The 288,358-nt window shown below is 38.8% G+C and overlaps 1 protein-coding gene and 2 pseudogenes across 2 annotated transcripts; 1 reads left to right on the top strand and 2 right to left on the bottom strand.

Moving 5' to 3' along the window:
- Nucleotides 1-78,922: 78,922 nt before the first annotated feature.
- ADGB (androglobin) lies at nucleotides 78,923-269,100 on the bottom strand. Of its 2 annotated transcripts, XM_086316625.1 has the most exons (36): nucleotides 268,772-269,034; nucleotides 242,948-243,104; nucleotides 236,877-236,969; nucleotides 233,985-234,056; nucleotides 231,679-231,888; nucleotides 220,324-220,463; nucleotides 216,640-216,726; nucleotides 199,726-199,955; nucleotides 194,967-195,107; nucleotides 191,789-191,883; nucleotides 184,465-184,639; nucleotides 181,300-181,390; nucleotides 174,725-174,854; nucleotides 170,223-170,256; nucleotides 168,449-168,632; nucleotides 167,366-167,429; nucleotides 162,932-163,034; nucleotides 160,618-160,759; nucleotides 158,652-158,766; nucleotides 154,008-154,175; nucleotides 147,614-147,749; nucleotides 146,849-146,986; nucleotides 144,902-144,995; nucleotides 141,393-141,527; nucleotides 140,497-140,650; nucleotides 138,138-138,325; nucleotides 133,069-133,253; nucleotides 124,641-124,834; nucleotides 122,532-122,643; nucleotides 102,942-103,114; nucleotides 96,798-96,974; nucleotides 95,955-96,057; nucleotides 92,930-93,064; nucleotides 82,134-82,224; nucleotides 81,266-81,449; nucleotides 78,923-79,630 (listed from the first exon to the last, which is right to left on the bottom strand). In XM_086316625.1, exons 1-36 carry the CDS (start codon nucleotides 268,843-268,845, stop codon nucleotides 79,445-79,447), a joined length of 4,890 nt encoding a protein of 1,629 aa, XP_086172751.1. In that variant the 5' UTR covers nucleotides 268,846-269,034; the 3' UTR covers nucleotides 78,923-79,444. The 2 variants fall into 2 exon arrangements, with proteins under 2 accessions (XP_086172751.1, XP_086172752.1); XM_086316626.1 differs by lacking the exon at nucleotides 236,877-236,969 and having other exon boundaries at nucleotides 268,772-269,100.
- LOC147366273 (calcium-independent phospholipase A2-gamma pseudogene) lies at nucleotides 99,049-101,254 on the bottom strand (annotated as a pseudogene).
- A 10,814-nt stretch (nucleotides 269,101-279,914) lies between the features above and the next one.
- Nucleotides 279,915-283,165, top strand: LOC147366271 (F-box only protein 25 pseudogene; annotated as a pseudogene).
- Nucleotides 283,166-288,358: the final 5,193 nt, after the last annotated feature.

Here is a 288,358-nt window from a genome sequence, read left to right as displayed (position 1 = left end):
ATTAGACCTTATAAATAAAATCAAATATTCTAACAGCATATGGATCAGTAACTTCAATTACCAATCGAGTGATCCTCTACCTGGGTTCGTGTAGAGTCATTTGAACGGTAGGAATGAGGATATTAAAGTGAGTGTGTGCCTACCAGACTAAAGGAATTGACCCTTGTCCCTCCATATCACAGAGTTTGAGTTTTAGCTTGATGTTCAATGTGTAGAAGAAATAGATCACAGCTCAAGAGCGCATGCTCAGAGTAGAGACTCTCCAGATTAGCACATGGGCTCTGCACTCTGTTCAGGGTAGGAGATACAGCTCCACACACATCTCAGACACCAGATAGTTGGCATGGGGGACAGAGAGCACGACCACCGGCCAGCACTGCCTGCAGCCTGTCCTGTCTCCTAGGATGAATTTCTTTTGCCCGGGGCTGGAACAGTCAGAGCAAAGTAGTGGCTGCAGTAACTGCTCACCCGGTGTTGATGCTGCCCGGTATGGACGGCCCCCATTACACAGCTCTTCTTCTCCCCTAGATCAGCCTGCCCACTGTGAGTGGGAGGATACAAATTGGAACTGCTTAAATGTAGGTGGGGTTTCCTAGGTGGCGCAGTGGTAAAGCCAATACAGGAGAGGCAGGTTAGATTCCTGGGTGAGGAAGCTCCCTTGAAGTCAGAAATGGCAACCAACTGTAGTATTCTTGCCTGGAAAATCCCCTGGACAGAGGAGCTTGGTGAGCTACAGAGGTGTAGAACAAATATATTTAAACCATCAGTTTGAAAGGGCAGAAAATTATTAAGTCAATCTTGGGTCTCAGAATTTAATCTGCAAAAAATTAAAATGATAACCAGATTATTACAAAGAAAAAGAACACGTTACCGACGCTTTTCTAAAGATCTCACTATCAGAATGATTTCACCTAATTTTGCTTTAGGAATTGTAAATGTTACAAGTTCAGAGACTTAGGAGAGGGAAATGCACAACTAAAAGGAAGTAAAATGCCCAAAAAAATAGACTGAGTCATACATAGCTCAGAAACCCAGACACCCCCAGGGCAAAGAGAGAGTTGTCCAGGAGAACTTTATCCACCCACTGTGGCCAAAGGACTGAAGTATTAGTAGCTACGAGGTGTTTCCACTCATTTTTGTGGGCACTGTGAACAGAGTGGCTGTAGATACAGAGGACATGAAATTCATCTAACTAGCTCTGGGTTAAGAAAAGGGCAGGTATACTCATGAGAATGGTTCGGTTCAGTTCAGTTCACTCACTCAGTCGTGTCTGACTCTGCGACCCCATGAATCGTAGCACGCCAGGCCTCCCTGTCCATCACCAACTCCCGGAGTTCACTGAGACTCACGTCCATCGAGTCAGTGATGCCATCCAGCCATCTCATCCTCTGTCGTCCCCTTCTCCTCCTGCCCCCAGTCCCTCCCAGCACCAGAGTCTTTTCCAATGAGTCAACTCCTCACATGAGGTGGCCAAAGTACTGGAGTTTCAGCTTTAGCATCATTCCTTCCAAAGAAATCCCAGGGCTGATCTCCTTTAAGATGGACTGGTTAGATCTCCTTGCAGTCCAAGGGACTCTCAAGAGTCTTCTCCAACACCACAGTTCAAAAGCATCAATTCTTCCGCGCTCAGCCTTCTTCACAGTCCAACTCTCACATCCATACATGACCACAGGAAAAACCATAGCCTTGACTAGACGGACCTTTGTTGGCCAAGTAATGTCTCTGCTTTTGAATATGCTATCTAGGTTGGTCATAACTTTCCTTCCAAGGAGTAAGCATCTTTTAATTTCATGGCTGCAGTCACCATCTGCAGTGATTTTGGAGCTCCCAAAAATAAAGTCTGACACTGTTTCCATTGTTTCCCCATCTATTTCCCATGAAGTGATGGGACCAGATGCCATGATCTTTGTTTTCTGAATGTTGAGCTTTAAGCCAACTTTTTCACTCTCCACTTTCACTTTCATCAAGAGGCTTTTGAGTTCCTCTTCACTTTCTGCCATAAGGGTGGTGTCATCTGCATATCTGAGGTTATTGATATTTCTCCCCACAATCTTAATTCCAGCTTGTGCTTCTTCTAGTCCAGTGTTTCTCATGATGTACTCTGCATATAAGTTAAATAAGCAGGGTGACCATATACAGCCTTGACGTACTCCTTTTCCTATTTGGAACCAGTCTGTTGTTCCATGTCCAGTTCTAACTATTGCTTCCTGACCTGCATACAGATTTCTCAAGAGGCAGGTCCTGTGGTCTGGTATTCCCATCTCTTTCAGAATTTTCCACAGTTTATGGTGATCGACACAGTCAAAGGCTTTGGCATAGTCAATAAAGCAGAAATATATGTTTTTCTGGAACTCTCTTGCTTTTTCCATGATCCAGCAGATGTTGGCAATCTGATCTCTGGTTCCTCTGCCTTTTCTAAAACCAGCTTGAACATCTGGAAGTTCACGGTTCACGTATTGCTCAAGCCTGGCTTGGAGAATTTTAAGCATTACTTTACCAGCATGTGAGATGAGTGCAATTGTGCAGTAGTTAGAAATGCCTAAAGAACTTCTTTAAGGATATATCATCCAGAACACAAAAATGTGAGACATGACCTTGATAGACCGCCATATCTCTCTCATCAGGCCTTGAAAATTAGTCTCCTCTTGTTAAATAGGAAAGGTTACTGTTTAATAGTTAATGAAGGCCAGGGAATCTGAACAGATAAGAGCCAGATCTGTGCAGACTGCATTTGGGACAAACCCAAATCCTCTTATCTCTTCTCAGAAAGTCAGCTGTTCAGAAGATATTGCTTTAAGGAGAGGGAGGACAGGAACAGAAGCACAGATGAGGAGACCCACTATCTTTCTGAAGGAACACAGACCCTATGAAGAGGTGATGCTCTGCTGCTTTATGGGGGGATACAATGGCATGCTGTATTTTTCCCCTCAATTCAATACACTGATGCCCTGTGTAACTTTAAAACATGTACACTATTGTGGATGTACTATAAGATTCCTACTTTCTTTTTACTGCTTGCACTGCTCTGTGATCTACATTGTTTTATACCCAAGTGACTCATAGTCCTCATATGAGGAAATGTTCTGAGCTGAGAGAAACCCAGGAGGAAATGGAGAGGAGGTGAAGCTTTCTTTCTTGAAGGCATTCAGCTATCATGTCTTTGGGCTCAGGGTTATTGAAAGGCAGACAGTAATAAAGGTATCTTGCTCCATTTTGACTCCATCACCCTATCCCACCCCACCTTTTATGTCTCTCTCTTGAAGCAAAGCTATCCAAACCTCTCTAATTCCCTGAAAGCTCTATCAGCACAGGTCCTGATTTCCTGTTGACTAAAAAGATGCACAATGTGAGAGTTGCAAGTTTTATTTGGGGCAAAATGAGGACTGCAGCCCAGGAAACAACCTCAGAGAGCTCTGAGAGACTGCTCCAAAGAGGCCATGAGAGAAGGTCAATATATAAGATTTTGGTGAAATGGGACTTCAGTGCAGTCAGACACTTACTTTACAAGGTTTTCTGCAAGGAGTTGATGTCACCATGAAGGGATTCAGTGCTTTTCTAGATATGAAGAGATGCAAGGATTTGGGATCATGAAATCCATTCCTAAAAATATCTAACTAGCTAAAGACCTGTTCCACTTGTCTCCCTGGAGCACAGAGTGCCTCATTCTCCACCCTGAATTCCCCTTAGAGGTGTTGAAGCTCAGAAGCTGCAGTCACACAGGGTTCCGTCTCCACAGAGGCAGATGTCAGATGCCCTTGTTGTTCAGTCGCTGACAAAGGTTCTCAGCAAGTGCCATTTTGTAGTTGACACTCCTTCCATGGACACTTCCCCATCCTTCCTTGACAATATTTCCCTCCCATTCGCTGGGGGTCAGATGGAAAAAAATGCCTCCTGCCACTGCTACTCCGTTGACTGTTCAAAATGTAAGCTCCTCTTCCTCTCTCCCATCTTTTCATCCCCAAAGGATCCCATGCTGTTCTTTCTATTACCTCGCTTTTCTCTTCTGCCCTCCCTCTCCAGCTTTTTTTCTGTGTCCTCTCTTATGCTATATCCACAACTCCCCTTTCCCTGAGCTCTTTCACTGAACATCCCTCCTACACCCTTCCTTAGCTAGTGTTTGACCGTGAGGATATTTTTCCCCACCAAGTGGAGGTAGCCCAGTTCCCCAGACCCAGTGACTTGAGTAGTGAACTTCTCATTCTTAAGACTGCTTTCAGGCAGGAGTCCTTCTCTGTTATTTAAAGCCTTGCTCTTTGGAGACTTGGGACATCCAACTAAATCCCCATCCTGCTTTACCTCACCCCTTTACAAAATTCCTCGGTCTCCTCCTCATTCTTGGGAAGCACCTGGTTTATAGCTTTGTTTCTCTCGTGGGTTACTTTTTCTGTTCACATGGATTACTCATGCAACCCCCTGGTCTCTTGAATTTTTGATCTTCTCGGATTCAATCACCTTCCATTTTCTACTCCAGCTCCTCATTCTTAGGATCCACACTTACCAAGACCCTTCTCTGATCACAGTGACCTCTGCTTTCAGCCTTCTCAACCTGTGTGGTGGTTGTTGTTCAGTCGCTGTGTCTTGTCCAACTCTTTGCGACCCCATGGATTATAGCCTGGCAGGCTCTTTATGTCCATGCATAGCATCTTCCATTATCAACAACATTCACCAGAATAGTACACTTTCTAACAAGGATGAAACCACATCGACACATCATTGCCCAAAGTTCATTGCTTGCCTTAGGGTTCACTGTTGGTGTCGTACCTTCCATGAGTTAGGACTAATGTAGAGTGGCTTGTATCCTTCATTATAATATAATATAGAGTATTTTCACTGCCCTCAAACCCTCTGTGTTCTGCCTGTCCATCTCTCCCTCCTCTAACTCAAGAATCAGTTTTAGTTCTTATATGAGATTTCACTCATGTGATAAACATGAATTTAAGCTACTTCCTTCTCTTTTGATGCTTTGAATCCTTCAGTGTGAAATGGAGTAGTTGTCATTACAACCCAAAGTGTTGGTTATAGTACGCTGATTCTAGGGCAAAATTTAACTTGAAAGCAATTTAAAATTTTTATTTTTAGAGCTAGATTGTCCTTCTCATTCATTTTATAAGAATAAATCCTAAAATCTATTTTCTGCATACTTTGATATATTTTATTCCCTATATTTGGAACATAAACATAGTCTGTATTGCTGTTTGAGAATAATCCTTTGCTTCAATTCCTTGACTAGAGACTTAAAATCTTTCTCCTTTGTATTACCTGAACAAAATACACCCCATTCTCTTGTTAAATAACTAGAATAGAATATACATCACTGAGTTAAAACAGTTGATGTGGATCTTCTCCATTATTAATTAATTTAGTGATCAAGATTGATACTTTTTCTCAAACTTCAATTTGCTTGCAACAATTCAAAAATGATAATGATTGTTCCTGTGCTAACTGTTGTATATCACTACAACTCCAGGATTTTCTCCCTATTGAATATGAATAAATGGAGAGAAAATGACAAATGCAAAAGATCACAAAATAGTAGTTTGGCTGAGATTTAAAAACAGGGTCATCAGTAACTCAACACTAAACATTACCATGTACAAGAAGTCAGGTTACAAACAAAACCAAACCCAAATGTGGTTTCTAGCATGTTTCAAACCCCTTTATTTCCTGCCTATGCCTACCAAGTCCTACCTATCTATCAAGTTCCACTGAGTTCACATAGATAATTCCTAGCTAAAGAATGACTTTTGCGGGTTGGGACAGGTCAGTTTTACCAAAGGAGAGATGAGGTCATGGTTGAAGAGCCAGTTATGTGTGGGCTGAATTTCCTGAGAGGCATGTAGGCACTACACGGTAGGGAAGTTCTAAACCGGGCCCAGCTCGTGAAAGGTGGAAGGAACTGAAAAATATGCCGGATGGACTGATAAACACCAAAGGCTGCGTCATCTTCCCAGGAAAGAGGAAGTTAAGATAATGCACGAACACAAGATCCCTGACTGTAAAACACATTTTTGCTTAACAAGAAAGTTTGGGAAAAGGAATACCATGCTATTGAATTTCATTTGTTTTGTGGCAGAGAAAAAGCATTCAAGTAAGCATTTATTAAGTTAATCACCTGAGTTAGAGCTATGAAACATGATTTGTATCAGAATGCAATCAGATGGCAGACTGTCTCATTAAAACAAAACAGTCTTTATTTTGATGCCATGATTTTTAAGCAATATCAGGGATCTTGAATTTGAATTCAGAGGCTCTTGCAGAAGGGATATAACACATCATTATCTGCCTCTAAACTCTTGTAGGCCAAATCCCTCATCTTGCTCCCAGAGCTGTTTTTCTGAAACACAGGTTAGCCTGAGTAACTTTCCTCCTCAAAAACCTACATGGTTTCCCACTGCTTTGGGAGTAAATTTCTAGCACAGTGTTCCAAATTCTCTATAATATAGCAACTTTTTGCCTCCCTTGGTTCATCACCCAGAGGCTCTCTGAATTAATCATTTACCTCCCTCCAGAGCCTTGCTCAGGCTGTTCCTGTAGCTTGTTTTGCCTTCCTCCTTGTTCTGCATCTTAAGATTTGTTAGTCTTCACTCTCCTATACCTTCCCCTTGAAGCCTCTATTAACGCTCCAGTGTGAAGGGTCTGGTCCCTCTCTGGAATGTCCAAGCTTTGTCGCACTCACACAGCTGCTACACTGCTCTGCGTGGTTGCTATTTGAACTCTTGTCTAAGCTTCCCTGCATTACAGTCAGCTTGTTTAATATATATATATTAATTGTTTAAACTTTTGGCTGTACTGAGTCTTCATTCCTTTCTCAAGCTGCAGTGAGCAGGGGTTACTCTTTAGCTGAGGTGTGTGGGCTTCTCACTGTGGTGGCTTCTCTTGTGGCAGAGCACAGACTGTAGACGTGTGGGCTTCAGCAGTTGTGACTCACAGCCTTAGTTGCCCCATGGCATGTGGAGTCCTCCTGGACCAGGGATGGAAACCGTGTCTCCTGCATTGGCAGGCTGATCCGTAACCAGTGGACCACCAGGGAAGTCCTTTAATACTTCCTTTCACTATGGCAGTGATTCTCAAATGTTAGCAAACATCAGAATTACTTGGTGGGCTTTTTGAAATACAGATTGCTAGGACTCCAGCATTTTTGATTCAGTAGTTCTAGCATGGGATCCAGGAATCCACATGTTAAATAAGTTCCCTGGTGATACTATTGATAAAAATTCAGTAGGTGTTTTATTAAGATGTTTAGCAATGGCAACCCACTCCAGTGTTCTTGCCTGGAGAACCCCAGGGACGGAGGAGCCTGGTGGGCTGCCGTCTATGGGGTCGCACAGAGTCAGACACGACTGAAGCGACTTAGCAGCAGCAGCATTGTGTCTAATATAAATGATCATGGTTTTCACTTACACATGTGTAAAAGAATGGACTTTATACAGTCTCTAAAAGTTAACAGATTTATGTGTTAGTGTCATCCAAATAGTTCTGATGTGTACTAGGACCTTTGAAACAGGCTGATAAAGCACATGGTGAATGAAGGTCAATTACCTGTAGGGAATTGAAAGGAAAGTGCAAATTTTCCTCCAAGACTCATGACAATTAAAGTAGTTTCTGTTTTACCCACCAGGAAATGGGAGCTCAGAAAGGTCCCAGAGCAGAGGTGTAGCAGGACCTGGGCTCTGTCTTGTCTTAACCTCCCGTGCTCATCTGCTGTGAGTTTCCCCCATGGCTCAGTGAGTAAAGAATCCACCTGCAATGCAGGAGACACAGGAGATGTGGATTTGATCCCTGGGTTGGGAAGATCCCCTGGAGGAGGAAATGGCAACCCACTCCAGTATTCTTGCCTGGAAAATCCCATGGACAGAGGAACCTAGCAAGCTATGGTCTATGGGGTCAAACACGACTGAGTGAATGAGTACATATTGCATGCTCATCTGCTGCGCTTCCAGCTCCTCACCAGAAACAGCACCACCTTTGAAAGAAAATATTAAGTTCAAGCTCAGGACATGGGATGAGTGCTCAGTCATTTCAATCATGTCCGACTCTTTGCGACCCTATGGATTCAGGATCTCGAGGAAAAAAGTCCCTGTCTTTTATTTTAAGTGAGTTGTAATGAGTGGGTGGCATGTATATGGCAGCAAGTGCGTGTTCTCTACCCGCCTCAGTATTCCCTGGAGGCATGGACTCTACTCTTTCATGTCTGCTAAGTCAGGACATCCAATTGCCTGGTCATGACCTAAGTCTCGGTGGTATTAACCTTTACTTTCTATTTTTGGGGTAAATTTACACATGGCTCTTTTTCTCTCTTTGGGGAAATCTGAGAGGTTAAAGCTACTGCCACCCAGAGGTTGGAATAAGTCAGTGAAATTGATGATTTACCAAAGAATGAGTGTATATGTGGATGTAGGGAGCAAAGTTTCATGAGAGAGTTATGAGTTTCTAAACATTATCTGGCTGCTCTCAGAGATATAAAAAAAAAAAAAAAAAAAAACCCTAGACAGATGTGTTTCCTCTATGACAATCAAATGGGGGTATTCCTGAGCTCAGACAATCTTCTATTGTAGAGGTGGTACATGTTGGAAGTGGTTCAGGTTGGAGGCAGTACAGGTTGGAGGAGGTACGGGGTAGACTTGTCTCTGGAGCAGGAGCTGCAGCATCATCTAGGAACATATTCCAAATGTACGTTCTCAGGGTTCACACCAACATGCTGAACCAGAAATTCTGGGGGGAGTGCCCAGAAATCTGTATTTTAGCAAGCCTGTCAGGTGATTCTGATTCAGGCTAAAGTTTAAGAATAACTGCTAGTATTTAGCTATCAGTAAATTAGGCTGCCCCCCAAACTATAATTTTTTTTTCTCAATGACTGTCACCGAGTCATAAGCAAGCTGCACCTTGGGATAAATTCTCTAGATACTCCAAAGTGGGTTTTGATAAGGAAGATCATTTTTGGAGAGATTTTAGGAAAATGTAAAAGCTTATGTATTTTCCCTTGTGTGTTTGTTATTTTAAAATTCTGTTTTGCATTGACTGTGCCTTTGAGAACAGACATTTAAATTATAGTATGGAAAAAGGCTTTGCTATGGAAGTTTATAGCTGAAAGTTCACTTGAAGTGCTGTCAGATCAAGTCCTTAGAGTTGAGCTTAGAGGCTTAGAGGGTTTCCATGCCTCCCTAAATCTCACAGCACTGTTAATCCTGTTGCCTTCTCTCTGTCCTCCATGAGGCACTCTACTTTCACTGGGTTTGTGCATAAGTAAAGGTGATATAAAAATAGTAGTAGTAGTAATAATAAGTAAATAGTACCTTTCATTTACTTTGACCATCATATACCATACCTCTATAAATCAATGTCTAGATACAATATTTCCGTACAATAGTTCAGAATGTCTCTTTCTTTCGGTCTTTATAATGTTTAATTCAATTTTATAATTGTTTTGCAATTATGAACTGTTCTTTGAGACTGAGAACATTTAAGAGTTCTAGTCTTGAAGTAGTCACACACAGAATACATACCTTGTCATTCCGCATCTAATTGTAGAATACCCCCAGAAACTTTTAGAGTTTCCATCGAGCCTGAATTAAGCATTTCTGCTTAAAGAAGCTCAATTTAAAACCATGGATGAAGAAATATCCTTCCCAATTATTATTTTTAGCTAAAGATTTTCTTTAGAAGACTTCTTTACTTTACCAGGAATCCCATATAATTGGCACCTGGTTTTCCCCACCTTCACCTTCGTTGTCCCAAACTCAGCCCTGCAATTGTAAACATGCAGAGTGTAAGGGCTGAATCCTCCAGTTTGCCTTCCACAGACATTCTCTCTCCTTCTCCACAAGGACCCCCACCCTGTCACCCTCCACTGGCACTGTCAATACTATTGGAGGGTGGGGGCAAGTTCTGGAGGCAATTTTTACGTGCTTCACTGTACCAGGGATGGGCTTCCCAGATGGCTCAGAGGGTAAAGAATCTGCCTGCAATACAGGAGACACAGGAGACGGGAGTTCAATCCCTGGGTCAGGAAGATCCCCTGGAGAAGGGAATGGCAACCCATTCCAATATTGCTGGCTGAAAAATCCCATGGACAGATGAGCCTGGCAGGCTACAGTCAAGGGTCAAAAAGGTTCAGACACAACGGAATGACTAAGCACATCATAGACAGACAACGTACAACTCACCGCTGTGCGCTAGACATGCAGATGCCACCAAAATTTTATGCACATTTGGAAAGCTTGCTTATTTTAGGATTTTGTTCAGAAATGAGTGCCTGGAGCTTCTGTTTCTGACTCTCCTCTGTGGCTCCAAATGATGAAATTCCCAACCAGCAGCCACAGAGAGCAGATTAGTTCAAAATTTGCTCTAGTAAAGAAGCTGGTCCAATCAAAGTGCCAAAGGACATGCCACAACAGATTTACAGTTTGCACAATAAATAAAGAGCCAAAGAGCCCAAAGGGAAGCGAGAGCTGAGGATGCCCTGGAGGGCCCAGGACTGAGGCAGCCACAGAGTCAGTCGATAGAGGCAGTTACAGGGCCAACAACCTCTGGTAGGTACACAGCCATTTGGAAACAAAACAGTGGCTTCCCTGGTGGCTCAGAAGGTAAGGAATCTGCCTCCAATGAGAGAGACCCGGGTTCCATCCTTGGGTTGGGAAGACCCCCTGGAGAAGAGAATGGCTACTGACTCCAGTGCTCTTGCCTAGAGAATCCCATGGACAGAGGAGCCTGGCAGGCTATCGTCCATGGGGTCACAAAGAGTAAGACATGACTGAGTGGCTAACACTTGATTCACATGATAAGGTGGCTCTGGGTAAGCATGGGACACTGTTCCTTAGGTGTTAGTTATTCTAAAATTCACTGCCATAGATGACTGATTGACCACATAAGCCACAAAGAAAAATTTGAGATTCATCATGGTTCCAGGCACTTAAATTGGGATTGATCAGTTAAATGGAGGGGCAAACAGACAGTGGGGCTTAGCTGAGAGAAGTACATCGAGTAGGTTGTGCCATTGGGTGGGGTAAATGGCAGGGACAGGAGGACTTAGAAGATCCAAAGAGTGGGTAGAATTTCATAAACTGGGTTTATTTATTTTTTTCTTAATATGCTCTGCAATTTTCTTAACCAATTAAGAAGAAAGGTTCATTACTCTCTAGGCTGAAAAAAAATCTGGCCCTATTTTAAATCCTTTTGTGAAAAGCCCAGCATGACCTACGGATGACAAGTGACCATGTAAAATGGGATCCTAAATAAACAGTTAATCTTTTGAAATATGCAAATTATTTAAAAATCTTATTGAATCTAATACATCATTTTTCAAAAGGGCCTTCTTTTAAGTTGAACCAGCATCTCGTAAAATGTCATGGGTTTTGCAGTCGATAAGCTTCAAAACATATGTTTGGGATAACGATGTATAGCGAATGTGTTCATTATTCATGACAACAGTACACACACCATTTTAATCTTCATTATCCTCTGTAGACAATAGCTAATTTATCTGCAGCAGGACTCTGAGCAGTGCAGTGTTATTTCTGTTATTCAGTAGGCAGAGGGATTAATGCAAGGTGAAAGACCTTGATTCTCCAAGGTCCCATTTCTCAGCACTGATCCAGCAGAAATATCGAAGATAAACTGTTGACTGTCAGCAAACAGAAAGGTAGAATGTTTGCCAGTTTGATTGGAAAGCTGTGCTGGTGTTTACTTACCCTAGAAGGCTTAAATGAAGCAAGAATTTGAAACACTTAAAAGCCCATATGCATTTCTACCTAAATGCTCCTGTTACAATGGCAGACTCTTTGCTACCTGCGGGTTCCCCATGTCCTTCCCTCTAGGGAGACAGAGGCAGTTTTGCTTGGCTGTCCTTAGAGCATCCTCTTCTCTTTCTGACTCATTCGAATGGGACCTCCTCAGAGTGAGCAATTTCACCATCAGGCACGTCTGCAATGCTTTCTGTCTCAGAAGCAAACAACCTTTAGCTATTCTTCCTACCCCTGCCCCCTGTTCCTCCACCTCACATGTGAATCTCTTTTGTCAAGTACATTCACAGCTATGGGAGAACAGCTGGCTAGCTTTCTGGCTTCCTAGGACCAATAAAACTTTACTGCCCTTTCTTGATTTTTTTTTTTTTGACACTTTTATTCAATTTACCTAAAAGTAGTTCTGATGAAATTACAAGAAGTTGATTTTAGAGGATCTGGTAGCGCCAAAGGTTATTTTAAGATGGTGTAACTCTTGATCCTCCGTGGTCCTGGATCTTTCTTTTGATGTTTTCCTATATTGGTGAATCCAGCTTCAAAATAAGGGGTCTCGAGTAGTTGTGGTAGTTCACACCGTTTCACTACTTACTCATTATGCAAATTTGGAAATTTGAGCAAATTTTTTTGTTTAAATTTTAGTTTCCTCATCTATAAAATGGAAGCCATCCATACAAGGCACTTATATAATACCTATCTCATACCAAGCATTAAAAAATTGTGAACTACTGTTTATTATTTGAGAGCAATTGTAACTTGAGAATTAAATGTACAAAAGAAGTTGGACCTTTTTATCAGGCTAATGGAGTCCTTTGAAGCTTTTTGAAAAACGTTTATAATTTGTTTTGTTTCCTACTCCTAGAAAGAAAAATAGACCCTTCCTTAAGAACAAAGAAATGGCTTACCTGTGGCTCCCTGGAACCATTTAAATTTTGTTAACAGCAGCAAACCAGCATCTCGCCAGCTTTATGCCAGCTTTGCCTGTTCTTACTCCCTTTTCCAAATTTCCTCTTCAGAAGAACAACTGACACTTTCCTACATCTTCTTCTCCTCCATATTTCAAAGTCATCCCTCCGGATGATCCCGACCTTTGTCACCATGCTCTTTCTGCCATTTCTTTTGAGTCCACATAGTTTCAGGAAGCTAGACAGAGATAAAAACGAAGCAGATCTGCCCACAGGAGTTTATAACAATGATTAGGAGAGGTGCGCACTGCAGGGGGGAATAGTTCATCTTGATCCTAACAAAGGAGAGAAGATCTTCAAAAGAGAGAGTGACTTACATTTAGTTTAATTCTTCTTGGCTTTTCTTCTTTTCCTCTTCAGAACAGTTCTTGTCTGAGTTATTTCTCTTGAGATGGTGTGAGCAGAGGTGCACAATGATAGTGAAACTTTTATTAATTCTGGCTCAGTCCCAACCACAGAGCAAAAGACTCCTTCAAATCTAGGAAGCAGTCAGTGGTTGGAAAAAGTAGAGATATAAGCACAAGGAGGGGAGGGGAGATGGACAGTTGGTATGGATAGGCTGCAGAGAACAAAGCAAAGTCATCTCAGAGTGGTACCTCTCAGAGCTGTCCAGCCAGAGCCAGGAACCGTGTCCCTTTCCACAAGTGGTGTTCGCTCCCCTGTGACAAGCTGATGGAGTAGCCCATCAGAGAATCTCAAGTCCAAATCAATAAAAAGGTTGTATGTGATGTGGACTGAATGCTTCACCGACTGATGACCCAAAGTTGGACAATATATAAGAAAAGTCTGGAGTAAGTGGTTGCTTTGGGAAAGGTGGTTTTCTTGGGAACAGTTCCTATTTGGGGAAATATGTTGGCAATATCATTTGAATAAAACATTAATATTTAACACCCACAAAAGTCTCCATAGATGTGTATACAAAGTTTAAAGTAGGCATAGAATTTTCCTGAAGTTCTGATGTTTCTCCCTGTATTTTACTCTTTGTGGTCAAAGAAATAAACAAACGAACAAAATAACCTGCTTGAAAAATGGCTAATCTCATAAAGCATTCTAAAAATATTTACAAAGTTAAGACAACAATTGCAGATTCTGTCATCTTATAGGTCTTTCTTTTCTCATATGTTAACAAAGACACAATGGAGATATTGGCTTGGGGACATTCGGTGTTTCTCTCTGCTTACAAGATCCTGTCTTGATTCTTTCAAAGGCAGAAAATAAATCTTTTAGCTTGATTCTGAACCCAGGTACCTATATTTACTCTTTTATATGCTCTATAAAAAATGTTTCCCTTTCTCTTATTCTTTTTGTACATACGTGTAAGGGCCACTTTCTTCTGTGGGAAAGAATAACTCCATATACAATCCTGAGTCAGTTATTGTAAGTCTGAAACCCAACACTGTATCATTTTTACTGATACTGTCAACCGCTTACCATCTTCATGGTGGCCAATTCCAATTAATGTTTTATCTCCATGAAAACTCAAAGGCATATAAGCCTAGACACTGGCTTTAACTTAAGGCCTTATTTGGTTGATTTTCCTAAGATATCATTTAACAAGATTTCCACTCCTCCTGCCTCCTCCAGTCCCTCTCAGAACAACTGAGAAAGACCTGAAAGCTGAAAAAATGATCACATTTTAATCAGGTGTAATTTAAATCTTTGTCTGAGTCTGAATGAACATTGGGAAGCAGGAATAGCAGAGTTTACTGTAAAGCTTGGGGAGTGCTGAATTGTTCTCCATAAAAGTGAGAGGAAGTTAATCTTTGTGTTCACATAAGGACGAATACAGAGAAGCTGGGGTGGGTGAGGCTAAGGACACGGGAGCAAGACAAGTGACTTTTAGGCTAGAAATCGCTTTTATTTGATTCTAGATTTTTGGTGGAGAGGAAAAATCAATCTTTTCCTTTCTTTTAACATCTCTTCAGTCCTTCAGTAAAGTCTGTTGCCCAGTCAGAAGATTTTTTTTTTTTTTTGTATAGAAATCAAGGGAAGAAAAGAGACTGAAACTGGACTCAGCCTTTGGGTTAGTGTGGCACGGGAAACACTGATTCATCTGGGCCAGAAGGCTGGAACCAGGAGTATCCCTGAGAGTGTGAGGCCCAGAAGGAGTTACAGGAATCTTTAAAAAGACAATACATTTTCTCTGGGTTATGATATAGGAATTGGGGCCAATTTTACCAACATCTTATTGAGGCAGCGTGACCCCAGAGGGAAACTGATTATGAATCTGTGGCCCTGGGTACGTTTGAAGCCTGACTACTATTAGCTAGCTAATCTAAAGTTAATATAAAGAGGATAGAGCTTGGTTTTTTCGTTGGTAAAATTGGAATAATATTTTTTATAATTCAGTGTCATCAATTGATGCTTAAGATGGTTAAATGGAACATTGTTGAAGAAAGGGATAGTCTCAAAGTAGCACACCCCCCATATTACATTTGAATGTAAGGGAAAATGTATCTTTACAGTTGAGAAATTACAAACAATCTTATAATTGAGATGTATCCAAGAGATCAAACTTAAAATGACCAGTGAGAGTGAATGCGATACAGAGATTTGTGGAAGAACACCCTTGATTTTGAGAGATGTGTGCTGAAGTAGAGGCAAAGTGTCATGTATAACTTACTTTAAAATGTACCCTATTATGCACATATCTGCCATATGTATACATATTTATACATATGGGCTTCCTTTGTGGTTAAGTGGTAAAGAATCCGTCTGCCAATGCAGGAGATGTGGGTTAAGTCTCTGGGTTGAGAAGATCCCCTGTAGAAGGAAATGGCAACCCTCTCTAGTTTTCTTGCCTGGGAAATCCCATGGACAGAGGATCCTGGTGGACTGTAGTTCATGGGGTCATAAAATGTTAGACATGACTTAGAGACTAAACAACAACATATAATGTTAGTCGTGCAGCCATGTCCAACTCTGTGACCCCATGTACTGTATACCTGCCAGGCTCCACTGTCCATGGGATATTCCAGGCAAGAATACTAGAGTGGGAAGCCATTTCTTTCTCCAGGGCATCTTCCTGACCCAGGGATCAAACCCAGGTCTCCCGCATTGCAGCTGGATTCTTTACCACGTGAGCCACCAGGGAAGCCCCTAAACAACATATATGCACATAGATAATATGTGTATGTTTGTGTGTGTTTCTCTCTTTCATAAATATATTAGTCTCTCTCCCTCTCTCTACATATATATCATATAATACATATATGCTGTGCTGGGCTTAGTCATGTCCAACTCTTTGCAACCCCAGGGACTGCAGCCTGCCAGGCTCCTCTGTCCATGGGGATTCTCTAGGCAAGAATACTGGAGTAGGTTGCCATGCCCTCCTCCAGGGGATCTTCCCAACCCAGGGATCGAATCAAGGTCTCCCACATTGCAGGCAGATTCTTTACTAACTGAGTCACCAGGAAAGCCAAAGAATACTGAAGTGGGTAGCCTATCCCTTCTCTATGGATCTTCCTGACCCAGGAATCAAACGGGGGTCTCCTGCATTGCAGGTGGATTCTTTACTAGCTGATCTGCCAGGGAAGCCCATAATACATATATACATCTCTCTGCTAAGCTGCTAAGTTGCTACAGTCGTGTCCGACTCTGTGCAACCCCATAGATGGCAGCCTACCAGGCTCCCCCGTCCCTGGGATTCTCCAGGCAAGAACACTGGGGTGGGTTGCCATTTCCTTCTCCAATGCATGAAAATGAAAAGTGAAAGGGAAGTCGTTCAGTCGTGTCCGACCCTTAGCGACCCCATGGGCTGCAGCCTACCAGGCTCCTCTGTCCATGGGATTTTCCAGGCAAGAGTACTGGAGTGGGGTGCCATTGCCTTCTCCAATACATCTCTCTATATACATATATATCATTCTCTCTCTATATATTGCATATTATGTAGATTTAGCATGCAAATTGGGCAAAATGTTAGCAATCAGAGAATATAAGTGAAGAGTATATGTACTTATTTTACTGTTCTCTCAAAAAGTTACACTGTTGGTGGGAATGCAAACTAGTACAGCCACTATGGAGAACAGTGTGGAGATTCCTTAAAAAACTGGAAATAGAACTGCCTTATGATCCAGCAATCCCACTGCTGGGCATACACACTGAGGAAACCAGAATTGAAAGCGACACGTGTACCCCAATGTTCATCGCAGCACTGTTTATAATAGCCAGGACATGGAAGCAACCTAGATGTCCATCAGCAGATGAATGGATAAGAAAGCTGTGGTACACATACACAATGGAGTATTACTCAGCCATTAAAAAGAATACATTTGAATCAGTTCTAATGAGATGGATGAAACTGGAGCCTATTATACAGAAATAAGAAGTAAGCTTACAGAAGTAAGCCAGAAAGAAAAACACCAATACAGTATACTAACGCATATATATGGAATTTAGAAAGATGATAATAATAACCCTGTATACGAGAAAGCAAAAGAGACACTGATGTATATAACAGTCTTTTGGACTCTGTGGGAGAGGGAGAGGATGGGATGATTTGGGAGAATGGCATTGAAATACGTATAGTATCATATATGGAACGAAAAAAAAAGTTTTTCAAAATAAAATGTTAACTGTGTAAATAACTGAAGTAAAATACCTAGCATCACATCAGGCATGTGCTTGTTTTGTATTGATTCAGTTCAGTTCAGTTCAGTCACTCAGTCGCGTCCAACTGTTTTCGACCCCATGAATCGCAGCACGCCAGGCCTCCCTGTCCATCACCAACTCCCGGAATTCACCCAGACTCACGTCCATTGAGTCGGTGATGCCCCAGCCATCTCATCCTCTGTCGTCCCCTTCTCCTCCTGCCCTCAATCCCTCCCAGCATCAGAGTCTTTTCCAATGAGTCAACTCTTGGCATGAGGTGGCCAAAGTCCTGGAGTTTCAGCTTTAGCATCATTCCTTCCAAAGAATGCCCAGGGCTGATCTCCTTTAGAATGGACTGGTTGGATCTCCTTGATTACCTTTTCCCTTTTCTTCCTTTCCCCTCTACTACATGTGTCCACCTTCTTCCAATTGTGATTAGCCCTCATTATGCTTGTTTAAATAGGTCTAGTTGCATTACCCTAACATGAAAAGTAGTTTCAGAAAAAGCGAAGGCACAAAAAAGGTAGAGTGCTGTAAAAATGCCCGGAGTAGTGCTAATTGGCAGCTCCGCAAGGTTGTTCTGTTCTCTGAAAGAAGTGTCCCATGGTGTAGCCTGTTAAACACTGGCATAATTAAGAAATCAGTAGTGTAGAAAAAAGAAAAGATCTCAGAATATAAACATTTCTCAATATTGAAATAGACCAAACATTTTATTTCAGAGTGCTGATTCAGTAATGCAAAACCAAGGTTATCTTTTCTTAGAGCTTTTCTCCCCAAAGTATTACTGATAGGTGGTAATGCCAGTGGAAATGATGAGCATTTATCTGGAAGTTGCCTCAGGGCCCTGAATTATGTGCACATTTAATGATATACCGTGAAAGATATGTCTGCCAAACCTCCTGGCCAGCTTCACTAGTGGGTAGTGTCCTGGGGTAGCTTTTCTTCTCTGTGACAGCTTCGTGCCCCTAAAGTTGGAATGGATGTAGGGAGGAAATGGAGTCTGAGTGACCCTTTGGGCCAAGATTCTCTTGAATTTTACTTCTCTTGGCCCCTTTGTAAAATGAGCCCCCTGCCTTTAAAAAAAATAATTCCACCATTAATCCTTAAGCTTCCCTGGTCAAGAGAAGAGAGTGGCAAATTATCTACTGCAACTTGTAGAGCAAGGAAACAGCAGGAATCATGGGGAAATTATTTTCTAAAACCGTGCAGTAAAAACTCAGTTTCTCCTTCTACTTTTATTTTACCCCATGTATATGAAGCAGTATGTGAAATACAGAAAGATGTGAGGAAGAAAGGCATTTAGGGCATAGTTTCTGCTAACTAAATAATCATGACAGTAACAACAAAAATATATGATTGTGTGACATTGCTGTGCTAGCTGAAAAATTCTACCCATGCATAGGCTGCTGTGATTTTATTCCTCAAAGTCATCATCATCTTCCTCTTCATCCTCCTCTGTGTCTATATGATAGGATTCTTGGAAATTGAGGAAGAAAGAAGAAACATCATTTACTGTTTGGGAAAACTAATTATAAGTAAATTTTGAGTGAAATCCATCATACTGAAGATTTTTAAAGACATACTTGTGAAAAGGGTGGGACAATTGTCTTCAAAGGGAAGATGTTGCTGGTGTGATGAGGAATGAGTTCAGTTCAGTCACTCAGTCGTGTCTGACTCTTTGTGACCCCACGGACTGTAGCACTTCAGGCCTCCCTGTCCATCACCAGCTCCTGGAGCTTGCTCAAACTCATGTCCATTGTGTCGGTGATGCCATCCAACCATCTCATCCTCTGTTGTTCTCTTCTGCTCCTGCCTTCAGTCTTTCCCAGCATCAGGGTCTTTTGCAATGAGGTAGTTCTTCGCATCAGGTGGCCAAAGTATTGGAATTTCACCTTCAGCATCAGTCCTTCCAATGAATATTCAGGACTGATATCCTTTAGGATGGACTGATTGGATCTCCTTGAAGTCCAGGGGCCTCTCAAGAATCTTCTCCAACACGACAGTTCAAAAGCATCAGTTCTTCAGCACTAAGCTTTGTTTATAGTCCAGCTCTCACATCCATACATGACTACTGGAAAAACCATAGCTTTGACTACACAGACTTTGTTGGCAAAGTGATATCTCTGCTTTTCAATATGCTATCTAGGTTGGTCATAACTTTTCTTCCAAGGAGCAATTGTCTTTTAATTTCATGGCTACAGTCACCATCTGCAGTGATTTTGGAGCCCAGAAAAATAATCTGTCACTGTTTCCATTGTTTCCCCATCTATTTGTCATGAAGTGATGGGACTGGATGCCATGATCTTAGTTTTCTGAATGTTGAACTTTAAGCCTGCTTTTTTTTTTTTCACTCTCCTCTTTCACTTTCATCAAGAGGCTCTTTAGTTCTTCTTCACTTTCTGCCATAAGGGTGATGTCATCTGCGTATCTGAGGTTATTGATATTTCTCCCAGCAATCTTGATCCCAGCTTATGCTTCATCCAGCCCAGCATTTCTCATGATATACTCTGCATATAAGTTAAGTAAGCAGGGTGACAATATACAGCCTTGACGTACTCCTTTCCTATTTGGGACCAGTCTGTTGTCCCATGAGAGGGAGGATGAAAAACTAACTCTTGGCAGCAGAATGGTAAAGTAGCAAGAAATATGGCAATCAGGGTTGAAATAAAAAGTGAGAGGATGGGAGGCCCAGCAGTTGGAAGGCAATGAAGCCTGTAGTATTAGATTTTAATGGGATTCAGTTCAGTTCAGTTAGGTCGCTCAGTCATGTCTAACTCTTTGAGACCCCATGAACCACAGCACGCCAGGCCTCTGTGTCCATCACCAACTTCTGGAGTTCACTCAAACCCATTGTCCATCGAGTTGATGATGCCATCCAACCATCTCATCCTCTGTTGTCCCCTTCTCCTCCTGCCCTCAATCTTTCCCAGGATTAGGGTCTTTTCCAATAAGTCAGCTCTTCGCATCAGGTGGCCAAAGTATTGGAGTTTCAGCTTCAAGAGGCAGGTAAAGAACAACTCTAGGATTCTAAGAAAGCAAATATTGTGATAAAATGATGCTTGGGAAGATGAATTATTTTCACCTGTTTTGCCAGCATTGCTGACAAAGGTCCATCTAGTCAAAGCTATGGTTTTTCCAGTAGTCATGTATGGATGTGAGTGTTGTACCATAAAGAAAGAAGAGCACTGAAGAATTGATGCTTTTGAACTGTGGTGTTGAAGACCCTTTAGAGTCCCTTGGACTGCAAGGAGATCCAACCTGTCCATCCTAAAGGAAATCAGTCCTAAATATTCATTGGGAGTTTTTATTGGGAAGGACTGATGCTGAAGTTGAAGCTCCAATACTTTGGCCACCTGATGTGAAGAACTGACTCATTGGAAAAGACCCTGATGCTGGGAAAGATTGAAGGCAGGAGGAGAAGGAGACGACAGAGGTTGAGATGGTTGGATGGCATCACCGACACAATGGTCATGAGTTTGAGCAAGCTCCAGGAGTTGGTGATGGACAGGGAGGACTGAAGTGCTATAGTCCATGGTGTTAAAAGAGTCAGACATGACTGAGCAACTGAACTGAACTGTACTGTGGACCACTGAAACCAGAAGAGGAAGGAGGTTTTTAAAATAGAACTAGTTCAAGGAAATAAAGATCTTGCTTTGATCAGCTATGCTAAGATCAAAACAGTGGACGTTTTGAGAATACACCTGGCACAAATTGCTCAAGAAGTAAGGTTTTGGCTAGACCTTAGGTGTGTGGGAACAAAAGCAGACTATAAGGTATCTAAAGTCAGAAAAGATTCCCCTGGGAGTCTGGAAAGAAAGAGGGACCTAAATGAAACTCAAGCCTGTTAGATGAGACTGGAAACCAAATTAGCATTAAAATTCGGTGCAGGGAAGATCTTGTCTCTCCCAGCCATCATCTGAAATCGGCTGATCACTGGTTCCCACTCTCTAGTTCTCTGTGTCTCCAGAGTTACTGTGAAAGAATCTTCTCTCCATTTCAGAGCTGCAGGGCTCCAGACGTCCTGTTGTGGTCTCCCATTACCAGGACAGAGTCAGTGCCAGGGCAGTGATCAGCAGCTTGCCAATGCATGTGTGTGAGGTCTTGCTGTTGCTGTTTCTTCTTATTTTGTCTCAGAGAATTTCAAATAGCATGTGATTTTAAAAATTGATGTCATCTCCTTATTGCTGACTTGTACACTCTCCTTGCAAAGAAAGAATTGAGTTGCCCTGCAGTGTTCTTCCTCAACGCAAACGTGCTTCATGGCACAGCCTGTGGGTGTACACACAGACAAGATGCAGAGTATGCTATGATGATCTGGAACCATGTCCCTGTCTGCGGCTCCCATTCTCCCACAGGGTCCCATAGTTTCCTCTCCCTGCTGTCCAGTGTTGTGGGAAGAAAGAAATTCTAGAACCACATTTTTTAATTTATCTTTTTACTATATATTTTTCTATCAGGACGCCCAAGAACTCCTCATACCATCATATGTGTGTGTGTTAGTTGTTCAGTCGTGTCTGACTCTTCACGATCCCATGGACTATAGCCCACCAGGATCCTCTGTCCGTGGGATTCTCTGGGCAGCAATACTGGAGTGTGTTGCTATTTCCTTCTCCACATACCATCATATTATATATTTATCATGAAGATGACTAAGTCCACAGGGGCCCAGAGGCTTCCCAGGTGGCTCTGTGGTAAAGAATCTGCCTGCCAGTGCAGGCAACATGGGTTTGGAAAGATTCTGTGGAGGAGGAAATGGCAATTCACTTCAGGATTCTTGCCTGGAGAATTCCATGGACAGAGAAGCCTGTCAGACTGCAGTCCATGGGGTCACAAAGAGGCGGACACAACTGAAGAGACTGAGCAAGCACACATGCATAAGGCAGATATAATTCTCTTCCTCACTGTCTTTGTTTTTTATGTTTTTAATGTTTGTTTGATGGGGACCATTTTTAAAATCTTCATTGAATTTGTTAAAGTATTGCTTCTGTTTTATGTTTTGATATTTTGGCTGTATCATCTGTCATATCATCTTTGTTTCCCTTGGGTATCATATGACCAATCTTCAAATTTCAAAGGCAGCTGATATAAATAACTCAGAACTCTCATTTTTATCATTCCAGGATACCACTGTGGTAACTGATGTGGTTGTTTTTGAGTCACTAGCCCAAATCCAGCTTTACCAGTGACTGTTCATCCATGCAATTAAAACATAAAGGGAGGGTGCTGGTGGTGGTGGTGCTGGGGCTTCTTCCCTGAGCAGAAGATTATGGCCTGAGCAGTTTCTAGTGGTAAAGACTCTGTGTTTCCACTACAGTGGGCATGGGTTCAATCCCTGGTTGGGGAACTAAGATCCTACATGCTTGTGGCAGGGCCAAAAAAAAAGAAAAGAAGGGGTCTCTGGGTATGACAAGCTTTATGACCTCTGTATGCAAACACCTCCATTCTAGCCAATGTGTGTGCTCACTATAGCCCAAACCTATTTTATGCTTTATGCTTTGGTTTTGGTTTATGCCTTTTCCTCTTTCAGTAGTATCTCTTCACTTTATTGGCCTAAATCCTTCCTATCATTGAAAACTCAATTGAAATTGTCCAAGAAGTCTTCCAAGCTTATCCCACCTGGAGACTGTTGCTATCATATTTTAATTTATGTTCCACTTATTTTGCACACATCATTTACCACTTTCTATAGCTTGCTCATGAGTCAATGACTCATCTCCCCAATGACAGTATATGCTATTTGAGTCTACATAGTAGATATTTAATAAAAGCCTGTTAATTGAGAGTCACTTCAACTAAAATCTCTGGGAACTCATTGGGGTCTTAATTTTCTCTTGTCAATCAATATCCTGAAGGGCTGCCCCATTCCCCTGAAGTACTAATGTTACAGAAGTGTGTCAAGGACAAAACCAAGAGTAGAACGCTGTCTGTTAACCAAAGGGAGGGAAGAAGTATCAGAGGAGGCTCTGACAAGGAGATTCAATGACCTTGACTACTTAATTTTAAGGCAGCAAGGATTTTAGGCTCCCAGAATCTATCCCATCTCAAGTAAAGCCACCAAAAACAATGGCACTAGATGGGTGGATTATCAGACTCATTTCCACTAAGATCAGGCCATCCTGCAAACAAATATAAAAGAGGAGATTCATGAACTAGAAAATCAATTTAGAATCTATGGGGAAGCCAAAGGCTATCTTAGTTTGACCTTTAGCACACAGTTTATTTCAGACTAAATTTTGTTATGGAGGCACATTCCACAATAGGCTTATAGTGAGGAATAGAATCTAATCAGAGCTGACAGCAGCTCCCAGCCTTAGCAGTACTAACAGTCTGAATGAGAACTTGGCCAGGTGGGAATCTGAAAGGAAAATAGGGTAAGATTATAAGATGAGTATCTCCACGAAACCCGAGGAGGGGCTAACAGGGACACTAGTTACATGGATTAGACTGGCAATGGTTAAAAAGTTAAGTAACTTACTGCACTGAGGAAAGGAGCTAAATAAATGCTGTTTTTGAAGTCTGTCTGTCAGCAAAAATTCAAGTGAGAACAGAAGTAGCTAAAATATATGAACGCAAATCAGAGGAAAAAACCCCACACAAGACAAAGAAATGGTTTACAAAAATAATTCTTTGAATTTAAAGGATTAACATGAAAATATTCTACTCTTTCTTTATGGATCCTAAGGAAACAATTTTTAGAACCATTGTGCATGTTTGCTAAAAAAAATTCAATTCTGTGGTTTATTTTTTAGCATTACACTTGATTTGCAAAGAAGATGAAAGTCTTACAATCATTTCACAAAGAGTTAGATATAAAAATATAAAAATGATTTCCTTACAGTTAGGCAATGAGTCAGCATGGGTCCAAGTTTTGGCTAGATCTTTTGGCACTAAATCTGGAAAAATGCTTTCAAATTCTAAAATCCTATACAAATGGATATAATAATTACCAACAGCTTCCCAGGTGCCTAAGTGGTAGAGTCTGCCTGCCATTGCAGGGGACGTAAGAGACATGAGTTTGATCCTTGGGTTGGGAAGATTCTCCGGAGAAGGAGGAAATAATACCCCCACTCCAGTATTCTTGCCTGGAAAATTCCATGAACAGAAGAGCCTGGTGGGCCACAGTCCGTGAGGTCACATAGTCAGACACGGCTTAGTGACTTAGCCCTGTGCAGCATGATTACCAATAAAGACCTATTGATTTTCACATAGAAAGCCCCTTACAAATCATGTTAAATTGATTGTACACAGAGAATTGGTTTTATGTTATTTCTTTCTCTCTTGAATTGTTTTATTATCATTTTTCCTTTCCTTTTCTTTTTTAATCTCCCCTCTTGGTAACACTTGTGCATGATATAAGTAAAAAGTTTCCCCACTTTTATTACTATAGGCAGTCAATAGTCAGTTTTGTTCGCTTCTTATGTATACTTCTAGAGTTAATCTATGCACTGATAAGCATATACAGACAAATAGAATTATATATTGCATGTTATTCTGCATTTTAGTTTTGTAATTCCATTTGTACCATATGAACTTTTACATAACTGTCTGCCTTATCTGTCTTGGATGCCATATAACATTTCATTGTACATATTTATAAGTTAAAATATATATTTAATTACTCTCTACTGGTGCACATTTAAGTTGCTTCCAATTTTTATTGTTTTTATTTCCAGTGGGGCTTTAATTAATATATTTGTTCAAAGATACTTTACATGAGTGGGAGTATATTAGTAGAATCCATTTCTAAAATTAAAACTTTCTGGGGAAAACGGTAGGGTGCATCTGTAATTTTGATGGATATGGCTGAATTGTTCCTTATAGGATTTATACTAACTTTTATTCATAACAACAAAGAGTGAGAATTGCCAGTTTTCCCACATTTTGGTCATGAGCACGTTCAGTTCAGTCACTCAGTCGTGTCTGACTCTTTGTGACCCCATGGACTGCAGCACGCCAGGCTTCCCTGTCCATCACCAACTCCTGGAGCTTACTCACACTCATGTCCATCAAGTTGGTGATGCCATCCAATCATCTCATCTGTCATTCCCTTCTCCTCCTGCCTTCAATCTTTCCCAGCAATAGGATCTTTTCCGATGAGTCAGTTTTTCGTATCAGGTGGCCAAAATATTGGAGTTTCACCTTCAGCATCAGTCCTTCTAATGAGTATTCAGGACAGATTTCCTTTAGGATTGACTGGTTGGATCTCCGTGCAGTCCAAGGGACTCTCAAGAATCTTCTCCAACACCACAGTTCAAAAGCATCAATCCTTTGGTGCTCAGCTTTCTTTATAGTCCAACTCACATCCATGCATGACTACTGGAGCATGTTATTTAAGTTAAAAAAAATCATTGGCAATTTAACCCAGGCAAAATGTTATCGCCATATTTCATATTTCATTTTTCATTTTTCTTTTTTCATTTCTTTTCTTGAAGAGCTGCATCATTTTAAAAAATATTTTTAATATCTATATTTTAATTTAATTGTTAAATACATTTATTAAAATTAAAAAAATTAACTCTTAAAATGTATTTGTAATTTACATCTTATTGATATAAACTGTCACATTTGCACCTCACCTGACATAGTTTTCTCTGAGCCTCTTCATTTTCTCTTCTTAAAGTGGAGAAGTGTATTATCACCAAGTGGCTTTTATTTAGCACATCACTATATCCTTTGGCAAGCTTATACATCTGTTCCTTTGTTATCTGTCTTTAAATGTCAAAATACTCATGAGTACAATCTATCTGGTTATATTATCCAATAAATGATTTGATTGGCATCAATGAGGGAAAGTGTCAGAATAAAACTGAGGGTTTTCCATGTTTCTCTTTTGAAGATGACTATGAAGTATCATTAGACTTTTTTTCTTGCAATGAACACATTTTGAAAATTCTTTATGTGATTTCAACTCATAGTTAAACCTAACTCCCCTGTTTCATCTTTGAAATTCTTCTTGAGTCTCAGAAATGGAAAGGAGATAAGATATTTGAATCTTTTAGGAGGTTCTGAGGTCAGAAAGAAGCCCCGTGCTAGAGGAGATGACTTTTACTAGGAATGGAATGGACTGCATTTTTAGATACACAAATAAGGTCTGTACTATCAATGAAAACCTCCCATGTGAGACCTTCTGGTGAATGATTGATGCCATCCGTCATGTCTGCTGAAAACCTCCCTGGGAGTGTGCAGGCTCCATTTCTCTAATCTTATTTCCATGAAAACACCAGCAGAGAGTGACAGCCTACATCTGGCAACACTCGACTGTGTCACATGACTCAACAGAGCAACTCGGAGGTGGGCAAAGGAAATGCACTAGTCTCTGTTGTCAATTTTATTGACAGAAAAATGAGTCATTAAAAAAGGGCATCTGAAATTATAGACCTAGTTTAGTTCCTGTGTCTTAACCAGCAATTCAATAAAGCTCGAGAGCAGTTTCCATGTACCTAAGTGGCTGAGTGTACCTGGTTTAAAACCTATTGAGTCAAGTGCCCAGAAAAGTCATAGATCTCCTGATTTCTGTTCCCTTCTCTAAAACATATTGCCTGCAAACCTGGAAAATATTCAGCGCTCTGCAAGATGGCATCACCTGACTAAGAAGTACAATGTACACAGCCAATAAATATTTGATGATGTATTTTTGAAAATCATTACTCTTACTCACTTGCATTGCAGAAATCTTGCATTATTGATTCTGACAAAAATAATAATTGGAATTTTAAAACTATCATTTATATGTAAGCCACCTGAAAGTTAGGGTTTATTCAATGTTCTATTTTGATTTCATAAATTATATAAGAAAGGCTTAACCTTTGGGACCATATATAAAAAGACAGTCCTTGTTCTAGCTTGCTTCGATAGCACTCTTTGAAGTACAGTGTGACTTTATATGTTCATAGGTTTGGGGAACTTACAAAATTTAATGATCCACTGGGATTTATTTATTGTTTTCAGATTAGAATATTGAAGTCTAATATTTTCAAGGGGAACAATGACATTGACAAGGTATATTCTTATTTAAAGCTTGAAAAGGTAGAGGCAACTAACTGAGTTTAAAAGAAAGAGAAAGAGAGCACTGTAAATGTCTTAAATATTTAGGAATATCTAAATATTTCTTATGACTCAAGGTATTCAATTGAATAAAATTGATGAAGGATACTGTGCAGTTTGTAGTATCTTTTCCTTAGTACTGGATACAGCCTAGTGACTTGCTGTAGCCTTTACAACAGAGAGCACATCCGTGAGTTTGTGGCTGAACTTGAACCTAGAATGAGCTTGTAAAAGACCCTGCTGACAAAAGTCGGAGAGACACCTTAATGGATAATGTGTAGTGTTCCATAGAGTGAGTCACTAGGGTTTCAAGGCAACATCAATTTGGCCATAATATGTTTCCATGGTTTCCACACTTATCACTCTCTAACTTTGTAATGAGCCCCAATAAAATATGACCTGACTGGATTATAGCAATAGGAGAATGTGAAGAACACTCTTTTTATAGTTTCCTCTCTTATAAAACACTTGACTGACTCCTTTTGCTAAGGCTATCCTAACTTTTACTGTACGATGTGGTATGAGGTCATCAGCTCTCAGTATTTCAGGAAGATTCTATGTTGCAATCAGATCAATATTGTGTGTCTTGCTTGTGGTCTTAGAAGAAAAGTATATCTGCCTAGGAACAAGAGTAAAAAAAAAGTGCTGGATAGAGGTGTAAACAAACACAAATACCCAGTGATGCCAGTGACTATAAAATATATGAAATGCACAAAAATCTGCATCCCTTATGGCTAAGTAACAGAGCTGGCAGGTAAAAGTTAAAAAAAAAAAAAAACAATCTGCTGTAATATAAGTGTTCATGCAGAGTTGTCTGGAGAATAGACACAGTGCATTCAACTTTCCCCTCATTAGGTGATGATCAATGCTTAGGTGATGGAACCACATGGGAGCAATTTGTCATGTTGTGATGGTTCAAAGGTCATGGCATCACCAACTCAATAGACATAAGTCTGAGCAAACTCTGGGAGACAGTGAAGTTCAGGGAAGACTAGCATGAAAGTTGCTCAGTCGTGTCTGACTCTTTGTGACCCCATGGAATATACAGTCCATGGAATTCTCCAGACCAGAATACTGGAGTGGGTAGCTGTTCCCTTCTTCAGTGGAAACAGCTTCCCAACCCAGTACAAAGTGCACTACAATTGGGAGGAAGGAGCTTGCTCCCTGTAGTATTGAACTCCATAGGCTCCCTCTCCCACCTCAGTCCTTTCTGCCTCTCTCTTCTCTGGCACTTGGCTTGACTCACTGAAAGTGACAGTGAAAGTCGCTCAGTCTTGTTGGACTCTTTGTGAACCCATGAACTATACAGTTCATGGAATTCTGCAGGCCAGAATACTGGAGTGGGTAACCTTTCCCTTCTCCAGGGGATCTTCCCAACCCAGGGATCGAACCTAGGTCTCCCGCATTGCAGGTGGTCTCTTTACCAGCTGAGCCACAGGTAAGCCCAAGAATACTAGAGTGGGTAGCCTATCCCTTCTCTAGCGGATATTCTCAACCCAGGAATCGTACTGGGGTCTTCTACATTGCAGGTGGATTCTTTACCAACTGAGTTACTAGGGAAGCCCCACTTGTCTTGGCTTGACTTGCACTTACACTTGACTTGTACTTGGCTTGATTCACTACTGCCTCTCAAGTTCCTTTTTTGGATGAGAGGCTTTACTGATGGGCTTTGGGGTGCTTAAAGCCCATCAGGTGGGGAAAATGGCCCTGCTGGCAAAAGTCAGAGAGGCACCTTGATGGGGAAAGGGGCATGAAGGACCTTTATCTCAAGCATTTGGCAGCCCAGGTGTACCTGTAGAACCCTGAGACAGTGTTGCCTGACAACAGGTATCCTTGTGCTTGGGCATTGATTGCTGCTGACACCCGAGCCATGCATGAAGAGTCCCTGGCCAAAGGTCATAGAGATCTGTTTCTCCCAAGCTTTGAGAAAGCCCTTCTAGTGAACACTGATGAAAACCACTGGAGACCAAGTTTATTTTCAGTTTTGTTTTTGTTTTTCTCAAAGAAAACCAGAGTGAGAGAAAGAGAGAGATGTTTCTACATTCAAGGCTAATTAAACAGGGGTTGCACAGTGACCATGAAAACTCCTATCCATTTTCATGTTCCGATACCTTGGAGACCAAAGGTTAAGAGTCTCAGAATAGAGAGGTCATCTTGTTTGGAAATTCCTCAAATGTTTATATCCAAGTAGAAAGCTCTGGTCATGACCAAGTTATCTATTTCATCCCATCGCTAGTTGTGTAACGTTGAGTAACTGATTTGCCAACTCTCTGTCATGAGTTCCTTATTTGTAAAATGGAAATAGGAATGATTTCTACAATATTGTCATCATGAAGCTTAAATGAGACAATGCCTCTGATGATGGAGTGTATGATAAAAACCCAATAAATATCACTCAGCAGTATTATGATTTCAGAGGAACAGAAAATATGTATTTTTTCTAATTACTACATATTTTCTAGCTGTTCTTTGCACAGACTACTTTTATTCAGAAAAAAATAACCTTCCAGAAGTGCTTTTATATCCCCAAGGGCTATTAAAATGTCTAGTTATATTATAAAGACTTCTGCTTTCAGCCCAATAGACATGCTCAGAAATGGAATGGACTCCAGGGCAGACAGGGTTTCAGGTTTAACGACATCAGGTACAAAGCAACTCCCACCTTAGGTAAGTTTGAAAATACCCTCTCTGCCCTTCCTAAACTAAATAGCAAGCCAAAATCAAGCAAGCTACAGAGTCAATAAATAATTTCTGGGCTCATGGGTCTGTTTTCACTAATTCTTTATTAATTATGTATTATTTATTGAGTTCTATATGTGAAAGTGTAAGATAGCTGGCTTTGGGACTGTATGTAAAAAATATATCACACACAATCTATTGACCTTCAGCAGCATATGTATAGTAAAAAAAAGTCATATTTTAAAATTATCATAATAGAAGTAGGTGTGGAAAGTCCTATGGGAGTTATATAAACACAGAAGCTCAGAACATTCCCTTTTTTCCTACTGAAAATTTTGGATTTTGCTGTATAATTATGCTTTGAAGAAAAAGGTACTTAGGGAGGAGAAATGACATAAACAAAGGTGTGGAAATGCTAAACATTATTACTTTAATAATGAAAACTACAAATTTGCATTTTCTACTGTGTGCTAGGCTAGCAGGTGTGTGTGTGTGTGTGTGTGTGTGTGTGTGTGTGTATAATCAAATTCAGATTCTAGAGAGTATGTCTTAGAGTAAGCAAGAGATTAAGCTGCAAAAATAAGCTAGGATAACAGGGTTTCTAATCCTTCAGTGATGTCAGCTCTCCCTAACAGGAATAAAGCAGTTTTCTGATCTGGGGTGAACTTCCGGCTGTGGTGCCCAATGGAAGGTGATCAAGTGAGTGTAGGTCTGGTCTGGTGGGTCAGCTCCTGGGATTCACCACTTTACAGCCATCCTATGAGGCAGGTCCTTGTCCACTTTCAGGTGGTAAGAATGAGGCTCACAAGACCTGGGTAACTATGTCAAGGGCATTTAGACAATTTCAGAGCGGGAACTAGTATCCCATACTTGCTTGGCTGACTTCCAATACAAATTCTCAAATACAGGTTGTCCATTCTTAAATACAGGTTGTTACCCCATGGCCCTGAAATACCTCATGTTGTTGATTTTAGAGAGAAAAGCAGAGCCTTTATGCACAGAGATAACTGTAACAGGTTACAATAAGTGGCAGTGAGCCCAGTATGTTTGGATTACTTGAACTGCATGTAAATTGTAGAAATGCTAATGGTTATAAATGTGCTAATATTTATTTGTGAGGAGTTAAAGGGGTAGCTTGAGAAAACTTGGGAGAGTCCCAGGACCTGAGGATTCAGGATTCATAGGATTGAAAAGTGAGAAAAGCTTTGAGATCATTTAATTTGATTTTATCAGTAAGGAAACTAAGGCTCAGAGAGATCAGGTGAATTATCAAGATCATATGGACAGTGAGTGAGGGAGGGCTAAGTCTCTCTATTATATATTAATTAATTGTTTTCTTATGAAGAATTGGCTTACATGATTATGGGGGTTAAGAAGTCTCATGATCTTTCATCTGCAAGCTGAATATCTAGCTTTACATCAGTGGTATAAATTTGTCTGAATATGAAGGTCTGAGAACCATGGGAGCTAATGGTACAAACCACAGTCTGAGGACTAGAGAAGATGAGATGAGATGTCTCAGCTCAAGAGGGAGGCAGAGAAAAATGATCCTTTATTCTGGGGGTGTTGCAGGCAATTTTGTGTTTCTGATATCCAGATCAGAATACTCATGATACTCAATGTACAGTTCTATGCTCTCCATGCCTGGAGCTGTGTCATTCTGTTTAACACATAAATTCATTTTCTGAAGATTTAGGGACGTATGCTATAACACTTTGGGCTTTCTAGATGTTCAGTTCAGTCACTCAGTCATGTCTGACTCTTTGCGACCACAGGACTGCAGCACACCAGGCCTCCCTGTCCATCACCAACTGCTGGAGTTACTCAAACTCATGTTCATTGAGTCAGTGATGCCATCCAACCATCTCATCCCCTGTTGTCCCCTTCTCCTCTTGCCTTCAATCTTTCCCAGCATCAGGATCTTTTCCAATGAGTCAGTTCTTTGCATCAGGTGGCCAAAGGATTGGAATTTCAGCTTCAGCATCAGTCCTTCCAATGAATATTCAGGACTGATTTCCTTTAGGATGAACTGGTTGGGTCTCCTTGCAGTCCAAGGGACTCTCAAGAGTCTTCTCTAACACCGCAGTTCAAAAGCATCAACTCTTTGGTGCTCGGCTTTCTTTGTAGTCCAGCTCTCACATCCATACATGACTACTGGAAAAACCATAGCCTTGACTAGACAGGACTTTGTTGGCAAAGTAATGTCTCTGCTTTTCAGTATGCTGTCTAGGTTTGTCATAACTTTTCTTCCAAGGAGCAAGTGTCTTTTAATTTCATGGCTGAAGTCACCATCTGCAGTGATTTTGAAACCCCAAAAAGTAAAGTCTGTCACAGTTTCCATTGTTTCCCCATCTATTTGCCATGAAGTGATGGGACCAGATGCCATGATCTTAGTTTTCTGAATGTTGAGTTTTAAGACAACTTTTTCACTCTCTTCTTTCACTTTCATCAAGAGGCTCTTTAGTTATTTTTCACTTTCTACCATAAGGGTGGTGTCATCTGCATATCTGAGGTTATTAATATTGCTCCCAACAATTTTGATTCCAGCTGTGCTTCGTCCATCCCAGCATTTCTCATGATGTACTCTGCATATAAGTTAAATAAGCAGGCTGACAATATACAGCCTTGGCATACTCCTTTCCCAATTTGGAACCAGTCTGTTGTTCCATATCCAGTTCTAACTTACTTTCTGACCTGCATACAGATTTCTCAAGAAGCAGGTCAGGTGGTCTAGTATTCCCTTCTCTTGAAGAATTTTCCAGAGTTTGTTGTGATACACACAGTCAAAAGCTTTGGCATAGTCAATAAAGCAGAAATAGCTGTTTTTCTGGAATTCTCTTGTTTTTCGATGATCCAATGGATGTTGGCAATTTGATCCCTGGTGGGTCAGACGGTACAGCGTCTGCCTACAATGTGGGATACCCAGGTTCGATCCCTGGGTTGGGAAGATCCCCTGGAGAAGGAAATGGCAACCCACTCCAGTACTCTTGCCTGGAGAAATCCATGGATGGAAGATCCTGGTGGGCTACAGTCCATGGGGCCACAAAGAGTCGGACACGACTGAGCGACTTCACTTTCCTCTGCCTTTTCTAAATCCAGACTGCACATCTGGAAGTTCACTGTTCACGTACTGTTGAAGCCTGGCTTGGAGAATTTTAAGCATTACTTTGCTAGCATGTGAGATGAGTGCAACTGTGTGGTAGTTTGAGCATATTTTGGCATTGCCTTTCTTTGGGATTGGAATAAAAACTGACCTTTCCCAGTCCTGTGGCCACTGCTGAGTTTTTAAAATTTGCTGGCATATTGAGTTCAGCACTTTCACAACATCATCTTTTAAGATTTGAAACAGCTCAACTGGAGTTCCATCACCTCCAATAGCTTTGTTTGTAGTGATGCTTCCTAAGGCCCACTTGACTTTGCATTCCAGGATGTTGGGCTCTAGTTGAGTGATCACACCATCCTAATTATCTGGGTCATGAAGATCTTTTTTGTACAGTTCTTCTGTGTATTCTTGCCACCACTTCTTAATATCTTCTACTTCTGTTAGGTCCATACCATTTCTGTCCTTAGAAAGCGAAGTCACTCAGTCGTGTATGACTCTTTACAACCCTGTGGGGTGTAGCCCTCCAGGCTCCTCCATCCATGGGATTCTCCAGGCAAGAATACTGGAGTGGGTTGTCATTTCCTTCTCCAGAAGATCTTCCCGACCCAGGGATGGAACCCAGGTCTCCCGCATTGCAGGCAGACGCTTTAACCTCTGAGCCACCAGGGAAGCCCTCCTAGATGGTCCAGTGGTACGTAATGTGCCTACCAATGCAGGAAACCTGGGTTCAATCCCTGGGTCCAGAAGATACCTGGAGGAGGAAATGGCTACCCACTCCAGTATTCTTGCCTGGAAAATTCCATGGACAGAGGAGCCTGGTGGCTACAGACCATGGGGTCACACATGATTGAGCACACACGCATATGGGCTGTAACTCTTTAGAGTCTCTGTTGACTGGTACAACTTGAGTAGGTGCCAAGCCCGACTCTGCGGCAGAAGGCAGGGTGTGGAGTGAGGAGCAAGTCCCAGGAGTCCCTCTTGTAACTGTGTGATTTCTTTCTCATATAATGACTGTGTCCCTGACAAACTTGGACCTCTGATGGTCAGACCTCAGGACAGCAGAGGATAATATAGCCAGGAGATACAGCAGCAGTTCTCATGCAATTTGTCTGTCTCCTCACTCCACACCAACTGAATGGAAACCAGGAGCTCATCTACTCTTCCCAGGATCTGACCTTGTGCAGCTGTCAGAGAGGTTCCTATGCATGTTTGCTAGGAGGCTCAGGAACACAGAGGTCCAGTCTGCAGAACATAATCAGGCCCTCAGGCTCCTTCCCACAGACGCATACGTTCTAGAGGCCAAGGGTGTCTAGATAGGTGTCTAGCAAAGCCAGAGTCACTGTTTCTAGGCTTTGGATCCCTGCCAGGATCTCTAAACCCAAGTGAATGTGGGATAGTGTGTTCATTCTACCTTTCACAGGCAAAGCAGGTCGTAGAAATGAGTTGATGAAAAGTACCTGGGAGTTTTGCCAAGCTCATTTTTAGTTCATTATGCCATCTATTATTAATACATTATTGCATAATGATCACTTGGTCTGATTTCTTTGCCTTATGTACAAGGTGGTGGTTTTCCCCATTTGTGCATGTAGACACTGTAACAGAACCATGTCCAAGGCTGAATTTTTAAATCTGATTATTTTAATACTGGGAAATTCTTTCTGATAAATACAGGTCTTTGGGGAAGTTTTTAACTGATTTTATCATGAGGCTCACATTTCAGAATGTAGAAAAGAGAAAAAGAATATTACCATTGTGAGTTGAGCAACTGGGAAGAAAAGCAAGATGGAGTGAAATGGTGAAGAATGTGGGAAAAAGCAACCCTGCTATCTTAGTGTTCAAAATAAACTAAGATAATTTGAAGAATAATAGGGCTTCCCAGGTGGCGATCATTATAAAGAACCCACCTGCCAATGCAGGGGACATAAAAGACAGGGGTTTAATCCCTGGATCGGGAAGATCCCCTGGAGGAGGGAATGGCAACCCACTCCAGTATTCTTGCCTGGAGAACCCCATGGACAGAGGAGCCTGCTGGGCTATACTCCATAGGGTCCGAAAGCGTTGGGCACAACTGAAGAAGCGACTTAGCATGTGCACATGCGTGGAGGATAATACAGTAGGCAGGTTTTTTGTTTTTTTAATTACCACAGAAAAATGGACACAATTTCAAAAGAAATGAGATTCTCAAAACATTCTGATGATACAATTTTGGAAGACCTTGATAGCAAGGCTGTTGAAGAAACTAGTGCAGCAGGAGAAGGCTCATTGTCTACCTTTAGGATTTTGACTAGAAAAAGGAAGGACCAGGGCCTAACAAAGACAAATTTTTATAGACTCGTAAGGGGAAGTGTCTTCTTTTCCAAGAAGACTAAGGTGTGTCTCTGCTTTATTCATCTTCAACTTCAGAACTTACTGTAATACTACAGTCACTACATTTCTTTCATTGATTCTGCATTTTGAAGAAATTTTATCTCAGGTTCTTAGATTAAGATGCTGATATGATCTCAGCATCGCTGTAGATAATCATAATGAGCTACAGAGAATAAGACAGATGTCAAAAGATACAAAAATATTGTGGCAGAGACACCTAGTTGACCACCCCAATAGCTAGTCTCCTTTTTATTTTTTTGGTAATGGAACTCATTTCATCCAGGGGTAATGCATCCCATAAAGGGAATACAAGTCTCAGCCTGTCTTACAGCTTGCTATGGCCATGTGACTATATTCTGGCCACAGAAGTATAACAGCCAGTGTTAATGTGCTAATGTGAAATATAAGAGCCAGTATAAATGTGATTTCTGAGTTGACAGATCACTTAGCTGGGGTTTGTGCTCAGTCATTCAGTCATGTCCAACATTTTGAGACCCCCCATGGACTACAGCCCACCAGGTTCCTCCGTCCATGGAATTTTTCAGACAAGAAATACTAGAGTGGGTTGCCATTTCCCATTCCAGGAGATCTTCCTGACCCAAGGATCAAACCCTTGTCTCTTGAGTCTCCAGGATTGGCAGGTGGCTTCCTTACCACTGCACCACCTGGAAAGTCCCTTAGCTGGGGGGAGTGGGCCTTTGTCTCTTTGCTGTTCTAACTACTGCCATCCTGTAGTGATGCCACTTTAGACCTGGAGGGAAGTTATGTGCTGACAATAGTGAAGGATAAAAATTGGAACCTGGATTCTTGATGGCTCCGTGGAGCCTTCATACCTAACTCTGTTTACTTCTGGACTTCTTTTATTTAAGAGGGGGGAAAAAACACTTTTATTTGATTATGATTATGTTATTTCGGAGTATCTCTTACACAGCTGACCCTAACTAATAAAATTTCCAGAGACTATAAATGGTTTTCAGAGACTAGAGATAAGTACATGTAGATTCCAGGAAAAACCCTCCTGACACATTCAATAACAATAATTCTTGTCAAATTACCTTAAGTTTTTTTGGCCTTGTTATCAGAGTAGTAGATTTCACTTAATAACCAACATTTTGGGAAGACTTACTGCTTGCTGTTTTAAATCCCTTACGTATATTATCTTTTATAATCATCACAACAGGTACTTTGAAAAATCCCATAAAGCAAATGATGAAACAGAAACAGAGAGCTTTAAAAAACTGACCCAGTGGAACACAGTTGATGAAGACAAGATACACACTCAAGGAGTCTGAGAATAGAAGCCACTATCTTAGCTCGCTTACTGCACTGTCTTTCAGGGGCAAGACACAGATAACAAGTGAATTTTAATTTTAGTGCATTGGATACAATCTCATAAAAGCAGGGTGGAGAAATGATAGATTGCCATTTAGATAAATTCAAGATGCCCAGTCAATGTCATCCTGGAAGGAAGTGTCCCGGTCCTTGTCAAGGTGTCTTAATGCACTTCTGTTTAAGAATTTTATTAATGCCTAAGGCCATATCAGGTCTATTTATCAAGTGTGTGAGAACTAGCCTGGAAAGGAGAAGATTCATGAAAACATGGGAGGTCTCATCAAATATTTATTCTATAATTGTAGAGTTTCAGCAGCCTCAGAATCACCAGTTTAATGCCTTTCAGGAATGGTAGGGATGCAAAGTGGGTACAGGATCTATGGGGACACTCTTTTGAAATTCTGCAATATTTAACAATATTCTGATGTTATATATTTACCCTTTGACCCAGAAACTCCACTTCTATATTACTAACAAGATACACTGTGAAAATAAAAAACAACCAACCAACCAAACAAACAAAAAACCCAAACAAGTATAAGGGAACAAATTCACAAAGCTATACTTTGTACACTAGTTACATACAACCTCGGAGAAGGCAATGGCATCCTACTCAAGTATTCTTGCTTGGAAAATCCCATGGATGGAGGAGCCTGTTAGGCTGCAGCCCATGGGGTCGCTGGGAGTCGGACACGACTGAGCGACTTCACTTTCACTTTTCACTTTTCACTTTCATGCATTGGAGAAGGAAATGGCAACCCACTCCAGTGTTCTTGCCTGGAGAATCCCAGGGACGGGGGAGCCTGGTGGGCTGCTGTCTATGGGGTCGCACAGAATCGGACACGACTGAAGTGACTTAGCATAGCATAGCATACATACAACCTAATTTATATGATGGCTCAGATGGTAAAGAATCAGCCTGCAATGCAGGAAACCTGGGTTTGATTCCTGGATGGGGAAGATCCTCTGGGGAAATGCATGGCATCACACTCCAGTATTCTTGCCTGGAGAATTCCATGGACAGAGGAGCCTGGCAGGCTATAGTCCATGGAGTTGCAAAGTCAGACACAACTGAGAGACTAATACTTCAGTTAATTTAAGAAATAAAATTGTAAGGAAAAAATAAAAATTAGATGGACAGTGGAATCTGTAGATTAAAAGAGACTTACCCGATTGTAAGCATAGGTTCTCATTTGCTTTCTCATTCAAACAAGTAGAAAGAAAGAGGGGAGAGAGATTGAGGGGTGGGGAGAATGCACAGGCTGGTGAAATGTGAGCACTGCATGTATAGTTTAAGATATCTAGGAATTATTTGTTGTTACAAAGTCACAGTCTGTATATTTTAGGGAAACTGATTCATTATGGATAGTTTTATATGACGTTTGGGATTTGCTTCAAACAAATCCAGGGAAGAGGGAAACTGGGTGAACACAAAGATGAAATAAGACTGATCACAAGTTGGGGCTGTATTTACAGCCTGGTGTTAGTTATGAAGGCAGTCACTGTTCTGTTACATCAGCTCTTATACAGGTTTGAAATTTTTCATAACACAAAAGTAAAAGTTAAACTATGTTTCTCAATTTTAAATAAAATATTTTAACATGCTAAAACTTTTCCCTCTTGAAATGTACAGATGCAGCTCTTTAAGAAAAGAAACTTGCCAAAAAAGAAAAAAAGAAATCAATAGCAAAAACACATTTGATTTGAAGCAGAGCTAAGGAGAAAATTTGGGGCTCCAGAAAATTATTTTAGTGCTCTTTTTATTTTATGGTTGACTTTCAGTCAATGGGAAGTGATGTCAAAGGGAGCATACTGTTTTCTGATTGATTACTTATTGAAGTAATCAATAAGTGATTACTTATTGAAGTAATCAATCAAGGTTATACAAAGGTATATTTTGACTCTAAAATAACAAAAAATTTTCCTCCAATTGAGGCTATTGAGAGAAAAATTTTCTCTAGGTTTTGGCTAGCCAGGTCTGGTTGAATACACAGGTTGAGATTTGATGTCCACCTGTTAGGGATGCTATAAAGAGAATTCCTGTATCAGCTTGGAGGCTACATTAGATGAATTTGAAGATCCCTTCCTACTTGGTGATGCAATAATTCTATAATGAGATGATCCTTCTTGATTCAACACATAACTCATAACTCCTGCTGGAGGGCTGGCATGTGCTGTGGGGAGCACTGGTTCCTGATAGGAAGGAAAAACACTTGATTTTCAGGTACAGACTGATGCAGTCCTTCACAAACCAAAAACTTAAAGACTCAAATTATTAATGTGAATAATTGCAGTTTTAGTCATTTGGGTTTTAATACATATATTTAATTCCTAGAAAGTGTAAGGTGTTTGGCCATAGATGAGAAAGGCCCTGGTTCAAGTGCTGAGTTCCCAAATGGGTTTGATACCTATGGCTTCTCCTCCCCCTTCCCATAACTTGTTTTACCTGCATGGAAATCTGCTCAGAGACAAAGTTCTATGACTCACCTTGAGTGCCAAGTTTGAGTTGAAAGCAACATGTCACCATTCCCAACCATTTTTTAAGCTTTATTTCTAACTGGAATAAATATACTTATTTAAAAAATAATTCCTGATAAATCAGAAATGAAAGAGGAGATATTACAACTAATGCCATAGACATATAAAGGATCACAAGAAACTGCTACGAACAATTATGTGCCCACAAACTAGACAATCTAGAAGAAATGGAAATTTCTAAGAAATGTCAGGCAAATTTCCTATAAATCTACAAACTTCCAAGACTGAACAATAATGAAATAGAAAATCTAAACAGAATGATGATTAGTAAACAGATTGAATCAGCAATTAAAAACCTCCCAACAAACAAAAGTCCATGAATTCACTGGTAGAATTCACTGGTGAATTCTACCAAGCAGTTGAAGAAGAATTAGTGATAATTCTTCTCAAACTCTTCCAAAAAATAGAAAAGGAAGAAACATTTCCAAACTCATTTTAAGAAGCCAACATTACCCTGATACCAACCATACAAAGATATCACAAAAAAAGGGAAAATTACAGTTTAGTATTCCTGATGTCCACACTTAGCTAAGGTAATCTACAGATTCAATGCAATTTCTATCAATATTCCAATGGTGTTTTTCATAGAATTAGAACAAACAATACTAAGATTTTTATGGAACCACAAAAGACCCCCAAAAGTTAAGGCAATCTTGAAAAAGATGAGCAAAACTAGAGGTATCACACTCTTTGATTTCAAACTATATTTCAAAGATATAGTAATTATAAACAATATGGTATTAGCATAAAAATAGACACATAAATCAGTAGAACAGAACAGAGACCAGAAATAAATCCATGCATATCATACATGGTCAATTAATTTATGACAAAAGAGTCAAGAATATACAATGGGGATATGACAGTCTCTACAATGAATGGTGTTGGGAAGCATGGACAGCCACATAGAACAGAATAAAACTGAACCAGTATTTTATACCATACAGAAAAATTAACTCAAGATGGATTAAAGACTTGAACATAAGACCAAAACCATAAAACTCCTAGAATAAAACAGGTGATAAGCTCCTAGACACAGGTCTTGGTGATGACTTTTCAAATCTGACACTAAAAGCAAAAGTAAACTAGTGGAACTACATTGAACTAAAGAGCTTCTGCACAGTAAATGAGATCAGCAACAAATAGAAAAGGCAACTAACCAACGGGAGGAAATTGTTGCAAATAATATATCTGATGAGGACTAATATCCTAACTATATATATATATATATATTTAAAAATACCTCACACAGTTCAATAGCAAAAATCCCTATACAATCTGATTTTTAAAATGGGCAGGAGTTCTGAATAGACATTTTTCCAAGGGAGACATACAGATAGCCAATGGGTACATAAAAAGATGCTTATCATCACTAATCATCAGAGAAGTGCAACTCAAAACCTCAATGGACTATATCGTCTCACACCTGTTAAAATGGCTATTATCAAAAAGACAAGAAATGACGAGTGTTGGAGAGGGTGTAGAGAAGAGGAAACCTTTGTGCTTTGTTGGTGGGAATACATGTTGGTACAGCTGATGACAAAAGCTCAGCTCCTCTGTATACCAGTGCCAAATTGAATCTCAGAGACAGAGTTTTGGGTAAAGTAGAAGAGAACAGATTTATTACTTTGCCAGGCAAAAGGGAACACAGTAGGCTCCTGTTTTGAAAAAGTATGTGTCCCAACTTGGGAAGGATAGTGAGCAGTTTTCTAGTAATCATTCAAAGAGGGTGTGAAAAGCTCGTAAACATTCTTCTGATGGGTTGGTGGTGAGGTAAGTAGGAGTCAGCATCATCAACTTCAGGTTCCAACTGGTCTGGGGTCTATAAGCTTGTGGGCAGCATACCATCCTTAATCATTAACTTCTCTTTCTTGTGGCTCAGCTGGTAAAGAATCTGCCTGCAATGCAGGAGACCTGGGTTCGATCCCTGGCTTGGGAAGATCCCCCTGGAGAAGAGAAAGGTTACCCACTCCAGTATTCTGGCCTGGAGAACTCCATGGACTGTAGAGTCCATGGGGTCGCAAAGAGTGGACACAACTGAGTGACTATCGCTTTCTCCGACCTGTAGGAGGTTTCAGTATCTGAAACGTCAAAGATATTGTTGTATATATCTGTTGATGGGGAACCACAGCCTTGTCTCAAGGCTGCACTGCTGTTTCTCTTGACCGTTTGTTTCCCTCCCTTCCCTAATTAACAACTGCTTGAATCTGCCCATTGAAACTCAGGGGAAGTCATGGAGGCTGAAAGAAGGCTATTTCCTATAATCAAAGAAATAGGGGATGCAAAGGCTTTGTCCCCACAGGGTCCTGCTCAGTATCACAGCCACTGTGGAAAATATTAGGGAGGATACTCAAAAAATTAAAGAGAGAATTACAGTAAGATCCAGGAATTCCACTTTGGGGTATTTATCTGAAGAAAATGAAAACACTAACTCAAAAGATGTATGTACCTGCCTGTTCATACAGCATTATTTACAATAGCCAAAATATGGGAAGCCACCTGAGTGTTCATTAATAAATAGAGTGGGTAAAGAAGACATGTGTGTGTGTGTATATATATATATATACACACACATATACATATATACACACAAAATGGACTGTAATTCAGCCATTGAAGTCCTCATTAAAAAATAAATTTTGCCATTTGTAGCAACATAGATGGATCCACAGTGTTTATTAGGCTAAGTGAAATGTCAGACAAAGACAACTGTATGATCTCTCCTATATGTAGAATCTGAAGGAATAGACAAAAAAAAAAAAAAAAGATCATTGATACAAAGAACAGATTGCGTGCTGCATGCTACGTGCTAAGTTGCTGTAGTCACGTCCAACTCTTTGCAATGCTATGGACTAGAGCCTGCCGGCCTCCTCTGTCCGTGGGGATTCTCCAGGCAAGAATACTGGAGTGGGTTGACATTTCGCCCCCCAGGTGATCTTCCTGACCCAGGGATCAAAAACCGCTTCTCTTATGTCTCCTGAATTGGCAGGCGCGTTCTTTACCACTAGCTCCGCCAGGGAAGCCCAAATTGGTGGTTGCCAAAAGTGGGGGGGTGCGAAGTGAGATAAATGGGTGAATTTTTTTCAGTTTAAATAAATTGAATAAAATTGTAAATAATAATAAAGAATTCCTAGTGTCAACAAATTAACAGGGTGAGGGTTGAGGTGGGTGTTCTGAAATGACACAGTATAACTAATCCAGCTGTTTTGGTGATTCCAGAGAGAAACTAACCACATGGTCTATGTCAGAGATGATCAGGAGTCCTGCTGCTCAGGCTGAAGGTGACTGCCATCCAGGAACTCAGAGTTAGCCTTGGTTCAGGGAAACCTGAATGAATGGTTCAGGGAAAAATAAGTGCTGGACTTCCAAAGATCTGTGAGTCCCTCCTGTCCCTAACATTGCTTTTAGCTTTTCTTTCTGTAGTTGTCAGTGACACTTCTGCTTTATTGATTATGCCAAAGCCTTTGACTGTGTAGATCACAACAAACTCTGGAAAATTCTTCAAGAGGTGGGAATACCAGACGACCACCTTACCTGCCTCCTGAGAAAGCTGTATGCAGGTCAGGAAGCAACAGTTAGGACCGGACATGGAACAAAAGACTGGTTCCAAATTGGGAAAGGAGTACGTTAAGGCTGTGTATTGTCAGCCTGCTTATTTAACTTATATGCAGAGTACATCACACAAAATGCTGGGCTGGGTGAAGCACAAGCTGGAATCAAGATTGTCGGAAGAAATATCAATCACCTCAGATATGCAGATGACACCACCCTTACGGTAGAAAGTGAAGAGGAACTAAAGAGCCTCTTGATGAAAGTGAAAGAAGAGAGTGAAAAAGCTGGCTTAAAACTCAACATTCAGAAAACAAAGATCATGGCATCTGGTCCCATCATTTCATGGCAAATAGATGGGGAAACAATGGAAACAGTGACAGACTTTATTTTCTTGGGCTCCAAAATCACTGCAGATGGTGACTGCAGCCATGAAATTAAAAGATGCTTGCTCCTTGAAAGAAAAGCTATGACCAACATAGACAGCATGTTAAAAAGCAGAGACATTACTTTGCTGACAGAGGTCCATCTAGTCAATGCTATGGTTTTTCCAGTAGTCATGTGTGGATGTGAGAGTTGGACTATAAAGAAGGCTGAGCACCAAAAAATTGATGCTTTTGAACTGTGGTGTTGGAGAAGACTCTTGAGTGTCCCTTGGACTGCAAGGAGATCAAACCATGCAATCCTAAAGGAAATCAGTCCTAAATACTCATTGGAAGGACTGATGCTGAAGCTGAAACTTCAGTATTTTGGCCACCTGATGCAAAGAACTGACTCACTGGAAAATACCTTGATGCTGGGAAAGATTGAAGGCAGGAGGAAAAGGAGATGACAGAGGATGAGATGGTTGGATGGCATCATTAACTTGATGGACATGAGTTTGAGTTAGCTCTGGGAGTTGGTGATGAACAGGGAGGCCTGGAGTGCTGCAGTCCATGGAGTTGCAAAGTATTGGACACGACTGAGCGACTGAACTGAATGGAACTGAACTAAGTGACATGAATCTCAGCTCCATTCTACATGGATTATTTCTGATCTAATTCTCATAGGCCCTACATTTCAAGAGGTAGATTTAAAGATCAGATGGATATTACAGGAAAATTGGATTGTTCTGCAGCGAGTGAGATATGAAAAAGCCTTTTCACAACCAAGCAGTAGACAGAATTGTCATAGTAACTTGTGTTTCAAATAAAATGGTTCATAGATCAGAGGTGACACTGCCTTTTGTCAAGTGTGAAATTGGTCGTTCTGTCGGGCAGAATGAGGATCAAAAAAGGAAAAAGGAAGAATACCCATAGTTTACTGTCTATTTATTATGTTATGATCTGTCTCAATTCACAAATATCTACCAATACCAATATCTATAAATACAGTGATAAGTCTTTGAAAGGCTACACATTTACTACATTTTCATGCTTGGTCTAGAGCAAATCTGGTTTGAACCTGCAGACAAATCATCTCCAGCTCTAGAATGCTAAAGGGTTGACTTTAAATAGGCACCTTTAGATTTCTAATGTGACAGATGAAAATGCCTTGCACTTATTACTCAATTATATCTCGTTTACACTCCAGGCTACATACTGTTGCACCCTTGACATTGTTTTTCAGTTCGCTCTTCCACCTTCCTTAATCATTTTGGCACCCAACTCACAATTTTGCTCCTTATGTTCTGCCAAGATCCTTGGTGTCCCAGTCAATTCTGTGACCATTCTACACTTTAGCACATAACACTTTGTATTGAAGTTTTACAATATATAAAATATTACATAAAATTTTATACAGATATATAAAAATAATTTTTATCCCTCGGAACACTGTAACTACAACAAACTTTACGTTTCCCATACACAGACCATAATGTTGCACTGCAAAAATATAAGCATGACCAGTATTTGCTGTGACCCAGTGTGTGGTGGGGACAGCTTTTATCTCGCTTTCAACCTTCTCACCATCGCTCTCACCTTTAATCCTCCCTAGAGTTTAGTATCTATCAAGGCTATGATGGTAGATCAGATCAGATCAGATCAGTCACTCAGTCGTGTCCGACTCTTTGCAACCCCATGAATCGCAGCACGCCAGACCTCCCTGTCCATCACCAACTCCTGGAGTTCACTGAGACTCACGTCCATCGAGTCAGTGATGCCATCCAGCCATCTCATCCTCTGTCGTCCCCTTCTCCTCTTGGTAGAAGAGAGCTTTAAAAATGTAATCAGGCTGAAAAGAAGATGCACTTTTAGGAAAATTCATGAGAAAACTGTCAGGGAGCTCTTCTCAGTGCAAAATATCTGCCTATCCCTTTGTCTCTACTCTACAGACCAGATCACTTCAAGGGATCCACCCTCTTTGCCAGTCTCTCAACTTTCAAAGCCTCTCTCCAACAGTAGACCAAATACCCAGTAACTCACCCAGGGGCAGAGGTAAGTAGAGGAAGCCGTGGTTGTTATTTACTTATTTATTTCTGAAAGGCTATAAAAGGCTTCTAGAAAAGAGTATTCTGTGTGAAGATTGAGGGTGTTCTCTGTGAAAAAAAATGGGGCTCAGTAAGGCCCTTTGACTGTGGATGGAGCTAGAGGGCAGGTTGGAATAAGTAAGAGAAGCTATTTCCAAATTGCTATCATTTTGTGGACTTTGAATGTATTATTAAATATTATTAAAGATCCACTATGATTCCACATAAATGCTTAGCCAGCTAACAGGTGAATCTTTAAATCCCACAGCAAGTGGTGAGTGCTGACATTATACTTAGGAATGGTACAATCTCAGGGTCTAGGTGAACTACAACTCTGGATGAGAAAGGACTGGAAAAGGGAAAGGGAAAGGAGTCATTTCCAGAAGAAGGTGCTAAAGCATGGCTCTGGGCCATTTTGTTGAGAACCAATTTACTAAAATTAACTTCCTGAATGATCTCCTGATTCATGAGGGTTTTGTTTAAGTTTTGGTATAGTTCCTGCCACTACCTCTGCCTCTCCTTGACCCTGCCTCTGAACTTGACCCTGCCTCTCTAAGAAAGCAGCCTGGGTAAAACTCTGAGACAGGGCCAGGGAAAGCACAGCTGATGATAACAACAAAAACTTTTTAAGTATTCTCCCAAATTTGGCCAACTAGGCATCTGACAAGCTGTTTTGAATAAATTGCGTTTCAGTGCAAGTTGGTTCAGTCAATGAACTTGCTTCCTTAAAGTAGGATTATTTCCTAATTGTCCCTTTCTTTCCTAGCACGGGTTTCTGTCTCTCTCACATTCAGTTAAAATAAACAGATGAGATCTGCGAAGACATGCACACCCAGCTGCGCACACGTGCACACCCTGAGATGGCACGTGCACACCTGGATGTGCAAACAGTTATAAAATCTGAGTCCTGAGGTCAAGAAAGCCTTCTCAAAGGTCATCGTTTCCCCACTGCTACCATCTTACCTGATTGTGATGCAAAAATTACAGGATTCTCGTGTTTAGTCTTTCTGACCACAGTGGGATTTTAGTTATTAAAATTAAGTAATCAAATTTAAGAATTATCCCAACCTGGATCCCCAGGCACAGTCCCTGTCTAATTTTCCTGGCTGTGAATCTTCTCCACTAAGGATCCTTAGTCTCTATCAAAGCATCTGTCTATGCAATGTCATCGAGTCTCACGTGTCTTAAATGCCAATGTCTCCCACTGCATGTTCCTTGATTCTTCAGCCTCTATACACTCCTTTGTTGGAAAGGTCCTTAAAGGAAATCTGAGAAATTCAGAAGAAAGTGGCAGAGGAATGCCAATTAGAAAAAGTAACAAAATACTACTAGTAACCTGTATAACTGGCAGAGCATGAAAAGGAACTATATCTGTGTTGGCTCATGATTGTTGGTGAATGTACAAATTGGCATCATGTTTCTGGAGGGCATTTGCAAATACACGAACTGAGTGTCTTAAAATATCCACTGATCTTCAATTTCTCTTCCAGGATTTTTCCTAAGGAAATACAAATGTACATAAAGATTATTATCCCAGTGAAATGTACCATTGTAAAGAACGGAAATATCTTTAATTTCCATCCCTATGGGATTAACTGAATATATTACACTACATTTATGTAATATATGATAAAGAATACTATGCAGGTATCAAAAATGATCACAACAAATTAAATGAGGAAAATAATAGATTTTTAACCACCATGTAAAATATCATAATGCTTTGTATAATAGCATACACAACATTAGAGGGGAAAAGACCATTAATTCATATACTGAATTAAATGACAGTATTTATCTCTAGGTTAAGGGAATATGGGTGAATTTTATCCTCTTTATTTCTAGACCTATATTTCCCAAACTTTTTACAATTAAGATGTTTTCAATGAAGTAAGCTTGGTTTTGATCTCTTTCTTATTTTTCTTTAAAAAATAATTTCATGGTTTTCCTATATGGAAATAATTAAGAAAAGAAAGAGATTAAAAAGGTAGCTCTAGTTCCCTACTAGAAACAACTACATAATACCTTTTCTCTCCCTTTTAAGCGGTATTTTTTTTTTGTAGAATATGGTATCAAAAAAGATCATGACACATTTGAGGGGAATTAAAAACAAAATACATATGCAGTGTGGATGTTCACCTTAAATGGTAAAATAGCAACAAGATGCAACCGATTTCAGAGGAAAATCAACCGATATTCAATTTCCTATTCTTTCTCTAAATTGCCTGATAAGCCCAGTAAATTTGAGAAGGGATGGCTTTCCTCTCTCCTTCCCATTAAAAAACAAGCTGTAACGGTATGTTTTATATTATGTGACTTTTACCGCAATAAAAAACATTAAAACAAACAAACTAAAAGAAAAAAAAAATCAAGCTGTATTTAACGTAGCAGCAAGGTCTGAAGTAAGGCGCTGGTAGGACCCCTGGCTGCTGGATGAGTGGATAGAAAACGCTGAGCAAAAAACTGCCGCACAGCGCACATCAGGCGCCCTGCTCGCTTGAGATCAGGGCACAGAGAAGCTGCTCACGGAAGGGTCCTATTATAACTATTATCATTTGGCCTTTAAAAAAAAAAAAAATTCAGGACAGCCCTTTTTGGAAAACAAACAGGAACACTGAGCTCGTGTCACCGGTTCACAGGCAGCTGACAGCTGTACGCAGCAGCAAGTCAACCAGAAGAGCTACTAAGCCGTTTCCAGGGTTTCATGGGAAGGAGGATGAGTCCCGAGAGCCCGTCCTTCCCTCTGGGGAAATGGGCGGCTGGGTCCCCAGATGCGCCTCTCTCCCGGAGTCAGACCCGCGTCAGCATCTCCAGGCCGTGAGGTCAACCGGCTCTACCGTGCGCTCTCCCGGTTGCATAACCGTCCCGCGGCGGTCTCCCGCCCGCGCGCTTGTCGGAGGCGCCCCCTGCTGAACAGACAGGAAAATGACACTCTCGTTGACATCCCGTCTTCAGTTCTGTCGCTCAGTCGTGTCGGACTCTTTGCGACCCCACGAACTGCAGCACGCCAGGCCTCCCTGTGGACATCTCCTGGCCCCAGGCTTTCTCCACCTTCAGTAGACCGCGTTTTCTCACTGTGCTCCACCAGAAGTGCGTCGACCGCGGAGAAAGAGAGGCGATGAACCTTCATCCCGCAGCACAAACATCCACTGGAGCACTCGTCCGTTGACAGTTTCCGTGGGAGGAAGGGGTCATTCTCAGCAGTTTCCTCACATGGCTTCAGCTCTTGCCTTCAGCTGGAACACTGGAGGACAGAGAGGCCGGGCCTCCCTCTGATAGAGCCTAGAAGGGGCCAGGCAAGATTTCTTACTGTCCAGGCGAACTTGAAGGGGCAGAGTTGCAGCTTTCTCTGCCTCATCGTATCATAGAAACAGAAAGACCCTCAGATCACAGGGATGTCCTAAAGCGGCTTTCTTTTCCCTTTACTCCAATCTGGGCGAACTGTTTGTCCCTTCTGTCAATCACAAAAGTCTCTCTAGAATTTTAAGCTGTTGCCCTCACCCAGGTGTAAGAATATCAGGGGAATTCAGTTTTGCCTCTTAATCATCTCTTTTAAAAGTTTTATGGCCACTAACTTGAGTGGGCCGTTGTTCGGTCGCTAAGTCCTGTTGGACTCTTTGCAGCCCCATAGACTGTAGCCTTCTAGGCTTCTCTGTCCATGGGATTCTCCAAGCAAGAATACTGGAGTGGGTTGTCATTTCCTTCCTTCAGGGGATCTTCCTGACCTAGGGATCGAGCCCACGTCTCCTGAGTCTCCTGCATCGAAGGCAGATTCTTCACGGTTGAGCCGCTGTAACAGCACACAATTCCCCATACCCTGTATGCTTTCCCTAGAGGAAGGTGGCATCGTTATTGTTCAGCTGAGCAAAGGTTAATGATATTGTCATCTTCCCTTTGCTCAGCTTGTGATCGATGTGACACATCTCTCACCGGAGCTGTGGTTAAAGTGTGGCTGGGCTGATCAGAGATGGTGGGAACAGCAGGGTTGTGCCAGAGCAGGACTTGGGCCCCAGAGTACTCTCTGAATCTTTTAGGCAATTCTTGCCATTTAATTTTGGTCCAAGTTATTTATGCTCCTGTCTTCTCATGGATCTCAATCATGACTGCACTTTAGAATCACCTAGGGAGTTTTTCGGAGAAGGCAATGGCACCCCACTCCAGTACTCTTGCCTGGAAAATCCCATGGATGGAGGAGCCTGGTAGGCTGCAGTCCATGGGGTCGCTGAGAGTCGGACATGACTGAGCGACTTCACTTTCACTTTTCACTTTCATGCATTGGAGAAGGAAATGGCAACCCACTCCAGTGTTCTTGCCTGGAGAATCCCAGGGACGGGGGAGCCTGGTGGGCTGCCAGACGTCTATGGGGTCGCACAGAGTCAGACACGACTGAAGCGACTTAGCAGCAGCAGCAGCAGGGAGTTTTTAAAAATCACTGACCCTCACCCCTGAAATGATTTAATTAGAATCTCTGGGAAGTAGAACCAGAGTATCTGTATCTTTTTTTTTTTAAGATTCTCAGATGACTACAAGGATCACTAAGCCTGAAAACCACTGCCTTAGTCTATATCTTCCCAGCTTGTAGGACATGATGTTATACAAAATGGGAACTCAGCAATGTTTGATGAATGAGTGAGTGAGTGAATGAATGAAGACTAAGAAGGGCAAATACAGGTGTATACTCCTTTATGACAAATATGCTAAAATGTTGTGGTTAATGAATTATACTGATAGTAGATCAAACAATAAAGGCAGACCCAAAACTAGGTGTGAAAAGCTCCAAAGACAGGCTTAAGGGGATGGGTCTGGTGGTTAACACTGAAGAGGAAAGCCCTGAAAGTGTATATTGTCTGTATTTGTCTAGTAAAATCCTCCTTTTCTCCTTGGAGGGTAAGGACGACAGTACAGGAAGCAGTGGGAGAGAGGAGAAGAATTTAAAATCTCACAGCTGATTAGAAAAAGACGAGGGTGGTGCTGACCGTGTTTGAGGGAGTCAGCCTGGCAGAAGCCTTTGCTGAGCACAGAGCACATGGAACCTGGGGTGCTGGGGTTGGTGGAAGTCAAGAACCAAGGGGGTGTTCAGGGAGCAGGACCCCAACCCCTCAAAGAGACGCAGTGGCAAGAATACACATTTGGAGAATGCAGGCAAGTCCAGTCTCCCTCCCAAACTAGACAGTGGCCTTCTTGAGACCAGGAGCAGTATCTTTCTCAGACCTGTTCTGAAAAGTTTCTGATTTCTCAAATATGTGGGAAATTGGCTCAAATGTGTGGGAAATATGAATGGACTTGGCTTCTCAAGTGAGTGCAAGCAATAGGGGAACTTACTGAAAAATTAAGGACAGAATTAAAATTCAGTGGGATTGTGTAGCATTTAAAATTCAGGCAGCGAAGGGTGGGGCAGGTGCATCACTAGAGAAAAGCCAAGTGCTTAAGAAGGAAAATGGGTCTTGGGCAGGACAAGGGTGGTCCTCAGGAACTACATCTCCAGGCTGGCAGCTGATCAGTTTTCCTAAACAACCAAGGCTATTTCTTTTTTCATTTTAAGATTCTTCATATTCAAAATAGAATTAACAACATAGAGTTTCTCTTAAGGGTTGGGGCAGAGCAGTGTGTCTTAGGACTGACTTTAGAATGATCTGCTTCATAATTCTGAGGAATCCGTTCTCTCCCAGAGAATTCCAAATACATCTGGTTTATTTAATGCAATGGAGTTGGTAGGTAAATGTGGAAACTTTTAGGTAAAAGTGGAAGGAAGAAGTTCTCATTCCATTCTGGGATGAGGGAGGGGGCTTTGGTGAGGTCTTGGACACTCACAAACATTCTTTGGCTTGGCATTCAAGAGCCTTGTCCAGTCTAATCATGACGTGATCCACTGTATAATACAAACGTGAACGCTTAATTTAAAGCATCTTCTTTCTCCTAGTTTGGGCCTCAGCCAGGCCTGGAAGAGCCAGGGGGACAGCTGAGAACCTTGGAGCCCTCTCACTTGCTAGCTGCTGTTATTTCAAGCCCACTGAGTTTAGGGGAGAATGGATACATATATATGTATGGCTGAGTCCCTTCGCTGTTTACCTGAAACTATCAAAACATTGTTAATTGGCTATACCCCAATACAAAATTTTTAAAAAAGAAAATAAATATATAAAAAAAATAACATCCACTGAGTTTGGGTCCAGGGGAATAGACGGATGAATAAGGTTAAGGTGAAGGTTTAGAAGCTGGCACAGTTGTCACCTCTGGTCAATGCTAGATGTTTGAAGCTCTCTTGGTGGATGTTTGTGAGTCTTTGGAGGTCCTTTCTCTGGAGACCCTGACCTGAGCTCCCTAGAAATGGGCAAAGCCTGTCGCCTGTCATCCGGCAGTCAGCTGTGACTCCCAGCTCCGTCCCTGGAATGAGAGAGGAGGACTTGCCCTGCTTAAGAGAGGGGGAGCTAGCTTGAAGTAAGGTCTGGCCCTTCTTCCACTCCTGAGGCTTATCACATCACCTCTGACTTCAGTCTTTTCAAACGTATCTCAGAATTTAGACCTTACACTCCAGGATGCACTCGTCAAAATCTCCTAAGAGTCCCCATAAATCCCTGCTCATTTGGGCTTAAAATACGGGGGCATCCATCCCTTTCCCCATGTTGGAATGACTCAGGGAACATAACAACTAACTCCAGATATGTTCTCCGGGCACTTCTATCGTAATGTCTTATAAAAGTTGCAAGTGAGGTCGAGCACCTCCCTTTAGAATACAGGGATGCTTGTCACCTCTTGCAGTTTTAAAATATACCTGTAAATTCTTTTGGACTTACCCACTGGCTCAGCAGTAAAGAATCTGCCTGCAACATATGAGCTACATGAGATATAGGTTTGATCCCTGGGTTGGAAAGATCCCCTGGAGGAGGGCAGAAACCCACTCTGGCATTCTTGCCTGAACAATTCCATGGGCACAGGAGCCTGGCAGGGTTGCAAAGAGCAGAACACGACTGAAGCAACTTAGTATGCATGCACACATAAATTCTTTTATACTCCTCCCTTTGAGAAATGGAGCCTAATTCCCTTGCCCTTGGTTATGGGCTGGACTTACTGACTTGTTTCTGGTAAATAAAATAAAGAAGTGATGTTATGAGAATTCCAAGATAAGGTCATAAAAAGCCATTGTGGCTTTCTGCTTGCCCTGTTCTTCTCCTTGGATCACTTGGTCTGGGGGAAACCCGCTTCCATATTGTGAGGATGTTCACACAACTCTCTGAAGAGGTCCATGTGGCAAGAAGCTAACCTTCCTGACAATGACCACCTGAGTGAGCCAAGGGACAGGCATCCTCCAGCCCTGGTCGCCTCCAGGAGCATTTCTCCTCTAAAGATGGAAAGGGTTGGTGGAATCATCTCAGCTGCTTCTCCTCCTGGGTGGGACAACTTGAAGACGTGCTCTACTTAGTAGCTCAGGGTCTCCAGCGGGATGGGGCCCCATGTCCACAGGAATAACTAGCCCGTTTATGGGCTACATTGGCTTCCTTCCCTTCTAGATCTCACTTTCTCACTCCACTGCTGGTGTTTCCTGAGTCATTTTCCAGGAAGCATTAATTATTTGTACTCAAATTTTCAGTGTCTGCATGTGAAGAAACCTAGATTTTGTTCCTTCCACCCCTTTCCTCTTTGTCCCCTCCCCCAGGTCCCATACTCTCTTCCCTTGGAGAAGATGGACTGAACTGATTGCTGAGTTTTAGAGAAGGTGTGGAGAGTGGATATCTCAGCCAAGGCTAGGTTGTCTCATCAGAGATAAGTGTATCAAGGTCAGTGTGTGTCCTGTCTTCTTGATGCCCATAGTCTCTGCAGCCAGTGCTCCAGTTATCAGGATATACTCTGTCTTTGCATGGAGTATCTGAGATTTGAGATTTGCAAGTTCAGTGGGGATTAGATATTTTAGATAACTTGATTGTGGATCAATCTATAATTTTCAATTCTGTCCTCTCTCTAATAAACTACTGTCATTCTCTTTCCCAAATTAGTTTAGTATTCAGAAAGGGTAAAAAAGACTGTTTTTTATTTGTGCTCTAAAACTTCAACTACATGAAAAATATAGAGAGGTGAAATGTCTTATTTATGAGCATTTTCAAATAACCTGCAAAATTAATTGTAGAACATTATACTGACTAGCTGTTCTTTGTTTATTAAAGAAGCTCAATCTTTAGTGAGCCCCCATTGTTAACTGTTTATCTCAGGTAATCAGACCCTTCAAAAGTCTGAAAGGGGAAAACAATGTGGCAGAAAGCAAGTGTCCATCTAACCCTGCTGTAGGGTTCTAGAATAATGTGGGGATTTTAGCTTCACAAAATGAAATCTCTCTTTGCTTAGTGTGAATTTGTTTCTGGCACAGTTGGAAGTCCTTAGTCATAAGCTTCTGGGTATTTTCTAGTCAAGATGGTATTTAACATTTACTTTTTAGCTGCATTAAGCTGAATTCCATTGCACCCCCACACATCCCTACCATTCCTTAAGAAAAAAATAATTAGAAAATGATAAATTTTTTTTTTAATAAAAAGGATGTGGCCCACTCAAATTTTAAATTCTTTTTGAAAAGAAAAAAAAGAACAGAAACACACAGTAGAAAGTAAAGCTACAACTGTGGATGTATCAACTTGCAGGAACAGAAACAGGCATTTTTGACTTCTGTAGGATGATGGAAACCAAATATATCCCATAGACAACAGGAATGAACCAGAGCCAGGGTCAGGGTGTAAAATTGGGACCTAGGGTGGTATTCTTCCTCCAGTGAAAGGAGACAATGAGTCTGCTCACTGTAAAGTGCTGTGACTTGTCTAAGCTGCATGAGGGGAAGAAGACCACAACCAGTACTTGAGCCAAGCCACCTGTGAGCCAATATGGAACCCAGGGGTCAATGATCTTTAAAATGCAATATGAATTTAACTGTCTCCCCAGAGCTCCCTTTGCAGCCAAACGCTTCCAGTGGTGATAAAGTCACCAAGAACACATGCCACTGTGGTCTCTCACTCTAATTTTTAAAGGATGTATTTATTACTACAAGAAAAAGGTCAGCCCAGAAGAAATAAGCAGGATTCCGGACAATGCAGCCAGTTTAGAAAAACTGTTAAAGTCTGTCAGGAAAAGTTGACCTGCATGTATTCATGAGTTTTGTTAGTCTGATAAAATGTTGATGTGTGACAGACAACCTTCATTTATATATCCCCTGGGTTTCTTTGACCTTCCAAGGTGGCTCAGTGGTAAAGGATCCACCTGCCAATGCAGGAGATATGGATTCGATACCTGGGTGGGAAAGATCCCTGGATGAGGAAATGGCAACCCACTCCAGTATTCTTGCCTGGCAAAGCCTATGAACAGAGAAGCCTGGCGGGCTATAGTCCATGGGGTTGCGAAGAGTCAGACATGACTGAGCATGCACAAACCTCCAAGTTTCTTTAAGAAAAGGAAGTCAGTCCCTTTGATGAAAATGATAATTTATACCAGTGGCTGAGACTATATCAGGAACAATAGTGACAGAGAAATACAAGCCTGTTTGTGCTTCTGTTTTTAAGAAAAAGAGGATAATTTTGTCCTACAGTTGTGCCATTTTTTCCCCATAATATGAAAGACCATAGTGAATAAAAAAAACTTGGAAAGTGTATTTTACTTGGTTTGTAATACCTACATTTGCAATAAAAGAAAAAAGCTATAAAATATTTAAAATTTTTGGAAAACAAAATTTTGAATGAATGAGGTTTAACGGTAATGGATCACCCTGCAGTGCGGGAGACCCATGTTCAATCCCTGGATCGGGAGGATCCCCTGGAGGAGGATATGGCAACCCACTCTAGTATTCTTGCTTGGGGAATTCCATGGACAGAAGAGCCTGGAGGGCTACAGTCCTTGGGGTTGCAAAGAGTTGACCGAGCAACTAACACTTCAATTTCAACTAAATTTATGTGTATTGACATACATACAGCATACATCTGAGTGAAAAAATCATTTTGTAGAATATTTAATAATGGCATCATATAAATTCAGTTTTAAAACCATGCTGAACATAGGCTAATACACATGTGATCATCACTTATGTCCAAAGAGATTAATACTATCATCTCACAATTTCTTCTCTTGTCCCCTGACAAACTCCCTTTCCTAAAGGTAACAAATATTTTAATACTACAGTTTTGTTTTCAAACTTTATATTAATGAAATCACTTAATATTCATTCTGTTATATCTTCATTCTTTTGTTCAACATTACTTTTGTGATATATTGATTTGGGTTTAATTATTTATTTGGAGGAAAATTCTATGTATAATCTGTTCATTTTGAAGTCATATTATATCATATTCTATTAGTTATGATACATTTAGCTTATGTTAGTAACAGTAGTAAAACACCCATAAAGTCTCAGTGGATTAACACAAAGTGTTTATTTCTTGCTCCTGCAAAATGCTCTGCAGGTCATATGAATCTCTGGAACTATCGTCCTCTACACACAATTCAAAGACCCTTGGGTTTTTTGACCCTGATATTTCAATACATGGCTTCTACACTTGCTACCAAAAGGGAAGCAAAGAAGGTGAAATCACAGAGTGCCTGTCTTCTATTCCAGCATGGAAGTGACATATCAGCTCACATCCATTTGTCACAACTAGTCATAAAGCACTTCTCACCTGCCTAAAAGCTGGAGAGCATCATCTTCTGGATGCCTAACCAAGAGAAGAGAACCAGATAATGGTGGGCACTAATGATACCTTAATAAAATAAACTTTTAGATTTATCTAACATAAATTATATACTGTAACTATGTTAGAAGAATTTTGGCTACTGTCTGTAATAAACTAATGATAGATGAAACTTATTTAAGCAAGATAGGAAATTCAGCTGCAATAAAGGAAAAAAGTGACAAATTTAACTACAAAATATGTTGAAATTATTGTGTATTAAGGAACATAGTAAATAAATTAAAATCTAAACAAATTGAAATGTAAGTAGCAAAAATGTGATGAAAATGTTTGGACGGAGGTTCATGACTTTGTACAGGAGACAGGGATCAAGACCATCCCCATGGAAAAGAAATGCAAAAAAGCAAAATGGCTGTCTGAGGAGGCCTTACAAATAGCTGTGAAAAGAAGAGAAGCGAAAAGCAAAGAGGAAAAGGAAAGAGATAAGCATCTGAATGCAGAGTTCCAAAGAATAGCAAGGAGAGATAAGAAAGCCTTTCTCAGAGATCAATGCAAAGAAATAGAGGAAAACAACAGAATGGGAAAGATTAGAGATCTCTTCAAGAAAATTAGAGATACCAAGGGAACATTTCATGCAAAGATGGGCTTGATAAAGGATAGAAATGGTATGGACCTAACAGAAGCAGAAGATATTAAGAAGAGGTGGCAAGAATACACAGAAGAACTGTACAAAAAAGATCTTCATGACCCAGATAATCACGATGGTGTGATCACTGACCTAGAGCCAGACATCCTGGAATGTGAAGTCAAGTGGGCCTTAGGAAGCATCACTACGAACAAAGCTAGTGGAGGTGATAGAATTACAGTTGAGCTATTTCAAATCCTGAAAGATGATGCTGTTAAAGTGCTGCACTCAATATGCCAGCCAATTTGGAAAAACTCAGCAGTGGCCACAGGACTGGAAAAGGTCAGTTTTCATTCCAATCCCAAAGAAAGGCAATGCCAAAGAATGCTCAAACTACTGCACAACTGCACTCACCTCACACATTAGTAAAGTAATGCTCAAAATTCTCCAAGCCAGGCTTCAACAATACATGAACCCTGAACTTCCAGATGTTCAAGCTGGTTTTAGAAAAAGCAGAGGAACCAGAGATCAAATTGCCAACATCCACTGGATCATGGAAAAAGCAAGAGGGTTCCAGAAAAACATCTATTTCTGCTTTATTGACTATGCCAAAGCCTTTGACTGTGTTGGATCACAATAAACTGTGGAAAATTCTGAAAGAGATGGGAATAACAGACCACCTGACCTGCCTCTTGAGAAATTTGTATGCAGGTCAGGAAGCAACAGTTAGAACTGGACATGGAACAACAGACTGGTTCCAAATAGGAAAAGGAGTACATCAACGCTGTATATTGTCACCCTGCTTATTTAACTTATATGCAGAGTACATCATGAGAAACGCTGGGCTGGAAGAAGGACAAGGTGGAATCAAAATTGCCAGGAGAAATATCAATAACCTCAGATATGCAGATGACACCACTCTTATGGCAGAAAGTGAAGAGGAACTCAAAAGCCTCTTGATGAAAGTGAAAGAAGAGACTGAAAGGGTTGGCTTAAAGCTCAACATTCAGAAAACTAAGATCATAGCCTCTGGTCCCATCACTTCATGGGAAATAGATGGGGAAACAGTGGAAACAGTGTCAGACTTTATTTTGGGGGCTCCCAAATCACTGCAGATGGTGATTGCAGCTATGAAATTAAAAGACTCCTTGGAAGGAAAGTTATGACCAACTTAGACAGCATATTAAAAAGCAGAGACGTTACTTTGCCAACAAAGGTCCGTCTAGTCAAGGCTATGGTTTTTCCAGTGGTCATGTATGGATGTGAGAGTTGGACTGTGAAGAAAACTGAGCACCCAAGAATTGATGCTTTTGAACTGTGGTGTTGGAGAAGACTCTTGAGAGTCCCTTGGACTGCAAGGAGATCCATTCTAAAGGAGATCAGCCCTAGGTGTTCTTTGGAAGGAATGATGCTAAAGCTGAAGCTCCAGTACTTTGGCCACCTCATGAGAAGAGTTGAGTCATTGGAAAAGACTCTGATGCTGGGAGGGATTGGGGGAGGGAGAAGAAGGGGACGACAGAGGATGAGATGGCTGGATGGCATTACCGACTCAATGGACATGAGTCTGAGGGAACTCTGGGAGTTGGTGATGGACAGGGAGGCCTGGCGTGCTGTGATTCATGGGATCGCAAAGAGTCGGACATGACTGAGCGGCTGAACTGAACTGAAGGACATTAAACATGCTTATATATAAAGCATGTTATATATATGTGCAAGGTTTTTTATGATTGCTAAGTGAAAAAAAGCCAAATTACTGAATATTTTATGTTATTACCTCTTTTTGGCAAAAATGATTGGGAATGACACTATGAATAGTGATTGTGTCTGGGCTCATACAGCATACTAATTACTAGTTTTAAGATCCTGAGACAATGCAAAGGAATACATCCCAGCTCCACAACTTACTGTAAAACTTTGGGTAATATAATCTCCTCCTCTTTAGTCTTACATTTTTTAAAAACTGAATATCTAGGATGCTAATTATTCTACTTCACAGGGAGGTTGTTATAATTAAATAAATAGACTAATTGTCAGACGGTAGATAAACTACACACTGCATCTCTTATATATGTTGTTATTATCTGTGTTATTCAAATTTATTTTAAAATGAGCATGTATTAGCTCTGTAAAAATTAGAAGAAATCTATAAGGTGCACTGAACTTTTCGAATAGGTTTTCCTATACTACATATGACTGCTCTTTCCTGAATAATTTGAATAAATGTATAAATTTGAATAAATCTGAATGTGTATAGGTGCACATACACCTATACATGATTCCTGCAGCTAGTACTGGCTCCCTTTCCACCTTCCTGTTACTGACTGATTGAGATGCTTCTCTAGTTTTTGACTCCTAGATAAAGCAGGTTTTTTCATTTTGAGTACCATAATCAAAAATTTTTATCATCTTTACCTATTTCTCCTGTACATTTGGAGCACTGTAATTTTAAATAACAATGAAATACATGTTTTTTCACATAAGGTATAAATAGCCACCATTCTTTTGTCCTTATTTCTGTCTTGCTTTTTGTTTTCATTTTTTGAGGGGAGAAGAGACTTTAATGTAGAAACCCTGGTTCCCACTCACCTGCCTTTTGGGGACACTGAAGATCGGGTCTGGGAGAAGTTAGGGAGCTCCTAGAAATGTGATAGCAAACTTTGAGGATTAAGGAAAAGCAAAATCCTAGACTCAGACTATCTACCCAGTGACAATATTCTTCGGAAGAATGTATTAAGAATGTATGAAGTATGTATGAAGTATTCAGAGCATGAACAAGCCTTCTTTCCCTTAAATTATAATCAAATGCTTTGTTGTTGTCGTTCAGTCACTCAGTCGACCCCATGGACTCTTTGTGATCTCATGGACTACAGCTTGCCAGGGTTCCCTGTCCTTCACTGTCTTCTGAAGTTTGCTCAAACTCATGTCCATTGAGTTGGTGATGCCATCCAATCATCTTATCCACTGTTGTCCCCTTCTCTCCTGCCTTCAGTTTTTTCTAGCGTCAGGCTCTTTTCCTTTGAGTTAGCTCTTCGCATCAGGTGGCCTAAGTATTGGAGCTTCAGCTTTAGCATCACTCCTTCCAATGAATATTCAGAGTAGATTTCCTTTAGGATGGACTGGTTTGATCTCCTTGCTGTCCAAGGGGCACTCAAGAGTCTTCTTCAGCACCGCAGTTCAAAAGCATCAACTCTTCAGCATTCAGCCGTCTTTATGGCTTGTCCCTTAGCAATTGTGAGGAGGAAGACAGACAGTAGGTTGAAAACGAAAAAGGTGAAGACTATGACAAAGCTGAGGGAAGGTAGTGAATCAGTGTAGATATATAAAGATGTAATTTTTTCCCCTCTGCTTCATTATGAGAAAATTTACATAATGAACTTTAATTTTGTTGGGAATTAAAGCAAATCAGTTTGCAACATCAAGCTTCCTTCCCCTGGCCTGCCTTAGTTTTAGGTCATCACATATTAGGAGTTATTCTGGGTGCTCTGTTATTCAGCCTTGTATCTGAGGCTTGGGAATCATTTCACATTTCACCGTATCTTTAAATGTGGCGTCAAGTTATCTCATAATTGACTCGTTGCCACTCGGTGTTTTAACACACAACATTTCAGCCAAATTAAAGTACAGCAGATGGGAAAAGTCACTTGGAAAGGAACACTAGTGAATCAATTTAACTTGCTCTTGGCAAGTTAGGATTAATATACTGATCTCAGATACCTAAGGATTTATTTCAGATACTTTGTGTTTGGAACATAGGTACGTAGGTTGAAAATCCATGCAACATTTAATGCTTATTTTGAGCCTGTAAGAAAATCTCCCCATTTCAGCTGGTTCTTTATCATAGTCATCTTGTATCATGATCACCATCATAGGTATGGAGCTCCTGTTTGAGCACTGACCTGCTGCTCACTGCTTGTGAGATCAGCCAACACTACTGGCATCAACTTGGTGCTTATCAACCCTGTTCACAGACAGGGATAAAGCAAGAAAATCAGAGCTAGTCAGGACAACTCTAAGCAAAGCCCCAAACACAAAGCTCTCCATGGCATAGTCTTCTGCTGTAATATAATGTCCCGTTTAGGATATTTGCCCTGATACAATTCACCAATCTTATTCAGATTTCTGTAGTTTCACTTGTAGTCATCTCTCGGTGTGTATTTATTTTTATGAAATTTTGTCATTTGTGTAGCTATGTGGGTCCGTTACCATAGCCAAGATGCTGGGTACTTCCCACACAACAAGAGTACCCAGTGTTGCCCTTTTAAAATGAAACCAAGATCCTCTCTCCAAATCCTGGCAACCATGAATTTGTCCTCCACTTCTAAAATGTTGTCATTTCTACAAAGGTATATAAAGGGAATCATGTACGTGACTGGGGGATTGGTTTTTTCACTGATTGTCATTCCCTAGAAATTTATCTGCGTCATTGTGTGTGTGTGTGTGTGTGTGTGTGTGTTTAATTGCTGAGTAGTATAACCATGGTATATGACTAGCACCATTTATTTGCTTAATAATTTACCTATTGAAGTACATTTGGGCTGACTCTAAATTTTGGCTAGTGTATAAAGCTACTATGAACACTCATGTAAAAGTTTTTGGGTAAAATGTAGTTTTCATTTCCTGGGGTAAATGCCCAAGAGTTCAACTGCTGGATTATAAGCATGGGAATTGAAGCACATCAGTTTGCAACATCAAGTTTCCTTCCCTGCGGCCTTCCTTGGTTTTAGATCTTTACAGATTAGGAGTTATTCTAGGCGCTTTCTCATTCAGCCTGTAGCTGAGCTTTGAATGATTTCATTTTTTTTTGAGAAACCGCCACATTGTTGGCCAAAGTGGCTGTACTATTTTATATTACTACCATATAAATATATGTGTGATCTAGTTTTTTCTTATCCTCACTGGCATTTGGTGTTGTCAATATTTTTCATTTTAAGCATTCTAATAAACTATACGGTGGTATCTTATTGTGGCTTTACTTTGTATTTCCCTGATGGTTAATGATGTTGAACAATTTTTGTTGTGTTTATTTGGTGTCTCTGTTCTCTTCAGTGATGTCTCATGTCATTTGCCCATTTTCTAATTCCTACTGCTGAGTTTTGAGAGTTATTCATATAAATACTAGTTCTTTGTCAGGTATGAGGTTTGCATATATTTTCTCCCAGTGTGTGGTTTGACTTTTTCTTCTCTTCATATGATGCTTAAGTTTTTAATTTTGATGAGGCCCAATTTACTAATTTTTCCCTTTAATGGATTGTGATTTTGATGACAAATCTAAGAATTCTTTGCCAAAGATCCCAAGGGTTTTATGTTATGCTTTTCTGAAAGTTTTATGTTTCCAGTTCAAATCTACGATCCATTTTGAGTTAAATTTTGTTTGAGGAAAGAGTTTTAGGCTGAGATTCTTTTATCTTTTTCTCTTCTTTTCTTTTTTCTCCTCCTCCTCCTCCTTCTTCTTGTCTATGGATATGCAGTTGCTCTGGCAACATTTATTGTAAGGCTATCTTCTTTCCACTGCAGGAGTTTTGCATCTTGGTCAAAAATTAGGTAGGCATACTTGTGTGGGTCTGTTTCCTGGATTCTTTATTCTGTTCCACTGATTTATTGCCTATCATGCTATATATATCATATTGTTTTGATTACAATAGGTAGATAGTTAGTCTTAATATTGAGTGGAGTAATCTCGCCTTTGTCAATATTATTTTAGCTACCCTAGGGCTTGTGCCTTAGAGAATCTTTGGTCCCTGGGGACAATGATGCTTCTTTGACCTGGTACCAGCTGAAGCTGGGTTTCTCCTAATGGATCACTTGACCTGCCTTGGTATCTCAGTGAAAAGGGGGAGTTGCAGCCCTGGCAAGGAAGCAGAATGCTTTCTCTAGTTGCTTATCTGTGGTGGGGCTACCATTTGATCATCCTTGCCTGTGATGTCAGCTTACCTGATATTGTCAGAAAGATTCCCATTCTAACTGGGAGAACATCAACCTATTTGACTGCCTTCTTTTGCTACTCTGGTGACCAGAAAACAATGAGTCTAGGTGGTCTTCCCTTGTTGTGTGTGCATTAGTTGCTCAGTCATGTCCAAGGCTTTGTGACTGCAGGGGCTGTAGCCTGCCAGATTTCTCAGTTCATGGAATTCTGCAGGCAAGAATGTTGGAGTGGGTTGCCATTCCCTTCTCCAGGGAATCTTCCTGACCAAGGGATCTAACCCGGGTCTCCTGAATTGCAGACAGATTGTTTACCATCTGAGCCATCAGGGAAGATTTCTTTGTTGTGTGGGGAGAAGAATTATGGCCTTGCTTCTGTGCTCTTCCTGCAGTCCTGGCATCCCAAACCAGCTCACTCTCTTACAGTACTCCAGAAGTCTCCTTTGTCTGTCTCTGCCATCATTTCCAGACTTTATAGGTCAGCTTCGTGGGAAGACCAAGGATAAGACTGTAAGTCAGTGTCTATCAAATAGATATTTTAAAAAGCAAATAGATAAGCAGCTGCTTATTTAAATAAAAAAAGATACTGGTGTGTCAAGAGCAACACTTCAACCTTTATGCACAATTAAATAGACATTTTAGAGTCTGGAAAACATGTGCCCTATCCCCAATCAACCAATGTTCTTCTGCTTTATTAAAATGCTCAAACTTTTATTCTTTTCTCTTTTTCCTTTGACAAAAATAGAGTCTGGGCTGAATTCCAATTTGAATAAGTATACTGATCTTCCAAATTCCCCTGGCAGTGTAAATCACATGCAGTTTTCTTCGTGTTCTGTCTTTAACTAGTGAAATGAGATGGCTGTGCACACTGAGATAGATGCCGAGTTCTACTGAGAGCTGCCTGGTGATGAAACATCTTTTAATTAATTATCCCACCAGATTTGGAATAACACCAAAGCCCACCAAGATGAATATTTGAATCAGCACTCTTTCTCTCAAATTGAAACCCTCTTATTTTTCTTGCCATTGTTTTTGAACCTGATTAATGCTTTTCTGAAAATAAAGAGATCTGTTTGCTGAAAAAAAATCATGTTGACATTTTCAAGTGCAACATTTGGATGGATGTATTAGCTCCTGCCAATGAATCTGTACACAACCCAGTTATTTTCCTTCCCACATGATAATTCTCCTGCAGGAAGAATCTCCACCACTACGTCTTAATTGAACATCTCCCAGTTAAATCTCTTTGCTCTTACTTCCTTCTTTTATAACAGCTCTGACATCATATAGTACTTTGTATTAGATGTCATTCTTTTTTTTTTTTTTTTTAAAGACAGAATCTTAAAAACTTAGGGTTGGAAAAGGTTAAAAATTCACAAGATGTCCAACTCAAATCTTTATAAGGAAGATACATTTAAGCTAAACAATTTGCACTATAATAACCTCCAGAGAAGGAACTTTCATGATAGCTAGTGCACTCTTGCCTGGAAAATCCCGTGGATGGAGGAGCCTGGTAAGCTGCAGTCCATGGGGTCGCTAAGAGTCGGACACGACTGAGCGACTTCACTTTCATTTTTCATTTTCATGCATTGGAGAAGGAAATGGCAACCCACTCCAGTATTCTTGCCTGGAGAATCCCAGGGACGGGGGAGCCTGGTGGGCTGCTGTCTATGGGGTCGCACAGAGTGGGACATGACTGAAGCAACTTAGCAGCAGCAGCAGCAGCAGTGCAGATGCATTCTAATGTTGAATAGCTTTGCTTCCAAATGAATGTCTCCAAGTTGACTAGATATAAAGCCATTCTTTAAAGAAAAAATAGTTTGCACTAAAAGAACATATTTAATTATTTTACTATCCCTTATGCTAACTGAAAACTGCAAATAAATTTCTAGAGCAGTAGTTGTTAGAATTTTATGGGATATAGGCTTCTTTAATAATCTGATGAAATTGTAGATTTCATCTAAGGAAAATACATATAATTGCAAGAGGCTCAGGAGTCACCTAAAGCCCATCCAAAGTCCCCAGGCTAAAGAACCCTTACTCTGGAATGTAAGTCATTGTTTTTTAAAAACTTCTAAAGTGTATCTTCTAAATTTCAGAATCTAGCTAATTCAGAGAGTAGAGCCCCAAATGAACTTTAAGTGTATGAGTTATGGTCCTTCAGTTATGTATAAAAGAAACAAACTCTGGTTAACTTAAGAAGAAAATCATTGGAGTGATATTTGAATAGCTCATAGATCTGAAGAAAAACCCAGACCAGAAAAGATACCAAGTGAGGTAGCAGATACTAATATAATGGACAGTCCTTCGAGATGCTCATGACTCAGCTTTAGCTTTTTTATTGATGCTAACACACACATGTGCGCTCGCACACACACACACACACACACACACTAATAGAGGAGATTTGGGGCAGGCAGGAACAAGAAATTAAATGTACATTATAGTACCCACAGGCTCCTAGGAAGATAAGAATGGAAACTATTGCTATCTCTTATGTAACTGCCTTTTCTATTTTTATTATGGCCACAATTATTCTATTCTCAATAATTTATACCTACTTACAAAATATCTATAGGAATTTTGAGGAACCAGGATACAAACACTGGTCAGTTTTCAAGAAGGACATACTTTCAAGCAGCTACTTCAGATATAGCCAAAGAGAATAGTAGACAAGAAGAAATTCAGAGACCTTGGAGCTCAAATGAACAGGTAGGTTTCCCTAACATGGAAAATCAGACTTGAGCAAGGATCTTCTGCATTGTTTGGTGGAGGCTTCACAAGTCTACCCAGAGGAATTTCAGAGTTGCTATGATACAGTGATGGGTGTGTGTCCCATTCTTCCCCTTTCATTCACTATTATTCTGTGACTCACACTTGTATATACTTGTATACTGGAGTTGTCAACTACAAATTGGCACTTGCCAAGAGCACTGCCAGGTGGCACTAGTGGTAAAGAACCCACCTGCCAATGTAGAGACACGAGACAGAGGTTCAATCTCTGTGTTGGAAGACTCCCCGGAGGAGGAAATGGGAACCCACTCCAGTATTCTTGCCTGGAGAATCCCATGGACAGAGGAGCCTGGCAGGCTACAGTCCATAGGGTCGCACAGAGTTGGACATGACTGAAGTGACTTAGCACAAGCAAGAGCTCTGTCTCTTTGGAGCAGTCTCTCATAGCTATCTGAGGTGCTGTCTCCTGGGCTACAGTCCTCATTTTGCCCCAAATAAAATTTAATTCACAGCTCTCAAGTTGTACATCTTTTTTAGTTGACAGAGTTGTGTGAGGGAAAGGGCCAAAAATCAAATAAAGGGATGCTCTTCTAGCCAAAATCATCAGTAAAAGGTATATGCTGTCATCAGATTGGAATGTTCTCATTTCAGTCTCATGGATCTGAGCTCTCTGGTTGCTTTAATGGTATACAATTTAAGATCCTATCTGGAGAATGAAGCTGTCTCAACTAGACTATGATACATGTCTCCTGTGAATGTTGCAAAATACCATTGTTGACAACCTGCCATCTGGTGTTATCACAGTCTCTTAGTGGTGTAAATCCTTTTTTAAAGCTTTGTAGATTGTATTTTTCAATATTTTCACTTGAAGGCCAATATATTTTTGAAAATTATCATAAGCGTTCATATAAGCCTATTTTCACATCAGCTTAATAACCCAGATAATACAAATCTATTCAATATAATCTACTGAGTGCCTACTCTGTGCAGTTCTGTGCTATAATTAAGGATAATTAAGATGCATAAGATATGACAATTTTAATGAGGCCCTGACACTCAAGTAGACTATAAACCATTACATAACAGAAAAAGTCTTCATACAATGCATTATAAATTATTCTAATGTGACAAACTAGTTAAATAGTAATGAGACAGCTTAAGAGATCAAGTTCACCAGCCAGATTGGAAGTATCCAGGGTACTGAAGGGCCAGGGTTATTGAAATGCGCAGATGATAGATGAGCTTTTCATGAGGAATTTTTACTTCCCTTCAGGAAATTTTTAAATCATTTCTGTAAACCACACATGAAACTCTTTGGTTTTCTGCTGCTTTCTTCTTTGCTGGAGACGGCTAAAACGTTGATAAATGGAAAAGGAAGAGTAAATAGAAGTCTCAATGAATTATAAATTGGAAAATGTCTTTAGATTTCAAGTTGAGTATTCTAAAAACTATTTGCATAGAGTGTTACTTTAAAAATTTGATGACTCCCAATGATTTGCCATGGAAATGAGTGTCCTTATACAAACAAACAGTTTAAGTCTATTTGCCAAAGGTTGTTTTCCATACATCCTAATGTAAAAATATGCAGACTTTGGGCACATGCTACTTCAGAAGCAATGAGTTAAAAGTTAGCTGAGTTCATGGAGAAATACATGAAAACTTCAAAGATCTTTGAAAGAAAAATATATAATCATGATTTTTTATTAATCAATGGAATAGTCTTTGATGAAGTTGTATTTAATATAACTTTGGCCATTTGCACAAGTTTGAGCTAATCTTCTTGGTGAAAACAGCATGTAAAATATTTTTCAAATCCATAAAATGGTATAAATATGTTAACTAACATAGCCCAATTTCACCCAAGAGCTACAATCATGGTATATCATAGTTAACCTTTTAAAGATTAACTGATATGTCTTTAGTGAGTGAAATTTGCTCGGTTGCATTGGATTTTTTGCGACCCCATGGACTGTATAGTCCATGGAATTCTCCAGGCCAGAACAACGGAGTGGGTAGCCTTTCCCTTTTCCAGGGGATCTTTTGAACCCAGGGAGTGAAACCTAGGTCTCCCATATTGCAGGCGGATTCTTTACCAGCTGAGTGGAAGGGAAACCCAAGAATACTGGAGTGGGTAACCTATCCCTTCTCTAGCGGATCTTCCTAACCCAGGAATCAAACTGTGGTCTCCTGCATTGCAGGCAGATTCTTTACCAACTGAGCTATCAGGGAAGGTCATAAATATTTATTTATTTGTCGGTGGCAGGTCTTAGCCGCAGCATGCAGGATCTTTAATTGCAGTATCCAGGTTCTAGTTCCCTGAACAGGGATGGAACCCAGTCCCCCTGCGCTGGGAGTTCAGAATCTTAGCCACTGGACCACCAGGGAAGTCTTTACTATGTAACATATTAATTTGAGGGCCTCCCTGGTGGCTCAGTTGGTAAAAAGTCCACCTGCAATGGCAGAGAACTGAGTTTGATCCCTGGGCTGGGAAGATCCCCTTTCCTGTGGCTCAGGCGGTAAAGAATCTGCCTGCAGTGTGAGAGACTTGGGTTCAATTCTTGTGTCTGGAAGATACCCTGGAGAAGGGAATGGAAACCCACTCCAGTATTCTTGCCTGGAGAATACCATGGACAGAGTAACTTGGCAGGCTACATTCCACAGGATCACAAACAGTAGGACACAACTGAGCTACTAACACTTGCTTACTTACATTAATTTGATATAGTTTTCAGTATAGCAAACACCGTTCTTTATAAGTTCTTTTGTGTCAGTCTAAATATATCAACCACCTACAGTGAATGAAAGAGACAACCATATGCTATCTGAATTGGTGATTCTGAATCAACAGTTTGATAAATATTGAAAATGAAGATGGTCATTATATTATATACCAGAGAGGAAAGTGATTTACAGGTTAGTGAATTTTTATAATTTACAAAGTGTATTAGAAGTGTTGAGCTTATTTGAATAAAGTTAGAATTGCTTAAAGTTACAGGTTGACTATATGTATCTATATATATTATATATATACACATACCATATATATATATGGTAGAGGGATTATACAGGTTCATTTCAAAACAAATCATACCATTCATGTGGTGATGCTGCCGTCTGTATCATACCAAAAACAAGGATGTTAGCCTTAAGTTCCAGGCACTTGCAAAACCTTCAATATGTAATGAAGCTCTTACAAGAAAACACACCTGTGGTTAGAAACTATTTTATCTAAATTAAGATGAATAAAATCTGTCTTATAATTGAGTAGACAAAAAATACAGTGAATGGAGGCTCAGTTGGTAAAGAATTCGCCTGTAATGCAGAAGACCTGGGTCCGATTCCTGGGTCTGGAAGATCCCCTGGAGAAGGGAATGGCAACCCACTCCAGGATTCTTGCCTGGAGAATCCCATGGACAGAGGAGCCTGGTGGGCTACAGGTCATGGGGTAGCAAGAGTCAGACATGATGTAGCAACTAAACCACCCAACCACCACAGGCAAAAAATATTATAATGACCTTTTTGAAATAAAGTTCTTTTATAACGTTAATTTCAGAAATGTTCTGTAAAGGTCTTGAAGGTTTTCATTAGGCTGGTATAAATAATCCCACCCAGGATATTGTCCAATCTAGGGGTTAAGTGTGGTATTACAGTGCTTCTCTGTTGAGGTAAAGCTCATTACTGCCTGGCTCTTCCTGCCACATCTCCCCCTGTTTTTCCTTTTTCAAGAGTCAGTGGATGCAAAGATTTCTTTTGAATGAAGAGACACAAGGTAAATATCATTTACCATATCAGAATATATGCAGCATTTCACATGTAGAATATATCTTATATGTGCAAATAGTTTATATTAACAGGGAGCTTGAGACTAGAAATCAATGTTTTATTGTTTTGGAAACTTGATTTCTAGAAGCCAGTTAGAAGTTTTTTGAAGTTAGCAATTTTCTGACCCACTTAAATGAAGGCTATCTTTTGTTACATTTCAAAAAACACTTTAGTGGACACTTTGATTTTGCAAATGGAAAAATCACAATTCTATTTTTCAGTGGAGGTGTTGGAGGCTCTGGGGAGTTAAATTGCTTTTGTAATGATGTTTCATTATCACCTGAATTGCACCCTGGGGATTATAACCATTGACTCAGAGTTGAACCTTGGGGGTAATAACTATAGACTCAGAGGCAGGCCTATGACTGCTGAAGAGGAAAACTAAAGCTGTCTTTTCTGCTTTTACAAGAGACCCTAGAAAGGAAGAGTTTGTTGACCTTGAAGTACTTGGTGGGGGGTGGGTAGGTTGTAAAAATGTAGATAGCAGGAAACTAAGGAGGAAGAAATTAAATGGTAAGCCATATACTTTATCAAAGACAACAGCCTAGGGACTGTAGGAGCAATGATATATGCCTTATATTAATAGCTCTACTCTGGTTAACTCAGTCAACACTTTGGAGAATATTTGTCTGCCCCTGATGGCTCAGCAGGTAAAGAATCCTGCAGTGCAGGGGACACAGGAGACCTGGGTTCGATCCCTGGGTTGGGAAGACTCCCTGGAGAAGGGAAAGGCTACCCACTCCAGTATTCTGGCCTGGAGAATTCCACAGACAGAAGAGCCTGGCGGGCTACAGTCCACGGGAAAAGAGTCTAACATGACTGAGCACAAGGCACATGTATTCTTAGAGAGTTATTTGTTAACTATGATCTACAGACATTACTGTCTTTAGCTTCCCAGCAATCTTCACTGTTTTTCTACATGAGGGTGATCTCAGTATGGAAAACACCACCTCTAGAGAATATTTAGGAAGTACGAGAGGGTGGAGGGCATTTCAGATTGTCCCAATAATAGGAGAAAACTACCGTTATTTAGTGATTGAAAGCCAAGGATGTTAGATATCTTTCAATTTTTTAGAGAGTTACAGGGAACAAAGAATTACCTTTCCTCCTATAAATGATTTGAATGGTCCAACATTCATGTAGCCTAAAAGCAAATTGGAAAACCAAGAACCTAACTTGGTAAGATATGAAAAACCTAAGTATAATTTGTGCAGGTTTGAAGTTCACTCTTCAGTGAACTTTAGTGAATTTCAGGAATACAATCATTGTACACAATAAGGGCAGACTAAACATTGTTATCTTTGAAAAGAGTTATTCACTGTTAAGGAAACTGTGTCACTAATGGCAATCTCATTTCAAATATTTGAGTCACAGTTACAAACCACCTGTACATCAGTCTGCAGTTGTAACAGCTGCATTTTCAGTGACTTCAAGTATAGGTATGAACATCGGTAACGAGTGTTCCATGTACCATATATTTCTAGTGTAGTCTCTCCAAGCATTTATACATTGATATTCATATCTTATTACAAAATATTTTTGTTTTGGTTTTCTTTTATTTTAAAGATTGGCCTGTGTAATTATTTTTATTTATTAAAAATACTCTGTTAAAACTACCATCTTACCATTTATTCTCTGTTCTTACCAGTTTTTCTTTGATATATTTTTGGATTAATTGAATTATTTTTATTATTTCATTTCATTAATAACTTATTATCTTTGTTTTATTTTTTGTTTAAAGATTTAAAGTTAACAATATACCATGGGGACTTAAAACCTTCGTTCAAATAGTATTCTAACAGCTTGAGTATTATTTAAGAACATCACATTAGTGCATTTTATCTCCTTGTCATTTATGATGATTATATATATGTACACATATAGTGAAATGAAATGATAACCACAATCAAGTTAATTAATGTATCCATCACCTCACATGGTTACCTTTGTTTTTTTGGTGTTTGGTGAAAACACTTAAGATTTACTCTCTTATCTCTTAGTAAAGTTCAAGTAGGCAATCCAATATTATTAACTATAGTCACTGTCGGGAGCTGGGTTAGGCATTACTGACAAAATGGAGGCACGGCCCCCAGCCCCCTCTCCTCATTCTACAGGCACGGATCCCGGGATGAAGGAGTTAGGCCTTGTAATTCTGACTTGTCTTTTCCTCTCCTTGGCTGAGTTGACTGAAAAGGAATATTAAGGTGTGTATTGTTCTTGAGAGGAGCATGAGAAGGTACAAAGCCTTCTGCAGTATTTCTCAGAAAATAATTCATAAAGTTAATCACTGACATTTGTTCAAGGACTTTTACAAAAGAGTGTTCCAGGATGAGCACATAGGCCATAGCTTGAGGCCATGGGAGGGATTGATATCTGAAGCCTATTTGTGAGGAGAATGTTTATGGCAAAGGAGTTTACTGAATTTAGGGCTTAGAAATAATTAAAATCGTTAGAAGTTAAAGATTTAAGGAATGTTGTAAAGTTAGCGTATTTTACTATAGCTTATAGAAGTTAGGAATTTTTAGAGACACTATAGCTAGAAGCCTTTTTAAGAGATAGTGAGCTCAGGGTGTTAGGGGCAAACAGGATTTAGGAAGATAAGTAGTAAACTGAGAAATGTAGCATGAGCTACAATGTAATCACAAGTTTAGTGTGTCCTCTAGGACACATTAGAGGAGGTAGATAATAGATGATAAGGCTGATTCCGAGAGAATCGCTGAAGCGGGAACTCTGTTTGAAGAGCAACAATGATTTATGGGGATAATAATCTGGGAGAAGGGGAACTGAAAATGTCAAACCTCTGGCCTAATGTTTTTGTAAAAGTATAAAAGAGAATTTTAAACTTGAAATAAACAGGCAGTCCATGGAAAAATGAGAGGCTGTCTCATCGCCGACACCGTTCATCTTTTCAGGTTGAATTCCTGGTTGCTGGAGTTGGACTCAGGCAAGTCACCATCTATACATTAGATTCCCCAGAACATAGTCATCTTATAATTAAAATTTATACCCTTTTGATCAACATCTTCCCATTTTTTTTTTTGCCTCCCAGCACCTGGTAACTACAGTTTTACTTTCTGATTCTATGAGTTTGACCATTTTATATTCCACATGTAAGTAAGACCTCGCAGTATTTATTTGCCTTGCTATGTCTAGCATAATGTCCTCTAGGTTCATGTTTTCACAAATGGTAGAATTTCCTTTTCTTTAATGGCTGAAATGTACCTATTACATGTATTTTCTTTCTCTATATGTCCTTTTATCTACCTGTCCTTTATCTATCCATCTGTTTATGAACACTTTGGTTGTTACCTTACTTTAGATATTATGAGTAATAGCTCAACGAACAAGGGAGATGCAGATATCTCTTTGAGACTGGGATTTTGTGTTTTTGGTTTTTTTTTTGAGGATATATACCTTAAAAAAAGGTGTATATATATATATACATATATACACTTTTTATATATATAGGGAGAAGGAAATGGCAACCCACTCCAGTATTCTTGCCTGGAGAATCCCAGGGATGACAGAGCCTGGTGGGCTGCCGTTTATGGGGTCGCACAGAGTCGGACACAACTGAAGCGACTTAGCATAGCATAGCATAGCATTATTGGATATATAGGTATTATATATATAGGATTATTGGATACCATGGTAGTTCAATTTTTAATTTTTTTGCAGAACCTCCAGAATGTTTTCCATAGTGGCTGTATCAATTTACATCCCAATCAACAATGCACAATGGTGGGGGATCCAGAGTACTATAGCAGCAAAGTAAAATAGCTAAACGTGAGAGTTCTACCTTGAAAACCAAGGTTTATAGAGAATTAGGCAACAGAAGTGTATTGGCAAAAACCGAACCAAGCCAAGACAAAAAACTTTGATGAACCAAGATTATCTTTGAGACCGAGAAATATGGCTGGATGAAAGGCCATATTTGATTATTACAATAGGGGAGGGTATCCTTCATCCATTAAGCTGGGTAAGTTATTCTTTCCTATTCATCATACATGGGCATTTCATAAGAACAAATCTTTTTAAAATAGTGGGTAAAATCTGTCTAATGCCATAAAAGTTATTAAAGGTAATGAGATGAAGGTGAAGCAAATGACGTTTAGATAGAAAATAACATACCAGACAAGTGTTCATTAATCAGAAGAAAAATGTTGCATAGTAAAAAGTTTTTAAGTTTCAGAGCTTTGGATAAATCATAAATAGAACAAAATAGAAAAGCTCAGAAAAGTAATAGGTTTAAAAGTATATCAAGAAAAGTAGAGAACAAGGAAGAACGAAGGCAAAGAAAATTTAAAAATCAAACAAATGACAGCAATAAAAAATATTTGACAGAAATGATTGATGATTAAAGATATATATTTAATTTATAAGGACCAGATATGCTTGCAGGTGAATTTCATCTAACTTGAAGACAATTTACTAGAATTGAGCCTTAAACAATGTGGAGGTTAAGGGCACCAATCTCTACCCATTAAGTAGAAGTAGATTATTGCAAAGGTCTTCATCCTTATCATCTTCACATTGAGTAGTCTCAGGAGAAGGAAGAGGAAAGATTGGTCTTCTTATGTCAAAGGTGGCAGAGGTGGTAGAAGGTGGAAAGGAAGGAGGAAGAAGAGGACGGGAGGCAGGCACACTCGGTGTAGTGTTACAGAAATACATCATAATTTGTCTGACTTTTTTGCTTTTTTATTCCTCTGAAAGCTTCTTTATGGTTCCAATATTTCTTCCACTGTTCCCTCTAGTTTCAGTGGCTGTATTATAGAAAGGTCCAAGTTGTGAAATAAGTCAGAAGCCATCTTGAATAACTGGAGACCTTCCACCAGATTGTCTCATTTCAGTTCAGTTCAGGCACTCAGTTATGTCCAACTCTTTGCAACCCCATGGACTGCAGTACGCCAGGCTTCCCTGTCCATCACCAACTTCCAGAGTTTACTCAAACTCATGTCCATCGAGTCGGTGATGCCATCCAACCATCTCATCCTCTGTCATCTCCTTCTCCTCCTGCCTTCAATCTTTCCCAGCATAAGGGTCTTTCCCAATGAGTCAGTTCTTCACATCAGGTCACCAAAGTATTAGAGTTTCGCTTCAGCATTAGTCCTTCCAATAAATATTCAGTACTGATTTCCTTTAGGATGGACTGGTTGGATCTCCTTGCAGTCCAAGAGACTCTCAAGAGTCTTCTCCAACACCACAGTTCAAAACCATCAATTCTTCAGCACTCAGCCTTCTTGATAGTCCGACTCTCACATTGATACATGACTGCCGCAAAAACCATAGCTTTGACATTACTTCACCACCCTTGTTGGTGAAGTAATGTCTCTGCTTTTTAATATGCTGTCTAGGTTAGTCATAGCTTCTCTTTCAAGGAGCAAGTGTCTTTTAATTTCAGCTTCTCTAATGTCTATCTATTTTCCAGCACTGCTTCTGTGTCTTCTTCCTCATCATCTGGCACAGGTTTGGAAGCTCTCATCTCCTTTAAGTTATCTTCTCTCAATTCCTCTGGTGTGTTGTCTGTTAGCTTCAGAGTTTCTCCAAGATTCTTATCTTGGGACCCTTCACTCTACTTCACCACTTTGCTTTTCTTTTTTTGCCATGTCCACACTTCTAAGATTTTCTTGATTGACGCCACAGTAAATTCTGTGGAGTCAGGCACACCTTCTGGATCTGGACATTGTTTTCTCCAGTAGAAATTTGTTGCATTGGGTTTGGATGGCTTTCACAGCCTTTCCCTATTACAATGATGGCATATTCAATGGTGTAATTTTTCCAGACTTTCATCATGTTCTCTTAATTGGTATTCTTTTCCATAGCATTAATACTCCTTTCCCTAGTGTTCTGTGAGTAACAAAACTTAAAGTTCCTTATTGTTACCAAGTCTAAGTTAGTACTGCTCACTTCATGTCAGGCCAATAAGTTGAGAGACAAGGTATCGGGGCAAGACACAGTGACTTTATTTGAAAAGTCAGCAATCTGAGAGGATGGCGGAACAATGTCTTAAAGAGCCACCTTCACTTGGAGTAGATTCAGGCTTCTTTTATGCTAAGGGAAAAGGGGAAATGGGAAGGTTCAAGATTAAAGGGTAAAGGCAGATTGCAGGGTTTTGGGAGTCACTTGTCCTCCAAGGGGAGCACAACATTTGTTGGTTCTACTTGCTCATATAGGCTAGATCACAAGGCTCCTGCAAAATGAGTTGTTAGCAGTTATTTTTACTTTACCATTCTTATCTCCACTTACTTGTAAGGTTTCTAGGCTGAAAGTGAGCTTATCTACATCATGTAACTAACAAGGACAATGGGATGGGAACTTCTTCTCAGAATTTAATGAGCTATTTGGGCACAAGCAACATTTCTCTGGGGTTTCCCAAGTGGTGTTAGTGGTAAAGAACCCACCTGCCAATGCAGGAGATATAGGAAACGGGTTCGATCCCTGAGTCAGGAGGATCCCCTGAAGGAGGGAAAATGGCAACCCGCTCCAGTATTCCAGCCTGGAGAATCCTATGGACAGAGGAGCCTGGTAGGCTTCATAGGAGTCCATAGGGTTGCAAAGAGTTGGGCATGACTGAAGTGACTTAGCATGCATGCATGCACAACAATTCTCTAATGTTTGACATGCAGGGCTAAAGTAATAGAATATACAGGGCTCAAGAATGAGGGATGGAGTTTCAACATGGTATTAGCACTGCTTTTCTTCTGTTGCATTATGACCCTCTGATCTAGAGGCAGCAGTAGAGCTGTTGTGTTTAGGGGCAAGTAGACCATTTGTACCTCTTCGATGCTGAGCTCAAGGGATTCTGGGTGGCCAGGGTCATTGTCCAATATCAAAAGTTAAAAGGCAGCCACTAACTGGCAAGGTATTTCCTGACTGACCAATCCTGAAAAGGGGTTCCATTGTCCAGACCTTCCTGTGGTACAATCGAGACTGGCAACTGGTGCTGATTTTTTCATTTCAAGACTCACAGGTTAGCAGTTTTATTGTTAAGGGCTGTTCTGATCATAAACCTGACTGTATTTGCACAGAATGACAGTGTTAGCCTATTCCTTCCTACTTTAAAGCCTGGCGCTTGCTTCTCTTCCTTACTAGTAAATGTCTTTTGTGGCTTTCTTTTTTTTTTTCTAGAATAGGCACTTTTGTCTGCATTAAAAACCTGTTCAGGCAGGATACCCTATCAGAAAGATTATTCCTGTTCAGAAAGATACCCTTTCTCATTTTCTTAATGGCTTTTGGGAAATTGTCTGCTGCCTCTCGGTCAGCAGAAGCTGCTTCTCCTGTTATCTTGACATTTGTTAGGACAAATCTTTCTAAAAATTATCAAACCATTTTTTTGCTGGCATTAAAATTCTCTAGCTTCAGATCCTTCACCTTCCTTTTGCTTTAAGTTGTCACTTAATGATTTTGCTTTTTCTTGAATCATATTAGAGTGTATAGATATGCCATAGAGCAATCCTGTGCCCACAGAAAAGCTACACTTTCAATACAAGATAAAAAGGTATTTCTTAAAAAAATGCAAAGTTTTCCCACCTGTTGGCAGAGTTCCAGTAATGGCCTCATGATTTCCTTTTCTTTTTCTACTGTGGTCCCTATGCTAGATTTATTTATCTTGAAACATTGCGCAATCTCAACAGCATACCCCAATCTACAGCACCTATCAAGCAATTCAACTTTTTCTTGTAATGTCAGGACTTTTCTCTGTTTCTTGAGAACACTTTCAGCATCATCCATGATACTTCATATGGGTCCCCTGGTGTTAATCAAGATTTACAGTATTGCACTGAACACAGTGAAAAATAGTTGAGTACCACAGGAGATCATTTTTTTACTGCCATATGCATTTTACTAGAGAGGTGATTGTTCACAGGGAGATGATTAGCATTGCATGGCATTTTAAGCAGTTATTTATAACACTTGTGTGTGTGCTAAGTTGTGTCCGAATTGGTGTGACGCTGTTGGACACGACTGAGCGACTGAACTGAACTGAACTGAACTGTGGACTGTAGCCTGTCAAGCTCCTGTATTCATGGGATTCTCCATGCAAGAATACTGGAGTGGCTTCAAAATTATTACAGTAAATACTGCAGATAATTTTACTGAGTTGTGATTTAATGCTACCTCTTTATGTTTGTTTATATTTCTCTTGATTGCTGATGGTACCACATATGATCTTCATGTGTTTGCTTTGATACATTGTAGCATTTTATAATGGCTTTGTGACATTTTCATGGTAGTAAATGATAAAATAGATTAGGATCTACATGTACTTTATGCATTTATGACATATCTGACTTTTAATCTTCTTTTTATATTTCTAGGCTACATAGTTCTTCTGTAAACTTTTTAAATTGTTGCAAATCTCCAAAATTTTTTCAAATATATTAAAAAATGATATTTGTGTGTAAGTAGACCTGTACAGTTCAAACCTATGCTGTTTAAGGGTCAACTTGAATATCTTGATCCATACACATACATGCACATTTTCCCATAGATAGCTTGTATTGCAAAAAAACAAACAAAGTAATTAACTGGTTAAATTATGGTATATTTATACTGTGGAATGTGCTGTGCTGTGCCTAGTCACTCAGTCATGTCAGACTCTTTGTGACCCAGACTGTGGCCCACCAGGCTCCTCTGTCCAGTGATTTTCCAGGCAAGAATACTGGAGTGGGTTGCCATGGCCGCCTCCAAGAGATCTTCCCAACCCAGGGGTCAAACTCAGGTCCCTGCATTGTAGGTGGATTCTTTATGGTCTGAGTCACCACGGAAGGCCATACTATGTAATATTGCACAGCAATTAAAAAATAATACATTATTTTTGACTAGATTTTTTATTATATAGTGAGAAAAATCAAGATTTTTAAATGTATAATAAAATGTTAATTTTTAAACAAGCCGTGATATAATAAAATATTGATGTATAATTATAGGAGATGAGTCAAAAATATGGTATCCATATAGATACCATATCCACTAATGGATACTAATATCCACATTAGATTGTTCCCATAGATTATTTGGGAGGGAAGCATAGGGCTGTAAAGGGAAGTGTAGGCAAAGAGTAATAGAGAAAACATGCATGTATTTGCATATTTAATTAAGTAAATTTACAATACATACGTATAAAGAATTACTTGTATACAGAATTATGTGTATTCTGTATACACACATGTATAAATAATTACATTTTTAATAATACTTAAATGAAAAAAATAAAACCATCTATTGAGGTGGAAGGGCTTCCTTGGTGGCTCAGAGGTAAAGAATCTGCCCGTAACACAGGAGACTCAGGTTCAACTTCTGGGTTGGAAAGATCCCATGGAGAAGGAAATGCAACCCACTCCAGTATTCTTGCCTGGGAAATCCCATTGACACAGGAGCCTGATAAGCTACTGTCCATGGGATTGCAAAGAGTTGGACACGACTGAGCAATTGAGCAGACAGGCACTGAAGCGGAATAATTTTGACCGGTTCAAAAATACCGTGGGAGTTTTTTATCACAGAAAGTCATGAACTGGAAATGTGTATTTGAGAAAGTCGGTTTCTACTATGTGTCTCAGTTAAGGCATTCACTATTTTTTGGAAACTAGCGTACAAGAACATGTTCTGTGTTACAAAATTTGCAATGCTGGTACATAGAACAAGAGATGTGTGTGATCACATTCTTTATGCCTGGGTTCCTCTGACTCATTGTTAAGTGTCCAAACTCCTAACACTTTGAGTGTGTGCTTAACCCACAAATGTTCTTGTCCAATGAAGGAGGTTTGTTGACGTTCTGCTTTGAAAGAATTTAAAAAAGGAGCAAGTCTGGAGCAAATAGTTTTATTAAAATAATTTATTTTAAAGTTTCATTTATGTGGTGAGTTTCTTTCTTTTTTGAGTGTGCTTTTTCAAGCTTGCATCTAGACTCATATATTATCATCTCTATCCTATTCAATTATTTCAAAGCATATTTAAAAACATTTTCTATTTGAAAGTCTTTAAAGTAACAGAAAAACAACAGCGATTTTTCTCATTGTTGAATTTTTCAAAGGCATTACGAGCCTATCCTAGTACTAACTCAAAATGAAGCAATTCAGAGTGAGACACATACATTTTATTACATTCCAAATATTTTGAGACTATTTTTTTATTGAAATTAGAAAATTTTAAACTCAAATAATAACTTTCTGGGAAAAACCAATAAATTAACATCAAAACACAGAAACTACTTCTAAGGTGGGAAAATATCTATTTTTCAGTTGACCGAACCTCTTATTTTTATTAACAGGCAAACTTCGAGATAATGAAAAATGGGTTTTTCTTCTCCAGAAGAAAGGTGGTGTTGGGCATGTCCTGGTCACTTTTTCTTCTCTTTCTTTTTTTTGTGTCCGTCGGGAGCTGGGACCTTCTTTTCTGGCTCCACTCTGCTTGCTGCTTCCTCTGCAGCCTGAGCCTCCAGCCTTAGGCGCTCAGCTTCCAGTAATTTGTTCCTATATTCTTCCCGGATGTTAAAGATCTTCTGCCGGGCTTCGTCTAAGGAGTCCTATTCCAAAATGAAACAAAATGAAACGACAAAAACAACAGCAAAAACAAAACAGCGCCCAAGTAAATAAGATCCACGGGTAGAGCCTTATTAAGGTTCCAGGGGAAAAAAAAAAAAAAAAGCTACCCTTCCTTTCCTCATGCCAATAGAGTCATGTAGGAAATTAGAGAAGGAAGATGAAAGTTAGGGTATGATCTCAAATGTTTATTAATGAATAAAACATAAGATAACAAAGGACTCGTGAGGTTTTACAGAATGGTAAATAAAAGCACAGGTAGGAGAAAAATAAAGAGAAAAGTGAAGAAAGAAAGAGATTTTGACAAAGCAACTGGCTACTTAAATGAGTTCAGATATAATCTGTATAAAATACGCAGCCCAGCGTGTCTCTCACAGTAACTGTGCTCAGTAGACGACTAGTTCCCCACACATACTCTAGCCCTGACAAAATGTCTGAGTTGTACTTGGGGAATTTCCTAATAATACCACTTCTTTTCTTCCTCTCTCTTCACCTTCACTTCTTAAGGTGGATGGTGCCACCAGTTTCTGAACTTTTGAGGGATTCTGCCACTCCAGTACTCTTGCCTGGAAAATCCCATGGACGGAGGAGCCTTGTGGGCTGCAGTCCATGGGGTCGCTAAGAGTCAGAGACGACTGAGCGACTTCACTGTCACTTTTCACTTTCATGCACTGGAGAAGGAAATGGCAACCCACTCCAGTGTTCTTGCCTGGAGAATCCCAGGGACGGGGGAGCCTGGTAGGCTGCCGTCTATGGGGTCGCACGGAGTCGGACACGACTGAAGTGACTTAGCAGCAGCAGTGGAGCAAATTAGATTGACTCTTTCTTTGTTGTTGTGTTTTTTTTTTCTTTAATTTATTTTTTAATTGGAAGAAAATTGCTCAATAATGTTGTTTTGGTTTCTGCCTTACGACACAAATCAACCATAATAATACATATACCTCCTCCCTTCGGAGCCTCCCTCCCCTCCCCTCATCCCACTCCTCTAGGTTATCACACACCGCCAGGCTGGGCTCCCTGTGTCATGCAGCAACTTCTCACCAACCATCTATTTTACGAATGGCAGTGTATATATGTTGACGTTACTTTCTGCATTCCTCCCACTCTCTCCTTCCCCCAACGTGTCCACAGTCCATTCTCTGTATCTGTGTCTGCATTCTTTCCCTGCAAATACATTCATCAATACCATTTTTCTAGATTCCAGATATATATGTGTCACTATATGATACTTGTTTTTCTTTCTGACTTACTTCACTCTGTATGACAGGCTCTAGGTTCACTCTTAGGAGTTTTTGTACTGCTGGCTTAGGATTTGGCTGCCTCAAATCTGTTAATGCCATCTTCCTCCACCTACTTTCCAGATTCACAGATGTTTTGCTGTTGTTTTCTCTCCCATTCTTCCCATTTTTGTGGGTAAGTTTCTAGTACTGTGTTTAAGAGGGATTTCAGGGAATGAGTAAATTAGATGTATAATTAATTTGCCAATTTTCTGAGAAGTTGGGAATGAAAGATTTTCAAGACTTCTTTCTACCTAGTTAAAATGTGATTTTATGATATCATTCTAATATTACAAAAGAATCTGTCAACCGTGATCCACGTGTATGCCCTTGTAGACTCACTCGCATTTCTCCATACATTTCCAGCACTTTATCTTTCACTTTAAACCTTTCTTCTTGCTTGATATCACGAATGCTATGGAGTCTGTTCCGATACTGTCGAAACTGGTGGACCTCCTCTGCCTTTTGCATTGCCTGTTGCTGAGTTAGCTCATCTGTTTGCAGCAGAGGCTCAATATTTGTTTTTCTTAATATAAAAAAATCAAAAGAAAACATAAGTCATTTGGGAACTCTGGAATGACCTTCAGCACTCAAATAATTTAAAATCTTATCAACAGAGTAGTGATCTGAATCAAATCAAATATCAGAAACAGAAAGAATAAACCACTATTTTTCATGGACTAGGCTCCATTTATTAAATCACTAATATTTTAGAAAAATAAATTGGATGTACTATTTGAAGAGGTGTTTGTGGAATTGGTGTTTGAAACTTTGAGAATATTTTGTAGGTTTTTTCTTTTTAATTTATAAGCTAGGTTTGAAAGTGTTTGTGCTATATAAAACTTATAAATGTGCTTGTACAATTACCTCTATTAATCTTATTGTTTGGTCCCTAAGAAAATTCAATCTAATTAAATAACAGCAGCATGTATGATGGGGTTTTTCCATAGCTCAACTCACCTTAACCAGGCTACAAATTAGGTCCTTACAGAAAGTATTTAAGTCCTTCTATAACTGACTTAATAAAACATTTGCTAAATTTAACATATAAGCTATATATTTCAAAAAATTCAGATGCACTTAATATGCTTAATAAATATATTAAGCATTTAATTTCAAATTTTCAGTTATTTAGCAACTGCCTATTGACAATATGTTCAAAATTCTATGAACACAGATGTCTACTTTAATCATGTTTATTAAAACTTACCGTATATATTGATTTAGGTCTACACATTCTAATTTCTTTCGAATAAGCTGTGGAGACATTTCCAAAATTGTTGGGGATCGTGAACGAGGCCCTATTTAAAAAAAAAAAAAAAAGTCCTAGGCTTTCAAGAAGGAACCAACAATGACTAAGTAAATGATTGTATATATTATTTAAATTGAAATATGTTGGGCTTGCCATGCTTAATGTGATTTAATGACTTTACTGAAGCTTAATTGTGTTTTATGCTTATCCTCTAGCTGGTGTTACCATATTTGTAGTTAAATGGTGATAACAAAATTAATATAGAAAAAAATGAATATGCTCTATAAGAAGAGTTACAAAATCACTGTTTTAATTAAATGAAAACAGAGACCAAAGAAGGTCATACTGCGTTACAAAATTTCATTATAAGCAAGTTAAATAATCTAATATTTAAAGAGTTTGATCTATTCGTGCAAGCTATACTAAGCACTATGGGGGTGGAATATAAAACTGTTTTTAAGACAGTAGCCAGGAAATGGAAACAACTGAAATGTCCAGTGACAACTGAATGGATAGAGATGATGTGGTGTATATATAGATATACACCCACACAGTGGAATATTACTCAGTCATAAAAGGAACATAATTGGGTCATTTGCAGAGATGTGGGTGGACCTAGAGTCTGTCATATAGAGTGAAGTAAGTCAGAAAGAGAAAAACAAATATCATTTATTAATGCATATACAAGGATACAGATGAACCTATTTCCAGAGCAGGAATAAAGAGGCAGACAGAGAGAATGGACATGGGGACACAGATGAGTAAGGGGAGGGTGGAATGAACTGGGAGATTAGGATTGACATATATCCACTACCACGTGTAAAACAGACAGTTAGTGACAGCCTGATGTGTAGCACAGGGGACTTAGCTTGGTGCTCTGTGATAATCTAGAGGGGTGGGATGGAGGGTGGCAGGGAGGTACAAGAGGGAGAGAATACATATATAAATAGCATAAACATATAATTGATTCACTTCTTTGGATGGGTGGGAATGAGAGAGCTGCTGCTGCTGCTGCTGCTGCTAAGTCGCTTCAGTTGTGTCCGACTCTGTGCGATCTCATAGATGGCAGCCCACCAGGTTCCCCCGTCCCTGGGATTCTCCAGGCAAGAACACTGGAGTGGGTTGCCATTTCCTTCTCCAATGCATGAAAGTGAAAAGTGAAAATGAAGTTGCTCAGTCGGTCTCTGACTCTTAGCGACCCCATGGACTGCAGCCCACCAGGCTCCTCCGTCCATCGGATTTTCCAGGCAAGAGTACTAGAGTGAGTTGCCATTGCCTTCTCTGGTTTTATGAAGCTAATAATAATCAAAACATTATGACTTGACATTTTCTTAAAAATTTAACCATAGTTTTTGATCCCTATTTGCATAAAATATCCAGGAATGGCAAATCTACATAGAGAAAAAGACTGAGGCTGTTGGTGGGAATGCAGAGTGACTTTAAGAGGGCACAAAATAATTTATTTGGATAAAAGGAATGTTTTGAAACAATATTTGGTACTGATGGCACAACTCTGTAAATTACTAAAAAGTATTGAACTATACTTTCAAAATTGGTAATTTGAAGGTATGTAAATTACACTTCAGTATTTTTTTAAAAGAAATTAAATGGTCTGGAAAGGCTGAATGGTTAATATCTTAGTCTCTAAAGTTTCTTTCTTGAATCTATTCTTCTGGGTTCATATGAGTCTGTGGGGGTAAAAACAACAACAGCAACAACAACAAAAACAGTTACTTTTGATTTTCAGTGTTCACTTGTTATACATTATCTACTCTACTGGACTAAAAGATACTGTATGTTTTTTGTTTTTCTTTGAGAATAATTGCTTTACAATGCTCTGTTAGTTTCTGGTGTACAACAAAGTGAATCAGCTATATGTTTATACTATTTATATATGTATTCTCTCCCTCTTTTACCTCCTTGCCACCCTCCATCCCACCCCTCTAGATTATCACACAGCACCAAGCTAAGCCCCCTGTGCTATACAACAGGTTGCCACTAACTGTCTATTTTACACATGGTAGTGGATATATGTCAATCCTAATCTCCCAATTAATTCCACCCTCCCCTTACCCATCTGTGTACACATGTCCATTCTCTATGTCTGCATCTTTATTCCTGCTCTGGAAATAGGTTCATCTGTACCATTTTTCTATATTCCATGCTGCTGCTGCTAAGTTACTTCAGTCGTGTCTGACTCTGTGCGACCCCATAGACGGCAGCCCACCAGGCTCCCCCGTCCCTGGGATTCTCCAGGCAAGAACACTGGAGTGGGTTGCCATTTCCTTCTCCAATGCATGAAAGTGAAAAGTGAAAGTGAAATCGCTCAGTCATGTCCAACTCTTAGCGACCATATGGACTGCAGCCCACCAGGCTCTTCCATCCATGGGATTTTCCAGGCAAGAGTACTGGAGTAGGGTGCCATTGCCTTCTCCATCCATGTATATGCATTAATAAATGATATTTGATTTTCTCTTTCTGACTTACTTCACTCTGTATGATAGACTCTAGGTCCATCCACATCTCTGCAAATGACCCAATTATGTTCCTTTTATGGCTGAGTAATATTCCATGGTATATCTTTATTCATTCGTCTGTTATTGGACATTTCAGTTGTTTCCGTTTTCTGGCTATTGTCTTAAAACATTTTTATATTCCACCCACATAGTGCTTAGTATAGCTTGAGCAGACAGATCAAGTGTAAGGATAGCTCCCCCTCCCCCCCAAAAAAGAAATTACACTGAATTTATGGGTAAATTTAGGGAGAATTAGTATCTCAGTATATTGAGTCTTCTAGCCCAAAGAATTCCCACCTTCTATCCTCCCCACAAAAAAAGATACCTCATGTCTAAAGGCAAAGGAGAAGCCCCAGCAAGATGGTAGGAGGAGCAAAATCATGTTTAGAATCAAACCCCAAACCCATCAGAGACGCTCAGAGGGCTCAAACAAAACATTGAGTGCACCAGGATCCCAAGACCCCACAGACACTGAGCCAGACCTGTGTTTGAGTCTCTTGCATAGGTACAGGTCAGCAGTGGCCTACCAAAAGGGCACAAGCTCTGGGTGCAGCTACCTGGTCACACAGCCTGTGGCATAAGCCCTCTTGGAGGAGGTCGCCATTAACTCCACCATAGAGCTGCCAAGCAGACGACCCACAAACTGCAGAACAATCATATCAGAGAAATTCTCACACTGTTAAGAAAGTTCTAGGGCACACAACAGATTTCCCAAACTAGGGATCTGGCAAAGGAACTGAGAACCCCCAGGGAATTTGATTTTGGAGGCCAGTGGGATTTGATTACAGAACATACACAGGACTGGGGAAACAGACTGTTGGAGGGCACAAACAAAACCCTGCATGCACCAGGACCCAAGACAAAGGAGCGGTGACCCCACAAGAGACCAGACTTGCCTGTGAGTGTCCAGGAATCTCCAGCAGAGACATGGGCTGGCAGTGGCCTGCTGCAGTCTCGGGGCACTGAGTGTGGCAGTGGGACCTTTTGAAGGAGGTCTCCATTATCTTCATTACCTCCACCATAGTTTGGTCTCAGGTCAAACAACAGGGAGGAAACCCCACCCATCAACAGAAAATTGAGTTAAAGATTTAGAGTATGGCCCCCATCAGAAAGCTTCATAAGCCTCTTATCCTTATCCATCAGAGGGCAGACAGACTGAAAACAACAATCACAAAAATCTAACCAATCTGATCACATGGACCACAGCCTTGTCTAACTCAATGAAACTATGAGCCATGCCATGTAGGGCACCCAAGAAGGATGGGTCATAGTGGAGAGTTCTGACAAAATGTGGTCCACTGGAGAAGGGAATGGAAAATTACTTCAGTATTCTTGCTTTGAGAAGCCCATGAACAGTATGAAAAGGCAAAAAGATAGGACACTGAAAGATGAACTCCCAAGGTCAGTAGGTGCCCAATATGCTACTGGAGATCAGTAGAAAAATAACTCCAGAAAAAATGAAGAGATGGGTCCAAAGCAAAAACAACACCCAGCTGTGGATGTGACTGGTGATGGAAGTAAAGTCCAATGCTATAAAGAGCAATATTGCATAGGAACCTGAAATGTTAGGTCCATGAATCAAGGCAAATTGGAAGTGGTCAAATAGGAGATGGCAAGAGTGAACATTGATATTTTAGGAATCAGAGAACTAAAATGGACTGGAATGGGTGAATTTAACTCAGATGACCTTTATATCTACTACTGTGGGCAAGAATCCCTTAGAAGAAATGGAATAGCCATAGTCAACAAAAGAGTCCAAAATGCAGTAATTGGATGCAATCTCAAGAATGAAGAATGATCTCTTCGTTTCCAAAGCAAATCATTCAATATCACAGTAATCCAAGTCTATGCCCCTACCAATAATGCTGAAAAAGCTGAAGTTAAATGGTTCTATGAAGACCTACAAGATCTTATAGAACTAACACCCCCCAAAGATGTCTTTGTCATTATAGGGGACTGGAATGCAAAAGTAAGAAGTCAAGAAACACCGGGAGTAACAGGCAAATTTGGCCTTGAGTACAGAATGAAGCAGGGCAAAGGCCACTAGAGTTTTGCTGAGAGAACACACTGGTCATAGCAAACACCCTCTTCCAACAACACAAGAGAAGACTCTACACATGACATCACTAGATGGTCAATACCGAAATCAGATTTATTATATTCTTTGCAGCCAGCGATGGAGAAGATCTATACAATCAGCAAAAACAAGACTGGGAGCTGACTGTGGCTCAGATCATGAACTCCTTATTGTCAAATTCAGACTGAAATTGAAGAAAGTGGGGAAACAACTAAATCATTCAGATATGACCTAAGTCAAATCCCTTGTGACTATACAGTGGAAGTGAAAAATAAATTTAAGGGACTATATCTGATAGACAGAGTGCCTGATGAACTATGGATGGAGGTTCATGACATTGTACAGGAGACAGGGATCAAGACCATCCCCAAGAAAAATAAATGCAAGAAAGCAAAATGGCTGTCTGAGGAGGCCTTACAAATAGCTGTGAAAAGAAGGAAAGTGAAAAGCAAAAGAGAAAAGGAAAGATATACCCATTTGAATGCAGAATTCCAAAGAATAGCAAGGAGAGATAAGAAAGCCTTCTTCAGAGATCAGTGCAAAGAAATAGAGGAAAACAACAGAATGGGAAAGACTAGAGATCTCTTCAAGAAAATTAGAGATACCAAGGGAACATTTCATGAAAAGATGGGTTCAATAAAGGACAGCAATGGTATGGACCTGACAGAAGCAGAAGATATTAAGAAGAGGTGGCAAGAATACACAGAAGAACTGTACAAAAAAGATCTTCATGACCCAGTTAATACCAATGGTGTGATCACTCACCTAGAGCCAGATATCCTGGAATGTGAAGTCAAGTGGGCCTTCGGAAGCATCACTACGAACAAAGCTAGCGGAGGTGATGGAATTCCAGTTGAGCTATTTCAAATCCTGCAAGATGATGCTGTGAAAATGCTGCACTCAATATGCCAGCAAATTTGGAAAACTCAGCAGTGGCCACAGGACTGGAAAAGGTCAGTTTTCATTCCAATCCCAAAGAAAGGCAATGCCAAAGAATGCTCAAACTACAGCACAACTGCATTCATCTCACACACTAGGAAAGTAATGCTCAAAATTCTCCAAGCCAGGCTTCAGCAATACATGAACCATGAACTTCCAGATGCTCAAGCTGGTTTTAGAAAAGGCAGAGGAACCAGAGATCAAATTGCAAACATCCGCTGGATCATCAAAAAAGCAAGACAGTTCCAGAAAAACATCTATTTCTGCTTTATTGACTATGCTAAAGCCTTTGACTGTGTGGATCACAATAAACTGTGGAAAATTCTGAAAGAGATGGGAATACAAGACCACCTGACCTGCCTCTTGAGAAACCTACATGCAGGTCAGGAAGCAACAGTTAGAACTGGACATGGAACAACAGACTGGTTCCAAATAGGAAAAGGAGTATGTCAAGTCTGTATATTGTCATCCTGCTTATTTAACTTCTATACAGAGTACATCAAGAGAAATGCTATGTTGGATGAAGCACAAGCTGGAATCAAGATTGCCAGGAGAAATATCGATAACCTCAGATATGCAGATGGAACCACCCTTAAGGCAGAAAGTCAAAAAGAACTAAAGAGCCTCTTGATGGAAGTGAAAGAGAAGAGTGAAAAAGTTGGCCTAAGTCTCAACATTCAGAAAACGAAGATCATGGCATCTGGTCCCATCACTTCATGGCAAATAGATGGGGAAACAGTGGAAATAGCGACTGACTTTATTTTGGGGGGCTCCAAAATCACTGCGGATGGTGACTGCAGCCATGAAATTAAAAGATGCTTACTCCTTAGAAGGAAAGTTATGACCAATCTAGACAGACAATTAAAGAGACATTACTTTGTCAACAAAGGTCCATCTAGTCAAGGCTATGGTTTTTCCAGTAGTCATGTATGGATGTGAGAGTTGAACTATAAAGAAAGCTGAGCACCAAAGAATTGATGCTTTTGAACCGTGGTGTTGGAGAAGACTCTTGAGAGTCCCTTGGACTGCAAGGAGATCCAACCAGTGCATTCTAAAGGAGATCAGACCTGAACATTCATTGGAAGGTCTGATGTTGAAGCTGAAACTCCAATACTTTGGCCACCTGATGTGAAGAGCTGATTCATTTGAAAAGACACTGAATCTGGGAAAGATTGAGGACAGGAGGAGAAGGGGACAACAGAGGATGAGATGTTTGGATGGCATCACCAACTCAATGGACATGAGTTTGGGTAGGCTCTGGGAGTTGGTGATGGACAGGGAGGCCTGGAGTGCTGCAGTCCATGGGGTCACAAAGAGTTGGACACAACTGAGCGACTGAACTGAACTGATATCTGCAGAAAGTTTGCATTGTTTTAAGTCACTAAGTTCATGATTATTTTTACAGGATAGGAAAATCATACAATTAAGTTAATTTGTTTTTATTTTTGTTAAATATTTTATTTAATTGTACACCTTCAGAATTTTGAAATGTTTCTAAATCAATCTTTTCCATTTGATCATTGCTTTTTGGGAGAGGCTAGGTCTAGTTTTCACTGTGTCATGCAAAAAATCCCAGTCTCCCATTGACCATTTAATCATGATTTTCACATGTGGTTGTAAAAGTCTCCAGGAATATTGTAAAGTGATTAATTCATAAAAACTTTTTAAAAGGGATTATTCATTCATAAATATAATCTAATGCAAAATTTTATAAGCATGAAAAACAATATCATCAAATTAGTTTTTCATTTTTCAAAAGTATGCCTTTATCAGCAGGATACAAGTAAGAAAAAAGAATACCATACTACAAACCCCAACTTTGCTCCATCAATAAAACAGAAATTCAGTCATGTTTTTCACTTTATAACATTAAATAAAATATTCCTAAAATATTGGCATCTTATATACAACAGGACTCTTCTAGAAACCAGTGGTTAATAACTTATTTTTTCATTATGGTTACTCTGTGATTTTAGATTTCTAAAGTTCAAGTGTTTTTCTTAGGAACATATCTACTTTTGTTGCATTTATTTTTGGCATTCAAACTTGAATTGTTTCTTTTTTTATTTTATTTTATTCTTTAACTTTACAATATTGTATTGGTTTGCCATATATCAAAATGAATCCGCCACAGGTATACATGTGTTCCCCATCCTGAACCCTCCTCCCTCCTCCCTCCCCATACCATCCCTCTGGGTCGTCCCAGTGCACCAGCCCCAAGCATCCAGTATTGTTAAGACACCAACTCTGCTCACTTTGATTGGAAAGAAAATGTTTTTGATTAATTAGATGTTTATGTTCTTTTGCATCCTGCCAAATAATATATATTTTAACAGAGAGGATGTAAAAGGGGCCAAGAAGGTTAATCTTCATGTTCATCTGTAAAACTGTTGTATCAGAATAAAGTGTATCTGAATAAGGTGCTTCCCAGGTGGCACAGTGGTAAAGAATCCACCTAACAGTGCAGGAGATGTAGGAGACATGGGTTTGATAGCTGCATTGGGAAGACGCCTGGAGAAGGAAATGGCAACCTACTCCAGTATTATTGGATGGAAAATCCCATGGACAAAGGAACCTGGCAGGCTACAGTCCACGGGGTCACAAAATAGTTGGACGCGACAGAGCGTGTGTGCACAAAATAAGGTGTAAGCAGAGGATGGACTTGGACCTCCATAACAGTGTAGCTCAAAGAGTCTGTGTGTGTGTGTGTGTGTGTGCGCGCCCGCGTGTGCTGTCCTGCTGCAAACAGATACTCTATGGGATGAGTCTTGAGAGTGCACATTTAGAAATATTTTTATAGCAACTACTCATCACTGGATCATTTTATTGTATCCTATAAAAGTTTCAGTTTGCAACAGAATCAGCAGAAAACTTTTCATTGTAGATAGTAAGAAAATAACCATTTAAAAGGAATGGTGAAGAATGAGTAAGTGAAGTTGCTCAGTCGTGTCCGACTCTTTGCGATTCCATCAACTATAGCCTACCAGGCTCTTCCATCCATGGGATTTTTCAAGCAAGAATACTGGAGTGGGTTGCCATTTCCTTCTCCAGGAGATCTTCCTGATCCAGGGATTGAACCTGGGTCTCCTGCGTTGTAGGCAAACGCTTTACCATCTTGAGCCACAAGGGAAGATCCATCAACTTATTGTAAAGCCTGGAGAAAAGTTTGGGAATAAAGACCAAGGCACTTTCCAAGGCCCCCAGAAATAATAGGGAAATTGAAAGCCAAGTTGGCACTCGAACTTGATGATGGCTTGGTGTTGCAAAAAAAATGCTTGGATGTGAAATCAATAATGATATTGTTTACATGTCCTCTGGCATTATGGAGGAAGTTGTTCTAAGTTACCTATTATATATGAAGATAGTAGCAAGAGTAGGGTAGTATTTGAAGAGTCACAAACAAATGAGTAAATAAATATACATATATGTATATGTATGTTGCTATTTGGGGATTCCAGGTGGTGCTAGTGGTAAAGAACCTGCCTGCCAATGCGGGAGACATAAGAGACGTGGGTTTGATCCTTGAGTTGGGAAGATCCCCTGGAAGAGGGCATGGCAACCTACTCCAATATTCTTGCCTGGAGGATCCCTTGGACAGAGGAGCCTGGCGTGCTACAGTCTACAGGGTTGCAAAGAGCTGGACACAACTGGAGCAACACGGCACACACATATATTGCTGTTCAGTCACCAAGTCATGTCTGACTCTTTCAAGCCCATGGACTGTAGCCCTCCAGACTCCTCTGTTCATGGAACCCTCCAGGCAAGACTGCTGGAGTGGGTTGCCATTTCCTTCTCCAATGTATGTGTGTATATGTATACAAATGTAAAGCCCAGAGCATGTAAAGCTGTCACAGGGTCTACAGTCTCCTATGGGTAAGGTGTCTTCAGGAGAGAGGGCCAATTTGTGATGCACCAACAGCAGAGGTGGGAGCAACACACAAAGTTCCAGAGAACAGCTAGGTAACTGGACCTGTGATTCTGAAGCAGGATGGCTGCTACAGCAGCAGTATCCGGGGTATACAACAGGGTTTCAGAGCCATAGGATGTACTAGAACCACACAGTAGCACATCCCTTTTTGGTGGGAGGGTAAGTAAATTTCTTTTTGATGGTACATAATTAAACTTATCATTTTATATTAAAATAAAATGATAATAAGACATATTTAAGAGTTCTTTGAAGAATTTTTTGCTTGAGGACAGGCTGCTTTGGTCACTAGATCTTCCATCCCTACTCATTTTTACCTGTCCTCTCTGTTTTGTGACCCCTCCTTATTACCCCAAACTATACCCACATAAGGGGTTAATATCTAAAATATATAAACAGCTCATACAACTCAATATCAAAAAAATACAAATCTGATTAAAAATGGACAGAAGACCTGAATATACATTTTTCCAAAGAAAACATACAAATGACAAATAGGCACATTATAAGATGCTCAACATGCTAATCATCAGAGAAATTCCAATCAAAACCACAATGAGGTATCACTTCATACCTTTGGAATGACTATTGTCAAAGAAATTATAAATAACAAATATTGGCAAGGGTGTGGAGAAAAGGGAACCCTTGTACACTGCTGGTGAGTATGTAAATTGGTGCACCCATTGTGGAAAACAGTCTGGAGGCTCTTTAAAACACTAAAAATAGAGCTACCATATGATCTACTCCAGGGTATATATCTGAATTCCACTCTTGGGTATATAGCTGAAGAAAATGAAAACACTATTTCAAATAAGATACATGCACCTCAAATGCACATGTTCCATAGCAGCACAATTTACCATAGTCAAAATATAGAAGCAACCTGAGTGTCATCAGCTGATGAATAGATAAATAAGATATGTTGTGTACACACACACACACACACACATATATTTGGCCACCTGATGCAAAAAGCTGACTCATTGGAAAAGACCCTGATGCTGAGAAAAATTGAGGGCAGGAGAGCAGGAGAGCACGGGGTGATAGAGGATGAGATGGTTGGATGGCATCATTGACTCAATGGACATGAGTTTGAGCAAACTCCAGATGGTGAAGGACAGGGAAGCCTGGCATGCTGCATTCCATGTGGTTGCAAAGAGTTGAACATGACTTAGCAACTGAATAATCAGTCAGTCAATCTATCTATATACAATATAATGGAATATATTGTATATATATAGTGGACAAATTTGTGTTCAAAACATGGATTTACCCTACCAATAAGGGCAATACTTACTGATGTTTTCCTTCCGTAAGCTCTGATCACGCTCTTCCTTCCCTGCTGGGGAAGATCCTCCACTTTCACTGTTTGTTGACTTTGCTAGATCCTTCATGCCCTTGCCTGCTTGCCACTTCTTCCACAGCATGCTCCCTGATGGGTATAGACTCTTTGTTATCAAAATTCATGGAACTTTTTATGACTCTGTTATGGCACTCGAAGATGTTACTACTAAGTACGACATATACAGCACTAAAAAAACCTTGCATTCTATGAAATCACACACAAAAATAACAAGACATATAGAATACATAAATATGTAAAGTTCAAGAATGGGAAAAATTAATTCATCATCATAGAGATCAGACGAATGGTTTCTTTGAGGAAGGAAAAGTCTGGGAAAGAGAATGAAGAGGACTTCAGAAAACGAAGATCATGGTGTCTGGTCCCACCACTTCATGGGAAATAGATGGGGAAACAGTGGAAACAGTGTCAGACTTTATTTTTCTGGGCTCCAAAATCACTACAGATGGTGACTGCAGCCATGAAATTAAAAGACGCTTACTCCTTGGAAGGAAAGTTATGACCAACCTAGATAGCATATTCAAAAGCAGAGACATTACTTTACCAACAAAGGTCCGTCTAGTCAAGGCTATGGTTTTTCCTGTGGTCATGTATGGATGTGAGAGTTGGACTGTGAAGAAGGCTGAGCGCCAAAGAATTGATGCTTTTGAACTGTGGTGTTGGAGAAGACTCTTGAGAGTCCCTTGGACTGCAAGGAGATCCAACCAGTCCATTCTGAAGGAGATCAGCCCTGGGATTTCTTTGGAAGGAATGATGCTAAAGCTGAAACTCCAGTACTTTGGCCACCTCATGCGAAGAGTTGACTCATTGGAAAAGACTCTGATGCTGGGAGGGATTGGGGGCAAGGGGAGAAGGGGACGACAGAGGATGAGATGGCTGGATGGCATCACTGACTCGATGGACGTGAGTCTGAGTGAACTCCGGGAGTTGGTGATGGACAGGGAGGCCTGGCGTGCTGCAATTCATGGGGTCGCAAAGAGTCGGACACGACTGAGCGATGGATCTGATCTGATCTGATCTGACTGGGATGTTTTATCGTGATCTGAACAGTGGCTCCCGAGTATACATGTATGTGAAAATACATCAAGCTGTTCAATTAAAATATGTGTCTTTATTAACTGTAGTTTACATGATAAGGTCAGCCTTCTCTGAACTCTATTCTCCACTTGGCTTTGTCCTTAACTGGTGGTGAATCCCAGTTTTAGCAAAGAATCCAGCTAAACTAGTTTGAGAATCTCCCCACCACTGATATCTAATTAAACTTCTTATCCTCCTCTTCCCCGACCCTTGATACCTAGTCAAATTCATAGAGGTATTTTTTCATTAGTTCCCTGCTTGTTATAAGTCTTCAGTTGTTTGTGTCGTGTTCAGAATTGAGTTCAATCTCTCTCCTCTTACAATGGTCTTGAATATAATCTTCTTTGCCATTTTTAACAAGTATTCAGTGCAATAAATTTTCTTTTACATAAACTTAACATAACTTTTAAAAACTTAATAATAAAATATAGAGCTTAATGAACAAGGACTGTATTCTATTCACCTTTATATTCCTAACATTATATTGAAAAGAAAGTGAAAGTATTAGTCACTCCATCATGTCCAACTCTTTATGACCCCAAGGACTGTAGCCCACCAAGCTCCTCTGTCCATGGGATTCTCCAGGCAAGAATACTGGAGTGGGTTGCCATTCCCTTCTCCAGGGGATCTTCCCAACCCAGAAACTGAACCCAGGTCTCCTGCATTGCAGGAAGATTCTTTACTGTTTGAGCTACCCAGAAAGCCATTACATTAGACTCTACTTATTACAGGAGTGAGTACTTTAAGAGTTAGAAATATTTAAATTTTTGTCAATTTTTAGATATATGATGTAGGAAGAATAAGGTGACCCTCTGAGTTTTTGTCTCTAAATGCTATAAAATAGGAATAAATAGTAAGGTGTACCTCATAGTTGCCATAGGTTAAAGTCAGGTAATAAGCAAAAGCACTTTGCGCCCACCCCAGAAAAACAGGATTAGGATGAAATTTATTGTTTATACTTTTCATATGAAAAGTTATGGAACATTACTTTTATAACAGTTATTGAGTTATACTCCCAAAGATGTGAAAGTGGAAAAGCACAATTTGTGAAGTGAATGTCTTTAGCCTCCCTGGACAGTGCAGTGCGGTGATAGATGTAGGCAGATGAGTATTTGTGGGAAGACTCTTGGGTGACAAAGAGCACTGTCTGCTTGCTGGCTGTTTCTTGGTAGCTTGTGAATTTAGAAAGTTACTCTGGGTGTGTCCTGGTAAGTTGGAAATAATATTATATATCAGTGGGATGAAGTGAGTAGTAGATGAGATAGAAGTAAAGAATCTGTCGGCCAATGCAGAAGACGCATGTTTGACCCTGGCTGGGGAAGATCCCCTGCAGAAGGAAATGGCAACCCGTTCCAGTATTCTTGCCTGGAAAATCCTATGATCAGAGGAACCTCGTGGGTTACAGTCCATGGGGTCACAAAGAGTTGGACATGACTTAGCAACTAAACAACAGCACCTGATTAGTATTTCATAATCCCAGACCCAAGCAAGTCGCTCAATAAAAGTAGTTAACTTCATTACTATGATTCTTATTGCTATTATTTATTGTTATTGGGATTAGAAAAGTGCTAGATTTATAGTTGTATCCCTGCCTTCAAGTTTATATACTGCTACTTTCTAACCAGACTGCACCCTTATTTCTGGTTTCATCTTTTCTTAAGTGGTGAAAATCATATCTACTTGGGGACAAAGTGAACATCTGCTTGGTAAAAAGAAAATGCTTCAGAACCTATTTTCTTATTGAACAGTCCATGACTTTACAATCCTATAAGGAAACAGATTCTGAATTTTTTCTTTTTAGCAAGCATGACTTGTTGACTAGCTATTAAGACGTGCAGGTAACGGCTCCATGCTTGGGGCAGCTGGGACAGGGCCCACTGACCTTCTTCCCCTGCTTTGATTTGGCTTTCAGACACAGGCACGCACTCAGCATCAGGCGTTTTCCTAATGAACTGGCTGAGATAATGGAGACGAGCCTGGGCAGCCTAAAAGACAGACAGCATCAACACATAGTCCAGGAAACACCATCTCAACAGTACTCGTGACAAGGGGAAATGTCAGTGAATATGGCAGTCTGGTCCAGGCCAGCTCTTACGAATCATCAAAGAAAAAAATTCTGAACCATTCATGATTTTGACAGTGATTTGTGAGAACTAGTGAAGAAGCAGTCCTAAAACTTAGACACTGGGCATGCCAGCTTAGATCCAATTGCTCCTGAACTGTTTTTGTCTGTCTCAATAACCCTGAGTTGGGGATATGAAACATATATAATAACAATGTTTCACTATGGCAATGATTCTTATATAAAATAGAGAGAGGGGGAATCATAAAGTACCTGTATTTCACAAGGGCAGTGCGTGCTTCTTCTTTATCTAAGGCATGTTCAGAATACTTGAAAGCATGTATTAGACATTTTTTATGCTTTTTTAGTTGGCAGTGTTAAGGACACAGAGTGTTAATCCCAGATGATGTGAAAGAACAAGGTGACCTAAGGTTTGGGCCATAATGGTACCATAATGTGCTTTGCTTTCACAAGTCATCTGGGTATCCAGATAGTATTAATAACATTTCACAATGTGTCCAAATGTGGTCTTAATACTTAGTTAGTTGATGTCTGACAAAATTTCAGATATTTCCTAAAGGCTGTGGTTTCACCAATATGGCTCTTCCTTCAGACCACGCCCAGGAATGAAAGGTAAAGGACAATTTTTCAAACTCAGATAACCTTGATTGATCTTCCTGGCTCCGCCATCTCCCAGGCTTGCTTCATGGCTCGGATTTCATCTGCTCGTTCTGTATCTTTTTTCACTTCAAAAAATTCCGCTTCATTGTGCTCAGTGACCAGCCTCAGAATCCAGTAGGGTTTATTTGGGTCGTCTTGTTGAGGATGGGCAGCACACATCTGACAAGGCACAGTAAAAAAGTTTGGGTCAGATGCTTTCTTCCTTTCAAGAGGGTCTAGATTTTACCTTATGATCCATAATTTCAGTATTAAGTAGTTTACCCAAGAGAAATGAAAACATGTACTTGCAAAAAGACTTGGAAGAGAACATTTATTATAGCCTCGTTCATAACAGCCAGAAAATGGAAAACGATATAAACATCTGTCAATTGATGAATGGATAAACCAACTGTAGTATATTACTTTGTTGTTGTTGTTTAGTCGGGAAGTTGTGTCAGACTCTTTGTGACCCTATGAACGGTAGCCCACCAGGCTCCTCTGTCCATGGGATTTCCCAGGCAAGAGTGGCTTGCTATTTCCTTCACCAGGGGATCTTCTCAATCCAGGGATCAAACCTATCTCTCCTGCTTGGAAGACAGATTCTTTACCATGAGCCACCTGGGAAGATCACATGGACCACTACTTAACATTAAAAAGTAATAAACTATTAATGCACACCATCGTGTGATTGAAGTTCACACAGACAATATTCTGAAATAAAGAAGTTGAACATAGAAGAGTACATCTTGTATGATTCATTTGTATGAAATTCCAGGACAGGAAAAACTTGTATGGGGGAGAGGTGTAGGGATGACATAATCCACTGTGGGGAGGTTTAGGGGAATTGCTAGGCTTATGGACATGGGCTATAACCTAAACCTTGACAGAGATATATAGGTACATGATGAGTGCACTTGGCAAAATTCATCTCACTGAAGTGTATATTTAATATTGCTGTATTTCATTGTATGCAAATTTCAACTGAAAACTATAAATAATTCTAAATTCCACTTAGGCTCATTCATACCATCTCTTTACATAAGGGCAGAAATAGTTATTTCCAAGTCTGTATATATTGATATACATTTGTTATGAAAGATAACATTTTGATGTCCTGTAGGATCACTTTCATGTACCTTAAGCTGGGAGATGATCGTCATAGGACTTGAAAATGTCTAAAAAATTGAGACTTATGGGTAGCAATCTGGTAGGGAGAGGAGCTTGAATCTGATGTGGTTTCTAGCACTTTTCATAAGACTGAGACAATGGCAATTATCCATATTACATAATGCAGATGGGGAAGTGGAGATTGGTGGGGCCACTGAATAAAGTTTTCATAAGCAGTTTGGTTTTAATGTTACCAAAAAGATCTCCTAGCTTTCTACAATATTCCTTTACTACTCTGATGAAAATTTAAATCTCACAATTGGAAATTCTTTTATTTGTTCTTTCTAAAGCACAGCACATAAGCTCTTGCCGTCTTTCATACTGCTTGATAAATAAGTCTTTAAGAACCTTCTCCAGGATAAAGTTTTGATTAGGGAAGGGAACACTTTGAAGAACTAAGGGAAGGCCACGTGTCTGTAAGAATTTATGGATTGAATTTAGCTTGTTTGCTTTAACGTGGAATAGTTTTGTTGTAGTTGTTAATGATAGGACTATTTTCTCAGAAAATTCAAATAATTGATTTTATATCAGTGAATGATAAACTGGAGCTTCATTTAGAAAAGTTAACACTCAACATTATCTTGAAGTTTCAAGGCAAAAAAAAGTGGTTGATTGGAACTTCATCTATATTTTTGAGCCACATAATGTTGCAAGAAACACATTTCAAATAGAAAACATCATCTGATTCTTTCACATTTCAAACATAATTGTAATTTGATAGAGAATGTTCCATTTTTCTGCATTTTTTTCAGATGATATTACACTAAAAGGCAACATTTGGACTGCAGAATACAGCTAGTGAGAACATAAGTAATGTAAATTTAGGAAGAGATTAGCTTCTTCATATGAAATAAGACCAGTGATCAAATAAATTCAACATGATTTTGGTGACTAAAGCAAAAATGCAAAGTGTATGATGTTTGGTTCATATGTTAATAAATTTTCAAACAACCAACAGTATCATACCAAAAGCTACTAAAATAAACTAGCACAATATTAAGATTCCTAAAACTTAGTTCATTATTAATGTCATAAAACCCAACTCCCATATGAATTCTGAAAGCAAACATACCCTTTGTACTTCACATGATGGTCTAAACATCATCTTTTTCAGGATTCCCTAGAACTTTTGGGTGTTTGAAAGTTACCTCATGCTGAATCCCACAATTCCATACTAAACTTGATGTATCTTCGGAACAGACTTTCATTTCGGAGAATATGCAGGCATTCCTCATAGTTTGGAAGAGAACAGAAGGCTTTCACACATGTCCATTTTTAGTTTTATCCAATCATTAGCTTTCTGAATAAATTTTTTGGACAATATTTCTGCAAGTTTTTCCATTTTTTCCTTATTTTCTTTCTATGGACTTCAATCTTTTTACCTGAATCTTATCTAGCCTTTTGTTTCAGCTTTCATCTAGAGTTAAGTGTTTACACATTATGGGATTGAATCTAAAGTAGTAACAGGAAATAACAGAACATCAAGTATTATACGGGTTTTTTCTGTATCTGTAGCACTGTTGATAACTTCAGTTTGGTTTTCAAGTGTGTGTATGTCACAGTTTTTCTCACATCACTCTCATAATGTCCAATGCCCAATATTCCATGTCCTAGGCACGCTAATCGGATGTCTGACCAAAGACATTTACACTCATTTGTTGCTAATACTGAGGGGTTAGTTGGAACCAAACTTCCCTCTTGATGAAGATCATTTTCCAAATGCACACTTTGCAAAGTAGCCTGAAGCAGCAGATGCAGCTCTGGTGGCCTACCACATCTTATACTGACAGCCTTCCAACTACTAAGAGCTAGTAATAAAAGCTGTGGGCATTATCCCTCTGTTTACCGTGGTACCTACTGCAGCTACCTTAAGACTTCTGGGATTTCTTGCTATTCCTATCATCAGTGTGTATCCCATTTTATCCTTAAGAATATTTCGCAAAGTTTGACTATCATAAAATGCAGGGCTCCAATTCATTCTGACGGTTCCAACAAGTACATTTTGTGAAAACACATCCTATCTTCATTTTTGACAGAGTTCCTTACATTCACCCAAGGACATATGAAATGATTCCAATGTGAAGCTAATATGGTGCTTGTACTTCCACCACAAATGCAATCAAAGAACTGATAAACTGGCTTGTGTGTGAGTTCAACTGATTTCCATAATGTCTGAAGAGTTGTCACATCCCTTATTCCTCCATCATCAATTGTGCAAATTCTTCCTTTCACTGGATTCATGTAGCTAAATTAAAGCCAACATTTTTCTAAATACAGTCTGTAAAATGCCATCTTCAATTTGTCTCAGTCCTAAAAAATATGGAGTAATTCTTTCTTTGGCAGCCACTCCTTTTCCCTAAGGAAATTTTTGAAGATGAAAGTCACTTCTTCAATCCATTAATGCAGAGCTTTGGGTCAGTTGTTCTTAATGCTTGAATGAATGCCCAGGTTCTGTCATCAATACCTATCCTGGCACTTTTTTCTTATTGAAGAGATAAATGTTTTTCTTCTCTCCTTTTTTGTCTTTGCTCCTAGTCTTGCTTACTTTTAACTGCCTCTTCCTGGAACTGAATCATACTTTAATTTGGTAACGAGTACACCAATATAACTACCTACACTAAAGCTCATCCACCTTCATTGAAATGAGTAAGAGAGTTTGCAATACTTTGCTTAGTATTAATAGAAGCTAGAGGAAACTCAAGTGACCCACTTGGACCTACAGGCTTGTCCACAGCATATAAAGAAGATTCTGAGTCTAGCTTCTTACAAGTCAGGACACCAGTAACTGAAGAACTGTATTTTCTCTTTTCAGTGTTTCTATTTTCAATTTATGATTTGTCTTGGAAATGTCTATTTCTTTTTTTTGAGACTTTTCCCCTCACCTTTCAGGCATGAATTAATATGATTTGATAAAAGATAGAATGACTCTCCAAATTTTGTGGTTAAACCATTTGTGCTATGAAAACGACTTTGTTTACTCTTCCTTCATCTTTATACCCTGACTTCTCTTTTCTGCTGATTTAACTATTTTTTCAGAGATTTGGCAGTTTGCTTAACATTTACCTGTTTTCATTGGCCACTGTAGGATACTTTTCTTAATATTTGAGAACTTGCTTTATTGAGCTAAACATGAAATCATTTCATTCTGATTGCCATAACAGCCTTTGAAACAAAGTTCAAGGATGACATATGAATGCTCACTTTTCTAAGTCCCTTAGGAGCACAAATGCTAAATTTCAAGATTCTAATATATAAACCTTGGTTGCTTGTAGAGTACCAGTGTTACTTGAAGTACGTGCTTCATTGTGGTCTGTTTACACTTCATTTTGCTTTTACGAAATCCTCTTTGTAGGCTGATGTGGCTTATCCTCCAATAATGCTAAGGTGGGCCTAAGAAATACAGTTGCTTGCTTCTCTACTTCTTCAAAAGACCATTTGCATTATGGGATGCAGGCTGAAACTGCTTTTGTAACAGTGGCAATTCTCCTCTTCCTGGCATCGACATCGGACTGGAGCTGGCTTGCAACAGCTGAGCTTTCAACGCAAACAGAAGAGCAGCACCCTAAGCACCACCAGCCCCTCAGTTTCCCCTTGTCACCAGTGGAAGTTAAGTTAAGGTTATTTACCTTTCAATGTTTCCAAAGGTATACACTAAGAACTAAGAAATTACACCTTGAAAATGCAATTGGACAGGTATTTCTATGACTGGAGTATGGGAAAATGGAGTCATCATCTTTGAATCTGTTCATTTTTCTTTAGTGTCTGTTTTACTACCAATTGGAGAAGGAAATGGCAACCCACTCCAGTATTCATGCCTGGAAAATCCCATGGACTGAGGAGCCTGGTGGGCTACACTCCATGGGGTCGCAAAGAGTCGGACATAACTGAGCGACTTCTGTGTGTTACTACCAATATACTATTTGGTTAACCAAGCTGGGAGATATCCTTTGTTCCTTCTTGCTGTTTGTCACCCCCTTTGGATTAATAACTACATACTGAGTTTGTTTCTTAGCTCAGACCAGTTTGTTTTTTAGTTCTTTATTTGTCTTCTTCCTTTCTTTGACCTGTATCTGAAACAGCTTGTACTCTTTTGTCTGGACTATTGCACTGCTTTCTGATGGTCTTCCTATCTCTAGTCTTTTTGCCTTTAATTTCACACCTTTAATAGTCATCAAGGTATCTGAAATGTAAATCTCATCATGTCAATACACTTCTTAAAGGCCCCACCTCCCACCCCCCAGCCCTGCATAGCCTAAGCTGCAAGCACCAATGATGGGAAGATTTTGTCCTTACAGATAATTTGTCTTGAGTTCAGTGTTTAAACAGCTTGAATCTGAGTATCTTTAGGATTGTACTTGTACTCCTCAAATTTCCCACCCACATACTCCTCCTTACCCCTAATCATTGGGATTACTTAACAGGCAGTGAAAAAATTTGGAATCAGGATCCCTGGCTTGTAGAGTCCCACCTTTCTAACCAGGCTTGAAGGCTCCTCTCCATTTGACCCTTACTTAACCTCATAACTTAGTGACTAAAAAACCAGATGGTGTTGGATTTTGCCTCAGCATGTCTTTGATCACTGATTCAGTTCAGGATTCCTCTAGGCAGAGGTACCTATCCTTTCTACCACTGTGTATATCATATGTAACATCACAACTCTCTTTTTACTTCAGTCTCCTCCATTAGACTGTGAGTTCTTTGAAGGTAGGGGTTGTATAATGTTAACATCAGAAATCCAAGTCCCCAAAACATCTTACATATTAAAAGCTCAATTAATGCTTTTTGATACTAAACTAAAGAAGACTGCTTACAGAAGATGTCCAAGGAATTGGGCATTTAAAATATTTAAAGTATCCAGATGATTGCTGGACACAAGGAGATGGAATTTTTTGATTTTTTCCTTAAAAGATATGGTTAAATAGTGACCCAAGGAGCCTAAAGCTATGAAGCGATTCTGATAAGAAAGAGCATCACACCCACCTGAGGCTCAAAGCGAGGTGCTTGTTTTTCTTTGGCTGTCTTTTCTTTCTCAGAAGACTTTTCTTTACCTTTTCTTGTTGCTTTGGAAGTTCCTGAAGATTTTTGTCCCTCACTAATAGTGTGGGAATCTGGACTTCCTAAGGTAATTAATTCCTCATGTTTCTCTCCATGTGCTAGTGGAAAAAAAAAGGAAACCAGTGAGTCATAATATAACATATCATATAGGAAGAAGGGAAGAAGTCAAAGAAAAATGGTTAGTACAGACCTTTGTATTTTTTTTTCTTTTTTTAAACAAACAAGTAAGCAAATGAACAGAATTTTTATAAAGACCTATGAGACTCACTTGTATACAATCAAGAGATAATTCACATACTATAAACTCCCCATTGAAATTATAAATCTGTAGTTTTGGTTTATTCATAAAGTTATGTAATGATCACTACTATCTAATTTATTCCTGATCTGGATGTTCTTAGGTCCTTTTCTTGCCTAATTGCCTTGACTAATATCTTCAGTACAATGTTGAATTGATTTATCTCTGTTTTAATATTTATTAATCCCTTCCCACTGCCTATTTTGGGTTTAGTTTTTTCTTTCTTTTCCAGTTTTCTAGATTTTTTTTTTAAGGTGGAAAGTTATTGATTTGAGATCTTTGTTCATTTTAAATGCAAGCATTTACAGCTATAAATTTCCCTCCTAGTACTGCTTTCACTGGGCTTCCCAGGTGGTGCTAGCCGTAAAGAACCCGCCTGCCAATGCAGGAGACATAAGAGACATGGGTTCAATCCCTGGGTAGGGAAGATCCTCTGGAAGAGGGCATGGCAACTCACTCCAGTATTCTTGCCTGGAGAATTCCATGGACAGAGGATTCTGTTGGACTCTGGTCCACAGGGTCACAAAGAGTTGGACACAACTGAAGTGACTTAGCACTCATGCAGGCACTGCTTTCGTGGCATCTGGTATGTTTTGCTATGTTGTTAATTGTTTTTCATTCATCTCTAAGTACTTTTAAATTTCCCTTATAGTGCACTTCATGTGGATATGAGTTACTGCCTACTGTCCTTTGATTTCAGCCTGAACGACTTCCTCTGGTGTTTCTCATAGAGCAGATTTGTTGGTAACATTTTTTTCAGTTTTTGTTTTTCTGGAAATGAGGCTTTGAAAGAGATTCAGTTCCATTTTCCTGTACCAGGAACACAGATTGTTAGATTTCAAGGACACTGCTTTGCTGGAGACCATGGGATGGGACTGGGACAAGTAAAAACCCTATAAACCTTCCTGTCCTTAAAGAGATAGGGTCATTTTTCTGGAAAAGAGCCTTTGATGATTTCTAGAATTCTAAAAGTTGATTCTGATAATCTCTGCTAGCTTTTTTTATTGTTTTTATTGAGGATTTAATTTTTTTAATCCTTTTTATATTTTTTTGGTATTTCCATTGATGTTCTCATGGATTTCTTTTCTTCTTTTAACCTTCTGAGTTATCTCTGCACGATGTTTGTCTGGAGCAGAATCCTGAGAGAATGGAGAGTTCACATAGGCCAGTTTTCTCACAGTTGCCTGGAGACCTTGTCATAAGAGCATGAAATAGCGAAAAGCTCTGTGGAGGTAGGTGAGATTCCATTCCAAACAGCTCAGCCCTTGAATGTGATGAGTAGGCAAAGTAAAAAACGAACTGATTTAACTTGTGGGCAGAAAAGTGAAAATAATAAGACCACAGAAAGAAAATAAGGTTACTTAAATGAGAGTAAGAGTGAGGCACAAGGGTAGAGAAATGATGAATCATGGCAACTGAACCAAGAGACAAAGAAGGAAGGAAGACAAAGATTTTTATAGGAAGCCACACAATAAAATCATCTTCTATCAGAAACTCAGGAGAGAATGTAGAGACACTGCAAAGGACATGTTTTCTCTTTGGTTTTTTTGAGATCCTTGGTTAGCCAAAAACTTTGACGGTGAAAAAGCACTACTTGCACAGAAATGGGAGCCCATGTATTTCAGCACTGCTTCCCTGCAGAGCCCCTCATGGTGCCTCTGGTACATACAGATGGTGCAGTACCAGCTCTCCACCTGTAGCCCAGGTATGAGAAAACTGGGCCTTGACCAGTCTCATTGGCTACTACCCCAGTAAAATGCAGGTCCCAGAAGTCTCAATGGCAGCAAAGTCAGGATTTAACTATATGTTAGAGATCTATCTATCTGTGACCAGTGCTACATAACAGGACCTCATAAAAGCTGGAGTAGAGGAAGTCATTCCTTATCATAAAGCAGCAATTCACAATTGTAATGAATGTATGAATTACTCAGGAAGACTGAAAAATGTAGATCTTGAAGCCCAAACCTCAGTCAAACCCCTTAGAGTTTAATATTGTTGTTGTTCACTTGCTCAGTTGTGTCTGACTCTTGCGACCCCATTGGATTACAGCACACTAGGCTTTCCTCTCCTTCACTATCTCCTGGAGTTTTCTCAAACATATGCATTAAGTTGTTGATGGCATCCAACCTTCTCATCCTCTGTCACCCCCTTCTCCTCCTGCCTTCATCTTTCCCAGCATCAGGGTCTTTTCCAGTGAGTCAGTTCTTTGCATCAGGTGGCCAAAGTATTGGAGCTTCAGCTTCAGCATCAGTCCTTCCAATGATTATTCAGGATTGTTTTCCTTTAGGATTACTGGGTTTGATCTCCTTGCAGTCCAAGGGACTCTCAAGAGTCTTCAGTCTTCTCCAGCACCACAGTTCAAAAGCATCAATTCTTCAGTGCTCAGCCTTCTTTATGGTCCAACTCTCACATCTGTACATGACTACTGGAAAAACCATAGCCTTGACTATATAGACCCTTGATGGCAAAGTGATGTTTCTGCTTTTTAATACACTGTCTAGGTTTGTCATAGTTCTTCTTCCAAGAAGCAAGCGTCTTTTAACTGATATGGAGCCCAGAAATGTACAGATTTAAAACTACCTCAAGTAGTTCTGGGAGAAGGCAATGGCACCCCACTCCAGTACTCTTGCCTGGAAAATCCCATGGACAGAGGAGCCTGGTAGGCTGCAGTCCATGAGGTCGCTACGAGTTGGACACAACTGAGTGACTTCACTTTGACTTTTCACTTTCATGCATTGGAGAAAGAAATGTCAACCCACTCCAGTATTCTTGCCTGGAGAATCCCAGGGACGGGGGAGCCTGGTGGGCTGCCGTCTATGGGGTCGCACAGAATCGGACACGACTGAAGTGACTTAGCAGCAGCAGCAAGTAGTTCTGAGTCATACTTAAGACTTTTAAGCAATGTATACAGCTTTCCCTTTCCATCGAAGTAAATGCTGCAAAGAGCTGGGCTGAACGGAAGAATACCACTGAGTGAGAGTTCAATGAAGCTGAAGGTAACTTTGATTTTTATTTTATTTATTTATTTATTTTATATTTAGAAAAATTATTTATTTTAATTGGAGGCTAATTACTTTACAATATTGTAGTGGTTTTTGCCATACATTGACATGAATCAGCCATGGGTGTACATGTGTTCCCCATCCTGAACCCCTCTCCCACCACCCTCCCCATACCACTCATGGGTCATCCCAGTGCACCAGCCCTCAACACCCTGTCTCATGCGTCGAACCTGGACTGGCAATCTGTTTCACATATGATAATATACAAGTTTCGACGCTATTCTCTCAAATCATCCCACCCTCGCCTTCTCCCACAGAGTCCAAAAAAACTGTTCTATACATCTGTTTCTCTTTTGCTGTCTCTCATGTAGGGTTATCGTTACCATCTTTCTAAATTCCAGATATATGCATTAGTATACTATATTGGTGTTTTTCTTTCTGACTTACTTCACTCTTATAATAGACTCCAGCTTCATCCACCTAATTAGAACTGATTCAAATGTATTCTTTTTAATGGCTGGGTAATATTCCATTGTGTATATGTACCACAGCTTTCTTATCCATTCATCTGCTGATGGACATCTAGGTTGCTTCCATGTCCTGGCTATTATAAACAGTGCTGTGATGAACATTGTGGTACACATGTCTCCTTCAATTCTGGTTTCCTCAGTGTGTATGCCCAGCAGTGGGATTGCTGGGTCATATAGCAGTTCTATTTCCGTTTTTTTTAAGGAATCTCCACACTGTTTTCCACAGTGGCTGTACTAGTTTGCATTCCCACCAACAGTGTAAGAGGGTTCCCTTTTCTCCACATCCTCTTCAGCATTTATTGTTTGTAGACTTTTGGATAGTAGCCATTCTGACTGGCATGAGATGGTACCTCATTGTGGTTTTGATTTGCATTTCTCTGATAATGAGTGATGTTGAGCATCTTTTCATGTGTTTGTTAGCCATCTGTATGTCTTCTTTGGAGAAATGTCTGTTTAGTTCTTTGGCCCATTTTTTGATTGAGTCATTTATATTTCTGGAATTGAGCTGCAGGAGTTGCTTGCATATTTTTGAGATTAGTTGTTTGTCCGTTGCTTCATTTGCTATTATTTTCTCCCATTCTGAAGGCTGTCTTTCACCTTGCTTATAGTTTCTTTCATTGTGCAAAAGCTTTTAAGTTTAATTAGGTCCCATTTGTTTATTTTTGCTTTTATTTCCGTTTCTCTGGGAGGTGGGTCATAGAGGATCCTGCTGTGATTTATGTCGGAGAGTGTTTTGCCTATGTTTTCCTCTAGGAGTTTTATATGTTTAGATCTTTAATCCATTTTGAGTTTATTTTTTGTGTATGGTGTTAGAAAGGGTTATAGTTTCAATCTTTTACAAGTAGTTGACCAGTTTTATGGCAGAAAGTGAAGAGGAACTAAAAAGCCTCTTGATGAAAGTGAAAGAAGAGAGTGAAAAAGTTGGCTTAAAGCTCAACATTCAGAAAAGTAAGATCATGGCATCTGGTCCCATCACTTCATGGCAAATAGATGGGGAAACAGTGGAAACAGTGTCAGACTTTATTTTGGGGGGCTCCAAAATCACTGCAGATGGTGATTGTAGCCATGAAATTAAAAGACGCTTACTCCTTGGAAGGAAAGTTATGATCAACCTAGATAGCATATTAAAAAGCAGAGATATTATTTTGCCAACAAAGGTACATCTAGTCAAGGCTATGGTTTTTCTAGCAGTCATGTATGGATGTGAGAGTTGGACTGTGAAGAAGGCTGAGCGCCAAGAATTGATGCTTTTGAACTGTGGTATTGGAGAAGACTTTTGAGAGTCCCTTAGACTGCAAGGCGATCCAACCAGTCCATCCTAAAGGAAATCAGTTCTGGGTGTTCATTGGAAGGACTGATGCTAAGCTGAAACTCCAATACTTTGGTCACCTCATGCAAAGAGTTGACTCATTGGAAAAGACCCTGATCCTGGCAGGGATTGGGGGCAGGAGGTGAAGGGGACAACAGAGGATGAGATGACTGGATGGCATCACTGACTTGATGGACATGAGTTTGAGTGAACTCTGGGAGTTGGTGATGGACAGGGAGGCCTGGCTTGCTGTGGTTCATGGGGTCACAAAGAGTCGAACACAACTGAGTGACTTGACTGAACTGAACTGACCAGTTTTCCCAGCACCACTTGTTAAAGAGATTGTCTTTTCTCCATTGTATATTCTTGCCTCCTTTGTCAAAGATAAGTGTCCATAGGTGTGTGGATATGTCTCTGGGCTTTCTATTTTGTTCCATTGATTTATATTTCTGTCTTTGTGCCAGTACCATGCTGTCTTGATGACTGTAGCTTTGTAGTATAGCCTGGAGTCAGGCAGGTTGATTCCTCCAGTTCCATTCTTCTTTCTCAAGTTTGCTTTGGCTGTTCGAGGTTTTTTGTATTTCCATACAAATTGTGAAATTATTTGTTCTAGTTCTCTAAAAAATACTGTTGGTAGCTTGATAGGGATTGCATTGAATCTATAGATTGCTTTGGGTAGTATACTCATTTTCACTATATTGATTCTTCCAATCCATGAACATGGTATATTTCTCCATCTATTTGTGTCCTCTTTGATTTCTTTCATCAGTGTTTTATAGTTTTCTATATATAGGTCTTTTGTTTCTTTCTTTTTTTTTTTTTTTTTGCTTCCATGAAGACAATTTTTATTTTTATTCTTTACATTTTATTTTGGATATGCCTTAGCTAGATTAAGAGAAAACAAGGATTTGAAAAGCAGAGTATCCCTTTTATTATAGTTTCTTTTTACATAACCTTTTCGACCTAGATTCAGGTCTCTCTCCCATCAAAGGAGAAGGGTCCTGCACATTACAACAGGCAAAAAAGGCTTTTAGGAAATAAAATATTTTAAATTGATTCATTACAATTTTTCAATTTTCTTGAGTACATTGGAAGGTGGGGAAAAGGCAGGAGGGAAAGATGGTGCTTCAAACAGCCCGTAGGTAGATATATTCCCAAGTATTTTGTTCTTTTCGTTGCAATGGTGAATGGAATTATTTCCTTAATTTCTCTTTCTGTTTTCTCATTGTTTAGTGTATAGGAATTCAAGGGATTTCTGTGTGTTAATTTTATATCCTGCACCTTTACTATATTCATTGATTAGCTCTAGTAATTTTCTGGTGGAGTCTTTAGGGTTTTCTATGTAGAGGATCATGTCATCTGCAAACAGTGAGAGTTTTACTTCTTTTCCAATCTGGATACCTTTTATTTCTTTTTTGCTCTGATTGCTGTGGCCAAAACTTCCAAAACTATGTTGAATAATAGTGGTGAGAGTGGGCACCCTTGTCTTGTTCCTGACTTTAGGGGAAATGCATTCAATTTTTCACCATTGAGGATAATGTTTGCTGTGGGTTTGTCATATACAACTTTTATTATGTTGAGGTATGTCCCTTCTGTGCCTGCTTTCTGGAGGGTTTTTCTCATAAGTGAATGCTGAATTTTGTCAAAGGCTTTCTCTGCATCTGTTGAGATAATTATATGGTTTTTATCTTTCATTTTGTTAAAGTGGTGTATTATGTTGATTGATTTGTGGATATTAAAGAATCCTTGCATCCCTGGGATAAAGCCCACTTGGTCATGATGCATGACCTTTTTAATATGTTGTTGGATTTTGTTTGCTAAGGATTTTTGCGTCTATATTCATCAGTGATATTGGCCTGTAGTTTTCTTTTTTTATGGCATCTTGATCTGGTTTTGGTATTAGGGTGATGGTGGCCTCATAGAATGAGATTGGAAGTTTACCTTCCTCTGTAATTTTCTGGAAGAGTTTGAGTAGGATAGGTGTTAGCTCTTCTCTAAATTTGTGGTATAATTCAGCTGTGAAGCCGTCTGGTCCTGGGCTTTTGTTTGATGGAAGATTTCTGATTACAGTTTCAATTTCCGTGCTTGTGATGGGTCTGTTAAGATTTTCTATTTCTTCCTGGTTCAGTTTTGGAAAATTATACTTTTCTAAGAATTTGTCCCTTTCTTCCATTTTATTGGCATATAGTTGCTAATAGTAGTCTCTTATGATCCTTTGTAGTTCAGTGTTGTCTGTTGTGATTTCTCCATTTTAATTTCTAATTTTGTTGATTTGATTCTTCTCCCTTTGTTTCTTGATGAGTCTGGCTAATGGTTTGTCAATTTTATTTATCTTCTTAAAGAGTCAGCTTTTAGATTTGTTGATTTTTTGCTATGGTCTCTCTTTTTTTTCTTTTGCATTTTTTCTGTCCTAATTTTTAAGATTTCTTTCCTTCTATTAACCCAGGGGTTCTTCATTTCTTCCTTTTCTAGTTGCTTTAGGTGTAGAGTTTGGTTATTTATTTGACTTTTTTCTTGTTTCTTGAGGTAAGCCCTTATTGCTATGAACCTTCCCCTTAGCACTGCTTTTACAGTGTCCCATAGGTTTTGGATTGTTGTGTTTTGATTTTCGTTCATTTCTATGCATATTTTGATTTCTTTTTTTATTTCTTCTCTGATTTGTTGGTTATTTAGCCTCCATATGTTGGGATTTTTAATAGTTTTTCTCCTGTAATTGAGATCTAATCTTACTGTGTTGTGGTCAGAAAAGATGCTTGGAATGATTTTAATTTTTTTGAATTTACCAAGGCTAGATTTATGGCCCAGGATGTGATTTATCCTGGAGAAGCTTCCATGTGCACTTGAGAAAAAGGTGAAATTCATTGTTTTGGGGCTATAGATATCAATTAGGTCTAACTGGTCCATTTTGTCATTTAAAGTTTCTGTTTCCTTGTTAATTTTCTGTTTAGTTGATCTATTCATAGGTGTGAGTAGGGTATTAAAGTCTCCCACTATTATTGTTATTGTCAATTTCCTCTTTCATATTTGTTAGCATTTGCCTTACATATTGTGGTGCTCCTATGTTTGGTGCATATATATTTATAATTGTTATATCTTCTTCTTGGGTTGATCCTTTGATCATTATGTAGTGTCCTTCTTTGTCTCTTTTCACAGTCTTTATTTTAAAATCTATTTTATCTGATATGAGTATTGCTACTCCTGCTTTCTTTTGATCTCCATTTGCGTGAAATATCTTTTTCCAGCTCTTCCCTTTCAGTCTTTATGTGTCCCTTGTTTTGAGGTGGGTCTCTTGTAGACAGCATATATAGGGGTCTTGTTTTTGTATCCATTCAGCCAGTCTTTGTCTTTTGGTTGGGGCATTCAACTCATTTACATTTAAGGTAATTATTGATAAGTATGATCCCATTGCCATTTATTGTTTTGAGTTTGAGTTTATACACCCTTTCTGTGTTTCTTGTCTAGAGAAGATCCTTTAGCATTTGTTGAAGTGCTGGTTTGGTGGTGCTGAATTCTCTGAGCTTTTGCTTGTCTGTAAGGCTTTTGATTTCTCCTTCATATTTGAATGAGATCCTTGCTGGGTATAGTAATCTGGGTTGTAGGTTTTTCTCTTTCATCATTTTAAGTATGTCCTGCCATTCCCTTCTGGGCTGAAGAGTTTCTATTGAAAGATCAGCTGTTATCCTTATGGGAATTCCCTTGTGTGTTATTTGTTGTTTTCCCCTTGCTGCTTTTAATATTTGTTCTTTGTGTTTGATCTTTGTTAATTTGATTATTATGTGTCTTGGAGTGTTTTGCCTTGGGTTTATTCTGTTTGGGACTCTCTGGGTTTCTTGGACTTGGGTGACTATTTCCTTCTCCATTTTAGGGAAGTTTTCAACCATTATCTCCTCAAGTATTTTCTCATGGCCTTTCTTTTTGTCTTCTTCTTCTGGGACTCCTATGATTTGAATGTTGGGGCATTTAACATTGTCCCAGAGGTCCCTGAGGTTGTCCTCATTTCTTTTAATTCTTTTTTCTTTTTTCCTCTCTGTTTCATTTATTTCTACCATTCTATCTTCTGCCTCACTTATCCCATCTTTTGCCTCCATTATTCTATTGTTGGTTCCCTCCAGCGTGTTTTTGATCTCATTTATTACATTAGTCATTATTGATTGACTCTTTTTTATTTCTTCTAGGTCCTTGTTAAACATTTCTTGCATCTTCTCAATCCTTGTCTCCAGGCTATTTATCTGTAACTCCATTTTGTTTTCAAAATTTTGGATCATTCTCACTATTATTATTCTGAATTCTTTTTCAGGTAGACTCCCTATCTCCTCCTCTTTTGTTTGGTTTGGTGGGCATTTATCCTGTTCTTTTACCTGCTGAATATTTCTCTGCCTTTTCATCTTGTTTAGATTGCTGTGTTTTGGGTGGCCTTTCTGTATTCTGCCAGTTTGTGGTTCCTCCTTATTGTGGAGGTTCCTCCCTTTGGGTGGGGTTGGACGAGTGGCTTGTCAAGATTTCCTGGTTGGGGAAGCTTGTGTCAGTGTTCTGGTGGATGGAGCTGGATTTCTTCTCTCTGGAGTGCAATGAAGTGTCCAGTAGTGAGTTTTGAGATGTCTGTGGGTTTGGTGTGACTTTGGGCAGCCTGTATATTAAAGCTTGGGGCTATGTTCCTGCATTGCTGGAGCATTTGTGTGGTTTGTCTTGCTCTGGAACTTGTTGGCTCTTGGGTTGTGCTTGGTTTCAGTGTAGGTGTGGAGACTTTTGGATGAGCTCTTATCAATTAATGTTCCCTGGAGTCAGGAGTTCTCTGGTGTTCTCAGGTTTTGGACCTAAGCCTCCTGCCTCTGGTTTTCAGTCTTATTCTTACAGTAGCCTCAAGACTTCTCCATCCATACAATACCAATGATAAAATATCTAGGTTAATGGTGAAAAGATTCTCCACAGTGAGGGACACCCAGAGAGGTTCACAGAGTTACATGGAGAAGAGAAGAGGGAGGAGGGAGATAGAGGTGACCAGGAGGAGAAGAGGGGGAATCAAAAGGGGAGAGAGCAGTCTAGCCACTAATCAATTCCCTATGCACTCTCCACAGTCTGGAACCCTCAACGAGGTTCACGAAGTTACACAGAGAAGAGAAGAGGGAGGAAGGAGATAGAGGTGACCAGGAGGAGAAAAGGGGGAATCAAAAGGAGAGAGAGAAATCTAGCCAGTAATCAGTTCCCTAAGTGTTCTCCACAGCCTGGAACACACAGAGAGATTCATAGATTTGGGTAGAGAAGAGAAGGGGGAAGGAGTAAATAGAGGTGACCTGGGGGAGAAAAAGGAGAGTCAAAAGGGGGACAGAGTAATCAAGACAGTAATCACACTCCTCAGTAAAAATGGGTACTGAAGATTGGGTTCTTAAAGGTACAAAATTGATAACATACCAAAAAGCAAAGGTGAAAAATCTAGAGTAGAGGTTAGACTCTCAAAAATACAATATTAAAAAAAAAATCACAAAAATTATAAAAAAATATATGAAGTTTGCCTTAAAAATAGGGTCTTATTTTTTTTGCAAAGTAATAGTAGGTTATAAAAATGAAAATTAAAGGAATAATAGAGGACTTAAATTTTTTTTTAATTTAATTAAAAAAATGATAATACTAAAAATATATCTAGGAATTTCTCTAGAGCTGTTGCAAGCAGGGTGGGGTCAGTTCAGTTTCAGATAGGTCCTTGTTCCAGCTTATGCTTCTCAAGATCTATAGGCCCCTCCAACATAGTCGGTGCTAACTACAGGGTTTTAATCTGTTGTACCTGTCACTTCCAAAGCGGTTCCCTCTGTTTATTTTGGCTTCTTCCGTTTGCAGTTCTCTTCAGTGTCTAATTTCCACCCTGACACAAGGGGGTGAAGGTGGTCACTTATTTAGACTCACGTTCAGTTGTGCTGTGGGGAGGAACACTGCAAACAAATATCACTGGCGTCTGTGGGGAGTGCTCGCAGTGTCTGGGCCACACTGGGTTTGCCCCCGCTCACGGCGTGTATGCTTTCCCAATCTACACTGCTCAGGCTCTGGGTTGCTCTGCAGAGGAACTGTCTAAAATGGGCCCTGGGTTGCGTGCACTTCCCAGGTCTAAACCGCTCAGGTTCCGGTTCTCGGGTACTCCACACAGGTGCAGACTTGGTTGGCCTGCGTTTTGTGCCCTTCCCAGGTCCGAGCAGCTCAGGTGACCAGGTGCTTGGTGAGTGCATTCTCCCCAGCTGAGGTGTGCATCTTATCGCCTCCCCTGTCCCAGCCGCTCTGTTTCCTGGGTGTGCAGTGGGCGAGCTGTCTCAGGTGTGCTGTGTGTCTACTGGGGAGCTGATCTCTGGCTGCAACCCTTCCAGAGGATGTCAACTGTCCAGAATCCCAGGAAGTCTTGGTTAGCAACTGGGAGCCTGCTCGCAGTTTGGTAGAGGATACCGTCTCCGGGGCCGAGATTGCCCCTTTCTGGTTCTGGCTGCTGCCTGCCTGCCTCCCTGCCTCTGGCGGGGGATGGGCTGGTCTGCAGCTGGCTAGCTCTCCTCTGGTATTCGCTCAGTCCTTTGTTGTGTGAGCAGCCTGGCAGTGCCTTAGGTTAGGGCTTTTCGCGGGATAGTTCTCTCTCTCTCTCTCTCTCTTGTTTTCCCTCTCTCTGGCTATCCCACAGTTTGGGTTGCTATCTCACCTTTCTTCCCTCAGATTGCCCTCAGGGCATTCAGGCCTGGTCCTTATCCTAAGCAATGCAGCCCACGCCTCCCTATTCAGCCCCTGCTTGCTGGTGGCAGATGCGAGCATCTGGGCTACTTCTCTACTGGGAAGCTGTTAAGGCACGTAATCTGTGGGGTTTATTTATTTATTTTTCCTCCCGCTTATGTTACCCTCTGAGATTCCAAAACTCCCCACAGACCCGCTGGTGAGAGGGTTTTCTGGTGTTTGAAACCTTCTCCTCTTTTATGACTCCCTTCCCGGGATGGGTCTCCATCCCTAACTCTTTTGTGTCTCTTTTTATCTTTTGTATTTTGTTCTACCTCCTTTCAAAGACAATGGGCTGCCTTTCTGGGTGCCTGATGTCCTCTGCCAGCGTTCAGAAGTTGTTTTGTGGAATTTTCTCAGCGTTCAATGTTCTTTCAATGAATTTGTGGGGGAGAAAGTGGTCTCCCCATCCTATTCCTCCACCATCTTAGGACCGCTCCCCTATGTTTGGCTTTTAGTTATGTCTGATTCTCAGTCGTGTCCGACTCTTTGCAGCCCCATGGACTGCAGCACTCACTGATAGTCTGTCCATGGGATTTTCTGGGCATGATTACTGGAGTGGGTAGCCAATTCCTACTCCAGGGTATCTTCCCGACACAGGGATTGAACCAATGTCTCTTAGTCAGTTCAGTCGCTCAGTCATATCCGACTCTTTGCTACCCCACGGACTGCAGCACACCAGGCCACCCTGTCCATCACCAACTCCTGGAGCTTATTCAAACTTATGTCTGCAAGTCAGTGATGCCATCCACCATCTAATCCTCTATTGTTCCCTTCTGCTCCTGCCTTCAATCTTTCCCAGCATTAAGGTCTTTTCCAATGAGTCAGTTCTTGGCATCAGGCGGCCAAAGTATTGGAGCTTCAGCTTCAGCATCAGTCCTTCCAATGGATATTCAAGACTGATTTCCTTTAGGACTGATTTGTTGGATCTCCTTGAAGTCCAAGGGATTCTCAAGAGTCTTCTCCAATACCACAGTTCAAAAGCATCAATTTTTCAGTGCTCAGCTTTCTTTATGGTCCAACTCTCACATTCATACATGACTACTGGAAAAACCATAGCTTTGACTAGACGTACCTTTGTTGGCAAAGTAATGTCTCTGCTTTTTAATATGCTGTCTAGTTTGGTCATAGCTTTTCTTCCAAGGAGCCAGCATCTTTTAATTTCATGGCTGCAGTCCCCAACTGCAGTGATTTTGGAGCCCAAGAAATAAAGTCTCACTGTTTCCATTGTTTCCCCATTTATCTGCCATGCAGTCATGGGACCAGATGCCATGATCTTAGTTTTCTGAATGTTGAGTTTTAAGTCAATTTTTTCACTCTCCTCTTTCACTTTCATCAAGAGGCTCTTTAGTTCTTCTTCACTTTTTGCCATAAGGGTGGTATCATCTGAACATCTGAGATTATTGATATTTCTCCCGGCAGTCTTGATTCCAGCTTGTGCTCATTCAGCCTGGCATTTCTCATGAGGTACTCTGTATATAAGTTAAATAAACAGAGTGACAATATACAGCTTTGGAGTACTCCTTTCCAGAAATGGAACCAGTCTGTTGTTCCATGTTCAGTGCTAACTTCTGCTTCCTCACCTGCATACAGATTTCTCAGGGGGTAGGTCAGGTGGTCTGGTATTTCCATCTCTTGAAGAATTTTCCACAGTTTGTTGTAATCCACACAGTCAAAGACTTTGGCATAGTCAACAAAGCAGAAATAGATGTTTTTCTGGGACTCTTTTGCTTTTCCGATGATCCAGTGGATGTTGGCAATTTGATCTCTGGTTCCTCTGCCTTTTCTAAATCTAGCTTGAACATTTGGAAGTTCACCGAGGCCTGGCTTGGAGAATTTTGAGCATTACTTTGCTAGCATGTGAGATGAGTGCAATTGTGTAGCAGTTTGAACATTCTTTGGCATTCCCTTTCTTTGGGATTGGAATGAAACTAACCTTTTCCAGTCCTGTGGCTACTGCTAAGTTTTCCAGATTTGCTGGCATATTGAGTGCAGCATTTTAACAGCATCATCTTTTAGGATTTGATGATTCCAACTGGAATTCCAACACCTCCAATAGCTTTTTTCTTAGTGATGCTTCCCAAAGCTCATTTGTCTTCACATTCCAGGATGTCTGGCTCTAGGTGAGTGATCACACCATCGTGGTTATCTGGGTCATTAATATGTTTTTTATATAGTTCTTCTTTGTATAGTTTTTCTTCTTTTTTGTATAGTCTTTTGTATAGTTCTTTGTGTATGTGTATATATATATATATATATATGAACTATATATACAAAATATATAGTTTATATATATATATATACTATATATACAAAAAACTATACAAAAATCCATCTATTCTTACTATCTTCTGCTTCTGTTAGGTCCATACCATTTCTGTCCTTTTTGTGCCCATCTTTGCATGAAATATTCCCTTGGTATCTCTTATTTTCTTGAAGAGATCTCTAGTCTTTCCCATTCTATTGTTTTCCATTTCTTTGCATTGATCACTGAGTAAGGGTTTCTTATCTCTCCTTACTATTCTTTGGAACTCTGCATTCAAATGGGTATGTCTTTCCTCTTCTTGCTTTTCACATCTTTTCTTTTCTCAACTATTTGTAAGGCCTCCTCAGACAATCATTTTGCCTTTTTGCATTTCTTTTTCTTTGGGGTGGTCTTGATCACCACCTCCTGTACAATGTCACAAACCTCCATTCCTAGTTCTTCAGGCACTCTATCAGATCTAATCCCTTGAATCTATTTATCACTTCCACTGTATAATCATAAGGGATTTGATTTAGGTCATACCTGAATGGTTTAGTGGTTTTCCCTACTTTCTTCAATTTAATCCTGAATTTGGTAATATTGAGCTTGGTAATATTTGGTATTATTTGGTAATAATCATGAGCTCATGATCTGAGCCACAGTCAGCTCTGGGTTTTGTTTGTGCTGACTGTATAGAGCTTCTTCATCTTTGGCTGCAGAGAATATAATCAATCTGATTTCAGTATTGACCATCTGGTCATGTGTAGAGTCTGGTCATGTGTAGATGACCTTACTTGTCTTCTCTTCTCTTGTGTTGTTGGAAGAGGGTGTTTGCTATGACCAGTGCGTTCTCTTAGCAAAACTCTGTTACATCTCTAGCATAACATGTTTTTACGTCTCTTTTATTGGCAGGAGAATTCTTTACCACTAGTGCCATCTTGGAAGCTTTGACACCATTCCCATAGACTTTAAATAATCAATAAAGAACATATGAAATAATATCATACCTATGAATAGTATCATACACTCTATGTTTTTAAGATGTTAACAAATGTCTGATGAAATAGAATCTCAAGCTGCCCCATTAGGTATTTCTGGGGCATTCTTTTCCTACCACTCATAGTTCTTAATGAGTCATACAGTAGGCATATTTGATTCCACTCAAATGAGCATATTCTAAGGAGAAGGGCATGGCAACCCACATCAGTATTCTTGTCTGGAGAATCCCCATGGACAGAGGACCCTGATGGGCTACTGTTCATGGGATAACAAAATCTGAAACGGCTGACTAAGCACAGTACATATTCAAGTTGACATAAGTGAACATTACATAACTATATATATTTATATATATATGTATAGTATTTCTATTTATATATACCAAGTTTGATTGTAATTGTATTGGTGTCTGTGTGCTATATATATATAAATCTACAGCATTTGTTTTCTTCAGACTCTGAACTGAAAATATACCATGCACATAGGTTTTTCTGTTTATATTTACCATGTGTGATTGTAATTGTATTGGTGTGTGCATGTGCTACATACATAAATGAATATATAAATATATATAGTATCTACAACCTTTGGTTGCTTCAAAGACTCTGAACTGGATACACCATGCATGTATTGTGCCTGAGAAAAAGCAACAATAATATTTATTTTAATTCAGGAAATTATTTTATATTCTGCTAATAAAATTAGCACTGGGACTTGAAATCAAATACTTTTGAGAATGATAAAGCTTATGCTTAATGCACATAGATTAGAACTTCAAATATGTGGGCCAGGAACAGAAACAAAGGGCTTCCCAGGTGACTCAGTGGTAGAGAATCTGCCTGCCAGTGCAGACCATGTGTGTTAGATCCCTGGGTCAGGAAGATCCCCTGGAGGAGGAAATGTCAATCCCTCCAGTATTCTTGCCTGGGAAATCTCATGGACAGAGGAGCCTGATGGGCTATGGTCCATGGGGTCAGAAAAGAGTTGGACATGACTTAGTGATTAAACAGCAGCAACGAACATAAAGACTTTAAAATAACAAGACTGCTAATTATTATACATATAAAGGCAGACAATATCACTAAATACTACCTGCTCGGGTTTCTCCATTTTCTATTTTCTTAAGTGAAAGTAAGCAATTTTCACTAAAACGTGAAGTACTGAAATATACTAAAGGTGGCAGTGTTGCTTCATGTTAACCAGAGGCCAAACTTCTTAAAGTTTTATCATGGTTTCAGGCGTTACATTTTATCATGAGTTGTAACAAAGTAAATCTTTGAAAAAAAATAAATTAATGTATTTTATTTCTCATATAAATTAGATACTGAGGTTAAATCAGTTAATGGGGCAACATTTCCATTTAATTTACATATAATTTTAAATTGGGTCACCAACGTACTAATGAAAGAAATGTTTGACCAATTTATATTTGATATATTTATCATTGAAAAGTAAGCTAAGTTAATAATTTCAAGACATTGATAACTTAATTACTCAAAAATATATCTCACTCTTAAGGTTCTAGTTTGTAGGATATGGGTTGTAGATATATTGGTTACCCACAAAAAGCACATTTATAAGCATGAAATTCAAAAAGATTGTCCAACATATTTTTTTCAAATAAAAAATTTTCCTAGCTCATTTTAAATACAATTCAAACCTGAATTTCTTTGCTACTTTCAGCAAAGGTGACACAAGGTGTCATTTAATTTTAGCAGCTGATCATTCACACTTAAAATTGTCAAATAGGATGTCAAAAAAGAAGACATGTAATTATTCCTAAAGACATTTTCTAGTTGGAACACACAATAATGATAAAACAATTTTTTGAAGTGCTGCTGGGTTCTAGGAACTTTATATATATTATCTTGGATCTTCATAACAACTCTGAAACAGAGGAGTTATTATATAACACAGAAGTTGTTCTTATTTTACAGGTGATAAATAACCCAGTTTCCACTACTCAAATGTACAGTAGCTTAGCCACTTTACTGTATTTCTCTATTTAATGTTAACTTCATTTTAAAATTTTAATTCATACTATTAATTTGTACCATAACCAAGATCTACATTTTACATTATTCTAGCTCTTAAATTATACTGCTGTGTTCAGATACTGAAAATCCACCTGTGCTGGATTTTGGACTTAAGAAACATATACGCTGTACATTACATCCCTGGGGGTTATTTATCTTGTAACTGGAAATTTGTGTCTTTTGACCACATTTACTTATTTTATATATCCCCCAGCCTCCTCTGTGGCAACCACCAATCTGTTCAAAGTTTCTATGAGTTCTCTTATTTCAGATTCTGCCTATAAGTGAGTTCATATAGCATTTGGCTTGCTCTGTCTGACTTTTTTTCCACTTATCATAATATCCTCAAGCTTCATTCAAGTTGTTTCAAAAGGCAGGTTTTCCTTATTTTCATGGCTGAATAATATTCCATTATATATATCTCACTATGTCTTTACCTGTTCATCCATCAATGGGCAATTAGGTTGTTTGCATGTCTTGGCTATTGTAAATAATGTTGCAATGAACATGGAGGTACAGATATCTCTTGATGATAATGATTTCATTTCCTTAGAACATATACCCAGAAGTGGAATTGCTTGATCTTATGGCAGTACTATTTTTAATTTTTTGAGGAATCTTCATCCTCCATCTCTAGTGGCTGCTCCAATATACATTTCCATTAACAGTGTAATAATGGTTCCGAGTGTAATAACGGTTCTGCTTTCTCCATATTCTCTCCAATATCCACTATCTCTTATCTTTTTGGTAATAGCCATTCTAATAAAATATCTCATTGTGGTTTTGAATCACATTTCCCCAATGATTAGCGATGTTGACCATCTTTTCATGTGTCTGTTGGCCATCTGTATGTGTTCCGTAGAAAAATGTTATTCAGATCCTTTGTCCATTTTTTAATTGGATTGTTTCTTTTTTTGATACTGAGTTACATGATTTCTTTGTATATGTATGTTTATATATATGTGTTTTATGTTTATATATATATATATGTTTATTAACAATCAGATACCTGGTTTGCAAACATTTTCTCCCATTTCATAAGTTGCTTTTCATTATGTTGATGGTTTCCCTTGACATATTATTGTCAGTTTACACAATCCAGATCTAAGCATCATCCTAGCCCTTTGCACCATCAAGAAGGAATGTCATCTTTTAGGAGTTTTTTGTGGATGCTAGCAGAATGTTGCTTTTTATGGAGGAGCAGGTATTTCTAATGATGGAAGAAGGTTGGTAGATGCATAATGCAGATACGTAAGGCACAGCAGAGGAGAAACAGGAAGGCACAGGACAGAGAAATCTTTTTTATATTTCAACTTATCTAGTCTTGCCATAAATTGTGAACTTTATTTCACAGTAGTAAGTGCATTTTTAGTTTTGTAAGAAATTGAAACTCTTTCAACTTGACTGTACCATTTTGTATTCCCGTCATCAGTGTGTGAAAATTTCTGTTGCTCTGCACTCTGACCAGCTTTTGGTATTGTATTATGCTCTTTTGTAGTGTACAATTTTCTTTTTAAAATAATGTACATAGGTTAATTTTATGATTGGGTAATCTTGTTTGAAATTCGAAAAGGATATACATTGAAAATATTCATTCCTTTAGATTTAATTATTAATAAATATATAAATAAATAATTAAATAAATTAATAATAATAATAATAAGAGCCACTTCATAAGGGTGGCTCAGTGGTAAAGAATCTGCCTGCAGTGCAGGAGATGCAAGTTCTATCCCTGCACCAGGAAGATCACCAGGAATAGGAAATGGCAACCCACCGCACTATTCTTGCCTGGAAAATTCCATAGACTGAGGAGCCTGGCAGGCTGCAGTCCATAGGCTCACAAAGAGTCAGACATGAGCATGCATACATGCAATATATGTTTAAGAGTAGAGGCTGTTTCCAATTTTTTTAAAATCTAAAGCATCAATTTGTTATTTCCTGCTCAGAAATATTGAGAATAGTTTACTTTTTGAAAAAATAAACCTGAATTCTCTTTCAGTGGAAGATTCTTTTTCTCTTAAATATTTTAAAAACATATCTTTAAAGTTATATTTTTTAATAAATTAGAAAAAAATAATTTATAATTAGAAAAGTTTAGAGTACCTTTGTTAGATAATCATCAAGTAATTTTTACTAACTGGACAAAAGTTGTTTAAACTTGACTAAACAATCATATATTTTTTGGTTTTCATAACCAAATACTGAAAATGTTGAAACACGTAATCAGTTGATAGAACAGGAAATGCCACTGGATTAGAGCAAAAATTGCAAGCAATATTTTAGTAATTACATGACAAATTTACTGTTAAATATGTATAGACAATATAAAATGCAGGAATAATATTTGGAGTGACATACCTTTGTTATCATTTTTCTCTAAGTCTTTTAGTGCTTGAACAAACATCTGTTGACTTTCAGTGAGAGGCCAACTGTTATATAACACCAAACACTGTATAATATACTTGTATACCTGGAAAAATGCAATATTTAAGTATAAACAATAAAAAAATAAATGTAGTATATGCTTAATCATTTATTATTTTAGGCACATAATAAATGCATTTTTTCTGGATCATACAATAATGATTTAATTAAATACTGTTAAATGTTCTCCAAAATTCTGTAATACCACAGTCTATAATAGCCTCATATCCCCATCAATACTATCATATATTCTAGTATTTGTAATTTTTGCATTCATGTTTATAAGTTAAATTTATTTTACTTTTGTTACTCAGTTTTGGCATCTGAATTACATTAATCTCTTAAAAAAGACTGGAAGGTTTGTATTGTTTTTCTATTTTCTAGAATAATTTACTCCTCAAAAGTCTGTTAGATCTATTTTGTTAAGCAGCTAGGCCTATGCTTTTTGGAAAGGTATGACTTTGATTATGATTTGTTTTATTATTCTTATTATTTCATATTTTCTGCTTTTTGTGGAGCAGCTAGTCTCTTCTTCCTCCTACCCCAGGAATTTTACATCTAAAACAATTTTTCTAAGTTTTAAATTAGCTTGTGTGTGTGTGTGTGTGTGTGTGTGATCAGTTGCTCAGTTGTGTCCAATTCTGTGGCCCAGTGGACTGTAGCCTGCCAGGCTCCTCTGTCCATGGAATTTTCCAGTCAAGAATACTGGAGTCAGTTGCCATTTCCTCCTAGAGGAGATCTTCCCAACCCAGGGACTAAACCTGTCTCTTGTGTCTTGCATTGGCAGACAGATTCTTTACCACTAGCACCACCTGGGAAGCTCTAGCTAATATAAAGTTGTATATAATACTTAAAAAAATTTTTAAACCTGTTGTTTGCATTTATACCTTCATCCTAATTTTTGTTCTATACTCGATTCATTTATATTTTCTTTCTTTTTTCTTAATTGATTGGTCTTACAAAACGCAAGCGTTTTTATTAATCTTAAAAACCTTAGAGTTTAATTGTTGTAGATTTTGTTCCCCGTTTCTTAAATTTTTACTCATTTTATCAATATTTTTTCTCCTTATTTTTGAGTTATTATTTTACTTGTTCTCTAACTTTTTTGTTTCAATAGTTTAGTTCATTTGTTTGAATCATTCGTATTTTCTGATGAGTTAATTTAAAAAGTCAACGTTCCACTGAATGCTACTTTAGATGTGGTTTACAAATTTTGATTTGTAGTTTTCATTTTTATTGAGCGCTTTGTATTTAATACTTTCTTTTTAAAGGATTTTTAAGCTAAAGAATTATTTAGTATATTTACATGTTTTCATGTTTATGTGATTTTAAGCTGATAATTATTAATTTCTATATTATTAAATTATGTTCAGATGACAATTACACAGTATAGTTTGGGTTTTTTTGAGGCTTCTTGTGTGTTCTATGAAAAAGTATATTTACTTTTTATGAGGTGAAGTGTTCTATTTAGAAATCTAAAAGATTAAGCTTATACTTAATATTTCAAATCCTACTGATCAAATGTATTTTGTTTTTCAACTTAATTTACTCTTTTCTGAAAAGTATGTGTTAAAATATTCAAATATTAATTACTAATTGATTTTTCTATGTAATTCTGTGTATGCTCAGTTGCTCAGTTGTGTCCAACTATAGTCATGTCCCATAGACTGTAGCCCACCAGGCTCCTTTGTCTATGGCATTCTCCAGGCAAGAATACTGGAGGCTTGCCATTTCTTTTCCCAGGGGATCTCCCTGACCTGGGGATCAAACTCGAGCATCCTACATTGGCAGGTGGATTCTTTACTGCTGAGCCACCAGAGAGGCCCAATTACTGTCATATTAGGACTTGGTTTTGACATTTTGTTTTTATTTCTTTCAATTAATTTATTTTCTTGATCTCCAATGGATAAATCATGTTTTTATTTGCTGCTTTAAATTATATACATTGTTCTATATTTCTTCAATTTTAGGAAAATAATTGTTATGATTTATGTTGAGCTTTAGGAGTAGTACAATTGAATAAATCTTCTAAATGTTAATTACCTGCTGTGGTGTGCTAGCATTTTCGTCTATAGTGGGTATATAGCTGGTATCTTCATCCATAATAGGCTGACCAGTGTCTACTATTGCACTTCCAGGCCTTTTATAGGATTTCTGACCTCCTGCAGATTTTTTCTTGATGTATAAATCTTGCTCTTTCTTTAAAGCAGCATGAGCTGAAAGAATTTGCTTGCTGGCTGAATATGAGAAATATTGTTTATGTTAAAATATGTGGAATACATAATCATTGAAAGTGAAAGTGAAGTCGCTCAGTCGTGTCTGACTGTTTTCAACCCCATGGACACCAGGCTCCTCTGTCCATGGGATTTTCCAGGCAAGAGTACTGGAGTGGGTTGCCATTTCCTTCTCCAGGGAACTTCCCGACCCAGGGATCGAACCCAGGTCTCCCACATTGTAGACAGACGCTTTACCGTCTGAGCCACCAGGGAAGGTCAAGTTATAACGTCTACTTAAAAACCAAGCAGGGAGGACAGAACTGACAGCTTAAGAAAGAAATAACACAAACCGGTTTCCAATGTGGACTGAAAAGACTATATAATAATAATAAAACAAGTCATACTATTTAACACTAAATTATCTAGTTGCAGAGAAAGACCAAAGTTCTAGCTATAATTTTTTTTGTCTTAAAGAAAAATTTATATTTATAGAAAATTTTAAGTTTGGTAAATAATTACTACTCAAAATTTTTAGGGATGACATTTCTGGTCAAATAACATGAAGTATATTCACAAAATTGTATGACAAGCCCCTTTGATGGGGCTTCAACATTTAAAAATTAAATATGTCATACCAACTGTAGGACATTGATATTTTAATGAATAACTAATATGAAGATACTTCTATATGAAATATAAATTTTAAAGGGTTAAGGAAGATTACTCCTGAGTAGACTTTCAACATTATTTTCTAAAGAATACTATGTTTACAGAAATATATAATCATTACTGTGTTATTTATTATATCCTTATAAAACACATTCAAAGGGACAGGTCAATTTATTTTTTCATGAGATAAAAAACATCACTGGCTTCTAGGAAATATCCTGGTTTTGAAGAAACACTGTAATGGTGTATGACTTGGATAGAACAACGCATTTTCTGAGCAACCACTGATTGCTACAAGAATGTAATTCAAAAAATTCTCATGTGCTGTTTGAATGACAATAAACTAAAACCACATGTTCTGACTACTTCAGTGTTTAATACTATCCACATGCATGTTATTGTAATTTTTAATGTCTATATTATTTGATAATTGACAAATCATACAAGTACCATTATATTACTCACATGATTTGTTAATTAAATACAGCTATCAAATGGTATAATCTACATAAGTTCTTAGTCCTAGATGGAGTTCCCATAAAAATAAATTTCTTACATAGAAATTTAATAAACTAGTTGTGAAATCTGTACATTGAGGGCATGAAACATTGTTGAGAGAAATTAAAGATATATGTTCATGAACCAGAAAACTCAGTTTTGTTAAGATGCCAATGCTCCCCAAGTTTAACAAAATTCCAATAAAAATCTAAAGCTATAAACCATATGGTATATCCATACAATGGAATAACATTCAACAGTACAAAAGGGAATGGAGTAGCACAACATATATGTATCTTAAAAACATTACGTTGAGTGTGCTAAAAGAGCATTTACATTTTATGGAGTTTTAGAAGATGCAAAACTAGTTTATTGTGATGGGAATGTGAACAGTGCTTGCCTCTTTGGGTGTTGGGAAATTGAATAGAAATAGCCTGAGGGAATTTTTCTGGGTAACAGAAATGTTGCATATCTTGTTAAGAGTGTAGGTCACACTGATGGATAAACTTATCAAAACTCATCAACTTAGATTTATTTTTTTACTCTATGTAGATTATACTTCAATAAAAAATTAAAAATGAATCACACAAAGTCCCTATTCTTTCCCTCATTAATTCCTTCAAGTGTGTACTTAATCATTCATAACCCACTGTTATGAAAAATATTTGAAACAAATATAAAATAAAGAAAACATTTTCTTTAATATATGATAGTCTACACATAAATTGATGCTTTTGAACTATGGTGTTGGAGAAGACTCTTGAGAGTCCCTTGGACTGCAAGGAGATCCAACCAGTCCATTCTGAAGGAGATCAGCCCTGGGTGTTCTTCAGCTAAAGCTGAAATTCCAGTACTTTGGCCACCTCATGCGAAGAGTTGACTCATTGGAAAAGACTCTGATGCTGGGAGGGATTGGGGGCAGGAGGAGAAGCGGACGACAGAGGATGAGATGGCTGGATGGCATCACTGACTCGATGGACATGAGTCTGGGTGAACTCCGGGAGTTGGTGATGGACAAGGAGGCCTGGTGTGCTGCGATTCATGGGGTCACAAAGAGTCGGACATGACTGAGTGACTGAGCTGACTGACTGACACATAAATTAGAAAAAAACAACTAATTCCAATAAAAAAATGGGCAAAGCACTCAAAATTTTTTTCAAAGAAGGAAATATTAAAAGGTGATATATAAAATATATAAAAATATGCTTAAACCACTCTAATGGTAAGCAAAATATAAATAAATTTTTAGCATTCAAATTGAAACCAGAAATATGAAGAACCAAAAAATATGATAACCCTGTCATTCAGGGGCATAGGTAAAAGAAGATAAATTTATGAAACTCAACAGAGGGTAATTTGACAATATATACCAAAATCACTACTGTCTGTACCCAGTGATTCAACAGTTCTACTTCTAAGCATTTATCTAATACATGCATATTATATGTTTAGAAAAATGTCTATTCAGATTTCTTTAAAAATTTAAGTACTGTTTATATAAACTAATGATTAGAATGATAACACATTACTATCAGTAGGAGACTGCTTGCATTAATTTTGAAAAATCATCAACAATTTTGAACCTTATACAACTATATGAAATATAATGTTATACTACTATTCATCCATATTTCTTCCTCAAATCCTCAATTGCTTAGATTTGAAGGAAAGTTATGACCAACCTAGATAGCATATTGAAAAGCAGAGACATTATTTTGCCAACAAAGGTCCGTCTAGTCAAGGCTGTGGTTTTTCCAGTGGTCACGTATGGATGTGAGAGTTGGACTGTGAAGAAAGCTGAGCACCAAAGAACTGATGCTTTTGAACTGTGGTGTTGGAGAAGATTCTTGAGAGTCCCTTGGACTGCAAGGAGATCCAACCAGTCCATCCTAAAGGGTATCAGTCCTGAATATTCATTGGAAGGACTGATGCTAAAGCTGAAACTCCAATACTTTGGCCACCTCATGTGAAGAGTTGACTCATTGGAAAAGACTCTGATGTTGGGAAAGATTGAGAGCAGGAGGAGAAGGGGACGACAGAGGATGAGATGGATGGATGGCATCACTGACTCAATGGACATGGGTTTGGGTGGACTCTGGGAGTTGGTGATGGACAGGGAGGCCTGGTGTGCTGGGGTTCATGGGGTCACAAAGAGTTGGGCACGACTGAACGACTGAACTGAACTGAAGAAAATTTTGTGGAAAATTATGAATTTTATATTACCCTTACAGCATGAGTACTGATATTATTCCTAATAAGTATATGAGATATACAGACATGCTTTTAAAATTTCCATGAGATAGCAAAAAACCTAAAGAGGCTTAAGATTTTTGTTCCTAGCTCATTTAAAAGCCTTCAATATCTTTGCAATGGAATTTATTCCTTCTTTAGTATCATATAATGTTTGTTTACAGGCTTCCCTGGTGGCTCAGATGGTAAAGAAACTGCCTGCGATTCAAGAGACCTGGGTTTGATCGCTGGGTCTGGAAGATTCTCTGGAGAAGGAAATGGCAACCCACTCCAATATTCTTGCCTGGAGAATCCCATGGACAGAGGAACCTGGCGGGCTATAATCTGTGGGATCTCAGAGTCAGACACTACTGAGAGACTTAACACTTTACTTTTCCGTGTTTGCTTACAGAATATATAACTTAATCTGTCATGTCCCATTTCACTACAAATATAACACACATAAACACATTTTTTGCATGTATTTTTGGTGGGGGCCTTCCAGAAATACATACAGTAAAAAATTCATAAATGGATATGTTTCCAAGAGAAGCACCTTAAAAAACATTTAGAAAGGAAAAGAAATTTCAATATCTGCTTATATGATTCATAAACATAAACTAATAGCATTCTTTAAAACTAAGAGTCTGTCTGACATCTAAATAAAGAAAATATCTAATTTATGATAGCTAATCTATCAAATCTGTGGAGAAAATTTGCAATCTTTTCTGTGAACCATAAAGAAGTCCTGAATAGATGGAAATAAATAGCCTTTACTTGCATAGAAATTCAATACTATGAAGGTATAATTAATCTATATATTCAAAGCAATCAGAAGGAAAATGATTTTTTTGGTTTCAGTGGAAATTTAAAATATTGTGTTAAAGTTCATTTAGAAAATACAATTATGAAATAGAAGCATCTTGTAAAAGAAGAACATTCTTGGATAATGGCTCTAATTTAGGGTCAATTTGTGAATTATGTTCTCATTATCTTTCTCCTCCATCGCTGTCACTTTCTTGGCCAGAAGTAAAAAAATACCATTGTGTCAAATGGTTATGTGTGATTCTCTTGCTAAAGCTAACTTTTTAAAAAATTAATTTTTTTGAAGGATAATTTCTTTATAGAATTTTGCTGTTTTCTGTCAAACCTCACCATGAATAGGCCATAGGTATACTTATATCCTCTCCCTTTTGAAACTCCCTCCCATGTCCCTCCCCATCCCACCCATCTAGGTTGATGCAGAGCCCCTGTTTGAGTTTCCGGAGCCATACAGCCAACTCCCTTTGGCTATCTATTTTACATATGGTGATGTCAGTTTCCATGTTACTCTTTCCATACACCTCACCCTTTCTTCCCCTCTCCCCATGACCATAAGTCTATTCTCCATGTCTGTTTCTCCACTGTTGCCCTGTAAATAAACTCTTCAGTACCACTTTTCTAGATTCTGTATATATGTGTTAGAATACAGTATTTATCTTTCTCTTTCTGATTCACTTCACTCTGCATAATAGGTTCTATGTTCATCCACCTCATTAGAACGGACTCAAATGCATTCCTTGTTATGGCTGAGTAATATTACTCAGTCACAGAGTCAGACAAGACTGAGTAACTGGACTGAACTGAATACTACTCAGCCATAAAATGCTAAATTTTAAAATGAAATAATGATAAGCTATACAAGCAGGAGGAGATGGGGACAACAGAGGATGAGATGGTTGGATGGCACCACCGACTCAATGGACAGGAATTTGAGCAAGCTCGAGGAGTTGGTGATGGACAGTGAAGCATAGCATGCAGCAGTCCATGGGGTTGCAAAGAGTCGGACATGACTGAGCAACTGACCTGAACTAAACTGATATGATAAACTACAGTGTTTGCCTCTATGAATATAAATCAAAAACTTTGGAGAATAATGTTTGGGGCAACTAGTTACTTAAAGAAAAGATGTAAGGCTGTAAACAGGATAGGAGAATTGCCCACAGTACCTGCTAAAGTTTTGGGGAATTACAGTGTTCCTGCATGAAGTAAAGCAAAAAACAACAACAAAAAATCTGTACAGCATGGATTAGAGAAAAGAAAACAAAGTCATCTTCAAGAGTAAGAGTGGAATTTGGACTAGCAAAACCTAATAGTACCCTTACTGGTCTTAACATACTTGAAGAGAAATATGTATAAATATTATATTTTGTTATTTGGGCTTATCCAAATAAATATATAGAAATGGTGCAGGCAGATTGGCATGAAAAGCCACAAAGCAGAAACATGAACTAGTACTGAAGATGATCTAGAGGATGTTCAGGGATAAAGGGAAAAAGATGGGAGGAAAGGAGGCATGATCTGAATTAGAATTTTAACTAAGCTCATTGTGTTACTGATAAAGTAGGGAATTTCCCACCTTCCTGTGTCTAAAGCATGACATCTGTGCCCTAATTGTGTCATTACAATGTAGTGTCTTCTCAATTCTCTGCTCCTCCAAATTTTCATTCATATTGGAAAGGAATGTCCCTGGGCAGCAATAACAGTTTCCGGGGTCAATAACAGAGGAGAAAAAGAGTCCTGATTTGGTTGCATTTATTTTAAAAAGGAGGAAGAAAAGAAACATATGAATATTAGAAAATAGGCAACAGGTAAATTCTTTTTAGTGATTTGCTTATATACTTGAGATAATCAGCATAAACGCTATTGGGAATAATGAGAGATCAGGAAGAATGCCAGCCACCACATAGCTATGCAAAGATCAGCTAGACAGTATAATCAATTTTAAAATAAAGCACGAAGGCAGAAAAAGCAAGCTTAGCAAAATAAATGTAAGTGGATTACATCACCCCATTTCAGAGATCAGAATCTTAGATTAAGTGGAAAAAAATACCCATTTATAAGAGAAAGGTTGAAAAGCTAAATGTGTGAACCAAAATGAACAGACAAATGATAACAAATGAAGAACCAGCATTACTATCATACAATCTATTAAAGTTGAAAAATACTGCTTTATATTTATTTAAAAAATACAGCATATAAATAAATATAAAGCAAATGTAGAACTTTTTGCAACTAACAATGTAACATATAGATATGTAAACTGGAAAATATTAGGGATAAGTTTGTACACATTTTACAATTAAAATAGATCTTAACATTTTTCAAAAAATTACAAGCCAATAAGATAAAATGTAAATGACAACTGAAATTTTAAATATTGCAATTAGCAAGTTTTCTTTTTATTATATATATATAGAGAGAGACAGAGAATGTGTGTGTTAGTGCACATGTATTTAGACATCAAATCATTTACCTCCAAAATGGAGAATAAGTGTTCTTTATAAACCTCAATGTAATACTAACCAAAACTGATTTGAATTAGTTCACAGTGAAAACATCTATCCAATGCTAAAAATAGAACATATATAAATCACACTAACTCCAAAAGTTTAAGTAGATATTAACAACAAAAGACCAGCTAAAACACTTTTTGGAAATTCTAAAAATATTATAATAGTTAAAAGTTAAAGGGAAAATATCTAACAAACCAGATAAAATAGTATATTCAAAACATAGGATTATATTGAAACATCATGGATAAATAAGTTTTATTTCAAGAATGTATTCCAAATTAAAAATTAATTTATGAGACTCAAAGGGATAAAATTTGATGATTTTTATAAACAAAGAAGTAACCAATAAAGTTTCAAACCTATACTAAAATCCTTAATTATCAATAGAGAGAAACTTTCTTAAATATTACCAAGGGTATTTATCAGAAGTCAACAACAAACATCATACTGAATGGTAAATGCTCTAAGCCTTCCTATTTAAGAATAAGAAGTATATCATCATCACTCTTATTTAACATAGGTTTGAAGACCCCCACCAATGTCACAAATAAGAAAAACAAATATCAATTACCAAAACTGGTAATATTCTACTTTTGTTTAAAATGAGAATGTAAAAATGGACAGTAGAGGTGTAAGAGCTAATATGCTAACAGTATTTCTTTGTTCTGGGTTGTATAATTACAAAGGATTTCTTGCTGCCTTGTTTATAATTTTATATTTTTCAGTTTTCTACATTGGGCATGTGTTACTTTTGTAGTCATAATCAAGTTATTAAAATAAATGAATATATCTTACAGTATCACTGTTATCCCTTATTTCAGAAATAATTTTATTAGTTAAAAGCTCTGGTGACTATTACACTGCAGGTAATAATTTCAACATTTTTATTAATTTTAATAAGTAGAATATTTTCTAAAAATAGTGAATTTGGAATAAAAGTAAAAAAAGAGGCACAGATGTAAAGAACAGTCTTTTGGACTCTGGGAAAAAGAGAGGGTGGGATGATTTGAGGGTAGCGTTGAGACGTGTATACTATCATATGTGAAGCAGATCGCCAGTTCAGGTTCGATACATAAGGCAGGGCTCTCAGGGCTGGTGCATGGGGATGACCCTGGGGGATGGGATGGGGAGGAAGGTGGGAGGGGGTTCTGGATGGGGAACACGTGCACCCGTGGCTGACTCATATCGATGTTTGGCAAAAACCACTACAATATTGTAAAGTAATTAGCCTCTAATTAAAATAAATTAATTAATTTTAAAAATTCTTTCAAAATAATAAAAATCTATTTCTTATTTGAAAATCTGAAAGAGCTCAAATAATAAAGCCTTTAAAGTACAATTATAACAAATCTATTGCTCTTCAGGGATTAATGTCATGCACAAATGCAATAGTTTTCTAAAAATACTATGGTATCAAATTTTACCGATTTTACTTGCTATTTTATCTTAAAACATTTTAACCATCAGTTATATAAATATCTGTTTATGAATCTATATATGACCAATTTTAAAAGCCACACTTACACTGGGAGCTCAAGGCTTTCTCATTCCCCAGGAAGTTAATTGCCGGTATGATAGCTTGACCCTTTCCAGTAGAGCTCACGATAACTTCTTCGTTTTCTAAGATTTGTAGCTTGATGAATACATCTGGTTTGGATGTGCGTACCTGTATTGTAACAGGATGTGGCAATGCAACTTTAACTGAATACCTGTAAAGAAAAACATTCATCTTTATCAACAGTCTTTTCTTCAAATCACTAAGGAAATTGTATCTTTTACTGATATGATAATCTACAAGTAAACCTACTTTATACAGTCAGTTAAAATCCTGGAAATGTTAGTGCTATTATAGACTTTGGCTAAAGATCCCAGTATGCTTGGGTAAAATGAAATTATGTATGAGGTGTTTATTACTATCACATTCCAAGCAGAGATATGTAATGTTTTATTTAGATATGGTATGTAGTCACTGATAAAATTTGATAGATTGCAAACTACTGCCACATGGCACCTTTCCATCATGCCCTCCTCTCCAGTGGAACAAAGACCACAACTGGCAGTAGCTTTCAAAACTTCACTGTCAAGTGTTTTCTTGGAGCCACAAAAATAGAAATCAAAAGTAGTACTTGTCACCTGTGCTCTCACCCTTTAACCATACCGGTTGGGAACCTCTTGGAAAAATAACGAAAATTCCTAACTCTGTCCCTTAATGCAGTCTAAGATCTCTAGTCTTTTTGTTGGGGTTCTTTCCTACTTTAGGTGAATCCTAGCAAATGCTCAGGATTCTATAAACTTTCAGTGTCTCTACAAATTTGCTTTTCTCTCTTCTCTCCTCTGTATCTTATTTCCTCACTTTACTACTTCTTGAGTTTGGCTTTTGTACCCAAGGAGGTCTCACCTGTTTAAAAACAGATCAAAACAAGACAAAAACCAAACTGAAAAATATCTTCAATCAACCCTGCTGTTCAGCCTCAGCTCTATTTTACTCCCCAGCTTACAGTCTAAGAAGAGTTGTCAACTTCTACTGTCTCAGCTCATCACCTTCCACTCACTCACAACACCCTACTCTGCCCCCGACAAGGTGCTAAACTTGCTCTTGCCATGGTTTCAAGCAGCTTGTCACTACCCTAGAGAAATCTCAGTTCTCATCTTCCTTCATCTCTCAGGGGAATTTGACAGGGTTGAATCAACCCTCATTTCTTCTTTCTTCAAAAACCTTTCCCCATGGGCATAACAATTTTTGTACCCCCTAATTCAAGGGTGTTTTTTTTAGACTTCTCTCACATCAACATTCTCATAAATATCAGAGAATCTTAATATTCTGTCCAGTATCTGACTCTTTTTGTACAAATTTTCCCAGCCACTTTAATGGGCAGAAACAGACTACTCATTTCCAAATCCATGTTTCCAGCCCAGCACCACTATGCAATATCTCTCATACATTTCACTGGTCTACCAAGTTTAACATGTAAAAATGAATTAATCATCCTTCTGTTGCCCAACCAGCAAATAGAGTCCTCTTCCTGAAACCTCTATTTAAATAAACAACACTTATTCTCCAACAGTTTCCAAAGTCAAACCATAATCAACCAAGATTGTCCATTTCACTTCCTTGATATCTTAAAATCCTTTATTTTCCCTCTGGATTCACTGTCACTGTTTGTTATAGGTTAAATTATTTCTTCTCAAAAACCTGCTGGAGTCCTAGACCCTAGCACCTCACCATGCCCCCATTCTTGGAGATATTATCCCACAGAAATCATCAAATTAAAATGAGGACCTTATGAAAATGAGACATCTGGAAAGAGAGAGACACAGGGAGAATGGTGCATGAAGAGGAATACAAAGACCAGGGTTACAAATCTACAAGCCAAAGAATTCCAATGACCAGCAACATCTAAAAGAGAGAGCATGGGGTATTTTCTCCCTCACAGCCATCAGTTTAGTTCAGTTCAGTTCAGTCGCTCAGTCGTGTCCAACTGTTTGCAACCCCATGAAGTGCAGCATGCCAGGCCTCCCTGTCCATCACCAAATCCCGGAGTTCACTCAAACTCACATCCATCGAGTCAGTGATGCCATCCAGCCATCTCATCCTCTATTGCCCCCTTTTCCTCCTGCCCCCAATCCCTCCCAGCATCAGAGTCTTTTCCAATGAGTCAACTCTTCACATGAGGTGGCCAAAGTACTGGAGTTTCGGCTTCAGCATCATTCCTTCGAAAGAACAGCCAGGACTGATTGCCTTTAGGATGGGCTGGTTGGATCTCCTTGCAGTCCAAGGGACTCTCAAGAGTCTTTTCCAACACCACGGTTCAGAAGCATCAATTCTTCGGCGCTCAGCTTTCTTCACAGTCCAACTCTTATATCCATACATGACTACTGGAAAAACTATAGCCTTGACTAGACGGAACTTTGTTGGCAAAGTAATGTCTCTGCTTTCTAATATGCTATCTAGGTTGGTCATAACTTTCCTTCCAAGGAGTAAGCATCTTTTAGTTTCATGGCTGCAATTGCCATCTGCAGTGATTTTGGAGCCCCCCCAAATAAAGTCTGACACTGTTTCCACTGTTTCCCCATCTATTTCCCATCAGCAGGAATCAATTCAGCTGACGCTTCGATCTCCCAAATTTCAATGAAAGGGAATCACGTATTTAATCACATATTTAATCATGTGTGTTAGAAAGGTAACTATTCCAGTAGTAAAGGATGGATATGTAATGAATAGGGGCTTCCCTGGTGGCTTAGATGGTAAAAAATCTGCCTGCAATGTGGGAGACCCGGCTTTAACCCTGGGTCAGGAATATCTCCTAGAAAATGGTATGATATGCACCCCAGTATTCTTGCCTGGAGAATTCCATGGACAGAGGAGCCTGGAGGGCTACAGTCCATGATGGTCGCAAACAGCTGGACACAACTGAGCAACTAACACACATGTACTGAATAAGGTGATAGAGAAAGAGAGAAAGAAATAGAAAACATGAAGAAAAAGAGTGAATATAATGGAGAAATGTATTCCAGAAACACAGTGTTTCTGTAGATAAAATATAATGAAACTACGAAGTAGTGGAGGACGCTGAGAATAAAGAGGAGGGCACAAAGATGAGAAGTGTGTGGGAATTAAAACCAAAGATCTGATAAATGAAAGAGAGTGGAGTCCATGATGAGGACTACTTATCTATGTATTCTCAGGGAGATATGAGAATATATAGATAAGTATGAAAAGAAGGATGAGTTGGCAGATAAGGAGAAATATACATAAGAGAAAGTGAAAGAGGAGAGTGAAAAATTTGGCTTAAAACTAAACATTCAGAAAACTAAGATCATGGCATCTGGTCCCATCACTTCATGGCAGATAGATGGGGAAACAGTGGAAACAGTGGCTGACTTTATTTTGTGGGGGTTCCAAAATCACTGCAGATGGTGATTGCAGCCATGGCATTAAAAGACACTTATTCCTTGGAAGGAAAGTTATGACCAACCTAGATAGCATATTCAAAAGCAGAGACATTACTTTGTCAACAAAGGTCCATCTATTCAAGGCTATGGTTTTTCCAGTGGTCATGTATGGATGTGAGAGTTGGACTATAAAGAAAGCTGAGCGCCAAAGAATTGATGCTTTTGAACTGTGGTGTTGGAGAAGACTCTTGAGAGTCCTGCAAAGAGGACTACAAAGAGATCCAACCAGTCCATTCTAAAGGAGATCAGTCCTGGGTATTCATCAGAAGGACTGATGCTGAAGCTGAAACTCCAATACTTTGGCCACCTGATGCGAAGAGCTGACTCACTGGAAAAGACCCTGATGCTGGGAAAGATCAAGGGCAGGAGGAGAAGGGGACGACAGTGGATGAGATGGTTGGATGGCATCACCAACTCAATGAACATGGGTTTGGGTGGACTCTGGGAGTTGGTGATGGACAGGGAGGCCTGGCGTGCTGTGGTTTATGGGGTCACAAAGAGCTGGACATGACTGAGTGACTGAAATGAACTGAAAACTGAACTGAACACAAGAGAAGCATTAGAGATGGAACAGAACAAGGAGAGAGTAGAAAGAAGGAAGAGTGTTATGAAGAATGTTTAATGAAAGCCAAATAGGATAACTAAAGAGACTTTCAAGGAACGTGAAAGAGGAGAGTGAAAAAGGTGACTTAAAAGTCAGCATTCAGAAAACTAAGATCAGGCATCCAGTCCCATACTTCATGGCAAATAGATAGGGAACAATGGAAACAGTGAGAGACTTTATTTTCTTGGACTCCAAAGTCACTGCAGATGGTGACTGCAGCCATGAAATTAAAAAACGCTTACTCCTTGAAAGAAAAGCTATGACAAACCTAGACAGCATATTAAAAAGCACAGACATTACTTTGCCATATAGGTCTGTATAGTCAAAGCTATGGTTTTTCCAGTAGTCATGTATGGATGTGAAAGTTGGACCATGAAGAAGGTTGAGCACCAAAAAATTGATGCTTTTGATATGGTGTTGGAGAAGACTCTTGAGAATCCTTTGGACTGCAAGGAGATCAAACAAGTTAATCCTAAAAGAAATCAATCCTGAATATTCATCATAAGGACTGATGCCGAAGCTGAAGCTTCAGTACTTTGGCCACCTGATGCAAAGAGCTGGCTCATTAGAAAAGACCCTGATGCTTGGAAAGATTTAAGGCAGGGAGGGGAAGGGGATGACAGAGGAAGAGATGGTTGTATGGCATCACTACATGGATGATGATGGACATGAGCTCAAACTCAATGGATATGAGTTGAGCAAGCTCTGGGAGTTGGTAATGGACAGGGAAGCCTGGCATGCTGCAGTCCATGGGGTCACAAAGAGTCGGACATGACTGAGTGACTGAACAACAGTAAAAATAGGATGAGGACTGAGAAACCACTCGTGCAACATAGGCTGGATCTTACATAACATTTATACAATCATATTGCTGTTTTCAAAAGAGTATAAAATTGAAGTTCAAAATTAGGATTTTACCAAAAAAGTTATTATTTTGATAATATCAATATTTAAATAAAATATTTAAATTTAAAGTCAACTATGTAGTACAAGATATTGATATTTTAAAGGAATGCATTTCCTTTCTGTTACATACCTGAATATAATTTTCTTATCATTGGGTATGTAATAATCTCTGATTTCCTTTATGGCAAAGGTGTTACATGGAGGGTCTCGAGACAGGCACGGGAGTGGATGATAAGAACCAATGAGACGCAGTTTCCATCGTGAGGATGACACATACATGTCACCAGTATATGCTTCAGCCACAAATGTATAGCCTTTCTACAACAAAGAAGAATTACACTGAAGTAAGTAATATTGTTCGGAGAAGGCAATGGCAGCCCACTCCAGTACTCTTGCCTGGAAAATCCCACGGATGGAGGAGCCTGGTAGGCTGCAGTCTATGGGGTCGCTAAGAGTCAGACACAACTGAGCGACTTCACTTTCACTTTTCACTTCCATGCATTGGAGAAGGAAATGGCAACCCACTCCAGTGTTCTTGCCTGGAGAATCCCAGGGACAGGGGAGCCTGGTGGGCTGCTGTCTATGGGGTCGCACAGAGTCGGACACGACTGAAGCGACTTAGCAGCAGCAGCAGCAAGTAATATTGTTACTAGTTTTCAAAGATACAATGTATGGTTTTACTAGGGTTGGTAGTATAGTGGTGAGCTTAGCTGCCTTCCAATATATAGGTGGTGCTGTCACTTCAGCTGTGTCTGACTGTGCAATCCTATGGACCGTAGCCCACCAGGCTCCTCTGTCTAAGGGATTCTCTAGGCAACAATACTGGAGTGGATTGCCATACCCTCCTCCAGGGGATCTTCCTGACCCAGGGATTGAACCCATGTCTCTTATATCTCCTGCATTGGCAGGGAAGTTCTTTACTATTAGCGCCACCTGGGAGGCCCCTTCCTATATATGGTTTCACAGTACTAAAATGCTTTATCTTAATATGCATAAAAATCTTCAAATCTCTTGATAAGTGACAAATCACTTAGTATTATGTTTTGAAGTCCCTCTTAAAAACTTCCATCTTACATGTTTTTTTGAGAAAATGGAACACTCTAATATTTCTGTTTGTATGTTTCCCTGGCCATTAAAACATGCTTAACTGTGGTAGATGATTATTACATTTCCTTCTAATTCTTCTAATGCTACCTAAGACAAGTTTTTTTTTTTTTTTTTATCATTGCCTCCTGGATTAGCCGAATAGCTTCCTATTTGATTTTCTTGTCTTTTCAGAATCACCTTTCTAAATATGAGATGAAAAAAGCAGAAGAGTTTATGGAAATATAGTTCCCTTGGTATGATGAGTGGCAAGTAAAACTATTGAATTAGCAGAGGTCTGGTTCCATGGAACCCGGTTGTGAGCCTGGAGATGAGCTCTTGGAGAAAAGAAGCAATTAAGGAACCTGGGAAAGTGATAACACACAGAAGTTCAAAGCAATTCTGAGTTTATAGTTCCAGACATTTCTAACAAGGCAGGAAAATACAGGTTTTGTATGCCAGTTGCTCTCTGATGCAGAGAAAACTCTCTGATGTTTATGGTGGTTTAGTTGCTAAGTTGTATCTGACTCTTTGCAAACCCATGGACTGTAGCCCACCAGATTCCTCTGTCCATGGGATTCTCCAGGCAAGAATACTGGAGTGGGTTGCCATTTCCTTCTCATTTAAAGCTACCCCCCAAATTTAAGTTTACTCAAGGAAGGGAGGTTTACAGTGGAGCTACTAAGCAAAAGCTAAACCAAACCCAAAGAATGCTGCATGTGAATAAGAATCAGAGTCTTGTGTGGTTCTAACTAAACACCAACTAAAGATCTCTACCAAAAGTAGGTATCAATGACTAACATGATCGGTATTAGTATACTTATCTGGTGAAGTAAAGAGCTCACCTCTAGAATTTAATGACATCTGTGAACTTAGCAGAATCTCCCTTTGAATTAAATCATCTTTTTCTTATGGATCTTTGAGACCTTTGATTTCCAATTACAAATGTAAAAATTTTTTATATTCAAAAGGAAATCTAGGCAAAATTTGGTGAGTGGCTGTATAAACACAATCTTCAAACATATTTAGGAATCAAATAAAAAACCCAGTGGGAAACTGAGACAACCTGATGATAATTTGGTTGAGGGATAAGACTAAATGTGCTCTTTACCTCCATTTTCATTTTAAGGGTTTGTATGATTTTATAATTTTAATAATGGGGATTTCTAACATTTTCCTTTTGTCATATTTTCTTTGGCAAAAAGATAAGAAGGGGACTAAAAGGAGAATATTCTGGCACTCACATTAAGTACCTATTGCTGTCAAATACAGGAGACTTCTCTGCAGAAAGACCAGGGCCTAATTATGGGCTGAAAACACATCTGGTCTACCTTCTGCTGGAAAATCTCAGGGTGCTGGCTTCTCACTGCTATTCTATCAAATGAGGAGAATCAATTTAAACCTACCTTATTCTTGGTATAAAGATAAGGCACCACTTTTTGGAACACTTTTGGCACTTGTTCCATTGTGTCATTGTTAACAATGTGGAGCATACAGACTGGAAGTGTAGTATATACTTTGGGAACCAAAATCATATCTTGAGGAACCAAAAATGTTTCTCTGTAATTACAAAAGAGTGAAGTTTCCCTTGGCATGAACATCATAAAGAAAGTTTGAAATTAAGTTTGAAGCCAAGAAATAAAAAAATAAGTTTAAAGTTGCAAATAACTTAAAGGTACACATATTTTTTTCCTTTAGAATTCTAATTAATACATTATTTTTTTCATGCAAATGCTAACCTTTTAAGAAATCCTATTTATAAATAATCTGTGACTCTAACATGCTATTGCTTGGAAATGAAATAGTTCATTTCTATACTCAAAGCATATCAGTTTATTACATATGTGTGCATGCTTAGCCACTCAGTCATGTCCAGCTCTTGAGACCTCATGGACTGTAGCACACCAGGCTCCTCTATTCATGGGATTTTTCAGGCAAGACTACTGGAGTGGGTTGCCTTTTCTCCTCCAGGGGAATCTTCCTGGCCCAGGGATTAAACTTGCATTTCCTATATCTCCTGCATTGCAGGCGTATTCTTTACCTGCTGAACCATTGGAGAAGCCATATTCATCAAAAGATCTAATAGTTAACTTCATATTCTTCATATTTTGTTTAATGAAACATGGATAAAATTTCTATAATAGCTCATTTATGCACATCAGATATGGAAGGAAGTTTAACTAAGTTCCGAAAGCAAGTTAAATGGTCATACTATTACTACTATCACAAATAAAACTCTCTCTATGTAAATATTTTATACCACTTAGGGGTGATATGATTCACCAATATATGATAGCCTCACCTGAAAACTATAAACCAAGTGTTTGGTGGCTGGTCTGTGTAAGTCACAGTATAGTCAGCAAAAGCAATCTTAGTTTCTTCATCTTGATAGCATGGATAAGATTCCATAGATTTGCACTTGCTTTTAAACATAAGTCTGGAAAGGTAAAAATAATTTAAGTACCAATGGCAAAAGCAATTTTTGAAATAAATTCTATTTATAAAAAATGAACCAAAAAAAAAAAAAAAAAAAACAACCCACCCAGCATAAAATATTGCAGTCCATTGTTGGATGGATCGAGTACCTCATCAAATGAAGGCTCATTGTGTGTGGCTCAAAGGCAGAGGTGACCATTTCAGGTCAACCATGATGTCTCTCAAAAGTGCCCAAAATTATCTGAAGTTCTTAGTTGAAGGAGAACCTAATTCCTGACTCTGGGACTAATTAAAATTTACAGATGGGAAATCAGCACCAAAGATCAAGCTATAAGGGTGAGAAAATTAGAAGCAGGAAAACTAGCAATAAAACTGAATAGGAGCCACTGAAAGTCTGGGGATTCAATGTAGAGAATAAATAATAGAACATAGTTTACAGTGAGGAATTGATTTCTAAAAAAAAAAAAAAGATTTTAAAATAAACCCTAAAAGCAAAGGCCATGAACAAGGGGAGAGTGCCAGAGTTTTCCTTGTACATGATTTCTAGTGCAACTAGGTTTTTCCATGATTGCCCCACTGGAAGGCTGTGGTATATTCCAGAACACAATGGAAATGATCAGAGAGATCCTGGGTCCTGTAGCTCCCACCCAGCCAGGAACCAGAACCAGCCTCAGTAGCACTAGGAGTCTCAGGTCTTTTGTATAATGTTGGGTATTAGCTGGGACAGAAGCTATAATAGTCATAGACCGTGGTTCTCTGTAGGGGTCTATACAGAGCTAGAGCTGCTCTTGGCTTCCGGATGGTGGATGGCTTGACTGTACTGTCAGTGGGAAGCAAAGCCATAGAGATCCTCAGGGAGGACAGGATTCATCTGCTCTTTCTGATTGCTGGTCTTTGGTAGTGGAAGGAAAATGATAGGTTTATATTTGCACATCCACATTTTAGTTGTGTCCACTCTTTGCACCCCTTTGGACTGTAGCTTGCCAGGCTCCTTTGTCTGTGGGGTTTTCCAGACAAGAATACTGGAGTGGGTTGCCATGCCCTCCTCCAGGGGATCTTCCTGACCAAGAGATCAGGAAGACACAGGCATCCCCTGTGTCTCATGCATTGCAGGTGGATTCTTTACCCCCTGAACCATCAGGGAAGTAGGGTATTAAAAAGCTTTTAAAAATAATTACAAGAACAGAGACGAGGTTGGTTATATCTTCTGGTGCATGTGGCATTTTTTTGGGTACTTTCTATATACACAACCATATTGCCTGTAAATGGTGGCTTTATTTCTTCCCTTCAAATTCTACTGACACTTATATTGCTTTATTACCTTTTTGCCCTTTTCGGAATTTCAGGATTACCTTGAATAGAAGTGTTTGGGCAGGCATCTTTGTCTCATTCCCAACTCAAGGAAAAGCATTCAAACTTTCACCACTAATTATGTTTACAGTAATTTAAAAAATATACTAGGTACCATAACATATTAAGGAAAATCTTCTCTAAACTTAGTTAGCCAAAAATTTTTAAATTTTGAATTTGTGTTGCTTTTTTTCAAATGTTTTTTTCTGAACCTATCCGAAGGACCAAATGATTTGTTCCTTTTCCCTGTTAATGTGCCGAATTAATGCATTTCCTAATGTTAAACCACTCTTGCATGTCTCAGAGTGGGAAACCCACTTAATTAAAAGATATTATCTTTTTATATCATTCCAATTTTGATTTGCTACATTTTTTCATCTAATTTCAAGAGAGTGACTGGTTTGCAATTTCAGTTTTTTGTTTTCTTTTTTTTTTTTTAACTAACTATGTTTGCTGAGATTTTAAAACCAAGGTTTTGAGTTGCTAAGTGTTTCCTCTTTTTTTCTATTCTCTAGAAGATGTGTAATATTAATCTTATTTCTTAAATTCACTAGTTGATCCATTTAGCAAATTGCTAGAGAATATATTGTGCATCCTTGCCTTATTAGCATTTCATCTAGATTATTACTTTTACCATTTCTGCAGTAATGCCAGAACTTTAGAACTCTGTAGCTCCATTTATCCAATTTCTGCATTTTGCATTGCTAAGGTTAAGATTTTACTCCTACATGTAGCCATTAGTCTAATTGTCCTTTGGAAATAATATGTCTCATTTTTCTGGTAACTTTGAAAATTTTTCTTCTGGCCTTTGGTTTCTGGCAGTTTGACTATGATAAATCTAGGTATGATTTCCTTTGTGTCTTTCCTGCACAGACTCTGCATGCAGAGTCTCTTGAAAACACAAGTTGATATATTTTACCAGTTTTAGAAATTTATCAGCTATTATATTTTTGTATTCTGGTACTATAATGATATAAATACTGGACTTTCTAATCATGTCCCACATTTTCCTTAGTTCTTTCCTTATTTTCCACTATTTTTCTATTGACCTATCTCCCAGTTCACTAATCTCTTCCTCTATTCTGCCTGATATGCTGTTAAACTCAAACATTTAAAATTCAGTTGTTAGAAACTGTATTTATGTAATCTCCATTTAACTGTGCTTTATTAATCTAAACTTTTAATCTATTTTCTCTTTATTCTTTATTTTCTTGAGCATTTCCACAATAGTTACTGTTAGAGATTTGGTCTGCTAGCTCCTACATCAAAATGGTCTGCTTCTTTTATGTGTTTGTTGTTGTTCAGTTGTTAAATTGTGTCTAACTCTTTACAACCCCATGGACTGCAGTGTGCTTGGCTTCCCTGTCCTTCACTATCTCCCAGAGTTTGTTCAAACTCATGTTCGTTGAGTCGGTGATGCCATCCAACCATCATAGCCTCTGTGGCCCCCTTTTCCTCCTGCCCTCAGTCTTTCCTAGCATCAGATTTATTCCAAGAAGATTTGTGGTTAAAATGCAGTTTTCCTAAGGCCCAATTTACCTCACACTTGTCCTTGTTTCTAGAGTGCAGTTCACCAGGGATTTCAAGTGATGGCTTTCACTGTTGAAGCCTGGCGTGCTACAGTCCATGGGATTGCCAAAGAGTAGGACATAGATTAGCAATTGGACATCAAAAACAACAATAGTCTGCCCTATCAGGTCCTAAACTTTTAACTTTTGTCTCCTGAGCACCAAAAGACTTCAAGAAACTCTGCTTTGCTTCTCAGAGTTTTCCTGCTTAGAATATTAAATAAGTGCAGTGAAGACAAATAAGAAGTAGTAACTGGGGAAGTTCAGAAGCAATGGTATGTTTCTAGCTGCAGTGATTAGGGAAAAACCCTATGAATATGGTGGCATTTGAATTGGAACTTGGAGGATACCAAGATACTGCAATACAAAACCAATACAATATTGTAAAGTAATGAACCTCCAATTAAAATAAATAAATGTACATTAAAAAGAAAAAAACATCATTGAGCTGCTTTACCTTAAGAGAGAAACTGCATACTGTTCCATATTCTGTTCCAACATAGCCCAAACTTTCTGAAGCGTATCTGCAACACTGGCATTTTCCTTTGTATCTAAAAATAACAATATAAAAACTGTAAGGTGCCTGAAAAATCATCTTGTTCTAAGCCCTCCTTTTACAGGTGAAGCACTTGAAACTCACAAGTAAGGTGATATCCAGAGTCAGAAGCTTTACTAGCAATAAAAGCATGTTTAAAATAGAAAGCTAAAAAAATAAAATAAAATACAAAGCTATGAACCTTTAGCTGAGAGTTCTGATCATCATTTTATGCTGTTTCCCTTCATCTCTAGTTAAAAAATCATAAAATGCTCTTTGATCTAATTGAATATACTCATCAAAGAGTTTACAACAAAAGATCCCTTATCACAGCAAAAAAGTCCTTATGAATGCTCTTGTATTAGAAACTATAATCCATCCATTTTTTTCCTAAAGAACAGTGGCTAATGGGATCTCACTGAAGCTTAACCTAAAGCATAATCCACAAAAGGCTTAAGAGGAGATGATCTGACAAAAAAATGTGAATCCATCATAAGCGTCTCAAATTTAACATGTCAGAAATTGACTTTTTTTTTCTAATTATCTTAATTTCTTCATAGAACTTACTGGTATCTGAAATCGTTATCTTAATATATTTACTTTCAATTCCATGCCTGGGACCACTATAACACAAGATTCATTAGAGCAGAAACCTTGGAAGTTTTACTAATTTCTGTAAGGCCAGAACATAGAATAGTTCTGCATACACAAGAATTATTCAAAAATTATATGTTGAATGAGAACACAAATACTATTAAAAAGCTGCTCATTTCTTTTTATAAAGAGAAAAAATTATTATATGAATATGCTTTTTACAGTATATACGGACAAACAACAGGGATATTTTTCTATCACAAAACTATGCAATGTAGTTTGTTTGTTTAACATTTATGGATCTATAGTTTTTACTGCTTTGATGAACATTTTGATATTTCTCATTGTTTCAGAGATACTTTTACAACAAAATGTTTCAAAATACTCAAAGAATTCTGTGGGAGGCAAGGCTTTTTACATAAACATGTCAACAAAATGTGCAGAATGAAAATAATCGAATATAATTTTTTTTGCCTTTGCAGTGTTTTATTTTGAGCTGATAAAACAGATCTTTTCACAAAATAGTTTCATATACAAAAATATATTTGATTTGATAAATATAATAATACACTTTGAATGCATTTTATGCTAACTGTATGATACCATGGACATACGTGGAAACATCTTCATTTAATTCATTCATGCATTCACTTTGAAAAATGGCCTAGAAATGTAAAATTCTCTATGACTTAGCTGAAACTGACTGCTGTGCATTCCGCTAGGCACTGAGGATGAATGGGAAAAGGCCAGTTTCCTGTTTTTGAAGAACTCACAAAAGATGGGGAAAATACAGCTGATCATTCATTCAGCCAGTATTCACTGTGTGCTCAGTCTGTGTCAGACACAGACTAAAGCCACACTGCACTAAATTGCAGGAACAAGAGCTTGAGCATACATACCTGCACCCTGAACTCAAGAAATTTCAATATTTATAGAATTAAAAACAATTAGCTGAGCCATAGAGTTGAATGAACCTAAAATATTTTTTGTTAGCATGTAAACAAATATTCATCTTTATTTATGCAGGGGCTTCCCTGGTGGCTCAGATGGTAAGGAATCCTCCTGCAATGCAGGGGATCTGGGTTCAGTGCATGGATTGGGAAGATCCCCTGGAGAAGGGAATGACTACCCACTCAGTATTAAGGCCTCCATGGACAGAGGAGCCTGGCAGCCTACAGTCCATGGGGTTGCAAAGAGTCAGACACGATTGAATGACTTTAACTTCACTTATTTATGCACTTATTTATAAAATTATAAATGATTAAAAGAGCATACCTGGTGTTCTCGCTTTCATAAGTAATCTGACATATGTTCCTCTCCACATGGCTTGAATTTTAATTGCCGCTGCTACTTCCTCTGGAGAATACTCTTTATCGCTTGTTGGCACATTGTACTTAGCATCTACCCATTCCGCTAGAAAGAGAAAAACAAACTTTGGACTGAAAATTAATCTAATCTCTACTTCAGTTTTCACTGCCTTTAACTTTTAAGGCCATCTGATGTGTCAAGTGCCACAATGATAGATTTGTTCTTATATTTAACATTGCCTTCTGCAGGTGGTTCCTTTTTAGAATATAAACATTCTGGAGAAGGGAAATAGTAAATATTGACACTTTAGTCAAATACTGTTGAATTCCTCTGTGAAAATAGCAAGAAGGATCTCTTAAAGTTGAAAAAAAGATGTTAAAATCATGGGAATAGAGCATTGGAAAAGGAAGAAATGAAGGTTTCTGAGATCAGAATATCTTCCCAGAATTCCTCAAGTTGTATTATATACATAGGTGACAGTCTGCTTTTTAAGGTCAGGAACAAATAAAACTGGGATATTCTGGGTTCCCCTGGAAATACGTGGAACAGGGGACCATGTCAGATCTTCGGAAACTTTTGAGCTTTCTCAGGGCAATGCTTGAACCCTACAACTGTCAATACTGAATTATTCTACCTACACCACAGAAATTTGGGTGCATTTTTCTCAAATTATGTATCCTAAATAAAGCTAGGAATTTCCTGGTCACATAAACACCTAAAATTAATGAGTACCTAAAGAAGCCTCTTCCAAAGAAGAATCGAGTAAATCCAAGTGCAAAACCACAGCACGGAATGCAAATTTGGTGTTGGGTGGAGGTTTTGTTATTTGAGCTTTTTTCATTAAACGCCATAAAGAAATATGAAAAACCTGAAAAAAGATTAAATGTATTAGTATATTTTCTAAATCAAGAAAATACTCTTACCTAGTCAGAGAGGCTCTAAAAACCTTTCTATTTCTCAGATATACACACCATCTAACAGAAGACTCTTTGAAGACTCCCTCATCTGGTAAGAGACCAAATTTATTTAACATCTGATAAATTTTAACTTAATAAGATTTAATCAACACAATGTTTATAATATACGTTCAACCAAAATTAATATTAAATTAATTGAGGTGATACAGTGTAAGATAAAAAATAATGTTCTTATGCCTAAGCGACTTAAATACCAGGTTTCTCTTATTCTGAGATGCCATGTATTGTAAGATACACTATTAATTCATGTGCTTCAAGAAAGAAAATATGCCACTCAAGATTTTTATCACTTTCCATCACTTGTGAGTATTTATTTCCTATTGAAAAATCTCTTTTAAATTTATTTAGGCATAACTTCTTCATCATATATCACATTTAAACATATATGAAAAAATAAAATAAGCTACATATATTGATTAAGTATTCCAAAAACATATTCATACTCAGACTCCTACTCTTGCAAATCACTTTTTGCAATCACTTAACATGTGTGTTTTCTATACAGTTATATTATTTGTGTTGTCAAGAGATGCACCATTGCCTCAAGAGCATTCTTCTTTTGTCCCTGGATATTTTCTCAAGCCACTGACTCTCATTCAGGAAGTGTTGATGCCAATTCATTGTTTATTTCACCAAAGAGGACTGATGGAAGGTTTCTAGACTACAACCAGAACACATATTCCTTCTTTCAAGTTCTTTTTTTTTCATGATTTTTATACAGAAATGTTGACAGATTCCACATATCCAATCACACTATTATTGGTGATGATAACCAACCACGGCACATTTCTTCTTGTTTACTTGTAGCTATTTACATGTTCACAGGGAGTAAAGCACTTGATGGATTAGGTAGGGCTGAAGTGAAATGAAGTGAAAGTCGCTCAGTTGTGTCCGACTCTTTGCAACCCCATGGACTGTACAGTCCATGGAATTCTCCAGGCTAGAATACTGGAGTGGGTAGCCGTTCCCTTCTCCAGAGGATTGTCCCAACCCAGGGATCGAACCCAGTCTCCCACATTGCAGGCAGATCCTTTACCAACTGAGCCACCAGGGAAGCCCTAGGTAGGGCCCCCCTGGGCACTATTTGTGGTGACTTTCACCCAATTATACCTCTCCCTCTCCCTGAGCTCTTAGGAAATCATTCTGATCTGAGGAAAACCCCTTTCCCTTCGTGCACACGGTCACCCCAAATGCCAGGTGAATTTAGGATTCACCATGTGTAACAAATGGTGCCATCAAATCCTTCTACTTAAGGACTATTTATCATTTATCTTGAGAATATGTATGTAATGGACTCTATATGACGAACTATACAAAAGAGAAATGTCCTTGGGTCTTTGCAATCTCTTTAGTAGATTGCCCTTGACGTGTATCACATTCTAGTTTAAGGTTTATGCAACGATTTTCTTTTTCTTCTACCTTTGTGGAGTTTTTCTTGGTTTGAAGATTGTTCTTAATTATCTTTCCCCAACAACACCTTATGCTCAGTTAAAGTGGAATAACAGGGAAATTAAATTTCTAGTATAAATAATTTCTAATATAATTGTACCTTATATATTGTACATACTGTTTGCTTATATGAAATTAAAAATTGGCTGAGTGAAATGATTCTAGACAGAGACCATGCACCCTTCACAAAAGTTAACTCAAAATTAAAAAATAAATAAATAAACAGTAGACTGAAATGTACAATGTAAAAGAATAAAATTTCTAGAAGATAAGATAGGAGAATATCTAGATGACCCTGGGTAGGGCAGTGCCTTTATGTATTCATCACTAAAGCCATGACACATAAGAGAAAGAATTGATAAGCTAGACTTCACTAAAATTAAAACTTCTGCTTTGTAAAGAAAATGTCAAGAGAATGAGAAGACTTTGACTTCTCTAATGACTTCATAGACTGGGAAAAAATATTTGCAAAAAGAATACTTAAAAGGCAATGATAAGAAAACAAACAACCTGATTAAAAATGGGACAAAGACTTTAACAGACACCTCACCAAAACAGATATACAGATGGCAAATAAGCATATCAAAAGATGTTTCACACTGTATGTCATCAGGGATATGCAGATTAAGATGACTTACCACTGTGCTTTAGAAGAGCCCAAATCTGGAACACTGACAACATCAAATTCTGACTAGAATATGGAATATTAGAAACTCTCAATCATTTTGATGGGAATGAAAAATGGTACAACCACTCTTGAAGAGTCTGATGATTTTTATAAAGCTAAACATACTCTTGTTATAGGATCCAGCAATTACACTCCTTTGTATTTACCCGAGGGGATTGAAAATGTATGTCCGCCCAAAAACTTGTACACAGTTGTTTACAGCCACTTCATTCATAAATGCCAAAACTTGGAACCAACAAAGATGTTCTTCAGTAAGTGAATAAATAAACTGTGCTATATTCAGACAATGGAATATTGTTCAGAACTAAGAAGAAATGGGGCTCCCCAGGTGGTGCTGGTGGTAAAGAACCCTCCTGCCAATGCAGGAGGCATAAGAGAAGTGGGTTCAGTCCCTAGTTGGGGAAGATCCCCTGGAGAAGGAAATGGCAACTCACTCCAGTATTCTTGCCTGGAGAATCCCATGGACAGTGGAGCCTGGTGGGCTATAGTCATAGGGTCTCAGAGGTGGATATGACTGAAGCAACTTAGCACACAGGAAGAAATGACTTATGAAGTCATGAAAAGACAAGGAGGGAACTTAAATACCTATTTCTAAGTCAAAGAAGCCAATCTGGAAAGACTACATTATGACATTTTGGAAAAGGCAAAACTATGGAGACAATAAAGAGATCAGTGTGTGCCAGGGCTTGGGGGAGGGGAGGGATGAGTAGGCAGAACACTTAGGACTTGTAAAGCAGTGAAATTACTATGTATGATACTGCAATGATAGATCTATGTCATTATACATTTGTCCAAGCCCATAGAATGTATGCCAAGAGTGAATTCTAATGTAAATTGCGGACTTTGGGCTCATCAGTTGTAAGAAATGTACAACTCATGGGGGATGCTGGTAAGTAATGGGGGAGGTGTGTGGGGGGTAGGGGATATATGGGAAGTCTCCATGCCTTCTGCACAATTTTGTGATGAACCTGCAACTACTCTAAAAATTGTCCTTAATAAAACAAATTTTAACTGGGTATCCTGTGTTTTAATTTCTAACTCTAGCAACACTACTCCCCAGGGGCTATTTGACAATATCTGAAACCATTTTTAGTTGTCACAACTGGTGTTTGGAGGGTGTAGGCAAGCCATGATGCCACTGACAGTTCAGGACCACAACAAAAATCAACTGAAAGGTCGATAGTGAACAGGGGTGCCACTCTCTGTTTTGTATCCCTCCTTTAAGGCTTTCAGGAAAGGAGGGTGGCAAAAGTAGGAAGTCAATAAATACCTGGAGTAATGGGCAAATTTGGCCTTGGAGTACAGAATGAAGCAGAGCAAAGGCTCATAGAGTTTTTCCAAGAGAATGCACTGGTCATAGCAAACACCCTCTTTCAACAACACAATAGAAGACTCTACATATGAACATCACCAGATGGTCGACACTGAAATCAGATTGATTATATTCTTTGCAGCCAAAGATGGAAAAGCTCTGTACAGTCAGCAAAAACAAAACTGGGAGCTGACTATGGCTCAGATCATGAAATCCTTATTGCCAAACTCAGACTTAAATTGAAGAAAATAGGGAAACCATCTAGACCATTTAGGTTTGACTTAAATTGAATCCTTTACAACTATACAGTGGAAGTGACAAATAGATTCAAAGGTTAGAGTGTCTGAAGAATTACAGACGGAGGTTCATGATGTTGTAGAGGAGACAGGGATCAAGACCATTTCCCCAAGAAAAAGAAATGTAAAAAGGCAAAAAGGTTGTCTGAGGAGGCCTTACAAACAGCTATGAAAAGAAGAGAAGTGAAAGGAAAAGAAGAAAAGGAAAGGTATACCCATTTGAATGCAGAGTTCCAAAGAATAGCAAGGAGAGATAAGAAAGCCTTCCTTAGTGATCACTGCAAAGAAATAGAGGAAAACAATAGAATGAGAAAGACTAAAGATCTCTTCAAGAAAATTAGAGATACCAAGGGAACTTTTTATGCAAAGACGGACACAATAAAGGACAGAAATGGTATGGACCTAACAGAAGCAGGAATACACAGAAGAAATATACAAAAACATCTATATGACCCAGATAATCACAATGGTGTGATCATTCACTTAGAGCCAGACCTTCTGGAAGTCAAGTGGACCTTACAAAGCACCACTATGAACAGAGCTAGTGGAGGTGATGGAACTCCAGTTGAGCTACTTCAATTCTTAAAAGATGATGCTATGAAAGTGCTGCATTCAATATGCCAGCAAATTTGGAAAACTCAGCAGTGACCACAGGACTGGTCAAGGTCAGTTTTCATTCCAATCCCAAAGAAAGGCAATGCCAAAGAATGTTCAAATCACCACATAATTGCACTCATCTTACATGCTAACAAAATAATGCTCAAAATTCTCCAAAGCAGGCTTCAACAGTATGTGAACTATGAACTTCCAGATGTTCAAGCTGGATTTAGAAAAGGCAGAGGAACCAGAGATCAAATTGCCAACATCCATTGGATCATCAAAAAAGCAAGAGAGCTCCAGAAAAACATCTACTTCTGCTCCATTGACTATCCAAAAGCCTTTGACTGTGTGGATCACAACAAACTATGGAAAATTCTTCAAGAGATGGGAATACCAGACCACATGACCTGCCTCCTGAGAAATCTGTATGTTGGTCAGGAAGCAACAGTTAGAACTGGACATGGAACAACAGACTGGTTCCAAATCAAGAAAGGAGTATGTCAAGGCTGTATATTGTCACCCTGTTTATTTAACTTATATGCAGAGTACATCATGAGAAATGCTGGGCTGGATGAAGCACAAGTTGGAATCAAACATTGCCAGGAGAAATATCAATAACCTCAGATATGCAGATGACACCACCCTTATGGCAGAAAGGGAAGAAGAAATAAAAAGTGTCTCTAAGAAAGTGAAAGAGGAGAGTGAAAAAGTTAGCTTAAAACTCAACATTCAGAAAACTAAGATCATGGCATCTGGTCCCATCACTTCATGGCATATAGATGGGGAAACAGTGGAAACAGTGTCAGACTTTATTTTAGGGGGCTCCAAAGTCACTGCAGATGGCGACTGCAGCCATGAAATTAAAAGACGCTTACTCCTTGGAAGAAAAGCTATGACCAACCTAGACAGCATACTAAAAAGCAGAGACATTACTTTGCCAACAAAGGTCTGCCTAGTCAAAGCTATGGTTTTTCCAGTGGTCATGTGAGAGTTGGACCATAAAGAAAGCTGAACGCCAAAGAATTGATGCTTTTGAACTGTGGTGTTGGAGAAGACTCTTGAGAGTCCTTTGGACTCTTGCAAGGAGATCCAACCAGTGCATCCTAAAGGAGATCAGTCCTGAGTGTTCATTGGAAGGACTGATATTGAAGCTGAAATTCCAATCCTTTGGCCACCTGATGCAAAGAACTGACTCATTGGAAAAGACCCTGATTCTGGGAAAGATTGCAGACGGAAGGAGAAGGGGACAACAGAGAATGAGATGGTTGGATGGCATCACTGACTCAATGGACATGAGCTTGAGTAAGCTCCAGGAATTGGTGATGGACAGGGAGGCCTGTTGTGCTGCAATTCATGGGGTTGCAAAGAGTTGGACATGACTAAGTGACTGAACTGACTGAACTGAAAGCTAGGATGCTGCTTAGCCCCAAAAGTGTGAGGAAATATTGATACCTCGAGAGCATCCACCTATCAGTGGGGAAGGAGTTGGTGGATAAATAGTACAGTCACCTCATCCTTTAGTAGGATGTTTCTGAGGGATACCCTCCACAGTTCACCAGGATCCCCTGGAGGACTGAGCCCCAGTAACCCACAGCAATCATTATCATATCCTTTAACAAATATGCTTTTCTTTCTCATTTCATTCTTCCTAGTCTCTCATTTCTGCTTGCTGTCATCACTTTCCAAATTGTCTTCATCCAAAACATTCTCTCAGCTCTGATTTAGGGGATCTTATCTAATATGAGATATATTATTACAAATAGAACATATTCTTCTAGGAACTGTATAGCCTGAACATACTTACCCTGAAGTGCTGTGCAGTTAGTTCTTTATCCTGGAGGGGGATAGGGTAGTGAGCTGTTTGTAGATCCTTCAGGGCTGCAGAAAGTTTAGCCTTATCTTTGAAATTAGCAATCACATGTCCAACAGCTTTCAAAATTGTTAAAGCCTGCTCTGTAAATCGGTAGCTCTCCTGTGAAGACCAAGCATAGTACTCAGCTTCATTTTTGTTTATTTAGGTGTAATTAAGTTTACAAAGATTTCGTTTCTGTTAATATATTAAAAATCTGTTACGTGACTGACTCAGCAGTTATTTATGGAAAATTTACTTGATCAAAGTATTTCACCAGGAGTCATGATCAGAGAGATGTTAAACAAGGAACCTGATTCTTGCTCTTGTAGGAACACACAGAAAGAACACCAACCCCACTGGGGGCCATGGGCAATTTCTCCACAGTATTAATATCCAACCTTTGTTCTGAAGAACGTCTAGGAATTAGTCTGACAGCTGTGTGGTATCTGATGACTGAAGGGCAGAGAAGAGTTCAGGGAGAGAGCAATTAAAAAAAAAAAAAGAAAGAAGAGGCAAGAGGGTGAACTAGCATGTCTTCCTTCTGCTATAAATGCTGAAGAAACAATAAAGCAAGGAGGCGACAGGGATATCAGGAAGGGACTTATTTTTAAAGATGGAGAAAACCCTGAGGTGTTGCAGATGATGGAGAAATTGCAGAGCAGAGGGTGCTTACAGGCAGCCTGAAGAGGGTCATGCAGGAGGAGAACTTTGTAAAGTCTGCTTTTGCCCCTTTCCTTAGGGGCACTAACATCACTCCGCAGTTCCCTGTAGAAATTCTAAGGACTAGTCCAGCAGGAATAGCATGAGAATGGAGCAAGAAGCTGATGAAAACAGAGGCAATTGACTCGCCATATTAATGCATTTACTTCCCCCTGACCTTCTCCCAATCCCCTCAACGCTTTGGAAAAATGTCTTCTTAATAGTTTCTCCCTGAAATGAAACCATGACCCGAAAAGTCACCTGGTTAAGTGGTAGCATTGGGAGTGATCAAGAATGGCTCTGAGAAGCTTGAGTCTCTCTGCTTTTGAACCAATCTATAGCCCCCTTTCCTTCTTGATTAGAAGTGAAGACTACTGGGGCCCAAAAGTCAGCCCCAATAACTTTTATAAGATGGAGGATAATCACAGGAAAATACGAGTTCACAGACCCGAACAGTTAATTAGGGAATTAAATCACCTAAAGAAACAAACTGCTTCCATTTCCTGACTATTGTAAACAGTTTTGCTATGAACATTGGGGTGCATACATCTTTTTGAATATAAGCCCAGGACATATGTCCAGGAGCTGGATTGCTGGATCATATGGTAGTACTTTGCCAACAAAGGTTCATCTAGTCAAGGCTATGGTTTTTCCTGTGGTCATGTATGGATGTGAGAGTTGGACTGTGAAGAAGGCTGAGTGCCGAAGAATTGATGCTTTTGAACTGTGGTGTTGGAGAAGACTCTTGAGAGTCCCTTGGACTGCAAGGAGATCCAACCAGTCCATTCTGAAGGAGATCAGCTCTGGGATTTCTTTGGAAGGGATGATGCTAAAGCTGAAACTCCAATACTTTGGCCACCTCATTCGAAGAGCTGACTCACTGGAAAAGACTCTGATGCTGGGAGGGATTGAGGGCAGGAGGAGAAGCAGGCTAAGCAGGACAGAGGATGAGATGACTGGATGGCATCACTGACTCGATGGACTCTGAGAGTTGGTGATGGACAGGGAGGCCTGGAGTGCTGCGATTCATGGGGTCGCAAAGAGTCGGACTCAACTGAGCGACTGATCTGATCTGATGGTAGTCCTATTTTTAGTTTTTTAAGGGCTTCCCTCGTAGCTCAATTGGTGAAGAATCTGCCTGCAATGCAGGAGACACAGGTTCAATTCCTGAGTCAGGAAGATGCCCTGGAGAAGGAACTGGGAACCCATTCCAGTAGTCTTGCCTGGAGGATCCCATGGACAGAGGAGCCTGGCAGGCTACAGTCAATGGGGTCACAAGAGTTGGACATGAATTAGTGACTAAAGCACCACCACCATGGAACCTCCATACTGTTGTTCTACATAGTAGCTGTATCAATTTACATTCTAACCAACTGTGTAGGAAGGTTTCCTTTTCTCCATACTCTCTCCAGTACTTATTTTTTGTAGATATTTTGATGGCCATTTTGACTTATGTGAGGTGGTACCTCATTGTGGTTTTGCTTTGCATTTCTCTAATAATTAACAATGTTGAGCATCTTTTAAAATACCTGTTAATCTTCTCAATGTCTTCTTTGAAGAAATGTCTATTGAGGTCTTCTGCCTATTTTTTATTAGGTTGCTTTTTAACATTGAGTTGTATGAGCTGTTTGTATATTTTGGAAATTAACCCCTTGTCAGTCACATCATTTGCAAATATCTCCAATTCCATAGACTGTCTTTTCATTTTGTTGGTTTCTTTTGCTGTGCAAAAGCTTTTTCTTTTTTATTTTATGTTTAAACTTTACATAATTGTATTAGTTTTGCCAAATATCAAAATGCAAAAGCTTTTAAGTTCGATATGTGCACCCCAGTGTTCATAGCACTATATACAGCAGCCTAAATGTCCATCAGTCGATGCATGGATACAGAACTGGAATATTACTCAGCCATAAGAAGAATGAAAAGCTGCCATTTGCAGTAACATGGATGGGCCTACAGAATATCATAGTGATTAAGTACACAAATACTGTGTGATATCACACTTGGAATAAAATACATAAGTACAAATGGATCTATTTACAAAACTGAAACCTCATAGACATAGAAAACAAACTATGACTAACCAAAGGCAAACAGGTAGGGGAGGGAAAAATTAGGAGTGTGGGTTTAATGGATACACACTGCTACATATAAAATAGATAAGAAACAACGACTTACTATATAACACAGGGGACAATATTCAATATCTTCTAATTAGCCTATAATGGAATATAATCTGAAAAAATATATATTAAAACTGAAACACTTGGAGGAACAGCTGAAACTAACATGATACTGTAAATCAGTTCTACTTCAATTCAAAAAAATAAAAAAGAAACAAATTAGATAAGCCATACTATGTAAAAAAATTTTTTTTTTGTTTATTTGTTTGGTGTTTGAAGCAGAGAAAGGTTTATTTCAGGGCCACACAAGGAGGTGGTGGCTCATGCTCTAAAAATCCCCAAGTTTCCTGAAGTTTTTTTTTTTTAATATTATAATATCATTATGTGTGCTCAGTCACTCAGTCTTATCTGACTCTTTGAAGTCCCATGGATTGTATCTCAGCAGGCTCCTCTGTCCATGGAATTTTCCAGGCAAGAATACTGGTGTGGTGTGCCATTTCCTCCTCCAGGGGGTCTTCCCAACTCAGGGATCGAACCTGAGTCTCTTGTGTCTCTTACATTGGCAGGGGGATTCTTTACCACTTAAGCACATTTATTATTCATCTAAATCATATAATGTTGGCAGTTAAGTTGGCTGCCTTTATTTTATAGTTATCTTGAAGAATCGGACATGACTGAGTGACTAACACTTTCACTTTATGCAGTTTCATTTATACAGTTTCTTTTAGATAACACTGATTTATTCAGGTAAAAATAATTTTTTTAAAGAAGAGAAAAAACAAGAATTTAAAATAAGCAGGGTAAATCTAATTAAGGGTTTAAGGGACATAGACGGTGGGCTTGATGATCTTCCTTCTGTGTCTATTGAGCAGGAGTTAGGTCTGATGAGAGGTGATGCAGAAAGAGAAGGGGCAGCCATAGGGCATCCTTCAGGACCACTGCCTGGAGAGGGAAGAACGCATGACTGGAGCGTATCTGGGCCATGAAAACGTGAGCACGGAGTTGGTTTTGAGCCATCCTGCTACTGCTCTGGACAAGTTTACTGACTGGCTAAGTGGATCTCATCTCACTAATATGAAGTTGTGATATATGGAGATAGATTAGAGGAGCAGGTAAAGCTGAATTATGCAGTAGAAAGGCCCTATAAATACTTGTCTCCCAAAATGCATATGCATGTGTCTGAAGATGTCCTTGAGAGGATGTCTAAACCAAGACAGGACCTGAAGGAAGATTTATTTATCTCTCTTTTCTTTCAGACTCTGTCAGAGCCAGTAGCTAGAAAAACCAAGAGGTTAAGAGCAGATGAAGAAATCACTGACCCTTTCGTGGATCCTCTCTCCCTGAATCCCAGAGTCCCTTCCTTAGGACAAAGAAGGAGGAAAGGAACATTTAAAATATCAAAAATTTAACCTGCATTGAAAAAGTCTGTACTGATCCTTTATGTTTCTCAAGGGAACAATAATATTGATACTATGGGATCTGCCTTAGGTGTTAATAGATGTGTAAGGGAATTCAACAGAGCAGAGGTGAGTAAATAAAATAAAATGAAATAAAATAATAATTATGTTTAAAATAAAATGATTTTATTTGTATCCCTACAGAGTTAAGACTGCTTATTAACATGTCGTATTTGAGAATTTCTTACAGAATATACTTAGTAGTTTTAAAAAGTAAACAAATGAGTAAGCTGAATAAAAAAATAGAAATATTATTTAGTTCAAGATCTTTGAAACTAAAGCACACACACAAAAATCACAGTTGCTAACCAACTTACCGGCTCAAAGTTGGGTAGCACAACATCTTCATCCCCAATGACGAAGGTCACCATGCTGCAGATGTGTATGGAGTGGCCCACGGGGGAGTACGCAGTGAAGAGCAGCATGTGTCTCCTAAAGAGAGTGGACACTATATATAGATCGAGGGTCTCCTTTGTTGTAGTCCTTGCCTCTGTTAGCTTCTTGATGATACTTTGTGCTCAAATGAAGTCAAAGGTTAGTATGGGCTGAATTTTGTAACAGATGAGGTAATGACTGATGAATTTTTACTCTGAAAGAACCCTCAGAGAGCATGGAATCTATATTTCACTAATTATGTTGGATAAAAGCAGTCACACTAAATGACAAAGTTGCACATATTGGAGACATCTCCCATGCACTGCTGCTGCTGCTAAGTCGCTTCAGTCGTGTCCGACTCTGTGTGACCCCATAGATGGCAGCCCACCAGGCTTCCCCGTCCCTGGGATTCTCCAGGCAAGAACACTGGAGTAGGCTGCCATTTCCTTCTCCAGTGCATGGAAGTGAAAAGTGAAAGTGAAGTCCCTCAGTCATGTCTGACTCCTAGTGACCCCATGGACTGCAGCCCACCAGGCTCCTCCGTCCATGGGATTTTTCCAGGCAAGAGAACTGGAGTGGGGTGCCATTGCCTTCTCCGCCCATGCACTGCAGACATATTGCAAAAGACTGGTCCTGATTTTCACCTCACAACAGTAATAATTCACATTGGCCAAGTGCATTGTAGATTTCATAGTCATTTTCTCACAAATGCATAGCTTCATGTATGTTACTTATGTCTCTCCTACCAGGTTGTAGCACCATGGAGAGGACTGAGAGCATGTCTTAAAGCTTCGTGGTGGCTGCTTAGGTCCTTTTGGGGGGAAATGTAGATAGAAGTAGTAAATTGTGAAAGTGTTTAGCTGCTCAGTTGTATCCTACTCTTTGTGACCCCATGGACTGTAGGGTAGTCGGCCAGGCTCCTCTATCCATGGAATTCTCCAGGCATGAATACTGGAGTGGTTTGCCATTCCCTTCTCCAGGGGATCTTCCTGACCCAGAGATTGGACCCAGGTCTCCTGCATTGCAGGCTGATTCTTTACTGTCTGAGCCACCAGGGAAGCCCAGATAAAAGTAGATTCTTTATCAGTTCCTCATCCTTGGTCATCTTGATGAATGAGCACTCAGACAGAATAATGATCTCTGGAAGAATCTTTCCATACTAGAGTTTTTAGGGGAGATGTGAAAAATATAGTATTTTTAAAATTCATTATTCCTCTAGGAATATTAGATGCTTGCCATAGATTATTTTAGCACTTTATCTTGTTGCTTGGGTTTTGCTTTTTGAATAAGAGCCATAAATTTTCATTAATCACATAGAATATCATGATTGATCTTGGGAAATTCAGCAAAATATTTATCTTATCTGAAATATGAGGTAATATTTTGAACTTATCAAAAATCATGAAAACTTTTCAACTATATATCTTTTCTTTAAAATGGAAAATGTGATGTGTTTAACCAATTGTATCTTAACTTAAAATAAAACTACAGGTAAAATTAAAAATAACTACAGGTAAAACTATAGATTTATAGAAAAAATGCTATTTTTCAGCCTGTTTTTAAATAAAATCATGGTCCTTATTAAGAACTATGGCATAATAAAACAAAAAGATCATTTTAATAAATTAATTTTAGGAAATACTGGGTTAAACACGTTTAAAATGTACTCTTTACTAAACACGTTTCAGATTCTTTGACAATTACACATCTTCCAAAAGATACAGCATTTCTCCAGTTTATTCGTTCCCAGAATTATTTTTCTCAAGAATCATGATGATAGACCTATACTTTGTGAAATCACTGTAGGAAACAACGTATTAGATTCCATATTGTTTCATTATCTAGTAGTCAAAAGTTTACAAGTCTTCAAATAATACTTAGTATGGGAAAAATAAAGTCACTGCATACCCAACAGGCAGGCGAACCACTGTAGCCTTGGTAGCATAGGTGTGAATTGTCACAACAAGATCACGTGGCCTCAGAGATTTCCAAGAAACTGTCTCAACTGTAAGTAGTCCAGGCTCTATGGGAGGGCTGTTCTTTGTTAAAGCTTTAGGAAAAGTTAAAAAAATTATATATATATATATAAAATTTGATTGTTGGCCATCACTAGTACTGCTTTTTTATCAATATGACATTAATAATATAATTATAATGATATTAACAACAACCAACAATTAGACATATTCTGAAAATGCTCATAAAACATTAGAAATTATGCTGGGTAAATAGTTACGGGAAATAATACTCGAGAGGAAGAAAGACCTCTGGTCCTATTCCTACTTTTCTCCTCGTAGTCATTCCCCCAGCTGAGGAAACCAGAAATGGAAAAGTTAGGAAAACAGAGGTCAGCCAGGGATATTTCATTGTAGTATACCACTACTTTTCTTATGTAGAGCAGGAATCACAATATCCTGCTGGATATGCAATTTTAAAGGAGGAAAATTACTACTTCTGGGGAAATGAGAGATTTTCCTAAGAAAGTGTCAAAACAAGGGCAAAATATGCTACATTTTATCTAAGTTTTTTACCTTTGATTCTTAGCTTTAAGTGTGTGGAGAAATAACATAATTAACAAAACTTTCATTTCAATTAAATTAACATTTTAAATTTAATTGTATTTTGTAAATTAACTAAAGCAATCTAATTAACTTTTTTAAAATCTGAAAATGGGTAGAAAATATTATTCTTCATTGGTAGCTGAGGGCAAAATACTTCTTACCTTGTTTTGCAGCTAACCCTCAAGCTAATGTTACAGGCCACCACGTGATCTGAAACACTTCCTTGCATTTGGAGTTTCAAAGTTCTAGGATGTGGTGCAGCTTAGGAACTGTTGGTTAGGTAGATATACTAAACTCACACTGCTGAAGTCTGGAAAGTGTATTCAACAAATATTTATTGCCTACCTGCTACACATCTGATACCACTTAAAACATTGGGTATATCTTAGTAGGAAAACCATAGTCTCTGCCATCAAGGTAGGCAAGAAATTCAATATTAAGCATGCAGAAAATATGTATACCTGTACAGGGTCAGAGCTGTTCATTTGAGTTACATATAAATGCTTTAGTAAAACAAGTCAATCAAAGAATACTGTTTTGTGCATATGTGCATGTGTTCAAAGAAGAAAGAAATCTAACGGCCTTAGAGAAGAAAAGGAACAGTCTATCTGTTAGAATAGGAAGGAAAGGTGACTAGAGCTTCAGAGAGTTCAATATGAGGAGATGAGTGGGTCATTTCTGATCTCTTCTATCTCTTCAGTGAAAATAGTAGCAAGGTCATCACCTGGAAAGGAAGAAGGATAAGAGTGGGAATTGGAGATTTGAAGATGGAGAGAGATCTGCAGGTTTGCAATAATCATCCATAAGAAGGAAAGTGTGGAGAATGAATGAACTTGGGGAATGCTGACAGTGCTTAGGCCATTTGTTTGTTTGTTCTTTTTGAGGTTTGTGGTCGTCAATTTAAAATGGGGCTAGGTAGTAGGAATTGTTTTCTTCAGTTACACTCGGCTGCTCTGATGCAACCTCAGGTCAGGAACAGAGATATTTTCAACCAGTATTAGGGTTTTGTCAGGAACATAACTTGAGAGGGTAAGAAAGTACTTGTGTTGAGGGCACCTGTGAAGAAACGTCAATAAATACAATGATGGGCCATGGAAACTGTGTTGGGACTCAAAGAAATAAGGATCTAATGAGGGTGGACACAGAAAAAGTTGTAAGGTTGATGAATGGTGGTCCCCATTCAGTCCAAGAATTGTAGGGGTAGAATTCTAGAGACAGTGAGCTGGAGCTTCAGGTGTGGTGGTCAGAGAGCTTAAGATTGATTGAGATAATACAGTTATTGGTACATAAAATCTAAATAAAACCATGATAGTAGGCGCCCAGGGTGGGATGGAGATAAAGGCCTTTGGAAGAGTCAAATCAAAGAAAGAGCTTGTGATTTTAAATAGATTTTGAAAGAATCAAGAATGATGCCATGTATAAGGGGAAAGAGAAATAGAGGGACTAGGTGTGCTAAAGAGGTGATCATATGACCAGAACAAAGAGAGAGATGGGTGGCAAGAGTGAGCTTACTCCTTGATGTCAGAGGAGCAGGAAGATCTTAGGAGGTCTAGAGAGGAAATAAGTTCCTTCATTCGGTGTCTAAAACTTGCAGTATACATTTCCCCTGAATAGAAAGTGAGCTGGGCTTTCAGACTGTAATTTTCTCATGGCCCTCTTACCTCCAGATTCTCCCCAGCGTACCAATGCAGAAAGGCAGATCAGCAGTTCAATGGGCTTTAAACTGTCGACGAATAGGTGATAGGACACACGTTCATCTGAAAACTGCAAGAAATAGACTAATTGTTGCATTTCATATCAGCCTGTTAGTGGTAGTATTTCCCAATTCTAATACCTGACCTTCATAGAGCATTTAGTGTGTTCTAGACATCACAACAAGTACTTTTCACTTTCATGCATTGGAGAAGGAAATGGCAACCCACTCCAGTGTTCTTGCCTGGAGAATCTCAGAGATGGAGGAGCCTGGTGAGCTGCCGTCTATGGGGTCGCACAGAGTCGGACACGACTGAAGCGACTTAGCAGCAGCAGCAGCTGCATATACCACAACAAGTACTTTACAGATTTAATGAAAGAAAGAAAATCACACTGGTGCATGCTGGCAGCAGTCCATGGAAACCGTGTCTGCAGAGACTGAGACTGGCCACCATATCAGAGAGAGCCAAAGTTCTCCTCTGTGAGTAAACAAAGGGGGTATGTTTGTTCCAGAAATGACAATAGAGGAAGAAATTGAGCCCACAGCTGAGCAGTGCTCAGAAAATAGGTCCCTGATAAGTAAACAGGGAGAGAATAGAAATGTATTAAGGTAAGCTACTTGGGCTTCCCTGTTGGCTCAGATGGTAAAGAATCTGCCTGCAATGAGGGAGACCTGGGTTCAATCCAATAGTTGGGAAGATCCCCCGAAGAAGGCCATGGCAACCCACTCCAGTATTCTTGCCTAGAGAATCCTATGGATAGAGGAGCCTGGCTACAATCCTTGGGGGTCACAAGTAGTTACACACAACTGAGTGACTAAGCACATGCTACTTGGTGTTTTTGCTATTACTCCTTCATTCTACAAGGTCTTCAGAACTATACCTATTGCATGCTGATGAACCAAACTGGGGGCTTCCCTTGTGGCTCAGCTGATAAAGAATCTGCCTGCAATGTGGAAGATGTGGGTTTGTTCTGGGTTGGGAAGATCCCCTGGAGAAGGGAAAGGATACCCACTTCAGAACCAAACTGGATTTGTGCTTGGGGCATGCAAGAAAGTACTGAGCACAACTGGAGTATCTCTTAGTGGACAGGAGCATAAGGATTACATGAATATGATTTCAATCCATCTTAGGTGGGTGCTATTAATATCTATAATTATGGATGAAGAAACTGAAATACAGAGAGGGTAAGTAATTCGTCAAAGGTCACAGAGCTTGCAAGTAGCACAGCTGAGATTCAAAAGTAAGTCTGTCTATCTACTAATACCTAACTCCAATGTTGGTCTTTCAATTATTGTGCTATTACTGCACTTCAATGTCCCAGTGCTTCAACATAATTTTGACTGATGGTGTATGTTAAATGTGTTAATTTAATTGTCATTATACTTTAAAGGCTTTCTATATTATTTTACAATATTTAAATAACAAGTTGAAATGCAAAAAAAAAAAACACAACAAGTTATATTGTGAAAAAGAAATCCTTAGTAATCAAGGATAATAAGATTTCTAGAAATGTTTGATGCAATGTAACTATTTAAAATGATTGCATCACTCAAAGTTTTCCAATAGTTAGCATTTGACACTTTATTTTAGTTTTCTTTTGTTTTCTTTGGTCTGCAACATGTTGGTAATAGAAGCAGTTGTTTCAAATACTCCCTGTCTAAAACTGTGAAGGACCTTGGATTTGCCAGTGTAGCCTGTGTGAGCAAGGAGGAGGCTCTACCTATAACTCATTTGCCATCATTTTAAATTGTCTGAGAATTTGAAGATGAGGTGGCCCTAGAGGCCATATGAAGGGAATCTGCCCTGGTGCAGGCATGAGACATCTTTGCAAACCCGCTGCCAATTCCCATGACATCACCCATGGGGACAGCTAAGGGATGTGCACAGGACAAGCCTCAGACTCCGTGTTCCCAGTTCAGCAGGCAGTGCCTGTGGCCACTAAAATCAGGACTAAAGTGAAAGCGTTAGTTGCTCAGTCGTGTCTGACTCTTTGAAACCTCATGAACTGTAGCCTACCAGGCTCCTCTGTGTGTGGGGTTCTCCAGGCAAGAATACTGGAGTGGATTGCCATGCCCTTCTCCAGAGGATCTTTCCTACTCAGGTATCGAACCCGGGTCTCCTGCTTTGCAGGCAGATTCTTTACCATCTGAGCCACCAGGGAAGCCCCTAAATCAGGACTGCCTAGCCTCAGACCACGGGCAGGCCAAACTAAAGGCTGTTAATTTGGGGTACTAACAACATCCTCTAACAACATCCATCATTTTCTCAGACCATTGATGTTAAAAAAAAATTCAGGGGGATGAAGGGACTCATAATGGATGCTGTCATTTTATTTTGCCAAGCTGGAACTTTAAAAGGGAAATAAAATTCTGTATTTACCATCACTTCATAAAAATGTCCAAACACACACACACACACACACACACACATATATATATTAGGGTGGCAATGTATAACAAAAACTCATGTGCCAAATGCTCTTGGTAATAATAATGACAGCCAGCATTTATTTTCACTTACTAAGTATTAGGCATTCTTCTAAGTGTTTTACACAAATTCTCTCATTCCTTTCTCAACTCTGATGTAGGTTCTCACTGTCATTGTATAAAAAAGTAAACTGAGGCAAAGAGTCCTATCCCAAGTGAAATCTGCATTCAAAACCAGGCAGTCTGGCTCCAGAGCCATGGATCTGCTTCCTCCAAAGGTGCACTAGTGAGAAAGGCACAGGCTTCACTGAGGACAAATCTGGTTTTTGTGCCTGATGTTTGTGCCTCTTACTAGTTTGGTGGTCTTGGGCATTTTACCCCCAAACTTGGTCTGCCTCAGTTTCCTAACCTGAAAATCGATAATAATAATAGTCTTTTCATTGGGTTTGCCTTGAAGAGTTGATGCAAAAAAGAACCTAGTTCAAGGCTGGGAACAGAGGGAGCACCTATAAATGACTATCGTTTAATTGTTGCTAGTAATTTGAATATGATGACATTCCTTAATTAACTGTAAATGGTAAATAAATATCATACCACACACTGGGTTCTGCAAGTCTCAACAGTTTGGGTTTTGTTGGTTTGCCTTTGCTTTGTTTGCTTTTTTATCTTCATAAAGTCAAAGCATTCCTCTGGGTATTTTTTGTAGACAGACTACCGAGCCAGGTCAGTCATTCTGCCAGCCCCAGTCACTAGTACCGAGCTGGTTCGTACTTTCAGAGCTGGCAACCAGCTACAAAGTACCTCTTGAGGGATGCTCAAAAAGGTTTTCTCTGTCTGCATTTTCATCTAGTACAAGTGCAAAGGGAGAAGTCATCCCCAAGCCTCCTTACTTCCTCCAACTCTGCATTAGCTCAGCGAGATGTGGAGTTATCACTGGGGGCTGCATGGCCCCATACAAGCAACAAGCATGTTTCAGTGTAATTTAGTTTCCCAGGATACATTTCATCATCTTCTCCAAAATTCTACCCAATGTGAGACTTGTTCATTAATTCATTCAACAATTTTTTTTAAAAAAACCAAGTTTCTACTTCATGCCAGGGCCTGTATCGCAACAGTCAAGAAAAGGACAGAGTTCTCCTTAAGATGTTGACATGAAGTGGATAGGTAGGTGGAGGAACACAGAGGAATGACCATACAGTCAGGATGGAGGGAGGAAAGTGTTTGAGTGTGGACAATCACACAGAATGCATGGAGTGAGCATACTTGACTCAGACTCTATGGCCAGGGAAGGAGGTCTCACGGCATCCGTGCTGTTCTGAGGGACTTGTAGACATTGGCCAGAGGAAGGGGAATGAAATTCAAGCAGTGGGAAGGACTAACGTGAATTAATTTCAAGCAGAGGGAAGAATGTGGGCTGATATAGCAAAAATGATAGTGAAAATGTGCTTATGTTTTAGGAATTGTGTGCAAGTTAGTGAACATTAATTAGCAGAAGACATATGAGATGTGGGTTTGATCCCTGGGTTGTGAAGATCCCTTGGAGGAGGGTTGGCAATCCATTCCAGTATTCTTTTGGAGAATGCCTTAGAGAGAGGAGCCTGTTGGGCTACAGTCCATAGCGTTGCAAAGAGTTGGAGGCAACTGAAACGACCTAGCATGCAAGCATGAATAGTGAATTTTTTGTACTTTTCCTCCCCTTATTTATAAGTCAAAATTTCCTTAGTGTGAATTTATAAAATAATGCATCTCAGGGTTGAACTGCTGCAACATAATCAGATGGATCACACTTGGAAATACCAGGTAGCAGAATTTTGCGTATTGTCTGGGTGAGCGATTGGTAGAAGACCCTAACAATTTTTAAAATACAATTATGTTAGAAGTTTAGAAATGCTTGATAAATTTGAAAGTGTTTTTCACTAGCATGATTCCATCAAAAATTTAAGAAGTGAAAGAGAAGATATCATAATGTATTTACCTTGAATTCTGATTTTTGAAAGTTAAGGCAATATGAACTTGGTTTGTGGAAAATATATATAGTCCTGAAAAACATTTATAACAGATTATTGTCATTATATGCAACAGACTAGTACTACATATTAAGTTTCTCAGACATGAATAATTATAGGCAAAACAGATAAAGATAGATGAAAGCTACAAGATATAATAACGACTCAGAGAGGGAAAACATGGTTGCCAGGGCTGGGGGTGGGCAAAACAAGAAGAGATTGGTAAAAAGACTACAAACTTTCTGTTACAAGATGAATAAGGTTTGAAGGTCTAACATGAAACATGGTGAGTATTGTTGATAAGACTACATTGTATAATTAAAATGTGCTCAAAGAACAGAACTTAAATGTTCTCACACAAAATAAAAAGGTAAACATATGAGGTGATAGATGTGTTAATTAAATGGATGGGGGGATCTTTCACAATATGTATGTGTTTTAATTCATCACCATGTACACATTTGTGTGTGTGTGTGTATAATTGCTTTACAAAGTGGTGTTAGTTTCTGCTATTACAATGAAGTGAAACAGCTATACATGTACATATATCCCCTCCCTCTGGAGCCTCCCTCCCACTCCACCCCTCTAGGTCACCACAGAGAACTCAGCTAAGCTCCCTATACTATATAGCAGGTTCCCAAATCTATTTCACATATGGTAGTGTATATACGTCAGTCTTAATCTCCCAACTCATCCACCCTCCATGCATACTAAGTATTTATAATTTTATCTATCAATTGTACATAAATAAAGCTGGGAAAAAATAATAACTGTATTGAATTAGTTGCCTGACAGGGACACAAATGATTTCTCTCAGTGAATAAACTTAAACAAAAAATAAGTCTTTGAGAAGAGGCTGAAATTGGCCTGAGACTGGTTTGGCTACTCATGCTTCATGTGGACAATCAACTCATCCATATTTCCTTCTAATATTTTTGTTTACTATTAGATCAACACCAGACTAACACTGGCTTAACTCTTTTAAATGAAAGCTAAAAATCAAAGGCTTATATATCCATTATATTACACACACGCATAAAATTTATACTTACTGAAAGCATACACAGAAGTCTTCAAAATCCAACCATATTTCTTTAGAAACACCGTTATTTATTGTTGTGAGTTCCTCCTGTGATTTTTCCTGTGTTGCTGTTGTCTGGCTGACCAAATCTTTTTCCAAACTGATTCCCTCAGCTGGATGGACTGTGTCATTGACTCCATAGTCTGCTAGTTCATCTGTGCAGAGCAGAAGACAACAGTATCGAACACATCTAGGGTGTTAAATACTAAGTTATTAAGGTATGGAAAACAGTAGAGGGGAGCTCACATACTGAAGTCTGTTTTTGAGAAAATATTTCCTGAGATAGTCATTTCCACGAAGACCTCAGATTTGTAGAGGTCCATGCAGAGGCTGCAGTCCATGGGGTCGCTAAGAGTCAGACACAACTGAGTGACTTCACTTTCACTTTTCACTTTCATGCATTGGAGAAGGAAATGGCAACCCACTCCAGTGTTCTTGCCTGGAGAATCCCAGGGACAGCAGAGCCTGGTGGGCTGCCATCTATGGGGTCGCACTGAGTCGGACACGACTGAAGTGACTTAGCATAGCATAGCATGCAGAGACCCATTTTCATACGCTCAGAAGAATTTAACCCTACCTTGTATGCAGAGTGTCCAGAAAATCTGAAAACACTTTTGTAAATTTGTGCACACATTCTTTAGAGATTGTAAAGTTATAACCGAATTTAGCTGCTTTATGCTTTATGTATGATCAAACCAGTCACTCCTAAAGGAAGTCAACCCTGAATATTCACTGGAAGGACTGATGCTGAAGCTGAAGCTCCAAAACACTGGCCACCTGATGTGAAGAGATGACTCACCAGAAAAGACCCTGATGCTGGGAAAGATTGAGGGCAATTGAGGGGACAACAGAGAATGAGATGGTTGGGTGGCATCACTGAGTGAATGGACATGAGTTTGAGCAAACTCAGGGAGATAACAAAGGATAGGGAAGCCTGGCATGCTACAATTCACGGGGGCACAAAGAGTCAGACCCGACTTAGCAACTGAACAATGCATGTAAAATCTGCTATAAACTGACATTAAGAGATGGGATGGCCCAGACAATAGAAGAAGAAACAAAAACTTGAAAGATCTACGGTGACTGACGTCTTTCTATAAGACAACTGATCTCCACAGTCAGTGATTTTGCAATCTTATTTTATGTTTATCAAGGCCATAAATTTCCCGTATACTTTCTGGAACCACAATGTTATATATACACGTGCCACACTACACTGTTTTTGGATTTGAGCCTTGGGTTGGGAAGATCTCCTGGAGAAGGGAATGGCAACCCACTCCAGTAATCTTGCCTGTAGAGTCCCATGGACAGAGGAGCCTGGTGGCACTCCGTGGGGTCACACAGAGTCAGGCAAGACCAAGCATACAAGTCCATTCCAAGGGGTCACAGAGTCAGACATGATTGAGCAACTAACACTTTTACACCCACAAGTCATTAGGAACTGAGGAATTTGCAGTGGTTTTAGTGCTTTGATCCTAATGTGCATGCATTAAAACACATGAGCATGACTCATGGGGCTTTAATCAGATTGTCTTTCATTTTGACTTTAAGCTTGAATTTAACAAGTGTGATTATCTGATTTTTCTAGCTGGGAGCAGATTAGACTCTACACATCAGAGGAGACCCTGGGGTGAGGGGAGGGGTGCTGAGAACAGGAGAAGGGAGAGCAAGAAGCTGTCAGAAAGCAGAGATCCCTTTGTATTTTGATATCTGAGAAAAAAGTCATGAGAAGATTATTGATTTACCTTTTCCGAGTACAGGTTGTGAAGCAACATTTCCCTGTGAATTGAAAGGAACACATTGAGAAATCATTTATAAATTCAACAAAACATGACTGCTCTCTAAAGCACCACGGTTTTTAAAAGGGTTCATACAGTCTTCTAAACACTGGACAAATCGAAATTTCTCTAAACCCTTACTAAAAAACATACAGCAAAATGGAATTTGTTTTCAACCTTAAAATCCAAAAGATGTGAATTTGACTGAGAGTTTACATTTGTGACATTAAAATACTGCTTATATGAGCTTATTACATGTTTGAATCTTATAAGAAAATTTACATTAAAACAATAATATCCCTGAGTAGATATGTTAGATGGTATGAGGCACCAATAATTTATAATTTATACACCAATAATTTATACTGATTGACTAAAATGAGATTATGATTAATGGTTAGTATACAGAAACTAGTGGGGCTTCCCTTGTAGCTCAGTCGATAAAGAATCTGCCTGCAATGCGGGAGACCTGGGTTTGATTCCTGGGCCGAGAAGATCCCCTGGAGAAGGAGATGGCAACCCACTCCAGTGTTCTTGCCTGGAGAATCCCATGGACAGAGAAGCCTGGTGGGCTACAGTCTATGGGGTCGTAAGAGTTGGACACGACTGAGTGAATAAGCACACATATAGAAACTAGAAAGGATTATTTCAAATTATAAAAAATGGTTTCTCAAACTTTTAACAGGGAAAATACACTGAATGCACATGTGCTGCTGCTAAGTCACTTCAGTCGTGTCTGACTCTGTGCGACCCGACAAACGGCAGCCCACCAGGCTCCCCTGTCCCTGGGATTCTCCAGGCAAGAACACTGGGAGTGGGCTGCCATTTCCTTCTCCAATGCATCAAAGTGAAAAGTGAAAGTGAAGTCGCTCAGTCGTATCCGACTCTTTGAGACTCCATGGACTGCACCCTACCAGGCTCCTCCGTCCATGGGATTTTCCAGGCAAGAGTAGTGGAGTGGGGTGCCTTTGCCTTTTTTCTCTGTAAATATATACAAATGCTGCTGCTGCTGCTAAGTCGCGTCAGTCATGTCCAACTCTGTGCGACCCCATAGAGCAGCAGCCTGCCAGGCAAGAACACTGGAGTGGGTTGCCATTGCCTTCTCTGAATGCACATGTAGTACTCTGCTATTTCTAAAACACAATGAAAATAATTTAAAAGATAAAATTGTATAAATTTATACAGACTAGTGATGCCAACAAAGGTCCATTTAGTCAAGGCTATGGTTTTTCCTGTGGTCATGTATGGATGTGAGAGTTGGACTGTGAAGAAAGCTGAGCACAGAAGAATTGATGCTTTTGAACTGTGGTGTTGGAGAAGACTCTTGAGAGTCCCTTGGACTGCAAGGAGATCCAAGCAGTTCATTCTAAAGGAGATCGGTCTGGGGTGTTCTTTGGAAGAAATGATGCTAAAGCTGAAACTCCAGTACTTTGGCCACCTCATGTGAAGAGTTGACTCATTGGAAAAGACTCTGATGCTGGGAGGAATTGGGGGCAGGAGGAGAAGGGTATGACAGAGGATGAGATGGCTGGATGGCATCACCGACTTGACGGAGGTGAGTTTGGGTGAACTCTGGGAGTTCGTGATGGACAGGGAGGCCTGACATGCTGTAATTCGTGGCGTCACCAAGAGTTGGACACGACTGAGTGACTGAACTGAACTGAACTGAGTGATGGGTGATGCTAACAATATTTTGGATGATGTAAAGTGGGTGGAGAAGACAACAGAGTAGAGATAATTGAATGTGAAGTGTTAGTGAGAAGCAAGCCCATCCAAGCCATAGAAGCCCAGAAACAATTAGCAGGCATCTGAGAAGGAGAATACTCCTGTACTTTGGCCACCTGATGGGAAGACCTGACTCATTCGAAAAGACCCTGATTCTGGGAAAGATCGAGGGCGGGAGGAGAAGGGGACGACAGAGGATGAGATGGTTGGATGGCATCACCGACTTGAAGGACATGAGTTTGAGTAAACTCCAGGAGTTGGTGATGGACAGGGAAGCCTGGTGTGCTGCAGTCCATGGGGTTACAAGGAGTTGGACACATCTGAGTGACTAAACTGAACTGAAAAGGAGGAAATGAGATACAGGCTGAAAATGTAGGGGTGGGTTGAATGTCTGTATAAGGAACAGACAAGTCCCCACTTCTCCCTAATCCCTTCTAATTTAGCATCTATCCTTCTTCAGCCTAAATAGGACACTGGAGCTTGATTCAAGTGGAGAAATTAAATGAAAAATCTCCAGATCTGGGTTCACATCACAGACAGTATGGGAAGCAAGAAAGGCTACTACAAAGAGAGGAGAGGAATTAAGTGAACATCCACATGATGAACTTTGAGACTCTCAGGAACTCTGTTGCTTGGCTTTAATAGCTCTGGTGGATAAGAGTATGACAATCCTTACCACCACATTCCACCCCAGCAGGGAGATTAGAGAACCCTTAACCTATGAAACTGAACAGAGCTGGAGGAAAACCTCAGGGAATCTCATATTTGGAGCCAGTCCCACCCCCAAATGAAGCTCATTTATCCCCAATTATCTCAAATTAAAGCTACCAGCTGACACGCTCTATCCATGCCCTAAAGCTTCTTCTAATCACCAGCCCTTTAATGTCATAAACTCCTTATATGTGTATAACAAAGTACTACCAGGCAATTGAGGAAAGAGCCCCGTATAAAAGAAAGAAACTAATGGATGTGGGTAGAGAGATTCATAGGAACCAGAAATAATAATATAGGGAGATGTTTTAAAAATTAGTATTATCAGAAAGTTAAGATAGTCATTTATCAAATAGTAAACTTCTATAAAAATACATCAAGAATAAGGTAGAGCTCTTAGAATCTAAAAACAGGAAAGTGAAATAAATTCAACAGAAAGTTTGAATGTAAAGTTGATTAAAAAAAAGTGAAAAACTGAAAAACCTTTTCAAAGAAAACATAGGTGAAGAGCTTCGTTGGATTTGACACTGGTTTCTTAGATTTGACAACAAAAACACAGAAAACAAAAGTAAAAAGAAATTGGACTATGTAGAAAATCTTCTGTCATTCAAAAAGAGATAATCAACAGTGAAAATGCAGCCTGTGGAATGAGAGAAATTATTTGCAAATCGTATGTGTAATAAAAGGTTAACATCAAGAATATACAAAGAACTTCTTGCTATCATAATCTTCACTTTCCATGCATCTTTTCTCAGGGAGTATTAGAAGATGCGTGCCATTGAAATTAGAGTATAAAGTAGGAGGACAGATTAGTTTCCAAAAATTAGAAAATCCATCAGAGGAGAGAAGAGAAAGTCCCACGATGACAATTGCAGGTTTCTATCAGTTTGAATAAGAGCAAGAGAGCAAAGGATCCCAGGGGTGATGTCTCCAGGAAAAGAGTCGGCATTGATAGAGTTATCTCACGTGTTCATGTGGTAAAGGTGTTCAGAGGCTGTTTGTTTAATGGCATTTCTTTAAAAAAAAAAAATTGTTTGGGACAGCTTCCTAATGTGTCATAGAAAAAATAAGCAAGCGAAAAAAAAATGAAGCAATTAGTTGTACATAAAGTTGTATAAGAAAAAATATCTAATCCTTCCACAGCTAGAATATTTTTAAAGAATGAATATTTTTATCCCTTATCATCTTTCTTCCATTACAGCTGGAAGTAATGATGAAGGTGGAAAAAGAAACAGGTGAATAATTAATTCCTGCCTTGTGGTAAATCTTAATTCTTAGGGAACATCTGAAAACAGTCCTATTTTCCCTATCATTTGTATCTATTTTAAGAGGCAAAGGTAAGGCAGTTTTGCTGTTTAAAAAACATGAACCATATAAGGCTGAGCTAGTCTGTGATAACAAACCAGTCCTGAAATCTCAATGGCTTTAACACATAGGGTTAATGTCTCTCTCAGATTCAGTTCATTTTGGGGGACCCCATTTAAAAGGTTCCTTTCCCAGCTCAGACATACCAATATGAACCCTTGTATTTTGTAGCCCTACCCCTGGGACAGGAGAAGGCAATGGCACCCCACTCCAGCACTCTTGCCTGACAAATCCCATGGACGGAGGAGCCTGGTAGGCTGCAGTCCATGGGGTCGCTAAGAGTCAGACATGACTGAGCGACTTCACTTTCACATTTCACTTTCATGCATTGGAGAAGCAAATGGCAACCCACTCCAGTGTTCTTGCCTGGAGAATCCCAGGGACGGGGGAGCCTGGTGGGCTGCCGTCTATGGGGTCGCACAGAGTCAGACACGACTGAAGCGACTTAGCAGCAGCAGCAGCCCCTGGGACACATGGTTTCCTGATTATTGTGGGAGGAGCAGAGGGATACCTGTGTGGGTACTGTGAAATGGGTACATAAGAAGCTTGATTTCAGTATTATTTATTGCACTCAAATGCGTTTATGTACAATGTATTTCACAGATTAAGGGGGAAAAAAAAACTTTCATAGTTAAGAACTGGGCTACTAATAAGAGTAGCATAGTTACCTGAGACATAGCTTTTGTCAACTGGTTTAAGTCTATCTGGCTAAAGGTTGCAGTTTCATCATTTTCAGTAAGAGAAGATAAACCAGATCCTGGAACCAGCCCTTTCTTAATAAAAGATCGTACAAAATGACTATTCGGGAAAAAAAAATAAGAACAATTTCTGTTAATCTCTTGTTTAAAGCTACTAATAAATAACTGTATTTTTAATTGAGATATAAGTGACATACAACATTATTGTTAGTTTCAGGTATACAACATAACAATCAATATTTGTACACATGGCAAAACGGTAATCATAACTCTAAGGAATGTACATCACCACACATTAGTTACAATTTTTTCCCCTTGTGATAAGAACTTTTAAGGCCTAATCTCTTGATAATTTTCAAATATATAACAGTGTTATTAACTATGGCTTCCCTGGTGACTCAGCAGTAGAGTCCACCTGGGTCGATGCAGGAGACACGGGTTCAATCCCTAGGTTGGGAAGATCCCCTGGAGGAGGAAATGACAGCCCTCTCCAATATTCTTGCCTGAGAAATCCCATGGACAGTGGAGCCTGGCAGGCCACAGTCCAAGGGGTTGTAAGAGTCAGACATGACTTAGGGACTGAAGCACCATCATTATTAATTATAGTTACCAGACTACACATTGCATTCCCAGGACTTATTTATTTTATAACTGGAAGTTTGTATCTTTTGATTTCCTTCACCCATTTCATGCACCCTGACCCCCTGCCTCCGGCAGCCACCAGTCTGTTCTCCTGTATCTACGAGTTTGTTTATTTGCTTAGATACCACAAAGAAGTGAGAATATATGGTATTTGTCTTCCTCGTCTGCCTAATTTCACTTGACACGATGTCCTAAAGATCCATCTATATTGTCACAAGTAGCAAGATTTCCTTCTTTTTATAGTGATTGAATAATATCCCTTTGTATTAATGTTTTGTCAACAATAGAAAGTCCTGACTTTGTTCATTTTATCAATCTCCTTCTTCCACAACCACTAGTATTTTGTGTGTGTGTGTGTTAAAAACATTTAATTGCTTTCTATATTACTGAAGCCCTAGTCTCTGTCAGTTACTGCAGTGCTGTAAAACTTTTCTGGAACACGGTTTATTTTACAGCTATGGTGGTCATCTTTGTTGATGATCAGAACACACAGGAATCTTACATTTGGAATTGATTTAATTAAGTATCAGAGCAATGTATCAGTGAAATAGGAGCCAACATTTTAATTATGGGTGTGTGATATTTATAGTAGCTACCCAACTATCTTTCAGGTTATTACTGACATGACCCCCAAATCAACACTGCCAAAGCTAGAAGTTTATGGGTACAATATGATAGCATCACTGATTCAGTGAACATGAACTTGGGCAAACTCTGGGAGATGGTGAGGGACAGGGAGGCCGGGTGTGCTGCACTCCATAAGGTTGCAGAGTTGCACACGACTTAGCAACTGGACAATAACAACAGAAATATATTTGTTATAGTACAAATATTTTAGGTATGTGTGTTTCAAAGATAAAATTAATTTTCATGTATATAGAACTTCCTTTACTTTTGGATTTTTCCTTGCTGCTGCTAAGTCACTTCAGTCGTGTATGACTCTGTGCGACCCTATAGATGGCAGCCTACCAGGCTCCTCTGTCCCTGGGATTCTCCAGGCAAGAACACTGGAGTGGGTCGCCATTGCCTTCTGTTTGGTAAAACTTGCTTTACCTCAAGTTTTAGCTTTGTCTCAGATTTACCTGAAACTGCCACTAGAGGGTAGCACAAACACTTGTGAAGCTCTGATTCTTGCAAACAAGGCCAGGAGCCAGGAGCAGGCAAACCAGGCATATGGTTGCTACAACGACAATGTTTCAAGGAAAAGGGATTGTGTAGCAGTCACACTCCAGGGCTCAAAAACAAACCAACCTACCAGCTTTTTTTTTCTGCTGACCTGAGAACTCTGACTATCGAGCAGTCAGGTAGGATGAAATGCCATTCACACATATTTTTGCTTCTGTCTAGGCCAGTTACAATGGATATACAAGGAAATCCGGATATTCAAGCAGTGAATACCTTAACTGAATCCAATCAAGGGTTGAAGTCACCTAGACCCAGGTTACAGAATTTCATCCACCTTAATTAGGTAAAGAACTGAAAGGAGGAATAAGAAAATCAAGTAAAGGAGTCACATGGGAAGTTCAGGTTATGAAGCCAACCTTTTGTGGTCCCTCTTAGCATAGAGATTCTAGACATCAGTGTGTGACACTTTGAATCCTGAAAAAATTAGTCCTGGTGGTCTGCAACTCCGGTTCACACAATCCACAAAATATTTGAGAAGTATGCAATCTCAATGAGCTAATAGATACTCAAAAACTATTTGGAATGATAAAATTATCATCTTAGTGGTAACACTAACTATAAAATTAAGTAGAAAAATTACAAGGTTTACTATTTTTATGTTTAAGAAAATTCTGTCTCTACGTGGTATTTTGTGTTTGCAACAGATGAAAAAAATGTAGCATGTTACATAATCTAACAAATTAGGCCATAAAATATAGCTTTGGATTTAATTTTAGGCTTATAATGAAGTTATGGAGGCTTCCCTGATGGCTCAGCGATAAAGAATCCGCCTGCAATGCAGGAAACCCAGGTTCGATCCCTGGGTCGAGAAGGTCCTCTGGAGAAGGGAATGGCTACCCATTCCAGTATTCTTGCCTGGAGAATCCCACAGACAGAGGAGCTTGGTGGGCTACAGTCCATGGGATTGCAAAAGGTCATACACGACTGAGAGTTATAGGTATAAGAGAATTTTTGGTTTGTAAAATCTAATAGTTCAGTTCAGTTCAGTCATTCAGTCGTGTCTGACTTTTTGTGACCCAATGGACCGCAGGCCTCCCTGCTGCTGCTGCTGCTGCTAAGTCGCTTCAGTTGTGTCCAACTCTGTGCGACCCCATAGACAGCAGCTCACCAGGCTCCCCCGTCTCTGGGATTTTCCAGGCAAGAACACTGGAGTGGGTTGCCATTTCCTTCTCCAATGCATGAAAGTGACAACCCAGAGGGATGGAGGAGGGTTCAAGATGGGAAACACGTGTATACCTGCGGTGGATTCATGTTGATATATGGCAAAACCAATACAATATTGTAAAGTTAAAAAATAAAATAAAAAGAAAAGTGAAAGTGAAGCTGCTCAGTCGTGCCGACTCTTAGCGACCCCTTGGACTGCAGCCTACCAGGCTCCTCCATCCATGGGATTTTCCAGGCAAGAGTACTGGAGTGGGGTGCCACTGCCTTCTCCGCCAGGCCTCCCTGTCCATCACCAACTCCCGGAGTTTACTCAGACTCATGTCCATTAAGTCGGTGATGCCATCCAGCCATCTCATCTTCTGTCGTCCCCTTCTCCTCCTGCCTTCATCTTTCCCAGCATCAAGGTCTTTTCAAATGAATCAGCTCTTTGTATCAGGTGGCCAAAGGATTGGAGTTTCAGCTTCAGCATCAGTCCTTCCAATGAACACCCAGGACTGAGCTCCTTTGGGATCGGCTGGTTGGATCTCCTTGCAGTCAAAGGGACTCTCAAGAGTCTTCTCCAACACCACGGTTCAAAAGCATCAATTCTTATGCATATGAAAAATCAAGGTTCTCCAGAAACATCATTTTGATTATTTGAATTTTTAATGATGATTTATATAATTGGTAAGGGATGTCCCTGGTGGTTCAGACAGTAAGGAATCTGCCTGCAATGAGGGAGACCTGGGTTCAATCCCTGGGTTGGGAAGATTTCCTGGAAAGGGGAATGGCAACCCACTTCAGTATTCTTTCTTGGAGAATTCCATGAACAGAGGGGCCTGGCAGACTACAGTCCATGGGGTCGCAAAGAGTCGAATATGACTGAGCGACTAACATTTTCTTCTTTCTCATATAATTGGTAAGAGTTTATTTATTATTCTTTTTGGCTTTTAAAGTACTTAAAGAAAAATAAAATATGCCACTGTTGTAAATGCAATTTAAAATGTTTAAATAAATTCAGTTAACTTTTAAAATTTATTTAAAATTTTTATAGAAATTAATAATTTATTTATAAGAATTTTTACAAGTTAAAATGAAAGTTTGAGGAAAACTAGATTTGCAAATATATAACAGAACAAATCTTTCAAACCAAAGTAGCAGCAAATTGATTTTTCTGTTTATAAGATTCGCATGGCTAGCTATGTCTACTTTGCAGCCTAGCAGTCCCTCCTCACTCACTTTTCAGTGTTTAATCATTGATGGCACAGAACTGCAGGAGCCTTAAAAGTAAGATATTTCAATATTATTTCTAATATTTTCAACTTAACTAGAATCCAAAAATTGTAGATTAACCGGCTATGATACAAACAGGCTCTAGAAGTAGGAAAATACAATGAATAGACTTCTGATCTAAATTCTGTCTGCTTTTATTCATCAGTTTATACTCTTATCATGGATTTTAATATATCCAAGGGAAGGATAAACCATATCTAGTGGTAATTGTATTCATGACATATATAAGCCTATCATATATATATATATATATATATATATATATATATATATATAAGCCATTCAAACTTTTTAATGATTTAAAAAATTAGAAACAAGTACACACATCATAAATGTAAAACCTGATGAAAACCTACCAAATAAACATGGCCATATCACCATTATTCAGATCAAGAGATATTGTCAGGCCCCACAAATCCTGCCAGGTGTCCTTGCCCATCACAGCCAACACTCCTCCCCATGGGTAACTTCCTGACTATCGAGTTCCAGCACCATATATTGCTTTTTCTTTTTAATATCTGTTTTAGTAAAATAATTAAAAATAAACCATATATATTTTGTATATGGTTTATTTGGTCTAATATTTTTGTATGTGACATTTATCTATGCTGATTTTTGTTGCAGTATTTCTTTCACTTTATATCTATATATTATCATATGTCTTAGGTTTTACTATGATATCCAGCTGCAGTTTTCTCTGCATTTACATTATGTGACTTTTCTTAGAAATTCCTGAATCTTGATTTTTTTTTAACTTTTGGGATAATTTTCCCGTTATATTTTTATTTCATGATTATTCCCCAAACTCTATCCTGTACTTCTAGGACCCATATACAAGTATGTTGATCTTTATCAACTTGTCTTATAAGTCTTTTACTGTACTTTCCCTCATTTTTTTCTTTTTGGTTTTAGTCTCTGAACATCAGTCTGAATATTGTCTTTTGACATGTTTTTCATTTTTCTGACTTGTCTTTTTTTTTGTTTGACTTAATCTGTGATTAAACACATCCATTGAATTCTAAATATCAGTTATTTTGTCTTCCTTGGTTCTAGAATCCCATTTTTTAAACAATTTTACATACTATTGAATATTATTTATTTTTATTTTTTACAACTTTATTGAGGGATTATTGAAGTATGGTTAACTTCACAAAGAATAAAATTGATAATCCTTGATATATGTACATACCCATGTGTTAGTTATCAATTGCTTCATAACAAATCACCACACTTTTAATGGTAAAATCATATCACCCACTGCTCCTTTTCATTTCTGCTATCTGTAGACTTCATTTTCACCATGATGAACTTCCCAGGTGGTACTAGTGATAAAGGATTTGCTTGCCAATTCAGAAGATGCATGAGATGCAGATTTAATCCCTGGATGGAGAACAGCCCCTGGAGTAGGAAATGGCAACATGCTCCAGCCCGTGTTCTTGCCTGGAAAATTTCATGGACAGAGGAGCCTGGCAGGCTACAGTCCACAGGTTCACGAAGAGTCAGACACAACTGAGTGACTGAGCACATAAACATGAACTCATTAAAAACATTAGACCCAGGATCACAGGTTTTATTTCTATCCCTACTGTCACATTCAAATATTAGTAAATTTGGATTCTTCCTTCCCTTCTTTCTTTTTCTTCTTCATTGTCTTTGCTGTTATATTTAGTTGCTCTTTTTGTTTGTTTCCTTCTAAGAGTGACAGGCTTCATCTCCCAGGTATTTATGACAGTCATTTGATCTTGTGATTTAATTTACCAGGTAACAAAGAGCTGACTCATTTGAAAAGACCCTGATGCTGGGAAAGATTGAGGGCGGGAGAAGAAGGGGATGACAGAGGATGAGGTGGTTGGATGGCATCACCGACTCGATGGACATGGGTTTGGGTGGACTCCAGGAGTTGGTGATGGACAGGGAGGCCTGGTGTGCTGTGGTTCATGGGGTCGAAAAGAGTCGGACATGACTGAGCGACTGAACTGAACTGAGTCAAAAACATTTCCCAATGCTAACGTTTAAAGTAAAACAAAATACTGTGTTGTTCTCAAACAGAAGCCAGAGCTGTAAAACCTGATATATTTAGGCCTTATTTTAACCAATTCAAAATTTATCTTAAATGTTTATTACTGTGAAATAGAACCTAAATTTTTGTTTTCCTATAATCACTGCATTTACACAAACTTTAATACATTTGCCACCAAACCACACAATTTTAACTGCACAAATCACAAAATACTTTATCTGTTAACAAGAGGTATTCATGGCAAAGACTGTTAAATACTTACGTTTCTGTTGGAATTGTAAATGGAGTCATTCTATAGTTCAAAAATGGACTTGAAATCTCAAGAAATTGGTCAGGCTTCTTTATTACTATTTCTAAAAAAAGAAAAGTAGTGTTCTACACTTATTAAAAGAAATATTCCAAGATTATATGTAGAATTTACCATCTAATGCAATACTGATTAGATTAGCCATTTACTCAGCAAATTTCAATAGACTTAAATAGAAATGTATGTGATACATAAAGTTTCGTACTAAAAAGGCGTTACAGATCCTGCCAATTTGAGATTTCTTTAGTCTTCCTTCAGTTGCTTTCCAGATTTACAACATGAAACAATGAAATCTCAAGGGAGAAAGTCGGCCATGTCTTCCAGAGTTATTACTGTACTTGGCATTTTCTGCTATTTCAAGTACAAGAAAGACTTTCTATAAAAGTCTTTTACTAAAAAACGTGTTCTTTTAGTTAACCTCTAACAACACAATTGCTCAAGACTTAAAAAAAAAAGTGGGCTAAATACATGAAGTTAGCAGTAGAAGAACAGAAAATGTAACAAGTAAAGGTCAGAAGTAGAAAAGAAAGCAATAGGTCAAGAAAATAGTTATGGGTATTTCTAAAGGTGTTTGAAGTAACTTCTCAATGGATAAGGCACACAGCCCACGCACTAATACGGTGAACACTGAATTAAACATTAGGCATGATTATCTTAACAAAAGCTCCTATAGCAGTGGAAAAGATGCCCACAGGATGAAGAGAAGTGAGAATATGACACAGTGCATTTGACTTTTCTGTGCTTGTTCTGTGATCATCTCTAAATTGATCTCTTTCTCTGTTTCCTGTTAATTTTCACTTGAAATTCTAAACCCAGTGGACAGAAGAAAGACAGCAATGTGGTAAGCCTCAAAGTGGAAGACCTCAGTTCTGGAATCCCATCAAGCCTGAGGTTTTCTTCCACAGCTTACAACAGAGACACAGAGTTATACAACAGTCAGTAGCAAAATCAGAAAATAGCTGTATATTCAATATTTTTCCTTTCCTTCATCTATTTCTGATGTTCTAAAAGAACTGTTTTAAGTGTGGCTCTATGCATTTAGGGTTTCCCAGGTGGCTCAGTGGTAAAGAATCCGCCTGCCATTGGAGGAGATGCAGGAGACAGTTTTGACCCCCGAGTAAAGAAAATCCCCTGGAGGAGGAATTGGCAACTCACTCCAGTATTCTTGCCGGGAAACTCCCGTGGACAGAGGAGCCTGGCAGGCTACAGTCCATGGGGTCACAAAGAGTAAGGCACAGCTGAGCACAACAACCTTTGCATTTAATTAAAATATAGCTTTTAATTAAATTAAAATATACCAAGATTTTTCTCTCAAGCATCATGTGAATTCTGATCTTTGGAAAAATGAAAGTGGACAGGAAGGAAAGAGGGAGGGAGGAAAGTTGGAAAGTTCCTGGAATCAAAATCAACAGTTGGCACTGGAGTGGCATCAACAGCCTGTTGCAGAAACTCAAGGAATGTAAGGAAATAACTGAAATAATGAAGCAGGTGGGAGAGAGGCAGACAAGGCTAGTAAAAAAAATTAAAATAAAAATAAACTGACCGTTTCTCCTTTACATCTAAGCCAGATATTTCTTTAATCTTTATTCTTTTCTGGCAAGGATAAAACATGTTGTGCTAGAAAATTTTTGCCACCAGCTGTACTGGTTGTATCAACGTAGGCAGAAAGCAAATGTGAAGAAAATTACATGGTTAACAGTTGTTATTTATATCTTAAAAACATGTAAGTTATGGTTGGAAGTAGGAGGCAAGGAACAGGTAAATACTCCAATCTCTGTGGCTGTTGTAGTTTTAGGATCCTGAGTACCACTGAGACTTATGCATTACTGTGTGGCTGAGATACAGTTCTTCTGTCCCATGCACTGAAGGATCAGCAGTACTTGAATTGGTAGCAGGAACACAGCAAGTACCATCATTAAAAGTACAAGCCGTGGTTCATGGGACCAACCATTTAAAGCTTATTTACATGCTTTTTAGGGATGCCTTTAGTAAATTGGCACTAGGTATGTTCACTGTGGTTTTGACTTCATTGTTCATTCAGGGACAGGCCTAATGCAGTAACCTCTAGAATGTGATGACCTGTTACTGGATGAGTACAATTAGAAGATAATGAGGTACTGGAAAAGAAAAAGGAAGAAAATGAGAAAGCAAGGAAATGAACACACAAAAAAGATAACAAAAAAGATAATTTAAGCTTTTGGAATAGGAAATATATATATATATATATATATACACACACACACACACACACATATATAAACCACAGCACTACAATTCTTTATCATCTTTCATTAAAAGCTGCAAGTGTAAATTAGCTACAGAAAGGCCATATGTTTACTTTGAATCAACATAAACAAACTGAGCTATTCTGTTAGGCCATAATTTTTTAATTTTTAGTTTTTGTTTTCTAATCCCCTCTGCTCATGATTTTTCATTTATGGTCTTGCTCATTTCTTCTCTTGCCATGTTGGTCTCTCTTCCATTCAAACATGGTGTTCACAGAAGGAGTGTAAATGAAGACATAGAGAAATGATTAAAGGAATAAAAAATTAGACTTGGGTTATAAGTAATTCAGAAATAAAAGACAAAAATAAGAACCAGGTGGGAACAGACTCTTTAGCATATTCTTAGCCTGTGTGAACCTGTGTATTTCCAAGCACAATTGCTGTTCATTGGCTACACGAAAATATCGACAGGAGGCAGCCCAAGCAGAAGTCCTACTCCTATAGCAGTTTCAAATAGAATTCAGTCAATTCAAAGATGATGTCCTACTGGGCACCACAGAATGATCCCCATATTTGAAATTCAGACCAGTGGGTTAACATATATGCTATTTAACTTTCTGCATTATTTGTTCCAAACCACTTTTCTATCACAGTTATAATCATAGTGCCATCATCCAAAGAATGGCCTTTATTTATCTGGTCAGTTTAGATGTGAAAACCAAACTAATCAGAGTCTGAGATGTGCAGAAGTCATCCTTTCAGACATAAAATTAGATGAAGGCTATAAGTGTAATGTTGGATTTCTTTTTTGATATATCTCTCACATTACAAATAGAACTATTAGAACTTCATAGAGGGAAATGTTGATTAGATTTTTGGACAATATGAACCATACCTTGAGCTTCATCTGTTATAACAGCTTCTTTTTTTTGACGAAAGAGTTTCCAAGGAGGTACAGGAGGTGGTTTTGGCGGTGCTATAAGGGGGCAGGATCTAGTTCTTGTCACCAGCACAGGATGGCTACAGATATGGGAAAGCCCATATTCTCTAAGCTTCTCAGCAGAATCAGCCTAAAAAGTGGAAGGCAGGGTTAAAAGGATTTTTTGTATCTGCTTTATGCATTTAAGATAACACTTTTCATCATTATAGAAATATTATCACCACTATTCTAGAGAGATATAGTGGTAATATTTCTGCATCCTTTAGCGTAAGCACCAGGGCTTCCCTGGTAGCTCAGATGGTAGAGAATCTGCCTGCAATGCAGGAGATCCAGCTTTGATCCCTGGGTCAGGAAGGTGCCCTGGAGAAGGAAATGGCAATCCACTCCAGAATTCTTGCCTGGAGAATCCCATGGACAGAGGAGCCTGGCGGGCTACAGTCCGTGGGGTTGCAAAGAGTCAGACACAACCAAGTTACTAACACGCACACATAGTGTAAGCACTATTACTGTCTGTATTTCTTTCAATCTTTTAGGGTTTCTGGGGCTCCCTTTTTTAATTTACAAAATGAGGGACTAGAACTCGAAGTCACTTTTCAGTTCTAAGATTTTAAGATTCTATGACATTGCAGAAATCTCAGCATATCAGTTTTGGTCCAAAATTAATCAACTATTACTTTTGTTGGACTTCCCTGGAGTCTCAGATGGTAAAGAATCTGCCTGCAATGTAGGAGATCCAGGTTCGATCCCTGGGTTGGGAAGATACCCTGGAGAAGGGAATGGCTACCCATCCCAGTATTCTTACCTGGAAAATTCTGTATACAGTGGAGCCTGGTGGGCTATAGTCCATATAGGGTCATAAAGAGTTGGACACAACTGAGCGACTAACACTTTCTTCAAAGGTTAAAGATTTGACACAAGTACTTAACATATAAAGTCTTTGTCAGTTTTTTTTTTTTTTTTTTGTACCAGCAATTGCTTGATAGTTTTCAAAAAACCCCACTGCCCTTACTGTGTTGGGTCCGTGAGGGTAACCAGTTGCCTTGTCTACAGTTTATGTCCTCAGGCTTCCCTACACAAAATCCCCATGATCACTCCTGACAAAGGAGGCATTCACAGAAGGGCAGATGGTCCGGGTAAATCCAAATCAAGTCATTGGAAGAAATTCAAGTCATTGTAGAAATTCAGCTACTGACTGATGGCTGAAAGATGCATAAGAAATCAAAAGGTATGTGAAGGTTGAAGTAACATACCCTGTAGTCAAATTCTGATATGCACGGTCTAAACCCTGACACATTTAAAGTAAAATAAAACATTAACTACATTAAAGTCAGTTTTGCCAATAACTGTTTTTCTTCCTAGTGGTTTTATATCATTGATTTCTATGCAAATGGCAATGTTTGAAAATGAAAATTTACAAAGCAGTCATTTGAATTAGGGTCAGAAGCTCATCTACTAGCCTATTGGAAATTACTGCCTCAGCTAGAACATGTATTATTAAGTTCAGTAGAGTTATTTAAAAGCTTTATAAATATATGGAATAAAGAGAAAAGTTACTTCAATGTTTTAAATTTTTTTTTTTAAAAAAGCACTAATTTAAGGAGAGGAAATTGTCATGCCCTTTTAATCCCATCTATATGGTGGCAATTCATTGAAGAAATTCAGAAACCTCTGAAACTATGCTTTAATAATTCAAGGTCATCTCTTTGTGACCCTTTGGACTGTAGCCTGTGGGCTCCTCTGTCCACTGAATTTCCCAGGCAAGGATACTGGAGTGGGTTGCCATTTTTCCCCTCCAGGGGATCTTCCTGATCCAGGGATTGAACTGGCATCTCTTGTATCTCCTGCATTGCAGGCAGATTCTTTACCCACTGAGCCACTGGGGAAGCTCTAAGTAGTATTTATAAGTTGAATAATTTCTGGATAGTTCATACATTTGCTCTACATATCTCAGTTCCTTCTTATAATTGCAACCAAAATTGTAATCCACTTGCTTTCTCTTTTGAACAGTGGAATACCAGAAAACAAAACTATTCAAGGCATTCAGAAGATGTAAGATATAGTATTAAATAATTATGTATGGTATTTCATCTATTATATTATTTAAATAATTCACAAAAGTATTAGCTTGATGTAAAGCATGTAAGCCAGTTTCTCATACTTCACTTTATTTCCAACATACTACACAATACTTCTGAATAAGGTAAAGTAATGCTTAATAATTGTTATAGTTTGATATTGAGAAACTTTGTTCAAGGGTTCCAGATTTCCTTATATTAGAATTAGGGACTGAGAGTAACTTAAAATAGTGAAACATTCTAGTAAAATACTTAATAGGCCTCTTCAGGAAATATTTTTGAATAATTCATGTTTTTGTTGTTGTTTAAACACTAAGTTGTATCTGGCTTTTTGCAAACCCATGTACTGTAATCTGCCAGGTTCCTCTGTCCATGGGATTTCCAAGGCAAGAGTACTGGAATGGGTTGCCATTTTCCAGGGGATCTTCCTGACCCAAGGATTAAACCCGCGTCTCCTGCACTGGCAGGCAGATTCTTTACCACTGAGTCCCCAGGGAAGCCCAAATGTAAGACAAACCAGAAGTTTCCTTGCCCATAACACCCTTTCACTCCCTTACTCAGCCCACCTCAGATATTCTAAAAGTAAGGTTTGAGAAGGTAGAGGAGGCTTTTTTAGAACTCCCAGTTAACCCATTTAAATAAAAAGAAAGTAATAAATAAACAAATAAACTAAAATTTAGAAGACCCAGAAGTAATAAGATGGGGGAATAAGGTAGGGTAATTTGTGACACTGTTTCTTTCCAAGTTTTGCTTTGTTTTCTTGCATTCTTTACCAATTCTTCACATAAAGATAAAGTTTTATTTTACAAGTTGGTCTTGTCTTTGGGGCTAGAAGTTTTTGCTATGTACTCCATTTAATAAAATTCCATTAGAAAGAATTTTCTTCTGTAGATTTATCTTCAAAACATGATATCGTCTTTATATTCTGATTTCTACCAAGAGACCCTGCTTATCCTAATAGCTAATGTAAAAGAATCAACAGGAGACTATAATGTTGGAGGCAGTTCATTACAGCTTGGAAGCTCATCTCATTACTATTACAGACACTGGGCCAATTTCTGAACCACTGGTCCCTGTAAGACATTTCAACCCCTACAGGGAGGATTTATAATGCTCTGCATGTCCAGGCTCCCTCCCACACCTCAGACTGCCTCTAAAACTTCTCCTTTTGCAATCTGTTCAAGCTCTAGTAGTCCCTTGAACCCAGTGGGTTATCCTTCACCTCCAAACTTTCCAACATAAGCTTCCTTCTGCTTCATGCATATGCTTTTTCCTACTTTCCAGGCTAACTTTAATGCCACAGCTGAAACAATTTTTTTTTTTTTCCTTTGGGAAGACTTCCCTCAGTTCAGTTCAGTTGCTTAGTCGTGTCTGACTCTGTGACTCCACGGACTGCAGCACACCAGGATTCCCTGTCTATCACCAACTTCGGGAGCTTGCTCAAACCCATGTCCATAGAGTCTGTGATGTCATCCAACCATCTTATCCTCTGTTGTCCCCTTCTCCTCCTGCCTTCAATCTTTCCCAGCATCAGGGTCTTTTCCAATGAGTCAGTTCTTTGCATCAGGTGGCCAAAATATTGGAGTTTCAGCTTCAGCATCAATCCTTCCAATGAATATTCAGGGTTGTTTTCCTTTAGGATTGATTGGTTTGATCTCCTTGCAGTCTTCTCCAACACCACAGTTCAAAAGCATCAATTATTTGGTGCTCAGCTTTCTTTATGATCCAACTCTCACATCCATACATGACTACTGGAAAAATGATAGCTTTGACTAGATGAACCTTTGTCAACAAAGTAATGTCTCTGCTTTTTAATATGCTGTCTAGGTTTGTCATAGTTTTTCTTCCCAGGAGCAAGCGTTTTATAATTTCATGGCTGCAGTCACCATCTGCAGTCACCATCTGCAGTGATTTCCCTAGTCACCCACTAGACAGAAAGATGTGTCTCTGCTATGTATTCCATACACATTTTTTTTCACTCCTTCATTAATTCATTTATTGAGTTACTCATTCAATGCACTTTATTTAAATGCTACATCTACCATATTCCAAGCAACTTCTATTATGCCAATATTCTAACTTTATTACTGTTTGCTTGTCTGCTTTTCTCATCAACTCCAAACTTTGTGGGGAGAGTCCTTATTAATCACGCTCAACATGGTGTCTTCCTCAGATTCCAGCTAGTTGTTTAGCAAAGAATAATTAATTAACATCTGTTAAATTAATGAATAAACATGCGCTTTTGGGGGGTCTTTTAAATTAAAAAATTTTGTTTACCGGTTTTTCAGTCGGAAAGACAAAAGTTCAAGTGAATTTTTCTGTGCCTTCTTTTTTGGGTAATTATGATGTAAATCTTATCTTTTTGGTTTTCAATTTTAAAAAGTATTTAAGTACTTCCCATGGAACACTCCACAAAGCATGGCTCATGGTCTTTTGTAGTCCACAGTATTAGAGGGTTTAATTTCTCTGGAATAGCTAAGGCAATGGCCAGTGTCAGGTAGTAAGATTAAGAAAAATAAAAATCAGGACTGATGCAGCCATCCTAAAAAGAGACTTAAGTTGAGGGGGGGCCCTGAGAAGCACACTTGGATTTAACCATGACTAAACTTGAATAACTTTTAATTAAAAACAGAGGAACTGCCCTTTTCTCTACATTCATAATAGCACATTATGTCCTGTTGTCTTGACAATGTTACCCTTCTTACATTGCAGACTTTTGCAGTAAGGAATGTTTCCTATCTAAAAAAGAAAAGGAGAAGGTGGAGGCAGGAAGAAGGAAAGAAACGGAAGAAGAAACGATAACATTTATGCTCCTTGGTCAAATCATCCAGAAGACAAATATAAGTGCAATAATCATACAATTGGTGTATTTACATTTCAACCAAATTTCCATTCAATTTTTTAACAGTAAGCTGTTTCTAATTAATCAAATTATTATATTACTGTCTTCTTATACTTTAATGTAATGATTTCAAACACATGGAATTCTAGCAATAAAGTGCTGGATGTCTAAAAGTCCCCCTAGAAAGTTAGGGATCAATACAAATGCAATAAGATGTTTGTCTAAATAGATTGAAGAGTAATCTGGTGAGCTTTACCCTTTAAAAGGGAAGGAGAAAAAAAAATGATTTTTTATGTCCAAAACCCAAAAATAACGTAAAAATTGTGGCAAATCTACACATCTCATGTAACTGTTAAATATTATGTTGTCAAATGTTTAACATCACAAGAAAATGTTAGTGATACAGTGTCAAGTGAAAAAGCTAATTTCCAAACAGAAAGTAAAATAGAATTTCCCTGAGTAAAAAATGTATACACATATACATGTAGAAAATATGCAGAGAAGAAAAAAAAAGCAAAGTACATATGCCAAAGTGTTAACAGTGCCTATGACTAGGCATTTATGTTACAAATATTCAAATTTTATTCCCTTTGTCCATATTTTCTAAATTTTCTATAAGTTGTTAACTTTCTAAGAAAAAAGTGATTAACATTTTTGTGTGTATTACTTTAAGGCATTCATAGGAGTGGTTTACTAGATATGAATTCGTTTAATTTGTCTTACGTTAAGAAAATACGTATGACCTGTTTATAGAGAGGTGATGTATTATGTATTAGAGGTGATGTATTAGAAATGATTTACACAGTTCTCACTGAAATACATAATTTGATGCCTTTGTTTACAATGAAAAGAATTGATAAACTATATGAAACTACATCTTTTTTTTTTTTTTTCAGGTTAAACTATTGCAATCATCTGGGCTTCCCTGGTAGCTCAGCTGGTAAAGAATCTGCTTGCAGTGTGGGAGACCTGGGTTGAATCCCTGGATTGGGAAGATCCCCTGGAAAAGGCCATGGCAACCCACTCCAGTATTCTTGCCTGGAAAAACCCCATGGACAGAGAAGCCTGGTGGGCTACAGTCCATGGGGTTGGTCTCAGAGTGGGACACAATTGAGGGATTAAGCGCAGAACAGCATTAAGAAAACTTTGCCTGTACTGAGTCCCTGTACCGAAGTGTTTAATTACAGAGACAAGACTGAAATTCAAGAATAGAATTTTCATTGAATTCTGGTATATTTTCTACTTTTGTTGTTGCAAAAGGGTGTTGACAAACTTTGGAAAATTCCTAAAGAGATGGGAGTATCAGACCACCTTACCTGTCTCCAGAGAAATCTGTATGCAGGTCAAGAAGCAACAGTTAGAACTGGACGTGGAACAATAGACTGGTTCAAGATTGGGAAAGGAGTAGAGAAGGCTGTGTACTGTCACCTGGCTTATTTAACTTATATGAGAGTACATCATGCAAAATTCCAGGCTGGATGATCACAAACTGAAATCAAGATTGCTGGGAGAAATTTCAACAACCTCATATATGCAGATGATAGTATTCTAATGGCAGAAAGTGAAGAGGGGCTTCTTGATGAGGGTGCAAGAGGAGAGTGAAAAATCTGACTTGAATCTCAACATTTAAAACTAAAGATCATGGCATCTGGTCTCATCACTTCATGACAAATAGAATGGAAAAAAGTGGGAACAGGGACAGATTTTCCTTTTTTGGGCACCAAAATCACTGCAGACTGTGACTGTGGCCATGAAATTAAAAGACGCTTGCTCCGTGGAAAGAAAGCTATGACAAATCTGGACAGTGTATTAAAAAGCAGAGACATCACTTTGCTGACAAAGGTGCATTATAGTCAAAACTACGGCTTTTCCTGTAATCATGTATGAACGTGAGAGGTGGACCATAAGGAAGGCTGAATGCTGAAGAATTGATGCTTTTGGATTGTGGAGCTGGAGAAGACTCTCAAGAGTCCCTTGGACAGCAAGGAGACCAAACTAGTCAGTCTTTAAGGAAATAAACCCTGAAAATTCATTGGAAGGACTGATGCTGAAGCTGAAGCTCTAATACTTTGGCCACCTGATGTGAAGAGTCAACTAATTGCAAAAACCCTGATGCTGGGAAACACTGAAGGCAAAAGAAGGGGATAGCAGAGGATGAGATGGTTGGATGGCATTTCAGACTCAGTGGACATGAATTGAGCAAACTCTATGAGATAGTGGAGGACTGGCTTGCTGCATTCCACGGGGTTGCAAAGAGTCAGACATGACTTGGTGATGAAAAAAACACTTTACTATAACAAATGACCACAGACACACACAAACACCATAAATTATACCAAGTTTCTTGGCCTTGAGTGCTTACCATCTTCTCTAATAAAAATATCTTCTTTTCAAACAAATAGAGAGGTGTGAAGGTTGCATATACTACCATCTGAGGGGACTGAATTGCTGAAGAACCTGTAAATCCAAACATATATTGTGTCATGGAAATTCTAGCCAAAATGGGTCTGGCAGGTCATGGTAGACCATTCAAATTTCTCAATGAACTTATCTTTGCGATGAAAAATAGGTAAACGACTTTACATGCATTTAAAAAATGTTAACTCTCAAATGTACATCTATTGTATAGAATGTCTCATTAGTTTTACTTTCATATAATTCATTAAGAAATCATTTTACTTCAATGTAAAAAAGTTATTACATTAACTCACTCTAGCTATTAGCCTATGTAACTTAACTTTCATAGAATCTTTAATTTGAATTTAAAGAAGTCTGGGAGTTTCTATGTCATTTCAAGGAGAAAGAAAACACAAATTAATTCTCTCATGAGAAAGGGAAACTAAGAAGGTAATAAATTTGAAATGTATAATGCTTGTAGATTTGCTTCTGAGAATCAATATTTATTCCCTAATATCCCTGAAATTACTACATTTGATTCATGGTGTTTTTGTCCTTTAAAGATTCTGGTCAAAACAACAGAATTTATTTTCTTCTTGTTTTTATTTTTAATTGAAAAGTTTTGTTTTATTCCTTTAAAGTTCAAGCAGTTATATATAACTGCACTAGATAATGTTTATTGAAGAATAATATCTTTATGATATTGTATCATAATAATATGTATAATATCATGTATGAAACGAGTCGCCAGTTCAGGTTCGATGCACGATACTGGATGCTTGGGGCTGGTGCACTGGGACGACCCAGAGGGATGGTACGGGGAGGGAGGAGGGTTCAGGATGGGGAACACATGTATACCTGTGGTGGATTCATTTCGATATATGGCAGAACCAATACAATATTGTAAAGTTTAAAAATAAAATTAAATTTAAAAAAAATAACTCTTGTAACGATTGAAAATTTTCCTAGATGTTTGTAATGGATACTTGCTTTCTCGTGTTTGTTAATTCTGTAATACTAAGTCCAGGCAACTTAAAATTTTTTTTTGGAATGAGTTTTCACACTAAGTTGATTTTTACTGCAATTTGTTCTTGGTAAAACATTAGTGAAATCCCCATATAGCATTAGAATTAGACAGAATTACAGTTTTGTGATTTTGTGTAAATATACTGAATATAAGTTCTATTGAAGAAAAATAAGTTAAGATTTTAGTTGACAGAAGAGCACATACTTAAAAGGCTGTAAGCAGGCAAAATGACAAAATACATATTCTTTGAATTTAGGTTAGTTATATTTTACTCATAAGTATATATTTTAATCAGAAAAAATAGAGCAAAGCAAATAAATTTAGTAAATTGAATTTTATCATTGTTATAGAATATTTAATAACCAATTTTAAATAATGAAAGCCTTCTAAAAGACACTAATGGACAGGCAAGATCAGAGAGCATTTGTTTTAGACTCATGGCTAAACTAGTAAATAAATAAAGTGAAAGTGTGGAAAAAAAAAAAAAGAATAATATCTTTAAAGCCACATTATGTAAATTAGATGTGAGCCCTGGCTCACTCCAGAATGGATAAAGATGTGAAATATGCCAAACTTATAAAAATACGTTTTCACATTTAAAATGAAACTTTGTATATGTACGGGAGCAAAATTTGTCACCCCAAAATGTATCTCCTTGGCATGAGGATTATTTTAGCCTGATGCTTTTTAAGAACAGAGAACCCCAGAATTCTTTCTTTTTATCACCTCTCATAACTGTATAAAAGAATTTGAATAAAAGGCCTGGTTCAGGCATAGCACTGTCACCAGAGAGACTATAAAGAATGTGGGCCAGGTGTGTTTGGGGGGCACTCAGCATAGCCTGGAGACCAGAGTCCTCTCTGTATTCCACTGTCTCTGCCTGGCAGAGCAAACATTTGTTTTGTAAACATTTGTTTTCCCATCTCCAGTGAATTGTTTTCCTCCCATTTGAAGTCACAACCCCTACCCCCTTTCTCCTTCTCTCACATGGTAGATAAGCCTCAATTACCTAACCTGTCTTTGGGTCTTTTTTTTCTTATAAGGTCCCATACGTAGTAATACATAATGATTATTATTTTTTTCTTCTGTGAATATGCCTCATGTCAATTTGATTCTTAGACCAGCTAGAAGAACCTGGAGAGACTAGAGAGAAATTTTTTCCTTCTCCAATACATATTTTTCATGGAGCAGAGATCTGAACCCAGGCAATTTTATTCCACAGTCCAAACTTTGAACTATATTCTGTTTCTTGAGGTTGACCTTAACTATGAGTTTGGTAGAAAAAAAGGCATTACTACCTTCATTTTTACAAAGAAACTCAGAAAAAAGTTTTGCAATCTCACAACTATAAATAATTATCAGTAAATTGGGGGATGTTATGTCATCAACTATCAAAAAAGATTGCTTAAGGTATCAATATAAGAAAAAAAAAATGTTTACTAGGAAATTAAAAATTCCAAAAAAATGACTAGTGTTTGTATTTTCTTTACCAAACCACCAAATATCTTTCTGCAAAAATGCAAAGCCATAGCTATGAAGCTGTTCTCACAAAAAAAACAGCAATGTATTCAGAAAGAAGACAAATGAAAAAAAAATGATAAAGCATAATACTGGGCATAAATGGACATATTTTCATGTAAAGAGGAGTGAACTGAGAATTATACATTCTGGAAGCACCAAGATATATGACTCAATGTTAGGACTATAAAGTTTTTTAGAAAATATTTTATATATACATATATATATAGAATCTATATAAAGGAGGACATATACTAATATGTATCAATATCTAATCAAATATTTATGTAAATATACTTATATATTTTATAATGTAAAATATGTTATATATACTATAATAATATATATTAGTATATATCTTCATTCATGTAAACACTTTTGTGACTTGTACCATAAGTACTTTGATAATCTTGGCTTCTGTCTCATGTAGGATCTTGCTTCATTATGCACAACCATCTGAGAGCTTAACAATTATGGGCAACTCTGAAAAGCTTATTTAGATATATCTGAACAGGAAATACATTTCTGTGCTCCAATTATCTCCAGCATTTTAGGAAATGTGTACAATAATTATTATTCTAGGAGACTGAGAGCTTACAATCTGACAGAGACTGTAGAGAATATTGTACATCTGATGAGGGTCTTGATCCATGTATTGACCATTTGAATTTTTCCTTTTCTCTTTCCTTCTCTCCATCTTTGCTCCTCTTCTTTCCAAGGTCTTTTGCATCAGCTTTATCTAACATGTTAAAAAAAATACAATAAATCCTTTAACTACAAAATCTCAATCTATATTGCTTATTCAATTAGTGTTGAAAAAGAAAGCTAAAACAATAGTATTATTTAAGTGTAAAAAAAAATAGCCACAAACTTCCCCAAACACGACTCACCTCAAATTAGTAACATCAAAACAAAACAAAACAAAAAGCTTTAAAAATCGACATATATTGAGAAAGATATGGCATCAATGACAACAAATAATTTTATGCTAAATGTAATCAGGTGCATATAATTTATCTGTATAAAATCATGGTGTCAGGCTAGTCTCATTTTAAAAAGAAAAAAATGTATTTAAAGTTGAGTCCTAAATGTGAAGCCCTCTTAGATTCTCTTTATTTGGGGCCTGCATTTCAAGAAACTCAGCTTTCTGCCTCTAGAATATCTTCTGGTGGAGACTGGCCACCAACCAACATCCACACCAACATCTTATTATCAACAAGATGTGCATAGTAAACCCAGTACCCAGAACCATCTACCACTTGAATTTCCATCCATATTTATATTTCTGTGAAACATGTTCTCCTTCACCTTAAAAAATTCCCTGAGATTTTTTATTTCCTAATAAATCCCTTCCAATTCTAAAACAGAAATTTAAAATTTCTACCATTCAGTCTTTTGTCATTTGCTAAATTTGTAATCAGTATTGATCAGGTTGTTTTTTTAAAAATTGCATACATAAAAAAAACTATAATATTAACACCATGTGCTGTTTCTTAGCCTCTAAAATAAAATTATCCTGGCTCTTAGCTTTATAGTAGATTTAACATCTATGTTAGATACAAAGGCAAAGATAACTATAAGTGTAGGATGAAATATTTAATTTGGAAACAAGTATAAAATAATCAGAATTTTATTTTGTGGTTTGACTTCAAACTAGTTACAGGTAATGATATATGACTTCATATATGATTTTAAAAATAGGCTTCCCTGGTGGCTCTGACAGTAAAGAATCTGCCTGCAATACAATATACCTGGGTTTAATCCCTGAGTAAGGAAGAGCCCCTGGAGAAGGGAATGGCAACCCATTCCAGAATTATTGCCTGGGAAATCCCATGGACAGAGGAGCCTGGTGAGCTCTGGTCCACGAGGTTGCAGAGAGTCAGAGACAACTGAGAGACTAAAACTTTCACTTTCACTAGACGCCTATTCAAAACCCATAACTTAAAATAATATATAATAAAATCTGTAAATAGGAAAAACACACTATTTCACATAGAAATTTGGAAAGTATGCAAAAATGTTTACCATAATGTGTTTTTGCCAATACATGAATAAATTTATTGTTCGTCTGTTGTTTCATTTCACTCATCTGGCCAACCCTTCTAAGTAAAATTAGCAGCTGAGTCCTACGTCCTACTGGAGATCATCTTCCCCTCATTCTGTAAGTTTCTGCCCTATTTTAAATAATCCTGAGAACCTTCATCTCTGCCTCTACTTCACTCTCAGCTCATAAATGGTCTGCTTATAAAGAGAGAGAATAGAAGTCTTTTTTCAGAAACCCTCAACTTCTGTCTACAAACCCATTCACCCATCGATATCTACATCTATCCCCTCTCTCATGCTCGGTGCCAAGCTGTTAGGATGGAGGAGACATTGCTGCCCAGGTTGGACCAATCCCTTCACTTTGGCTCTCTGGAAACCTGTGCTATGGCTGTCATCTCAACTACCTCTTCCAAATCGCCACTTAAAAATACTCGACCCTTCTTCATTAGATAAAAGTTTAAATATTTTCCATGAATCCCTCATTTTCCTTGATAGCTTCTACTTCTATCCTTCACAGACAAATTTATAACAGGGTTGTTTATACATTATTTTACTTCCCACTTATTTCTTAATCTCTCCAGTGTGTCTTCCACTTCCATCATTTACCAGTGCCCAGTGACCTCTGTATTGTAAAATCTAACAAAGAAATTTGAACTCCCATCATACTTCAACTCTCAACACTATTTGGAACAGACAATTCTCCGATTCTTGAAATATTCTTTTCCTTTGATTTTCAACAGTGACCTGCTCTGCTGATCTTCCTATTTTCCTGGTCATTCTTTAACCTTGTTTGTCAGCTCATTATTTTGTACCAGCTCTCAGATATTTAGCTTCTTTCAGGCTTAGTCTTAAGGTTCCTAATCTTCTCACTCTACACCATCTCATTGGGAATATCATTCATCATTTAATTTAGCATGCATTTGTCAATGATTCCCAAGGGTATATCAACAGCCTGGAACTCCTGACATGAAAAGTACACTTGATTTCTTAAAGGCACCTCAAACTCTATATGTTCTAAATCATTTTGTGATCTCTCCTCATAAAGCCATTCCTCTTTTTGGCATTACCTAGCTGCATTAAACATACTACCATCTATCCAGTTCTGCAAGTAAGAATTCTACAAATTATCTTTGCCACATCCTGCTATTTTTTACTTTATAAGTATCTCTCAATAATTTACCGTATCTGCTTCTGCACCATGAAAATCCTATTAACCTACTCCAAGCTACTATCATCTCTAACATGAGCTGATACAACAGTCATCAAATTGTTTTTCCTGTGAGTTCTCACGCCACTGACCTTCCACCTCCACCTGCATTCCAAGTTTTGTTGTTTTTTTTTTTCCAGAGAACCAGAATATCCTTTTCAAAATGTGAAATAGATCATGATTCAACTCTAAACTCTTCATTAGCTGTCAACAGCTCTTTGGTAAAAATCAAATATCTTAGCATGACCTAGAAGTTTTGACATGATCACTCTCCTACCTACTTTTTCATGTTCTTCTTCAGCCACTTTATTCCTCACATCCTCTCTTCCAGCTGAGAACATCTATCAGGTCTTCCAAGTCACTGACATTTCTGCTGCTGCCTCATAATATTTATATGTGCTCTTTCTTCTACCTAGAATTCTCTTCCTTGCACAGTCCATCATCTTCCCCCAGATATCCTAATTTTTGTGAACACAGCTCAAAATTCCTTAAGGAATTCTCCCTGGTGCCCCAGACTAGGTCTCCCATATGAACGATTTATAGTTTCCTGTATTTCCCTTCAAGACTCATGTCTTAGTATGTATTTATGATTTTTAAAATTAATGTTAGTCCTTCTCACATTACCTAAGCTCTAAGAGGTGAGATCCATGTCTGATTTTGTTCAAGTTACTGCTAATTCCTGGAACATTTATGGGTATTCTCAGCAAGTAGTACACTGATCTTTGTGACTCCATGGACTGTAGCCCGCCAGGCTCCTCTGTCCATGAAATTCTCCAGGCAAGAATACTGGAGTGGGTTGCCACTGCCTTCTCCAGGGGATCTTTCTGAGCCAGGGTTTGAACCCAAGTCTCCAGTATTGCAGGCAGACCTTTACTGACTGAGCCACCAGGGAAGCCCAGGTACATTGAATGAATGGTTAATTGGATGAATGGATGCTGCTGTTGTTAAGTCTCTAAGTCATGTCAAATTCTTAGCAACCCCATGAACTGCAGCCCGCCAGGCTCCTCTGTCCATGGGATTTCCTAGGCAAGAATACTGGAATGGGTTGCCATTTCCTTCTTTGGGTAATCTTCCCAACCCAGGGATCGAACCTGTGTCTTCTGCAGGGCAGGTGGATTCTTTACCACTGAGCTTCCTGGGAAACCCTGATAGATGCAGGGTAGACAGATGTTAATTTGTGATACACGAGAAAGAGATTCCACGTTCAAATTAATTTAGGATACACTGGGTAAAACAAATTTAACCTGGCTATTTTTTCATTTTTTCTTTATGGTATAAACTAATGCACATTAGATTATTTTAAGAGGGATCCATGATGGGGCAGATATCACACATACTTATTTTTTTTGCTTATCTTTGAGGAACATTTACAATAGTTATTTCAGGGCAATATATGATTGGAAATGCTGATGTGCAAGATCTAAATAAGAATAAAACATCAATATCTTATAAAGCATAAATATCTGAAAGACCGTTATAGATGTTATCACAGCTATACAAAATTTTAGTATTTTCTAGTATATTCAACTCTACTTGCAAGCATTATTGTTCATATGTATGGCTATATGAAATACTTTAGAAAGTATAAAATGACCAGTTATTAAATATATTTCTCACTTTAAGAGAAACACTTCTACACTTTGTAAAATAACCTGAAAAATATAATTTCTGGATTTTAACTTTCACTTTATAATAAACAACCTGCACAGTCTAATCTGTGTCCATTTCACATTTTCTGAAATAGGACCACTTTTCAGGTTTGGTATTTTGGCCCATTCCACTCTACATATGACATATAAGAAAGATGTGTTTAATGAAGGGAAACTGAAAACTTAATGTCTTTTTTTCTATATTAATACTATATTAATTTAATATCATTAAAACATATAATTACCTTTGATTACAAGGAGAGCAAAATATAGTGAAATAATTAACATAAACACCACTGCAAGCTGTAATATCCAGGAAATAGAGAAACTTCAATGACTGTTTTCACAACACTTAATAAATGACCATGCTTATAAATAGTTGTTAAATTCAGCAATGATTATAAGGCATTTATATACAATATCCATACTGAATAACATTGTGATATAAATTGTCTTACCCTTTAAAGCCCTCTCACTTTTCTCAGGCAGTTTTAGTGTTGTTATTGAATTTTCAAGTTTGAATTCCTTGCCATCTTTCACTTCTTTCCCATCCTTCACTTCTTTTCCTTGTTCTTTTAATTTGGCATCTATGTCAGTTATTTTGCTTTCAGAGCTGGACTCAGCTGACAGCTTAAACTCGGGCAATATTTCTTTCAAAAGCTCCCAAACTTTGTCCGTATATCCTGGGCTTAGGTGAAAAACAAAGTTAATTTCCAAATTAAACTTTTTACTTCACATCAAGAAATTACTGACAGAAAAAACACAAACTTGAGATTTCACAAGACCAATCAATAGTTACTTCATATTTTAATTAAAAACACCATTATGTATTCATTCATTCAACAAGCATTGATTAAGTGCCTACTCTGTGCTGGGCTTTGCTAACGCAAAGAAACCAAACACAGAGCTCCAGTTAAGATGGTGATATAGGAGGATTCTAAACTCACTCCTTCCTGGGGACACAGCAAATTTACAGCTACATACAGAACAGTTTTCTTGCGGAGGGGGTGGGGGTGAAAACTAGCTGAAGAATTCCTACATATCTGGCAAATGAGAATGGATAGAAGAGGCTGAGATACAGTCTTGCCATAAAACCCAGCCAGTTCAGTGACCCACAATTTGGAGAGAACTCACATTCTGAAGATTTTCCCTGAGGAGGCAAGGGTTTGCACCCTGCATCATCTGGCATTCCAACTTTTAAGACCTGCAGATCAGAGAGAAGTTCCCCAAACAGTTTTGAAAGCCAGAAGGGTTTGCATCCATGAGGCCCACAAGGTTATAGCAAACTCAGAAAGTGAATGTTTTAGTCACTCAGTCATGTCTGACTCTTTGTGACCCCATCAACTCTAGCCTGCCAGTCTCCTATGTCCATGGAATTCTCCAGGCAAGAATACTGGAGTGGGTAACCTATCCCTTCTCCCGTGGATCTTCCCAACCCAGGCATAAAACTGGGTTCTCCTGCATGCAGGCAGATTCTTTACCAGCTGAGCTACCAGGGAAGCTCATTGGTCTTGAGAAACACATTAAATAAAATGGACTTAGACACATACAGAACATTCCATATGAAAGCAGCAGAATACACATTTTTCTACATGGAGTATTCTCCAGAATAGATCATGTTAAGTCACAAAAAATATTTTAATGAATTCAAGAAGATTGAAATGATAGCACCCACCTTTTCCAACCACATCTTTTCTAGTTTGAAACTAGAAATTGATTACAAGAAGAAAACTTGGAAATTCACAGCTATGTGGAGATTAAACAACATGCTACTGACCAACCAATGGGTCAAAGAAGAAATCAACAAAATGCTTTGAAAGAAATAAAATGGAAGTGACAACATAACAAAATACAACAGATACAACAACAGCAAAACAAATATAATAAGATAATAAAAGTAATTCTAAGAGGTACCTCAAGAAATCAGATCTTAAAAAAACTACCTAACTTCACACCTTAAAGAACTAGAAAAGAAGAACAAATGAAGCCTAAAGTTAGTAGAAGGAAGGTAATAACAAATGTGGTGGTGGTAAGTCACTTCAGTCACATCTGACTCTTTGAGACCCTATATGGACTGTAGCCCACCAAGCTCCTCTATCCATGGGATCCTCCAGGCAAGAGTATTGGAGTGGATTGCCATGCCCTCTTCCAGGGGATCTTCCCGAATAACAAATATCAGAGTGGAAATAAATGATTGAGAGACTAAAAAGACAATAGAAAAAATCAAAGAAACTAAGAGCTGGTTTTTTGAAAGGACAGACAAAACTGAAAAGCCCTTAACTGGACTCACTAACAAAAAACAAATACAATCAGAAATGAAACAGACATATTGTACTTAATACACAAAATACAAAGAACCATTAAAGACTACGAGAAACAAATATACAACAAATTGGACAACCTAAAAGAAATGGGTAAATTCCTAGAACATACCACTTAAAATACAAAGCAACAGAAAATCTGAACAGACCAGGTTTTAATTTTAACTAATTCAAATTAAAATCTGAATTAATCAATAAAAAGATAATCCAATTAATAAATGGGCAGAGGGGGAGGAGCTAAGATGACAGAGGAATAGAATGGGGAGACCACTTTATCCCCCACAAATTCATCAAAAGAACATTTAAATGCTGAGTAAATTCCATAAAACAATTTCTGAATGCCGGCAGAGGACATCAGGCACCTAGAAAAGCAACCCATTGTCTTTGAAAGGAGGTAGGAAAAAATATAAAAGACAAAAAAAGAGACAAAAGAGGGAGGGACGGAGCTCTGTCCCAGGAAGGGAGTCTTAAAAAGAGAGAAGTTTCCAAAAACCAGGAAACACTCTCACTGCCAAGTCTGTGCCGAGCCTTGGAAGCACAGAGGGCAACATAACAGGGAGGAAAAATAAATAAACAATTAAAACCCACAGATTATGAGCCCAACGGTAACTCCCCCAGCGGAGAAGCAGCGCAGACGCCGGGACCTGCCACTAGCAAGTGGAGGCTAGGCAGGGAGGCATGGGCTGTATTGCTTAGAGTAAAGATATGGCCTGAATGCCGCGAGTGCTATCTGAGCAAAATAATTTGGGCTAGCAAACCAGACTGTGGGATATCTACCACGTGAAAAGCCAGCCCTAACCTAAGACACCACCAGGCCCGCGCAGGGGACAAAGGACTGTACAGAGATAGCCGGCTGCAGACCATCCTCCTCCCGTGACAGGCAGCCAGAGCCGGAAGGGGGCAATCGCAGCCCTAGAGAGACATTATCTACAAAACTGTAAGCAGGGTTCTTTGCTAACTAAGACTTCTTGGGGTTCTGGACGATCAACATCTGCCTGAGAAGGTACGCTGATTGTACACCCAGAAAACCGAGCAGCGGGGAGGCGATAAGTCACAGCAACCGCGCTCGCCAAACACCTCATCACCTGAGCTGCTTGGACCTGGAAAGGGCACAAAACGCAGGCCCAACCTAGTCTGTGCCTTTGAGGACTACCCGAGTGCCTGAACCTGAGCGGCTTAGATCTGGGAGGTGCAAGCAGCCCAGGGCCGGCCTCGGATGGTTCCCGGCGAGCAACCTAGAGCCTGAGCAGTGTAGGCAGGGAGGGTACATGTGCCGTGAGCAGGGGCAGGCCCAGTGTGGCTGAGACACTGCGGGCACACGCCAGTGTTATTTGTTTGCAGCGTCCCTCCCACCCCACAGTGCGACTGAACAAGTGAGCCTAAAAAAAAAAAAAAGTGTCCACCACCGCCCCCTTGGTATCAGGGTGGAAATCAGACACTGAAGAGACCAGCAAACAGAAGAAGCTATAACAGAGGGAACCACCTTGGAAGAGACAAGCAATAGATTAAAACCCTGTCCTTAGTACCGACTACATAGGAAGGGGCCCATAGATCTTGAGAAATATAAGCCGGACCAAGGAACTAGCCGAAAATGAACTGACCCCACAATACCCACAACAACACCAGAGAAAGTCCTAGATACATTTTTACTATTTTTATGATCTTTCTTTCTTTCTTTTTTTTTAATTTTTAAAAAATTTTTAAGTCCTCTATTACTCCTTTAATTTTTCACTTTTATAACCTACTATTACTTTGCAAAAAAAAAAAAAAGACCCTATTTTTTTGAAAAGCAAACTTCATATATATATATTTTTTATAATTTTTGTGACCTTGTTTTTTTTTTCCTTTTCTCTTTCTTTCTTTTTTCTTTTTTTCTTCTTTTTTTTTTTTAACATTGTATTTTTGAAATTCCAAACTTGACTCTAGATTTTTAATTTTAGCTTTGTGGTATTTGTTTTCAATTTTGTACCTATTTTATTTTTTTATAATTTTTGTGACTTTTTTTTCTCTCTTTCTTTCTCTTCTTCTTTTCTTTAACATTGTATTTCTGAAATTCCAAACTCTACTCTAGATTTTTAATTTATGCTTTTTGGTATTTGTTATCAATTTTGTACCTATATTTTCTTCATAATTTTTGTGACTTTGTTTTTGTTTGTTTGTTTTCTCTTTCTTTTCCTTGTTCTTTTCTTTAACATTGTATTTTTGAAATTCCAAACACTACTCTAGATTTTTAATTTTTGCTTTTAGGTATTTGTTACCAATTTTGTACCTTTAAGAACCCAATCTTCAGTACCCATTTTTAACTAGGGAGCGAGATTACTGGCTTGACTGCTCTCTCACCCTTTGGACTCTCCTTTTTCTCCACTAGGTCGCCTGTGTCTCCTCCCTAACCCCTCTCTACTCTACCCAACTCTGTGAATTTCTGTGTGTTCCAGATGGTGGAGAACACTTAGGGAACTGATTACTGGCTGGATCTGTCTCTCTCCTTTTCATTCCCCCCTTTTATCCTCCTGGCCACCTCTGTCTCCTTCCTCCCTCTTCTCTTCTCTTCTCTGTATAACTCCGTGAACATCTCTGAGCGGTCCAGTTGTAGAGTGCACATAAGGAAGTGATTACTGGCTAGCCCACTCTCTCCTCTATTGATTCCACCTCATCATTCGGGTCACCTCTGACTCCCTCCTCCCTCTTCTCTTCTCCATGTAATGCTGTGAACCTCTCTGGGTGACCCTCACAGTGAAGAAACTTTTCATCTTTAACCTAGACGTTTTATCAACGGTGTTGTATAGAAAGAGAAGTTTTGAGACTACTGTAAAAATAAGACTGATAACTGGAAGCAGGAGGCTTAAGTCCAAACCCTGACTCCAGGGAACTCCTGACTCCAGGGAACATTAATTGACAGGAGCTCATCAAACGCCTCCATACCTACACTGAAACCAAGCACCACACAAGGGCCAACAAGTTCCAGGGCAAGACATACTAAGCAAATTCTCCAGCAATACAGGAAAACAGCCCTGAGCTCCAATATATAGGCTGCCCAAAGTTACTCCAAAACCATAGACATCTCATAACTCATTACTGGACATTCCATTGCACTCCAGAGAGAAGAAATCCAGCTCCACCCACCAGAACACTGACACAAGCTTCCCTAACCAAGAAACCTTGACAAGCCACCTGTACAAACCCACACACAGCGAGGAAGTGCCACAATAAAGAGAACTCCACAAACTGCCAAAATACAGAAAGGACACCCCAAAATCAGCAATTTAAACAAGATGAAGAGACAGAGGAATATCCAGCAGGTACAGGAACAGGTAAATGCCCACCAAACCAAACAAAAGAGGAAGAGATAGGGAATCTACCTGATAAAGAATTTTGAATAATGATAGTGAAATTGATCCAAAATCTTGAAATCAAAATGGAATCACAGATAAATAGCCTGGAGACAAGGATTGAGAAGATGCAAGAAAGGTTTAACAAGGACCTAGAAGAAATAAAAAAGAGTCAATATATAATGAATAATGCAATAAATGAGATCAAAAACACTCTGGAGGCAACAAATAGTAGAATAACAGAGGCAGAAATAGGATTAGTGAATTAGAAGATAGAATGGTAGAAATAAATCAATCAGAGAGGAAAAAAGAAAAACGAATTAAAAGAAATGAGGACAATCTCAGAGACCTCCAGGACAATATTAAATGCTACAACATTCAAATCATAGGAGTCCCAAAAGAATAAGACAAAAAGAAAGACCACGAGAAAATACTTGAGGAGATAATAGTTGAAAACTTTCCTAAAATGGGGAAGGAAATAATCACTCAAGTCCAAGAAACCCAGAGAGTCCCAAACAGGATAAACCCAAGGCAAAACACCCCAAGACACATATTAATCAAATTAACAAAGATCAAACACAAAGAACAAATATTAAAAGCATCAAGGGAAAAACAACAAATAACACACAAGGGAATGCCCATAAGGATAACAGCTGATCTTTCAATAGAAACTCTTCAGGCCAGGAGGGAATGGCAAGACATACTTAAAGTGATGAAAGAAAATAACCTACAGCCCAGATTATTGCACCCAGCAAGGATTCCATTCAAATATGAAGGAGAAATCAAAAGCTTTACAGACAAGCAAAAGCTGAGAGAATTCGGCACCACCAAACCAGCTCTCCAACAAATACTAAAGGATATTCTCTAGACAGGAAACACAAAAAGGGTGTATAACTTCGAACCCAAAACAATAAAGTAAATGGCAACAGGATCATACTTATCAATAATTACCTTAAATGTAAATGGGTTGAATGCCTCAACCAAAAGACAAAGACTGGCTGAAAGGATACAAAAGCAAGACCCCTACATATGTTGTCTACAAGAGACCCACCTCAAACAGGGGACACATACAGACTGAAAGTGAAGGGCTGGAAAAAGATTTTCCATGCAAATAGGGACCAAAAGAAAGCAGGAGTAGCAATACTCATATCAGATAAAATAGACTTTAAAACAAAGGTTGTGAAAAGAGACAAGGTCACTACATAATGATCAAAGGATCAATCCAAGAAGAAGATATAACAATTATAAATATATATGCACCCAACATAGGAGCACTGCAATATGTAAGACAAATGCTAACAAGTATGAAAGGAGAAATTAACAATAACACAATAATAGTGGGAGACTTTAATACCCCACTCACACCTATGGATAGATCAACTAAACAGAAAATTAACAAGGAAACACAAACTTTAAATGATACAATAGACCAGTTAGACCTAATTGATATCTATAGGACATTTCATCCCAAAACAATGAATTTCACCTTTTTCTCAAGTGCACACAGAACCTTCTCCAGCATAGATCACATCCTGGGCCATAAATCTAGCCTTGGTAAATTCAAAAAAATTGAAATCATTCCAAGCATCTTTTCTGACCATAATGCAGTAAGATTAGATCTCAACTACAGGAGAAAAACTATTAAAAATTCCAACATATGGAGGCTGAACAACACGCTGCTGAATAACCAACAAATCACAGAAGAAATAAAAAAATAAATCAAAATTTGCATAGAAATGAATGCAAATGAAAACACAACAATGCAAAACTTATGGGACACTGTAAAAGCAGTCCTAAGGGGAAAGTTCATAGCAATACAGGCATACCTCAAGAAACAAGAAAAAAGTCAAATAAATTACCTAACTCTACTCCTAAAGCAACTAGAAAAGGAAGAAATGAAGAACCCCAGGGTTAGTAGAAGGAAAGAAATCTTAAAAATTAGGGCAGAAATAAATGCAAAAGAAACAAAAGAGACCATAGCAAAAATCAACAAAGCCAAAAGCTGGTTCTTTGAAAGGATAAATAAAATTGACAAACCATTAGCCAGACTCATCAAGAAACAAAGGGATAAAAATCAAATCAATAAAATTAGAAATGAAAATGGAGAGATCACAGCAGACAACACAGAAATACAAAGGATCATAAGAGACTACTATCAGCAATTATATACCAATAAAATGGACAATGAGGAAGAAACAGACAAATTCTTAGAAAAGTACAACTTTTCAAAACTGGATCAGGAAGAAATAGAAAATCTTAACAGACCCATCACAAGCACGGAAATTGAAACTGTAATCAGAAATCTTCCATCAAACAAAAGCCCAGGTCCAGACGGCTTCACAGCTGAATTCTACCAAAAATTTAGAGAAGAGGTAACACCTATCCTACTCAAACTCTTCCAGAAAATTGCAGAGGAAGGTAAACTTCCAAACTCATTCTAGGAGGCCACCATCACCCTAATACCAAAATCTGACAAAGATGCCACAATAAAAGAAAACTACAGGCCAATATCACTGATGAACATAGATGCAAAAATCCTTAACAAAATTCTAGCAATCAGAATCCAACAACACATTAAAAAGATCATACACCATGACCAAGTGGGCTTTATCCCAGGGATGCAAGGATTCTTCAATATCCACAAATCAATCAATGTAATACACCACATTAACAAATTGAAAAATAAAAACCATATGATTATCTCAATAGATGCAGAGAAAGCCTTTGACAAAGTTCAACATCCATTTATGATAAAAACTCTCCAGAAAGCAGGAATAGAAGAAATATACCTCAACATAATAAAAGCCATATATGACAAACCCACAGCAAATATTATCCTCAACAGTGAAAAATTGAAAGCATTTCCTCTAAAGTCAGGAACAAGACAAGGGTGCCCACTTTCACCATTACTATTCAACATAGTTTTGGAAGTTTTGGCCATAGCAATCAGAGCAGAAAAAGAAATAAAAGGAATCCAAACTGGAAAAGAAGAAGTAAAACTCTCACTGTTTGCAGATAACATGATCCTCTACATAGAAAACCCTAAAGACTCCACCAGAAAATTACTAGAACTAATCAATGAACATAGTAAAGTTGCAGGATATAAACTCAACACACAGAAATCCCTTGCATTCCTATGCACTAATAATGAGAAAACAGAAAGAGAAATTAAGGAAACAATTCCATTCACCATTGCAATGAAAAGGATAAAATACTTATGAATATATCTACCTAAAGAAACAAAAGACCTATATATAGAAAACTATAAAACACTGGTGAAAGAAATCAAAGAGGACACTAATAGATGGAGAAATATACCATGCTCATGGATTGGAAGAATCAATATAGTGAAAATGAGTATACTACCCAAAGCAATTTATAGATTCAATGCAATCCCTATCAAGCTACCAACGGTATTCTTCACAGAGCTAGAACAAATAATTTCACAATTTGTATGGAAATACAAAAAAACCTCGAATAGCCAAAGAAATCTTGAGAAAGAAGAATGGAACTGGAGGAATCAACCTGCTTGACTTCAGGCTCTACTACAAAGCCACAGTCATCAAGACTGTATGGTACTGGCACAAAGACAGAAATACTGATCAATGGAACAAAATAGAAAGCCCAGAGATAAATCCACGCACATATGGACACCTTATCTTTGACAAAGGAGGCAAGAATATACAATGGATTAAAGACAATCTCTTTAACAAGTGGTGCTGGGAAAACTGGTCAACCACTTGTAAAAGAATGAAACTAGAACACTTTCTAACACCATACACAAAAATAAACTCAAAATGGATTAAAGAGCTAAACATAAGACCAGAAACTATAAAACTCCTAGAGGAGAACATAGGCAAAACACTCTCTGACATACATCACAGCAGGATCCTCTATGACCCACCTCCCAGAATATTGGAAATAAAAGCAAAAATAAACAAATGGGTCCTAATTAAACTTAAAAGCTTCTGCACAACAAAGGAAATTATAAGCAAGGTGAAAAGACAGCCTGTAGAATGGGAGAAAATAATAGCAAATGAAGCAACTGACAAACAACTAATCTCAAAAATATACAAGCAACTCCTACAGCTCAACTCCAGAAAAATAAATGACTCAATCAAAAAATGGGCCAAAGAACTAAATAGATATTTCTCCAAAGAAGACATACAGATGGCTAACAAACACATGAAAAGATGCTCAACATCACTCATTATCAGAGAAATGCAAATCAAAACCACAATGAGGTACCATTTCACGCCAGTCAGAACGGCTGCGATCCAAAAGTCTACAAGCAATAAGTGCTGGAGAGGGTGTGGAGAAAAGGGAACCCTCTTACACTGTTGGTGGGAAAGCAAACTAGTACAGCCACTATGGAGAACAGTGTGGAGATTCCTTAAAAAACTGGGAATAGAACAGCCTTATGGCCCAGCAATCCCACTGCTGGGCATACACACTGAGGAAACCAGAAGGGAAAGAGACACGTGTACCCCAATGTTCATCGCAGCACTGTTTATAATAGCCAGGACATGGAAGCACCTAGATGTCCATCAGCAGATGAATGGATAAGAAAGCTTTGGTACATATACACAATGGAGTATTACTCAGCCATTAAAAAGAATACATTTGAATCAGTTTTAATGAGGTGGATGAAACTGGAGCCTATTATACAGAGTGAAGTAAGCCAGAAAGAAAAACACCAATACAGTATACTAACGCATATATATGGAATTTAGAAAGATGGTAACAATAACCCTGTATACAAGACAGCAAAAGAGACACTGATGTATAGAACAGTCTTTTGGACTCTGTGGCAGAGGGAGAGGGTGGGATGATTTGGGAGAATGGCATTGAAACATGTATAATATCATATATGAAACGAGTCGCCAGTCCAGGTTCGATGCACAATACTGGATGCTTGGGGCTGGTGCACTGGGATGACCCAGAGGGATGGTATGGGGAGGGAGGAGGGAGGAGGGTCCAGGATGGGGAACATGTGTATACCTGTGGCAGATTCATTTTTATATATGGAAAAACCAATACAATATTGTAAAGTTAAAAAATAAATAAATATTTACATTTCTCCTAAAAAATAAAAAAAATAAATGGGCAGAGGATCTGAACAGACATATTTCCAAGGAAGATAAACCAATGGTCAACAGGTACAACAAAATGTGCTAAACATCACTAGTCATCATAAGTCAAACCCACAACGAGTTACAACCTCACATGCATACTGCTGCTGCAGCTGCTAAGTTGCATCAGTTGTGTCCAACTCTGAGAGACCCCACAGACGGCACTCAACAGGCTCCTCCGTCCCTGGGATTCTCCAGGCAAGAATACTGGAGTGGGTTGCCATTTCCTTCTCCATGCATACTAGTTATCATCAAAAAGACAAGAAATGACAAGCGTTGGCAAGGATATGGAGCAAGAGGAACCCTTGTACACTGTTGGTAGGAACATAAGTTGATATAGCCAGTATGGAAAACAGTATGGAATTTCCTCAAAAAATTAAAAATAGAACTATCACATAGTCCCACAATTCCACTTCTGGATATTTATCCATAGGAAATGAAAGCACGAACTCAAAAAGACAGAAGTTTGTCAAAAAGAACAATCTTATGTTCCCTGCAATGTTATTTACAGTAGCCAAGATGTCTATGAATGGATGAATGAAGTGTAGTATTCATATACACAATGTAACATTGTTTATCCATAAAAAAAGGAAAGAAATCTCGCCATTTGAAACAATGTGGATGGACTTTGAGGACATTAGTAGTGGTGGTTTAGTTGCTCAGTCGTGTCTGACTCTTGCAACCCCATGGACTGTAGCCTGCCAGGCTCCTCTGTCCATGGGGTTTCCCAGACAAGAATAATGGAGTCGGTTGTCATTTCCTTTTCTAGGGGATCTTCCTGAACCAGGAATAGAACCTGGGCCTCCTGCATTGCAGATGGCTTCTTTACTGACTGAGCTATGAAAGAAGCCTCTTGAGGACATTATGCTAAGTGATATACATCAAAGAAAGACAAATACTGTATGATTTGTTTCACTTATATATGGAATCTGAAAACAAACACACTCATGATATAGAGAATAGATTTGTGGTTGCCAGAGGCAAAGAGTGGGATTTGGGCAAAATAGTGAAGGCATTCCAAAAATACAAATTTCCAGTTATACGATAAATCCATCAGAACACTGTAATGCACAGCAGGGTAACTGTGGTTAATAATACAGTAGTGTATAAGTAGATCTTAAAAGTTTTCACCACAAGAAAAAAAAATTATAACCATGTGTGGTGATACCTGTTAACTAGATCTGTGCTGACCATTTCTTAATATATAAAAAACATTGAATTACTATGTTGTATGCATTCATGCTAAGTTGCTTCAGCTGTGTCTGACTCTGACCACATGGACCTCCGCCCACCAGACTCCTCTGTCCATGAGGATTCTCCAGGCAAGAATTATTGCAGATGGTGACTGCAGCCATGAAATTAAAAGATGCTTTGCATCTTTGATTGCAAAAAAAGCTATGACAAACTTAGATAGCATATTAAAAAGCAGAGACAGATTTTCTTTCTTGGGCACCAAAATCACTGCAGACTGTGACTGCAGCCATGAAATTAACAGACACTTGCTCCTTGGAAGAAAAGCTATGACAAACCTAGACAGCATATTCAAAAGCAGAGACATTACTTTGTCAACAAATGTCTGTCTAGTCAAATCTATGGTTTTTCCAGTTGTCCTGTATAGATGTGAAAGTTGCACCATTAAGAAAGCTGAGTACTGAAGAATTGATGCTTTGGAACTGTGGTGTTGGAGAAGATTGCAAGGAGATCAAACCAATCAATCCTAAAGGAAAATAACCCTGAATATTCATTGAAAGGACTGATGCTGAAACTCCAATACTTTGGCCACCTGATGGGAAGAACTGACTCAATAGAAAAGACCCTAATATTCGGAAAGATTGAAGGCAGGAGGAGAAGGGGACGACAGAGGACGAGATGGTTGAGTGGCATCACCGACTCGATGGACATGAGTTTGAGCAAGCTCCTGGAGTTGGTGATGGACAGGGAAGCTTGGCATGCTGCAGTCCATGGGGTCGCAAAGAGTCGGACACAACTGAGTGACTGAACTGACCTGAACTTCATAGTTCTCCTCAGTATGCTCTTGCTATCCTATATCCTTTCCTTAGTGAATGAATAAGCACAATCACATTTTGGGTTCACCTGTATGTGTATGTAACCCTCAACTCATAAGCTCCAGCTCAAACCTCTCTTCAGATAACCAGGCTCATGTGTACAACCATCTAATAGACATCTATTCAAAAACAAATCAGTTGATCACCAACAAAAACATCCTGTTACCATCTTCTACTTTTCAGTCAAGTTAGAAAAGTGAGAATGATCAAGTCTCTTAGCATGAAACTCTCCTCAAATAAAAAAATATATCCCGTTGATCCTTCTTCCTCTTATTGCAGTAGACAACCCTTTCAACATTCTTTTTTTTTTTTAATGTTTTGTTTTATCTTTTCTTTTTTAAACATTTATTTATTTGGCTGCACCAGGTCTTCATTGCTGCACTTGGAACCTTCCATCTTCATTATGGCATGCGGGATCTTCAGTCGTGTCATATGAACCCTTAGTTGCAGCAGGTGGGACCTAGTTCCCTAACCAGGGATCAATCCGGGGCCCCCTGCATTGGGAACGTGGAGTTTTAGCCTCAGGACCACCAGGGAAGTCCCCCTTTCTCCATTTTTATCAGTTTTTTCCATAGAAGCCCTTCTGCAATACTGCACAGACCAGTTTCCCTGCTCCAGTCACATATCTGTCCTCCTGCTCTGAGCAAGACTCCAAACTCACAAGCCTGATGGAGATCATCTTCCTGTATAAAAATCTCTCAGCAACATTCTGTTGTGAATTTCTTAACTTCGTCTGTTTTGCTCCTGTACACCTCTCCACCGCCTTCTCATCTCTTCTCTAGAATCCAGCAGTCATAATCCACTCCTGCAGATTCATGTGCTTTTCTGGGAGTACACCATGCTGTCTTGCACTTCCATGCTATTCATTCTTCTCTAAGTTGGCTTCCCTGCCCCAGTAAGCCTCACTAGTTTCCACTAATTCTTTGAGATCAGTTTAAGCATTACTTTCTGAGGAAATTAAGCTATATGTTCCTGCACTGGATTACCACAGAATCTTTTACACACTTCTAGTTTAGCCTTTTAAAGTATTTTTAAAATTATTCATCAAAAAACATTTATTCAGACCATACTGTGTACGGGTCATGCAGTGTCATTTTTTCTAAGCACAGGAAGTCTCAACATTGAGAAAGACAAAAAAAGAGTTTCTATTCTCATACACCGTACCATCTCAGTGGAAGATGGAAGGCAGACTGTGGAAGGTAGTGATAACTTTCATAATGAAAATTAATAAACAATGGGCTATGGAATCATTTGGAAAAGAAATTATTTAAACCTAGATGGCTGAAAAGGTTTTTCTGAGGAGTTGATATTTAAGCCTGGTGAGATCTAAATGTTATGACATATCCAGCCAAGTAAATATCTGATGGAAGATCATTTAAGGCATAAAGAAAGGACAGTTCAGGTTAAGACCCTAGGGGATAATGATTTTAGAACATTTGAGAAGTGGAATGAAGATGTGGGAGGCCAGGTAGGGTTTTTTTGTTTTGTTTTATGCATTTAATCCCCAAAGGCTCTGCAACCTAAGTAGTGCAATCATAATTGAGGTATAAGAGAAGGTTGCAAATTTTATGTAGTCACAAATGATAGACTAGGAAATACTAAAATCAGGATTAAAACGGATCTTTCTGAATCCAAAACCATGTGTTTTTTCCACCTACAATGTAACCAATGTTATACTGTGAAAAAGAAATATTCAAATCCCACAGGATGAGACTATACAACTTCTTGGACAGTTAGGATTAAGTATGGGATGGTGGAGTGTTCCATTCTCAAATGAATTACATCAAGATCAGACAAATTTGTGGAGAAAAAAATCATCTCTTCATTTGAAATTGCTAGACTTCTAATATCCACTCTGTGTTTCTAGTATAATACAGAGAGTTACAACTTTTTGTTTTTTGTTTTCAAATGATAAGACAGTGTTAACTGTAGGAAAACATGAGGCAAGGTCAACAATTGCAAATCTAGCAATGTGTCCCTTTGCTACTTCTATGCGAGAGGGAAGGGAAAGGGCTGTCTGTTGAAAACATCACAAAACACTTTTCACCCTATTGATTTTCATATGGAAAAAGTCAGTAGTGAACACAATTTGAAACTTCAATATTCTGATTCTCCTGGACCTCTGTTAAACCACGACCATGACCAATGAAGTCCCTCAGGGGCTGTCTTGGCACATGGAATCCTTCGTAGTAACAGAAACATCCAACTTCTGAACAGATCATGGCTTTGATCTTATCATTCTCCTGCTTTCCATGCCCTTTTCCTCCCTTCCTCTCAAATCAAACCCAGCCAACAGTAGAGGCTCTGATCAAATCATAACTTTCTCCAGGAAGCCATGCCTGACCTCTTCCTGTATCCTCGGCAGACAGGGATTTCAAATTAAACATTTCTTAACAATCATTATTACAGTTCCATGACATTCTTTTCATTTAAAATTACACACATATATACACATGAATTAACTTTGTAATTTTATAGTGTAATTGCAATTTTAAATTATATGAATAATGTGGCAGAGTATTCAGAATAAAAAATCCTACACATTATGACATAAAGAGAGTACATATCTTTTACTTTTTAATTATATTTAGAAGTAAAATGACAAACTTGAACATCTGAGTCAGTCTCACTTACTTGTCTAGACTTTTCTCTGCTTCCAAAGGTTGATTATTAGCTATCATACATATTTCTATATAATATTAAATAATCTAGTGATATGCATTAGGGGAAAGAAACTAGCACTAACTATGTCTCTACCACACATCAGCTACTTTTTCCAATACTCTCACCTTTTCAATCCCCAGAACAGCCATATAGGATAGGTAATTTTTTACCCCTATTTTACATATGGAAACTCTGGGTCCCCAAAATTATATTACTTGTAACATTTACATAGCTTGAAGTAGGAAGTATAAAAACGTTAATCTAGATATACAGTTCTGAATCCAAATCTCAAACTTCCCTCCCTTATATCATTTTCATAGACATTTTATAAGCAACCATATATTCATGCAAATTGAGCATCTAAAATAATTCAATTTTAAAAATTAATTTAATTATTAAACTGGTCTTATAATCATGAAAGTATATGAACACTGTTTTCAATTGTCATGCATAATTTCACTGTATGATTCTAGCAAGAGACTATTCACAATTTTTAATTTAATAATTTTCTAATCAAGAATTATTTTGATCTCCTGTTTCTTTACCACCCTCTGATAGATGTCTGATGTTTTCATGACTCTGGTATCTTTATTGCAGGAAAAATTAATGGAAAATTATAAGTATCCCATCAACATTGAAGATAAAAAATTAGTAAAGTCCATGTTTATAAACCTACCTCTCTCTACTTCTCCTTACTGATATTGACCATATTATGCCAATAAATACTCTCTTAGGTATCAGAAAATGGTTTTCCATGACAAGATATAAAAAGCTTGCCATAAAAAGCAAGGTCAGTTCTCTTCCAAGAAAAGGCGTCAAGGAGCTTGTCTATCCTCCTAATTTTTCCCTACAAATATTTTAATTTGAACTAAGCAATGGCTAGCTTATCCTGCTGAAAGGATGTTTTAAATGATAGAATCCAAGTGACTAGAACCTGTCTTCAATGTCTTTTAACCTGGACCCTGGAAATGCTAGCTTTCTAACATCAAAGATCAGAGATGATCCAAACTGATAACTGTACTGTGGATTTGATCTTGTAAAAATCAGCATTCTGATTGACGGTATGTTTAGATCTATTGATATAATTATTTTCTATGCACCTTAGTCTGATTAATTTTCAGTGTCAGTGGTAATATGGTCAAAACATATGTCTATAATCTTTATGTATGAAACAAAAAATATTTGTGAAATTTTAAGTAAGCTTTGCATTAAATGCTCTTTCTTTATACATAGGCAAACAACTTTTATATATCTAGAATCATATGAGAGAAACACTATGTGCTTTGGCTCCAGAAATATTTAGATTCAAATTTTACCTCCAGGTACAATGTACACAGCTTTAGGGAATTCAACTACTATGAACTTTAGTTTCCTCATTTCTAATGATATATAACACTGAGCTGATAAGGTCATATGGATGATCAAATAAAATCTTTTCAGGACTGTGAGTTTTAACTGGAATAACATATTAAAATGCCTAAGGTCTAATAGGCATTTTAGTGTTATTTATTCCCTAATATGGGTAGCTAATTAAAAGTTGCTTTCATTTTTCTGTACTGAATAAATGTATGAGTATAAAGGGGTCACCTGTAAATATTTTACCATAGTAAATAATTAACATTGTTTTAATATTTGTAATTCAGATATTTAAGGATTAAATTTACTGTATATAAGGAAAAAGAGTTAATCATGCAATTCTCAATAAGTTTTATATAATACTATAACATGCTATTTTCCAAACATTTTGTAAAATGTGGCAATTTTTGAAATTTTCTTTAAGACTAAGAATATTTTAGTTAAAGAAACTTTACTGGGGAAGAAACAAAAAATATATATCAGTAATTTAATGGTCAAACATACTGGAGAGAAATGACTTCTGGTAACCAACCCGTGAGTGCATGAATCACTGTGAACTCTCCCAGTTCTCTCCTCTCTGCCACATGGATGCTGAAAAAGCAAAAACACAATAATACAGTCAATAACATTTGAAAACAGGAAGAGGTCTATAAAAGACAGGAATCTCTAACAAGCAGTGGTAAAAGAATAAATGGGCTCTCCAGATGGCTTAGTGGTAAAGAATCTGCCTGCTAAAGCAGGAGAAGTAGGAGTTTCGGTTCAATCCCTGGGTCAGGAAGATCCCCTGGAGTGGAAATGGCAACCCACTTAAGTATTCTTGCCTGGAAAATTCCATGGACAGAGGAGCCTGGTGAGCTCCAGTCCAAGTGGGGTCACAAAGAGTCAGACACGACTGAACACACACACACACGCGCACACACACACACACACACACACACACACACGATAAGAATAAATGTAGGGGTCCCACTGGTTATAAATGACTGAATAAGAATATACTTTTCCAACACTCAGATGACTTGTTTTGATAAGGCATTTAAATCGATCCCTGATAGCTCAGTTGGTAAAGAATCCGCCTGCAATGCAGAAGACCCTGGTTTGATTCCTGGGCAGGAAGATCCCCTAGAGAAGGGATAGGCTACCCACTCAAGTATTCTTGGGCTTCCCTTGAAGTTTAGCTGGTAAAGAATCCTCCTGCAATGCAAGAGATCTGGGTTTGATGCCTGGGTTCGATGCCAGGGTTGGGAAGATCTCCTGGAGTAGGGAACGGCTACCCACTCCAATATTCTGGCCTGGAAAATTCCACGGGAGGAGCCTGGCAGTCTACAGTCCATGCGGTTGCATAGAGTTGGACACAACTGAGATTTCACTTCACTTCACTTCATATATATAGATGATACATAATCTTTTCTGTATATTCAACATATTATCATAGTCTTTTAAAAATAGGGCAGTGTCTTTCCTCTTTCGAGTTTCAGTAATTATCATAAGATTCCTATGAGTCCGTATATTAAGCCAGTCTCACACATGGCAGGGCAAGATGGGCATCACACATTTTTGATAAAATCCTTAGATAATTTTAGAGAAGCCAGAAACATCCATTCTATCTTGTACAAAAGAGTGGATCTGCCCCTATGGCATAAAGTCAATGAGACTGTGATTGATTAACTATCATTCTTCTTATTTTAATCCTTTACTTTTAATATTTTTCTGAAGTGATTAGTCTATTTTCAGTAACACACACAAATATTATATCTATATTTTGCTCAGGAATCAGAGCTTCAGTTCAACCTTATGCCAGTGGTGGTGACTGATGGTATTGATTGGTATACATGTTTTTTAATTCAGAAAGAAATATTAGTCACACACTCCATCATTCAGAAATTTATATTGGTTTTTTGTTTGCAGATTATAAACTGTGATGTGTCCACATATCTCCAAGATAACAAATATCTGCTGCTGCTAAGTCGCTTCAGTCGTGTCTGACGCTGTGCGACCCCATAGACGGCAGCCCAACAGGCTCCCCCATCCCTGGGATTCTCCAGGCAAGAACACTGGAGTGGGTTGCCATTTCCTTCTCCAATGCGTGAAAGTGAAAAGTGAAAGGGAAGTCTCTCAGAGGTGTCGGACCCTCAGCGACCCCAAGGACTGCAGCCTTCCAGGCTCCTCTGTCCATGGGATTTTCCAGGCAAGAGTACTGGAGTTGGGTGCCATTGCCTTTGTAGATATTCACAGTCTAACCTCCTTTTTGAATAATCATATTTAGGAGGTGACTGTACGAAGCTCATAAAAGTAGTGTTATTTCCTCTGCACATGTCACAGTGATATTTAAATAACTACTAAATATTAATTTTTAGTGTAGAAAGCTAAAACTCACATTAAGAAATTCACTATCTACTGTAAAATCTGAGAAGAACTTTTGGACAAATATAAATTGGACCACGTAGTGATTTCCACTTCAAGGTCTAAGAAGCATCCTGCATTAAGCCTGGTCCTTTATTTACAAGTTGGATTCGTTTGTTTTTCAAAAATAACCATAATGCCATTTCTCAAGTTTTTTTAAAATTCTACTGTAGCTTTAAGAAAGATAAAAATGCCACTCCGATTATTCGGGTCAAGCATTTACTGCTTCACTGGCCTGGCTGCTCTCATTCTCAGAACTTCAAGTTAGATCTGAGAATTAGGAACATTATTTCCTTTCAAAGATAAACAAACATAGTTGTTACCATTTTAAATACTTAGTAGTATTCAACTATCTAAATGCTGTGAGCTGAGCTTTTAAAAATGATTGAAATTAAGGGTTGCAAGCTGGGTAACACAAATTCCAGATAGAAAATTGAGGGTTGGTAACAGAAAAGAGAGATGAAGAGGCTGGCAGTAGGAGGGGCTGTTTTTGTTTGTGTGGCTTTGGGAGAGAAAAAGGAAGCTAAGCCAAAAGAAAACCACAAAAAAACAGACCAGGCTTCTGACTGACATAGCTGTGTATAATAATAGAAGGGGAGGGGGCTGAGCTTTGAGCCAGTGGCTGGAGTGGCCAGTTAGAGCAAGTGGGTGTGTTCTGCTGAAAAGGATCTGGTGTGATAAACTGCAGGAGGGGGAAGGGTAGCAAATCCAAGCTGGTGCATTGTGTGTGAGAATTCTTCCACGGATTGGAGACACACAGTTGCCTTGCATTGGCAACTCAGGTATCAGAGCTTTTTTGCATTACTCAGGCCAGAATAAAACACTAGTGGTAAAGAACGCACCCGCCAATGCAGGAAATATAAGACATGCAGGTTCAATCCCTGCCTCAGGAAGATCCCTTGGAGAAGGAAATGGCAACCCACTCCAGATTCTTGCCTGGAAAATTCCATGGACAGAGGAGCCCGGTGGGTTACAGTCCATGGGGTTGCAAAGAGTCAAACACGACTGAAACAACTTAGCACTGGCACAAGGACCAGAATAGAGGAAGCACAGTCTGCAAGTGGAAGCTAAGACATGCCTCGAATAGGTTGGTGCAGGAACATAAGACACAAGCAGATTTCCCAGGAATATTGAAGGAAACATGACTGTTTTCATTGTGAATGTATAAAAAGGACCAGTGTTACCTAAACCATGAGGAACACATGGACATCCTTCAGAAGAGATCAGATTTTCAAGATTAGCAAATGATGGCTGCATACACAGAGCCTAAGACTTTAACTGGATCCAGGATACTTTGGAGTAAGAAACGGCAACCCGCTCCAGTATTTTTGCCTGGAAAAATCCCATGGACAGAGAAGCCTGGTGGGCTACAGTCCATGGGGCTGCAAAAGAGTTGGACACGACTTAGCAACTAAACAGCAGGACATATATTCAATAATTAGATGAACCAGTATTTTCCCCTGCAAAATAACTTCTTTCTCTCATTAAACTGAAACTTTACTTTCCATGACTGACTTTTCCATTCATCATAAGGAAACACTGGCTACAGAATCACTTTTGAGCATTTTTATTGGGGGAATTTTGTCTCATTGCTGGCTAACATAAGACTTCAAACCAGTGGCTTTGGAATGTTTATTGTTATAGTAGAAAGTTTACTCTGTTTGGAGAAAATGCTTTTTAAAAATGATTTTTTGAAAAATAAAGGTATGCAATATTGGTGCATAGTTGTTGCTGTTTGCCATTTTGTTTTTATACAAGTGGGTGATAATTCTTTATTCTACTTACTCAACATTTGCCAGCTTAATGATAGCTTTACACAAAAGCATTGGCCAAAGTTCAAATTCATAGGTTGTAGCTGGAAGCAATAGATTATTTTCTTCATCAAAAGGCAGAAAGTCATCAATGGTTATCTTTCTCCAGCAACCCTAAAGATGCAAAGAAAGGAATATACCATTAGTGATTTATATTATTTTTCAAACACATTCTTATATACTGCTGACATTATTATTTACAATTTGTACAATTTTATAAAATTTAAAATTTTATTTTATAATTGTGATTTTATTTTAGCATCTTACGCCTAATGGCTGACCTACTAGTATTGTATACTACTCTGAGAAATTTAGCTTATTATTTCATTTATTGTAATTAAAACATGTCTATATCTATATCTATAGTGTCATTATTTATGAGGTCTTTTAGCACATTCTTGGATGCCTCATCCTACATAATGGAGTAAATTGAACTATTTCAAAAGCAAAACCAAAACATCATGCAATCATGGATAAGTTTAGGCGCAATTAAATAACTTATTTGTAGTCATAATGCAAATTCTCCAAATGTAACTTTAGTAATGATTTTTTATCCTCATAGGCTCAGTGAGATTATACTTCCAATTACCATATTACTCTTACTCCTAATTAAAGATCTATTTTGAACATAAAGTTAGTTAATTCTTTATCTAATAAAATCATGATATATTTACATATATATATCACTTCATAATTAAAAGTTTGAGATAAATGACAAAAATTAATGATTGTGAGCTCAAACTCCTTTAAACTTTGGTTTTACATGTGAGATTTATTTTTCAGCAGTGATGCAAGCCTTGTGAACTCAAGGATCTGCATAATACATGGCTTATACCTATACCATTGAATTGTTTATAGTCTAGAGAGGGAGGACAAATAAGAATATACAAAATACAAAATGTAATTGTAATATGTTTCAAACGCTCTGGAATAAGAAAGGAAATGTGACTAATTTGCTCAGTGGATGTCTTCACAGGAAGTTGACATTTGAATTCAAGCCTTAACTAACAGTATACTTTTCCTAGGTAGATAGGAACAGTAGAGTGAAAATGTCTTATTTTTATGACACTTGTAACTGAATTCATACTACATTATTTAGTGGTTATGTGACTTTTTATTTCTTTCTTTGTGGATAATGTAGGGCAAGACAGGTTTGAAGGAACAAGTATTTAGCTATTCTCTCTTCAAACTTTAGGTGAAACAACTCAAAATAATACACAGTAAAATTGACTGGATTGATCTCCTTGCTGTCCAAGGAATGAATACATAAATGAAATGTTCTGTATATATAAATACAAATAATTTTTGCACTTGGTATTTTTGGACCTAACAAAAGCAGAAGATATTAAGAAGAGGTGGCAAGAATACACAGAAGAACTACACAAAAAAGATCTTCATGACCCAGATAATCACAATCGTATGATAATTCACCTAGAGCCAGACATCCTGGAGTGTGGAGTCAAGCGGGCCTTAGGAAGCATAACTACGAACAAAGCTAGTGGAGGTGATGGAATTCCAATTGAGCTATTTCAAATCTTAAAAGATGATGCTGTGAAAGTGCTGCACTCAATATGCCAGCAAATTTGGAAAACTCAGCAGTGGCCACAGGACTGGAAAAGGTCAGTGTTCATTCCAGTCCCTAAGAAAGGCAATGCCAAAGAATGCTTAAACTACCGCACAATTGCAGTCATCTCACACGTTAATAAAGTAATGCTCAAAATTCTCCAAGCCAGGCTTCAACACTACATGAACCATGAACTTCCATATGTTCAAGCTGGATTTAGAAAAAGCAGAGGAACCAGAGTTAAATTGCCGACGTCTGCTGGATCATCGCCAAAGCAAGAGAGTTCCTGAAAAACATCTACTTTTGCTTTATTGACTATGCCAAAGCCTTTGACTGTGTGGATCACAATAAACTGTGGAACATTCTTCAAGAGATTGGAATACCAGACCACCTGACCTGCCTCTTGAGAAACCCTTATTCCGGTCAGGAAGCAACAGTTAGAACTGGACATGGAACAACAGACTGGTTCCAAATAGGACAAGGAGTTCGTCAAGGCTGTATATTGTCACCCTGCTTATTTAACTTTTATGCAGAGTACATCATGAGAAACGCTGGGCTGGAAGAAGCACAAGCTGGAATCAAGATTGCCAGGAGAAATATCAATAACCTCAGATATGCAGATGACACCACCCTTATGGCAGAAAGTGAAGAGGAACTAAAAAGCCTCTTGATGAAAGTGAAAGTGGAGAGTGAAAAAGTTGGCTTAAAACTCAACATTCATAAAATGAAGATCATGGCATCTGGTCCCATCACTTCATGGGAAATAGATGGGGAAACAGTGGAAAGAGTGGCAGACTTTATTTTTTTGGGCTCCAAAAATCACTGCAGATGGTGACTGCAGCCATGAAATTAAAAAGACTTTTAAGTGGACCTGGGAAATTCAAGCCTATGTTTTTCCAAGGTCAACTGTAATTATCGTTATGTTCAAGCAATGGAGTACAAGGTAGATCAACAAATATTAGCATAAAAAATGTCCATGGTTAGGGAAAACATACAGAATGATGAATACTATATGATCTCACTGTTGGCACAGATTATATATAGTGTGTTTACATATATACTTTTAAGAAAAAGGTTTAAGAGGGTAAACAGATAATTTACTATGATTGTCTGGGTAGGTAGACTCATAGGGACATTTCATTTACCAATTTAAACATTTTAATAGTTTTTGAATGTTTTGAATGTTTGAATAGTTTTAATAAAAGCATATATAGAGTTAATAATGGGTTTTCCTGGTGGCTCACTGGTAAAGAATCTGCCCACAACGCAGGAAACCCAGGTTTGATCCTTGAATTGGGAAGATCCCCTGGAGAAGGGGATGGCAACCCACTCCAGTATTCTTGCCTGGAGAATCCCAAGGATGGAGGAGCCTGGTAGGCTACAGTCCATGGGGTTGCAAAGAGCTGGGCATGACTGAGTATGTTTTAATAAAAGCATATATAAAATCAATAATGAATTGAGAATAAAAAATTTCCATTTTGAAAATAAAAGTAATTGAATAATGGGAAAGTAATTTGTTACTGCAGCCACGAAATTAAAAGACGCTTACTCCTTGGAAGGAAAGTTATGACCAACCTAGATAGCATATTCAAAAGCAGAGACATTACTTTGCCAACAAAGGTTCGTCTAGTCAAGGCTATGGTTTTTCCTGTGGTCATGTATGGATGTGAGAGTTGGACTGTGAAGAAGGCTGAGCGCCAAAGAATTGACGCTTTTGAACTGTGGTGTTGGAGAAGACTCTTGAGAGTCCCTTGGACTGCAAGGAGATCCAACCAGTCCATTCTGAAGGAGATCAGCCCTGGGATTTCTTTGGAAGGAATGATGCTAAAGCTGAAACTCCAGTACTTTGGCCACCTCATGCGAAGAGTTGACTCACTGGAAAAGACTCTGATGCTGGGAGAGATTGGGGGCAGGAGGAGAAGAGGACGACAGAGAATGAGATGGCTGGATGGCATTACCGACTCAATGGACGTGGGTCTGAGTGAACTCAGGGAGTTGGTGATGGACAGGGAGTCCTGGCGTGCTTCGAGTCATGGGGTCGCAAAGAGTCGGACACGACTGAGCAACTGAACTGAACTGAACTGAACTGATGCCTTGAAAACACTATTTAAAGAACAAAAATGTCACTGGGTGTGAGAGACTTTGTTTCAAATGCTGACTGCAAACTCTACCCGGACTGTGGGTTGGGGTAAGAAAAATGCAGGAGATAGGGTTTGTGCGGTGTGTCTTGTACCCACAGTTGAATAAACTCCAAATTGTATAATAATGTTGTGCTTAAAAAGTATAAAAGTTAACCAGAAATAAAAACTAGTATGCTTTTGTATGGAAAGATAGATGACGATTGGGGAAAACCACTGGTCTCAATGTGTGTGTTTTCTTGCTTATTCAGAGCTAAATGAAAGCACTCAGAGAAAGATTGCCAAGAGCAGTACATATTTCAAGTGGAGAGCAATAATGTAATTGCTTTTTTCAAGGAGCCCAAGGAATGCTGACATTGGAAAGTACCGAGGAGACCATGTGTAGCTCAGTAGCAGTGTTATCATTGCCAGGTGAAAGAAAAAAGAAAACTCTGTTTTATGATACTGTTCTTCATGCTACCTAATAAATTTTTATCTGGTTGATGTCAAAGAACTTTGAGGCTATTCACTTAGAATCCAAACTGGAAAAAAATGGGAATTTTTTTATGGGAGAAACAATACACTGGTATAAAAACCTGAACATTAAGTGTCATGCCAAAAGGTTCTCATTGGTTGGTTTACTTTGAAGTGATTAAAGGTGAAAGTGTTAATCACTCAGTTGTGCCTGACTTTGCAACCCCATGGACTGTAGCCTGCCAGGCTTCTCTGTCCTTGGGATTCTCCAGGCAAGAGTACTGGAGTGGGTTACCATTCTCTTCTCCAGGGGATCTTCCCAACCCAGGAATCAAACTTAAGTCTCCTACATTGCAGGCAGATTCTTTACCATCTCAGCCATATAAATTCTTCAAGGGGCAATAAGAAAGAGGGAGGAGAATACATGCAAAAAGGCAGAAGGAGAAATCTACGTCCAGTAAGAAACAAATTAAAAAAGTGTCTATAAATGAAAAGGGAAAAAAAGCAATTTGCAGCAGCCTTAAGGTGTACAAGACTGCACAGGGGAAGGAAAACTGAGGTAAGGCAGAGGATGCATCTCCAGTACATCATCTTGAGTCAAACAGCAGGAGGTAACAGAGAATGTATGTATGAACGTGTTTCTGAAATATTTGCAGTGAAAACTGAAGGATAGACACATAAATACTGAATTAGAATTGGAAGAGGAAAAAGCCAGAAATTAAATTGTGTATGTCTGGAAAAGGACACATATAGTGAAAATAACAGTCCATTTTACCTTTTCAGAAATAATTTCCTCTAGTTCTGTACTACACCTCATCTGGAAAGAGGTGTTGGCTCAGCCCTACCACCTGGGAATTAGGGGGAGAGAGGCAGAAATGTTTGCTCTTAGCCCAGAGAGAATAGATATCTACAACTAGAAAACCAGGCGGCCACCTCTATTCCATGAACATGGTCTCTCAAACAGCAAAGTTCTTGTTTCTCTTTAAAAATTGCCTCTGTCTATCTATTCACTTTGCTGGTGGCTCAGACTGTTAAGAATCTGCCTGCAGTTCGATCCTGGAGAAGGGAATGGCTACTCACTCCAGTACTCTTGCCTGGAGAATACCACAGACAGACGGAGCCTGGCGGGCTACAGTCCATGGGGTCACACAGAGTAGGACATGACTGGGCGACTTTCACTTTCATCTATTCACTATCATCACTCAGTATTTTTCTATCCCCTCTAGGGCTACAGTCCGATTTTAAAGAATGGATCAAAGTAGAAGAGAACTAGCAAGAGGTTACTGTAACTTGGCTTCTGTATTTACTTTACCAAAAGAACTGTAGATTGGGCTAATGGTTAAAATAAGAATATATGTATGAACAAAAGCTCTGGGAAAAGAAAGCAATAGATTCATATTGATATTCATATATATATATATCCTTATATTAATGAACACACTAAGTGGATACTTCATACTCAGCTCTATAGAGAAAAGTGAAGCAGATTCAGGGAAGACAGTATCAGGGTTTCAGGTAGGGTGGAGAGTGCTCAGAATGAGTCCCTGAAGTGTTAAACACAAAAGATACTCAGGCATTGGCTGTTATATTCTAAAACAGGTTATCAGCTACTTTTTCCATATGTAAGCAAATGATCATTCACATAATCACGTATAAAGGAAAATAGACCTCAATATTGTTACCCCCAAAATTCACATATATATTCTAAGTAAATAAAATTTTGGAATGCGTATTCCTTCAGAATGAAAGATGGAACAAAATAAAATGTTCAAGAGAAGGGAAGCTGTAGTAAAAACAAACAAACAAAAAACAATGATGAGGATTAAGGATTAACCCTTTTGTATGTAGAATAAGGAATAAACCATTATGTGTTCAAAGTTAAATACTAGTAGAAATGTTTACCCAGAAATGCTAAGAAAACATTGAAATGAGAGTAAGAGGTGCATTTTATTCTAAAAAATCAAAGCAAACTATAAATTCCTTATAGTTAAAGTAATATGGTATCTGAAGAGAACAAGGAAAAGAGTGAAAGAAAAGAGAGCCCCAAATCAAACATAATTTCAAACTGGAAATTAGTGTATGATAACACTCAGTTTTTAAAATCAATGGGTAAAAAGTAAAACATTGACATAAAATGCTGGGGCAACTGGCTGAGGTTTTTAAGTAAAAAAAAATAAACCAGTTCTTCATTCTCACAGTAGTTAAAACAAATGATAGGTCTAAACATTAAAATAAAACTAAAGGGAAATATTTTTTGTATTCTTGAAGTAGTACCTTGTTTAAATGACAAATATCCTAGACTCTGTAAAGAAATATAATGACATAATTGACTATGTAAAAATTACAAATCACAGTCAGGTGGAGGCCACATAGCTAAAAAGACTAATTTTAAAAGTACTTCCTTTATACTCACATTTATTATTACCTACAATGTATAAAGCCTTCCCAAGTGGCTCAGTGGTAAAGAATTTGCCTGCAATCAGGAGACAGAAGAGATATAGGAGACACAGGTTCAGTCTCTGTGTTGGGAAGATTCCCCGGAGAAGGAAATGGCAAGTAAAGTTTGGGATGTAAATTGCCTAGGAAATCCCATGGACAGAGGAGCCTGGCAGGCTATAAATCATGGCATTTCAAATAGTTGGAGACAGCTCAGCAACTAAACAATAACAACGTATAAAAGAATACAATTTCATAACAAAACTTTAAATAACCTGCTTTATAAATAGGCAATAGGGGGATACCAGAGGAACTAAGCAAGTCTGGGCAACTGAACCACAGCAAGGTCATATTGTGAGAGAATTGGGTGGAGAGTTGCCTGTGATCATTACATGCCCTCTATTTTTGCATCTGGACTCAAGATGGGCAGGAGAGCATCTGGTAAGCTGATCGTGTGCTTCTCCCCTTGACTCTACCAAGGAGTAGGAGGAAGAATGATCCATCCCTTTGGCTTCCATAATAGGAGGCAGCAGTGGGGAAAGAAAGGAGCAAAGAAAGAATACAGGAAAGAGGGGAGGAAACTAATAGTGTTGAGAATCTACTATTTGTCAGGACCTTCAAAATTTTCCAAGTCAGGCTTCAGCAATACGTGAACCATAAACTTCCAGATGTTCAAGCTGGATTTAGAAAAGACAGAGGAACCAGACATCAAATTGCCAACGTCTGCTGGATCACTGAAAAAGCAAGAGAGTTCCAGAAATACATCAACTTCTGCTTTATTGACTATGCCAAAGCCTTTGACTTGTGGATCACAATCAACTGTGGAAAATTCTGAAAGAGATGGGAATACCAGAACACCGGACCTACCTCTTGAGAAACCTATATGCAGATCAGGAAGCAACAGTTAGAACTGGACATGGAACAACAGACTGGTTCCAAATAGGAAAAGGAGTATGTCAAGGCTGTATATTGTCACCTTGCTTACTTAACTTATATGCAGAGTACATCATGAGAAACGCTGGGCTGGAAGAAGCACAAGCTGGAATCAAGATTACTGGGAGAAATATCAATAACCTCAGATATGCAGATGACACTACCCTTATGGCAGAAAGTGAAGAGGAACTAAAAAGCCTCTTGATGAAAGTGAAAGAGGAGAGTGAAAAAGTTGGCCTAAAGCTCAACATTCAGAAAACTAAGATCATGGCATCTGGTCTCATCACTTCATGGCAAATAGATGGGGAAACAGTGGAAACAGTGGCTGACTTTCTTTTTGGGGGGCTCCAAAATCAATGCAGATGGTGATTGAAGCCGTGAAGTTAAAGATGCTTATTCCTTGAAAGGAAAGTTATGACCAACCTAGATAGCATATTGAAAAGCAGACATTACTTTGCCAACAAAGGTTCATCTAGTCAAGGCTATGGTTTTTCCTGTGGTCATGTATGGATGTGAGAGTTGGACTGTGAAGAAAGCTGAGCGCCGAAGAATTGATGCTTTTGAACTGTGGTGTTGGAGAAGACTCTTGAGAGTCCCTTCAACTGCAAGGAGATCCAACCAGTCCATTCTAAAGGAGATCAGTCCTGGGTGTTCATTGGAAGGACTGATGTTGAAGCTGAAATTCCAATATTTTGGCTACCTCATGTGAAGAGTTGACTCATTAGAAAAGACCCTGATGCTGGGAGGGATTGAGGGCAGGAGGAGAAGGGGATGACAGAGGATGAGATGGTTGGATAGCATCACCGACTCAATGGACACGAGTTTGGGTGAACTCTGGGAGTTGGTGATGGACAGGGAGGCTTGGCGTGCTTCGATTCATGGGGTTGCAAAGAGTCGGACACGACTGAGCAACTGAACTGAACTGAACTATCCGGTTCTTTTACATAATTACCACATTTTATAGTTCCCTGTATTTTTTCCAGGACATATTGTGTGCCTATTCTCTTGAGGGAGATGGTCTCTCTGCCTTTATGTGCAAGGGACCCTGACGGGCCCATGTGGCCCTAAGAATGCATTTGGAGATACTGAAGATGAGAAAAGTTTTCTGTCAAGTCTCAGTGAGCACAAATAAGACCATGCCCTTCAGAGATGAGTGCCAGCAAGGGGCCTACAACATAATTCACATGCAGCTAATCATATCTCAGTGCTCAGCAGTTTAGCATCATTTCCCACATGCCATTCCTCAGGTGAATCCAAAGAGGGACCAGAAGAAGTCACTGGACATGGGGCTGTCTTTCTGATTCCTAGCCCTCTTTCCCAAGAACTACACATCTAACGAGGCAGGTTAAATGACTGTGTCAGACTGACATTTCCAAATTGGACTAAATTCATTTTTAAAAAGTTTCTGAATTCAGGAAGGTGTAGGTTTCTGAGGAATCTGTACAGTTAAATAAAAATCACATTTTCTTTACAAAATGGTATATAGTGTTAATAAACATTGACCCCTATCCAGGAGGAAATTAGAAAAGATGGGTGGATGGCAGCGAGCAGAGAGAGAAAGAAGCTAACAGGGTTGGTTTAGTGTTCTGCTGACGCTATTTTGAAATTCTTGATAATTTTGAACTTTGTTCCAATTCAAGTTTAGGCAAATGTGCAGAAGTGGGGCTAAATATCCAGGCGTCCGACCTCCTCACTCCTCCCGTGTTTACTTTCTTTCTATAATCCTACACTGTCCTCTGTGTATCCACATTCTTAATGCCATGTCCTCCCTTTCACTCTTCTGTACACATGTAATACTCTGAAGTCTACTCTGTCAAATCTGCCTCCTGATTGGTCAACATAGAAGGATAAAGGAATTTAGGAAGTTATTTTCTCTAATAACACTTTGACTTTCAAGGTCTTGAAAAAAAGGTTTTATAAAAAAAAAAACAACCCAAACTCCCATTTTGGATATCAAAGGCTAAGATTCCCTTCTCTACCTTCTACTGTGCATGTTCAGTTGCTAGGTCATGTCTGACTGTTTTGCAACCCAGTGGGCTCCTCTGTCCATGGGATTTCTCAGGCAAGAATACTGGAGTGGGTTGCCATTTCCTTGTCCAGAGAATCTTCCCAAAGTGAGAGTGAAAGTGAAGTCAGTCAGTTGTGTCTGACTCTTTATGACCCCGTGGACTAGCTGGCTCCTCCATCCATCCATGGGATTTTCCAGGCAAGAGTACTGGAGTGGGTTGTCATTTCCTTCTCCAGGGGATCTTCCCGGCCCAGGAATTGAACCTGGGTCTCCTACATTGTAGGCAGACACTTATACCATCTGAGCCACCAGGGATCAAACCAGCATCTCCTGCACTGGCAGGCAGATTCTTTACTGCTGAGTCACCTAGGAAGCCCCTTCCTATTGTAATGATCCTATTGATTCCTAAGCATTGGCCTTTCAGCATTCCCCACCCCAGGAAGAATAGATGGCTCCGGCTCATTAAGAAGAAAGCCATGTTCTTAGAAATAGACAATAGCATGATTTACTTTCCTCATTGCCTCAAATGTTCAAGAATACTTTTCCTCTGTTATCAGGCCCAACTTCATGGGTATGTGACCTGTACAGTAACATGGGACCCCACACTTTGAAGGACCTCATGCTTTGCTTAAAATGCTGATATCACCATCTTGAAATGGCTAATAACTTTTGAACAAGAGACTCTCAATCCCATAGCTGGGCCTGCTTGTGGCTCTGGGCCTTTAGAAAAGAGCATTCCACCGTGATAAACCCAAAGGTGTTTAATATAAGGTAGCATTGCTCAGTGGGGTGTGAGTCTACTTTGTTGTGTTAATTAAGGGGTTTTGAATTCTCTACCTGTGCTTCCTACTTTCCCATTTGTTTTGTTTCAGATGAAGGTAAAATATTTCCTGTGTCAAAGTGAGATTTGTTAACATGAAAACAAATATCAAGGTCAGGGCAAAAAATGGATCAGATCAGGCCCTTCAGTAGTAACAAAGAGAGGACTGGATCACACTTAAGCTCAAACCCTGTTTCCTGCCCATGACCCTGATACCACATCAGAGAGGGCAGAGCCCTATCTATGCATCCACCTGCCTACCCAGCCCGCCCACCTGCAGGGTCACAGGCAGCAGAGGACTGCCCCTCAGTGGTACCAGCAGCACTAGTTTTACAGAGTGAAGTAAGTCAGAAAGAGAAAGACAAATATCACATATTAATGCATATATATGAAATCCAAAAAAAAAAATGGTATAGAAGATCTTATTTACAAAGCAGAAACAGAAATACAGGTGTAGAGAACAAACATATGTATATCAAGGGGGAAGGGGCGGGGTGGGGTGAACTGGGAGATTGGGATTGGCATATATGCACTATTGGTACTGTGTGTAAAATAGATAACTAACGAGAGCATACGGTACAGCGAGGGAACTCTACTCGGTCCTCTGTGGTGACCTAAAATGGGAAGGAAATCTGAAACAAAGGAGATACATGTATATGTATTGCTGATTCATTTTGCTATACAGTGGAAACTAGCACAACATTGTAAAGTAACTATACTCCAATAAAAATTAAAAATATATATATATATATATAAACATTTAAAAAATAAAAAGCACAGGGAACTGGTATTACAGAGGATGCAACTGTGTTCTTTTAAATCTCAAATTACATATGTAAGACTTTTCCTCCAGTAGGTACACAGTTGAGAGCCTTTATAAACTGTCTCATCTTGTATTAGCTTCTTTAAAAGCAGGTAAGAGAAACATTGCAATATGAAAGACACACAAATGGTTACCTGTGTGTACAAGAACTTACCATCCAATAAAGCTTCACCACATACTTTCCATAGCTATTAAACAAGGGCGTGTGGCCCTTCACAGCCTTGCATAGAGAGTATATGTGTTCCCAGGGCTTCCAGACCAGAAGAGGGGGGTCCCCTGCTGTTCCTTTAAAATAATTGGCCAAAGCACTCCCATTGAATATCTTCCACACGGCATAGATTTCGCTGATAATCCATCTCATTAGCTAGAGGTAAAAACCAGTAGTGTTCATTAGTTATTTTTCAATTGTTGGCACTGTGATTTTGGGAGTGGGTGGCAGTTGAAAATCTACTTCCAGTAGCATTATTAGATTCTATGTGTAATATATTCTACATTTTTATTTCTTACCTACAGAATAAAGTCATATATCTTGCTTTTGTTCTCAAAACATATAATCATAATACAAGCTAAAAATCCTTAGCTAAGAGCTGTCTTTCAGAGTAAATGGTCAGTGATTTGACACTGACCACCATTTTAGCTGTATGTGTGTGTGTGTGTGTGTGCTCTCAGAATGCTTCTGAGAGCAATGATGGCTTTATTTTGGAATCTTTATAAAAGATTGAGCTGTGAAAGTGAAAGCGTTAGTTACTCAGTAGTGTCCAACTCTTTGTGAGCCTATGGACTGTAGTTCACCAGGCTCCTTTGTTCATGGGAGTCTCCAGGCAAGAATACTGGAGTGGGTTGTCATGCCCTCCTCCAGGGGATCTTCCCAGCTCAGGTATCGAACCCAAGTCTTTTAAGTCTCTTGCATTAGCAGATGAGTTCTTTACCAATAGCACCACCTTCTTGCACTACTATTCTGTAAATGTGAGAATTTGAGAAGAAAATGATCCTTCTATGTCAATAAGATCAATTAGACAAGCAACGAGACATGAGAAAGAAGTAAAACTGGGCACACACTTAAATACACTCTAAGTCCCATATTCACATGTTGATCAGCAGGTACAGCTTCAAGTAAAACTCCCACCTGCAAGGTTTTCATCAGGCAGCAAGGCACAGTGAAGAGTTGAACTTCAGAGTATGTTTCACTGCCTGGTTTGTAAGGAGATTAAATACTTGAGTCTGAAGTCATAAGATTTATATTTTTCTTAACTTGGTTATCTAGAAAACTTCTTAAATGTAGGTTAAGTTGAAAAAGGCAAATCAGATATCCTCCTATGTAGCTGGAGATTTTACTATAGAATTATTTTATACTTCCTTTGTGGAATCCAAAATATGACACAAATTAACCTATCTACAGAACAGAAATAGGCTGATAGACATAGAGACAGTCTTGTGGTTGCCAAGAAAGAAGGTGGGGGAGAAACGGACTGGGTGTTTGGGATCAGCAGATGCAAACTATTGTGTATATAATGGATAAATAACAAAGTCTTACTATACAGCACAGTGATCTATATTTAATATCCTGTGATAAACCATACAGAAAAAATATACAAAAGAATGCATATATATGTATATGTGTAGAATTGAATTACTTTGCTGTCCAACAGAAATTAAGACAACATTGTAAATCACTACGCTTCAATAAAAATAAATAAAACATTTTACATGTCCACGGAAAATATGCTAAAGTCTTTGGAATTCATAAAATATAAAACAATTCAGAGATAATTTTATACAACTCAGTACAACCTGACCGAAAAAATTAATATTTTGATTTTAGTATTGGCCAAGATGTTAAAGATAAGAAAGACAAAATGTTTGAATCGATAATAACTACACCCCTATGACTGGGCCTTTGGAGAAAATAATGAAAAAAAAAAATCCCTGTTTCAGATCTAACTACCTTAGGGAAGTGGAACAGGTCTACTTATGATGGATAGAACCCAGGGTGGAGAGGGAGAAGGTGAATTCCCACAGGCTGTAGGACTGCTGCGCTGAAAATTTGTCTTGTATAGGTGAGGTATTGCATTTGAACTGAGTCTCCTGATTCCTCCACATTGGCAAGTCAAACACCACCAGACACCCTACTCTTGGGCATGATGTAGGCTCAAATTGGCAACAACTTTATGGTAATTGCTAGGTACATGGATCCAGAAGAGAAATGCCCAGATGGTGAGAACCTGACTACCCTGGTCCATGGCACAAACAGTGCTAATATTAACATCTCTTCCACTGACTCTGTTGCTAAACTCAACTAAAGAGCTTCTCTTCCTCTTTGAGTGTCTGGGTATGAAATATTCAGTTATACTAAAATTTAAAGGTGAGCAAGAGCACTGAAATTGACTACCCAGGAGTTGTTTAAGCAGGTCTACAAGGCATTCTTCAAGGAGCTTTTTGGTTCATACTTCCCCAACCTACCTCACTGCAGAGTAAATGCTCATTCGCTGAAAATAAGTCAAACAGGATTTCATTTTTCACAACCACTGGAGCCTGAAATAAAAATATATAGAGAGAGATATTGCTCCTTGGGAAAAATAAAGGAAATTTAGTTTACTGATACAATTTCATGTGCTACATACAGGCCAAATTTGATTTTGTTCCTCGCAGAGGAATTGGAAGAAATAAAAAAATAAACATTCTATAAGATAACCTCTGATAGAGCTGTGACATTAATTTAATAATGTAATGCCTATAAAATACAGTATTTTAACATAATAAAATGTTGTAAGATGTAACATATGCAGATAAATTTAGCATGCATACACACACACAGAGTTTAAAACCCGATTTGAAATTTAAATAAACCACTCAAGTTAAACCTGAAGCTTAGTTAACATCTGGTAGCTAGAAAAATCTCTTCATCTTGGATAAAAAATATTAACTGAGACAGCTTTTAAAAATCTTGTTTGACTTCAAATCTTGTAATATCTTTTAAAGTTAATTTTGCAGTCATTATTTAATTTGTATATATCTAAAGTTGCCTTTATATATTAAGGTCAATAAAGGAAAAAGATAATAGGGAAAAATATGACTTGTAGCAAAATTTTTAATTACTTACAATTAATATCAACTTTATATATTTAACATACCAAATTAACATGAAAATGACTTTGATTAGCAAAGTAGATTTTTATAGAAACTCAATCATCTGTATAACTAACACCTTGAAAACTCAATAAAGTACTTTCAGATGTCTGAGAGAAATTTACCTACAACTCCCTTGAAGGCCAGAATTGACTCTTAAGTTCATAATTTACAAGCACAATTTATAAAATTACATACATATAATGTGTCGAGAACATATATATATATATATTCAGTGGCTTCCCTGGTGGCTCAGCAGTAAAGAATCTGCCTGTCAATGCAGGAGACACAGGAGATATAGGTTCGATCCCTGGGTCAGGGAATTGCAACCTACTCCAGTATCCTTGCCTGGGAAATCCCACGAACAGATGAGCCTGGCAGGCTACAGTTCATGAGGACGCAAAGAGTCAGATATGACTTGGTGACTAAACAGCAACACTATATATTCAATAAATTTTATATAGAAAGGTCATTATTATTTTACAATATTTTTGTCTAAACTTTATGTATGTCCATATTTATTGGCTCAGATGGTAAAGAATCTGCCTGCAACACAGGAGACCCAGGTTTGATCCCTGGGTCAGGAAGAACCCCTGGAGAAGGGAATGGCACCCCACTCCAGTATTCTTGCCTGGAGAATCCCGTGGACAGAGGAGCCTGATGAGCTGTAGTCCATGGGATCCCACAGGATTGGACACAACTGAGTGACTAACACTTTCACTTTTTCTTGTCTGTATTTAATGTCTCAAAATCAAATGTGTTTATCACTGTGGACTCAGACAATACAACTTGGCCAGCACTAATCTAAAACTTTACTGCTTGGCTGGACTTTTAGTTCTGACTGTTCTGGTCCACTCCCAGCACGGCAGACCAAGAGAAAGGGTCAGTGCAAAGGGAGAGAGGTACAGAGATGGATGACAGTATTTCAGTAAGGTGGAAGTGTCATTGTCAACAATGAATTCATTTATTTTTAGTACAAGTGTATCTCTCAGACCTAAGGTATGCTAAAAAGGTAAAAAACTTTCTTACTTATCCAAACTTACAACACTCTCACTTCATGGAATTTATATTCTTCATTTGCTTGGAATGTAAATTCTGTACTTAGAGTGAGTAGAGCCTGAGTCTTATTAATAATACATACATATTAAGTGAATTGTATTAACATCACAGAATTTGCATTCTTCATTTCAAAGTCACCTAACAATATAACTAATTTAAAAATATGGTTTGTATAAATTTGATTTATTTAAAGTGTTTTACAGACAGGCGTTGAAAAAGTACTCTGATGGACAAAGATGTACTTTGTTATTTTCTCATTTGAATAAATATTTAAGATTTAGTGTTTCTGACTTCCTTAACTAATAACAATAATTGAAAATATGATGGATAAATTGTATTTTCTTCATTAGTAGCAGTGCTTCTAAACGCTAAAACTCTTAGGAATAAAATCACTTTGCATAGAAGCAAAGATGCAATGAATTCCATAATCACAGAAGAATCTGCTCCATTTTAATCTTTTGACTAGCATTAAGTACCTAATTTAGCCTACTAGTTTCCTATGCATTAAATGAAAGTGGGAGACGGGGAAAAAGACATTAGTGATAATTAAGCCCTTAAAAATACCAAATATATTCAAACTAACATAGCTATTAATTAGGAAGATAGATCAATGTGTCTAAAGCTTTAATGTATATAAGCACTATTTAAAATGAAGTGCTATTTAAAATGAAGTTTTCTTGGGTGATGTCCACATTGGTAAAAACAACAACAACAACAACAAATGGAGTTCAGATATGAAAGTGGCCCTTGGAAAATGCTTAAAAAATTCCCGGAAGAGAGAAATCCAAGTGTTATTCTCTTGGACTGGAAAATTAATTCTAATGAACTCTAACCTAGAAAGACCTTTACATAAGAAGCAGAGAGGAGAAAGTGTGTCAGGATTTAAGGAAAAACTTTGTGCAACATTTTAGGTTATAATTTGACATCATGCAGAGAAGAAGGAAACTTGAGGCCTTAAACAAAATGTCAATATTCTTTTGGAAACCTGTACAAACTATATTGATAAATATTTATTTCTAATTTAAATGCCAAGAAGTAATTACTTTTTCTTACTAGATACCACAGGAAAACTACCTTAAATTGTTTTTAAAATGCAAATTTTCAAAACTAGGATATTATATCTCATGACTAATACAAATTTTGTTTAATAGTAAAATTATCTCTTACCCGATTGATTAAAAAATCCTGTGGACGTTTCCAGGAATAAATTTTCAATGATGATGGTAACTCAATTTTTCCTTCAGGGTCTTCAAAAAAATGCTACATAAAAAAATGTGCTAAGTTTTTTTCTCTATATTATAGTTTTATTAAAATAAAAACAACTCTATCCCAATAAAAATGAATATATCAAATGAACCTGAACAATAAAGAAGAATTTATAGAGGAATTTGTGTGACTGTTCTCACAGCTAGTTCATAAAGTACTTAGAGAATATTGAATTAACATTGCTGTAATTAATTAATGAAACCTTGATTATTAAATAGCATTTTGATTGCAGAGGAAGTAGTCTGAACAAGCATGAGCTGCTTTGGAGCGTGAATTAGGTATGGTAGGGAGACAATTTTGAATGGGCCAGTAAGGCCATTTTTTCCACTGAAAATATTGTTTTTTTAATCTAAGTAAAGAAGATTTAAAAAATATTTACTTATTGTTCAATGGTTAGAATCATAAAAAGGATTTCATGTAAATGAAATTTGTACCTTTGACCTGACTTTGGTTTATTAATCATTTTAACTAAACTTGTTATTTTGGTGTAATCAGGATTCATAAACCATTGTATGAAACGATACAGAGAGTTCCTTGATTCTCCATCCAAGTTCTCCAGTAGTAACACCTTAAAAAACTGTAGTACACAATCAGGATATTGACACTGACACAGACAACAGAACAGTTTCACCAGCACAAGGAGCCTCGTTATACCTTTGTATAGCCACAGGGACCCTCCAGCTCCCCAGTCTGTGTTTAATCCATACCAGTTGGCAATTGCTAGTTTAGTCTTGACTTTTACAATTTTGTTATTTCAGTAATGTTATATGAATAGAACCATATAGCCTGTAACCCTTTGGATTTATTTTATTTCTCTGCCTAATTCCCTGGATATTCAATCCATTCAAATTTTTGCATGTGTCAATAGTTGGTTGTTTATTGCTGAGTAATATTTCATGCTACAGATATTTGTTCGTTTACCATCTGCCCATTGAAGGACATCTGAGCTGTTTCCAGTTTCAGGCTGTTACTAATAAAGCTGCAGTGATCACTGTGTACAGGTTATTGTTTTTTGTGTGAACGTAAGTTTCCATTTTTCTGGAACAAATGCACAGAAGGCAATTAATTCATTAGTTTTTGACCCCCAACTATGGATCAATTGGTGAATTCTGGAGAAAGAATGGTGCCCAAATGCAAGAAGTCTAGTAAGTTAGAGACACTTCAAGTAACTGCTATGTGAAAATTCTCATGGCTCATGAGGTGGTAGGTGATGGGAGATCTTTATGAGAAATAAAGATTTATTGAGATTTTTATGATAAATAAAGATATGAAAATTTCTAGAAGTACAAACAAGATATTACAGCAACATAATATATTTGTGGTGGGGGCAGAGAGTAAACTTCCCCTCAGTTAATGGGGACGGATCAAATAAATACTGTTTTGATTTTCATTATATGTTTACCTTAACACTCATGTGTCTTGAGAAATAGGTTGTATTTGAGGACATTGTCGGAGAGTTAAACCTAATAAATTTCTGTGTATCTGAAGGATATGGTTTATTGTCACATTTAACAATACTGGAATAATTCAAATGAAGACAAAGGCAACTCTGACATCTAGTCAAAATGATAGAAGAATGAGTTTAAAAGATAGACTGATGTTTTTCCAAGAGAAGTACTAGGCTTCTGGGGTTCCCTCACATGGCTTTTTTTTCCCTAAAAGTATTAACTTAGAAATTTTAAAGTGTCCTATCTGAAAATTCTCAGAGTTCCTTCTAAATCTGTTTCTATTATCTGTTTTTTCCTCTTAATTTTTAGTCACTTGGTTCTGTTTCTCTTCCTGTCTGGTAAATTTTGAGTGTACACTATATACTGGATATAAAAATATATACAGGTTCTAAATGGTGATGTCTTCCTCCCAAGAGGAGGATTTTATTCCCTTCTGACAGAGTGCAAGATAAACTTGACCTAGTCAACATTGGGTCTTAGGATTTGGCAAGACTAGTGTACTTTTGTTCATACTTACTCATTATGGAATGCTGTAGCCATGTTGGGGCACTAATGGAAAGTCTGGAATGTTTATCAAGCTAACTTGGTGTACATGAAATTCCAATCTCTAGCTATCATTATGAAATGTTTTCTCAGTTATTTAACTTCCAGACTGCTGTTTTTTTATTCATTTGCTCTGCAGCAAACGCTTCACATTCATAGCTTATGAGGTACATACATGTCTCAAGATAATGTACGTAAAATTTTCAGATCATGTCTCCATAGTTACCCTGGGATCTGGGTCAAGGTCTGCTTTGGCAGCTTCAGACAATATCCTACTTCACTTCAACCCAGAAAAACTGACACAAGCTCCAGGCCACTACTTTCTTCTTGGTTTCTACTTTCCATACCTTGACTTAATAAATGACTTTGAGGAAGAAATTAGTGGGGCTCATCTCATTATGATTCCCTTTTCTCCAGGATTTGAGCCTCTCCTCTTGTTAATCGTACTCTTTTCTTGTCATGTTGCTTTAGGTATATTTCTTACATCTACCTCACAGTACTTTATCATATAGTTCTTCATTTGTTTCACTCACCATATCCTTTCTTTGCCATCACTTAGGTGAGGAACTGAGACCTAACTCTGGACTTACAGGAAATGGTCAGCTCATCTGATACCAATCTCCTGATCACTAGCCTCACATTTCAAGAAGTGGCCTTCTGTAACGTTCCAAGGAGAACTGCCAGGGTCATATGTATAAGGCAGTTTCTTCTGGTAAAACCTGCAAGAGTTTAAGCTCAGTTCAGTTGCTCAGTCGTGTCTGACTATTTGAGACTCCATGAACTGCAGCACTCCAGGCCTCCCTGTCCATCACCAACTCCCAGAGTTTACCCAAACTCATGTCCACTGAGTTGGTGATGCCATCCAACCATCTCATCCTCTGTCATCCCCTTCTCCTCCTGCCCTCAATCTTTCCCAGCATCAGGGTCTTTTCAAAAGAGTCAGCTCTCTCATCAGGTGGCCAAAGTATTGCAGTTTCAGCTTCAACATCAGTCCTTCTAAAGAACACCCAGGACTGATCTCCTTTAGGACGGACTGGTTGGATCTCCTTGCAGTTCAAGGGACTCTCAAGAGTCTTCTCCAACATCACAGTTCAAAAGCATCAATTCTTTGGCGCTCAGCTTTCTTCACAGTCCAACTCTCACATCCATACATGACTACTGGAAAAACCATAGCCTTGACTAGACAGACCTTTGTTGACAAAGTAAAGTCTTGGCTTTCTAATATGCTGTCTAGGTAGGTCATGACTTTCCTTCCAAGGATTAAGCATCTTTTAATTTCATGACAATTACTGCAATCACCATCTGCAGTGATTTTGGATCCCCCAAAATAAAGTCAGCCATTGTTTCCAGTTTCCCCATATAATTGCCATGAAGTGATGGGACCGGATGCCATGATCCTAGTTTTCTGAATGTTGAGCTTTAAGCCAACTTTCTCAATCTCCTCTTTCACTTTCATCAAGAGGCTCTTTAGTTCTTCTTCCCTTTCTGCTGTAAGGGTGGTGTCATCTGCATATGGCAATCTTGATTCCAGCTTGTGCTTCATCCAGCCCAGTGTTTCTCATGATGTACTCTGCATAAAAGTTAAATAAGCAGGGTGACAACATACAGCCTTGACGTACTCCTTTTCCTATTTGAAACCAGTCTGTTGTTCCACGTCCAGTTCTGTCACTTCCTGACCTGTATACAGGTTTCTCAAAAGGCAGGTCAGGTGGTCTGATATTCCCATCTCTTGAAGAATTTTCCACAGTTTATTGTGATCCACACAGTCAAAGGCTTTGGCATAGTCAATAAAGCAGAAATAGATGTTTTTCTGGAACTCTCTTGCTTTTTCGATAATCCAGCGGATGTTGGCAATTTGATCTCTGGTTCCTCTGCCTTTTCTAAAACAAGCTTGAACATCTGGAAATTCATGGTTCATGTATTGCTGAAGCCTGGCTTGGAGAATTTGGGGCACTACTTTCCTAGCGTGTGAGATGAGTGCCATCATGCGGTAGTTTGAGCATTCTTTGGCATTGCCTTTCTTTAGGATTGGAATGAGTTTATGTGCCACCATATTATAGAAATGCAATCACAAGGCTTGGAGTGTCCAGGACTCACTCCAGTGGAGAAATTGTTGCTCCCTGAGCCATGAATGCTGAGCTTGTGGAACAGAACTGGGGGTGGGAAGCAGGGTTCTATCTCGGATGGCACCTCTTTGCATTGCCATAACAACCGGCATTTGAGCTGTGCTTTCCTACCTTCTGAAAGTTGCATTGGAAGAATGTGGTATTGGCTAGGTTCTGAAATGTCAAGTTCCAGTGGAACAGCAGTAGTATGAGGGGAGGGCTTCCCGAAGCATGCAGTTTCATACAGCATCCAGCAATAGTCCTATGTGTTACCCCCAAATAAAATGAACATCCAGTGACCAGCACACTTATTACCACTCAAGTCTCAATGATTTTCTTCCAATACATTTTCTTCCAATAGACTTACGCTTGTTTCAATATTATTGAAAAGTTCCAGAATTCGATACCTCACCTTCCAGAGATTTGCGAGAAGTTTTCATAATCATCTAATAAAAGCATGCTTTTATTGTAAGGTCCTTAAAATATTATTTTGTATCTCATTTCCTATTTCAGAGTTTTTAGGTACTCTGTTCTTCTCTTCCCCATTGCTTCTTTATAGTTTAGAATGACTTATCCCTGAATCTTTTCCAGTGCTCAGCTGCTCAACTGAGAATTTGCAAAATCTATTTGCTGATGAGAATTCTCAAACAATCCCTATAAGATCTGAATTTCTATTAAAATATGTAAAACATGACCATTTTCATTTGAACCAGAGAGTTCAAAAGTCCCTTGCATCTAAACATTTCATAATTACTTTAGGTATGGTACAAAGAATACATTGTCTCACATATTGTTATTTGAAATTGTTCAAATGCTAACAACGTCAGCAATTAATTATATTGACTGCCTTTTATGTAAACAAATTACTGATACGAATCATGCAGTTTGTGATTCTGCACTTTGTGCACAAAATGTAAATGCTAATAAGTACCATTTCTGAGAGTTCTTTGTGAATAAAGACAATAGAGTTCAACCTAGCCATTACGGCAATTTTGTGTCTTGAAAATTGTGCTGTGTTCTAAAAGTACTTCTGTTGAATGAATTACTGCATCAAATAAATGGGCCATATTTTAAATGAAACCCAGACTAGTATTTTCTACAAAGAGGTTTTTGGAAATAAATATTCTTAAGTAAGCAATTTAACTGGAAACTGTAGGAACTCAATTCTCAGCTCCAATCTCAGGGATGCACCATGTTTGAAAGTCACAGGTAGGAACTTTACTGGTGATCAGGGGTTAAGACACTGCCTTCTAATGCACAGGGTACAGATTTGATCCCTGGTTGGGGAGCTAAGATCCCACGTCTCGTGGCCAAAAAAAGCAAAAAATAAAACAGAAGCAATATTGAAACAAAATCAATAAAGACTTTAAAAATGATCCATATTAAAAAAAATCTTTTATAAAAAGTCACAGGCAAATGAAGAGTGACAGAGATTTTAACCAAAATATCTTGGGGTACAGATATAAGAGGGGTTCAATTTTTACCTTGTAGCATCTCTTAAAAATTTATCTTCCCTATAATCTCTAAATAACAGCTCACAATTTTGTGAAGGCTTCTCATTTCCTAAACCAACATCTCTAAATACCTGGTTCCCAAGTCTCTCGAAATCTACTAGCTAGCTTATTCTATTTCTTTCATTCTTATGAATTTTTGGTCATTTCTCTCCTCCCATTTACTTAAATGCAATTCACCAAAGCTCAGAACTAAAGACCTGGAGAGACAAGGTAGGATGAGTGGAGTCAAGGTGGACAAAGACAAAATTTCTCTTTTCAATGGAGGCTGTGGAGAAGAGTGAGCACACGCACATGTTAACAAATCCTATTCCACTTACAATCAAAAACCAAACTGAAGTCTAGCCACATTCAAGTCTACTTACAAGTACAGGGCTCTTCCCCAATTTGTCCTTTTCTTTTGCACCTTTGCCTGCATCCCACTTCTCGGCATTTATGTCTGCTTCGCTCCATTCTGGCCAGATTGGAAATTTCCCCTTCTTCTGTTCAGATGGTTGTACGTTACTGCCAAAAGCATACTGACTAGAGATAAAGAGGGGAGGGGGTTTGAATTCAAATCTCTGAGGTAAAATACTAGATAATTTCATGAAATAAATTTAATTATCTTATTAGCAAACACATTAAACATACTTTTCAATAGTCATACCTATAGATAGACAACTTCCACATGTTAAGGGTTTAAAGACTGAAATACCACAAAGAGATTATTCTGTGAGCAAATTTTGAGCATTAGCTCCTGTATAGCATCACTGACTCAATGGACATGAATTTGAGCAAACTCGAGGAGATAGAGAAGGACAGGGGAGCCTGGTGTGCTGCAGTCCATGGGGTTGCAGACTCAGATACGACTTAGCAACTGAACAAGTCCTTACTTTCTGAGGCAGGACATTTATCATCAACATAGAAGGGGAATAACAATGAAGGGCAATGGTGGTGGTTTAGTTGCTAAGTCATGTCTCACTCTTGCAACCCCATAGACTATAGCCCACCAGGCTCCTCTGTCCATGGGATTTCCTAGGCAAGAATCCTGGAGTGAGTTGCCATTTCCTTCTCCAGGTAGGCATCCCAACCCAGGGATTGAACACAGGTCTCCTGCATTGGCAGGTAGATTCTTTATTGACTGAGCCATCAGGGAAGTCTATCAAGGGGAATTTTTATATATAATTCATACCCCCCCAAAATCCTTTACTTGTATAATAGTAATACATTAGCTATAGTAATATCTTTTTGAAGAAGAGTGCAATTACAATTTGGGTTTTTCCCAATATAAAAAGTCAACTATGGTCATCATTTTAAAAGGAAATTTAGAAATACAAATCAGATAAATAAGAAAGGCATACCCACATCATTCTAGAAACCACATCATTAAAAATTATTCATCCCCTCAGATTAATGTACAAGGATATACATCTTTCTTTAAAAATGACATTATTCATCATGGTCTCTTTTATAGATTGCTTTTTTCCACTTATCAGTACACTGTTGATAGTTTCCATGCAAATAAGTGTTTACATATCTATATACTAATTTAATGATTGCATAATATTCTGTTGTGTGATATATTGTCTTTCATTTAACTAACTTTCTATATTTGGAAATTTGAAGCTTTTAATTTTTAAATTATTCCCAATTATAAGCAAGACAGTGATGGTTGCCCTTTTGCCAAATCTTTGCACACATTATCATTTTGTTAGGACAAATTTTAATAAGGAAACTTACTGCATCAAAATACTTGCATGTTGAAAATTTGTGATGTATATTTTGACTAATTTTCTCCAGGAAAGTTGGACTTATACTCTCACCATTAGTATACGGAGTTTTCCTATCTCTAAACCTCTGGTTTTGCTTTTTCTACATTTTAATGAATTGTAAAATCTAAAAAAGGCATCTCTTTAACTATTTGAGTTTTAGCTGCTTGTGAGGCTGGAACCCTGCTCTGGACCCTGGGATAAGTAGTGAACAAACCAGACTTAAATCTCTACTCTTACTGAGTTCAGACTCTAGCAGTGGAGACACATAATAAACAGTGTAAATTGAGTAAAATAAATAGTACAAAGTGAAAAACACTAAAAAGAATTATAAAATAGGAAAGGGGACCTGAAGAGTTAACTTGCACAATTTTTAATACGGTGGTTATGTAAAGTGTCTATTTTATAATGTTTAAGTAAATAGTGAAAGAAAATAAAGGATCAAGCTATGTGGATACCTATGGGAAGAATGTTCCACAAACAAGGAAGAGTATTCCAGATGCAAAGAGCATCTCAGTTTATTTGAAGAATAATGAAATCAGTGTGACCAAAGAGGGGTTTAGAAAGAGAAGGTTTCTGAGAGGTAACAGGTGGGGCAAAGATAATAATGGGGATCCAAACAAAGGGAAGTACAAGGGTTTTTAGTCTGAGTGAGGCAGGAAACCAAAGGAGGGCTTCGAACAGGGGTATGACATGACGTGACTGAAATTTTCTAATCACTCTTGTAGCTGTGTTCAGGAAAGGCTAAAGGAGATGAAAGAGACAACTTGGAAGGCGCTGTAAGAGGTAAGAGCTGGTCGTGGTTTGTACCAGGTTGGTAACAGTAAAGGAGGCAAGAAATAGTCCCTAGTGTGTATTTTAAAGGTAGAGCAAGCTGACTGAATTGATATTTCCTGAAAGACAAAAGACTATGGGATGGGACAAAACTGGGGTAGGAAATAAAGCAATATTTCACTTTTGAATGAGTTGCATTGTAGATGTTTATCATACATCCATGGAGATGCTGAATAGGTAGGTAGATATAGCATTCTGAAGTTTGGGAGAAAGAGAGTAAAAGTGAAAATTTGAGAATCATTAGCATTTAAATGATATCTAACATTTTAAAACTTGGTGAAATTACCAAATCATACACAAAGAAGAGGCACTCTCAGGGATGCTATTCAAAATGCCTAACAATTGGGAAGGAAATGAGCATTAACTGATCTAAACAGATGATCTCTGCAATGCTGGATCAGGGTCTTCAAAGCCAGCAGCTCCGACAGACATTTATTCTTTAAGTACCAGAGTGGGGGACATAAAGCCCACAAGGTGGGACAGGGACCCAGGGCAAGAATCAGAGAAGTCTGGGGATCAGGGCTATGGGTGAGGTTATTGTTAAGGCTACTCACCAATCAATATAAAAACATTCCAATATTCTATCAGTTACTGCAGCTGTGTACCTGCCCTAGTACTCCATGTACAAAGAGAAGAAAAAAAATACAAACAAACAGAAAACTGAGAAAAGCAGTGAGCGTGTGTGGATGTTGTTCAGTTGCTAAGTCATATCCAACTCAGCACCTCCACGGACTGCAGCACACCAGGCTTCCCTGTCCTCACTATCTTCTGGAGTTTTCTCAGCCTCATGTCCATTGAGTTGATGATACCATCCAACCATCTCATACTCTGTTGCCCACTTCTCATCTTGCCCTCAATCTTTCCTAGCATCAGGGTTTTTTTCCAGTGAGTTGGCTCTTCACTTAGGTGACCAAAGTATTGGAGCTTTAGCGTCAGCATCAGTCCTTCCAATGAGTATTCAGAACTGATTTCTTTTAGGATTGACTGGTTTGATCGCCTAGCAGTCCAAGGAACTCTCAAGAGTCTTCTCCAGCACAGCAATCTGAAAGCATCAATTCCTTGGCATTCATCCTTCTTTAAGGTCCAACTCTCACACCTGTACATGACTACTGGAAAAACCATAGTTTTGACTAGACAGACCTTTGTCAGCAAAGTGTTGTCTCTGCTTTTTAATAAACTACCTAGTTTTGTCATAGCGTTTCTTCCAAAGAACAAGCGTCTTTTAATGTCATGGCTGCAGTCACTATCTGCAATTTGGGATGATGCAGATGAACCCACTCTTTATGTTAGTTGAAGTTAGCAATCAGCACTAGTTCTCTGTATCAGTCTCTCTGTGCTTGGGTGGATTTTCTCATTCACCTTCTTATAGAGGATTAAACTGGAAAGCCATGCCTTTATCTAAGGTGGGAGTGTTTCCTTTCCTCTGGGGATCAAGATCTTACCTTATATCTTTTTAAACAAAAGGTTCCACTTTCATAAACTGATAAGCCTTCCCTGGCAATCCGGCCATCATTCTGACTTTCAGTTCCCTTCTTATTTCTGGATCCTGAACATTTGTATTTCTTTATGTATGTGTTTCTAGGTGTTATTATTTTTATAAATTGGAATCCACTATCTTGCTGGAAAAGAAAGTCTGATAATACATACATTGTAAAGGGGTGGTTCTAGGTAGCATGTAAGAAAATATGAAAAGGATGACTATGATAGTTATCAGGGAAAAGGGGCAATTTTTCACAATATTAATTTTTAAAAATCAAGGTATAAATTAGTGTATTATAGTACCTGTTTTACTCAATGTTGGTACAACCTTACAGATAAAAAGAAATTAGCAATTTTTTATCCATTAAAACCATGGTAAGATTACCTCATTTAAGAAGTTCAAAAACCCTAAAAACTCATTTTTTAAAAGGAAGATTTAATTTAAAAAGATAACTGTTCTATTGAGACTATGTTTTGCTTTCCTCTTCATTCTGTCAAGTGTAAGTAAATATATACTGGCTCCCTCCCTTAAGCTGTTAAGCCTTATCACTAATTGGCCTACTTTCCTTGTAACATGTCAAATTTATTTCCATCTATATTAAAGATCACATAGAAAGAATCTCATTAGAGATATTTTATACCAGCTCAGTAGCTCCCCTATTGTGCTAAACACAGTACAAGCAGTGGTCAAATACAGCCCAATGTCAAATATACCATAGGCTTTGAATGATCGCATACAATTGTTGCTTTTGAAACTGTCAGCACAGTGAGCCTTTGAATATCATTGCCAGAATGTACCTACTGTTCTAGAATAGTTGGGATCCTTTAAAATATTCAAAGCCCATTATTCCTGATTTCATCATTTCTGAGAATAAGATAATCCTTAAACACAGAAGTAACCCAGGACTTTTGAAGATTTAGGAACTGATACTTTTGGGAAATAAATTAAAAACAATTGAAACATGCAAAGAAATCAAACCTGCCCCTGAAAAAATCAGGGGTATATGCAGGGTTACTCTATTCATATAACAATATACCCAATACTAGTATATGATTCAGAGAAGGCAATGGCACCCCACTCCAGTACTCTTGCCTGGAAAATCCCATGGACGGAGGAACCTGGTAGGCTGCAGTCCATGGGGTCTCTAGCGACTTCACTTTCACTTTTCACTTTCATGCATTGGAGAAGGAAATGGCAACCCACTCCAGTGTTCTTGCCTGGAGAATCCCAGGGACAGGGGAGCCTGGTGGGCTGGTGTCTCTGGGGTCGCACAGAGTTGGGCACGACTGAAGCAACTTAGCAGCAGTATATGATTTTTAGGAGAGGCTAGCAATTTATAAACAAAACATATCTGTGGAAATTTATTGTTTTAAAAATAAATTAGTAAAAGTCAACAAGGATTGTTTATAATATAAAACATGCTCAGACACTCAGTCGTGTCTGGCTCTTTGGGACCCTATATATATTCCAAATGCCAAATGATATTCCAAAGGAAACAAATGTTTAGAGGGAAGAAAATTCTAGAAAGTCAGGCAAGGGACTGGTTTCCAGAGCAGAAATACAAAATGTAAAGGTTCTCCTGGGGAAAAGAGAGCCAACACAAAAGAAGCAAATTTACAACAGAAAGCCAAGTCAGACATCTGACGTGAAAATGATATATAAAGTGGGCAACACTCACATAGGTGTTAAAATAATTATATATTTCATTACTAAAATGAACTGATCACGATTGAAAGTTATTAAAAATGTGAGTGGCTGGTTGCCAGAGGCAGAGCGTGAGGGATGAGCAAAATGGATGTAAATGATCAGACTGTCCAAACTGTCTAAAAAAAGTAAATGTCACAACCATGTGACATTTAACATAGTGACTGTAGTTAATAATACACTGCTGCAGCTTTGAAAGTTCCTAACACAGTAGATCTTAAAAATTCACGTCACAAGGAAAAATATGTGCAGCTATGTACTGTGACACGTTGACTAGACTTATTGTGGTGATCGTTCACAATGTATACAAATATCAAATCATGATGTTCATAACTGAAACTAATATAATATTATATGTCAGTCATATCTCAAATTTTTTAAAAAGTTAATGGTCTAATTACAGAAAGAACTTCCAGTGGTGGTTTGGGGACTGGAATAGTGTAATCCACAAGCAGGTACTGGGAACTGGAGTTGAGTAAGCTTTAAAGTTTATTTTGGAAAAAAAGCTGAATTCACCCTGCAAATGTCAGGAGACCAGAAATAGGCTTCTTGAATGAGCAAGTGGCTAGAGTGGGCTTCCCTGGTGGCTCAGGGGTAAAGAATATGTCTGCTAATGCAGAAGACATGGGTTCAATCCCAGGGTCAGGAAGATCCCCTGGAGGAGGAAATGACAACCCACTCCAGTATTCTTGCCTAGAGAATCCCATGGACAGAGGAACCTGGTGGGCGACAGCCCATAGGGTTACAAAGAATTGGACACAACTGAGCAACTGAGCGTGCAGGCGCAAGTGGCTAGAGTATTCATGAGCTCCCAGCCTTGAACTAAGTCTGGAATAACTCCCCTACAGTTTATGGTGTAGGAAGCAATACATCAATTCCTGTGATTCCACAAGGAAATAGGCTGGCCAAAAGGGAAAAAATGGGGATGGAGTGGCTCTCTACCTCTATGGATGGGGTACTAGGAATAGTACTTCATGCACGGGAGAAAAGTCTCCCCATGGAAAGACTTGACTGGAAGCAAAGGTGTTGTTAAAACATGATGGAAAGTAGTTTAATAATGTAGCAACTAGCCTGTCCTTTTCACTAGAGCATCCCTGCAGAATGTCAGAATGGGTAGGAAGAGACACATCCTAAAAACCATTCAAACCTAATGGCAGAAAATGGCATGCGTGTGCTTAAAATATCTACAAAATATGAACATTACAAAGCAAAAAAAAAGAAAGAAGGAAACTTAAAACTCAAAGGACAGTCAGGAAATCATATTCAAGGAAAGATAAATACTATAACAGATTTAAAAGATATTTAAAATGAATATATTTAGAGTTACCAAAGAGATAAAGAAAGAAATGTTTCTGCCTTACAGTGAGAACAAGAAGATACTAAACAAGTAAACAAACAAACAAAAAAAGACCAATATAAAAAATAGACATTGGAAAATTTTAGTAATGAAAACTTCAGATATTGAAAGAGTAGACTAAATAAGTCTGAAGAGGACTAATGATTTCGAAGGTAAAATTTAAAAACAAATCTAGTTCTTGCATAGATAGATAAAGAGAAAATGTGAAATGACAAGTAGATCATTCTCAGAAGGATGAAATGGTTAAAATGGTGGGGGGTGGGGGAGGGTGTTTAGGAGAAATATTTTATGATATTACTGCTGAAAAATGCTCAGAATTGAGAAAGACATGTCTTCAGATTGGAAAAAACACATCAACCAATAACAAAGCACAAGTGAGAAGTCAGGAGATGGACTTCTGAATCTAGGTTTATCAGTTGGAAATTACAGGCCAATGCTGAAAATGAGAATCTGAAGATTTGAGCAGTTACCGAAAAATAAAGTACACTCAAACTGACAGCAAACAGTAGACAATGTAAAGCAGTGAAGTGATGTCTTCTAAGCTGAGGTAAAATAACTGTCAACCTTGGAATTAAGACCCAATTAAGCTCTTAGTCAAAAGCGAGATAGAAACATTTATTTTAAATTATATAAAAACATTTTAAAAATGTGAATTTACCATAACAGATTCTTGCCCCCCACTCAAAAAAAAAATAATGAAGGATGTATCTTCAGGAAAGTAGACATGAATCTAGAACTAAAGTGTGGAATACAAGTTTGCAGTGGTAAATAAATGAATCAGTATAATATTTTGGTAAAATTTTAAAAAGTTATTTCCTATAAACAAATAATGATAGTAACAACTTCATGCTTTTGAAAGTATCCAAAATAAAAGAGATGGGAAAGGGAGGGAATTCTGACAGATACCAGTGTGCCTGAATTTTCTTTAGGAATAATACTAACTGTGGACTTTGTAGGAAAATACTTAAAAATGAGTGTATTTTAAAAGATCAAGGATTGTTGGGATTTCCCCGGAGGTCCAGTGGTTAGGACTCTGCCTTTCCCCTGGTAGGGGAATTAATATCTTACATGCCATGCAGTGTGGGGGGGGAGGGGGACAAATTGAGTAATGTCTTAGTCAATTTGGGCTGCTATAACATCATACCATTTGCCTTTTCATACTGTTCATGGGGTTCTCAAGGCAAGAATACTGAAGTGGTTTGCCATTCCCTTCTCCAGTGGACCACATTCTGTCAGAACAGTATGAAAAGGCAAAATGATAGGATACTGAAAGAGAAACTCCCCAGGTCAGTAGGTGCCCAATATGCTACCGGAGATCAGTGGAGAAATAACTCCAGAAAGAATGAAGGGATGGAGCCAAAGCAAAAACAATACCCAGCTGTGGATGTGACTGGTGATAGAAGCAAGGTCCAATGCTGTAAAGAGCAATATTGCATAGGAACCTGGAATGTCAGGTCCATGAATCAGGGCAAATTGGAAGTGGTCAAACAAGAGATGGCAAGAGTGAATGTCGACATTCTAGGAATCAGCGAACTGAAATGGACTGAAATGGGTGAATTTAACTCAGATGACCATTATATCTACTAATGTGGGCAGGAATCCCTCAGAAGAAATGGAGTAGCCATCATGGTCAACAAAAGAGTCCGAAATGCAGTACTTGGATGCTATCTCAAAAACAACAGAATGATCTCTGTTTTCAAGGTAAACCATTCAATATCACAGTAATCCGAGTCTATGCCCCAACCAGCAACGCTGAAGAAGCTGAAGTTGAATGGTTCTATGAAGACCTACAAGACCTTTTAGAACTAACACCCAAAAAAGATGTCCTTTTATTATAGGGGACTGGAATGCAAAAGTAGGAAGTCAAGAAACACCTGGAGTAACAGGCAAATTTGGCCTTGGAATACAGAATGAAGCAGGGCAAAGACTAATAGAGTTTTGCCAAGAAAATGCACTGGTCATAACAAACACCCTCTTCCAACAACACAAGAGAAGACTCTACACATGGACATCACCAGATGGTCAACACCGAAATCAGATTGATTATATTCTTTGCAGCCAAAGATGGAGAAGTTCTATACAGTCAGCAAAAACAAGACCAGGAGCTTACTGTGGCTCAGACCATGAACTCCTTATTGCCAAATTCAGACTTAAATTGAAGAAAGTAGGGAAAACCACTGGACCATTCAGGTATGACCTAAATCAAATCCCTTATGATTATACAGTGGAAGTGAGAAATAGATTTAAGAGCCTAGATCTGATAGATAGAGTGCCTGATGAACTATGGAATGAGGTTCGTGACATTGTACAGGAGACAGGGATCAAGACCATCCCCATGGAAAAGAAATGCAAAAAAGCAAAATGGCTGTCTGGGGAGGCCTTACAAATAGCTGTGAAAAGAAGAAGCTAAAAACAAAGGAGAAAAGGAAAGATATAAACATCTGAATGCAGGGTCCCAAAGAATAGCAAGAAGAGATAAGAAAGCCTTCCTCAGTGATCAATGCAAAGAAATAGAGGAAAACAACAGAATGGGAAAGACTAGATATCTCTTCAAGAAAATCAGAGATACCAAAGGAACATTTCATGCAAAGATGGGCTCGATAAAGGACAGAACTGGTATGGACCTAACAGAAGCAGAAGATATTAAGAAGAGATGGCAAGAATACACAGAAGAACTCTACAAAAAAGATCTTCATGACCCAGATAATCACAATGGTGTGATCACTGACCTAGAGCCAGACATCCTGGAATGTGAAGTCAAGTGAGCCTTAGAAAGCATCACTATGAACAAAGCTAGTGGAGGTGATAGCATTCCAATTCAGCTATTTCAAATCCTGAAAGATGATGCTGTGAAAGTGCCGTACTCAATATGCCAGCACATTTGGAAAACTCAGCAGTGGCCACAGGACTGGAAAATGTCAGTTTTCATTCCAATCCCAAAGAAAGGCAATGCCAAAGAATGCTCAAACTACCGCACAATTGCACTCATCTCACATGCTAGTAAAGTAATGCTCAAAATTCTCCAAGCCAGGCTTCAGAAATATGTGAACCATGAACTTCCTGATGTTCAAGCCGGTTTCAGAAAAGGCAGACAAACCAGAGATCAAATTGCCAACATCCGCTGGATCATGGAAAATGCAAGAGAGTTCCAGAAAAACATCTATTTCTGCTTTATTGACTATGCCAAAGCCTTTGACTGTGTGGATCACAATCAACTGTGGAAAATTCTGAAAGAGATGGGAATACCAGACCACTTGATCTGCCTCTTGAGAAATCTGTATGCAGGTCAGGAAGCAACAGTTAGAACTGGACATGGAACAACAGACTGGTTCCAAATAGGAAAAGGAGTACGTCAAGGCTGTATATTGTCACCCTGCTTATTTAACTTATATGCAGAGTACACCATGAGAAACGCTGGACTGGAAGAAACACAAGCTGGAATCAAGATTGCCGGGAGAAATGTCAATAACCTCAGATATGCAGAAGACACCACCCTTATGGCAGAAAGTGAAGAGGAACTAAAAAGCCTCTTGATGAAAGTGAAAGAGGAGAGTGAAAAAGTTGTCTTAAAGCTCAACATTCAGAAAACGAAGATCATGGCATCCGGTCCCATCACTTCATGGGAAATAGATGGGGAAACAGTGGAAACAGTGTCAGACTTTATTCTTTTGGGCTCCAAAATCACTGCAGATGGTGACTGCAGCCATGAAATTAAAAGACGCTTACTCCTTGGAAGGAAAGTTATGACCAACCTAGACAGCATATTCAAAAGCAGAGACATTACTTTGCCAACAAAGGTTAGTCTAGTCAAGGCTATGGTTTTTCCTATGGTCATGTATGGATGTGAGAGTTGGACTGTGAAGAAGGCTGAGCGCCGAAGAATTGATGCTTTTGAACTGTGGTGTTGGAGAAGACTCTTGAGAGTCCCCTGGACTGCAAGGAGATCCAACCAGTACATTCTAAAGATCAGCCCTGGGTGTTCTTTGGAAGGAATGATGCTAAAGTTGAAACTCCAGTACTTTGGCCACCTCATGCGAAGAGTTGACTCATTGGAAAAGACTCTGATGCTGGGAGGGATTGGGGGCAAGAGGAGAAGGGGACGACAGAGGATGAGATGGCTGGATGGCATCACTGACTCGATAGATGTGAGTCTCAGTGAACTCTGGGAGTTGGTGATGGACAGGGAGGCCTGGTGTGCTGCGATTCATGGGGTCGCAAAGAATCGGACAGAACTGAGCGACTGATCTGATCTGATCTGATCTGAACATCATACCATAGAATCAGTGGTTTATAAACTATAGAAATATATTTTTCACAGTTCTGGAGTCTAGAAGTCTGACATCTAGGTGACAGCATGGTCAGGTTTTGATGAGAGCCTTCTTGTGTTTTACAGATGACTGACTTTTCATTGTGTCCTCATATGGAGCAAAGAGATATATAACTCTCTGGCCTCTTCTTATAAGGGCACTAATCCCAAGAATGAGGGCTTCACACTTATGACCTTATTACTTCCCAAAGCCTCACCTCCAAATGCCATCACACTGGGATAAGGGTTTCAACAGATGGATTTGGGGGTGCACAGACATTCGGCCTATTGCAAGGGCTATTTCAAGAAATAAAATATAAAACTTCCAAACTAAGAAGAGAACAGAAGGAGTAGATCTGACATTAGGGGAAAACTGACTATGTTTTGGGCAGAAGGGAAATAGGAAATATAGAATTTTAAAAGCTAAGATCAAATGAACAAATATGACTGGAGACAAAAACATTTTAGAAAAAACACTATTTGAGGATGTGAAAGGAATCTCAGCCAACAGTTCATTTATTTTTAACTCACATTTATTGAACACCTGCTGTATGATAAGCACTAAATGATGGGGTTACAGACATGTAAATATATATCTATGTTCTTGAGTTTATTTTGTAAGGCAAGCAGGTAAACAGAAAATTTCAGAATAATGTGGTATATGCAGAGATGGAAGTATTCACAGGTGGCAAAGAACGTGCCCAATATGAGACAATTAGGAGAAACTTCCTGCAATAAATAGCATCTAAACTGTCTTGAAATATAACTACAAATTTTCCAGATTGAAAAAGGAGAAAGGACATCACTGTGAAAGGAAAACAGCACACAAGACAGAGGCAAGAAATAGCAGTGTGGGTTTAGAGAATTACGAACTCTTGAGTATCTACATGAGCATGTAGCACAAGCCGATGGGAAATCAGGTGGGAAGGAAACACAAGGTAAGTAGGCTGCCTCCATTAAGGATTTTGTTGAGGTACTTGAACCTTAGTTTGTAGTTTTTGGCGACTTGGCCCACTATACCAAGAAAATGCTTTATTTTTAGAGACATATTATTTAGCATTTACTCATAACAGACCACTGTATAGGACAGGAAGTTTAAGGAAGACTGAAATTGCAATACAACTCAAAAGTGAGCACAATATAATTATGAACGTCTTTTTTTGAGCTAATCTCCATAATATCTGGAAGTTGCATTCTTTCAATTAAGACTTCTGTATCATGATGTCTCCATTATATTAAAAACCAATTAAAAAAAATATAATATCTTTGTGATCCAATGGAATGTAGTGCACCAGGCTCCTCTGTCTGTGGAATTTTCCAAGCAAGAATACTGGAGCGGGCTGCCATTTCCTCCTCCAGGGAACTTCCTGACCCAGGGATTGAACTCGCGTCTCTTGTATCTCCTGCATTTGCAGGCAGATTCTTTGCCATTGTGCCCCTAGGAAGCAATATACACTGGCAATTATAGTCAATTTGGAATATTATTTTAAAGAAAAGAATTCTATTCACATTTACAATATATTATTTGTGGATACATCTCTATCAGTTCAGTTCAGTTGCTCAGTCATGTCCGACTCTTTGTGATTCAATAAACCATAACATGCCCGGCCGCCCTGTCCATCACCAATTCCTGGAGTCCACCCAAACCCATGTCCATTGAGTTGGTGATGCCATCCAACCATCTCATCCTCTGTTGTCCCCTTCTCCTCCTGCCCTCAATTTTTCCCAGCATCAGGGTCTTTTCAAATGAGTCGGCTATGGCCAAAGTATTGGAGTTTCAGCTTCAACATCAGTCCTTCCAATGATCGCCCAGGACTGATCTCCTTTAGGATGGACTGGTTGGATCTCCTTGCAGTCCAAGGGACTCTCAAGAGTCTTCTCCAACACCACAGTTCAAGAGCATAATTTCTTCGGCGCTCAGCTTTCTTTATGGTCCAACTCTTACTCCATACATGACTACTGAAAAAATCAGCCTTGACTTGACAGACCTTTGCTGGCAAAGTAATGTCTCTGCTTTTGAATATGCTATCTAGGTTGGTCATAACTTTCCTTCCAAGGAGTAAGCGTCTTTTAATTTCATGGCTGCAACCACCATCTGCAGTGATTTTGGAGCCCCCAAAAATAAAGTCAGCCATTGTTTCCACTGTTTCCCCATTTATTTGTCACAAAGTGATGGTACTGGATACCATGATCTTAGTTTTCTGAATGTTGAGCTTTAAGACAACTTTTTCACTCTCCTCTTTCACTTTCATCAAGAGGCTCTTTAGCTCCTCTTCACTTTCTGCCATAAGGGTGGTGTCTTCTGCATATCTGAGGTTATTGATATTTCTCCCGGAAATCTTGACTCCAGCTTGTGCTTCCTCCAACATAGCGTTTCTCTTGATGTACTCTGCATATAAGTTAAATAAGAAGGGTGACAATATACAGCCTTGATGTACTCCTTTTCCTATTTGGAACCAGTCTGTTGTTCCATGTCCAGTTCTAACTGTTGCTTCCTCTCACCTGCATATAGGTTTCTCAAGAGGCAGGTCAGATGGTCTGGTATTCCCATCTCTTTCAGCATTTTCCACAGTTGATTGTGATCCACACAGTCAAAGGTTTGGTATAGTCAATAAAGCAGAAATAGATGTTTTTCTGGAATTCCCTTGCTTTTTCGATGATCCAATGGATGTTGGCAATTTGATCTTTGGTTCCTCTGACTTTTCTAAAACAAGCTTGAACATCTGGAAATTCACAGTTCATGTATTGCTGAAGCCTGGCTTGGAGAATTTTGGACATTACTTTACTAGTGTGTGAGATGAGTGCAATTGTGCGGTAGTTTGAGCATTCTTTGGCATTTCCTTTCTTTGGGATTGGAATGAAAACTGACTTTTTCCAGTTCTGTGGCCATGCTGAGTTTTCCAAATTTGCTGACATATTGAGTACGGCACTTTCACAGCATCATCTTTCAGGATTTGAAATGGCTTAATTGGAATTCTATCACCTCCACTAGCTTTGTTTGTAGTGATGCTTCCTAAGGCCCTTGACTTCACGTTCCAGGATGTCTGGCTCTAGGTGAGTGATCATACCAATGTGATTATCTGAGTCATGAAGATCTTTTTTGTATAGTTCTTCTGTGTATTGTCATGATTTCTTAGTATCTTCTGCTTCTGTTAGGTCCATACCACTTCTGTTCTTTATTGAGCCCATCTTTGCATGAAATGTTCCTTTGGTATCTGTAATTTTCTTGAAGAGATATCTAGTCTTTCCCATTCTGTTGTTTTCCTCTATTTCTTTGCATCTCTATAAATACTGCTTTAAAACTTCTCATCTTAATAGTTAAAAATAAAACGTAGAATTTAAATAATAAACCTGAGACATATGTACACTTTAGTTGGAGTAACACACTTCAACTTAGCAATATTAGTAATTACATTAAATGTAAGTAATCTAGATACCAAAATTAAAAGGCACAGATTATAAGATTAGATAAAAATCAAGATCCTACTATATCTATAAGAAATGTTTTGTATATATAAACAAATAATAAAGGGATGGAAGAAGATGTTCACATTAATAAAAACAAATGCTTTAAAAGGATTTCAGAACAGAGAATATTATCAGGGATTGAAAATTTTAATTTCATGATGATAGAAAAAGAAAATTCATTGAGATGATGTAATAAACCTGAACATTTGTTAATACATGAATCAAAATCAGATAGACCTATAAGAATCAAAAGATAGATTCATAAATATAGTGGAAATTAGAACTGTCATTCATAATATCTGATAGAACAAGCTGATTGAAAATCAGTAGGGCTGTAGAAGATATAGAATATGGAATACTACCCATTGAAATTGGCTTAATTGACATTTATAGAACACTTCATCACAACAGACACATATTCTTTTCAAGAAAATATCATTTGTCAAATCAGACCATAACCCAATACATCAAACAATTCTCAATAAATTTAAAAGAATTCAAGTCATACAAAGTATGTTCTTTGGCCAATGGAAATTAAAAACCTGGAAACTTTGAAGATATTTGGAATGTAGATAAAACATTTGTGATTAAGCAATGTGTTGGAGAATAAATCAAAAAGGTAGTCATGGAATATCTGGATTGAATAAAAATGAAAATATAACACCTTAAAATGTACAGGATGCCACTAAAGCAATAGGGGAAATTTATAGTACAAAATATCTACGTTAGAGAAGAGTCAAATCTTGGAACAAAGTACTATTTCCACCTTAAGAAATGGGGAAGAAGAAGGCAAGTTAAATCTAAAATAAATTAACAAAAAAACATGAGAGCAGGTTAATAGAATTAGAAAACAACAAAATGATCCAAGAAAAATCAGCAAGTCAAAAAGCTAGTTCTTTGATTAAACTCTAGTCAGGTTGATCAGGAATATAAGAGAGAAGATACAAACTACCAATTAGAAATGGAAAAAAGGACATTACTACCAACCCCACAGACATCTAAAAGATAATAAGGAAATATTACAAACAACTTTATGTTCATATATTTGATAACTTAGATGAAATGGATCAGTTTCCTGAAGAATACAAACTAAGAATACTCTGTAAAAAGAGATAGATTGGATTGGAGATGTTGAATATCCCTGTATATATTTATTAACAAAGTGAATTTAGCATTAAACATGTTCCCACAAAGAAAACTCCAAATCCAAATGGCTTCACTGGTGAAGTCTATGAAATATTTGAGAAAGACATAGTATTAATTCTGCACTAATTGTTGCCAATAACATGAATGAATATCAGAATAATTATGATGAATGAAAGAAGCCATACAAAAGCCACACAAAAGGAGCTTTATAATTCCATTTATATAAAATGCCAGAAAATGCAAACTAATTGACACTAACAGAAAATAGGACAGTGATTGCCTGGGGGCTGAGGATAGGCAAGGACAGAAGGAAGGAATCACCAAGAGATCAAGGAAAGCTTTTCAAATCATAGATCTGTTCATTATCTTGATTGTGTTGATGCTTCCATACGTGTGGATGTACGTCCACATTTAGCAGAATGCATTCTTTAAATATGTATGTCAAATACAATGCAATTTACTGGATGTCAAATTTATATGAATAAATCTGTTTTTTTAAACAGAAAGGAAAGCCTGGGGATTTTAAAAGGCAAATTTAGGAAAATCCAAACATCACTTTGTGATAGCAATATTACCTGTTATTAGAGCCATAATATATAGTTTATCTTGATTCTGTGATATATTCTGCCAAGTCATATGCAACAAAATATATTTTGTCTACATATTCTGTCTTTCATGTATACTGTTCCTGGCAAATTAAACCTTGTATGATTTGGAGTTGGGGAAAAAGTCAAAACTGTCCTTATGTGTAATAGAAATAGTTCATACTTGCATTAATATATATTTGATAATCTGGTTATTAATAAAATGCCAATAAAACCACTTTTTAAAACTTAGAAGCACTTGTTAATCACCTACCTAGCAAAGATGACAAAATGATTAAAACATTCCTAGGTCACTTAACAAGATTATTTAATATAATGAAACATGTATTAATACATGAGTTGAAAACCAAAGAAAACTTTAGCTGACACAAAATCATTAAAGACTTCTAAGACAAAAAAGTTTGAAAAGAAGTAGTATCTTATTTACACACAAGCAGATACATTCTCCTATGTATGTTTTATTTAGATTACTTCCACTGTAAGGACGTTAAAAGTTCAATAACGTGTGAGTCTGGAATTTTGCTATTATTTTCTTTGATCATGCTGTTCAAGGTTGATTTGATTCATAGTGGGAGGTAGTTTATTTATGCAATGTGCAATCAGCATGCCTTATTAAGTAGGATCAGGTAATACCCTGAAGAAATCAGAATATGAATAGAATACACAACTGACTTAATTTGCATTAGGGGCATTCTGAGCCATATTCTTCAGAAACACTAAATATATGAAGAAATAAATTGCAACCTCTAAAAATTTTTTTAATTAAAAATAGTTAAAGCCAGATTGTTATGTCAATTTTTACTCACTTGGTTTGATGAAAATTATTTAATTGGACATTTAACTTTAAAAGTTCAACATTTATCTATTTTTAATACACTGTACTTGTGTGTATGTGAAAATAAATAGGTGAGGGAGATTTTTTTTTTTTTAATTTTACATAATTGTATTAGTTTTGCCAAATATGCACAATACTGGATGCTTGGGGCCAGTGCACTGGGACGACCCAGAGGGATGGTATGGGGAGGGAGGAGGGAGGAGGGTTCAGGATGGGGAACACATGTATACCTGTGGCGGATTCATTTTGATATTTGGCGAAACTAATACAATTATGTGAGGGAGATTGAGATACAAATTTTCAATTACAAAATACATGAGTCAAAGGTAAGAAATGTACAGTGTAAGGAATATAGTCAATAATTATGTAACAATAATATCTTTGTATGGTGACAGGCAGCAACTAGACTTATCATGGTGATCATTTTGAAATATATAGAAATAGCCAATCACTACTTTGTATACCAGGACCTAATGGGGTATTGCAGGTCAATTATACTTCAAAATCAAAGAAACAAATAAAACTCATAGAAAAAGAGGTCAGATTTGTGGCTACCATAAATGGGAGTGGAGAGGTGGAATTGGATGAAGGTAGCCTAAAGTTATAAACTTCCAGTCATAAATGAATACTAAGGATATAAATTTCAACATGATAAATATTCTTAATGCTGCTGTACATCATATATATGAAAGTTGTTAAAAGAATAAATCCTAAGAGTTCTTGTCACAAGAAAAATTTTTTTCTAATTCTTTACTGTCGTATCTACATGAGATGACCGTTCACTAAACTTATTGTGGTAATTATTTCATGATGTATGTAAGTAAAATCATCACAAAATGAATGCTGAGCCAAGGTAGAGAAGCAATTTGAAGGGAAAATGAAAATAATATGGAAACCAACTAGACATGATGGGCAAAGGTGGGTGAAGGTCAAAGATGACTGCTCTTGAAACTCAAGGTCACACAGAGGATGGTAATAAGATTCTCTAAAATGAACAGGGGAAATCCACACATTTGGGAGAGATAAAGATGACCTCCATCTTGGACATATTTAACGTGGAGTAAGAGTACATCCAAGTGGATTTGTCCCCTTGAACTTGAGCTCAATTACACGATAAGAACCACAGGTGTTAACTCAGTCATCTTTAATCATTATTGTTTTAGATGATCAAAAGGGATAAAGGAGAAGAGAGTGAAATAAGACCATAGGAGAATGACTTAATTTGGGGAGGCGGGGAGGGGGGCATGTGGAAGAAAGAAAACAGCAGGTCAGAGAGAAAGGAGAACTCTGGGAAGGGATAAGAGAGGGTAGATTTAGGTGAAGGGACACATGTTCCTATGAGCCCTCTTAAGCGATGAGGAGAAACAAAGGGAGAGCGTGAGTTGGAGGGGGCTGCTTCTGCTGTTCTGATCCCAGTGTATACAGGCCCCCAGGATCCCGAGCTTTTGCCACCTTCCAGGATCTAACATGGTTGAGCAGCAAAGCTGATATTTTAAAGAGAAAAGACAAAACATGGTATGAAAATACATGAAGTAATGTCCTTAATGACTTTAGCCAAAATCCACGAGAGAAACGACAGGTTCATAGTACCCGTGGCCTAGAACACGCACAGGCTCCAATTAGCCTTGTGATTTTCTTCCTGAACTCATTCTTTGTCTGTGGTGCAAAGCAATCCCAAATCCCTCCTAGACTTTGACCCAGGGTGGAGCGAACACGTGCTGTGTCCTAAATTTATAGTTAATTCATTACAACTGTGAGCAGTTTGTACAGTACAGCCTTCACCTTTGATTGTGACCTCACCTGGTTAAACTCTCACTGTGTTTCTGGCTCAGACCTGGGGCAAAAGCAGGCAAAACAGAACATAATCCTTCCTGCTTCCTCTCCTTTTGCCTGTGTATCCACACGGTTTGGTGAACTGTAGTAACCTTTTATATTAATTTATAACTAAATTAGACACATGTTCCTCCTGAACTCAAGACTGAGTGGTAAAGAAATGGGAACAGAAAGGGGACATTAACTGAAGCAAAATATGTAATTTTGATATTCATCAGGTCAGAAGGATGAAATAAAAACAATCACAAAATATTTGGACTATGGTATTCATTTGGCACCAGAAAAAAAGTATGATTACATATATATATATATATATATATATATTCACTTCCTATAAAAAATTTACTTTTAATATGTACCATATGTTAATTAAGCCATACAAATCAGCATGGCTGTATCCCTAGACCCTGAAATTAACTAGCCTGAACTTACCTTAGGAAAGAATCTAACAAAATTTCAAAGCACCTAGTTGAATACTTCTGACAACATATACATGTCTTATTTGTGAAGAGTAAAAGAGAGAAAGATTAGTAATATTTCTACCCAATATTTCATATTATATAAATTATACGAAATTACACAAATTATATAAAAGTTATATTTCTGATGTCTTGGATACAGATTTTAGTCATTTTTATCTCACATTAATAGTTTATAGATTATTTAATTTCTTAATTTCAATAATCTTTTACCTGTAAATGTCAAAATAATAGTAAAGTCAACTAAAATATTTTTCAATGACCACTTTTGATTGAGGTAATATTACTTTGCTCTTTCAGAAGCACTAGCAACAGTGTTGTGAGTTTCAAAGTACAAATTTGACTTTGTTTTTAGGTAACCCTGAGGTACAAATTCCATGAGTTTGTGCATTTAAAATCTTTTTAATCTAATGTCTTCTACTCGTCTAATAATGGTGTAAACTGAAAAGGAACAATTTCTCCTCCAAAACTAAACAAAATAAAAACTGGTTGATTAAAAAAAAGGTTCATTGCCAGAAATGATTGTTAACCCATGTCAAGTTTCAACAAATTATTAAACAGATGCTCAGATTAATATTATTTCAAAGGGAGAACTAGTGGCAGACCCCACTAAAACTAACAGGGTATTCCTATCCTCATTGAGCAGGGCTTTTTAGCTGAGATACTTATATTTTAAAAATATACAACAGATATGTATTAGGGAAGAATACTGGAGTAAGTTGCCATGCCCTCCTCCAGGGCATCTTCCCAATCCAGGAATCAAACCCAGGTCTCCCTCATTGCAGGCAGATATTTTACCATCTCAGCCACCAGGGAAGCCCCCTGTCACCAAAGGTCGCCTTTTAAATTGCGAGTCCTTAAGACATTACCTGGTGAGGTCCTCAGAGGTGACCTGGGAACCGTAAAACTCACTGTGAATCTTGAGCTGTTTTCTTATCTGCTTCTCTTCCTTCTCTGCCCTTTTCTGTGGAGCTATAAGGACTAGACCTAGAGTTATAAAAGCCATCTCTCTCTCTCTCTCTCTCTCTCTCTAGTTCTCACACACATTTTTTTTTTTTCTTTTTGATTTCTGGTGGTAGAGGAATGGGTTATCTATCATCCATCAACCACTATTGTATGGTTTAATTTAAGCAGCTCTTTCTTGGACTTGATATAACCAATATTTCACTTAATTTAATCCTCAGTAAGATATGTATTCTTCTATTTTATGTTGTTTACATGGTATTAATCATAATTCCACTCTTGTAATAGCCTTGTTTTCAATGTTTTCCAGGCAAGAATACTGGAGTGGGTTGCCATTTCCAATCCCCTGGAGAAGAAAATGGCAACCTGATCCAGTATTCTTGCCTGGAAAATTCCATGGACTGAGGAGCCTGCTGCTGCTGCTAAGTGGCTTCAGTTGTGTCCGACTCTGTGAGACCCCATAGATGGCAGCCCATCAGGATCCCCCATCCCTGGGATTCTCCAGGCAAGAACACTGGAGTGGATTGCCATTTCCTTCTCCAATGCATGGAAGTGAAAAGTGAAAGTGAAGTCGTTCAGTTGTGTCCGTCTCTTAGCGACCCCACGGACTGCAGCCTACCATGCTCCTCTGTCCATGGGATTTTCCAGGCAGGCTACAATCCATGGGGTCACAAAGAGTCAGACACGACTGAGCAACTTCATTTTCACTTTCACTTTCATGGTATTAATCATAATTCCACTCTTGTAATAGTCTTGTTTTCAATGTTTTGTATAAACACATATGTTGATCTTTTTTTGAGAATTCTATGAAATGTAAATGCACACTGTAAGTATAGAAAAATTTGAGCTTTTGAAACATATTTCACCCTGTTTTGAAAAGAGGTCTAACTATATTCAATACCCTATGATAAACCATAATGAAAAAGAATGTGTGTATATATATATATGTATAACTGGATCACTTTGCTGTACAGCAAAAATTAATGCAACATTGTAAATCAACTATACTACAATAAAATAAAATTTTAAAAAAGGGTCTAATGATATTTCATCATCTGTAAGAATCTGGAAGGTTGCATAATTCTTGTTACTTCAACAAATTTTGTTTGTTTGATCTTGGTTTTAGTGTTCTATTGGAAGTGGAACAAAATTATGGAAGTATAAGCACCAAGTTGTATCCCTATCTCAAACTTGTTGTTAAAGTTCTACATATATTAGCATTTCAAGTGTAAGCATGAACACTTCTAATAACTTTTAATACTTGAATTGCATGGCTTCTTCTCCTTCTTTCCAGTTGTCTGTCATGTACACCCAGACTTATATTCAAGTGTTTGGCTTGAATATAATCAAGTGAAGATCTTCAACACTTGAAGATCAAGTGTTTAGCTTCTGTCACTACAAATCCTTCCAGTGGCATCTAAGCAATGAAAGTACTTTGCAGGGCATACTAGTTTTCATACTAAGCTTCCCAGGTGCTTCTATTAGTAAAGAATCTCCCTGCCAACGCAGGATACATAAAAGATGCTGATTTGATGCCTGCGTAAAGAAGATACCTGGAGGTGAAAATTGCAACCCACTATGGTATTCTTGCTGTAAAATCCCATGGACAGAGGACCCTGGCAGGCTACTGTCCATAGGGTCCCGAAGAGTCAGACATGACTGTAGTGACTTAGCACATCACTAGTTTTCAAATTGATTAAGTTGGTTTATAATTTCAAATTGTTATTAGGTGCTAATAATGAAATACATGGAAACCACTCCAGTATTCTTGTCTGGGAAATCCAATGGAGAGAGGAGCCTGGTGGGCTACAGTCCATGCAGTCTCAAAGAGCTGGACATATGACTGAAGTAACTTATCACGCAAGCACACAGAGTTTTAAAAAATCTGAAAGAATCATGGAAGTTTGGAGTTAGAGAAGAAAAAAAGAGCAGGAGGACAGGGGATGTTGAATGGGAGCAATTTCAGGTAGATGGCCCTTCATGTAAAGGAGAAAAACTTGAATACTGGCAGAGAAAAATGACACGCCAATGTCAGAAAAAATGGTCCAAAGGTGAGCCCTAGATCAGAGATTTTATTCTTGCTGATACGAAGAAATGGGGAATACATAAAATAGAAGTAAATTAATCTAATGTGAACACTGACAGCTTAGTTACCTGGCATACTTAGTCTTGGTGATTCAAAGTCATGTTTATTTATGAATTTGGTGACAACTGGACATACACTGTTCTGCTTTTTCAGTTGAAACTTTTCAGTTTTTGAATTTTGCCAACAGTGGACCAGATCAGAAAGGGAGGGAGAATTGGGGTTCAATCAAATTTAGAAGGAATGAAACCAAGCCAGGCAACTGAACTATGAGCTCATTAATAAACAAATGGCAAATGGTTATTATGTGCTAGCCACTCAGCTAGGCAAAAGCCAGACATGATCCTGTCCCCAGTTTGACACACAACTTTAGAGAATACAAGAAATCTGTTACAGATGGCAGCTGTAGGACAATAAAGTTTAGTGGGACAGCCATTTTCAAAGCTCTGAATACATCTTCTCTCACTTCTGGACTCGGGACCATGTCAGAGTTAGTTGCATTTATTGGATGTATAACCATAAGGTGTGGTGAAATAATAGCATATGAAAACTTACACTGTCACCAGTATATTTCAAGTGACAATTACATTGGAGCCTGGCTAGACTTTGATCCCTGGGCTCCATACTCCTGTGTGCTTAGTCGTTTGGTTGTGTCTGACTCTTTGTGACCCCATGGACTACAGCCTGCCAGGGTCCTCTGTCCATGGGGATTCTCCAAGCAAGAATATTGGAGTGTGTTGCCTCTTTCAGGGGATCTTCCCAATCCAGGTATCAAACCCAGGTCTCTAGCATTGCAGTCAGAGTCTTTACCAACAGAGCCACCAGGAAAGCCCATGCTAGGTGACACCTAATCTAGGACTTGTCCTGATGTCTATCATTAGTTCTTCAGTAAAACTTAGAGGATAAACATGATTTACAATGGACTTCACATCCTATTATATAATGTTACAGCAAAAGCTAATGATTTAATGTTTAATACACAATAGCTAGTTTCTAGCAAAGCCTAGATATTGTATAACTATTTAGCCTTATCTTTATTTTCATAAATATATATGTATATTTATGTACTTTTATTGCAATAATTCAATTCAGATATTTTCAGGAAAAAATAAGCATCATCTCAAAAAGAAATGGGATGCCCCAGTAAGGAACGAGTTAACAGCTTATCTGCAGGGAGTTTATCTCTATCGTGTGATAGAATCACCACAAAACTAGGCCAGGTACTGTGTTTTATGGTATCTGGTTTGAACAGCTTTTTTTTTTTTTTTTAAATGGGAGTTAATGACCTCATCTCTTTCAGCATATAAACTCTCTAAAATCAAATCACAGCTCTGTAAGAGCTGTGAGCCTTTAATGTGCATTAATTACAATCATCACTAAATTTGCTTTCTTTTTTTGGTGTATTCAAAAACTCATTTGCAATCCTGTTATTGTTTCTTATTTAATCACTGTCATTCACTCATTCATTAAATAAATATTTTTGAGTGCCTACTATATATGACCCAAACGTCACTTTAGGTACTTAGGATTCAATAATGTATAAAACAGAAGAAAAATTATTGCCTTCAGGGAACTATTTTTATTAGGATGACATATGAGTAACCATAATTTTAAAGCAAAATATATAGCATGCTAATGAGAAAAACAATTAATGACAGAATAAAGTGCAAAGGAAAAACAGGGAGTTCTTGGTTTTGTCAGAAAAGTGGGGATTGCAACTTTAAACTAGCTGGCCAAAGAAGCTAACATGAACAAATGGCATTGAGCTAGATATCTAAAAGACGTGAGGGAGAAAGCCACATGGAAATGGCTTTCTAGCAGAGGAAATAGCCAGAGCAAAGGCCCTGGGGTAGGTATTCCAGGATGTGAAAAGGACAGTATGTGAACCAAGGGGAAGTAAAGTCAGAAATGAACAGGGGAAAAGGGAAAAGACCCTGATTCTAAATATAACAGTGTAGGACTGTCCTACCCTGGTATGTATCACAAGAGCAATTCTATTAAAAATGACTTATGTATGTAAAATAATAACTGAAATTTAAGTCACTAATAAAATGAATGGATTATCTGCCAGGAAGCTGGAAGCCTGCTTATGAGAGAGAACAGAACTGGGAACTAGAGAATCTCAGACGTGGGAATGAATGTGGGAGAGGAGTTCAGGGAGAGAAAAAGTTTAAAGAGAAGGCATCAGTGAACAGAAGTTCAACACGGGATTCTTCAGGTGAAGACAGAGATGAAGAACTGCTGCTGCTACTAAGTCGCTTCAGTCATGTCCAACTCTGTGCTACCCCATAGATGGCAGCCCCCCAGACTCCTCTGTCCATGGGACTCTCCAGGCAAGAACACTGGAGTGGGCTGCCATTTCCTTCTCCAATGCATGCATGCATGCTAAGTCACTTCAATCGTGTCCGACTCTGTGCGACCCTACAGACGGCAGCCCATCAGGCTCCTCTGTCTATGGGATTCTCCAGGCAAGAATACTGCAGTGGGTTGCCATTTCCTTCTCTGAGATGAAGAACTAGCCATCCAAAATCTAAGAGTCCAAGTGAAAATAATCTACAGTCCACCCCTCACAGGCACAGTGGGGAAAACATGAATGATCCCCCTGAAGTAGGTTTAGCAGCTGGAGCTCTCTTATAAATTTTGTAAGTTCAAAGGGGCGGGGGCGGGGATGGGGGGGTGAACGGGGCAGGGAACCCAGAGGGGGCGGAAAACATAATAAGGAGGTACATTCACAGCAAAAACCACCCCAGATCAGAGAGGCATCATTTAGATTCCATGAACTAGAGTCTGTATACTTAATCGGAGTAAACGTTGGTAACGTGAATTACATATCTATATAGTTTTAACTTTTAAAAACCATTTCATGTCTGATAGAATCTGACTAAAGCTCTTCAGTTGTTAGATGGGGCAAATACAAACAGGATTCATCAGCAAGGTGAAAGGTCTCTCTGCTGAGACTGGGCCCATGCAGATCTGGTCCTAACCTTGAGCCTCGCCTCTCTGGTAAGGAAGCCACAGCCCTTCCAAGTGCCTGGGTGGACCCTGAAGAGGAGGAGCGGCAGGAAAGGGTGGGAGGTTCGTGGACTGGAGCCAGAAGTGCAGCCACCCCGCCAAGCAGCTGAAACAGGGAAACCAGGGGCTCTGGGAGGAAGTGGATCCAGGCAGGCATGGACGAAGAATGAGGGCAAGAGTCTCCCAGGTCCGGGTTCTTACAGACGGTAAAGAAGCTGGAGGAGGCCATCTAAACTCCTGCCTTGGCAGAGTTTGCTACAGGGAAGCCGAGTCGGGACAAGGGGAAAGGACATAGGATCAAGCCGGCGGTGGGATGGGCAGGCAGAGGTCCCTTACTCTTTAGATTTATCCGATCCGTGCGCCGAGTTGATACGATGCACCTCTTTCTTCCTGGCTTGTTTGGTGGTCATGGCAGAGGTAGCCCCAGGCAGGAGCTGAGCTCTGAAGGAAGAGCCGCCTCTGCCGCCCTGGCTACGCGTCCGCCGTTGCTAGGAGACGGCCAGTGCGCGTCCTGCAGCCGCGGTGCAGGTGCTGGTCAGGTTTTAGCTGGGGCGGCCCTAGCGAAGGCAGCTCTGAGGTTGCAAAGGGACTGCGAACGCCTAAGAGCTCAGGTCTCCCCAGCGGGGTGGAAATCTAGGGGTTGGGTGTCCGGAGGAAGCCGGCCCGGGCGTGGATTTGACCATAGGATTGATAGGTTCTGATAAATTGGAGTTTTTCTATCAGGCTGACTCTGCCAGGCTTTGCTCTTCGGAAGCATATACCTCGAATAACTCTTTTGGATTTGAAGACATATACTATAAAAGTCTTCCAGGTGGCGCTAGTGATAAAGAACCGGTCTGTCAACGCAGGAGACTTAAGAGACCAGGGTTCCATCCCTGAGTGGGGAAGATCCCCTGGAGGAGGAAACAGTAACCCACTCCAGTATTCTTGTTTGGGAAATCCCATGGGCAGAGGAGTCTAGCAGGCTACAGTCCATGGGGTGCCCAAGAGTGGGACACAACTGAAGTGACTTAGCACACACTGTGCAAATCCCCTTTCCCCAGGTCTTTTCTCCTTTGAACAAGTTCCTCTACTAATAATTAAGGAGACATTATGAACACAATGAATTTGTCAATGGCTCAATCGAGGTTTCAATAATGAATACAGTGGGTACAGGGGGATCTCTGCAGGGAAGGCAGGATCATGATCTTAGTCACTTAAGGTTTGATAATGATATCTGTGATTAAAGAAGTTGGGGGTCTTGTGAGAGTTGGACTATAAAGAAAGCTGAGTGCCGAACAATTGATGCTTTTGAACTGTGGTGTAGGAGAAGACTCTTGAGAGTCCCTTGGACTGTGAGGAGATCCAACCAGTTCATCCTAAAGGAAGTCAGTCCTAGGTGTTCATTGGAAGGACTGATGTTGAAGCTGAAACTCCAATACTTTGGACACCTGATGCGAAGAGCTGACTCATTGGAAAAGACCCTGATGCTGGGAAAGATTGAGGGCAGGAGGAGAAGGGGATGACAGAGGATGAAATGGTTGGATGGCATCACCGACTCAATGGACATGGGTTTAGGTGGACTCTGGGAGTTGGTGATGGACAGGGAGGCCTGGTGTGCTGTGGTTCACGGGGTCTCAAAGAGTCAGACACGACTGAGTGACTGAACTGAACTGAACTGGGTTGTTCACATGAAAGAATAAATCCAGGTCATGGAATGGAGTGGCCTTTGATAATTTACTTGAGAAGATGCTGGAGCCAGAAGACCCAAATTGAAGCAAACCATGACCAATTAAGCCTCTGGCTTAATGGTCATTCAGTCCTGCTGATATTTGTAGTTATCTTGCCTTGGGCAAGTTCCTCCTTTTAAGCCTCCAGTTTACTTACTTGTACTTACTTGGGTTTCCCTCATAGCTCAGTTGATAAAGAATCTGCTTGCAGTGCAGGAGGCCTGGATTCGATCCCTGGGTCAGGAAGATCCTCTGGAGGAGGAAATGGCAACCCACTCCAGTAGTCTTGCCTAGAGAATCCAAATAGAAAGGGAGCCTGGCAGGCTATAGTCAATGGGGTCGCAAGAGTCCAAGAGCCAGACACGACTTAGCGACTAAACCACCGCCATATTTTCAGGCACTGATTTACTTACTTGTAAACATGAGATGTTAATACCTAACACAAGTCTCTTATGAGGATAAATGAGATGTATTTAAAATACTTAGCACACAATGAAAGCACAGAAAATAGGGGCTCCTGCTTCAAAATGCCTTCAAAGACCAGGCAGATAACGTGAATGAATGAAGCTGAGAAATGCTTGGATTGAGAACACTTTTAAGGGCATTAAAATAAAACCAAATATTACTCTGGCCCAATGTAATCTCAGTTTAGAGAGATTTAACTATCCACAGGCCTGAAGTTTAGAGCCCCTCATATTAGATGGCCTCTTCCATTAACCTAGAGATAATTGTGTGTGTGTGTGTTTAGTCCTGAAGTCATGCCCAGCTTTTTGTGACCCCATGGACTGTAGCCTGCCAGGCTCCTCAGTCCATGAGGATTCTCCAGGCAAGAATACTGGAGTGAGTTGTCATGCCCTCCTTGGGGGATCTTCCCAACCCACAGATTGAACCCAGGTCTCCCGCATTGCAGGAGGATTCTTTACTGTCTAAGCCATCTGCAGTTCAGTTCAGTTCAGTTGCTCAGTTGTGTCTGACTCTTTTCGACCCCATGAACCACAGCATGCCAGGCCTCCCTGTCCATCACCAACTTCTGGAGTTCACTCAAACTCATGTCCATTGAGTCGCTGATGCCATCCAGCCATCTCATCCTCATCCCTTCTCCTCCTGCCCCCAATCCCTTCCAGCATCAGAGTCTTTTCCAATGAGTCAGCTCTTCACATGAGGTGGCCAAAGTATTGGAGTTTCAGCTTTTGCATCAGTCCTTCCAATGAACACCCAAGGACTGATCTCCTTTAGAATGGACTGGTTGGATCTCCTTGCAGTCCAAGGGAATCTCAAGAGTCTTCTCCAACACCACAGTTCAAAAGCATCAATTCTTCGGTGCTCAGCTTTCTTCACAGGCCAACTCTCATATCCATACATGACTACTGGAAAAACCATAGCCTTGACTAGACGGACCTTTGTTGGCAAACTCTCTGCTTTTCAATATGCTATCTAGGTTGGTCATAACTTTCCTTCCAAGGAGTAAGTGTCTTTTAATTTCATGGCTGCAATCATCATCTGCAGCGATTTTGGAGCCCCCCAAAATAAAGTCTGACACTGTTTCCACTGTTTCCCCATCTACTTCCTATGAAGTGATGGGACCAGATGCCATGATCTTAGTTTTCTGAATGTTGAGCTTTAAGCCAACTTTTTCATTCTCCTCTTTCACTTTCATCAAGAGGCTCTTTAGCTCCTCTTCCCTCTCTGCCATAAGGATGGTGTCATCTGCGTACCTGAGGTTATTGATATTTCTCCCGGAAATCTTGATTCCAGCTTTTGCTTCATTCAGCCCAGTGTTTCTCATGATGTACTCTATATATAAGTTAAATAAGCAGGGTGACAATATACAGCCTTGACGAACTCCTTTTCCTATTTGGAACCAGTCTGTTGTTCCATGTCCAGTTCTAACTATTGCTTCTTGACCTGCATACATGTTTCTCAAGAGGCAGGTCAGGTGGTCTGGTATCTCCATCTCTTGAAGAATTTTCCACAGTTGATTGTGATCCACACAGTCAAAGGCTTTGGCATAGTCAATAAAGCAGAAATAGATGTTTTTCTGGAACTCTCTTGCATTTTCCATGATCCAGCAGATGTTGGCAATTTGATCTCTGGTTCCTCTGCCTTTTCTAAAACCAGTTTGAACATCTGGAAGTTCATGGTTCATGTATTGCTGAAGCCTGGCTTGGAGGATTTTGAGCATTACTTTACTAGCGTGTGCTGCTGCTGCTTCTGCTAAGTCGCTTCAGTCATGTCCGACTCTGTGCAGGAGGAGGGCTGAGAGGAGCTACTCCACGTTCAAGATCAGGAGGGGTGACCATAAGGAGATACCCCTAGTCCAAGGTAAGGAGCAGCGGCTGTGCTTTGCTGGAGCAGCCATGAAGAGATACCTACATCCAAGGTAAGAGAAACCCAAATAAGACGGGAGGTGTTGCGAGAGGGCATTAGAGGTCAGACACACTGAAACCATAATCACAGAAAACTAGTCAATCTGATCACAGGGACCACAGCCTTGTCTAACTCAATGAAACTAAGCCATCTTACCCATCTTTAAATAAAGACATTCCCTCTGTTCTTGGAACTGTTCATTGGCCCAGCTCTACAGGAGAGAAGCAGGTTCCTGAAAAGCAAATCTTTGAACTGCTCTGAGGAATCAATGCCTAGACTTCATTCAGCATGGCTTTTGCTTTGTCAGACTGTGTTAGTCTTATTGGGGTTTACATAGGTGACAATCAGACAGCAACCTCTTTGTATTCTATCTGCAAGGTAAATGACTTCTATCAGCTGTGCTAATATTATGACTGCAGAAATGCCCTACGAACAGCTGTATATGTGAAGAGAAGGAAGACATCTTGAGCACTCTGCCTCATTTATCACAGGGCTGAGATTTCCAGAGAACTCTCCTGATTGAAAGTAAAGGATCAAGCTTAATGAAAATAGTATTTTAATACTAAATCTGATCAGTGTCATCCGTGCAAAGCCATAAGCATATATGAAGACTATTGGGTAAAAATAGCACAGTTTTAAGCAACCAACCCATGGAAGGGCGAGTTTCCTCTTGAGCAAGGGCCATCCCTGAAATCATAGTTAATGGCTGCAAGATGCCAAGGCCATTACAGAAGAGTCTGTCCTTTAGTTGGAAATCAGATGATCTGCAGCTCACGCATGTTCTACAGATGAAGAACCCCTAACCAAGAGAAGAGCAAATGTCCTACAAAAAGGTGCTTGGCTTCTTGGTAGCAGAATGTGAACAAGAGTAAATAAATGGGGGAGCTCTGGTTTAACCCAAACATATCACTACTCCACCCAGAGGCTGTTTTCTTATCTATTGTGTGTGTGTGTGGATTAGTCACTCAGTCGTGTCTGACTCTTTGCCACGCTTTGGACTGTAGTCCGCCAAGCTCCTCCGTCCATGGAATTCTCCAGGCAAGAATACTGGAGTAGGTAGCCATTCCCTACTCCAGGGGATCTTCCCAACCCAGGGATCAAGCTTGGGTCTCCCCCATTGCAGGCAGATTCTTTATGGTCTGAGTCACCAGGGAAGCCTTTTCCTATCTATTAAATTAGGATAAAAATAAAGGAGTTCTGCACATCAAAGGAAACTATTAGCAAGGTGAAAAGACAGCCTTCAGAATGGGAGAAAATAATAGCAAATGAAGCAACTGACAAACAACTAATCTCAAAAATATACAAGCAACTCCTACAGCTCAACTCCAGAAAAATAAATGACCCAATCAAAAAATGGGCCAAAGATCTAAATAGACATTTCTCCAAAGAAGACATACAGATGGCTAACAAACACATGAAAAGATGCTCAACATCACTCATTATCAGAGAAATGCAAATCAAAACCACTATGAGGTACCATTTCACACGTCAGAATGGCTGCAATCCAAAAGTCTACAAATAATAAATGCTGGAGAGGGTGTGGAGAAAAGGGAACCCTCTTACACTGTTGGTGGGAATGCAAACTAGTACAGCCACTATGGAGAACAGTGTGGAGATTCCTTAAAAAACTGGAAATAGAACTGCCTTATGATCCAGCAATCCCACTGCTGGGCATACACACTGAGGAAACCAGAAGGGAAAGAGACACGTGTACCCCAATGTTCATCGCAGCACTGTTTATAATAGCCAGGACATGGAAGCAACCTAGATGTCCATCAGCAGATGAATGGATAAGAAAGCTGTGGTACATATACACAATGGAGTATTACTCAGCCATTAAAAAGAATACATTTGAATCAGTTCTAATGAGGTGGATGAAACTGGAGCCTATTATACAAAGTGAAGTAAGCCAGAAGGAAAAACACCAATACAGTATACTAACGCATATATATGGAATTTAGAAAGATGGTAACGATAACCCTGGATACGAGACAGCAAAAGAGACACTGATGTATAGAACAGTCTTATGGACTTTGTGGGAGAGGGAGAGGGTGGGAAGATTTGGGAGAATGGCATTGAAACATGTAAAATATCATGTATGAAACGAGATGCCAGTCCAGGTTCAATGCACGATACTGGATGCTTGGGGCTGGTGCACTGGGATGACCCAGAGGGATGGTATGGGGAGAGAGGAGGGAGGAGGGTTCAGGATGGGGAACACATGTATACCTGTGGTGGATTCATTTTGATGTTTGGCAAAACTAATACAATTATGTAAAGTTTAAAAATAAAATAAAATTAATTAAAAAAAAAAGAGAGAAAAAAAAAACAAAAAACAAAATGTTCAACAAAATATAAAAAAAAAAAAATAAAGGAGTTGATATCAGGATGGAATGAGATAATAAAAATCTATTTTTAAAGTATAAAGTTGTGCTTTGATTCTTTGTCCAACGTTCTTTCTCTTTTATAATATTATGTATGCAGCATGCAGAAAAGGAATTTCGCCTCTTTTTTCTGAAGCCAAACTCTGGTCATATCATGATTTTAAGAGGCAAATATGCTCCTTTATAAGTCATAAGGTGGTGTTTGTATGTGCCAGTGCAAAAAGAACAATTAGCCCTACATATATGTTTTTTGCAAACCCATATTCTGATGTGCAGATGGTAATCATGGTCAGTGTCATTTTGAAATGTTAATAATACCTGTGATTTATTGAGTTCCTGTGACTTGCCAGGCTTAGGGAGGGGAGCTAGCTCCTTAGAGTATAGACAGTAGACACAGACCTGAATCTAAATACTGACTCTTATTAGCTGACTTGCCCTGGATAAGTCATTTAAATTCCCTGAATCCCATTTTCTTCATTTGTGAAAAGGAAAGGGTAATAATTCCCTGAAATGTTGTGCTTGGACCATTATCAACACTCAAGTCATGATAGGTAACGCTTCCCTTACTTCACAGGTAAGGATACTGAAATGTAGAGAGGTAAAGGGACTTTGCCTCTGACACAGGGCCAGTGGCAGAGCAGGACTGGCCTGCCTCCATGGCATTGGCCTCTGGAATCCTCTGACCAAATATACGGGCTATGGTCGTTCAGAGATGCTCCCGAAAATAGCAAGTCCAGGTGACTGCCCTGCAGCTCAGCTTAGCAGTTTCCAAGTTCTCTTGCTGTTTAACAACTTTCAAGAAACAGGGCTTGTATTGCATTAGAGCTACCCTTTCTTTAGTCTGTACTTAACTTTTTGAGGAAGAGTTGCAACTTCAGACAACAGTAACCCTGGCTCCATAGGGAAGTGGTTAGAAATACTTACTTCCTCGTGCCTGCGGAAACAGACCAAGCAGGGGTCTCTCTTTGGACTGCATGGGGAAGTGAGTTTCAGTAACCACTTCTCTACCCAGCACTCGGAGCCCAGACGACAGGAACTGAGCAGGAGAGTGGCAGCTTTTCTGGTTCTTAGAGCCATAGCTCTGGGCAGCTTCCCACTTGGTCCCACGGCCACAGGACATGACAGAGAGGGTGCTGGTCAGCCACCTCTTTGCAATTAGGTCAAGTATCAGCTTGCTCACCTTTAACCAAATCAATGAGGAAGCATAAATTCTACCTGTCCTGCTTGGGGTTCAGGTTAACTGCCCTTTCAAGTTCTGTCCTTCAGTAATCTCTTTCCCTTAGAAATCAGTATTCTTCTCCTTTATTTTCCACAGAGCTTTATTTGTTTATTTTTTTAAAAAATCCAATCTTGTTGCACCTCATTTTTATCATTACTTAGGCCCTGGTCCTTCTCACTTATAAACTGTAAGGGCACTTGGAATTTGGTGAACCAAACTCACTTCAAACTCTGCAAACCTCTGCCACACCTCATAATCAGAACTTAACATTTATTGAGCACTGACTATATGCTTGGCACTCTACAAAACTGTTGTTCTATAATAACCCACTTAATCACCATAAACACCTGAGGGATATGCTAGTATTACAATCTCTCTTTTGTAAATAAGAAAACAAGCAGAGGCTAAATTAAATTAGTAAGTATCAGGCAGCATTCAGGCCCAAGCAATCCGGTGCCACATCCGTGCTTTTTATAACCACAGTTTCTGCTTCAGACTCCCTCAGTAGTTGCAACCCTATGAAGTGTTGCTATCAGCCCATTTTACAGAGAAGGAAGGGGAGTTTTAGAAAGCTCAACACCTTGCCCAAAGTCCAAAGCACAGAGAGGGTGGAGCTGGAATGTAAATGTGAACAGTCTGGTTTCAGAGTTCATGCTTTTATTTTATTTCATTTCACTTCATTTCATTTATTGTTGTAAGCAAGGAATACAAAATCTATGTATCTAATAATTTTTTTGGTGCATAACATAGTGTTGCTAACGACTCAGTTCTTCAGGCACTCTGGTGCCTGAAGAATTATAGACAGAGGTTCCTGACTTTGTACAAGAGGCAGTGATCAAGACCATTTCCAAGAAAAAGAAATGCTAAAAGATTGTCTGAGGAGGCCTTACAAATAGCTGAGAAAAGAAGAGAAGCTAAAGGCAAAGTAGAAAAGGAAAGATGTACCCATTAGAATGCAGAGTTCCAAAGAATAGCAAGGAGAGATAAGAAAGCGTTCCTTAGTGATCAGTGCAAAGAAATAGAGGAAAAGAATAGAATGGGAAAGACTAAAGATCTCTTCAAGAAAATTAGAGATGCCAGGGGAACATTTCATACAAAGATGTGCTCAATAAAGGACAGAAATGGTATGGACCTAACAGAAGCAGAAGATATTAAGAAGAGGTGGCAAGAATACACAAAAGAACTATACAAAAAGACCTTCATCACCCAGATAACCATGATGGTGTGATCACTGACCTAGAGCCAGACATCCTGGAATGTGAAGTCAAGTGAGCCTTAGAAAGCATCACTACAAACAAAGCTAGTGGAGGTGATAGCATTCCACTTGAGCTGTTTCAAATCCTAAAAGATGATGCTGTAAAAGTGCTGCACTGAATATGCCAGCAAATTTGGAAAACTGAGTAATGGCCACAGGACTGGAAAAGGTCAGTTTTCATTCCAATTCCAAAGAAAGGCAATGCCAAAGAATGCTCAAACTACCACACAATTACACTCATCTCACATGCTAGTAAAGTAATGCTCAAAATTCTCCAAGCCAGGCTTCAACAGTATGTGAACTGTGAACTTCCAGATGTTCAAGCTGGTTTTAAAAAAGGCAGAGGAACCAGAGATCAAATTGCCAATATCCATTGGATCATCGAAAAAGCAAGGGAATTCCAGAAAAACATCTACTTCTGCTATATTGACTACACCAAAGCCTTTGACTGTGTGGATCACCACAAACTGTGGAAAATTCTAGAATAGATAGGAATATTAGACCACTTTACCTGCCTCCTGAGAAATCTGTATGCAGGTAAAGAAGCAAGTTAGAAGTGGACATGGAACAACAGACTGGTGCCATATTGGGAAAGGAGTATGTCAAGGCTGTGTACTGTCACCCTGCTTATTTATCTTATGTGCAGAGTACATCATGAGAAATGTCAAGCTGGATGAAGCACAAATTGGAATCAGGATTGCCAGGAGAAATATCAATAACCTCAGATACGCAGATGACACCACCATTATGGCAGAAAGTGAAGAGGAACTAAGAGCCTCTTGATGAAAGTGAGAGAGGAGAGTGAAAAAGTTGGCTTAAACTCAACATTCAAAAAACTAAAATCATGGCATTGAGTCCCATCACTTCATGGAAAATAGATGGGGAAACAATGAGAGACTTTATTTTGGGGGGCTCCAAAATCACTGCAGATGGTGGTTGCAGCCATGAAATTAAAAGACGCTTACTCCTTGGAAGAAAAGCTATGACCAATCTAGACAGCATGTTCAAAAGCAGAGACATTATTTTGCAGACAAAGGTCCATCTAGTCAAAGCTATGGTTTTTCCAGTGGTCATGTATGGATGTGAGAGTTGGACTATAAAGAAAGCTGAGCACCAAAATATTGATGCTTTTGAACTGTGGTGTTGGAGAAGACTCCTGAGAGTCCCTTGGACTGCAAGGAGATCAAACCAGTCAATCTTCAAGGAAATCAGTCCTAAATATTCATTGGAAGTACTGATACTGAAGCTGAAACGCCAATCCTTTGGCTACATGATGGGAAGAACTGACTCATTGGAAAAGATCCTGATGCTGGGAAAGATTGAAGGTGGAGGAGAAGGGGATGACAGAGGATGAGATGGTTGGATGGCATCACTGACTTGATGGACATGAATTTGAGCAAGCTCTGGGAATTGGTGATAGACAGAGAAGCCTGGCATGCTGCAGTCCATAGGGTCGCAAAGAGTTAGACACGACTGAGTGACTGAACTGAACTGAATGGTTTAGTGGTTAAGAATCCACCTGACAATGCAGGAGACAGGGGTTTAATCCCTGGGTCTGGAAGATCCGCTGGAGAAGGAATGGCAACACACTCCAGGATTCTTGCCTGGATAAACCCATGGACAGAGGAGACTGGCAGGCTACAGTCCATGGGGTTGCAAAGGAGTGAGACATGACTGAGTGACTAAACAACAATTATAGGCACAATGTTGAACAGCAGATTTCTAGAGCTTCTTCATCTTATTTAACTGGAACTCTTTACCTGTGTAAGCTTTCAAGGTGGGTGTTGCTGCTGCTGCTAAGTCACTTCAGTCGTGTCCGACTCTGTGTGATCCCATAGATGTCAGCCCATACTGTCTGTTTTAAACAGAATGAGTACAGAACATTCTGTACTACATGTCCTTGAAAAAATTGCTATAAATTTCAACTTAGATTCAGTTTTGAACCCTAACATCCAGTCTCTTTAGAGCCCACTAATTCTGGAAGACTCGGAACTGGCAGAAATGAAACCAGTTGTCCCTGCCATAGAAAGCCTCATTTTTCAGGACAAACCTTAATGTATAGTTTTGATTGTCTTTGAAAGGAAATTCTGAACAGAGATTCTTAACAAAAGTGGGATAATAAGGAAATGATGTTTTCCTGAAACTAGTTGAAAAACAATTTTCATTTCAATAAGCTGTTTAAATAAGAAACAACCGTTTTTCTGACTGTAAAAAAGAAGAATTCATTAGAATGCAAACTGACCTGCATTAATATGAGGCTGCAATCACCTATGGAGGTGGTGGTTCTTAGACTGGACTGAGGTATTTCCTCCCCCACCAGAGAAAGCTCCTCACTCAGAGCATCCTGAGAGCATCCTGCATCTCAGGGGTGGGTATAAGGAGAGGGATATATGGGACAACTCTGACAGATATTTTTCTCTTTAGAGCTCCCTCATTATTGGGAGAGATGTCTCTCACAATAGCATTGCAGTTCAACCTCTGCTGCCCAATTCTTCTTGCCTTATCCTCTGAGCGAGGTTACTGAGAACTCTTACTAATAAACATCATGCACACAAGTCTGAGAGTGTGGGTCTGTTTCCTGGGAACTCGCCTAGAACAGTCAATAGCAGATATGAAAGGAAAGTCTGTAGGAAGCAGACTCTAGAATGAGATATGGGAAGCCTTCTGCTTCCAAACAAGATGAAGGGACAGAGAGTGAATTTACATTCTCACAGGCAATAGCAAATACTGAATAAAATATATGAGGACATTGACTTTGAGGCAATGAATCAGTGATCCCAGAGATGAAAAAAAAGACAAAGGTGAGTTTTCAGAAATAAACCATGCTTTTATGGACAAAGGAGGAAAGAATATACAATGGAGAAAATATAGTCTCTTTAATAAGTGATGCTGGGAAAATTGGACAGCTACATGTAAAAGAATAAAATTAGGATGTTCTCTAATACCTATACAAAAATAAACTCAAAATGGAATAAAGACCTACATATAAGCCTGGAAACCATAAAATTCCTAGAGGAAAACATAGGCAGAACAATCTTGACATAAGTCATAACAATATTTTTTTATCTTTATTCTAAAGCAAAGGAAATGAAAGCAAAAATAAACAAACAGGACCTAATTAAACTTAGAAGCTTTTGCACAGCAAAGGAAACCAGCAACAAAATGAAAAAAACAACCTACTGAAAGGCATAAGATACTTATGATATGACTGGTAGGGAATGAATATCCAAACTGTATCAACAGCTCATACCACCTAAATCAAAAAGCAAACAACCAAATTAAAAATGAATACATATTTTTCCAAAGAGGACATGCAGATGGCCAATAGGCACATGAAAAGATGCTCAACGTTGTTCTTCAGGGAAACCAAATATAAACCGCCATATCATTTATACCTGTCAGAATGGCTTCAGTGAAAAAGAACAGAAATAACAAATGTTGGCAAGGATTTGGAGAAAAGGGAGCCCTCCTGCACTGGTGGTGGGAATATAAATTGGAACAGATGCTAAGGAAAACAGTATGGGGGTGAGTGTGTCTCAAAAAACTAAAATAGAACTACCATATGACCCAGCAACTTCACTCCCAGGTATATATCTGAAGAAAAAGACCGCTAATTCAAAGGGATGCAGGCACACCAATGTTAATGGCAGTATTATTTACAATTGCTAAGATATGGAAATGACCTAAGTCTCTATCAACAGATGAATGGATAAAATGTGGTGTGTGTATATTTATCTATCATCTATCTATCTATCTGTCATCTATGTATCTATCTCTATCTGCACACACATACTGGAATACTACTCAGTCATAAAAGGAATGAAAATGTGCCATTTGAAGCAATGTGAATGGACTTGGAGGGTATTATGCTACATGAAATAATTCAGAGAAACTCAGATGCTCTATGATATCACTTGTATGTGGAATCTAGTGAATATAACAAAAAAGAAACAGACTCAGATATAGAGAACAAATTAGTGGTTACCAGGCGGGAGATGGAGGGAGGTCAATATAGAGGTAGAAGATTAAGAGATACAAACTACTATGAATAAAGTAAGCTGCTGCTGCTAAGTCACTTCAGTCGTGTCCGACTCTGTGCGACCCCATAGACGGCAGCCCACCAGGCTCCCCCATCCCTGGGATTCTCCAGGCAAGAACACTGGAGTGGGTTGCCATTTCCTTCTCCAATGCATGAAAGTGAAAAGCGAATGTGAAAGGTGAAAGCGAAGCCGCTCAGTCGTGTCCCACTCCTAGCGACCCCATGGACTGCAGCCTACCAGGCTCCTCCGTCCATTGGATTTGCCAGGAGTACTGGAGTGGGGTGCCATCACCTTCTCCGAAAGTAAGCTACATGGATATAATATACAACAGGAAAAATATAGTCAATATTTTATAATAGGTATAGATGTAGCATAAACTTGACAAATTGTGAATCACAATATTGTACACCTGTAATTTATTTTTTTTTATTTTTTTTATTTTTTTAATTTAATAATTTTAAAACATGTGTTCCCCATCCTGAACCCTCCTCCCTCCTCCCTCCCCATATCATCCCTCTGGGTCGTCCCAGTGCACCAGCCCCAAGCATCCAGCATCGTGCATTGAACCTGGACTGGCATCTCGTTTCATACATGACATTTCACATGTTTCAATGCCATTCTCCCAAATCTTCCCACCCTCTCCCTCTCCCACAGAGTCCATAAGCCTGTTCTATACATCAGTGTCTCTTTTGCTGTCTCGTATACAGGGTTATCGTTACCATCTTTCTAAATTCCATATATATGCGTTAGTATTGTATGTTTTTATCGTGAAAACTGGATCTATGTCCATAAAGAAAGCACAAGAGAAAGACATGGCTACTGTACTTTGGGAGAAGCTTTTAATCGCTTAGACTTCTCGAGTGCGATCCAGGACATCCGAAGGTTCAATTATGTGGTCAGGCTATTGCAGCTGATTGCAAAGTCCCAGCTGACCTCGCTGAGTGGTGTGGCCCAGAAGAACTACTTCAACATCCTGGATAAGATCGTTCAGAAGGTTCTCGGTGACCACCAAAACCCTCGCCTGATCAAGGATCTTCTCCAAGACCTCAGCTCCACCCTGTGCATTCTGATCCGAGGAGTAGGGAAGTCTGTGCTGGTGGGAAACATCAACATCTGGATTTGCCGATTAGAGACCGTTCTCCGCTGGCAGCAGCAGCTGCAGAATCTTCAGATGACGGAGGTGGACAGTGGCCTGACGCTCAGCGACCTTCCTGTGCACATGCTCAGCAACATCCTGTACAGGTTCTCGGATGGGTGGGACATCGTCACCCTGGGTCAGGTGACCCCGACACTGTCCGCGCTCAGCGAGGACCGGCAGCTGTGGAAGAAGCTCTGCCAGTACCACTTTGGGGAGAAGCAGTTTTGTAGACACTTGATCCTTTCAGAAAAAGGCCATGTGGAGTGGAAGCTGATGTATTTTGCACTTCAGAAGCACTACCCCACCAAGGAGCAGTATGGAGACACCCTGCACTTCTGCCGGCACTGCAGCATCCTCTTCTGGAAGGACTGCCGCCTTGCTTTATTACTCGAGGACTCGGGCCACCCCTGCACGGCAGCTGCTTCACGCCTGTGTCCCCGCAGCACTTCATCGACCTTTTCAAGTACTGAGGGCCTAGCCAGGCCCACCATGACCTGGAGTCTGCGTTGGAGGCAACGTGAAAAGGGCCTGTGGGCAGGGTGCCTGTGGCTTCCACCTCTGAAACTGGGTCAGGGAACCCCAGCAAAATCCACCTTTGAAATAGGGTCAAGGAACCCCAGCAAAATCATTTCTGCTTCTCTCTTTAAAAAATTCTTCTATGTACACCTGTAATTTATATAAGGGGACTTCTCTGGTGGCTCAGTAGTAAAGAATTAGCCTGCCAATGCAGGAGATTCTGGTTCAATCCCTGGGTTGGAAACATCTCCTGGAGGAGGAAATAGCAACCCACTCCAGGATTCTTGCCTGGGAAATTCCATGGACAGAGGAGCCTGGCAGGCTACAATCCATGGGGTTACAAAAGAGTCAGACATGACTTAGCGACTAAACAACACAATTTATGTAATATTGTAAATCAACTGTACTGCAGTTAAACAGACAACAAAAAGATGGGCTTTATAACTGTCTCAGCTCACTGTGAGGGCCTGGCACAGGGTGAGGAGCCCATGCAGAGCCCGATGGTGTCCCTGGTTTGGGGAGATGGAGGTGGAATCCAGGAGTGCTAGCAGGCTGAAGCTTCTAGATGAAAGTCTGTTGAGGAGAGAGCAGTGCAGAGAGGAGAGCCTGAGAATGGGTCCTCAGTGTCTGTCAGAGCGCAGGTCTGATCAGCTGGAGCACAGGTGGAACTGCCCTGAGTCACGCAAAGAACCCTGTGAAAGGGTTAAAAGCATGAGTTCACACGGGGCCTGTTCCCACCAGCATGGCTGCATAGACCTTAGCATTCACTGGAGATGGAACATGGAGTTTTGTTCCCTCAACAGTGGTGAAAATTTCACCCTAAATGAAACTCCTCACTGTTCCCACCTAACAAAACTTAAAAGCAAGACCTGAAATGATCAAACTATTTCCAAGGAGATTAACAGCTTCCCTGAACAAATTTAAGACTATGGCACCCCACTCCAGTACTCTTGCCTGGAAAATCCCATGGACGGAGGAGCCTGGTAGGCTGCAGTCCATGGGGTCGCTAAGAGTCTGACCTGACTGAGCAACTTCACTTTCAATTTTCACCTTCATGCATTGGAGAAGGAAATGGCAACCCACTCCAGTGTTCTTGCCTGGAGAATCCCAGGGACGGGAGAGCCTGGTGGGCTACCATCTATGGGGTCGCACAGAGTTGGACACGACTGAAGCGAGTTAGCAGCAGTAGCAGCAGCAGCAGTAGCAGCAGCATAGAAGTGCAAAAATAACCAGGATCCAACAGATAAAATTCAAAAAGATTGGTATCCAATAAAACTTACTGAGCATGAAAAAAGAAGCAGGAAAATATGTCCCATTAAAAGGAGAAAAAAAATCAACCAATTGAAAATGACTCAGGAAAAAAACATGGATGACAGAATTAGCAGACAGGACATTGAAATAGCTGTTATCATGGTGTACCACATGTTCAAGAAGCTAAAGAAAGATTAACTACATTAAATTCTTTAGAACACCCAAAACTGCACGTTCAATGTCTATGTTGAAAACATACACTGATTGGGATGAATGGCAGATTAGAGATTGCAGAAGAACAGATCAATTCATTTGAAGACACAGCAACAGAAACAATCCAATATGAAACACAAGGAAAAAAAGAATAGGATCTCAGGGAGCTGTGGAACAACTTTACATAGACTAACGCACATGCAGCGAGCATGTGTGTGCGTGCGCTAAGTCGCTTCAGTCATGTCCGACTTTGTGACCCTGTGGACGAGCCCTCCAGGCTCCTCTGTCCATGGGATTCTCCAGACACGAATCCTGGAGTGGGTTGGCATGCCCTCTTCCAGGGAATCTTCCTGACCCACGGGTCAAACCAGCATCTCTTATGTATCCTGAATTGGCAGGCAGGTTCTTTACCACCAGTGCTACCTGTGAAGCCCCACATGAGACTGGAGTCCCTGAATAAATAAGCAAGGAGGGCAGATGTGGGGGTTTGGAGAAGAAGATCCAGAAAACATTAGACAGGAAAATAATGATGAGAATTTTTCCAAATTTTGTCAAAGCTATAAATCTCAGAAACTCAACAAACTCTACTGCAAACAAACAAACCAACCAAAAAATCGTGGCGAAAACTACACCCAGGGACACCATAACAAAGTTAATTAAAATCACTGTTAAAAGCAAGATCTTGATATGGAACTTCGTGGCTGAGCAACAGGTAATGTGGAGCCCTTCATTGGTGAGAGCTGGAGCACTGGCAGCTCCTATGTGGGATTGCAATGCAATTGCTCAACATCAACTTGCGGTAAACCAGGGCAGGATAATAGTGGAAGAGAATGCACCAACGGATACGTCTCAGGCCTATGGGAGGTCCAGGGAAACACTACTTAGATGGATAGCTTTTGCCATCTTAAAAGTATTACATATAGTTACAATAACTGTTTTAAGAACTTACTATTAAATTTGTCATCTATGTCATATGAATGTCATATATATCTAGGACAATTCCAGTTGACTTAATTTTGTTTTTCCTCCTAATGGGATATATTTTTTATTTGTTGTGTTTTTATTATCATTTTGTGAATTCTGCTTTGTTTGGTGCTGGCAATGTATTCTCTGATAAATAATGATTTGAAACTAATTGTTTTTATTTGGAGGTTTAGTTTACCTGGACATTTCATTTTATGCATTGGGTAATGGCAACCCACTCCAATATTCTTGCCTGGGAAATCCCATGGACAGAGAAGCTTGGTGGGGTACAGTCCATGGGGTCACAAAGAGTCAGACACAACTTAGTGACTTAATAATAACAAATTTCTAAATATATGAACAAAATTTGGTTCCTGCCCCTGAAAAACTAATAATCTTATGGGGTGAACAAAAACTGGAATGATATTTATAAGACAATGCAATGAATTCTATACAAAAAGTGTGAATCAAGCACAGAGGCAACCCCGAGTAAGGCTATCCGACAGGATGTCCTTAGGAAGTTCTTTTGGAAACAAGTATCTAACTGCGGTCAAGGCCACGTGGACTCAGCAAAGGACAGATACCTGGTGATAGGGGTGGAATGACAATTGAGATCTGGATCATGGAGTAGCCCTGGGTGACATACTGCTGTAAGTTCTGGATAGTGAGAGATGACCCTTTGAGGTGCCTAAGAGTGAAAAATTAGGATAAACATCTCCATTTTCTCACTTGTGTCAAGAAATGCCACCACAGTAATGTAGTAAATATTAATATTTGCTATGAATATTATAGTATATGAATATTACTATAAATATTTGCTAATATTCATATTCCTGGAGAAGGAAATGGCAGTCCACTCCAGTACTATTGCCTGGAAAATCCCATGGACAGAGGAGCCTGGTAGGCTACAGTCTACGGGGTCACAAAGAGTCGGACATGACTGAGTGACTTCACATATAATATATAGTAAAATATTCTATATAGATGACTGGATTAAAAAGATGTGGTATATATATTGTATATAAATATATACACACAACACAACACATACACACATACATACACACAAAGGAATATTACTCAGCCGTGAAAGAAAGAAACCCTGCCATTTGCAGTAAGGAGGATGGACTTTATGTCACTTATACTAAGTGAAATGAGTCAGAGAAACAAGTATTGCATGATATCACTTATATGTGAATCTAAAAATAATATGAATGAACGTATGTGCACAACAGAAACAGACTCACAGACATAGAAAACAAGCTTGTCGTTACCAAGGAGAAGAGGGAGTGGGGAAGGGACAAACTAGGGGTATGAGATTACCAAATGCTATGTGTGAAATAGACAAGCAGCAAGGCTGCGTTGTATGTATATACTGTGTATAGCAAGAGGGTTATAGCTATTATCTTGCAATAATTTATAATGGAGTAAATCTTCAAGGATAGTCACTCACTATGCTGTACATCTGAAACTTATGTAATATTGTAAATCAACTATACTTTAGTAAAAATAAAATATAATATTCTGTATAAACAGTATTATGTGCGTTTATGGGCATGTAGACTTGCACTGCAACCTAGCTCCATGACATCCTGGAGGTATGAAGCTAGGCAAGTTATTTAGACTCTCTGAAGTCATTTTACTCATGTAAGCAATGGTTATAAACTGGTTATTGTGAAGACTGATTGAGATGCATATGGTGCGAGAAAGAAAAACAAAGTAAAATAAGCATAATCATTCCATGAAGATTCACTATTTTTCTACATGAAAGTTCTAAAATAGCTTGGCAAAAACTGTAGTTGCAAAGAAGAGACTAATAAGATTTCATGCTATGATGATTTATAAGGGTTTCAAATAATTTTTAAAGGTTTTTGGAGCATAAGAAAATAATTTTGCATAATAAGGAAGTATAATCTTTAAACATAAAAATTAAACAGAAAAAAGTAAGGCTTCCTGATTATAACTAGCTATATTATTCTCCTCCCCAAACCTTCACCTTGTATACCTGTTTCAGAGAGTTAGAAATCATTTTCTATTTTGACCTAACTGCTAGTAATTCTATACATCTATGAAGTTTGTTGAATTTTCCATACATTTATGCCTCACATATATCTTACACATGCTATTTATATAAGAAAAGTTAACACATAGACATATATTTCATTGTTTAAAAATGCACACCTTAAAGTTCACTGGATGTGTGATGCAAGGGAAAACTTCAAAATGGATTTTTATTTAAATGGAATTATGAAAGTGGAAAAACAAGTTTAAAAAGATGCTAATCCTATTATCCAGAAGTAACCACTGATTTTTTTTTTATGTGTAGAGCCTTGTCATCATTAACACAACTATTTTATATAATTGAGGTTATATTATTTGACTGTTTGTTCTACTTAGCTATGCTGCCAATACTTCCCATGTCATTTAATGACTTTCTACATGATAATTTTTAAAGCTGTATAGTAAGGTATCATATGAATATGTGTCACCATTGTTCTGTTGTTGAACTTTCAGGTAATTTCCTGTATTTAATCATCATGAATAGCAGGCTGATGAAATACATTACAGTATAGATTAATAGGGGCTTCCCAGGTAATACTAGTGGTAAAGAACCCGCTTGCCAATGCAGGAGATATGATATGTGTTTTCAGTCCCTGGGTCAGGAAGATCCCCTGGAGAAAGAAATGACAACCTACTTCAATATTCCTGCTGGAGAATGCTATGGATCTAGGACCCTAGATTAATAGGAATGGGGAACTGGAGACTTGGACTTGGGGCCATGTCTGAGTAGTTTTGGATAAGTCATTTCACTTCCCTGAGTTCCAGTTTCCTCATATAGAAAACTGTCAGGCACTAGATGAAAGTCCA

Source organism: Bos grunniens, chromosome 9 (assembly GCF_055505025.1).
Source record: "Bos grunniens cultivar Pamir isolate PY7600 chromosome 9, Bosgru_T2T1.0, whole genome shotgun sequence".
In the NCBI taxonomy this organism is placed as follows: domain Eukaryota; kingdom Metazoa; phylum Chordata; class Mammalia; order Artiodactyla; family Bovidae; genus Bos; species Bos grunniens.
This window is presented reverse-complemented; position numbering and strand designations above follow the sequence as displayed.

What these genes read in the sequence shown, in the direction of transcription:
- ADGB (XM_086316625.1), bottom strand. Translation starts at nt 268,845, where the DNA reads ATGACCACCAAACAAGCCAGGAAGAAAGAGGTGCATCGTATCAACTCG. An exon ending in TAACTGCACAGCACTTCAGG is followed by an intron (nt 147,750 to 154,007) that starts GTAAGTATGTTC and finishes ATCTTTTTTCAG; the next exon opens with GTTTTTCATATTTCTTTATG. An exon ending in AGAGAAAAATGATAACAAAG is followed by an intron (nt 103,115 to 122,531) that starts GTATGTCACTCC and finishes TTTTTCCACTAG; the next exon opens with CACATGGAGAGAAACATGAG.